Source organism: Halichoerus grypus, chromosome 5 (assembly GCF_964656455.1).
Source record: "Halichoerus grypus chromosome 5, mHalGry1.hap1.1, whole genome shotgun sequence".
In the NCBI taxonomy this organism is placed as follows: domain Eukaryota; kingdom Metazoa; phylum Chordata; class Mammalia; order Carnivora; family Phocidae; genus Halichoerus; species Halichoerus grypus.
This window is the reverse complement of record NC_135716.1, coordinates 93,020,033-93,308,390: the sequence shown is the minus strand read 5'-3', so window position 1 is coordinate 93,308,390 and position 288,358 is coordinate 93,020,033. Positions and strand designations below refer to the sequence as shown.

General features: G+C 41.4%; 1 protein-coding gene, 2 long non-coding RNA genes and 1 other non-coding gene across 5 annotated transcripts; all 4 read right to left on the bottom strand.

Moving 5' to 3' along the window:
• Nucleotides 1-24,845: 24,845 nt before the first annotated feature.
• Nucleotides 24,846-78,806, bottom strand: LOC118533297 (uncharacterized). The gene is made up of 3 exons (XR_013447533.1): nucleotides 78,720-78,806; nucleotides 58,836-58,982; nucleotides 24,846-25,029 (listed from the first exon to the last, which is right to left on the bottom strand). It is a non-coding gene; the product is annotated as an uncharacterized LOC118533297 (long non-coding RNA).
• Nucleotides 78,807-97,481: 18,675 nt separating this feature from the next.
• Nucleotides 97,482-97,588, bottom strand: LOC118533313 (U6 spliceosomal RNA). The gene has a single exon (XR_004916179.2). It is a non-coding gene; the product is annotated as a U6 spliceosomal RNA (small nuclear RNA).
• Nucleotides 97,589-126,753: 29,165 nt separating this feature from the next.
• Nucleotides 126,754-148,153, bottom strand: LOC144381877 (uncharacterized). Its single transcript, XR_013447972.1, has 2 exons — nucleotides 147,688-148,153; nucleotides 126,754-131,347 (listed from the first exon to the last, which is right to left on the bottom strand). It is a non-coding gene; the product is annotated as an uncharacterized LOC144381877 (long non-coding RNA).
• Nucleotides 148,154-153,429: 5,276 nt separating this feature from the next.
• On the bottom strand, nucleotides 153,430-267,696 carry TRIM33 (tripartite motif containing 33). Of its 2 annotated transcripts, XM_036088499.2 has the most exons (20): nucleotides 267,170-267,696; nucleotides 216,055-216,173; nucleotides 215,510-215,654; nucleotides 215,213-215,345; nucleotides 190,344-190,460; nucleotides 187,423-187,537; nucleotides 185,202-185,348; nucleotides 184,580-184,697; nucleotides 182,922-183,196; nucleotides 181,940-182,104; nucleotides 177,590-177,790; nucleotides 171,021-171,153; nucleotides 169,197-169,260; nucleotides 167,139-167,298; nucleotides 165,623-165,972; nucleotides 163,731-163,854; nucleotides 161,752-161,826; nucleotides 159,929-160,081; nucleotides 158,484-158,534; nucleotides 153,430-158,404 (listed from the first exon to the last, which is right to left on the bottom strand). In XM_036088499.2, the coding sequence occupies exons 1-20, from the start codon at nucleotides 267,693-267,695 to the stop codon at nucleotides 158,192-158,194; spliced, it is 3,384 nt and encodes a 1,127-aa protein (XP_035944392.1). In that variant the 5' UTR covers nucleotide 267,696; the 3' UTR covers nucleotides 153,430-158,191. The 2 variants fall into 2 exon arrangements, with proteins under 2 accessions (XP_035944392.1, XP_035944393.1); XM_036088500.2 differs by lacking the exon at nucleotides 158,484-158,534.
• Nucleotides 267,697-288,358: the final 20,662 nt, after the last annotated feature.

The following is a 288,358-nucleotide window of genomic DNA, read 5'->3' as shown; positions in this document are numbered from 1 at the left end:
CTTAACTGAGAGGAGATGTATTTTGTGGAATGAATATCAGGAGCCATTTGTTGACACAGCCTTTCCTGTCTTTGGGAGAAATTCTGCTAGATCCTCTCAGAGGAGGAGGGAAAAGTGAGTGTTTTTGCCTGGCGGAAGGTGCGGGGAGGCCAAAACAGGGCGCAGCTAGAAATTCTCCAAAATGAAAGGAGAGCAGAGGTGGAGACTTCTGGAAGAAGCTGGCACCAGGGCATGATAGGAACTGTCAGGACCTGAGGGGGGCTCTAGGCACTGGTCCCCCCTCACAGCCCCAGCTAAGCTCTCACGCCCAAGCCTGTCACTGGCACAGAAAACCATGCCCCATCATGTGGCCACAGGTGCCCACACGAAGAGTCCTGCTCTCTCTCATACCTCAGGACATTGTCATAACCCTGGAGGGGGGGAGGGCAGGATCCAGAGGAATTCTCAGTGATGACAAGGTGAATTTCCCATTAGCCTGTTGGGGTGGAGGCTCAGGTTCAGAGTCAAATTGCCTGTAAGAAAAGAAGGTAATATGGCAGTTCTTGAACATCCAAGTTTGGATTTAAATTCTTACCCATGAAACTTGATTAACTCTTGATTTGTCCACAGAAATCTTTTTAAAAAAACACATAAAGTCTGGGTGCCTGGGTGGCTTAGTTGGTTAAGCGGCTGCCTTCGGCTCAGGTCATGATCCTGGAGTCCCAGGATCAAGTGTCGCATCAGGGTCCCTGCTTCTCCCTCTGACCCTCCCCCCGTCTCGTTCTCACTCTTTCTCTCTCTCTCTCTCAAATAAATAAAATCTTTTAAAATAAATAAATAAACACATAAAGTCTGTATTAACAACTGTTGGAGTTGTTGGTCATTGGGTCATATTTTGGGAAATTCTGGCTTCAGAACATTAGCCTCCACATCTAGGACTCAACCCCCCAGGAGCGGTGGGCCAACAAGACCAGCAGGACAAGAGGGGCAGAGAGAAGGAGAGGGGAGAATGGCAGAGGGAGGGAAAAAAAGGGGCAAGGGAGAAGGCGGGGGGGTCAAGGGCAGGTAGAAAGGGATGGAGCTGCAGAACAATGGGGAGAAAGGAACAGAAAAAGAACAGATTGAGAGGAGAGGGAAGGGGGGAGAGGGGAGGGAGGCAGAGTCTACAGCTGGAGCAGCTGGACTCTGCCATGCCGCTCAGAACACCTGGGGGGGGGCAGCAGCCCACCTTACCTGTGGCAGACCCTAGGGGCTGCACACCAGATGGGTGCTCTGTGAGCAGAAGGAGGGGTCTGGATGTGTAGCTGAGAAGAAGCCCAGCTCAATTTTGAGGGCAGAACCCTCTCAGAGAACTGGGAAGCAGGAGACGAGGCATTGACCTGCTTCAGCCAGTTGTCTGGGGGGCGTGGGGCTGGTCACCGAACCAACGCTCCCTCTGTCCCCAGGGGGCAGGATGGAGGGTCCAACCAGACACTTCCTCCTGAGGGTGCCTCCCGGCTCTAATCCTCTATGGTTCCATAAATGGAATGTGATGAAAAAAATCAAGTAAAACTTCCAACCAAATCAACCTGTAGAGACATGGGATGCCCGTAACGGTTACTGAGCTGGATAAAGAAATGGTCAGCAGTTATTCAAAGAGCTATACCTGGTGGTACTTTCCCCTCCAGAACAAGAGTTTCTGGAGTCGCGTACCCATCGATGGAGCAAGGAGAGAGGAGAAAGGAGAGTCTGTAGGCTCTTATTTACCCCCGACACACACGCACACACACACACACACACACACACACGAAAGGAGGGGCCCTCTGGCTTCTACTGGCCTTTGCACTGATGACAGAGGCCCAGAGGAAGATGTGACACGATGACCTAGCCTCATATCCCTTTGCAGGTATTAGTCCCACAACAACCTCGAGGTAGCCTACTAGTCAAGACTTCTGATTACAAATGTCAGCAACCCAATTCAGACTAGTTCAAACAAAAAGGGAATTTAAGGGCTCAGGTAACTGGGGTACCAGGGCGCATCTCCTGTCAGACATGGTTGGAATCAGGAATCAAACAATTTCATTAGGACGCTCTCTTTAACCTTTGCTTATTTCTACTCAGCTCCATTTTTTGCAGCTTATTCCCACAAGATAGAATAGATGGCTACTGCCAGCCTGCCCCATACTCCTATCTACCCAGTTAGTGGCTGCTGCAGGAAAGAATCTTTCTCAGAAACCCCATCAGAAAGAGCTGATTGGCCAGTTTGAGTCACAGGCTCCTCCCTGAAGCAAACTCTTTGGGTGGATGCCCCAGTGGTGGGGCGGATGAAGTAGAGGTCAGCCCCACTTGAAATCCACAAAATGGGTTGCCCACAGGAAAGAAGGGACTGAAGAAGGAATTCTAGACAGATGAAAACATCAGATTTCCTCAAGTAGATTGTTTTTAAGCCCATTTTACAGATGAGAAAATTGAGGATCAGACTGGTTAAATAACTCACCTAAGTTCACAAAACTAGGAAGTAGCAGAGCTTGGACTTGAAGCCACATTTGTCTGCCTCCACAGTGCATGTTTTAACCCCTAAACTCTGTCTAAACTGTTCCAGAATCTCCAGGAGCTCCATTATTCCTGTTCCAAATACTTGGGGCTCATCATTCAGGGCTCCCAAAAGAACTGAACTTGCAGGCAGCCTGGCAGTAAGTTCAAGATCAAGACCCCTGAACTCTCAAGGAACTTGCTATTCTTCTCCATTGCTTTTCCTCTGCCTTCCCCTAATTGGAAAGAGGGAACTGGGGAACCAAAAACACACCTCTCATCACCCTTTCCAGGGCTGAACACACAATACGTAGAACAGCGGTATCACCATTTAAGGCAAAAGTTCTCAACCACGGTGTGTTCATACTGGTGCAGTGAATCATTTGTAAGGTGGCCTGTGAGTGATTTGTTTTATTAATAGTTTAAATACTGGAGTTTGCCAAAGATTTACCTTTCTGAAAAAATAAACCAGAGAAAATTCAAGGTTATCCCTATAACAACACCCATTGTATGCACTTGTATTTTATCCTTTCTTGAGTGGGAGAGAGATGAAGTCAAAGGAAGCAGACATTTGTCATTACCTGGAATTGGCATGGGCGATTTTCTTCCTTGTCTGCCCTACTGGAAAAAGGGGCTGGGAATTATTGACTTAAGGAAGAACTTCTGCCTACAAATTCCCTTTCAATACCTACTTTCAATGCCACCAAGTAAAGATGTATTGGTTTTAGAAGTTGAAGCTGGGTAGGGACAGTGCTCAACAGTCATTTGCATATTAGTGTGAATATAGGATACCCTTGCTCAAGAATAAAGAATTCTAGAGATCCCAGATGAATGGAGACGTTTCTGAGTACTTTCAGATAATGAAAACTTCTGAAGGACTAAAAAAAAAAGTCAAACTTTAAAGTGGAGCTTTAAATAGAGCTGAAAGCTTTGAGTTAATAGATAATTTTATGCAAAATAACTTTCACACTAGCAAGCAGCTTCCAGAGTGAGTGACAAAGTAGGCAGCAGATTTTTTGCCATTGTGGCAAAGTGGAGCTTTATCCTTTCAGTTCTTTTTGCTTTCTCGATAATTTTAATGTACCTCTAGTATAAGAGAGAGCCAGTTGCCCACCCATGTTCATTGCAGCATTACTCACAATAGCCAAGAGGTGGAAGCAGCCCAAATGTCCTTCAAAGGATGAATGGATAAAGAAAATGTGGTGTGTGTCTACAGTGGAATACCATTCAGCCTTAAAAAGGAAGGAGAGTCTGACACAGGCTACAACATGGATGAAACCTGCAGGCATTGTACTAAGTGAAATAGGCCAGGCACAGAGAAAGACAAATACTGTATGGTTCTACTTCTATGAGGTATTTAAAACAGTCTAACTCATAGAAACAGAAAGTAGGATGTGGTCACCAGAGGCTGGAGGGGAGGGAGGGGGAGAATGGGGAGTTGCTGTTTAATGGGTATGGATTTTCAGTGTTGTAAGAAAAAGTTCTAGGGATCTGTTGCACAAATTCATGAATATAGTTGATACTACTGAACTGTGCATTTAAAGATAATTACAATGATAAGTTTTATGGTATGTGTTTTCTACACAATTTTTTTTAAATGTTAAAATGAAAAAAAGATACAGCTAGAAAACGAGGGCTGAGCTATTCAATCATTTGAAACAAAACAGAACAAACAACAACAAAAAAGTAGGGGGAGGCAGGACTTGGTCCCAAAACCTACTTCTAGGAACCTCTGGAAGTCAAAAGTGATAGCGACCGCCTCTCTGATAGAATAAATGTCAAAAGAGAAATCTATATGGAGTAATTTATTTCAAAAGAGAAACACTCAGAAGCAGAGAGAAGAGAGGAAAGGGGAACAGTGAGAAGCGAGACTCCTAGAAGCTATAGTCTAAAAAGGGAATTATTTTCAATAATACATAAAATAACAAGAATAATGCAGTGATACCACACCCAACATTGTACAGCGTATAGAAGGGCTTCATGCTGGCGTTGCCTGGGTGGCTCAGTCGGTTAAGCGTCTGACTCGATCTCAGCTCAGGTCTAGATCTCAGGTTTGTGAGCTCAAGCCCTGTGTTGGGCTTCATGCTGGGCATGGAGCCTACTTGGGGGGGCAAAAAACTGTTTCATGCTGCTGGCCAGAAGTGCTTATGACTAATTGAAATAAATCTCACCAATCACCATGGTGAGGGTTTTGGAATTTAATCAGATTGCTTTCCCCACATGGCATAATAAAATGGAATGGAGATAAAGAATAATTTGAAGGCATAGAGCCCTCTGAAGATAAACAAGCCAAAGCCTGGGGTTTGAGCCCTCAAAGGAGGTTTGTGGGATGGGAGTGAAGGGGGGCATTATCAACAGACTGGGGGAGGTAACGGCAAGGCTTTGAAAGGAAGGTGGAAAGACAGCCAAAGACCAGTTTCATCAGGAGGAAAATAAGTTGCTGCAAGTTGGTTCTGCCTTCTCCCTTTTAGAAACAAATGGTTTTTACTTCAATTTTATTCGTCCCTGCCTTCTTCCCCCCACCTAACCCCCCAAGGACGCTAGAGGGTTGAGACAAGGCAAAGACAGACCTGCCGTGGGAAGCTGGGTCTGCAGCAGAGAGGGAGCATCGCACGGTTGCCCAAGGCTAGCCACAAGGCACACGCAGGAATGTGCTGGGTTATTGATGCCATGAGGTGGTGTACACAAAGGCAGCTTGATGGAAACTCTGTCACACAGATGGCTGCAAGAAAGGCAGCCTGGCCAGCAGCCACACGCAGTGTCATTTTAATGTGCAGCCCTTCTGGACGGGGAGAAGGCTAGGGAAGGCAGCATTCCCTGAGGGAGGCTGCATTACCTGCCCCCCTACTCTGGACACCGGGATCCCGTCAGCAGTAGTTAGGTAGGGCTCTTCTCCCCGTCAGATTCCATTTATGAAGGTACTTAGAAGTGCTCCTTAATTTAGACTTCAATAAAGATAAGACCAAGGTTAATTGAGAATGGCTGAGTCTCACATTATGTAATGAGAACTATCTAAAATTTACTGCGCTGTTAACCAGGGAAACTGCACCTGAGTTCCGATGTTGACTTCCAAACCATCCAAAGTGAGGAACTGATGAATCCCTTGATTTTACGTTATCCAGCTCCAAGAAGCTGATCTGTTTCTTCTGTCCCACCTGATTCTTGGCTCATATTGGTCCAGGTTCAGGTGATTGCTTCTTCTGTCAAGGCTCTTGTTATTAACTGCAGAGAATTCTCAACCTCTAGATCTGTAATCTCTTGACGTTCAGATTTTTTTTTCTCATTTATAGTTTTAATCAAAGCATTGTTATTCATTTTTTTAAGTTCATATTTTAAATAACAAAGGTTATATCAATTGATATCTAGGGAGGCTTCCTTTTCCACCGTGTTCTGCAAAATGCCTACTGTTGGTTATTTATAACCCACAAATGGCTCCTTTCTCTACTTGCAACATGCTCTTGTTCCTTCGTCAGCGTCTGCTTGCCTCTGCTTGGCTACTTCTATGGTGGGCTGGGCTGGGAACTGGGATTCTTGGTATCAAGAATTACTTCTGGACTGGGGTACCTGGGTGGCTCAGTTGGTTAAGCATCTGCCTTCAGCTCAGGTCATGATCCCAGGGTCCTGGGGTTGAGCCCTGCATCGGGCTCCCTGCTCAGGGGAGTGCCTGCTTCTCCTCCCTCTGCCATCTGCCACTCCCCGCTTGTGCTCTCTGGCTTTATCTCTCTGTCAAATAAATAAATACAATCTTAATGTATATATATATGTGTGTGTATATATATATATATATATATATATATATATATATATATATATATAAAGAATTACTTCCAGACTGAATGTGATCTCCCTCTTTGGAAAGAAATGTAGATTCTAGGACACGTCTTGAACAACCCCATTCAACATCCCCTTTGGCTGTGGTTGGTTTAGGGTTTTACTCTTTACACATACTTCACATTTGTAGATGAGGACAAGAAAGGACTTGGAGACAGCCGCTGTGTATGGACGCGAGTTTATACACTGTGCAAAGGTGCCCAGCTAAGGAGGAAGTAGGGCTGAGTTCCAGTCCTGCAGGAAGGGATGCCTTTTCTTTGCACAAAAGCAACAGCTTTCCACTAAGCCATCTGCTAGCGGAGTGTGTCCACACAGAAGGGATATCCTTTTAGAATTTACACACTATATAGGCTGGCAACAACCTTCCCTGAAACAGATGCTGTGGGATGGGGGAAATTGGGTTTTTCAGGAGCATACAGAAAAGTTTCCCAGGCTTGTGAATGGAGGAAAAGTCAGCATGTTCATTCCCCCAAATGGAAGCCAGCAAAGTGCAATCAAAAGGCCACAATTAAGAGTGTGAAGCTCTGCTCGCTAGTGGGCTCCCCACTGGGACATGCCTCACTCTCCCAGCCTAACTTCTTCCTTTTCCCCCTCCCTACATTATTTCAAAAAGAAGAGCTGTTTTGTTTTGGTTTTTTTATGTGAAATTGGGAGGAAGAGGGCTTAGGTAAAGCAATAAAAACCGCAGAACAGAGTAGCCAGTTCAAAGATGCTCTAGATGCCACACCACCACATAACACCTGCTTAGCCGGTGGAGGGACTCTAGGACTGATTCCGTTGAGCCACGGTGAAGGTGGCCAGGGCCCCGATGTGGCAGGCTGACACACAGCAGAAGAGCGCTTTGTTCAGTGTGGCGATGTCTGCCCTCCACTCCTGCTTCCCTTTCATGCCCTCATCTTCTGCATGTGCTCTCGTGCTGCTCATGTTCTGTGTTCTGGAATTCTCACTGCCTGCCAGACACTGTGGTTGGCTTTGATTGATGCTCTTTGTTCTGTGTGTAAGCGGAGTGCTGCTGAACAGAATAATACAGTCTCTAGCCAACTTAGTCATTCCTTGGTTCCTGCCTTCACTGCTCAAGCACTGAAGTACATGTGGGAACAGATATTTCTGAGCACCTACTACTTTCCCAGCGTGATACATGATTCCAGGCCCTGGGAATGCAGTGGTGATCAAAAGAGCCCAAAGTCCTTGCATCTGTGCAACCTACATTCTCAAGGTGCTGGGGGTGGGGGCGGAGAGAGGCATAAACAAAATATCTGTAAAGTCTACAGTGTGTCAGATGGAGATGGGAGGGTGTGTGGGTGGGTCGCTGTCATTTCTACAGAGTGGCCAAGAAGGTCCTCAGTTATAAGATGACATTGATTAAAGATCGGAAAGAGGTCAGTGAGCCGTGACATATCTGAGGGAAGAACTCACAGTGATTCTTTGTAATTATTACACCTCTGATTGGCTACCCTGGGTTTGTATTTTATTAACTCATACCAAACGTATTAGTTATAGCTTGCTGTGTAACAAATCACCCCAAAACTCAGTGACTTAAAACAACAGATTTTTATTATCTCATAGTTGCTGTGGGCCAGGAATCCACATGTGGCTTGGCTGGGTCCCTCTGGCTCAGGGTCCCCCTCAAGGTTGCAGTGAAGATGTTGGCCAGAGCTGCAGTCATGCCAAGGCTCAGCTGGAAGAGGACCCACTTCTAAGATCACTCAGGTGGTATTGGCAGGTTTCAGGTCCTCACTGGCTGTTAGCTGGAGATATCAGCTCCTTGCCACTTGGAGCTCGCAACACAGCAAGCCAACAAGAGCGTGAACAAGACAGAAGTCAGAGTCTTCTTATACCCTGATCTTAGAAGTAATATGCTGTCATTTTTGCCATATTATATTTGATGGAAGGGAGTCGTTAGGTCCAGCTACACTCAAGGGGAGGGGTTTATAAAAGAGTGTGAATACCAGGAGGCGAGGACCATTGGGGGCATCTCAGAGGTTGCCTACCATCCCAAGAATAGAACAAAGGCATGCACACACTTTGCTAGTCACCTGGACTACACCTCCCAGTCAATTTTCCCTGTAGCCTCCAGAATGGTCCTTATAAAATGTAGGCTAGAGTATCCTACTAGCCTCTGCTAGTAAACCCTCCAACACATCTTAGAATGACATCCACATTTCAAGTTCTCGCCTCTGTCTAGCTCTCCCACCCCCCATCCCACCACCCACCTGACTCATGCTGCTGTAGCCACAGGAGCCTTCTTGCTCTCCCTGGAAAATACCAAACCCATTCCTGCCCTTTTCACTAGCTGTTTCTCCTGCCTCAAGCACTTCTGACACGGTCCTCTTCTCGCCCATCCTTCGGGTCTCTGCTCAGCTGTCACATCCTCAGTGGGCCTTTTTCTGACCACCCACATCGAAAATATCCCCCTATAGCTTCCCCTTTCCCCTTTATTTTACTTTATTTTCCTCAGACCACTTATCACTGTCCAAAATGGTATGTTTTGTATTTGTCTATTGTCCATCTTCCTGACTAGACGTAAGATCCATGAGGGCAGGGATTTTTGTCTATTTCATTCACAGCTATGTTCCCAGTGCCTGGGATTTAGGAGATTCTCAGTAAATGTTGCCAGAATGAATGAATGAATAACATTTGAATGTAGGTAAAGATGAAATCATCTCTAACACAGTAAGAATAATATTTTCCATTTGGGGGTTTATGAGACCGTAGGCAATTTAGAAACATCATTTCATTTAATTCTCACGAAGATCCCATGAGGTAGGTACTCTCATCCTCATTTTACAGAGAAGGACACCGGGGCTTGGCAAAGTCAGGAAACTTCCTGGAGATCACACGGTAAAAGGGAGAGCTGAGGTCCAAACCCAGGGCTGTCTGACTCCACGCTGTCACCACCAAGGTATGTTGTCTCCCCAGCAAGAAAGCAATGGGCCACCGCAGGAGCACCTGCAGGGCTGGGGCCCTGCCACCAAGACCATTGCTGACACGGCTCCTTGGGAAATCCTGACGTACAGGCTGGGATCAAAACCTTTTCTCCGAAGAATCCTCTTTCACACCTCAAGATCCAATGAAAAATATTAACGCAGTGAGTACCTCAGTCTATAACTTAACAGACATTTATTTAATCTCAAGCCAGCTTTAGGCAAAACTGTGACATTTAGCTTGGGGCTCTCCAGAGACGGAGCTAAAACTTGGACAGCGCTGGTCCTCTGCTCTCCTCACCCACACTTACCCACTCTGTGGCCTCCTCCCTCAGGGTTCTGGGCTGTCTCTCGGGGACAGTGAGAGAACGAGCCAGGGCTGCCCCCCCGCCCCCCCCTCCAATGCAGAGAGTGCTCAGCCTCTAGTGCTGCAGCTGGCTGCAGACTTATGAACGAACGAAGCTCCCAGCTCTCCATTTAGCCTCAGCTCCTTTCTCCGGTACCATGGACAGCAACAGCACTGCCTCCCAGGATTCCTTGCTCCCTCCTGCCACACTGAGCTCCTTTTGGTCCCTGAACTTGTGATGCTCTCTCGCCTACTGGCTTAGGTCATGCTTGCGCCTCTACCCACAACAGTCTTTCTCTCTTATCACCTAATTAAAGCCTATTCACACTTCCGGTCTCAGTGTTGATGCCACCTCCTCCAGGAAGACTTCCCTAACCACCTCATTTCCTCTCTGGGTTAGGTGTTTCTCTGCTCTCCGGGCACCCAGGATTTCCTCTATGATAGGAGAATACCACCTTGGATCACGATTACCTGGTTCTTCTATAGATGCCCTCTGAGATCAGGGACCATGCCTGTGGGGCACCTGTTGTTTGCAGCCCAACATTTAATGCCCCTCCTCTGAGCAACAGTTTGTTAGATTTCCTTTGGGAAACCTCCCTCCCTATTTTAGCCATGTGATTTGTGCGGGATTGACACCACTGCCCAGCTTCAGCTGTGGAGCTTAAACGAACGACATCCCCTCCCTCCATTCTCCCAGCCGCAGTGATAGGCTCAGGGCTGACACGTGACTTAGGAAGGCCCAATCAGGCTGAACCTCAGGGCTCCGGCTGGAAATGATGCACCCCGGCCTTTCTCCCCTACTGGACGGATAGCCTCGTAGGATACTGGAAGTCACGGGGACTGATGAGGTTTACAGTGGGGAAGTCTGGCCAGCAATGGAGTCAAGCGGAGCTACGAAATAGGGAGAAAGAAACGGACTCCTGGTTTGAGCTCCTAGATCAAGCATTGCCTGAAACTAGAGCTACCTCTAGACTTGTCAGTTCCGTGGACCATAAAAAATCACTTTATATTAAATCAGTTTGAAGATTTGGTTTGGTTTGTTGTTGTTGTTACTTGCAACTGAGAAACATCCTAATTTCAAATTCTGCCTTGTCACCCCTTATCTTCAGCCAGAAGCACAGTGCCTTTCACTGAGTTCTGGGTGAATGCAGACACTCCTTTGTTCTGGGTAAAAAATCTGGGAACTGGGAACTATGAAGGCTGGCACAGAGAAGGCACTAGAAACACTCGGCTCTCTCTAATCTGGTACATGAAGGGGCTGGTTCTACTTTCTTCCTTATTCTTGTTCAAGGGCTGGACAGACGTCCTCTCCTCTGCTTTCCTGGGCCCTGCAGATGCCAGAGCTCTTCTGTCTGGCTAAGGCACAATCCCCAACTCCTGGTCCCACTAACAGGATCATTCCTGACTAGCTTCATTCAAGCCCCTAGCCTGCCTTAGCAGGTTTAGTAACCCAGAGCTGGTTGGGGACCATGGGCCACTCAAAGTATAGATTAAGGCACTGTCTACTTGCCTTTTTTTAAAAAAAATCCAGGCTGTGATTGGTTGTCTACTCACAGCCTGAATAAATTCTGTGCCCTGTGTCAGCAATCTGTTTCTATCCCTGTTTTTGGAACCACGGAATTTGAGAAGGAAGCATAGAGGTCATCTAATTCGACCCCAGTCCCAGGGCACATGCTACCACTGTCTCTGACTAGGCTTGAACATGACCAGGAACAAGCTTGAAGGTCTCTAGCATGACTTGGCTTGAACATGACCAGGGACCGGCTGCTCCATCCTCTGCGAAGCAGGCATATTGTCAGACAGCTCAGATTGTTAGAAAGTTCTTCCTGAAATTGAGCTGGAATCTGTTTCCTTGTCATTCCACCTAGTCCTGGATCTGCCATCTGGAGTCCCTGGCATCAGCTTGATCCCTCCCCCACATGGCAGCCACTGGGACATATGAGGACAGCATACATGTCCCTAAAATCTGCTTGACTCCAGGCAAAGCATCCCTTTGAATGGTCCTCACCCAGTCCTCATATAATTCAGTCTTCTGATACTGCACTAGCACATCATCCTCTGGATGTGCTCCAGTTTGTGGTCATCCCTCTGCAAATATGGTTCCTTGAAGACATCTCAACAATCTAAATATGGCCTGTCCAGCACCAAGTACTATAGAACCATCCATACCTTGTTCTGGACTCACCACACCTACTAATGATGACATGTAAGTTTCCAATGCCATTTTTATAACCTCATCATACTATTGTCTCAATGTAACATAATTTTAAAAATCCATGGAATTTTCCATATTTGAACTTCTGATGTATGGAGCTGTACATTGATTTCCTCTAAACCTTACCTTGTCAGTTTTAGACTAGGCAGAACCACTAAGGTGACCATATAATTTATCATCTAAATCAGGACACCTTTGAAAGTGAAAGGAGCGCTATCATTGTTATTAATAATCACATAGAGACAACAGGCACAGCCAGGGCTATCCCGGACAAACCTGGACACAAGGCCACCTCAGCATAGTGCTCAAGACCACAGAGTCCAGGTTCAAATCCCAGTGGTATCATTTACCAGCTCTGTACTTAATCTCTCAAAGTTTGTTTCCCCATCTTGGAAAGGGAGATAATGTTCTTACATTGTAGGATTATCGTGGGCATTAAATAAGATCATGTGTGGAGAGCATTAAACCCAGAGCTTGGCTTACATTAAGTGCTTAGAAAATATCACCTGTTATTTTTAGCTTCTTGAGACTTTTTTAATTTGACCAGCTATTGTCTTCTTTAAATCTGGTAAGTATGGCTTCCACAGCTTTGTCTGAATTATTGCTTAAAATAACCTGTGTCAGCAGCCAGGACAGAGCCCTGTGGCACGTCACTGGTGTTCTCCTTCCGAGCCGGTGTTGATGCATTGGTCACTGTTCTTTGGATATGGCTGTTAAACCAGCTATCTCAGTGCATCAAAGGAAAGTGAAATCAGTATTAAGAGACCGCACAGCACCTCAGAGGCTGAGCAGATTTACAAATTTATTCTCTCACGTAACAATATGGAGAGGCTCCACTTTGGCAGGAGACCCTCCTCCCACCATTAGTCAGGGACCGAGGCTAAGGGAAGCTCTTCTGTCTTCAGCATGTGACGTCCATTGCTGTGCTGGTCACCATTCTAGCCAGCAGGAAGAGGAAGAGCTTAGATGAGCAAGTGGGAGAGGTTAATGGGCTGGGCCTGGAAGTGGTAGTCATCACTTCTGCTCACATGTCAGTGGAGAAAATTTAGACACATGGTGCACCATATTGCATGGAAGGTAGGAAATGCAGTGCAGCTGGGCAGCCAGGGCCAGCTCTGCTCCTGTTCCTATGAAGAAGATGGGAATTTGGTGGACAGCTAGCAATCTCCACCTCAACCATACACTTAATGCATTGTCATTCAGCTCACATTTCCTGTCTTGTCCCCAAGGAAATAAAATGAGACTCTACCAAATGCCTTATGAAATTGAAGGCCTCTAGCATTCTGCTCCCCTACTGGCCTAGGAACCCTATCACACACAAAAAATTATTTCCAGGGCCTTATAAGATGACACACAGGCGGTCTACATTATCTCTGGAAAATGGTTCCAAGTTTGGGGCAGGGAAATTCATTCAATTCTTTAGTTAATCTGTGTGGGGAAGAAATAAGAAGGAGAATGCAGGAACATGATGGAGTTGAAAGAATGAAATTAAATCAAAGTCCAAGACCAGGAGCCTTATGGGAAAGTCAAATGAAAGGGAAATTCTACATGAAAATCAAAGTAATATTGTGGGTTGTTCAGCATTCCTTTTCGAGAAGTTCTGAGTTCCTTGAAATAGGTTGCAGGACTCAGGTATCTGAGGTAAGTAACATAAGCATTACACTCAGCTCTGAAACTTCAGCCTGTAGCTATTAAAGTCATGCACTGGGGATAAGCAACCTCCTCCCAGAGAACTCAGGTGATCATTCAACAAACATGTACACAGAAGCTACTTGGTGCTGGGTACTGTGGAGGGAATGATAAAATAAACAAGCAGTGGTCCTTTCTCTTAAAGGGTTTTCAGACTAAGAGGTCAAAATTCCTACTTGCAAAACTCAGAAGCCAACGATGGCTACTTTAAGCAGAAAATAGATTTATTAGAGAATATTAGTTAAATCACAAAATTTCTGGGAAACTACACAGCTAGGAATCACACCCCAAAACACTTCACAGAACTGTTTCGCCTATCTGCACAGCCCTGCAGCTTGAACTGATGACCTCAGAGGCTCTCATCAGGATCTTTTGCCACCATTACCTCTGAGACTGCAGTAGATACAAGCCACCTTTGCCAGAATGAATTCCCCCAGTTCTCGCTGCTTTGCAGCACTAGTTTCTGAATGCCCATGTGTGGTCACATCCAGGGCTCTAGCTGCAAGGGAGGCTGGGGCAGAGAGTATATGCCTTCCACAGTAGGATGTGGGGATTCATAAAACAGAGAATTTCCCAAACATAAGAAGGATGTGAAAGGTCCTGGGTGGCCAAAAAAATTCATAATGTTCATGATGAGGTGAAAAAAAAAGCATGTGAATTCATACATTAAAATGGAGTAAGTGCTTTATGAACGATATGAACAAAGACTTGTGGAAATACAGTGGACAGAGAAATAAAAACTAATAGGGCAGGTCAGCAAAGGCCAATCTTCACCAAGATTCTCCAAGATTCACCAAGACAATCCCCCCCCCCCCGTCCCATCCATCTAACACAATCATTCTGCCCACACTTTCTATCTTGTCCTCTGAGTCATAAAAGACGAATAAGAACTTTCTGGGGAAAGATTCTGAGGAAGGACACTGCACAGAGAGGAAAGCATGTGAAAAGTCCTGGGAATGGAAAGGTCTGGCATGTCTGCTGAGAGGTTCCACGTGGTGAAGGTGAAGGTTGTGTGTCAGCAGTGAGGGGCAGAGGGGCTAAGAGGGACAGGTAAAAAGCAGATCACCAAAAGCCTTATATGGAAGGTAGGAAGTGGAGACTTCACTTTGAATAAAAAGGAGTCATTGCATGTCATGTAAGGATGCGGGTGATAAGATCTGCTTGTTTTTGATAAGTAAGTTGGTGCAATGTATAGGGTAGATTGGATAGGAAAGAACATAATAGAGAAAGAGACCAGAGGTGGTGCAAATAATACATGAGCATGATGCTAACCTGAATCCAGGCAGAGACAGCAGGAATAAAGGGATAGCTGGAGCTGGAAAGGGCTTCTACAGTGGGTATGTCCAATGGGAAACCCAAAGTATGGGTCTAGAGACACAGAGTTGGGACTCACTAGCATTTAGATGGTAGTGAATACAATAAGAGAGGGCGCAGGGGGTGAGCAGGGGATGACTGGGAACTCGCACATTTAAGCATTAATGCCCAAGTCTAGTTCCCAATCCTAGCACCAAGCCAAAGGTAGGATGTGCCCAGGGCATAAAGTGCTACGCACGGAATCCGTGGAAAAAGGGGATTACTGATCTAAGCTTCCTAGAGCTCATTGTCTGGTTGAAGTGTATGGAAGGCATGTGGTTTTTTGGCTACTGGGCATCAGTTTCCTCTTCGCATTGTAAAGGTGCCTGATTTCTTTTGGGAGAATTATCTCTTACCCATTGTATGCAGCCATGGGTGTGTCAATCACAGTGCCCTGTCTAGCCTGAGCTAAGAGGTGGGCATGGAGCCCAAGGGCAATCTCACTCTCTTCAAGGAGTTTATATCTTGAACAAAGTAAAGCAAGGCTGGAAAGAAGAGTTTGGAGTTGGTTCAACCCATCAAAGTCTCTCTCAGGAGACGGTCCATCAGTCCCTGCTTCACGCAGTCCTTAGCCGCCCTTGCTCAGTCCTTCTGCAAGCTTACTTTCCACTTCTGTGAACTCAGTGAGACTCTTCAATTGAATTTCTCTTCTGCTTAGGGCAGCTAGAATCTGTGGCTTGCAATCGAAGAACCCAACCAACTCACAGAGTGATAAACACTCACGGCAACTCTATGTAAGAATCCTTACAAACCAACCTCCCAACAAAGGGAAGGTAATTACGAAAAAGGAATTGGGCTCTCGTGCACATCAGAACAGGAACCAGGAGGCTCAGATTCTAGCTATGATTCCACCTCATTTGTTGCAAAGACCTTGGATAGATCCCTTTACCTCTCTGGTCCTTAGTACTCTTATGTGCAAATCACAGTGCTGGGTTGATAATAGGTGTCCAGTGGTGTGCTGGTGAATGAATTCGCCAAACGAACAAGGTCTAGATATGTAGTGTTTGATGATTTCTGTGATGTAACTACTCGCCCGGTGGTCAATTTCAAACTACTTATGGTTTAACAACCAGCTTGCAAATTTGTGAAAATGTCTTTGCCATTAGGTATGGGCCAGCTCTGGCACATGACTGTTGATGTCCCTTCCTGAGCTGGCTTCTGGTCTGTGCCCCTCTAATTTGGGAAGCTGACAGACTAAGTATTTGGCTCCGACTAAGAGGAGAGAGGAGAGAGTATAGGGCAGAATTGTCAAACTCTATGGCACAGGAGAATCACGTATGGATCTTGTTAAAATGCAAATGCCCATGGGACACCATCAGACACTCTGAATTAATGGGGCGGGAGGCCAGAGGGGCTCCCAGAAATCTGTACTGTGAACACGCTCCCCAGATTATTCTTACGCAGGAGGCGTAAGGTCCACACTCTGACATCGGCTTGGAAAGTGGAAGGGAATATGAAGGAGGAACAGGTTGAGGGATGGGAAATGGGGAGGGAGGCTTGTGGAGGAAATGATAGCCCAGACTACAGACACAGTGGGATGTGGAGGCGGAGGGAGGGGATGGGGGGAGGGAGGTAGGAAATATTCTCAACTAAACATCCAGACTCAGAGGACTCTGCAGAGTGTCGTGTACCACAGAGCTTTTAATAAGATTTGATGATGGTGATGATGATGATGATGATGATGATGGTGATGGTGATGCTGGTGATGATGATGATGATGGTGATGATGATGATGATGGAGGGCAGTAGGCTTTGTTAGCCAGCCTTACAGGGCTGGTAGGAAGCAGAGCCATCTGGTGCATATTCGGTACATTACAGAATCTATTTTGCTTTCTCTAGTGCTACTCAGCCAAATTTATATCTGTTTCTGGCTGCAAAACTTGCCTGGTATTAGACTAAGCCCTGAGCTCTGAGCAGGAAGAATCCCATGCCAAGGACGTGATCAGTTTGTCCCGAGCCCAGGGCAAGCCTATATTTCTGCACCTTCTTAGGATTTGAGCCCTTGTTTCAGAGGGTAGGAGCCCAGGAACATCTCCAAATGAGTCACTGGAAGCCCTGAAGGAATCTGTGTTCATGTTGCCAAACCCTCTGTCTGCTCCCGAAGGAGAGGCAGCTTTGGTCCCAACCTCACTGTTTTTTCACATCTTGTGCCTGGCAGTCTATGGTTTGGGGGGGGGACAGGAACGGGGTCTCGTTCATCTCTTCCAACCAGCGCCCATTCCTGGGAGCTACTGGATGAGTGTCTGCTAGGTGGACAGAAGGATGACGCAGGCAGATGATGGTAACCCAAGGAGACTGGGCCAGCCTGACAGATGCAGACAGAAGAGTAATTGACAGATGGCTGGAGAGTAGGGGTCCCCATACCCAGAACTCTACCCTTTTGAGGAAGAAAATGAATCTGCTTAAAGCTACACAGTGAATTAAAAACAATACATTTTTTAAAGGCCGACTAATCCTCCTCCCTGCCATGATCACTCCCCAAAACAGAAGATAACAAGACAACTTGCAGGAAAGTCGGGTGGAGGTGGTACGGGCTGAGATAAGAGGGCATTTGTCTCTTCCTAGTCTTTCAATTATTCCTCCCCCAGCTGTTCCAAGACACGCGAGCAGAATGTCTCTTCACGAGGTTGGAAAGCCGGACGTCCCTAAACCTCTCCTGGAACCTGGAGTGATGCTTCGAGTCTCACACACCTGACTTCCCCCATTTAAAATTCCTCATCAGAAATCCTTCCTTCCACCCTGACATCCCAGACACCGCTCTCAGCTCTTCAGCCCTGTTTGCCTTGCATCCCCACAGCTCAGCTCAGACAGATGAGATGCTGGATAAAACCTCTCAGTGCACAGGGCACGACCTTGTCTTTGTGTCTCATAAAATGCCGTGTACACCTGCAGTGCTTTGTAAATAATAAATGGCCATAATAAAGATGCTGCTTCTTTGAGGTCAGGGGCACATGTTTGCAGAAAAACAGCCCCCCACCAGCTCTGGCTCCGCCGGATCCAGCTATCACCAGAGCCTGAAGACGCACTGCACGGAGATTTCCAAAAACTTGTGGCCTGACAGAATAAAAGGCCCAACGGCAGGATTTCTTGGCCAAGGGACGTCAGAGAGCAGCCTGCTGACATACTACATACATACTTGAAAAATACACTCACCATGGAAATGCAAGATGTCATTGTTATTGCTTCGAGGTTTATTGTTCTGCTTAATCTGGCCTTTACGAATTACAAGAGCACAGACCTTTTTAGCCAAGTACATAATAATAATTCAGTATCAAAAGAGAGATCGACTGGTAATAACAGGTATTATTACTCTAATAATGACTTACCAATTTTGTATAGAGGAAAAGGGAGACCTCTTTCCAAATGGGCGAACAAGCTGGAAGAGGGTCTCATTGGGGGAACTATGGGAAGGACAGGGACACGATAACCAGCTGATCACTCGCTGCGGCAACCCCGGGCCACCAATGCCGGGCACAGGTAGGGTAAAACACGGCTACATCCCTCTGGTCTCTCACTACAGCTAAGAAATGACAGCTCGTCTTTTGGAAAATGTGCAGCCCCACTCTCCCTTCCTTGTTTCCTGTTGCAGGGCATTATCAGGGCAAGTAAAGCTCTGTGATGTGCCCACCTATTAGATGTTTTGGCTGCAGAAACTCAGAGCACACTCATAACAATAGCATGTCCTGGGAAAAGAACTGCGCGGAGCTACGTGCCAGGCTCTGTGCCACACCTCATTTAATTCTCTCTACCCACCCTACCAAGTAAAATCCCCTAATGATCGGTGAGACCCATGGTCTATGAGAGACCTGAGGCTTGGGGTCTAGGCCCAGAGCAGTTCAGATTCAAATCGTCTTGTACTTGAACCCAGGGCCCAGTCTCTCAACCATTATGATCTCCCACCTCTCCTGCCATTTGGGAAATGTTCAGGGGTTGAAATCATTTCCTTAGCATGAGTTAATCTTGACACCTCTAGTCAAGAGGGAGTACCTTTCAATCATCCACACTGATGGAAAGGATAGTGGTAGTATGGGGACATGCAAGAAGTTGTTTAGGTTTGGCTCTGGACCACCTAACTGGAATAGTTGATAGCAGATTTGTTTCTGAATGATGTTTTTCCACGGCAGGTATTAAAAATAGCCCCTGGCCTCCAAGAACGCTCTGAGTGGAAGATGGAATGACTCTGAAGGAGGGGTATGAATGAGGAACTGCTGCGCCATGAAAATTTTACCACAGATAATCTGTAAAGCTGATCAGCAAAGTTGATTAGATTTGCTCTTTCTAATTAGAAGAGCTATATGGTTGTAGCTCCTTCATACCGCTGAGACTTTGTTTAAAAAAAAAAAAAATTCTTTATCTTTAAATGAGGAAAGTGGAGGGAAATTAGAAGGGTAGATGCTTCAAGGTTCTTTTGTTTCGGCTTGACCATCTGCCCTAGACTCAATTCATTCCAGATTGCGAGTTCCATGAGCCATGTTAATGAGCAAGCAGGGAAGTCTCAGTCCAAGGCTTGCTCTGGACTAAAGCTACTACCTCACAAACGACTTACTAATTTCTAAGAAATCCTTGGATCCATCCCAGAGCCCTGGCTTGGGCATATTGTGCCCCCTCCCCCCTCCTCACAGGCCAGGTAGCAAGATGACTAGGATGTCTTCAATGCTCTGTGACAGGAAATGTGGACAGGGCAGCACACACCCCCTTCATCCTCGTGAAAATCACAGAATCTTGTATGTTTTTAAACATTTTTTTAAAAAGATTTTATTTATTTATTTGACAAAGAGAGATAGCGAGAGCAGGAACACAAGCAGGGGGAGTGGGAGAGGGAGAAGCAGGCTTCCCGCGGAGCGGGGGGCTCGATGCGGGGCTCGATCCCAGGACTCTGGGATCATGACCTGAGCCGAAGGCAGATGCTTAATGACTGAGCCACCCAGGCGCCCCAGAATCTTGTATGTTTTTAGAAGCTCAGGGGTGGAGAGCTGGGATGGGAGGGGCGGTAAGGGAGAAGGGATGTGTGTATGTGTGTTGGGGGGCTACAGATGTGGTTGGTAGTTATGGTGGTGTGAGTGTATGGTGTGTGGGTTTGTTCATGGGGGGTGCAGTGTGTACTACGGCGTCACATATGTTGTGTAGGTCAAGTGTGTGTATGGGGTATGTGTGCACAAATGTGGGGTGCAGCGGTGTATGAGATATGGTACGAGGGTCGGGGGACAGTAACGATGGTGATGTATACCTGTGTGTGTGTGTTTGTGTATACGTGGATGTGTATGGATGTGTATATGTGTGTATGTACGTGTGCATGTTTGAGAGATTGAGTTTGACGCTTTCACTAATAAAATAAACTGTTTGGAAAGGGAGTTTTTCTATTCCCTAGAAATTGCAAAAATAACCTCCTTTTTGGCTAAAGCTTATTTTGGGAGGGTCCCTGATGCTCTGGTTAAAAAGGACAAGCTGGGTCTCCACCAAATAAACTGAGTTAAAGATATTCTGGGGAGAAGAACTTTTTAAACACCAGTGCTAACAATGCGGCGGTTTCAGTTTCCTTCCACCGGGTGAGAAGGATTATTGAATTTCCAAACAAGTCGAGTCTCAGGCACCGCACCAAGAGGAAAATGAAACAAGGCTCGCCACCCTCTGTCGATGCATCTTCACTTCTGTAATGGCTCCTGTTTTCCAGATCACGGATCGGAAGAAATTCTCTTTGTGGAATATGAAAAAGGACTTTGGGTCTCCTAGGACTTGGGATGATTCCTGCAGACGCCGTTGGCATCTCTCTGTTATGGAGGTGCCATCTAGGGGCAGGAAAGGGCTGGAGGAGCCTTCCCTGAAAACCAGGACAGAGGAATGATAGCTGGTCACCCAGTGCACACTAGCTTTCTTCGACGTGACCCTCAGCTCAGGGAAGCTCAGGGTCCTCGTCCAGGGAAGCGTCATGGAAAGGGACTAACCCAGACAACTCTGGCCAGCTTCAAAAGTATTTCCACTGTGAGGCTTTTCCTCAAGCCAAACTCCCTTGTACAGAGCCATTCCAGAGAAATGCAAATGAAGTAAATATATGAAAAGAAATTGGACTTCGCAGGGTCATCAAGGAAGTACAGATTAAAACAATAAATCAACACTGACCTGCAAAGATTTTTAAAATGATCATGTCAGGGCATTCTCCTATGCCGCTGGAAGAAATGTTAATTAGCATAACCTCTCTGGAAGGCCCTTTGGCAATATATATTAAGCGTCTTTAAAATGTTCCTACCTTCTGACCTAATAATTCCATTTCTCAGAGTTTACTCTAAAGAACTCATCAGAGCACAAAGATTTCTCTGCAAGGATGTCCATTACAGTGGTAGTTACAAATGTGAAAAACAGATTTCAATTTCAATGTCCAAAATGGGGAAATTTCAAGATAAATGGTAGAACAGCCACATGATGGAATGCTTATAGCCATTTATGGAATGTATAGATTTAAAAATCATATTTTTGGACACTACCAAATGACATGAGAAAACAGTGAAATACAAATGTGAAGTGAAAAAAAGCTACATACAAAGCAGGATATATATATATTGTATATTCATAGAAAAAGGGGTGAAAGGATACAAATCCAACTGGTAATAGCTATTTTCTTTGGGAAACGATTATAGTGATTTTTTTCTTTATACTTTTCTGCCTCTGATCCATTAGCAAATCTTGCCTTTTCCACCTTCATAAAACATCCAGAATCCAATCACTTCTCACCATTCCACTGCTACCACCCTGGTCAGGTCTCCTAGATTTTTTCCAGAACTTTCCAATTGGTCTCCTTAATCCCACCCTTGACTCCCTACTTTTATTCTCAACACAGTAGCCAGGGCATCTTGCTAAAATGCAGGTCAGATCACATCGATTCTTCCCATGTTACTCAGGGTAAGAGCTCCAGACCCTTCGATAGCCTGTATGGTCCTATATAACTAGGACTCCAGCCTTGTCCTGTTTCTCTCTAACTTTACATCCCTGCAATGGTTTCCTGGTTGCTCCTGGAACACTAGGCATGTTCCTCCCTCAGATATCTGCTTGATTTGCTCCCTCATATCATCAGGCTTTTGCTCAAACATCGCTTTCTCAATGAGGCTTTCCCTGATCATCCTATTTAAAATTGCCAATTCCCCCTCCCCCTGCCACCATCTCTATAGTGCTTGTCACCACCTGATAGACTATGTAGTTTACCTTTTCATTTCTTCGTTGTCTAGAATGTGAGCTCCATGAGGGCAGAGTCTTTTGTCTGTTTTCTTTACTGTTATATCCCCAACACCAGATCAGTGCCTGGCATATAATGAGCACTCAGTGAACATTTGTTGAATGAATGAGTGAATGAATGAGCAAACTTGCAGTGATTGAAAAGGACTTAACATCCTACTCAGTACTTTAAAAATGTACTACTAATTACAGGAACGGAAAGAAAGTTGGCTAAGAGTATTTCTTTTCTGTTCCCGTTAGAACCTCTAATGACACTGCACGGTTGTGTTATTATTCCAAAGGCGACAGCTTTCCAGTGTTTAACAATGTGCTAAATGCTTTTGCTGTTTGTTTCCATTCCTTGTCCCTGGTGGGTGAGGGGATTCGCTTCTGATCTCCCCACCCTACTCACCATCAGGAGGCTGCTTTTTCCTTTGGCATTTGACTTCTCCTCTTCTCCAGCTCAGCCAGTCACTTGGTCAGTTGATACAATTTCTGAGCACCTCCCAAGCACTACGTGTAGGGTTCTTTATCTGAGTCTCTTGCACACCACACAACATGAACCAAAGATTCGTGTCTCCATCGTAGCTCTGTCCACTCGTAGGAATTTTTGTGCCGAGTATCACTGGTATAAAGAATGTCCCAGCTCCGCCAGGAGGCCTTTGACACAGCAGGGGGTGATGTGCGGGTCCCGAGACTCTTCCACAGAGCTCTGTATCAGTGTCAATAGATTCTAGGCCTTCTTCACATGACAGTGGTTATATTTCTATCCCCTGAGGCTAAGGTGGCACCTCTTGTACATCTGGGCTCACAAACCCCTTCTAACGATGGAAGCTTCCAGGGTCCACAGACTGAAACCCTGATGTCACCGGAAAGAGCGTTGTTTTTAGAGCCAAAAGACCAAGTCTCCCTCTTGGTTCTGCCACCTCCCAGCTGTGCCTTCATGAATGAGTGAGTTGCTCTATCCTTCAAGGTCAACATCCTGTAAAATGAAAATAAACCTGCCTGGCTATCTGTGCTGAGGTTGCAGTGAGGACCAAGTGATCGCTGTTTGGGAAGGGACTTGTGAATGCGTGCAGGGGTGAGTCTTAGTAACGCCCTGTGTCCCCTCTCTCTTCTCAACACTCACCTGCACAGGTGGCTGTCATCCATGCCCCCTTGGACCCGTCCTTGTAGAAATAGTAGCTGAGTTATGTGGAGGTGGCTTGTTCTGTCTCCTTCTTTTTGTTTTCCAATTTCACTAAACGTGAGCTGAGAATACATTCATTATAGGGCTGTGAATTTCTTTGAGTAGTGACAGGGTCTCCTCAGGCCCACTGCTCCAGAAAGGACAGGCAATAAGCACCAGGCCCAGACACACTCTTCAAAGGAGCCCCCGGGGGCCCTGGGGTTGGAGGGAGCCCTAAGTTGACTGAGTGCAGGCTTCCCAAAGAGGTCCTGAGGGCCAGGTTCTTTCTAGGGTCGCAGTCTAAGAGAATTTTCCTTTGGCTTCTCCAAGCAGGCTCACTTCCTCACTGAACATTTTTGCGAGCTGCTTCCAGTCCTAATATTTTGGCAGCTAAACAGCATGCTATTCTGCAAAAGAGTTGGGAAACTGTTGATGGTCTGATATTAGCAGATTCTCAGCTCCTCCATGTTCCTGCTCAGAACCCGGGGCTGACAATGGGACACGGCACCTCCTCTCCCCTGCCCTGGGCTTCATGCTTTGGAGGCCCCGCCCACCATGTCACAAACACACAGAAACTGCATTTATGAGGGAAAACATGGGCACCTCTGTCACTAGGGATCTGCTGCCTGACTCTGATACAGCATGACCCATAACCTTAAACACCTGCTCTTAAAACAACACCATTCAGGCCCCAGGACAGCGCTTCCCCACATCTCTTGTCTTATGTCCTTGACACAAAAGGTGACTGCGTCTGAACGTCAAGATCTGTGGGTTGTCTTGTTTCTGATGTTGGAGATGGACATTATTTCAGAATGTGCAGTAACTAGGCAAGGGTGGGGGGTGGTGACAGGCAGAAGCGCTCAGATAAAAGAAAAATTAAAATGTCAAATTCTTCCCCTCACATAGCAAGAATGCAATAGATTCTTGCATAATGCAATGTGTCACCTGTCCGTTTTCTTGCTTCTCCTCATGTTCTAGAGTTACCCATAATTAGTGTAGTATTCACAACAATTGCACATAACAGTGAAGGAACATTTCGCAATTTTTCAAACAGTTCATATGACTCTTGTGTGTGTGAGTGTGTGCGCACTCGCACACGCGTGTGTAACCAGGGTTTCTTAACCTCAGCACTGTTGACATCTTAGACTGGTTAATTCTTTCTCACACTGTATGCATTGTAGAATATTTAGCAGCATCCTGGGCCTCTACTGGCTAGATACCAGTAGCAAATTGTATCAACCACAGACGTCTCCAGACATCACCAAATGCTTCTGGGGGATAAAATTACCCCCAGGTGAGAACCACTGGTCTATGCACAACGTGCATAAAGAATGATACTATTTTTTTATATTGGCAACTGCATCGCTATTACATACTAGAATTGTAGGAATAGTTCTAGTTAGCTTGATTTAAATAACTTTAATTAACCATTTTTATATGCATTAAATTTGTATTTTACCCTTAATTTTAATATAATAAAAGAAATATTACTTTTCTGAAATATGTATGAAAGTTTTACGTTCAAATAGTTAACATTTAGTTTGATCTACACTTTACGATAAAATATGCTGAGACTTTGAACACTTTGAGTATGGTCACATTTTGTTTTTTTAATCCAGATCATTACCATCAATAGAACACATGATGTGAATATCTTGATTGTATAAAAACATAAACCGTGGGTGCCTGGGTGGCTCAGATGGTTAAGCGTCTGCCTTCGGCTCAGGTCATGATCCCAGGGTCCTGGGATCGAGTCCCGCATCAGGCTCCCTGCTCAGCGGGGAGCCTGCCTCTCTCTCTCTCTCTGTCTCTTATGAATAAATAAATAAAATCTTTAAAAAAACAAAAACATAATCCGTGATTTTGCTGAAACAAAAACATGAAAACTAAAATTATGGAATAAATGTATAGTCATTTATGAGTTATGGGTGCCTTTATTATTCACCCCAATATCACTGGCTCTTCAACAGAATGCCTAGATTTTAACAATAATTTCAGTCAGTCATCTTTGATATTTGGCTAAATTTCAGCTATATAAGAACTGTAGCTTTATACACTTTCTATTTTGTCTTTCTGAAGATGCATTTGTCAACATAGGAGGCTAGAATATATTCTATTGAACAGTTTATTCACTTGGTTTATAACTTTAAAATATTTAGACATATGGCCCCTGGACCTCTACCTACCCTTCTGCTGGGGGGTCTGGCACACATGAGGGACAGGTTTGGTCTCATTCCCTTGACCTGAGGCCCCAGTTTAGAGTCTTAAATGTGACCTTGCAGGTGCTGGAGCTGAAGGTAGAGAGTGGGGAGCAGAGGAGGTTGAAGAGAGAGAGGCTAGTTGATCAACCACAGGTCAGAGGCACAGATAGGCCCTTGGCAACCTAGGCCAAGTTGATTATTTCCTCATGAGGGCTTCCTTATCCCACCTTAGATTCCAGGGTCCTCATACCTTACCCCAGCCAGTGCTCAGAATCCAACCCCAAAGCACAACCCAACCCACATTCCATTTTTTCACTCAACAAGTGTTTATGGATCATTTCCCATATTCTAGGCACTGGGCTAGACCGTGGGATATAACATCATTCTTGCTCTTAAGAAGCTCAGCTAGAAGCAATGTCTGCAATAGCCAAACTGTGGAAAGAGCTGAGATGCCCTTCAACAGATGAATGGATAAAGAAGATGTGGTCCAAATATACAATGGAATATTACTCAGCCATCAGAAAGGATGAATACCCAACTTTTACATCACCATGGATGGGACTGGAGGAGATTGTGCTAGGTGAAATAAGTCAAGCAGAGAAAGTCAATTATCATATGGTTTCACTTATTTGTGGAACATAAGGAATAGCATGGAGAACATTAGGAGAAGGAAGGGAAAAATGAAGGGGAGGAATAGGAGGGGGAGACAAACCATGGACTCTGAGAAACAAACTGAGGGTTTTAGAGTGGAGGGGGATGGGGGGATGGGTTAGCCCGGTGATGGGTATTAAGGAGGGCACTTACTACATGCAGCACTGGGTGTTATACGAAAACAATGGATCGTGGATCACCACATCAAAAACTAATGATGTACTGTATGGTGACTAACATGACATAATAAAATTAAATTAAATTTTAAAAAAAAGAAGCTCAGCTAGAGAGGGAAAGACCTTATCAATCCTCGCCTCTCCTATTTCCTTTCCTTTCTCCCCTTCTTTGTCTATCCATGAGCCATAATAAAGGAGAGAAATACATATTTATTTATGAGTCACTGTATTTAAGTCCTGTGTTCACTCTTTCTGAATCTTGCCTTCTGCTGCCCTCAGCAACAATTAATTTAATTTAATTCAACAGGAATGTATTTATTATTACCTGACAGGCATGGATCTGTCTGTCCTCAGAGGACCCAAAGATCCAGAAAAAGAAAACTGGGTCCTGGCCTTAAGGAGCCCACCCAGCTGCAGAGGCAAACAGGTGAGCAATGCACTCTTATGCTGAGCTGGGCCAACAAAGTGTGATGACAACAGAAGAAAAGAGAAGACACTTTTTCTGGGGACTTCACCACGGGGTGCTATTTGAGCTTAACAGGGTAGATGGAACCTTCCAGACAGACACAGAGAAAGACTGGCAGAGGAAGCAGCGCTGACAAATGGCTGAAAGGGACAAGCACCTAAGGTGGGGAACAGACACGAGGCACACGGTACGTACTCCCTGGGCTCCAGTTTCCTGCAATTAGTCCCTAGCACTCACGGGCAGCTTGTTCACCATAGAGCTGAAATTATCCCCAGAGACATAACACTCTAGCCGAAAGAATCGATTGTTCCTAGGATTTTCTGGCCCTCGCTGCTGGAGCTGTGCTTTTCTGCAACCTTCCTTATGTGCAGAGGCAGCTGCCATCCCTGCAAACAAAGGGGCAAGGGCAAGAGGCAAGGCTGAGGACACCCTGGCTAGTTAGTTAGCAGCATTGACTGGGGGCCTCCCTTCCCAGTGTGGCTGTGGAAGTCAGAAGAGATGAGTTTGCGTGTGTGCGCGCGCCCGCACATGTATGATGAGTGAAGCTCATTATTCCTGGAGTTGCCAAAGAATTAGAAGACATTATTCTCATCAAGGAACAAACACTCTTGTTCGGGAGAAAAACATGCCCGTGAAATGCATGTGAAGTGACTTTGGAACTTAGAAGATTTTCAAGCAAAGCATCAGCAGGCAAATCCATGGAGAGAATCCCCAAGGCTAGAGGGTCTCGGGAGGGGAGTAGCAAGGGTGGGTGGGCTGAATCCGGGCGGGCCTCCTAGAAGAGATGCACGCACTGGCCAGGAAGAAGGCACAGGGTTGTGGGTCGGCAGTACGCCCAGGCCAGTGAGTTAGCAAGGCGTGGGGGAAGCACAGCAGATAAAAGTGGCCAGGTGGGGCCAGAAGGCCAGGCCAACAGCGAGGGCCACTGTGCCAAAGGGCAAGGGGCCAGGCAGAGGACATTGGCAATGGGGAAAGGGCTGGTGAAGAGACAATTGGCTGTGTGAGGAGGCCAAGATGCTAGCCGGAGGAGCCTTCCTTAGAAAAGTTAGGCTAGATACCTTTTTACCGCTTCAATCCCAAAACCTTCCCTGCAGACAGTCCATTCTTTTGGGTTTCCACCTCTCCCCAGCATAATCCAATCAATCCCCAGCTCCAGGAGCATATCCTGATGGGTTTTAATCTCAGTAACACTGTTCCCCTTGACTCAGGGTAAGTCTGTGATCAGGCCAGGCCAGCAAGCCATGCAGGGGATGTGCCCGGGACTCGGGAAGGCAGACACAGGAAGACACTGTCCATCTTCTCTTGTGCAGGACATTGATGTGTCTAGATGTGAGACCTCGAACCACCCCAGCCATCTTGCCACCAGCCTGAGGATGAAGCCAATGCAAAGAGGGGGCAGAGCTGAGAGAGGGACAGAGAAGAAGAGTTGGAGCCCTGACACTGCACCGGCAGCCTCCCCTCCCTCGGGATCTCTTACTACGTGAGATGATAAATCCTCTTGTTGCTTATACTGTTCAGGGATGGGGTGTGCACTGCCTGCAATCTAGAGCATCTTAATATCTATCTCTATGTATTTATACTCACCCAGCCCAGTAGAGATGGGGAAGTATTATTCTAGAAAGAGAAACCCATCGAAAGAACATGATAGATGCATGCAACTATGGGTATTTCAATCTGATTAATGCCTGAAGGGCAGGACACCATGTGGCTCAAGATGGAACCAGAGGTGGAGGCAGGGGCCACCTCTCAGGAGGACTTGTACATTTGGCTAGGGAACCTGATCTTTGGGCCATTTGGGATCCATTGATGGGAGGGTTAAGTTACCCTGAATAAAAAGTCAGCAACCCATAGGATTGCTGAAGGGGGACTACTAGGATACAGTAGATGGGGCTCAGCATTGCATAGACATTCAGGGCAAGGGCTTTGGTAACACAAACAGACCAAGGTTTGAATCACAGTTTCACCACTTATAAGCCATATGCTTTGCATGAACTTCTCTGAACCTCCGTTTTCCAGGAGCTAGTAAGTCCCACTCCTCAGGGAGGTTGTGGGGTGGAAGCAAGCTCTCCCTCTGAAGACCTGCACACCCCCAGTTGTTCTACAGATGTTCACTGAGCACCTGCAAGATGTCAGATGCTGTGCTGGAGATGGGTACAATGTTAGAAAGGGCTAGTGCTGCCATCACGGCCAACAAGGAAGCCAAGGCATGAGAAGGTAAATGTCAATGTCATATGCAAAGTGCTAAGTGAAGATAGACCCAGGCTATGAAGAGTGATTTAAAAAAAAAAATGCAGTGAATAAGAAGTCCAACTATTGCAAAAGCTCAGCAAGTTTGGTGACTAGGTTGAGAGACAAGGATGCCTCTCTGCCTGTTCCCCATCACTCACCGCACATAAATTTTTCTTTACTCTGAGACCTACAGCTGTCCCCTTCCCTCTGCTCCTCCATGGGACCATCAGGAGGGACTCAGCACCCCTAGGCTTCCTCCAGGGACCCTTTAGGGGCCCACCTGTTAGAGTCACTTCCCAAGGATTGTTTTGCAGCCTGCCTCTGAGGAGCTCCTGGCATCTCTCCCAGGTCCTATGGTTTCTGTCCCCTTGGAGCCCTAATCACAAATTTCAGGAGAGCTTTCCTATGGAACAACCTCACACTCCTGTTAAGAGCTACGCCAAGCCAGTGCCTAATCACCCTGCATCCAAACCAAATCCTTTCTTAGATGGGAACTGGGCCAGGATTAATTCTCCCTGCTCGGCCCCAAACCATAACTTGTCATAAAGGATTCTAGAGGCTTCTTTGAATCATCGTTATCCCATAGCACTGTGGTTCCATAGCACCATTCATCAGACAGTCTACAAGTCTGTCACACCAGTGCTCATTGAAATTAGCTCATTATTGTTATTATTACTCCAGCTTCAAAGCTGCCATAAGTTTCAATGACCCCCTTCAGCAATCCCTATAGCCCCCTTCCCCAGGGTTTAAAGTCATTCACCCCCACCTTGGAAAGCACAGGAGGGTGATATTAAGCACTGATATAATTTTTAAAAAAATCTATGGTAGCATAACTCGTGTACGGAAAAGTGCACACATCATCATGGCACAGCTCAGTAAATTATCACAATGTGACTATCATGTAACTACCACATGGGGTAAGAAAGCAAACATTGCCAGCCCTCCAGAAGCCTGCCTTCTCCTCAAAGTTAATGTGTATCCTGACTTCTAACATTAAAGAAGTTTTTGAACCAGAGAAGCACTAAAGGTTTAAAGCCAGGAGGAAATCGGATCGCATTTGTCCCTGGCTTGGACAAGGGCAAAGCTGCAAGCAGGGAGGGGAGCTGGGAGTCTCCTGCCAAAATGGTGATGGCTGGGATTAGGGAGGGGGCACCCTCCCTCCTACCTTCCTCTTTTGAGTTTGTCATCTCTGTCCAGGAGGGAGGGAGGATGGTAGGAAGGTGGGAGGGTGGAGAAAGGGAGGGAGAGAGGGTAGGAGGAAGGATGGGAGGAGGGAGGAGGGAGGGAAGAAGAGGGAGGGAAGCAGGAGGGAGGAAAGAGGGAGGGTGGGAGGGAAGGGAGGAATAGGATGGGAGCAGAGGTGATGAGGCCAACTTCCTGTCAACCTGTCCACTCTGTTGTATTTTCCATGTTCTGCAAATTGATTAAATGACCGTAAAAGTCTTCTACCCCCAACCCTAGAAGTCTTTTACTCAAACCAGTCACCCGGAAAGCAAGCCTCCCACTGGTGCTTAATTCACTCAAGGGAAGATTAGAGGAACCTGGTTAGCAAGCTTTGAAAGTTGCTCATAAAATTCAGCGGGAGCCTGCAATCCTCAGAGACTTCTATTTTTACCAAAAACACACACAGAGAAGTGGAGAGTTTTCAAATGAATTAGACATGAGATTGATCTTTTTATACAAAAGAAGAGAGAAAAGCAACAGTGATGCTGAGTTTGAAGTACTCCCCGCGTCCCCCCACCTCCAGTTTCCCTAAGCTGTCTCCTCTCATGGCCTCAGTCAGGTCTGAGCTCTGGCCCCGGCCCAGTCACAGATTGTGGCAGGAGCCCATGGCCACAGACACCCTGTGGTTTCACCAAGACAATGAACATAGAACACAAACAGGCCCTGTTTCCACCCAGAGAGGAATTGGCCAAAATGGCTCCCCCAGCCTCACCTGAATAATCCCAACAACTTACACTGGGAGTGATAATTGGTGTTGAGGAGGCTTCAAATAGGACATGCTCAGCCAGGGTTGGGGTGACCTACCCTGGGCACCCAGTTGGTAGGTCAATGATTCTTTCCAACCCATGTTCTACGCTCATCAAGATGTGGTCTTCCTCAGCATTGTGAGCTACCTACCACCCTTATCTTTGGCTGGACTCAGTCAAGGACTCCTTGTGTTTTCTCTTATGAGCCTTGCATGAGCTGGATCTGTGGCTGTCCAATAGTGCTCCATAGAACAGCATGGACTGTGTGAAGGGGGTCCAACAGCCCTCGAGTAGACAGTACTCTGAGTCCTCTACAAACTTCAGTTGGAGAAGTTCCACCTTGTTGTTGTTGGAGTTTCAAATATTTCATTCCTATTGGTTTGCGATATTGCAGTAACGACACTATGCGTGACTTGGAGAGTTCACTCCCTGGTTATCAATATATTCTTAAGAAGGAACCAGGAGGGGCACCTGGGTGGCTCAGTCAGTTAAGCGTCCAACCCCTGATTTCGAATCAGGTCATGATCTCAGGGTTGTGAGATCGATCAAGCCCCTGTCAGGGGCTGTGCTCACGGCAGAGTCTGTTTGAGATTCTCTCCCTCTCCCTCTGCCCTTCCCCCGGTTCATGCTCGCTTTCCCGCTCTCTCTCTCTCAAATAAAATAAATAAATAACTCAAGTTTAAAAAAAGAAGGAATCAAGAAATGAAAAATTCCACCTGCATGCCCTGCATGCTCCCCTCCCCCTTCCCCCTCACCTGATAGGCACACCACCCTGAATCACCTAAATACGCACTGTTTTAAAAGTCAGCACCAGAGTTTCCACGGGTCCCTCTTACTCAATGTCTTTTCTTTCCCAGGGTAGCAGCAAGAGGCTGGTAAGGATGGCATGAAGGTGAAAGAAACTGCTAGTTGAAGCCGGTTTAGGCTTTGTTGGTCTTCAGTTTCCTCGTCCGAGTGCCTCTCGCCTACAGCCCCTGTGACGTGAGTTAGTGCCCCTCTTGTTTTGCCTAGGTCATTCAGGGGAGGTGAAAATGATGGTCGTGGAGGTCCGGGTGCCTTCTTGTTGTGCATGGAGTCAATGAGTGAGACCCGGTTCCAACAGCATCTGCACAGACATAGGCCCGCACGGGAACACCAGCAGCAGGGCTGGGGAGCAGCTCCACTCTTAAACTGGGCTTAATGCAGCAGAGTAATCCCTTCATAAAATTTTGTCGGGCAGGCTTATCTCTGTCTTCTTGGCCATAATAGGGTGATTGAAAAACTAATTTGTGTATGGTCTGCCAGGTAGGAAGAGATAAACCTTGAAAAAGGCTTTGTTCCTCAAAGGGCTGGACAGAGATGACAAACTCAAATCTTAATGAAGTCAGGCAAGTAAGTGAATGAGCAGAGAAGGCTGCTGTGGGGTTAACAGGAAATGGTAGCTCTTCGACAACATGGCGGATCCATTTTCCTCGCCTTCAGCCAACTGCCACCATGTGACAATGCAGGCCTAGGATTGCCAGACCCTCTGATGCTTCAAGAGAAGACAGATATCCAGTTGTCTGTGAATATCTTGATTTTTAAATACGGGTGACTAATCCAGATTAAAAAAAAAAAATTGTAGTCAAACTCACGTAGAGTCTAGGGGCCGTAGCCTTTCGGTTTTCGTCCATTGAGTGAATTATACCAGAACACGGGAGAAGAGGAGGATTTTGAAGGCTTCAGACTTTAAGGATTGAAAAGGGGGAGGCCTGATCCAGGGAGTGGTTGGAGACAGGATCTTCTAAAGAGAAGGAGAGTTGCAAGGTGTAGAGTGATCAGGACAAGGAGCCAATGCACCTTGAGGAGGCAGAACCTTGGCACGAGGGTCTGCGAGGACAGAGGCCCAGTGCCAGGGCCAGGAGAGTCTGGGCAAGATCCCACTGCTGAGCAGGGCACTGGGTGGTGGGCTTGCCAACGGAGCCACCCACCTCCGCACGGACTGGGAAGGCCTGGGAGAGGAGCAGGTCAGCAGCAAACAGGAGAGACAAAGGCCCTTGTCTGTTTTCTGTGCCCGACCCAGGAGAGGAGGAAAGAGTCCCAGAAGAAAGCACAGTGGACTTCCTCAAGCCAGAGTTAATTGCACTCAGAAAATAAAGAAATTTGTCCTTTCTTTCAACCCAAAAGTCTTAGAACAGTGGCTCTTAAAGTGATGAACACCTGAGGGTCCCTGCGATTTCGGGAGGTCCTTGAAGTCAAAACTATTTCCACAACAATGCTGAGATAGAGGCGCGCCTGGGTGGCTCAGTCAGTTAAGCGTCTGCGTTCGGCTCAGGTCATGATCTCAGGGGTCCTGGGATCGAGTCCCGCATCCGGCTCCCTGCTTAGCAGTGAGTCTGCTTCTCCCTCTCCCTCTGCCCCTCCCTCCGCTCATGCTCTGTCTCTCTCTCCCTCTCTCAAATAAATAAATAAAATCTTTTTAAAAAAAATACTGAGATAGATGTCGTTTACCTGTGTCACTGTGTTGATGAGATCAGCACACACTCGCAGGAAAACAGTGGTCCTTCTCACTTAAGAATGTTCTCGATGTTCTAGAGGGGAGGGGGGTGGGGGGATGGGTTAGCCTGGTGATGGGTATTAAAGACAGCACGTTCTGCATGGAGCACTGGGTATTATATGCAAACAATGAATCATGGAACACTACATCAAAAACTAATGATGTGATGTATGGTGATTAACATAACATAATAAAATTTAAAAAAAAAAGAATGTTCTCGATGAAGCGGTAAAAATGATTAATTTTATTACTCTGGACCCTTGCGTACATGTATTTTAATACTCTGTGTGACAAATGGAAAAGGACGCATAAAGCAGTTCTGCTGGAAGCTGAAGCACGATGGTTGACAAAAAGCACTGTGGGATGGGTCTGAGCTGTGAGCTGACCTAGCCTTTTTTATAGACTGGAATACGATCTTTGCTTAAAAGAATCACTGACAGACAAAATGTGGTTATTTCAACTTGGAGATCTGGCAGAAATTTTCTAAAGTAAACAAAGTGAGCCTGTCACATCAGAGAAATCGACTGACAGTATTTGTTGCCAACGGTAGAATTTAAGCTTTTAAACAAAAATTTAAGATTTTTGGAGAACTTCACATCCACCACTGTAAGCTTGACAGCTTCCCAATATCCTAAGACTTGTCTGATGACACTGGTGGTAAAATTAGTGAATGGAATTTTTTGATACCCTATAAGGAAATGTGTCAACATTTAGAAGATCTGCATGACTCATTGAACCGATATTTTCCAAATGACCGATGCATGATGTTACAAAATCACGCACTGGTAAAAGATCCTTCCAGAGTGCGGGAGAGACCACTGGATTGTAATGGAACAAAGAATGAAAAATTCATTGATATGATTTCAGATTCCACACTGCAACTTCGCCTTAAGTAACTACTGCTTGTTGAGTATGATATCAAAAAGCATCCGTAATCACCTGAAAAGGCTATTCAAAGATTTCTCTCATTTCCAATTATACATGTATGGAGGCCAGATTTTCTTCATATACTTCAAAACCACATATTCCAACAGATTGAATGTGATAAGCCAGACATGAAAGAGAGTTGCAAAAATGTAAAAACAATGCTAGTCTTCTCACTTGATATTTTTTTGTTTTAGAAAATATCACGATTTTAAAATAATAATATGGGGGGCGCCTGGGTGGCTCAGTCCTTGAGCGTCTGCCTTCGGCTCAGGTCATGATCCCAGGGTCCTGGGATTGAGCCTCCCGGCTCGGTGGGAAGCCTGCTTCTCCCTCTCCCACTCCCCCTGCTTGTGTTCCCTCTCTTGCTGTGTCTCTCTCTGTCAAATAAATAAATAAAATCTTTAAAATGATAAAAAAAATAATAATAATATGGATCTATGTTAACATTCAGTGGCTTGTCATTTTCTTACAATGAATTACTGAGTGCTTTTTTTTAATCCTTAGTTTTAACTTTGAACATAGTCAATAACCATGACCCTCCACACAAATAACTCTTTGGGGTCTTCAGTAATTTTTAAGAGAGTAAAAGGGTCATGTGGCTGTGAATTTTGAAAACTCCTTTGATCTCAAACAAGTCATACCTGTCTTACTCTGCTTCTCTGGAGAGCCCAGAAAGATCACAGCCACTAAGAGCCACTGACTTCTACTCTAAAAAGGTTATGATTTGCAATTTAAAATTCACTTTCATGTACACGGTATAATTTTATTCTGTGCTAGGGCAGCAGGATCTGCCTTTCCCAGATGAGGAGCTGGGACTGCAAAATGTGAAATCCCTGGTCCAGACCCCCGCTCCCAGGCAGACCAGTCAGGATTTGAACCCAAGTGCTCTGACCCCAAGCCCAAAGCTCTTTCAGCTCCTGTGCACCTTCCCTCTGAGCCCAGATGAGCCCTGCCCCCTGTCTCTTCCTTTCTGATCATACCCCTGGTTTGGTCTCATGGGCACTGTGAGGCTGTCTTAAAAGAGGAAAACTGAACTTCTTTTTACACTTCAAATACTCTATGCACAGCCTGCAGCCCTCTATGCTTCATGATCCATCTGTCCCCTTAATGACCGTCTGTGACTCAGGGACCAGCGGTGGTCACTTGACCTAGAGGCTGAGACCCAGAGGTGGGGCCAGGACATCCCTCTTTAGGAATTCGATTTGAGAGATGCGGAGAGAGTTGTCAGTTTGATGGAGAGTCCTGGAACTGAAAGCTCACACTGAGTTAGGGGAAAAGATGGTGGTTTTGTGGCCCCATGGTGGATGATTAAACAGAGATGGGTGGAAAGAAATGAAGAGGGAGAGCAAACAAAATGAAGTGGCCAGTGGGAGACAGAGAAGAGGCCCGGGCTCCTGACTCTGCAGGCCCGTTGAGATCCAACTACTTCTTTTCTGCCCTCTGACATCCCTGAGGTGGCCCACGTTGTGCCTACAGTCACCCTCCCACCTTCTAGTGGGGCCACCTCTCAGCTCCTTGCAACTCTAAGGGTCTCAGGACTTCTCTAAGACTTGCTCCCCCCGCTAGTGCTCCTGGCAGCTCTGGAGGGACACTTATTCTCTCTCTGGTTTGAGTTTCCACCAGTGAACTCACGCTGCAAGAGGGAGCCACCCAACCAGCATTTTATTGGCCCACGGTCCATTTGCTTTGGGGTGTACGGAATCAGACCCCACCCGCAGCACGCTTGGGGAAAGTGTCTTCTCCACATCGGAGTACGAGTTTTTTTCCTTCCCTTGGAAACAACACTTTTTCCTTCATTCAAAGTAAGATTCCTTACTACAAAGTAAGAGGCTGTGATCGAACACACCCTCAAGCCTGTTAAAATCACTTTAAATGGGATTTAGGATCAGATGGATGGATTTCATATCACAGGATTTTTTGGTTAAAAGAGCTTTTCTCCATCTCTGAACACAAATTTCTGTTTCCTATGTTTATCCAAAGCTTTAAAACTCCCCTCATGAAGCGCCAAGAGCTAAGGAACACTGGCTTTGGGAAGAATGTTGAGCAGAAAGTCTAACTTGTCACTGAATGCCTGAAAGGAAAGGCGACGTGTCTTGCCACGTGTCACGTGTGACCTGTTAAAGTCCTGACCAGGTTGGGGCGCTCTGATGATCACCTTTCCATCCCCGCTTCCCGGTCTGCAAGCTGCTTGGCTGCCCTGCCCCCAGACAGCAGACCCACAGGTACACGTGTCCCCCTGCGCTTGTGTCCCTCGTCCTCTTCTTCTGGAGCATCTCGGCCACGACAGTACAGGTGCCTGCACGAGCTGAGTTACGTCGGAGAGGCTGCAGCACGGGGGGACACTTCGGGGAGGAGGACACTGTCACGCCCAGCAACAGGACAGCAACCTGGCACAGCCTTTCTGAAGGGTGGTTTGGCAACATGTATCAAGTGCTTTAAAAGGGGTCATACTTTTGACCCAGTAATTTTATTTATTTGTCAGAGAGAGACGGAACACAAGCAGGGGGAGCGGGAGAGGGAGAAGCAGGCTTCCCGCCGAGCAGGGAGCCCGATGCGGCCCTCGACCCCAGGACCCCGGGATCATGACCTGAGCCGAAGGCAAATGCTTAACCTACTGAGCCACCCAGACGCCCTGACACAGTAATTTTTAAGAAACTTATCCAAAGGTAATAGTAATGTTCCTTAAAGAATATTTATTGAGCAAAAAAAAAAACAGAAGCAATCTAAAAATCTCCAAGAGCGAGAAATTAAAGAAACTATCAATACATGTGGCCATTGAAAATCTTCTAAAACTAATTAAAAACATGTAAAATTTTGCTTATGATAAACTGTAAAGTGAAAAAAGCAGGATACAAAATCCTAGTACATGAAAAGAGTATATGTAACATATATAGGATGTGTAATATCTACACATATTATAGATAGATATAAAATTTATATTTGTGGTATTAATAGTATTATGTGTGCATTTGTGACAGAAATTTAATGCAATAAAATGGTAATAGTGAATGTGGATCTATGGGTGAATTTTATTTTCTTTATAGTTTTATATAGTTTCCCAGTTCTTCTCGTGACCATATACTGCTTTTATAATTAGGAAATATTAATGATACAATAATTTTTAATTTTTTTTCAAATGCTTGATGGGGGTCATGTGACCCATGGGCAAATGATGCCACCTCTTTGTAAAATGATCCACTTCTGTAAAATGGTAAATAATGCCTAACTTGCTTCTCTAGGGAGTGTTGTAAGGATCAAATGCAATTAGAGAAAATGCAACCTACAAATATATTATTACTTCTGATATATTTTTCAAAACAATCTATTTAAAGTGACAATCGGAGCCGCTGAAAGCCCACCCACAACTCCCCATTCGAAGCAGGACGAAGCCCCAGCTGTGCGGCTCCAGCCCCAGCTTCTGCCTGACTCTTGCTCATCTCCAATTCTTTGCCTTGGACCCTCGGCTCCTGCAACCCCAGCTTGGACATGTGGCCCCCAAACACCATGCTGCTTCTCTCCTTACCTTCAGTCCCATTGTCCCTCTGCCACACTGCCTTTCCCTGCCCAGTTCACTTGGCACCTGGTCTTCTTTCTGTATCATCTCAGGCATCCAGGAAGACATCCCTGCCTTTTCCAGAATGGTTGACTTCCCTGTAAAAAAGCCATCCCTCCACCACTGCCCTTCCCACGCTGCATTGGATGTTCTCTTTAGTGCCCCTCCCCAGCTCAACTGTGAACAACTTGAGGACAGCAACCTCTTGGGTCCCCAGTGCCCAGCATGGGGCCCAGCCTTAACAGGTGCTTTATAAAATAGGACACTAAGGTCTTGTATTTTGGGGGCACAGAAATCTACAACCCCAACTAAAGCTGCTCCCCACTCAGGGCCGCTGCATAAGGTTGTATAGGTTGTGCACTATGCAAAGGTGTCTGGCAGAGGAGGCAAGTGGGGGCTGAATGCACTGGCCCAGGTTTGCATCAGCTCAAAGCAATGGGAGACTTCTGCTTTGCACAAAGACTCCATTGCCCCACTGAGGGGTGGTTATGACACATATGTACCTAGAGGTGTATTAGGCCAGTATATTTGGCTATGTTCACCTAATTCCTATAGAGGCTCTGTATGGCCCAGCCAAAAGGCAGGAAAGAGGTGACCCCCAGGGACAGCCATATCCTCATAGATCAACGCCGACCAATGCAAAGCTCACTCTTTGGGAGCAAACAGCATTTTTGTAGAATAAACTATTAAATTTCATGTATTAGGATAACAATATTTGTAATCTTCTAAATCATATTTACAACGTTCCTTACAGCCAAGTCCACCCAATAGAACTCTCTGTGATGATGGAAATGTTCTGCACTGTCCAATACAGTAGCCTCTAGCCACATGGGACTACTGGGCACTTGCAAGATGGCTAGCATGATTGAGAAAGTGAATTTTTACATTTTATTAAATTTTAATTAATTTAAATAGTCACAAGTGGTTCAAGGCTGCTGTATTAAACAGCGCAGGTATGGACAAAGTATTCTGCGGGGGGGGGGAGGGGTGAGCTCTACACCCAACGTGGGGCTCCAACTCACGACCCTGAGACCAAGATCCACATGCTTTACTGCCTGAGCCAGCCAGGGGCCCCTGGACAAAGTATTCTTACATTTTAGTGTGCATAGCAATTTTCTGGGTTCTTGTCATAAAAATAGATTACCAGCTTCTCCCCAAGGAAACACGATTCAGTGGGCTCGGGTGGGGCCAAGGAATTTCATTTGTAAGCAGCACGCCAAGAGCTGCTCATACAAGCTGGCATCTGGACCTCGTGCAGGGAGTTACTATTAAAGGGGCCTCAGAGTACCGTGGAGTTGTTGATCTTTAGGCCTTGTTTCTTTTGTTTGGTTGGTTGGTTTTTTCCTTCTTAGAATGTTTGGATCCCTAAGCTAGAACTTGTATTAACTCTCCCAAGATTGAAATTCTGGAATAAAAGAAGCACTTCCTAGAGGTAGAATTTCTGGCTTTGCTGATTTCTCCTTGGAAGCTCACACATTTGTCCATGTCAATTAGCTCTGCTGTAAAGAAAATAGGATTCTGTCAAGGCCAACAGTTGTTGCTCAAAGTAACCACCTGAGACCATGTCTTCTTCCCTCCTCTTTTCCATCTGCTCCAGACTGACCCCACTCCCAGTTTCAAGCCTCTCCACTCTTACCCTCGCCCCACATCCCTAGACCTCCCCTAGAGACAGCAGGGCTCTGGGTCCTCTCCTTGGCTAAGAATCCCTACATCTCCCAGAGAAGGTCCTCGTCAGTTATTGCTAAGTTCATCTGGAGCCAGAGAAGTGGCAAGTAACACTAACACTCTACCTACACAAATTCTCCCAAGTGACCCACAGCCTCCCAGTCTATGAGTATAAAACAGGGTCATATTTCTGTCTATACCCCAAGTGCAATGATCCTGAGCAAGCCCTTCACTTGCCCATGCAGAATCTAGCCTCTTTCCAGAGGCCCTTGGTAAATTCTAGGAACCCCCGTGAGAGGACCTCATGTGGGTGATAGGCCAGGCCTCCAACTGCAGCAACCGCTCAGGGCTGCCTGGTGTGATCTCTTCTAGCTTTCACTCACCCTGTAAGCCACTGGAAGAAGCCTCCCAAGGCCACCAGTCCTCAGCACAGGCACTGAGATCTATGCAGAGGGAAGAGAATGGCCTCTTCCCACTCCCAGACCACACTTTGTCACCTGGGTCCTAACACATGCCCGCTTACGCCCAGAATCTTGCAGAGTCTTCCATGAAGATAATTCCATCCGTTCCAGATCTTTATCCCTCTAGTGATCAAACCCAGGCCAAGGGGGCAGATGAAACACAGATTCGTGAAACCCCTGCTTTCTTTCTCCTCCAACTACAAAAATACAACCCCAGGCATATGAATGGATACAAATAGATGGATATGGATAATAAGACTTGCCATAGCTGGGTCCTGACTCAGCCAAAATTGCCCCTTGCTGTACATAATGAAAGATGGTCTGGCTAGATACACGGAGGGATGTCTGCCTTCTCCATGTTGTTCTAAATCCAAGGCACGGGCTCTGCCAAGAAGGGAATCTGCAGCCTTGTGGCCTGGATGATGGGGAGATCAGAGTGGCAAGGAAGAAGTCAGAAAGGACTTTTTCTTCTAAATACAAACATTTTGCCTCTCCTGGAGAGCACCACCTGTCTGTTCTTTCCTTTCCCGCACTTGAAAGCACAGTTCATTGATTCAGGCATTCCTTTGAGTTTGTTCCCTTTCAATAGACTCCAAGGAAGAGTAGTTAACTCCTGCTTTGAGGATCGCTGGCTTGGGGCAGCTGGGCATGGGGGAGCCTCTCAGTTCACCTTTCCTTTCAAACCAGGGCTGAGTTGACAAGGTAGCACCAGTGGAGTCTGCCCTTAGCCGGAGTCAGGGCTTGGCCAACCACATTCCATCGGATGGAAAGTTCATTCCGATCATGAACTAGCTGGGAAGACTCCGGGAGCTAGGTCTCCTGTCCTCAGATAATCTGTTCCCGCTAACCCTGGGAGTAGCCCGCCAGCCGGCTGCCATCACCAAAGCCACAGTACACACCCTGGCACCTTGGCTCAGGTTCCTTTCCAACTGAGCTGCCGAGCTGCATAACACGACTTGGTGAGCGATCGCTGGCTGCCAGTCAGGGGAAGACAGATGGCCGAGGAATGATTTTCTGGAGTTTCCTGACCAGATTTCTCTCCTATGTATCATGAAGCAAACCATGGCTTTAAGATCCCCAGCAGCACCCGGCCTTGGTCTCTGACTCAAATCCTGCGTGGCTGGGACAAGGCTGAATGCTGTGGGATTGAGGTCGGGGCTTGCGTCTTAAGCGGCCCATTTTCATTTTCTGGAACATAGGGAGCGAGGGAGGGCAGGCTTGGGTTTTCAGAGCCGGTATTAAATCAAAGAGAGAGGTGGTTAAGAAGAATGAGAATGGGCAAGAGTGTGAAAAAATGGCACTGATGTGGGACACATCACCGCACCCCAGGGAGATGAAGGGAGGACCCTGCCATCGGCGGTCACCCTACCTTGTGCCAGGCACCCTCCTAAGCACATGACATGTGAGCGCTTGCTTATTCCTTGCATCTTGGACCTTAGCCATCTCACCGATGAGGACATTTTTTTCTCTTCCCTGACAAAGTACTCTTCCTGGAGATCACCTCTGCTCGTGTGGTTTCAACAATCCTCCATGTGTTGACAACTCCGAATCAGCTCTGTCATCCTTCCAAGTCCCCTGTGCATTTACATGAGTGCCCACGGAACTCTTCATCTCAAACTCAGCACAAATTCCCCTTCTTGCCCCATACTACCCCCGGTGACAGTCCCTATCTCTGTGAATGGCACTATCACCCACCCGAGGCCAAGGCAGAAGCCAGGGAATCTTACACACAAATGTGGATCCCCTATTTACCCCACCCTCCCATCATGGGCCAACTCCCACTGGTTCTCTGATTCCAGCTGAGATGCCACTTTGTCCAGGCAGGCAGGCCCCTGACCCCTTTCCTCTGTGCTCCCTGTCACTCTGTTTTTACCCTTAGCACAGCATAGCATGGCCCCCCACTGGGCCATAAACTCCTGAAAGACAAAAACAACGCCTTGTTCACCACGAGGTAGTGCCAGGCACAACATCTGGGACCCAGCAGGGGCTCGGAACATTTTTGCTGAGCGAGTGAATGAACAAATGAATGAGTGACTTGCCAAAAGTTGCTCAGCAGTAGACGGCAGAGTTTGATTCAGACCCAGTCCTGTTTGCCTCAAAGCCTGTGGCCTTTCCTTTGCACTCCGATGACCCAGAGTCGTCATGTGGATTACTTAAGCAAGGCTAGGTGACCTCTGGAACTCACACACTATCTTAAGAATACCTGCAGTGAACTCGGAGGGTGCTCGGAATCTGACATTTTGAAATCAACTTTGAGTATTCCTCTTCCTTCCACTTACTATTCTGGACCAGAAGAAAGGTCTCATCCTGCTCTTTTATCTGCCAATTGGCTGATTCTTCAAGTTCCCTCTCTCCTTGCCCTCAGAGCAACACCTCAGCAATAGTGCCACCTGCTTCCTGATGCCCTCCTGCATAATGTGTGCCCAGAGCTGGGAAGAAACTGGGCTGTTCCTGTACTTTCTTATTAAAGGAAATCGCTGGTATTTCTGTCCCAAGATTGTGCTGACTTGTTGTTGATACAATGTGACCAACTAGTATTACAAAATTCAATCAGCCTGGAAATTTTCAGCAGAGGCCAAAGAAGGGCCTCTTACTCAGCTGCAATCACTATAAATACAAATCACAATATTTGCTCTTACACGAGCCACGGATGGATTACATTATCTACCTCGATTAATTCAAATGAAGAGTGACATGGCTGGGACCTCGAGTCTCTGGAAACCCTGGGAATGCTCAGGAGTGGGCTGGATTGGTCTTTTCCTGCGGGACCATTGGCTCCACCAGGACAGGGAAAAAGCACAAGACATCCGAACTTCCCATAGATCCCTCCTCAGACCAGGGGCTCTGGGCTGTGATCACACAAGATTCCCACCAGCATCCCCTCTGAAAAGGGAACTTTCCGTTTGTCTTCTGAATCCTCAACTGCTTAAATGAAGGTACACAGAAAATGCCCCCTTGGGATCTGATTCAAAATAATCGAGCCAAACTGGGGAGCTGGAAACGAAACAGATGGGCCATAAATTGATCATTATTGAATCTGAGTGAAAGCTATATGGGGGAGCCGCTCTCATAGTCTCCATTCTTCTGTATATTTTGGAAATTTTCTGTAATGAAGTTTTTTGTAAACGCTACATTTGAGTAATCTGGTATAATTTTTCTGAGGAATAATTTGGTATTATATATTCAAAACCCTTTAAAATGTGTAAATCCTGTGACTCAGAAATCTACTTCTAGGAATTTATCCTTAGGAAATAATCATGAATGTGTGAAAAGATTTATCTACCGGAATGTTCACCACAGTCTTGTTTATAACAGGGGGAAGAAGGAAACAACCTAAATGTTCAACAACTGAGTCTGGTTAAATAGATTATGACACATAGTATGATACACTGTTACGCGGTCATTAAAATGATACCTGGGTACGGTGAGGAGAAACAGTGATTCCATACACTGTCAGTGGAAACAAATTGAGTAACTTCTTTGGAAGGCAGGGTCTTACTATCCCTCATCATTTAAAATGTGCATATATAGTTGACCCTTGAACAGCATAGCTTTGAACTGCATAAGTCCACTTCTATGAGGATTTTTTTTCAATAAATACAGCACAGCACTATAAATGTCTTTTCTCTTCCTTATGATTTTCTTAATAACATCTTCTTTTCTCTGGCTTACTTTATTGTAAGAATACAGTATAGAATCCATATAACATCCAAAGTATATGTTAATCTACCATTGATGTTATCGGTAAGGCTTCTTGTCAACCGTAGGCTATTAGTAGTTAAGTTCGTGTGGAGTCAAAAGTTACACATGGATTTTTGACTATACCAGGGGTCAGTGCCCCAATCCTCATGTTGCTGAAGGGTCAACTGTACTTTGATACAGCAATTAAAATTTTAAGAATTTTTTCCATTAATATAGGCAAAATATATCTACTAGATTGATTGCAGCATTCCTGAGAGCAGAAAAAAACGGGAACTGTATAAATGTTTGGCAAATGAAGACTAGCTGAATAAATAATGCTGCTTCATTCCATGCAATGGAATACTTTGCAGGCATTAGTGTATATAGTGATAATTATAGCTAACCTTTTTAAAAGCTTACTCTGAACCAGTTCTAAGTGTTTTGTACATGTTAATTTATTTAATGTACTGATATGAAAGCATCTCTGCATGTTACCTATTGGTATGTAAAAAACTGTTCCAGAACTCAGTGGCTTCAAGCAATGAGCATTTTTTATTGTTAGGCTAACTTTTGGTTGACCCTGTGGTCAGATGTGGGTTGGGTAGGTAGTTCTGCTGATCTTGGGAGGGCTGTTTGGTGGTCAGCCAGTGTAGACTGGTTAGGACTGACACGGTGGGGACAATTAACCTCCGCGTGGACTTCCAACAGGCTAGCCGGGGCTTGCTCACATGGCATTGGTAGAATTTCACAAGAGAAGTAGAGGCAAGCAAGGCTTGGAGTGAGAACTGACATACCAAAACTTCCATCACAACCTAGTGGCCAAAGCAAACCCAAATTCAAGGGGTAGGGAAATATTCTCCTTCTCTTGAGGGGAATATCTTCAAAGTTCTGTTGCAAGAGGAAGTATGAGAAGGGGTAGAATAATTGGGACTGTCTTTGTAAGCGTTCTACCACATGCCTACCATACACAAGTGTGTGTTGTGTGCTATTTGTCCAGTAAAAGATAAAACATGAGACGCATTGTGTTACCCACATACACAAGCAAACAGAAATGTGCATAAGTGGAAGACTGCTGTCAAGCACACAAAATTACTGTTCCTTATAGTTACCTTGGTGAAAAGAACTGGGATGTGGGGTGAAAGATTTTCTTTTTATTGAACATTCTTATACTGTGTGAGTTGTCTTACCATATGAATAAATTAATGTTATAATGAAAAAAGACTAGTTAACAAAATTAAAAGGTCTCAAAAAAAGAAGTAAAAATATGTAGAACTGAATGAAAATTAAAATACAATACAAAATTACAATACCAGAATTTGTGGGATGCAGCAAAAGCAGCACTAAGAGGGAATTTATAGCTCTAAATGCTTACATTAGGAAAAAAAGGTCTCAAATCAAAATTAAAAAGAGAACATATGGCAAAAATCATCTTATATAAGAACATTTAAAATATGAAAATGTTCATAAAATATTTATAGTGAAAATATGCAGATTACAAGCAGTAGAAATTATGATATATAGATTTGAATATTAAAAAGCCTGGGATAGGGGCGCCCGGGTGGCTCAGTCGTTAAGCGTCTGCCTTCGGCTCAGGTCATGATCCCAGGGTCCTGGGATCGAGCCCTGCATCGGGCTCCCTGCTCAGTGGGAGGCCTACTTCTCCCTCTCCCACTCCCCCTGCTTGTGTTCCCTCTCTCGCTGTATCTCTAACAAATAAATAAATAAAATCTTTTTAAAAAATAAAAAAAATAAAATAAAATAAAATAAAAAGCTTGGGATAGGGGCACCCAGGTGGCTCAGTGGGTTAAGCGTCCGCCTCTTGATTTTGGCTCAGGTCATGATCTCAGGGTCCTGAGATCGAGCCCCATGTCAGGCTCCATGCTGATCGTGGAGCCTGCTGAAGATTCTCTCTCTTCCTCTCCCTCTCCCCCTCCCCCCCAAAAAATGCCTGGGATAAGTGTATACCAAAATATTAATAACAATATTTTAATCGTGATGGTGATTTTTTATTTCCTTCTTTGCAATTATCTTTATTTCTTACTTTTTCTATAATTTACATTTATTATTTTTTCAATCAGAATATAGAAATGAAGGCACTATAAAAACAAAGGAGCTCAGTTTCAAGGCTCTCAGAAACAGCTTCAGACCTCACATTCTGACTATTCTTTCCATAGATTTCAAAATACCAAGGCAAGAATTACAATTTTTCTACCATAGTTTGGCCATGGGAAATTCCTGTCCAAGTTTAGGTCCAAATTTTAGTCGTTCTCTCCTGTTTCCCTCACACAGTACAGGAGAATGTAATTATTAGGCCCATTTAACAGATGAGCAGATAGAGGCCCACGTGGGGCTGAACTCAGGTGGTCTCACCTTGTAGTCCTCATTCATGCCAATACACTGCTCCAGGGAAGCCTGGACGCAGGGCTTAGACTTAGCCTTCCCAACATCCACCCTCTTTTGGTGCTTGGATTATCTTTTGGAAGCTGCCATATTCTGGGGATTTAGCAATAGACAAGACCAACAAAGTCCTTTCTCCATGGAACTTAAATTCTAACAAAAGAGATAGACATTAAGCAATACAACAATTAAAATCTCCATTATAATTGTACAGAATGCTACAAGAGAGAAGTATAGGCTTCAAGAATGCGTATGACAGGGAGCAGGCTAGGGTTGGGGGATCCAGGCCGACTTCTCCGGAGCAGTGATATTTAAGCTGAAATCAGGTCATTATCACCACCTGTGCTAGACCCAGAAAGTCTTGCATGCTAAGCAATTTTGAATAACACCACTTCAGATATCATGGCGTAGCAGAGGAAGGAGAAGTGCTTGTTTGGGTCTCAGTTTTAGCACTGGCTAGTATCCGTGACCATGGACAAGGTATTTGCATCTCCGAATCCCTGTTTTCTCATCAGTAAAAAGAAGTTAGATTAGCCAATGACTTGGGATCTTTTGTTTTGTCTTTTTAAGTAGGCTCCATGCCCAGCATGGGACCAATGTAGGGCTTGAACTCACCACCCTGAGATCAAGACCTGAGCTGAGATCAAGAGTCGGATGCTTAACCAACTGAGCCACCCAGGCGTGCCCCCACCCCCTTTTTTTAAATGCAGAATCTGAAACACATAGCTGGGCTGTTATAAAGCCTCACCTGCTTACTCTGCCCCTCCCCCACCTCCCTCCTTGATCACTGTAGCAGTCCCTAATGTCCCACCAGGAACCCCAAGGATCTGCAAACCAGAGTTTGAAAACTTCTGCTCTAGGTGAGTCCTGAGATCCCTTGTAGATGTAGGTTTGGATGATATCAACTTGGAGTATAAGGACCTCACACCCATTTTCCACCACACATGTGTATGGAGGGCAGTAGAGTTGAGAAAATGCCGTTAGCAGTAACAATACCATTCAGCAACCACTCCAACCTCCTTGTAAGGTGCCTTCCTGAACCAAAGAAGCTGAAAAGCTAAAAACTACATTTTGCAGATTCTTCGCAGCTAGTGTTCCACATGTGACCTAGGTCCACCAAGCCAGGACATCCACAGAAACCTGGAAGGCAAAGGGGGCAATATGGGTCAGTCACCATGTTCCGGGAGTTTGGATCTTCCAGTGAGGGTGGGGGCAGAGGGATTTGGCTTTTCTGGAGCAGCGGGGATGATGGTTCCTGTCCCTAGCATCAAAGGTTCTGGGTGGCCAGCAAGGGCAGCAGTAGGTTTCCAAGAGCAATCCAGAGTTCTGTTTGGTTATTTCCCCTGGCAGCAGCATTCATAAATTTGTAGCATCTGAGTATGATATGAGCCCCTTCTGGGAATTCTACAAGCTAAGTAATACCCTGTAGCCCACCCCTTTCTGCTTAAACTAGCGAAGGTAGAGTGTGTTGCCCAAATAGAGAAGGCTCTGGCGTTTCTTGGCCAAGAAACACCAGAGCAGACTCTAAGATGGCCCTTATCAACGTACCTGGCCCTTATCCTTCTTGGCTGCCTCCCCTCCCCACTGCCTCTGTACACCTCTCCTCCAAAGCCTCCAGATGGGACTCACAGAGTCTCACTACACCCGCCACACTAGTTACACCTTTGCAGGCACAGACTACAGACTCAGATGCTCTGGATTGCCCTGAGTTTGAACTTCAGCTCTGCCACTTAGGACAGTACAAAGTTAGGCAAATTCCTTCATCTTTCCATTTCAGGTTCCATATTTGCCAAGTGAGGATAATGATACTACCAACCACAGACAGTTGTAGTGATAATCAGATGAGACAATGCAAGCAAGAGAAGCTCATGGCTAAGTGCTGGCACATGAGAGGGGCTCAATCACTGTAGCTGATGTTATTATTATCTTTAGCCTCAGCACCCCTCCCAGGGCTCACTCATTCAATTATGGTCAGAGGCATCTGTCTGTAATTTTACACATGACACAGAACAGGAATAAGAGCTGTCTTGGTTCCGATGACCAGGCTGGAAGACAGGCCTCACCTCTGTACCAGTCAAATTCTTGGTTACAAGTCACAGAGATCCTTCGATCTCGGTTGAGGACATTTACTGGAAAGATACAGGAGGCTTTAGGAAGCCAATGGTGATTGGAGAACTAGGCTTTAAAAATGAGAAGAAACTAAGTTCATCCATACAGCCAAGACAAGCATCCTTTATCAGCCACTCTCTGCTGCTACCGGAAGTGAGCTTTAGCTGCCCCTTCCTCTTTTTTTTTTTTTTTTTAAAGATTTTATTTATTTATTTGAGAGAAAGAGAATGAGAGAGAGCACATGAGAGTGGGGAGGGTCAGAGGGAGAAGCAGACTCCCTGCCGAGCAGGGAGCCCGATGCGGGACTCGATCCCGGGACTCCAGGATCATGACCTGAGCCGAAGGCAGTCGCTTAACCAACTGAGCCACCCAGGCGCCCCAAGCCCCTTCCTCTTAAGATTCAAGGTGCCAGGCAGGAGCATCTGACGGGGCCAATGCAGGTCCTATGCCTGCACTTGCAGCCAAGGTGTGGGGAGAGACACCACCAGACCCTTGGTTTTCTGTAGCAGGAAATGGGGCATTGCTTCCCACCAAGACGATACTTACTGGGTGTGATGGTTAATTTTATGCATCAACCTGGTTGGATCACAAGATGCCCAGATATTTGGCTAAACATTATTTCTGGGTGTGTCTCTGAGGATGTTTTCAGATGAAATTAATATTAAAATCAGTGGACACAGTAAAGCAATTTGCCCTCCCCAGTGTGGGTGGGCGTCACTGAGGGCCTGAATAGGATAAAAAAGGGGAGGAAGGAAGATTTCAGCCTCTCCTGCCTGATTGCTTGAGGTAGGACATCAATCTTCTGCTCTCGGTCCTCCTGGCTCTTACTCAGGCCTTCACACCTGGACTGGAATCTACACCATCAGCAGCCCTGGTTTAGCCTTCAGAGTCAGACTGAATTACACCATCAGCTCTCCCAGGTCTCCAGCTTGCAGACAGCAGATCTTGGGACTTCTCAACCCCCGTAACTATGGAAGCCAATTCCTCATAATAAATCTCTTCCTGTGTATATATATATATATATGCTATTGGTTCTGTTTCTCTGAAAGACTCTGACTACTACACTGGAAGCTCCCAAAACCAGAGAGGAGACCTGCTTCTCTTCAGAGAAGCAGAACCAACAGCATGTGTATGTACATATATGTAGAGAAAGAGATTCACTATAAGGAACTGGCTCATGCAATTATGGAGGCTGGGAAGTTCCAAGACCTACGGAGCGAGTCGGCGAGTCGGCAATCTAGGAAAGCCAATAGTGTTAAGTTCCAATCTGAAGGCCACAGGCTCAAGACCCGGGAAGAGTTGATGTTTCCATTCGAGTCCAAAGGCAAGAAAAAGTCGATATCCCAGTTCGAAGACAGTCAGGCAGGAAGAGTTCTTTCTTGCTCAACAGAGGGTCAGTCTTTAGGTCTATGCAGTCCTTCAGCTGGCTGGGCGAGGTCCACCAACTTTAGGGAGGACAATCTGCTTTATTCATTCTACCAATTCAAACGTTAACCTTATCCAAAACCACCCTGACAGACACACCTAGAATAATGTCTGACCAAACATCTGTGGCTCAGTCAAGTTGACACTCAAAATTCACCATCACAGACAGTAATCCCAATGTCTGTTAAGATTCTTCAAGAGAACAGAAGTGTCTCAGCGGAGCTACTGACAGGTCTGGGACTCCTTGTGTGGGACACCAACCAGGCCTTCTAGGCAACACAGAGCCCAGAGTCCTTGATGTCTGCAGTAACCTCATGGCTGAGGGGAGGCTGAGTCACGGGAGAAGCTTTGGTCTACACAGCAGACCCCAGACTGACAAAGTTTTGAGAATTTTGGCTTATGAGAAAAATGCACAAATTCTTTTCCACAGCAAACTCCTCCTTGGGCCAGCTTCCCTTCCTCGGTATGATGTGGAAGGATTAGAAACATTTTCTGTCCTCACCAGTCTGACATCCTGATCAGGCTTTGTAATAACCCTATTTATTGTGGAGTGCCTGTCCCAGACTATTTATGTTATTAACACCCATTTGTCCCCATTAGGATGCATTTCTGCTTGGGAGTCTTGCCATCAGAAGACCAATCTCTTTATATGATATGCTGAGCCTTGTCATTCTCCAGACAATTGGTGTCGATGTCGCCTGAAAATACCAATGTGTTAACACACCTCCTCCCTCTCACAATAAACCTTGGATACAGTGCACCGAAAAGGTCTTCAAAATTCTGTATTTCCCATCTCATCAAGCCTTTCCAGGATGGACCAGCCTCAATTTGGAGCAATTTCTGGAAGAACATACCATCTGAACCTCCTCAAATTAACCAATTACTGCAAACAATGCATTCTCTCTGGCGGATATTGTCGTACATACTTCCCTGTTTTCAGTTAACAAAAATTAAAAATGACAACTTCCAGAGGAAAATTTGCCAAATTCCATAAAACCTGTTCAATCATTTGGTCAAATTAAGTAGAAAAATCTTATCCTCTACCTGGGACTGTAACAGCCAGTTTCATGGATTAAACTGTTCTCGGCAAAAGAAGTTTTCTCCCTGGAGAAAGAATAAACTCAATTGGGTGTGAGGTTTTTAAAGCCTCCTTGAAATTTCAAAGAGAGTTATTTTTGCTACATATACGCAATTTTATTTTTTTTAAAGATTTTATTTATTTGTTTGACAGAGAGACACAGCTAGAGAGGGAACACAAGCAGGGGGAGTGGGAGAGGGAGAAGCAGGCTTCCCGCGGAGCAGGGAGCCCGATGCGGGCCTCGATCCCAGGACCCTGGGATCATGACCTGAGCTGAAGGCAGACACTTAACGACTGAGCCACCCGGGTACCCCCATATGTGCAATTTTAATTCTCTAAAATGAAACATACAATTTTTCAAAATTCCAACTACCAAACCATGCCTTCTTTCTTAAATACCATGGCGGGACCCTCGTTGAAGTGCACCATGGTTTTCAAAACAGAGATTTTGAATAACTGTTCTAAAGGGCTACTCCTGATCTAGTGAGTAGACTGACTAGGTTTAACACTTATTCAAACTCTTTCTACCAGTGAAGCTCAGCTCTTTTGGATCACAGCCATATCTATAGTCTTCTATTATGATGTCATTTGTGGGCATGTATCCCCCCTCACAGGCACCTGAACACAAGGAAATGGGTAACAATAAATGAAAGTAATTGGTGGTGAAATAATCTTCCGACTCCCCGAAGCCCAGGAGCTCTCCCTCCCCCTCTCCACACAGGGTCCCATGCCACATTTTGCCTGTCTCAGGGTTGGCCCCCTACATTGGTGGCAATTCTTGTCATTCCTAGTGGGGGCAGCCTGGTCACCCCTGGGCATCATCAAAGTCCACATCCAGGGCCACCTGGATGGCTCAGTCGGTTAAGCGTCCAACTCTTGGTTTCTGCTCAGGTCATGGTCTAAGTGTCGTGGGATCAAGCCCCACATCAGGCTCTGAGCTGAGTGTGGAGCCTGCTTGAGATTCTCTCTCCCTCTGTCTCTGCCCCTCCCACCGCCCCACTCACGCATGTGCATGTGCTCTCTCTCTCTCTCTCTCTCAAAAAAAAAAGAAAAAAAAAATTCCACATCCATCCTCTGTACCCTGGCCACATCTCCAGGCTCATTGTCACTACACCGAGATGGGGGGAGGTTTCTCCCTCTAAACCAGGGCCATGATTCTAATTTTTTTAGACCCCATCTTAGGAGATCTCACACTCTAATATTCTTACAACACCCCACTGTTTTCAACCTTTTTGTGGGATTTGCACTTCCAAAGTAATGTTAAAAATATTGATAATCATCATCACCATGTAATAAACCCTTTTAAGAAGCCCAGACGCAGTGTTAAACACTTTACATGGATTATCTCATTTGGGCCTTAGGATGGCTTGCTACGTTCTTGCTTGCTAAAGTTGTGGCTGGGAACAGGCACTTTAGAATCAAGCTGTGTGGTTTCCAATTCCAGCCCTAAGAGCTTAGAGGAGTTACAAAGCCTCTCTAAGCCTTTCTTTCCCGGACCATAAACCCGGGATAATAGCCTCTACCTTGAAGTGCTGCCATTAAATGAAATGCTGTGTGTGAAGCACCTAGCAGAATGCCCTAGCACACAGTAGGTGTTCAATAAATGGTAACTGACCCAGATCTCCCCCAGGGGTATCCCCACCTGTGTGACCTACAGATCCTCCAGACTCAGCAGTCTCCTGGTCTAGGGACCACTGTGGCCCTCAGTCTTCTCCCCCGCCCTCCCACCAACCCTCCTCTAATTCCCAGGCCTGAACTGTAACCCTTTGAGTTCCTCCAACTTCAGAATGAATGTCCTTCTTACCTGTAAAGATAGAAAAGCAGTCTTTGTTCCTCTGCTCTGCTTCCCTCTCGATTCACTTCCTGATGAATCCCCTGGTGATAATCCTGCCAAGATCAAAGCCCTGGGCCAGACTCCCAGAATATGACCCTCTTCTTCTGTGGTCTGAAATTACCCAAAGTCCTTATGAGATTCTTTTCAAAATAAGGTACTTGATTTCACTTGCTACCTTCTTTATTCTTAGTGGAATGGAATTATTTCTTTCCATTCTTGGTTTGGAAAGAGCCAACTCATCCTGTGCGGGGCCCTGTTCACAACCTGGAAGCTGCCAGCCCTGGGAGACCTCGGGGTTATGGACCATTTGAGCACCAAGCTGCCTAGAGACTGAAACTATGGATATACTACGCATTTTGGATGCTATTGTGATTAATACAATGCAATGTACTTTATAAGTTTATTGAATTCCTGGTAGACCTTTATCATTACTGCATATACATTTTGTAATCAGTAGATACTAAAAGCACAGCTTTGATCATGTGAGAATGTTCAACATATTTGAGGTAAAAAATGGAGTCTTTTTACTTTAGAAACCTGGAAACTCCTAGTGTCATGGAAAGAATGCTGTGACAATGTGACCTTGCACAAATCACGTTCCTCCCTGCCACCCCCCCACCAGACCCCAGGATCCTCATCTGTAACCTGACGGAGTTTGGAAGAGATGGCTTCTAAGCCCCAGCACTAAAATTTTATGAGTTTAAAATCACTCTTCTCTAGCTACGTGAAGATGAATATTTATAGGAATGGCTGATTCTTTTAAAGGAAGGAAACTATATAGATGTGCTCTAAACTCACATGAAACAAATGGCAGGTTGGGGTCTATCATCCTTTATTTTTGCTACTTGTACCCCGCCTCTGAGATCCTCACTTTTCCCATCATCACTGGCTGTTCTGAGAGAGTCCCCTCCTTCATCTTCAGCATCTCCTAGCTGTCTTTCACCATTTATTAATGTGGGTATTTTCTCAGTGATTATAAGGTGGCTTTATTGCCTCTCTCCATTATTTATCCATTGCATTGGTTTTACTTTTGTGTTCCATGCCCTCCAAGACCTCGCCTGGAGCAGATCGCTTTCTATCACCAGAGTCTCCACACTCTGTTCTGAATCAATGTCCTCTGTCACCCTCTTACCATCTTCAATTCATCAGTGGAAGTTGGAATTGCAAACACTCCAACTGTTGCTTGAATATTTGCCCCTTTCCTACAACAATTTATTTCAAAAGAATGAGATTCTCACAGCTGAGTAATGTGTGTGTGTTTTTTTTTAAGATTTTATTTATTTGACAGAGAGAGACACAGCAAGAGAGAGAACACGAGTGGGGGAGTGGGAGAGGGAGAAGCAGACTCTCCGCCGAGCAGGGAGCCCAATGCAGGGCTTGATCCCAGGAACCCGGGATCATGACCTGAGCCAAAGGCAGACGCTTAATGACTGAACCACCCAGGTGCCCCGAGTAATGTGTTTATGTGTTGGCCACGGGGCTGTGCCTTTGTGCAGTGATCTGGGAAGAGGGAGCTTTCCTCACCTCTGCATCCCCCACCCCACTCCTTCCCTGCACCATCCACCTCTGCACTGACCAGCCCGAATGCCTCTTTCTGTCTGGACAACCAATCAGAATTTGTCCTCATTTCAAGCATTTACTAAGCTCTTGGTGGAGGTGGCGGTGGGCAGGAAGCCCCCCTCATAAAAAAAAACACAGAAGCTTCAAGATTTCAGCTCAGGAAAAGGAATTTGTGGGTGGGGAGCCCTGTGTACCGTAAATTTTATCTTCTCTTTGGTGAAAGCAGAGAGCAAAATCTTAAACCCTCCAAGGTGATAGAGCATTTACAATTCTTCTGTTTGGAAAAGATTATTGCTGTCATCACTGGGAGGAACATGGCTACCCATTTAATACTCCAGCTCAATCATGGACCCAAGCTGTTTCTCATGGAATCCTTTAGAATGGCTAAGGCAGGTTGGAATTTTCCATTAGACTGTGTTAGATACTAAGGGATAATAGAAAGGAAATGCACAAAGAAAATATCAGAAAATTTTTTTCAAATCCAGAGTGCAAAAAAAAAAAAAAAAAAAAATGCTTATCCTTTTCTTGCTGTTCCAAAGAGCCTGGCCCATTCCCTATTCTCTCTGAAGTGGTTATTCTCCAACCCCCAGAGAAGACCAACGCTAAATGCCCCTTGTGTGAACGTCTTGCTTCCCACCTTCCACACTGCCTCACCTCTTCTAGACAAGGCAGCCTCAGGAAGGTAGCAGCGTCTTAACCTGCTAGCTCACAACCATCACTCATTCAGCACACACTTCCGCCCCCTCATCTCTGTGCTTGCACAGGGATGTAAGTGCAGCGTGACACCACTCCTACCCTCCAGGTTTGTATTCACCGGCGGGGGAGGCATACCAGCACACCACCATCTCCACTGCAGGATCGTAGTCACGTAGCACAGAGAAGTGCCATCTACGTCAGACTCAGAGGTCCGGGAAGAATTTCTGGAGTCCCTTGGGCTTGAAAGGAGATGTGAAAGATGAGTATGAGTCGCTGGATTTTACAGAGAGAGAGGAAGAAGGTCGTGACATATACAGAAGCAAGGAGGTGTACAAGAGCCAAGTGCCTCTGCTTGGTTGGAGGGTATGAGGAAGAATCTCAGAAAAAGAGGCTGGAAAGGGGAGTTGGACAGCGGGATCAGGAAAGGATTTGTGTACTAAGTGAAAGAGTACAAACATTATCCCTTCAGGTCTAGGGAGCCACTGAAGAATTTTAAGCAGGAGGTTGACATGGTCAGCTTTGTGATTTCAAAATCCCAGCAGCAATGTTCAGAAAAAGAAAAAAACAAGGGGGAAAAGGACAGGATTCAGTGTGGAGCCTGTAACAATAATCCAAGTGAGGAATGAGGAGGGGTTAAGCTAAGATGGATCCTATAGAGTTCTGTGACTATTGAAATATGGGAGTGGGAGGAAAAAAAGGAAGGGTCTAGAACACCTCCTAGTTTTGCGGCTGAAAGGATCAGCTAAATAATAACAGCTAACTTAACTGAGTACCTACTACACCATGTTAAATGTTTTGCGTACTTGTATTCTTTCCTTCTACACTTGATTTTTCAAGAGCCGACAATGGGCTAGGCACAATTTTTGACCACTGGGGATACAGCGGTGGAAGGGGAGGAAAGGACAAAAATCTCTGCCCATCGACACTATGTAGGAGAATGAGAAGTAACAGGTAAGAAATATGAAGCAGGGAAAGGTGAAGGGAACATCAGGAGTGGAGAGAGTTTGGAGTTTTAGATAAGGTGGCCAGGGGATGCCTCACTGGGAAAGTGACTGAGAAGTACTAAGAAGCAAGGCACATGGCCATCTGGAGGACAAGCATGCTGAGCAGAGGCCCTGAGGTGGCGCAAACCCATCATGGTCATCACCCCTGAAACAATGCGGCTGAGTGCAGTGTGGCTGAGTGCAGTGATGAGGGGGTGTGTAGAAAAAGATGATGTCAGAGAGGTGGAAGTGGGTAGAGATCATCTGGGGTCATTCAGGCCCTCGTACTGACTCTAGCTTTTACCCTAAAGGAAATGGGAAGTCATTGCAAGGTTTTAAGCAAAGTAATAATGTGATCTGACTTGCATTTTGACAGGATCACTGTGGCGCCGTGTTGGAGACAGACTGAAGGGGAGCAAACCTAGAAGCACAAAACCAGCTAGGAGGCGACTCCAACAACACAGGGGACAGGTGATGAAGCCTTAGACCAGGATGATGGCAGTGGACACTGCAAGATGTCGTCCATTCTGGATATGTTTTTGAAGGGTTGGCTAGTGTTTTAGATGTGGGTGTAAGAGGAAGAGAAGAAATAAGGATGACACCAGGAATTTTAGCCATGGAGGAGCAGGTTGGGGGAGAGAAACTAGAAGGGCTCATTTGCGACAAGTTAATTTTGAGATGCTTGTTAGGCACCCAAGCAGAAGTTTGAAAGAAGCAATGAATATATGAGTCTGGAGTTCAGGAGGGAGGCCTGAACTGGAGCTATAAATCTGCATCATCGGTATGGAGATGACACTTAAAGCCATGAGCTTGGATGAGGTCATCAGTAACCGTAGATAGGACAGAGAAAGGATCTATGGTAGGAGTGGGTCCTAAGAGAAATCAACAGCCCCTTGCAAGTCCTCACGTTGGGAGAGACAAGGGGAGACTAAACTCCTCTGAGGGGGGAGAAAGGAGTGCTTCCGCTGACGGAAGAGGCTTGGCAGACTTTAGAGTTGGAAGTCCTCATCAGAAATTGCCCATATGTCCCCATTCCAATGTTCAGGATCCCTCTTCTTCCCAGTCATGCCCTAAATTTAGCATGAAACTCTGTAAAAGTTGCAATTTATTTTTGGGGGGGAACCTACATACTGTAAAATTCATCCATTTAAAATACACGATTCGATGGTTTTTAGTACATTTACAGATATAAATTCTGTTTGCATTGTAATTTAGCCATCTGCAAGATTAGACTTTGGGTTTGGACTCCAGAAATCTTGGCTCCACACCTACAGAAGATAGGGGTTTCTTTCAGGGAGGTCATAGAAGCTTTCTGGTTGTTCACTTGGACCTTGATCTGGCCATGTAGAACATCGAGTTCACCATTTTTGTTTTTTTACTGACTCTCTCCAGAGTACTCAGAAGCGGTCAAGTCCTTTGTGATTTTTATTTGTACTAAAATCTTACATGGCAGTAACCACTTGGTACTCTATGCCTTGCTTTCTCTAAGAGCATGATTGCAGATGACTGACTACAGGTGGTCATTTAAGTAAGTTTGTACTTTACTTAAATGCCATAGATGGCCGGTGTCCAATTGACCATTAGCAACAGTCTTTAATACCTTTAAATCTAGTCAGATAAATGAACCAATTCCATATTCCCATCCTTAAGGTTCTGTTCCCCTGGAACTACTTTTGTTAGCAGTAACCGTATCAGCCAGAGTTTCACCAGGGGAGCGGTTACCATAGGTGTTATGGGATGAGGGACTTATAGGAATAAGACCTTTCACAATTGTGGGAGGAGCTGGGGAAGTAAAGGTCTAGAAGTGGTATTGGATGATCAGAGGAGGAGTCCCTCAATCAGTCTGTGAAGCCAGACACATCCACCCAACTGTGAAGGGAGAAACTAGTGGATAGGTCTTTGGGAAGCTTTGGCCTTGGTGTAGCCAGTACTCCTATGGTCCAGTCAAATGTCTGATGGTGGGCCTGAAGCCACTATTGGTCAATAGGGTTAGCAGCTGGGGAGAAGAGCTGGACCTGGAGGGGAGGAGGGCAAAGGCACGCAGGAAACTGCTGGGTACCTATGCACCTGTACTTAGTACTCCGGACTACAGTGATCTCCACAGTAATAGCTGCTCATGCATTTCCACCTTGATAAACATCTGAATTGGTTCAAGTTTTTAGCTATTATGAATAGTGCTGTTATGAATAATCATGTATGTATCTTAGGGTAGATATATGTTTTTGTTTTTCTTGGGCAGAATCCCAAAAGCATAATTTCTGGGTTCTATGGTAAGTTTGTGTTTAACTTTTACAAAACTGCCAAACTATATCCAAGGTGGCTACACCATTTTTATATTCCCACCAGCACCAAACTTGGTATCATCAATTGTTTTGATTATAGCTATTCTAGAGGGTAGTTAGTGGTATCTCATTGTAGCTTAATTTGCATTTTCCTGATGACTAATGGCGTTGAGCATGTTTTTGTGCACTTATTAGCCATTCATATATCTCCTTTAATGAAATTCATGTTCAAATCTTTTGCCTATTTTAAAATTGGATTGTTTATCCTTTTCTTATTGAGTTTTGAGTTTTATATGTTCTGCATATATGTCCTTTATCAGATATATTATTTGCAAACATTTTCTCCTAACCTGTGGCTCCTCTTTTCATTTTAATCATGTTTTTGAAGTGTGAAAGTTTTTAATATTGATGAATTCCAGTTTATCTATTTTTTTCTTTTATGGATCATGATGTTTGTTTGTTTGTCTGTCTGTCTTATACAAGAACCCTTTGCCCATCCCAAGGTTTTAAGATTTTTTCCTATATGTTCTTCTTAGAAGTGTTATAAACTTAGGTTTTCACAGTTATATCTATAATCCATTTTAGTTAATTTTTATGTGCTTCTCAAACCTTAATGTACAAATCACCTAGAGATCTTGTTAAATCCATATTCTTAAAAAAATGCATATTCTGGTTCAGTAAGTCTACTGTCATACCTGACAGTATAAATTTTTGAAACCTCCATTTCCCCCCCAACAACTACCCTCGAGGTACTTACAGAAATACCACTCAGGCAAGGTCTCTTCCTTCTCATCTTTGGTAACTCTTTATCATGTAGATCCACTCAGCTATTCTGACTTCTCTCTATCTTCTTGCTTCATTGCCCATATTCTGCACAGCATGGAAGAGAAGAAAAATCCTTCCCCTATAAAAAGGGAGAAGAAAGGCTAAGATGGCTGTGATGGAATTTCTCATTAGAGGGTGAATTAAGGGAAGAGTCTGTGGATATTCACTTGTTAGTATTTCTGCTCCTGTCCCATAGTACAGTAATTGGGGATAGGAATAGGTAATGTGGTGACAGGAATTTTGAGTGGGGGAATTTGAGCACATTTATATACTGAAGGAGCAGGGTCAATGGAGTAGAACAATGTGAGATGTAATAAAGAAATCTGGGATGATTGATGGAATGAGGTCATTGAAGTGATGGGTGGTAAGGGAGGGTGACGTCTATGGCAGAGGTGTGGGGTGCGTCCGTCTCATAGGGAGGGGAAATTTAAGAAGGACGAAAAGCTCCACCTTCCCCTGAGAGGGTAAGGAAGAGGAAAAAGTATGGTACAGGCTGAAATCTCTGGGCAGAGAAGGGGCCCAAGGAAGCCACTGAATGAAGTCCTCAGTTCCCCCTATAGAACCAGGGAGGCAAGGAGGAAACAGAGAAAGGTGGAAGGGTAGATTTAAGGAGAGAGGTGGAAATATGAACTAGTTGCTAAGGGGATAGAAAAAAAACTAAGACACGTGGAAGGATTTCTGGCAGCACCTACCCTGCGTGGTTGGAAAGCACGAATTTGCATGGTTATGAGATTTTCTTTAGTGGCACTCATCGGCCTGAGTGCAAGTGGCTGAATTGATCCATGGGTGGAATGTTTTGGAGTGGATGGACCGAGAGACAATGGCTAAGAAGGCAAAGGTAAATGGCCAGAGAACAACAGAAATGATAGACCATGGTAGGCAAAGAAGTCAAGCCAAAGAGAGCAAAAAGTCGGGGGCTGAATGAGCAGTTTTGAATGGGATGTTGCTATCAGAAAGAAATTTGGATATTGAGTTTCAGAATTGGAGCAGTTGTAGATGTTAGATCCAGGCCATGGAAATGAAATAGAGCAAAGGTGAGAGTCATAAAATAATGGGGGAACATTGGAGGGGATTGTTCTGTTACAGCATCTGTCTGCCTTTTGTGCTTTACACTACACACTGGGTTAGAAAGCTGTGGTCACTGTCCTAAAGGAACAATCAGAAACCCAAGGGGAGGACAAAGGAAACATAGATCTCTGGGTAAGTAAACTCTTAGGCAGGTACATCTAAGGGGTGTTGGGTGTAGTGGGCTGGAGAGTTAAGTAAAGGACAGTCATGGATCTTTCACCTTTGCATGGGGTTGGTCCAAGAGGAATGAATTTTCTGCCCATTGGCACTTACTCATCATGAAAAAGGTGGGATTGCAAAAGGTGAAGGAAGGAACCCACATTTCCTGAGGGTCTGATGTGTGCCCAGCATTGTGCAAAGTGCTCTATATACGAATGCATTTTCTCATTTCTCTTCAAATGATTCAACTTACAGATGAGGAACTTGACTAATTGACAGGATAAGAACTTACCTAAGGACATACAACCCTGAAACCAGGGAACCAAAATCCTGGTGTCCAAGTCTCGCATTTTTCCATTTTGACAAAGAGCAGAAGCAGTGGGTCTGAATTGCTTGGAGAGATCCAGATCCAGATCCAGACATGGCCTTTGCAAAGTGTTCTGTCCTACATTAAGTCATGGGGCCATGCCTCAGAGGGAGCTTGGAATCAAAGAAACGGTCTGGCAGCTAAGAAGAAATTCCTGAAACTACTCAAGCCCTTGACTTGCATTTCTCAAGGATCACAAAGGGAATTTACGGCTCTGGACACACTTCCTAAAAATCCTTCTTTCCGCTCTTATCTGTTTCCCTCACCCATCACGGTCCACCCTGTCCTTTCTGTCCTCCCAACTTCTTGAGAAAAATGTCCTCCTCAACTCCTCCCCCAGGTCAGACCTTTGCTCTCCTTCCTGCAGAAGAAGAAATTTGGGCGACACCACCTCCTTACTGGGCAGAGGAAGAGGAGAGTTTGAACATATGCATACATTAATAGTTGATGCCTTGTCACAAGAACTATTCTCCCTGCTTTCTGGAAGAAACTGAGGCATACCACAGGTAACCTGCCCACAATCACGCAGCTGGTTTGAGGGGAATCATCACTGAATCCCACCTTGAACTTCTAGAGCACTGCCCTGAACTTCTGAAACTGACACCATGTAATTCACTCTTTCACTTCGGTCTGCCCTGTGTTATTCTTGTTTTGTTCTTGACTTTTGTGTTCAGTTAGAGTAGCTGTCCTTAGCCTTGGGTTTCTAGTGTAGTTATTCCACTACCATCTCCTTAATTATGTGGCTGTTTTCCTTCAACTTTTGTTTTCATGAATCTGTATCATTTATTCTGAGCTTCTTCCAATCATTTTGGGGAAAGAAATGAAGTCTAAAATATAACTAAATAAAATATCAGTTTCGCTTGTATTAATGTGACATCCGCAACCGGATTGTGAGCACCTTGAAGACAGGAATTGTGTTTTAGACTTCCCTCCATCACAGCCCCCAACACCTAGAAAGGTACCTGGGAGATGTTCCACAAACGTTTATTTCACAAATACTTCTAATTGATCAAGGAGGGTGAGAATATGTACTCCCTGTCAAATACTCTACAAATAGTATCACATTTCATCCACACCAGAAATGAGGTGTTACTGTTCCGTTTTAGTAGGGTGACCAACTCATCCTGGTTTGCTTGGGACCTTCTTGGTTTTAACACTAAAAGGCCTGTATCCCAGGCACACCCGGGGCAGTCACCCTATACTTTGGAGATGAAGCTGCTGAGTCTCGGAGAGATTAGTTACTTCCACCAGCTTGTTTTACAGATTCAAATTCAGGTCTGTCTAGGGCATGGAACTAGTGTATTAAAAGGGCAGACTGCAGCATTGGAGAAAAGGGAAGTGGGGTTGTCCAGGGCACCCTGGTAAAAACTCTGACATACCCCAGTAAGTGGCGGCTGGTACAATTGCCAGGGCGATGAGAAATAGCTGTAAAGTCCTACGCAGGCTGGGAGCTGGGTTGAGGGGTAGCTACAGGGGAGGACGGTGCTTAAGGGCAAGAGGGCAGCCTCAGCTGGATTCTTCTCACGCCGAACAGGCCACCTTGAACCTTTTGTGGCTTGTCAGAGAGGGTCTGTCCCCTGCTGATCGTATCAGACCCGATTCTAGCTGACTGCATCGGCCAACACTACATTTGCCACTTACAGAGTAACAAATGAGTAATTCGGACCCGATCATTATTCCCTGCTTGCTACTCACGTGCCAAATATTTATAGAAGCGAATAGAGCACTTAGTTTACAGCTGATAATAGGGATCCCATTAGCTCCCCCTAGTCGTCCTTCTTCCCTCCGGCAGGTGGAGGATCGCTCAACCTTGAAGGAGACAGGCTCAAGACTTTTCCCCGCTGTGTGTGATAAGGCTCGGGATCGCTTTTCTTTCCTGCAGCGAAGTAGCTCTCTAGGAATCTTTCCTGGGTTCTACAGTTTTGTCAATTTAGGTTCTCTGCTTCCAGATCTTTACTTCACTTCAAGTCCTCCCAAAAGGAGGCCCTGCTGGTAGTAAAGATCCCAAACCTGCAAATTCCACAACTGTCCCTAGCACGGTTTCTGCTATTTCCTCGCTAATGGGATGGCCCAATCAATTGCTTCCCTCGGGCTCAGAGAGGAGCAACGGCGGCTGAACGTGGTGGGTGCCCTAATTTGTGTGAACTCGCCTTTTCAGAGCCCCTCCTCTGCTCCCCGCACAGAGCCCGGGGGTAGGTGCGCAAGGTGGAAAGGCATGGTCCTGTCCCCAAGGAGCCCACGGGTTATTAAGGTATTCACAGCCTTGGGACATTTGTAAAGAAAAAGAAAATATGTCATTATGGTTTATGTTACTGATGTGATTAAAAAGCAATGTTATGTCCTTTGAAAGGTTCAGAGTGATAATAAAATGCAGCAACACAAGGACATGATAACCAGCCATCAATTCGGAAAAACAGACTCAGAACAGCAGAATGATAGAGAAAAATTTATTACAGCCTTGTGTGGATGACACCAGTGAATTCAACCCCTTACCCTGGCTTGAATTTTTCCAGATTCCTTTTTTTATTTATATACAACTTTATCCAAACAAAACAAATTTAAAGTTATATGATTTATACACTCGAAGACTTATTAGCTGGATAATCCTATGATTTTTCCATCTCAAGTTATATCTGCCACTAATTCTTAGAGTCTATGATTTCTCTGACAGATTTTCATAAATCAGAGTTATATATAGTCATATAATTCAGATTACATTTATACTCCCACTGTAAGTAAAATTAATATCGAGTGAAAGCTTTCAATTTTTAAAGCACTGGGCTCACCTGATTCAGGAAAAATGAACTCTCCTTCCAGATTGGTTTTATCTGCAACTCTTTCAGCAATCAGAACTGTAAAAGTCAATTTACAGGTCTGCATTTGAGAGTTTGTTACTTTTAATTAGGCATATAAATCCCTCTACTTCATTTTCTGTTACAGCTACCTGTGTGTCCAACCTTTTGCTCTATTGAAGAACAGTTTATCATGTATTTGACTAGTAGTAAATCTGCCCTTGGAGACTTAGCAGATGGCCATGATCTATCAAGGCTGGTCAAGAGCAGCATTTCAAAAGCTCTTTAATGTGGATAAAAGAAACTTGGCTAATAATTTCTTCATTTTAAGTTAGATTTACTTTGGGAAACATGGCATGATAATGGGCTTCTAAAAAGGCTTTTTTATTATTATTTTAAATGCCCTGGAGAGAGAGAAAAGTACATCTAAGAAAAGATACTAAGGATAGTAGAGGAGGTAAGAAGAGGAAGATAGCATTATTCCTTAGCCTACAAACCAGCTCTGAGTTCTCCCCAGGCTCTCTAAATATATGTGTTTGGTTTGCTTCATTAAGGCCAGAAAATGATTTTTAAAGTTTTAGTCTCTGAGGACAACATCCTCAAGAAGTTATGGGTCACCAGGACCATGTAGAACTTTTGCAAAATAAGCAGTTGACTTGCTACATGAACTTGTACAAGGACATCGGACTACACAACAATATTTGCAGCAGTCCCACGCTGAAATACAATGTACACAAAAGACAAGCTTCCTTCTGAGAAAATTGATGGCTTTTGTGCTTACGGAAAAGAAAAAAGTCACAAGAACTTTACCCTCCTAACTAATCTTGTGTTTGCTCCCTGGAATTCAGTGGGGAGTGGGGAGAGCAGAAGACAGTTTGATCCTTCCGCGTCCCCATCCTCTCAGCCACCCTTCCATCTTTCCCCAGGTGGCCAAATCTCTTTCAAGGTTATGAGAAGTTCCCAAAGCAAGAAGCAATTTTTAAGAACTGAGCCTCAGCACTCTGAGGTTTAGAGGGACAGTTAATAGTCATGTAAAATGCACAGGTAATGCATTTTACACGACTATGTGCAACCCCTGGCACAGTGACTGGAATATAGTAGTTTGGTTTTTTTTAAGATTTTATTTATTTATTTGACACAGAGAGAGATAACGAGACCAACTTTAGACCAATAGTACGTGATTCTCACCCTGTCTGTCTTGCTCATGACTGGATCCCCAGAGCCTAGCACAGGGCCTCACGTATAGTAGGTGCTCAATAATTTTTGAATGAATGCACATTTTAAACCCATTCCCCCTTCACAATAACAATGGAAATTTTGAATAAGGTTTTTCAATTACACATATCCTACTCGTTGCCATCCTCCCTAAGGGGACATGTCTCACTGGCAGAAAATTACTGCCTTGAAGTAGCCAAGTCTGTTTTAAAAATGAGAGGAAGATCATAAAATAATCATAGATGTATACAATATATGTACAGATCTATCCATTGTGAGGTATTTATGCAGCCAAAAATTAGAAACAATGACTGGAGATGACTATAATAAATTATGTGATATTTGTACAATAGAATATTCTATAACCACTAAAATCAAGATCTTAAGGATATTTAATGACATGGGAAAATTCTACATAATTTTAAGAAAAAAGCAAGATGCAAAACTGTGTTTTTTCACTGTTATAATGCATATACATTAGCACAGAAAAACTCTAGATAGAAATACACCAAAATGTTAGTTGTGATTATTTCTGGGTGGTAAAGTTATTAGTGATGTTAAATTTTTCTTCATACTTGTCAGTATTTTCCATTATTTTTGTAATACATGCGCATTACTTGCATAATTTTTAAAGTTTTTTTTTAAAGGAAGGGATTTGATAATAGAACTGTAGAGATAAAAAATATGGAGTTGATTTTTCCATGGTGCCACAATCTGTTCTAGGGAAATGGCAGAAGAAGTTTTTTGTTTTGTTTTGTTTTGTTTTGTTTTTAAAGATTTTATTTATTTATTTGACAGAGAGAGAGACAGCGAGAGAGGGAACACAAGCAGTGGGAGTGGGAGAGGGAGAAGCAGGCTTCCCGCGGAGCAGGGAGCCTGATGCAGGGCTCGATCCCAGGGCCCTGGGACCATGACCTGAGCCAAAGGCAGACACTCAATGACTGAGCCACCCAGGCACCCCTAGAAGTTTTTATACCAAAGAGAATAATTCCTTTTGCTAAAAAATATTTTAGGGATGCTCCCCTCAATTAGGTCTACTGTCAGCATAGTCAGCCACTTTGCTGATTTGACTCCCTAATTTTTTTCTTTATGGTTTCCCATATTAGCCCTGGCAGTAGCTGCTCTGAATCTTATCTCTGCATTCTGTAGGAAAGGCTTCAACAGTTAGTAAAACACTTCTGTAAATAGAGGTCTTTTTTTTTTAAAGATTTTATCTATTTATTTATTTATTTGAAAGGGTGGGGGTGGAAGCAGAGGGGGAGGGACAGGAACAAGCAGACTCTGCATGGAGCCTGGAGCCCAACATGGGGCTCGATCTCAAGACCCATGAGATCACGATCTGAGCAGAAACCAAGAGTCAGGCGCTTACCGGCTGAGCTGTCCAGGTGTCCCAGTAAATAGAGGTCTTTACATCACTTAGTAACTGGGGGCCTGAAAGGATAGCTATTTACTTCTTCACAGGTGCCCCCACAATTTGGGGTGTGCCAGTAGAACCGCAATCAAAAAGGAAGGCTCCACAGCAAAAAAAAAAGAGATCCTGCCCCTTGGGACAACATGGATGGACCTCAAGGGCGTTATGCTAAATGAAGTAAGCCGGACAGAGAAAGACAAATACTGTATGGTCTTATTTATATGTAAGAGTCAAAAAAGCCAAGCTCCCAGGAAAAGAGAGGAGACTGGTGGTTGCCAGGGGCAGGAGGGTCGGGGAACTGGGAAAGGTTGGTAAAAGGGTATAAACTTCTAGTCACAAGATGAATAAGTTCTTGGGCTCTAATGCATAGTGATTATAGTCAACAATACCATATCACATACTTGAAAGTTGCTAAGAGAGTAGATGCTAAATGTTCTCACCACACACACACACACACACACACACACACACACACACGGGGCGGGGGATGGAGACACTAACTAACCTCAATGTGGTAATCATTTCTCAGTATGTGTGTGTATCAAATCATCACACTGTATGCCTTAAACTTACACAGTGTGGTGTGTCGATTATATCTCAATAAAGCTGGGAAAGAATGTGTTTAGAAAGGAGGACTCAGCTCAGGTAAGAATTAATTGGATGAACAGCGCTGTCTGGCCCATTGGGCAGCTGGGGTCTGCCTGGTGGGCTCTCTCCCTGTGCCAGGACCCACTCAGCTCAAAGGGCCCTGGGCCAGAAAATACCAGACAGAGTCCACAAGTCCTCACCAAAACCTTCCAAGCCCGATGGGCAGATTCTTTGTAGAGAGGAGCCATAAAAAGGAGGGGGGAAAGAACTGAGTTTTGAATCTGAAGGAAAATATTTTAAAATTGTACAACTTCTGCCAGAATGACATCAACCATGACAATAATAGGATGGCACGAACAAGTAAGCAGACAAAGGCAGCTACAGGGAGCCGTGGGCAGACCTGCCTCCATCACTTCCTCCGTGACCTCTTTTAGCCTCAGAAACCTTGTCTCAAAGTGGGGATAATACTACTCTTCCTGCAAGGTTGCTTCGAAAATCAGAAACAGTATGTGTAGTATGCAGGACCCAATCCCTGACAAATATTAGGCAGTCGATAGTGCTAGATGTAAAGGTCGTCTTATCCTGCACCGCTTCCTACTCTTAGAGTTACCTGTGTTTGTAGAGCAAAGACTTTCTGTAAAAGGACAACAAAACAGCCGGCTGGTAGCCAGGAAGGTGGGAAGGAGGGCAAAACCAGAGTCTGTTCGGAGGGGCTGAGGAGCGCACAGAACTACGGCCTTGAACCTCAAATGAGTGCTCGCACTCCCCCTTCAGGCCGAGTTTGGTGCGTGCCAGTAGAGCGGCGGACCTGAGCCACCCAGACCCAGTAAAAACCCTGTGTGCTTCTCCACCTGGTTTGTGTTTTTCTATTAAAAAAAAAAAAAACAGTATTACTTATTCAACCAGCTTTGCACAACATTTGCTGCAATGACTATATTTAATATTAATATATATTACTATATTTAATTAGAGGATACATGACTTAGAGCAAGTGTGTTTTTTTTTTTTAAATGCCAACACCCTTATCTAAATAGGTAGCTTTCTCATTAAGCTGGGCTATTAATCAATGCTTAAATAGAACCAACTGCCCCCAAATCTTTCTTGGCTTATCAGAACTCAATTTGCCAGCCCTCACAACCCCCAGCATCCTTTCTTTCTTTCTTTCTTTCTTTTTTTATTATTTTTTAAAAAGATTTTATTTATTCATTTGCAAGAGAGAACAAGCAGGGGGAGAGGCAGAGGGAGAGGGAGAAGCAGAATCCCTGCGGAGCAAGGAGCCCGATGCGGGACTCGATCCCAGGACCCTGGGATCATGACCTGAGCCGAAGACAGACACTTAACCATCTGAGCCACCCAGGCGCCCCCTGAGCATCCTTTCTATGTCACAAATTCACCCCAGCATTTACTGACCATCAGCTCTGGATTAAAACATGATGCTAAAAAAGCTCAGGAGACTGTGAGGAAAGTATAAATAAAGCATGGGTCCCTGCCCTCTCGGATTTTCTGCTCTAGCTGTGAAGACAAATCCATACATGAAATGGTTAAGTCAAAGCAAGAAAATAAGTGTAAGCTTATCTACACCGGGGCTTATATTGCATTCGACTCACAGCCCCATTCCCAACCCCTAGTGAGTTAAGTTTATTGCATGATGTAGGAGCCCAACAGATGTGTAGTGAATTAAACTGAATAGCACGATGTTGGAGAGAATAAATGCTGAGTGACTATAAATGAAACCCCCCTTTCCTGCCTTATTTTTCTCTTTGTAACACTTGCCACCTTCTACCATGTTATCATTCATTTTATCTATCACTTATCCGCCCCCTCTAAATGAGAGCTTTCTGAGAGCAGAGATTTTGTCTGTTTCATTCTCTGCATACCCACAGAGCATAGGCTGTGTCTGGAACACCGTGATCACCCAACAGATACAGGTTGGATGAATGAATGGATGCTTAGCCATAATTTATCAAGGGGGTACATATAGGTGAGACTGAGGTTCCCAGAGTCTTGAGGAATTTCAAACTCAGGGTTAAGGACCGCAGGATAAAATACTTACCAGAAATGTACCAGGGAGTTTGTTGCAGTTTTGTTTATAATCACGGCAAATTGGAAGCCATTTAAAAGAAAGGAATGACTAAACAAATTATGATAAGTCTTTATAATGCAACATCATAAATCCATTAAAAGAGCATCATAGCTCTATATCTTTTGGAATGATATGGCATATTGGAAGTGACAAAGTAAAATCATAAAATATAGTCCCATTCTTAAAACAGTTGAAGGGGGTGGCTAGAGGTTCATGAACAGAAAAATGTCTGGAAGGATTCACGGAATGTTATTACCAGGTGGCAGGATTAAGGGTAGAATTTTAATTTTCTTCTTTCAACCTTTTTATAGTGTCTCATTTTAAAACAATAATAATAACGTGTATGCATTATTTTTCAATCAAAAGGAGAAAAAGTATTTTCCTTCTTTGGAAGAAGCCTTCTGGGGATTCCATCCTGCAATGGCCCTGGGAGTGTGGAGATAATCTGCCCAGGTCCTGACATGTTCCTGTGCTCACCACCTTCCCAATCCTTCCTTCTCTGTACTTTCCAGTGGCTCTTGTGTTACAATAAATTATAGTTGACTATAACCGATCCAGCCAGTCTAGGATTAACTTGAGGGGGTATTGATTTCAGATGGTGGTCAAATTTAATAGCCAGTGGTCATTACAGAGGTTTCTCTTTCCATCTTTCTTCTTGACGAAGTCTGCCCTAAATTGCCATTTTGAACATTCATCAATGAAATCCCTAAGAACCGGCTGTCTCAGGTCCTGACAGCAAGATTCTGTGCCCTATAGAGAACTGGCCCCGAACTCCACCCCTAAAGGGTCAAACACGCAGGGCTGTCACTGGTGTGGTAATAAGAGAGCTAGATAGAAGCTTTAACTGAGCGCATAGGCCATGGAAGTCACAGGAACTGAGGTTTGGGGAAACTGAGGCATATTCTCCTGACCCAAGGTCTCCAGAGCTGTGCTGGTGACACAGAGGGGGCTCCAGGCTTGGTGTAAGGTTTCAGACAACCACCTCATCCTACTGGTTCTGGTTTAATTACCAATGTCTGTAACTAGAGGGGAAATCAGCTGTTTTCCTTTAGAAATACACTAAGAGATCTGGGATGGTGCAGGGTAGCCAGAAGCAGAAAGAGTGTGGACTTCACAATCAAGTTGACTCGGGACAACGTCTTCAACTCTGAACTTCAGTGTTCTCATTCATAAAGTTGCGCTATCATACAGAGTTCACACAGTTTTAAAGAATGCATGAGATTACAAAATGCCTAACCAGTGCATGGCACGTAGTAGGGATGTGAAAGCTGTTGATTCTTCTTTTGATGCCTATGGATGTCTCCATTGGACTGGGCCTTCCCACATAGGTAAATGAGAACTCTTTCTCTTCTCACCACACTACTGAGGGTTTTCCACACCAAGCAATCCTACAGTTCTCTACACACACTAACTGGATGTCCTGCAATTTAATATCATTCTGACACTAACCACCCAGAGTTAGTGCAAACCCACAGGTTAAGGATGCAGTACCACAAGACTGACCCCACGCCAGACACCAGTCATAAGTAGTGGGTCACCTAGGGCACCCACACTTCTGTCCAACTTGACTACAAATCAAGGGTCCCCATGGCTCCCTCCTCAGGTCCAATAATTTGTTACAGTGGCTTGCAGAACTCAGGGAAACACTTTACCAGAGACAAAAATCAAATATATATTTCTTATTATATCACGATGTGCCTCAAGACCCTGAAAAGTAAAGTTATCCTAGTTTCTCATAGCCTAAATATTTATTACTTGATTTATTCAGTGGTTATTTAGAAAGGGGGGGGGACAATATATTGAGATCTCACTAAGTGCCACTCATCTGAAAGCTAAGCTTACATCATATTCTCACAACTCAATATTACTGTGTGAAAAGCCCATTTTACAGATGAGGCCCACAGAGGCTAAGTGACACGCCCAAGACCGTGTAAGGGGCAGAGCTGATATTTGCGTCCAAGGCTGCCTTCTGCCCAAGCCTGTTTCTGCAAACTACGTTTAGGTTGTTTTAGGTGGGAGAAATAATATGAGATCCTGTTATTTTGGGGGGTAGAGGACACTCATCCCTCTAACAGGTATGATCAAAGTCCAGTTTTACTTCAGACACGAAGTTGCCCAATTATTCAGCTGGGAACTGAGCCCAGCTGTACAATACACGATAATAATAACAGTGACTTATGGTTTTTGAGAACTTACTACATATTGGGTTGAGGGCATTATATAGTTTCTCATTTCATCTTCACACATCCATGAAGTAGGCATCCTTACCCCCATTTAACAGGTAAGAAAACTGACACCCAATGAGGTCAAGTAACACACCCAGACAGCAGAGCCTGATCTGAGTGACTCGCCACCGAACAACCCGCTTCCCATGGAAAGAAGCATCTTGAGCAGACTGGTAGCAAAGAGCTGAGCCCTGGTCAGGAGCCCATAGGCCGGAATTCCACAGCCGAAAGCACGGACACGGACCAGCCCACAGAGCAGTGTTCCCCCCCCAGCTCTGAGAACTGAGCGCACCAGCTTCACAAGATCCAGGGATGGCTCAAAGGGTGACCTTTGGCCACGTCCCCAGGTTTCTGTTCTGGGTTCTCACCCCGTAGAGCCTGGAGACCTCTGGGAAAGCCCCAATCCTGTGAGGAGGCGCCTGACCTCTTGGCTTGGCCTTAGAGCGAGAACAGGGCCAGGCCAGTGGGAACCCCGGAGCTTAGGGTGTCAAAAAAGGTCACAGAAAAAAAAATTGGCTGAGGCAGAGATTTATTCACATGCTCTAAAGGAACTTTCTGTGACCATGAGTCACCAAGCAACACTGTTTTACATGTGAAGCAGTTATGCAAATTACCTTCCCCAAAAAGAAAAATCATTGTCAGACTAAGAAAAGACACAAACAAAAATAATACATAGAGGAGACAGGAGACTTTAAAAATATAAACTAAATTTCATGAGATGAAGAAAAAATTATATAAGACTACACGTCAGTATTTCTTATTACTGTGCAGTATAAAATGGTTATCTGTTGTAAACTATGGAATTTTTTTTCTCCAAAGGCCCACAGCACACAGGAAGGTTCTTCAGGGAACACCAGCTTGCAGATGGCATTATTTAAGAAATGCAGCTTTTAAATGAATAAACAACAAGTCTTTGATCTCAGGTCTGCACAGAGTAGCCATCTGGTTCTGCCCAAACGGTGGAGAATGTTATCTCAAAGGGCCAGGACTTATTAAATCAGGTCTAGTTCTCTGATCCAGTGGCCTTCGATTTTTTTCAATCACACAACCCTGGCAGGAATAATTTTTGGACATGTACCCAAGATAAGTATATTTATTTATCTATGAATTATAGATACACGTACCTCTATCATCAGCTAATATCTCAAGGCTTAATATACACATAGGGTGAGGTTTATCATAATGCCCATGGAGATAAAGACACCGTCCCCTTGATAATTTCTAAATTTGCTTTTGCCAACATCTTTCTGATCTGATGAGATGGTCACGGTCTCTATCCTCACAGTATGTTTGACAATGAGCATGCATTGGATTAAGGATGGTGCCATTTTCTTGTTTACTTGCATTTGCGTTATTCAACACAATTTTTCTTTCTTTGCAGGGTTCTTCTTAAGCCACTCCTCCATTTTGTGAGAATTCATTTAGTGAAAATGAACTAATACAGAGGCGCCTGGGTGGCTCAGTCGTTAAGCGACTGCCTTCAGCTCAGGTCATGGTCCCAGGGTCCTGGGATCGAGCCCCACATCGGGCTCCCTGCTCCATGGGAGGTCTGCTTCTCCCTCTCCCACTCCCCCTGCTTGTGTTCCCTCTCTGGCTGTGTCTCTCTCTGTCAAATAAATAAATAAAATCTTTAAAGAAAAAAAAAAGAAAATGAACTAATACACCTGTACATCCTCTCAAGTAGTACAAATGAGCTGTAATACTCTGAGAGCAGGTGAGGGAAGGAAGGTACAATGGCCAACCTGTGGGGGGTGTGTGTGTGTGTGTGTGTGTGTGACACTCTGTGCCTCAGGACACCCCTTAAGGTCTGATTGTGCCATGGGACCCACAGACATACAGACCAAACAAGCACGAATGGATCCATCCGTATGGTAAATTTAAGTGAAGCTTGACTTCCTTCCTATTTTTAGAGAAGATATTAGCAGACATTTCAACATTTTCTTCCTGTATCCCCAATATATCATTTTGCAGTCCCTGAACTTCCCTCTCTCCACTTCAGGGGCCAGGACCTCATAGACTCAGGTGCTCTTGGGGGCCACGTCTGTGGATAGATAAGCAGGGTTTTGATCCCACTCTGAGTCAGGTCACCTACAAATAGACCTCAGACGTCACATCACAGCAACAAAGCCTCCTTTGGAAAACCTCTAGAAGGGAAAGAGGTGATGCGCAAAACTTTCCATCACCCCTCCCTTTAACCTGCCCCACGACACCCTCTAACCTAATTCCTGGTCATTGTGAATAGGAAGAGTGGTTGTAGATGAAATGACTTCCCCGGAAAAGTCCATTGTTTGGGTGAAAGAGGAAATTAACAAAGAGCCACATTTCACTGAGGAAGGGGTAATGGGATTTTTTAAGCTACCGTTTCTTTTTCCCTCAGGTCTTGTGATGTAGTTGGGCCTTGTCCTGCACAACACATATCACCAGGGGCAGCAACTGTTGATGTCTGTATTTGTCTCCTTCACTACAATGTCAGCGCCCTGAGGCAGGGGCCAATACAGTCTAATAACCCGATGCCCAACATGGTAACTGGCATAGTAGGTGCTCAATAAGTGTTGTTAAATGAATACACTCTTGGGGATAATAATAATAATAGCCTGTGAGGACCAAAGAAGATACTGTTAGGGAAGCACTTAGCACAGGCTAATTGTTCAATAAATATACGTACTATTGCATAAGATAGTTGCTTGACCAGTGAGCAATTTTATTATGATAATTTTCAACAGTACTTTGTAAACTGCAAGACAAACTATTCATTTATGGCTTTAAACTCACAGTTTCTATCATAGAAACTAATCTCCTGAGAAATATCAAGAATCCCGAGCATACATGGGTCCCATTGCCACCCTGTGGGGTGAGGAAGGCCCTGGGCCCGGGGCTTTGGCTCTGTCCTTAAAAAGCCATTTTCAATTAGAATGCATATTACCCAGGTAGGGTGTAAGATGTATAATTTTATTCCTTTTACCCTTGCACCCCCAATCTGGCATCAACTTTACAGCATCCTTCTTAGCTCATTTGGTGCTGCTACATCTGCTATTATTCTGTAGAAATAGTCTAACCAGTGGCCCTTACTCACTGATATTCCTTCTGGAGGGCTCCACACCCCTTTAACAGTCCCTCTTGGAGCATCCACTAAGCACTCTTCTCTCAGAACTTCTATCCCTCATGCAGTAGAGATACAAATCTCTTTCCATCCAACCATCCATCCGTCCATCCATCCATCCGATAAATAATGTGTTTTTTTCTTATTCTGGCTGTTCCCCTGGCATTATTATAGGTGCCAGGTATTCATCAGTGAACAAAACAGACAAACTCCTGACCTCATGGAGCTGACGTTCTAAATAAAATAAATAAGTAAAATATATAGTGTCAGACAGTGATAAGTACCGAGAAAAAAAAAAGTAAAGCAACAAGGGGAACAGGGAGTTTGCGGGTGGGGGGATGGGTTACACATATTAAAAGAGTGGTCGGCTGTACTCTGAAAACTATAGAACATTGATGAAAGAAATCGAAAACTACACAAGAAAATGGAAAGATATTCCATGCTCAGGATTTAAAAGAACAAATACTAGGTTTTGTTGTTGTTGCTATTGTTGTTGTCGTTGTTTTAAAGTTTATTTTTTTTATGTAATCTATACACCCAACATGGGCCTCGAATCCACAACCCTGAGATCAAGAGTCCCCTGCTCTACCAACTAAGCCTGCCAGGCACCTCAAAAGAACAAATATTGTTAAAATGTAATCCACAGATTTAATGCAGTCACTATCAAAATACCAGCAGCATTTTTCACAGAACTAGAACAAATAACCTTAAAATTTGCACCACAAATTGGAACCACCAAAGACCATGAATAGCCAAAGCGATCTTGAAAAAGAAGAACAAAACTGAAGGTATCACGATCCCAGATTCGAAGCTATACTACAAAGCTGCACTGGCACAAAAACAGACACCTAGATCAATAGAATAGAGAGCCAGAAATAAACCCATGATTATATGGTCAATTAACCTTTGACAAAGGCAAGAATATGCAATAGGAAAAAGACAATCTCTCTAACAAATAGTGTTGGAAAAACTGGACAGCAATATGCAAAAGAATGAAGCAACCATTTTCTCACACCATACACAAAAATAAACTCAAAATGGATGAAAGATCTAAATGTGAGGCCTGAAACCATACAAATTCTAGAAGAGAACACTGGCAGTAATTTCTCTGACATTAGCTATAGCGACTTTTTTCTAGATATGTCTCCTGAGGCAAGGGAAACAAAAGCAAAAATAAACTATTGGGACTACATCAAAATAAAAAGCTTCCGGACAGCAAAGGACATAATCAACAAAGCTAAAAAACAACCTACTGAATGGGAGAAGATATTTGCAAATGGCATGTCCAATGAAAGGTTAGTATCCAAAATATATAAAGAACTTACACAACCAAAAAAATAAATAATCCAACTTAAAAATGGGCACTCGACATGAATAGACATTTCCCCAAAGAAGACTTCCAAATGGCCAACAGACACATGAAAAGGTGTTCAACATCACTCATCATCAGGGAAACACAAATCAAAACCACAGTGAGATACCACCTCACACCTGTCAGGTTGGCTAAAATTAAAAAACACAAGAAACCAGAGGTGTTGATGGGGATGTGGAGAAAAAAGAACCCTCGTACACTGGGAATGCAAACTGGTGTAGCCACTCTGGAAAACAGTATGGATGTTCCTCAAAAAATTAAAAATAGAACTACTTTGGGGTCTCTGGGTGGTGCAGTCAGTTAAGCTTCCAACTCCTGGTTTCAGCTCAGGTCATGATATCGGGGTCATGAGATTGAGCCCTGAGTTGGGCTCCAAGCTCAGCAAGGAGCCTGCTAAAGTTTCTCTGTCCATCTACCTTTGCCCCTCCCCACACTCTTCCTCTCTCTCTCTCTCTAAAATAAATAAATAAATCTTTTAAAAATAGAACTACGTTATGATTCAGCAACCACACTACTGAGAATTTACCCCCCAAAAGACAAGAACACTAATTCAAAGGAATACATGCACCCCTATGTTTATTGCAGCATTATTTACATTAACCAAGATAGGGAGGCCACCCAAGTGTCTTATCAGTAGATGAATGTATAAAGAAGATGTGATGGAATATTACTCAGCCATCAAAAAGAATGAAATCTTGCCATTTGGAATGACATGGATGGACCTAGAGTATATAATGCTAAGTGAAAGCAGTCAGACAAAGAAAGACAAATACCATCTGATTTCACTCATATGTGGAATTTAAGAAACAAAACAAACAAAGAAAAAAGAGACCAAAAAAAGAAAAAAACAGACTCTTAACTATAGAGAACAAACTTATGGTCACCAGTGGGGAGTGGGTAAGGGGATGGGGTGAAATAGGTGATGGGGATTAAGAGCACACTTATCACGATGAGCACTGAGTAATGTATAGAACAGTTGAATCATTATATTGCACAGCTGAAATTCATATAACACTGAATGTTAACTCTACTGGAATTAAAATTTTTTAGATCAATAATATTTTAAAAATAAAATAAAAGAGTGGTCAGGTGAGGTGTCGTTGAGGTGACGTGCATAAAGACTTGCAGGAGAGGATTCAGCCAGGAGCATCCTGGAGGAAGAGCTTGCTGGTGGCAAGAGACCTGAGGCAGGAGGCTACCTGAGCTGGGAGAAGGGACTGGAGTGTGTGGGGGGGGAGTAGGGCGGAGCCACCATCAGAGCTGGGCGGGGTGGGGGCTGTAGCCTGTGAATTTATCTGGCTTCCAGTCAGAGTGAGATGAGAAGCCAGTGAAGGCATGAACTCACTTATGTCCTCACCCGTATGGTGCTGGCTGCCATGTCAGTAACAGACTGGGGGGGCGGGGGGCGGGGAGCAGGCAGACGAGGTGGGGCGTGTCACAGTCACCCAGGTGAGAAATGATGGGGCGTGGACCGTGTGCTAATGGAGGAGCACGTGAGAAGTAGCCACATTCTGGATATATTTTTAAGGTAGAATATGCAGGATTTGCTGACGGATTAAATGTGGGGGAGAGAGAAAGTAGCACCCAAAAATGGAGGCCATACATGAGACTACCCCTTAGCCTCTCCTGGAGTTACGAAATGTGTTCCTGCAGCTTGTGCCCCAAGCCAAAGCCAATTTTCTAAATTTAGCCTTTCTTTTTTAACCATTGCTCAAGGCATGCATTTCTTGAAAAGTAAGTGTATTTGAAGTTTCCAAATAGTCTAACAGTACATAAAATATATGATGTGTGCTGACTCTCCACAGTGACTATCAATCTCTGAAATTTCTTGCTTCCCACAGAAATTCTATCAGCAAAATTAGAATTGCAATTCCATTCTTCCTCAGTAGTCTGATTAAGGTTTCATTTAAGCCTGGGGCTTATTTTCGAAAGCCCTATAAACATTTTACACACCTACTCATATATTACCAAAGTCATTCCAAATTCAGCCTACAGTAAAATTAATTACCATGTCATGAGTCTGTCACATTTCAGGAGAAATCATAAATATTTACTCAGACCTGATTCAATGTCACTTTGAAATGAACAAAATATTGGCAGCAAATTTCTTTGTGTTACAGTACATTCTCCAGTTGGAAGAGTTCTGTGTACGTATATCCATAAAATTTTTAGAAGACCACTTTCAACGTGCAGAGAAGATAATAAATCAACACTCATATCTCTTCAAAAATCCATAGGCCCATAAAATCCGCATGCTTTTCCAGGTCCTCCTGGGACTGTACCAGGAGGCTGGCCTCGGTAGAAACAGAAGCCAAGCCCGGGAGTGAGAAAAACAGCTCAGCTTTCATGGACATGGTGCGGAGGCGCCAGGGTAGCCCGAAGGGAATTCCACACAGGTGCAGCAGTGCAGACCTGACAGGCTGGAGCCCCGGACACCAGGACACCACGGACGCCAGCCGCCTGTGCCCTGAAAGCAAATCCAGAGTCATTAGCATGGCCGGCCGGCAGGCAGGCAGCATGGTGTCATGAAAAGCTCTCTAGAGGGAGTAGGTTCAAATCCCAGCTCTGCCCCTTGCGCACTGTGTGACCAAGACAAGGGAGTCGCTCTGTGCCTCAGTTTCCTCATCTGTTAAAAAGTGCTGGCTTCAGGGAGTTGTGGTGAGGACTCAACGTAAAGAGCTTAAAACAAGACCTAATGCACTACTGGTACTTGGTAGTATATATGTAGCTATAGAGATATGTATCTAAACATAGAGCTATGTAGATCCATGCGTACATATACACACCCACGTACACATACATGTGTATACCTATATAGTATACATACTACATATATACACACTTATATAGAATTTAGTATACATATATAGTAGAGCACATATAATTTAAGTCAAAAAGACTGACCTTGAGTCCCCAGCTCTGTCAGTGATTATCTTAGCTCTCTCCCTCAGTTTCCCCAGGGATATTAGTGGCAATCTTGCCTGGAGCTTGTGAGGGTGAAGTAAGATAATGTGAAAGAATTCTGCAGAGGGTCAAAAAGTATGGACACAGGGGGCGCCTGGGTGGCTCAGTCGTTAAGCATCTGCCTTCGGCTCAGGTCATGGTCCCAGGGTCCTGGGATCGAGCCTCACATCGGGCTCCCTGCTCGGTGGGGGGGCCTGCTTCTCCCTCTCCCACTCCCCCATGCTTGTGTTCTCTCTCTCGCTGTGTCTCTCTCTGTCAAATAAATAAATAAAATCTTTAAAAAAAAAAAAAGTATGGACACATGAGGGCTATTAGCATGAGGATATTTGCTATTCTACTCTTTCTTTATCACCATTCCCCTCTCCCTCCTGGTGGGTCTGACTCTTTCTTGGTGGTCTGGGTTGCATGGACTTGGGTCCTTGACCCTGCCGCCCAGCCGCCCACAGCAGTGACCATTCAGCAGAGCGCTCACCTCAGGCCGGCCGGCCTCCACTTCGTGTCCTCCTTCACAGCTGCCCCTTCAAGACCGTCTCACAAGGAAGCACAAGGTCTTTAAGACACTGGAGCTGAAGTGTGTAGGTTGACTTGCTCACACTGATAATTTAGGTCTTCGTGCTCTGTGCTTGGATGACTAAAGTAACAGCTAAAAGAGGAGATGAAGAGGTTATGTGTGGGGGAGTCAGCTCAGGGCCAAACCTTGTTCCTGTCACATCACTGTTCTGCTTCCCCTGTCTTTAGCACAAGGAGGATTCTGTACCGCTTCCTCCTCTCCAAGGGCAAGAAGACAGAGCAGTTAAATGAAGAGGAGAAAGATCTTAAGCCTGATGCCTACCTAAAATCTAGATCAACAGAGAGCTGTGGAACCCCCTTATTCTTTTCCATCCATTTCCTAAGTTGGAAAAAGAGTTTTTCTGTAATTATTCTTTGATCTGGCTTCTTTTTTTTTTTTTTTTTTTTACACTTAGCAGCTTCATTGAGGTATCTTTTAGATACCGTACAATTCCCCGTTATGAGTGTGTGTAGCTTCATGATTTCCAGTTACTTTAGATAGTTGTCCAGCCATCACTGCAAACCAGTTTTAGAGCAGTTCCGTTACTCCAGATGGAAACGCTATGCCCATGTGCAGGCAGCGCCCACTCTCACTCAGCCCCAGGCAACCACTCCTCTGCTCGCTGTCTCCGTCGGTTGGCCCTTTGTAGAAATTTCAGAGATTCATCCATGTTGTTGCGTGTGACAGTGGTTATTCCTTCTTATTGCTAAGTAGTGTCCCATTATATGGATATATTACATTTTGTTTATCCATCCACCAGCTGAGGGACATTTAGATTGGTTTTTTAAATGTTCCAAGTAAAGGACGTTGATCCTATTTCTTTGAAGACAGTCTTTGTTCATCTTTACCAGAAATTCTCCTTTGCAATAAGAGCAGGACCCCTTGAAACACATGTTGCAAGGTCCCTGTGAAAATACAGCCTTTCCAACATAACCTCAAAGAATCCATTATGACCCTATACAAGGGCACACCTCACTAGAGGTAAACCCAAATGCTAGAGTAGGGAAATCACTTCTTTTCTCATACCTGATGCCTTGAAATAAAGGAATGATCTGACTAGTGTAGATACATAGGGCTGGAGTAGATACATTTGGGCATAGGATGTTTACAGGTCACAGTCCATCACTTCTGATCATAGAAAGGACCATAACAAGGACCGAGGGACCTGGACCATCTCATCACACCAGCAGCAAGGAGCAGGCCACATTCCCAAGGAGGAAGATCCAAAAAGAGACCCAAGAGTGTGGACCCCAGTCTGCTTTCCTTCCTCCAGAAGTGCACCCCCAGTGCAGAGGCTAATTGTGTCTTGACATTCTATTTTGTTCTTGACTCACACCCAAGCCCCTTCTCCTGGCAGGGGATTGAGAGAGGAGGTGTTTCCAAGTTGACTATAAAGGTTACAATATGGAACAAGAAGGTAGATCGATAGAAACCCATCACCATCACTGGCAAAAGGACACACAAGCTGTGCTGATAAAGGACCTTTCACTGAGTCAGTCAACAAATATGCATTGAGTGCCACCATATGCGAGTCAGGCACTGGGGTAGAGGGAAGGCAAGAGTGTCTGGCCTCGATAAGCTTACTGTCCAACAGGAGAGAGTAACTGATAAGCAAGTGAATACAATCCTGTAGACAAGGGTATCCCAGAGCTCCATAAAAAGTACCCTGAGAACACGGAGATGAGGACTAGAGAAAGTGCTACAGAATAGTTGGCATTTCATCTGAGCCTTAAAAAATGGGAAGCTTGGGGCACCTGGGTGGCTCAGTCAGTTGAGCATCTAACTCTTGATTTTAGCTCAGGTCATGATCTCAGGGTCTTGGGATCAAGCCCCACATGGGAGTCTGCTTGTCCCTCTCCCTCTGCTCCTCCCGCCCCCCTCCCCATAAAATAAATTAAAAAAATATTTTTTAAAATGGGAAGCTTGCCAAACAAGGGGAAAGGAGAGAGTAGTATTTAGACAGCCATTCAAGATGCCTTTACACTATCATAGATAGAACTGTGCTTGACCAAGCTAAAACCTGGATTTCCCCTGTGACTAAAGCAACCCACTAGTTCTGAGACCTACCAAGAAGTCCTAGATCCCTGACTGCTGACCATTCATAGCAGACCAGTCACTTCAGCTGTTTACCCACATATTTGGTAAGCAAAGCCAGCTGGCAAAGGAATAATGGGGAAAGGGATTTACTTTACATCCAACTTGGCCAAGTGAATCCTATTCCACGAAGGAGGCTCTCTCTACCTGGTGCTTAAAATCTGGCTTCTTGAAACTCTCCAGGGAGAGAGCCACAAAGAACATTGCTAAAAGATAAGCAATACAACAAATTTCATGTGTACTGTGAAACAAAGCCGTGTTGGCTAGCCTGGGGATAAGATGGGCTCAAGTTCTACAACAAGAGGCATTTTCCCCATCAGCCTCTTCCAAACCCAGACGTTAAGAGTGGCTGCTTTGGAGAACTTGGTTAAAACATGGCAACTAGTACATGAGCTTTCTTCTCTGTTTCCCACCAAAAAGCCACTAAGATTGATAATATTTTAAAAGTATTTTTGTAACCTACGAAAACTAAAACAATAAGGGAGGAAATTCCGAGATAATAAATGTGTATAAAATTTCAGAAGCTGAGAAGCAGATGAACCAGAGGTAACTGGGAACAAAGCCAGCAGGAGGGAGGAAGTCAGGAAGAAGCAAGCTTATCTGTGCTACAAGTCCTAGAAAGGCTCAGGAATTGGAGACACCAGGTGTCCGGGCTGGGAAAAGGACAAGTGATGAAAAGACTGAAAGAAGCACTTAGACCCACCCATTCTATCTCCTACCTTGCCAGCCAGACAATTAATTTACTCCTTACCCACCCCAGCAGGAAGATGGGAATTTATTCTCTGAAAAGATGAACCAGTCAGGCTCCAAACTTGGGGGTACCGGATGATGACTATTAACCTCTCTACTGAAAATGGGGATTGTGTGGAAGCCAGCATATTATAGACCCCTGTCTCCTTCTCCTACTCTGCTCCAGAATGCCAGAAGCAGGCTTATAGTTCTCAGGTAAGGCTTCCTCTCCAGGAAAACTGATGTGCTCAAGAGAAAATGACTACAGATACTGACTTTGGGAGACCTCCAACAAAGCAGCCTGGTCCCCATCTATCACCACTGCACAGTAATCCCCACTGGACAAAAAGACCCTAGTATGTACACAGAGCTTTGTATCAGCATTTTAGAGCCTTAAAACACTGACAATGCCTTAGTATCTTAAAAGTGAACACTCAAGGATTACCTAACATATGGAGAATTCCTATAATATGAAAGAGATCAAAAGAAGCCAGTAGATAAAAGAAACTTGGAGGAGGAAGAGATAATAAAGAGAACAGAAGAAAACATTCTAAAATCTGTAAATATTATCCTCAAAGTACAGTAAGATAGTTGCATCCATGAATTGGGAGAATAAGAGACTCTAAAAAAATCAATATTTGAAAATTAATAAAGAGCTCTTGGAAGTTAAAAATATGATTTTAAAATATTTAAACTCATTGAGAAGATTAGAAGATAAAATTGAGCAAATCTTCCAGAAAGCAGAATCAAAAAATAAATAAATAAATGGAAAAGGAAAGATGAGAAATGAGAGAACCCATCAGAGGATCAACCTGTGAATAATAGCCACCTAGGTGGCTCAGTCAGTTAAGCATCTGCCTTCAGCTCAAGTCGTGATCTCAGTGTCCTAGGATCGAGCCCTGCGTCGGGCTCTCTGGTCAGCGGGGAGTCTGCTTCTCCCTCTTCCTCTGCCTGTCCCCCCAACTTGTGCTCACTCTCTCTCTCTCTGAAATAAATAAATAAAATATTTTTTAAAAGAACATTTGATATTAAGGAGGGCACATGTGGTGATGAGCACTGGGTGTTATATGCAACTAATGAATCATTGAACACTACATCAAAAACTAATGATGTACTATATGTTGGCTAATTGAACATAATAAAAAAAATTTTGAATAATAGCCATTCCAGAGAGATAAAGCAAAGGCAATAAAAGGGAAGAAATTACTAAAGAAATAATACAAGAAAATTTCACAAAAACAGAAGAATATAGGCTTCCAGACTGAAAGGGCCCCTCAAGTGTCTAATGAATGAAAACAAAGTCCATACCAATGTCCAGGATCATAAAATCTCAGTACACCAAGGATAAAGAAAAGATTCTAAAGCTTCCAGAGAAGTGAAATTAGAGAAGAGATGACATACAAATTTCTGAAGCTGATCAGGAATCTGAATGGCAATAATCCCCTCAATAGCAACACTGGGAGCTGGAAGACAATGGGACATGAATTTCAAAATTCTGAAAGAAAATTATTTTCAATGTAGATTCTATGCCTATCCAAGTTATCAATGAAGTGTGAGGGTGGAAGAAAGACATTTTCACACATGCAAGGTCTCAAAAAATGTACTTCCATGTACCCTTTCTCAGGAAGCTACTGGAAAATGTCCTCCACCAAAATAAAGATTTCAAGAAATAAGAAAACATGGGATCCAGGAACTGGGGGATGAACACACAGAAAGAAGGCAAAGCGAAATCCCAGGATGTGATGCTGGGAATTTTCAGGGCCACAGCTATGCAGACCTAGTTTAAAAAACAAAAACAAAAACAGGGGTACCTGGGTGGCTCAGTCGGTTAAGCAACTACCTTCAGCTCAGGTCATGATCCCAGGGTCCTGGGATTGAGCCCCGCATCGGGCTCCCTGCTCAGCGGGAAGCCTGCTTCTCCCTCTCCCACTCCCCCTGCTTGTGTTCCCTCTCTCGCTGTGTCTCTCTCTGTCAAATAAATAGATAAAATCTTTAAAAAATAATAAAAAATTAAAAATTAAAAAAAAATGTCAACTTGACTAAGCCATGGTGTCCAGATATCTAGTCAAAGATGATTTCCGTGAGGGTGTTTTGGATAAGATTAACATTTAAATCGGTGGACTTTGAGGGGCACCTGGGTGGCTCAGTGGGTTAAGCGTCCAAATCTTGATTACAGCTCAGGTCATGATCTCCATAGTCCTGAGATCAAGCCCAGCATCGGGCTCCATGCTCAGTGTGGAGTCTGCTTGAGATTCTTTCTCCCTCTCCCTCTGCCCCTCCTCTCTCTCTCTCTAAAAAAAAAAAAAACTTTAAATCAATGGACTTTGAGTAATGCAGATTGCCCTCCATAATGTGGGTGGGCCCCATCCCATCAGTTGAAGGTCCTAATAGAACAAAGACTGACCTCCCCCAAGCAAGGAATTCTGCCAGTAGGCATCTTCAAACTTGAAATGCATCATCTGCTCTTCCCTGAGTCTCTAGCCTGCCAGCCCCCCCTCCAGATTTTACACATAGCAGCCTTCCTAATCACATGAGCTGATTCCTTGAAATAAATCTCTTTTTCTATAGACACATCCTATTTGTCCTGTCTTTCTGGAGAACCCTGAGTAATCCAGTGGGAGTCACCTGGAGTGGGAATGGAGATGAAGCACTGGGCAGAAGATTGCTGGTTTTCTGTTATGTACCTGGTTGACATTTTGATCTTTAGACTAGATTTATTCTTACCTTGGAGGAAAAGGATTAAACTTTTAAAGAGTTAAAAAGAAAAAGATGATATGCTTTATAATCAGGGGGCCCTGGTTTAATTCCACTGGTGCCACTTACTGGCTGTATGACCTTGGACAAATCTCTCTGTGCCTCAGTCTCTCCATGTGTAAGACAGGTCATGGTAGGGTCATCAGGGGGTTAAATAAACCAATGAATCTAGAATACAACTGGTGATAGTCGCTGCTGTATAAGGGTATTTGTTGTTAGGACAAAGATGCCTCTGCTTTCATCAACTTCCCTGGCAGGACCTCGGGCTGTTACTTTGATTTCATCAGGATCATTGTTCCAATTAAATACACTGGCAGAAAAACTCATTCTCTTGGAAAAGAGTATTTGCCCTTTTAATATTTTATCCCTGATGTGCTTTCTAAGACGAATACACTTCAGTGTTGTAATTAAAACTCCTGCCAGTGCAACGCTTCAGTCCATGAAGGGAGGTCAGTTCTGCCCAGCTCTCCTGGATCGATGGGTACAGGGCTGCTGCGGCCGGCTCAGCAAATCCCTGCCCATCGCTTGCCATGCACAAATGAAAGCACTTCAAATGACCTAACGTGCGCTCCTGCCACTCAGGAAATCGAATCGGGAGGCAAAGGAACGGCAGTAAGGGGGGGCCAGGAGAATGAGTCCAGGAAAATATGATATTGGAAGGGCATCTGCCACCTAGGGAAGGTGGTGCTCTGTTGGAGAAACACACCTGCCTTCCCTGGAGGATGGTTCTTGGCTCGCATGTGAAGTTATCAGAGAGGTGGTCTTAATCGGGGAAGGGGGGGTGGTGCCAGGGATGGGCTTCAGAGGGGTCTGCAAACTCCCTGAAATTATCTGCAGGCTTTGGTGTGAGTGTGTGTCTCAGGGAGCAGTATGTGTCTTCCCTCGCCGTTCAGAATGTCCCTCAAAATGTGGCGTTGCTTGAATATGACCCGAATAAACAGGTACTTGGACACTGAGATGTCAGGGCTTGGAAGGCCACGGGTCTTGGTGGAAGCCCAAGGTAGAAGGTGTCAGCCAGCCTCCTTTCTATTTCCCTGGACCCCCCACTGCAGACCCAGTCCTGGACCCAGCCTGACCATGGGGAGATGCCTGCCATGAGCCTGGCCCTTAGCAGGGGCAGCCAGGACCCCACACCACCAGGGCAGGCCCCCTGCCTACCAGGGAAGGGAAGCGAGGGGGAGGGAAGGCACACTTTGGGGTTAAGCACACTGCAGCACCCATTTACTTCCTACAACGCCTGCGATTGTGCACATTATTGTCCCCATTTTCTAAAGGATGAAACGAAGCTTCAGAGAAATTCACTTGCCCAAGGGACTCAGCTGTTGGGTCAGGTGGGACCTCTGGGCTGTCCACAGAACCCTGGCTTTTCATGCTCCCATGATACACAAGATCCTTCGGGATCCACAACCTACCTGCTGGCTGTTCGGAACCGTCTGCAGACTTCCCCCAGCAGTACGTTTTCTCGTGCCTCTTCGCATGTCCTGTTCCCACTGCCTGGAGTTCTCCCTCATGCACTGTTGACTTGAGAAAAATCTACTCACCTTCCCCACTCAGTTCAAGCCTCCTCTGTGCCCTGGAACCCTTCCCACCCTCCTCCCCATCTCTCGTTTCCCCCCAGTACCCCTCCCCCAGTACCCCCCACCCCGATTTAACTCAGTCCTTCCTTCTTCTCAGCTCCTAAACCACCACGCACACGTTTTCATTAAAGAACACATAGCACATTGGTTGTTTTCTTCTCTGTCCTTTTCATTAGAATGGGAACTCCATGAGGAAAAAATGTTTTTGTCTCTCTCATCTTTGGAAACAATGTAAAATCATATGCAGCCTTCGCTGCCGCTATTTAGAACTACTTATAATTCCGCAAACGCAGTAAGCTCCGCTCACCTCCTTGCTCTCTCCCGCACTGTGGTCCCACACCCAATACCATACCTGGTACGTAGAATGCGCTCAATTAAAGTGTCTGGGATGTTGGTGGTTGAAAGGATGGGTTTGTTTTTTGTTTTTGTTTTTTCCCAAACTACACAAAACCCCCTCCTAATCATGTCTCCTTGTCACGCTTCTCAAAAATGTTCTGAATGAGGCACAACGTTTCAAAAGATGGCATATTAGCTTCTGAAGTAATCCATCATTCACTAAAGGAGGGGAAGGTGGAAAGATGACAGAGCCAGACCTCTCCAGCCCTCTTGCGGCAGTGGAAAGAAGCAAGAATGCAAACAGGAGAGTAAGCCTCTCCAGGGAAATGTCCTCTAAAAGAAATGGCAACCAAATCAGACAAAGATAGATCCCTGGACATTTTTATTTCTTGACACAATTGGACAAAGCAGCGGGTTTCCATCCTCACTGCGCTCACTGAGCTGGGCCTTGATTTATCGCCTGTTCCATGGTCATGTTCCTCCCTCCTCAAGAAGAGAATTGCTGGAGGCTGGCTCCTCTCCCAGTAAGGTCACCAGAGGGCTGCTGAATGTGGGGGAATAGTGACTTCAGCAAAATCTCAAGGAAGATTTAGGGAAAATGAACTCTGTGTTGTGCCCGTTGGTAAGAAGCAGAGCTAACAAGACCACACGTGGGGAGCCTGGGGCTGCATCGCAAAGACAAAGGCAGGCTGGACCAGGCCTGGGAGACAAAGTCCTGTCCGGCACAGAACAGCTTCCCCAGGAGCTCCAGCAAGTGCAAGGGGCCTTCGAGAAGGAGAGTCCATCACAGTCATCCCTACAACCAGCAACCCATCTACAGCCGGAGCCCAGACATTCCTGGTTGCCACTAATTTGCAGAAATTACCAGCAAAACCCAGTGATTCGTTCAATGACAGATGACAGAAGAGGAACAGAGGCAGTTTTTGTTTTTGTTTTTTTGAGAGAGAGAGAGAGCGAGCATGAGCGGGGTGAGGGGCAGGGGGAGAAGGAGGCTCTTCACTGAGCAGGGAGCCCGATGCGGGGCTCGATCCTGGGACTCCGGGCTCATGACCTGAGCTGAAGGTAGACGCTTAACCCACTGAGCCACCCAGGCGCCCCAGAACAGTGGCAGTTTGTAACATGGAGCCTGACCTAAAATACACTCTGCCCTGCTTAGGCAATGCCCCTGATATATACTTCGCCTAGGTCTGGATTGACAGCAGGGCCTGGCCAGACTTCCCACCCCAGTGCCTTCCGTTTTCAACGGGACTTTTTTTTTTTTTGGCAGTAATTTTTTTTTAATTTTATTTTATTACATTATGTTATTCACCATACATCACATCATTAGTTTTTGATGTAGTGTTCCATGATTCATTGTTTGCATATAACACCCAGTGCTCCATTCAATAGGTGCCCTCGTTGATACCCATCACCAGGCTAATCCATCCCCCCACGCCGCTCCCCTTTAAAACCCTCAGTTTGTTTCTCAGAGTCCATAGTCTCTCATGGTTCATCCCCCACTCCAATTTCCCCCCCTTCGTTTTTCCCCTCCTACTATCTTCCTTTTTTTTTTTAAACATATAATGTATTATTTGTTTCAGAGGTACAGGTCTGTGATTCATCAGTCTTACATAATTCACAGCGCTCACCATAGCACATACCCTCCCCAGTGTTTATCACCCAGCTACCGCATCCCTCCACCCCCCACCACACCAGCAAACTTCAGTTTGCTTCCTGAGATTAAGAATTCCTCATATCAGTGAGATCATATGATACTTGTCTTTCTCTGATTTCGCTTAGCATAACACCCTCTAGTTCCATCCACGTCATTGCAAATGGCAAGATATCATTCCTTTTGATGGCCGCATAATATTCCATTGTATATATATATACCACATCTACTTTATCCATTCATCTGTTGATGGACATCTTGGCTCTTTCCATAGTTTGGCTATTGTGGACATTGCTACTATAAACATTGGGGTGCACATACCCCTTCGGACCACTACATTTGTATCTTTGGGGTAACTACCCAGTAGTGCAATTGCTGGGTCATAGGGTAGCTCTATTTTCAACTTTTTGAGGAACCTCCATACTGTTTTCCAGAGTGGCTGCACCAGCTTGCATTCCCACCAACAGTGTAGGAGGGTTCCCCTTTCTCCGCATCCTCGCCAACATCTATCGTTTCCTGACTTGTTAATTTTAGCCATTCTGACTGGTGTGAGGTGGTATCTCATTGAGGTTTTGATTTGGATTTCCCTGATGCCGAGTGATGTTCAGCACTTTTTCATGTGTCTGTTGGCCATTTGGATGTCTTTGCAGAAATGTCTGTTCATGTCTTCTGCCCATTTCTTGATTGGATTATTTGTTCTTTGGGTGTTGAGTTTGATAAGTTCTTTACAGATTTTGGATACTAGCCCTTTATCTGATATGTCATTTGCAAATCTTCTCCCATTCTGTCGGTTGTCTTTTGGTTTTGTTGACTGTTTCCTTTCCTGTGCAAAAGTTTTTTATCTTGATGAAGTCCCAATAGTTCATTTTTGCCCCTGCTTCCCTTGCCTTTGGCGATGTTTCTAGGAAGAAGTTGCTGCGGCTGAGGTCGAAGAGGTTGCTGCCTGTGTTCTCCTCTAGGATTTTGATGGATTCCTGTCTCACATTTAGGTTCAAAGGGACTTTTAAAAAAGTTTTTCTGTGTGTCACAGAGGTCTTCAGGCCACAGGTAGACCACTGCTCTGGACGGTTCATCCAGAAGAGGAACTTAAAATTGAAAGCATCTGGAGAAACCTTCCCCAGTTTTTGCTAAGGTGCCCAGAAATCAAGCTGGCAACAGAATCCTTCCTATGTCCTGTCTCAAACACGTTTATGGCTCTGCGTGTTTCATCCAAATGCCTGGATTCATAGTAGATAAAATCCAAGCCAATTCACTCCTTCACATTTTGGAAAAGGATGTGACACATAACTCTATAAAGTTAGCCTACCCCACACTCCCTGAAAGTTAGATGTGTGAGCCCGAACAAGTCACTTTCTGGACTTCATTTTCTCCTCCCATACAATAAAGAAGTGGCACTTGATGGTCCACAGGGACACCTTGAACTCACTGACATTGTGAGTGTTGCCTATCTGACTAGGAGCAAATTTATTTTCCAACAACTTGCTTCCTTCTGGGTTGTATTAAGATAATGACTTTACTGGTTTTATAAAAATCTTGACCTTCTCCTCAACGTTGCTGGGAATCCACCTAAAACTGTTCTAAAAAATAAAATCTTGGGCGCCTGGGTGGCTCAGTTGGTTAAGCGACTGCCTTCGGTTCAGGTCATGATCCTGGAGTCCCGGGATCGAGTCTCGCATCGGGCTCCTTGCTCAGCGAGGAGTCTGCTTCTCCCTCTGACCCCCCCCCCATGCTTTCTCTCTCTCTCATTCTCTCTCTCTCAAATAAATAAATAAATCTTTAAAAATAAATAAATAAATAGATAGATAAATAAATAAAATCTTAAGGGGTGCCTGGGTGGCTCAGTTGTCGAGCGTCTGCCTTCGGCTCGGGTCATGATCCCAGGGTCCTGGGATCGAGCCCCGCCTTGGGCTCCCTGCTCAGCGGGAAGCCTGCTTCTCCCTCTCCCACTCCCCCTGCTTGTGTTCCCTCTCTCACTGTGTCTCTCTTTGTCAAATAAATAAATAAAATCTTTAAAAAAATAAAATAAAAAATAAAATAAAATAAAATCTTAAAAAAACAAAAAAGATACATATAAGAAATTCAAGCAAAATAAAACAGTACATAGAAGAAGGTTTTTTAAAAATTATCCTAAATACAATTATCTAGATATAAGCATCACTGACATTGTCAAACATTCTAGACATCTCTTTGTGCATGTATTCAGAGAGAAGCATGCATAGATGGATGGAAATAACTTTTCAAAAATGGGATTATAGCCTCTATGTTCGTGTTGGTAAAATTATTAAATTTAATATTATTTTGTAATTTAACATGAAAAAGAAATTGAAGTGAAATTGAAAATGCTCTATCATGAGAAATATGTAGTGACAAATGGTCACAACATTCTTGTCACTCCTCCCACTGAGAGGTGGAGTCTCTTCCTCCATGGCTTTGAATCTGAGTTGGGTCTGTAACTGCTTTGACCAATAGAATACCGTGGAAGTGATGCTGTTCCAATTCTGAGCCTAGCCTTTAAGAGAAGTAACCGTTTCTACTCCCTCCCTCTTGGAATCTAGACACTATGCTGTAAAGAAGCCCAAGCAGCTCCACAGACAGGCCAACAAGAAGAGAAATTGAGGCTAACAGCCGCAGCTGAGCTCCCAGCCAACAGACAGCGTGAACTTTGCCAGCCCTGTGAGTGAGCCATCTTGGAAGGGACTCCTCCAGCCCCAGGTGCCACCAGGCACAGGAGAGATGAACTGCTCCTACTCTGAGCTCTGCCCAAATTGCCAAATTGTGATCAATACAGGATTACTGTTGTTTCAAGCCACTAAGTTTTGAGATAGTTTGTGATACCACACTCGATAACTGAAACAAAATCCCCCTGCAGTCAAGAAAAAGATAAAAAGTTTAAGAGTTGGAGTTTCTCAATTATGTATTTCACTTTAGAAAGTCTCAATCGACTCTAGCTATAAAAAAAAAACAACCCAGGGTTAGTTAGTCTTGGTTCTATATTTAAATGGTAAAATGTTTACCATGTGATTTTTCATCACAGTCCCTCAATTCCTAATTTCTATTATTTGGTTCGATCACTTGGTTGATGGATTTTAACCTCAAGTGCCTACCTCTGAAAAAGTGCTTATGGGTACTATCAAATACCGTTTCCCTAATTGCTCTGCTCTCCCTGTCCTTTTGCTTTGTATTTACTATTATCTGAAGGCTTTCCTTTCTGCCAACTTTTCCCAATTGGTACACAGAGTTAGAATGAAATAATATTGAATTACATGGTGGGAAAGTTATTTTCTTTTCACTCTCCTTCAGTTCTGTTTAAATCAAAGAGTCTTGGGGGGTGCCTTGCTGGCTCGGTTAGTAGAGCATACGACTCTTGATATCGGGGTTGTAAGTTCAAGCCCTATGTTGGGTGTAGAGATTATTTAAAAATAAAAATCTTAAAAAAAATAAAAAATAAAAATAAAAATCTTAGGAGCGTCTGGGTGGCTCAGTCGGTTAAGCGTCCAACTCTTGATTTTAGCTCAGGTCATGATCTCAGGGTCGTGGAATTGAGCCCCACATCAGTATCCGTACTCAGCGAGGAGTCTGCTTGAGATTCTCTCCCCTTTCCTCTGCCCCTCTCCCCAGTCGCAGTCCCTCTCTCTAAAATAAATAAATAAATCTTTAAAAAATATAAAAATCTTGGGCGCCTGGGTGGCTCAGTTGGTTAAAAAATATAAAAATCTTAAAAAAAACTCAATCTAGCATTAGTGTATCTTCAACATCTTTCCAATGTATGTAACCTTCCTTTTTAACAGTGAGGTCAAGTTTCAGCACCTTTAACAAGCAACAATGTAGAGCTAGAATTTAGTCATATTAATATACTTTCATTATATCTATTTTATTCTTTTTCTGAAGGGTTATATTGGGTTTCCACCTACTGTGGTGATATGAGGTTTCCTTTTAAAATAAATTTCTTAGGTTAAAAAAGTGATTTAAAGAAAATATTAAGTATACTATATAGAACAGATGGTACTTGAATATGGCACAATTAAGTCTGTGATACATGAAACTTGGCCTTTAGAGAAAACTTTTCTTTATCCTGTTAAAGAATCAGGACTCAACTCTTTTTAAAAAAAAAAAAATGTTAAAAATCTGTTCCATGGCTGTACTCCACCCAACGGGAGTATCCTCTCCCCTGTGATGGGAGTCCTGGAGGCTGTGCTTCAATGTCAGCCCCAAATTGTTCATTCCCCACTTTAGCCACTTATCTACCCAACATCTCTTGCCACCCCCACCAAGTGAGAAGCCAGATGACGAAAAGGGAAGGTATCCGTGAGGTCAGCCTGGTGTCAATACTAGGAAAGGAACTTTACCTCGAGTGTTCCTTTGCTCTTCGGCCTGGCTTCCTGATTCCCACCCCAGCCCCAGCATTTTGTCTTATTTCTTTTCTTTTTTGTCTTCAAGAAAGCTAGGTTCAGGGGCGCCTGGGTAGCTCAGCCATTAAGCGTCTGCCTTCAGCTCAGGTCATGATCCCAGGGTCCTGGGATCGAGCCCCGCATCGGGCTCCCTGCTCCGCGGGAAGCCTGCTTCTCCCTCTCCCACTCCCCCTGCTTGTGTTCCTTCTCTCGCTAACTCTCTCTCTGTCAAATAAATAAATTAAATCTTTAAAAAAAAAAAAAGAAAGCTAGGTTCCTATCTGTTGTAGGGATGACTAGTTTTGTGTGGTTGTGATTGTCCCAACTCCTCTCTTCATTGTTCCCTTAGCCTGGGGACTGTCCTCCACCCACTCTTTCTAGATGCTTCCCTGCTTCTCCTCTCCACTCCCTCAGACCACATCTTTCCAGACTGAGAGGCGATTAGACAACTTTCAGAGTCGTTTTGACTCCTACTCTTTCCGTAGTGACAATTCTGGCTGATTGGGACAGAGCCTCATTGAGCTGCACCAGAATCTTCCATTTCTTTCTTTGACCATCTAATTTGCAAGTTTGTGGCATGAATTTGTAACCCTATCATTGTTTAGGTGGTGTCGGTGAGTTTTTTTTGTTACTACGGTTTCCACTGGTTTTTACATTTAATTTTTGCAAAGGAAGAGTCTGTGATCCTGCTTTTCTTCTCTCTCCTTCTTTTTTTGGCAAGATTTTTATGACCATTTGAGCTACATTTAGTCTAACCAAAGTGTTGGCCAAGATTTGGGGGCACAGTCAAAATAGAAAGCCCCTGAGTCTCCCACAAGGTTTTGCAAGGCAGTGTGGTTAGTGAGAGGCTATAGACTGGATTTTGAAGCCCAGCCCTGTCGCTTCTGGCTGTGTGACTTAGGGCAGGGCACTGAACTCATTCAGCCTCCACTTCTTTCCCTACAAAGTAGCTAACATGGTGCCTGTCCAATAACAAGGACTCGGAAGATGTTAATCCCATTCCTCCTTCCTTCTTTTCTTCTAAACTTTCTCAGTGTCAGGACTGGCCAGACACAGGGGTAGTGAAAGTCAGCCCTGCTTTTTGTTTGTTCTGGGGACAAGGGACGCAGGGGTGAGTGTAAGGACTGATGTGAATCCAGATTAATCCCTGGGCAAAGAACCAGCCCCCGGTTTCCTGCCTCATAAAGAGTCTTGAGAGTCACACATCCTAGAGTGAGCACATTCCATTCTCCTGCCATGAAAACGAGGCAGTTGTGTCAAAGGCATGTGAAAGATAAGGAAAAGCCTTGACTGGGGTGATTCCAAAAGGAGTGCTGAGGAAGCCAGCTGTGGCCAGTCAGTCTCTGGTTTATTCAAATTCTCCAGGCACCTTCTCTCTTTCTGTCACTCAGTCATACATGCATCCACACGCACACATGTTTACACATTGACACACGGTCACACCCAAATGTACACACATATACAAGCTCTCACACACAGACACATACATGTTCACACTCACTCTCATATACATGCAGACACACTCATGCACACACATGCACGCACACCCTCACTCACTGAAACACACGTTCCTATTAAACTCTTTGCCCTATTAAAGGAAAAAAGAGGGGCGCCTGGGTGGCTCAGTCATTAAGCATCTGCCTTCGGCTCAGGTCATGATCCCAGGGTCCTGGGATTGAGCCCCACACTGGGCTTCCTGCTCCGCGGGAGGCCTGCTTCTCCCTCTCCCACTCCCCCTGCTTGTGTTCCTGCTCTTGCTAACTCTCTCTCTGTCAAATAAATAAATTAAATTTAAAAAAAAAAAAAGAAAAGAAAAAAGAAATCACTCTTGCTCTTTAGACATCAGGAAACAATACATCCTCAGTCACAGAACTACTCTGAAATGTTATCTTATCTGTTAGCACAGTGGCCTGGGAAATAGCCAACTCAATTAAAATGCAGGGACAGGGGTACCACGGCTCGGTTGGTTAAGCGGCTGACTCAATCTCAGCTCAGGTCATGATCTCAGGGTCATGGGATGGAGCCAAGCCCTGCCTTGGAGTCTGCTTGCCCCTCTCCCTCTGCTCCTCCCTCCACTCTCTTTCTCTCTCAAACAAAGACAGAGACACAGTGAGAGAGGGAACACAAGCAGGGGGAGTGGGAGAGGGAGAAACAGGCTTCCAGCTGAGCAGAGCCTGATGCGGGGCTCGATCCCAGCACCTTGGGATCATGACTTGAGCTGAATGAAGCCAGATGCTTAACGACTGAGCCACCCAGGCGCCCCCATAAATAAAATCTCTTAAATAAAATGCAGGGACAGCCAACTCCAGGAGTAAAAAAAAAAAAAAAAAAAAACCAACCTGGGTCAGAACAAGAGAGTAACTGGTTGCACTTATCCTTTCTTATCAATGACTGAATTCACAGTCCACTAAAAATACTTGAATCCTACAAAACCAAACCCCGAATTTTCTAGTTGAGTTTTGTAAAGCTCAAATATGATCATATTTATCTCAGGTAGTAGAAGACGAGTTCATTAAAATTACTTGTTAACCTAATTAGGTGACTGAGCTTAGCACCCATTTTAGGTTGGAGGATGGATGAGTGAGCAGGCCAGTGGCTTCATTTCCCTGAGACCTGTTGCGGAGATGATTTATTTGAGAAAGCTGCATCTTCAATTAGTGTGACTATCATAGCATCTGATTTATCGCATGTGCCTAAGATGCTGTAACCAAAGTATCATTACGCCCAGAGAGCCTTAAAGTTCCCATGAACCACATCAGCAATAAGTCTGTGTCACTGGGCAGACACAAAAGACATTGCCTTCTTACCCTGTAATGTCTTCCACTTCATTTAGATGCTTTTTTTTGACAGTGTCATCCTTTGGAGTGTGCTCTGGGAATCTCAGCAAGAATGCTGCTAACTCGAATCTATATGTAAATGTAATATATATGTGGTAGTCCTGGCTGAGCCAACCCAGGTTGCTATCACAGAGCTGGTGGGCTCAGACCCCCGTGGTGTCTCTTTGCCCAAGCTGGTGGTGGGAGGCATTTGGGGGCCAGGAGTGCTAGTAGTCATGGCAGAGGTGCCAAGAAAAGGAAGGGAAAGGGCAGTCTCTGTCCCCGCCACAATCTCCTCACATTGGCTGGCTCCTGCCAACAGTGTTGGCTAACAGACTCGATTGGATCTCCTGTGGAGAGAGGGGTTAGGACAGAAAGCCAGAGGAGCAGCTTTCATGAAAGTTCTGGCAAAATTCTGGGCACAGCTGAGGCGGAGGCATGCAAGCACAGCCAAGCAGGGGTAGAGGGGTCACCACCCCCGTTTCCACCACAACATGGCAGCGGGGTCTGGCAGGCGCTGTAAAGCTGCACAAACAGTGTGGTGACCACTCCTGTCACGGGGGCAGAAGACTCAGTCTCTTGAGGGCCACCAGCAACAGTAGAGACTGGTAGCCTCTCTTGAGGGCTTGTGTACCAGGGGCTTCCATGAGAAGATCAAGCAAAAGAACTTGAGGAGACTCTTCCCGAGTACTTATGGGTTATCCATGGAGACTCGCAGAAACACTGGGGACATTGAAAGTCTGGTGGATTGAAATCCTCCCTTCTCCCAGAGAAGTGCCAACTTCACATCTTTTGTTCCCTCCATCAAATGAAACCTTGGACATTCAGGTACCCTACACACTCCACAATCAGTACCTAAATGCCCAAACTTGTATGAGGAGACTGGCTGGCTCCTGGGAACACAGCTAGACTGCACGTCCCAGCCTCCCCTGCGGTCAAGTGTCTCCAAGTGACCACACCCTGGCAAATGGAATGTAAGCGGGAAAAACATGGCCACTTCCAGGCCTGGCCCATAATAACCTCCCACCTGTTGTGACTTGTCTCTTTTCCCATCTCTTAGCTGAACTGGAGAGAACTCCCAGGACCTAGATAGAGGCGGGCACACAGTATGGCTCACAGGATGGAAGGAGCCCAATCCCTGAGCTTTTCCACAGAGAAAGGCACCTGACCACAAATACATTGGTGGGACATAAGCAAAACAATAAACTTCTACTGTGCTAAGCCACGGAGATGTGGGGATTGTTTCTTATAAAAGCCAATGTTGCTTCCCTTACCTATTATACCACAAAAGTATTATTAGCCCCAACTACAAAGGAGGACACTGAAATTCACAGGAGTTAAGTCAGCGGTTCTTAACACTGATTTTGACCCCCAAGGGACAGGTAGCAATGCCTGAAGACATTTTGGCTGTCACAACTGGGGGAGGGGGTCGGGTGTGCTCCTGGCACCGAGGCTGAGGAGGCACATCCTACATCCTACAGCACCCTGGACAGCTCCACAACAGAGAATTATCTGACCCCAAAGGTTGATTGTGCTGAGGTTGAAAAATCCCAGGATAAGTGACTTGTCTAAGATCACTGAACTAGGAGTAGGTGGCTCCTAACCTTAATGAGTTTGAAGGAAGACTAACACCGGTATTTCCTTCCGAATCAACAGTGACCAGAAAACAAGTGCCTGAAAATAAGTGAACATGTTTGCAGTCATAACCAGATGCCAAGCCTCAGGAACTGCAGATAGAAGGTCTTTCCATTTCACTGCTGGGTCCTTACAGCCTTCTACATTATTGAACAAACAACCAATTTTTTCTGCTTCCAAAAGTAATATATATTTTTGAAGACATTACTAAACAATAAAAAGTTTCCTCTATTCCATCAGCTTGAGGAAGTCATGATAGGTAATTCCATTCATTTCTATTCCATCTTTCTATGTGAGGACACTTCCAGATGAGACTAGCATTTGAATCCACGGACTCAGTAAATTGTCCTTCTAATGTGGGTGGGCACCATCCAATCCACTGAGGGCCTGAATAGAAGAAAAGGTAGAAGAAGCAGGAATTTGCCTTCTTTTTTTTTTTTCTCTGCCCCACTGTTGAGCTGGGACATCCCATTTCATCTTCTCCTGCCCCCAGACTACCATTTACACCATCTTGAGCTCCCTTGGTTCTCCGGCTTTCAGCCTCAGACAGAATTACATCACAGGACTTCCTTGGTCTCCAGCTTACAGATGGCAGATCGTGGGGCTTCTCACCTTCATAGCTGCGTGAGCCAATTCCTCATAAGAAATTATATATATATATATTTTTGTTTGTTTGTTTGTTTGGTTGGTTGGTTTTTGTTTTTGTTTTTATGGAACGCTTCATGAATTTGCAAGTCATCCTTATGCAGGGGCTATGCTAATCTTCTCTGTATTGTTCCAGTTTTAGTATACACGCTGCCGAAGCGAGCACAAGCCCCTATTTGTTCCGTTTCTCTGGAGAACCTTGACTAACACAGCCAACATTTCCATATATTTAAGGAAGATAAGACCCATGCACACATACACACATACATGCATATACACCTGTATTAGAGACAGCTAGAATAAAATTTGTGTTCTCTCTTCCTCCTGAGAGCGCATGGAGAATACACTTCCCAGCATGCTTTACAGGTGGATGCAGTCATCTGACTGAGGCTAGCCAATGTGAACAAGAAATATACTTCCACTGTGTGCATGTGGGGCCTGTGGGTTATACGTGCTAACATACTGCCCTGCAACTTGCTTCTTTGACTTAAAAATATATCTCGAACATGTTTCCATGTCGGTACATACACCATATTTTTTATAAGACATACTTTATTCCCCACAATTTAACTTTTCTGAAATTGGGAGAATATCTCATATTTGAGAAGTACAGTTCCCCAAAAAGTTTCCATTAATTGATTAAGGGCGTGTTAGAATCAAGCAAAAATCTTACTTTTTAGGGCTTTAAAAAAATATTACAAATGTCTTGTTGCTGTTAAAAGTCAAAATAGTAGCACAAGATTTTAAAGGGAAGGAAAAGTCTCCAGTATAGCAGAAATGTTCAGACAGAATAGCTCTTCACTTGAAGTTCAGTTGAAATAGTTTTGCTAATGAGGAGGCAGAATACCCACAATCAGATCCCCAATGCGAATAAGTAGGGAAAGTCTTGATTTTAAGTAGTTCAGTCCTATCCAGCTTTAATCTTGGAACTACTCGGGATATAACCAATAATTGCAATGAAGATTTTTTAATGGCCCATCAAGGGGGACTATCCAAACCAACCAAACTTGAAAAATATCAAGAGAGCATTTCAATGAAGGATTTAAGTGGTACGGCATGAGACAGAGATACCAAATCAACCAATTGGGTGAACCATCTCCAAAAAACATTGCGAATCCCTAGTTTTAAGGCTATATCTCATTTATGTTTAAGAAGAGCTACACAAATTCTAAACTTCTTTAAATTACAAAGCACATTTGATATCATATGAGAAATGGAATGTTGGCCCTAGATTTGTGGGTCAGAAGACTACTCTCTCCTTAAAGGCTTTTGAAATCTGCACATAAGAAAGACTTTTTTTGCAGGACTCGCTCCATAAAACATTAAACATGGAAAAAAAAATAAGCAAGACGCACAGAGGTAAAACTTGACATATTAAAATTAATTTTCATTACCAAATGCATTTGCTATTTTCTCTCCAAGGCAATGAGGGGCTTTGTGGTCACTATACAATTCTGTTTTGCTTCTTTTGGTGGTTTTGAGGTCCCTGGAATCCCTAAATTATTCTCTCTGAAATATGTTTCCTTTGGTAAAGCAGATTTTTTTTTCTCACAGAAAGAATTGGTCGTTCAAAAATGCCTTTTTTGGGTACAGAATAAAATATTCATCAAACCTTGCCTCCCCATCTCCCAACATCTGTTTATTAAAACTTGTCATCAAAAGTCTCAGGGTGTCAAACAAAGTTCCCAGGTGAAAGTGAAAATAATGGAAATAACTGATTTACATGATGATTTTTATATTCCCAGTCCACTTTTTCAACATTCCACAAATCTTTATGTTTGTACAGAACATGACCCCTGGAATTTTCCTCCCTCTCAATCTCTAGTTATGCCATAAACATGCAACAGTCAAGAACTGAGGAGTCTTGGGCTAGAATTTACTGAGGAAGATATGTAGGACGCAGCTTACAGGATTTTATAAGGTAAATTCCAGAAGCTCCCCACCCAATGTCAATTCAGACAAATGGAAAAAAAAAATGTAACTTCTTTGGAAGATGTGGTTTGTAAAGCTGGCTGAGCCAACGTCTTCAAAATAAGAAAGCCGGCAACTCACTATTAATAGGCAATATTAATACCCTTGAATCATGTGGTTTCTCTGATGGTGAGTAATGAAAACCATTTGATTTTTCTGTCCAAGTAATAGCCAGTCTTGTTCAAGGAAACTCGTTTTATTTGAAGTTTTGGGATTGTTGGGAGTTTTTTCCTTGGTTGAAAAAAAAAATAAACTGAGAATTGAATGATTCGTACTTCTTTCTTTACTCTAAGAAGGAGAAAACTGCCTATTCTCTCAGCATCCTCTGTGGAATTTGTATTCACTGGAGACTAGATAACTTGACTTGCTTTATTTCATCCATGTAACAAACATTTTTATATAGCGTTCATTTTGTGCTAAGTACTGTTCCAAGCACTTCACATGTATTAATCCCACTAATTCTGACACTCATATAGGATTTTCCTGATAATTTTTTTCCCCCAAAACTTAAGAAAACAGTGAGTTATTGCTGTGGATAGGACTAATATTTCAATGTAAGTCTTCTTGTCTTTGGGATTATCCCAAGCAGATAGAAATGAAAAAAAACAGAAAGTTAACCTCCAAAATATGACGTGGGATCATTATCAGTAGAGAAATGACAAACAGAAGAGTGTCCATAAAGGTAAATATTTAACTCTGATAGAGCTTATAGTTTAGGACATTTGTGTAAAGACAGGTTAAATTCCGACCATATAAGCTAACTAGTCTGTATTTATTGTGTCAAAAAATCAGAAATTTTGTCACAAATATACCATAAAATGCACTTAGAGAAAATAGGATAGAATGCCATCATGTGATTGAATGCTATCATTCCTGCGTGATGAAAGACCAAGGTCCTAGTTTGGTCTTTCCAGTTTTGTATGTATCTTGAGTTGCGTCAATGTGTGTGTTATAACACCTCCCTTAAGGAAAGTTGAGGATTGGCCAGATGACTTCTTGAAGTCCCCACAGTTTGAGTTCATTTCATGCATCAGTGTATTCTCTTCTAGCACACTGGTCTTCAAACTGGGATTCATGGAACACTAGATTGACACAAAAATAAATCCTTCCCAAAAAGTATGTTTCAGAAATGCTTCATATTATGTGGCCCTCCTGGAGATGTCCACTATACCAAAGACTCTGAGGAATCCTACAGGAAAGGAATTTAACCCAAACTTAGTGTTGCAGGAACATAGCTAGAACCACTGGCTTACCTGGTGAGCTCTGGACAATCTGCTTCAAAGCATCAGGACAAGCACATTGCAGAGAATGGAGTTAGGACCTGCATTTGGGGGTTTCTTTGGTGGTGGTGTTCTCTTTGGGTTCTTGGGTGCAGAAGTTTGACTTAATCATACTTCTCAGTTCATGACCTGTGATACTGTGGTTTATAAGAAGAAATATGTATTTGGTCTTTGTCCCCCTCCCCTGGCACTGAGCTCCTAAAACCCTTGGAATTTCCCAAGTGATGAGGTGTCTCTTGTTATTCATAATAAGCCCCTTTCAACCATACCAGAGTTTATGTTAATAGGGTGACTTTCAGAAAGTCCCAAAGGAAGGGGGCTGGTTGCTAGGGAGACCAACCACGTGATTAGGGGGTTGGTACTTTCAGCTCCAACCCCCAACCTCCAGGAAAGGTACAGGGATTGGAGGTGGAGTTAACCCCTAATGTCAATGATTTGACCAATCATGCCTCTGTAATGAAGTGTCCATAAAAACCCAAAAGGACCGAGCTCAGAGAGCTTCCCAGTTGGTGAACATGTGGAGGTGTTGGGAAAGTGGGGCCCAGGGAGGGCCTGGAAGTCTGCACCCCCTCCCTCGTACCTTGTCACAGGCATCTCTTCCATCTGGCCATTCCTGACTTATAACCTTTTATAATAAACTGGTAATCTAGTAAGTAACATGTTTTCCTGAGTTCTAGGAGCTGCTCTAGCAAATTAATGGAAACTGAGGAGGGGATTGTGGGAACTTCCCACTCACAGCAAATCAGTCAGAAGCATAAGCTACAACCTGGACTTACAATTGGTGTCCAAGGTGAGGGAGGGGGCAGGGGACAGTCTTGTGGGACTGAGCCATAACCTGTGGGATCCGACACTATCTCCAGGTCAACAGTGTCAGAGCTGAACTGAATTATAGGATACCCATCTGGTGTCTGGAGAACCTGAGAATTGCTTGATGTGGGAAAAACACAAATTTAGAGTCTTGAGGTAATGTGAGGGGACAGGAGATGCAAGAAGCTTTCCTTTACATGACCCATTTTCACAACGGTCCAAGCAAGACCCCTCTCTGCTCTTCGTTTTATTTATCCCTGTTTTTTTAAAATTTACCTGAGGTTTATTTAATCAGATATGGTAAGATACACAGACATGGAAATGACTATCATGAAGGAAAAAGTTTTATACTCACAGATCCTTAAAAACAGGAGGCACGCCATGCCATGCAGGGCCAAACAGGAAGGCACCAGAGTTGGTCAGGAGGCAGAGGGAGTAGGGGGACAACGTGGGCAAGAGCCTTCGTTGTGGTTTTCATGGGAAAGCAAGGCAAGCTGGGTCAGCAAGCGTAGGCTGACTAGTTTGAAGAACTGAAGCAGGCTCTGGGGCGTAGGGAAAGTCCCTAGTTGTCTGGGAGCTAATCCCTGTGTGATCAGGGCAGGTGGATGGCCCTGAATGTCAGAATGCCCTAAGAGCCAGAAGAAGATGATTTAGAGTGCGAGTTCTGGATTAGTTGATTTGCATATGAAAGATACACTCCCTGGTGAGTTGTTTGCTCTCACTAGCAATTAAATAGCTAGCCCTGGGGTCAGCAAGGCCCTAATGTCAAAACATCAGAATAAAAAGACAAGTTTACTACAATCTCTGATTTCTGCTCTCACTCCCTCCTCCCCAAAACAAACCCATTCTACAGTATTTGGTATATGTCCTTGGAAATATAAATATGCTTGTAAAATATGAAGTGAGCTTCATGTATATGATTTTTTATTTTATTTATTTATTTGACAGAGAGAGGCACAGCGAGAGAGGGAACACAAGCAGGGGGAGTGGGAGAGGGAGAAGCAAGCTTCCCACCGAGCAGGGAGCCCGATCCAGGGCTCCATCCCAGGACACCGGGATCATGACCTGAGCCAAAGGCAGACGCTTGACCGACTGAGCCACCCAGGCACCCCTCATGTATACGATTTTAAGTTGCATAGATAGTATTGTGCTAGAAGCTCATTCTCTTTCTTTTTTCATTCAACCTTGTGTTTTGAAGATGCATCCATGTTGCATTATAATCATCTCATTTTAGCATGTAGCATCTAGCAGCAGGATCATATTTCTTAGGCTGCACGTGACTTACCCATCCTTTAATGGAGGATGCTTGGTTGCTTGCAACTCCTCACCAGGAAAAATGCTTCAGTATTTCCTTACATGAGAATTTCTCTGGAAAGCAGCTACCATGTTGAAGGGCAGATGAACACTTAATTTCACCAAGTACAACTTTGCTCTCCAGGATGGTTGTGCCAGTTTATACCAAAGCCACAGGGCCTGGGGTCCTCATTTCCCCACACGTGCTGACATAGCTAAGACACGTATCATTGTAGAGTATCCGTGTGGTGTCAGCTTTAAATTGTTGCACCAGGCATACACAAGCAAGTACAAGATCAGCTGCCCTGCATTTGGGTCTCTAAGACTGTTTCAAATTGCCCTCGGTGCCAAAAGACTAGATTGTGAAAGTACCAAACTTAACTTCTGTGGCATCGCCACAGGCTCAAGAGGCTCCATGTGGTCCCAAGTTGGCTCTGATTTGTTGACATAAACCCCAAGTATGGCTTGGAGATTCAGAGACCCAAACTGTGGCTTCACCCGTTGTAGAGTGACAGAGTTTATTACTGAAAGAACCAAGAGGAATGAGGAATCTTACTTTAAAGACAATATAGCATTTTCTTGTGTTAGATAGAAAAATAGTTCAATGAAATTATTTCAAAATCAAAGAGTAAGAAGGTAATATAAAAATAGTGTGTATGAAATCTTCTGACTGTAGGGATCAGATTTTCTCAAGAAATCAAAGAAGAAGTAAAGTAATTCGAAAAGCATGCCTCATTCTTATACTCAGGACATGAATAGAGGAGGAATGAAAACAAAAATAAAGGCCAAGTAAACTATAGAAAGAGACAGATTTCCTTTGAAGGAAAGTTGAGATCTCAGAAGATCGGATGGGCTAACATATAAAAAAAATGATGGAAATGGAGAAATGTGTTTTACATGTTACTAGATCAGAAAGAGTGAATTGCCCCCAGTGAAACCTAACATAAAAAGTGAGGTAAGATCAGAGAAAGAGTTTGGAAGCCTTCCCCAGAAGTAGTGGGGATCTGGGAAACTCTTGAGTGGTGTCCTCTCAAACCTGCATCTAAAAGGTCTAGTGAGAACAGTTGGGGGAACCCCCCTTGTAGACTGGAACTGCTGGACCAAGGAGCTAGGAAAGTCTGGATCAATGTCAGGGAGGACCATGTAGAATTAGTGTAAATTACTGAGTTGTAAGATGATGCAGTCATTATGGGAGGAGAAGGGACGGGTCCTGTGTCCTGCATATCAATCTGTGGACTTATTATTCATGGGACACAAAGGGAAGGTGCAGACAGACAAGACCAGCTACAGGAGAGTGAGACAGGCCAGTCCCAGCCAGAGACCAGGTCTGCAGTGGGTGCCGGCCTGGCAAGGGACCATCTCCTGGGTGGGATGATCTGAGGCAGGAAGGTAAGGATGGTCATGATGTGTGCCGTCAGTGAACGTTTTGGGGCACACTCAGACCTCATTAATTTCCTGTCTTTCTCTCTGGGAGATCTGAAAGACAAAATGAAGACTAATATATATTTTTAATGTCTGACAGAAAGCAAATAAGAGAAACAAGGAGGACAGCATTTAACTCCAGCAAGCAGTGCAAATGTTCATTAACTCCGCCACCAGCAGGAAGACCCAAGAGCTAGCTCCCCTCAACATTCACAGGCTCCCCAGCACAGTGCCAGCAGTATGGATCCCACCAAGCCACCATCCTTCCTGGCCTCAACCACACAGAGCCAAGACCCCAGATCACCCCCTAAGAACCCAGATTCCCATCCTCCTGTAGGTCATACATTCCCTTCTCTCACACTCCCATCCTCAATTCTTCCCCTGTGTCCACTGGGACTCAGCTGCCCTCAGCCGTCAACCCTAGATCCTCACCTCTTCTCTGAACAGCTGGTTCACCTTCCTGCAGTGGTGGATACCTGGCTCTACCTGAGAACAGGACCTCCCCTGAAGCTTTCCCTCTGGGCCTGGGAGAGGGGAAGAGTCTTCCTCACATCTCATTATCATTTCCAGGCATTGTTCCCCACGCCTTCCCTAAGATCCCCACTCCTTGCCCAGCTTCTGTGACTCTCATGCCAGAATATACTTCCCAGGGTTTCCTCTCACACTGGGCTCACTGTCTTTTTCCCCACTACTCCTCCCATTATTATTCTCAGATTTCCTTCCAACACTCTGGCCTCTCAGCAACTTGACCTCCTCTTCTGAAATGACTTTGTCTTCGACCACACCTCAGCCACCCACTCATGTGGCTGTATTCCTTGTTGTTACCCATAACTGCACCCCTCCATGCTTACAATTGCAAGCATTCTCATCCTGTGTCTGCCACTTCCTACTTCCTATCTTCCCACACCATTCACTCTAATAATCCAACTCCAGAGGGAGAGAGAATTACCAATATCATGAAAGATGAAAGAGGTGATATCACTATAGATCCTAAAGACATTTAAAAAATAACAAAGGGATATTACAAACACCTATGTGCCAATTAATTTGACTACTTAGTTGAAAGGGAAAAAAATTTTGAGAGATATACGTTATAAAAATGACACAAGAAAAATAGAAAATATGAAAATATCTACATCAAAGAAATTTATAACTAAAATGTTCCCATAATGAAAACTCCAGGTCAAATGGTGAATTCTTTCAAACATTTAGGAAAGAAATAATGTCAGGATGGCTGGGTGGCTCAGTTGGTTAAGCATCTGCCTTGGGTTCAGGTCATGATCCCAGGGTCCTGGGATCAAGTTTCGCATCAGGCTGCTTGCTCAACTGGGAGCCTGCTTCTCCCTCTACCTGCTTCTCCCCCTGCTTGTGCTCTCTCTCTCTGACAAATAAATAAATAAAATCTGAAAGAAAGAAAGAGAAAGAAAGAAAGATAGAAAAGATAGGAAGGTTGGAAGGAAGGAAGGAAGGAGAGAGTGAGAGAAAGAAAGAAAGAAAGAAAGAAAAAAAGAAAGAAAGAAAAAAGAAAAAAAAAGAAAGAAAGAAAGAAAGAAAGAAAGAAAGAAAAAGAAAGAAAGAAAGAAAGAAAGAAAGAAAGAAAGAAAGAAAGAAAGAAAGAAAGAAAGAAAGAAAGAAAGAAAGAAAAAGAAAGAAAGAAAGAAAAGCCAATCCTATACAAACTCTTTCAGGAAAAAAAAATGGAGGAAAAAAATGAATTCCCATCTCATTTTATGAGGCCAACATCACCTTGATATCAAAAACAGAAAAAGATAGAAAGTTAAACTATAGACCAATATCCCTCATGAACATAAATGTAAAAATTCTTTTTTTTTTTAAAGTAATCTCTATGACCAAACTCATGACCACAATATCAAGAACCACATGCTCTACCAATTGAGCCAGCCAGGTACCCCAAGGTAAAAATTCTTAATAAAATATTAGCAAATTTCATTCAATAACAATTTAAAATTAATACACTATGACCAGTGGGGCTCATCCTAGGAATGCGAAATTCGTTTAACATTCAAAAATCAAACAGTGTAATTTAGCATGTTAACATAATTAAAGAGAAAACTATATGATCATCTCAATAGATACAGAAAAAACATCTGACAAAATTTAATACCCATACATGATTTTAAAAAATAACAAAGCAGGAATAGAGGAAAACTTCCTCAACCTGATAAAGTGCATCTATGAAAAACCTACAGCTAATAACATACTCAACGGTAAAAGACTGAATGCTTTCTCTCAAATATCAGAAACAAAACAAAGATGTCCATTCTCACTTCTTCTATTCACCATTATGCTAGAATTCCAAACTAGTGCAATCAAGAAAGAAAAATAACGGAGAAGCATACAAATTAGAAAGGAAGAAATAAATCACCTTTATTCACAGATGACATGTTCACGCATATGGAAAATCCTAAGAAATCTACCTTAAAAGTTTCCAGAGCTAATAAGTGACGTTAGCAATGTTGCAGGATATGTGATACATATTCAAAAATCAAATCTATTTCCATAAATAGCAATGAAGAACTGAGAATTGGAATTTTAAAATACCACTTAACCATAGTATCAAGAGTTTAAGATACCAAGGGATAAAGTTAACAAAATATGTGTAAGTCTGGTACACTGAAAACTATGAAACATTGCAGAAAGAAATGAAAGATCTAGGGTGCCTGGGTGGCTCAGTCGGTTAAGCATCTACCTTAGGCTAAGGTCATGATCTCAGGGTCCTGAGATCGAGTCCCGCATCAGGCTCCCTGCTCAGCAGGGAGTCTGCCTCTCCCTCTACCCCTCCCCTCTGCTTTTGCTCTTTCTCTCTCTCTCTCTCTCATGCTCACTCCCTCTCTCAAATAAATAAATAAATAAAATCTTTAAAAAAAAGAAAAAGAAATGAAAGATCTAAATAAATCATGGATCAAAAGACTCAACATTGTTAAGATGTCATGTCTTCCCAAATTGATCCTAGATTCAATGCAATCTGAATTTTTTAAAAAGCAAACTTTTTTGATAGAAATAGACAAGTTCATACCAAAGTTTATATAGAAATGCAAAAGACCTGTAAGAGCCAAAGACATTTTGAAGAAGAGGAACAAAGTTTAAAACTTCTATTCCTCAAAAGTCTTCATTAAGAAAATAAAAAGACAAGTGCTGTCGTGAGTGGGAAGATTCCAAAGCTGTTCACTAAGGCCATAGAGTCAGGAAGCTTTCCCATCCAAAGGAAGAAGATTCTAGATGGCAGCTTCCTGGTTTGTTTGTCCCCAACTTTGTTCAATTTGGATTTTACAGATTAGCCACCATCTCTCTACAAAGATATAGTGGCATTCAGCAGCAGCTATCTGATTTCTGCCCACTCCCCAGATTGGAATTTACACACCTGGGTAATGAAGCCAAGTGAGGGAGGATGATCCCTGAGCTCACTGTGCTTATCACAGAAATCAGGGAAATGGAGCCCTTGACCTAAGTATGGGTCTGTGGATATGTGTACGTTCACTTTTGTTGGGGGGGGGTTCTTATTTTATAAAAAGAGTGTATGTTCATGACTTAATAATCAAAGATGCAAAATAATCATCTAGAGCTGATTGGTTGCAGGTGACAGAAACTCAGTTCAAATAGCTTAATCTAAAGATTGTTGGGCCACCTAACCAGCTCCTCCTAAAGCACCAGGACTATAAGAGCAGCTGGTTCCAAAGTTCAGGTGCCATCTCTCTCCACTACCAGCTCTCCATTCCTCGTTTTGTGGGTTAGCTACATTCTTACCTACTACCCACACTGCTTTCTCCAGGTAACCAGCAGGCACAGCCGCCCAGAAGTCACATCTTTTCATTTGGCAACTCAAGAGTGAAGAGGTGAGCACCTTTCCCAAAGTTTGCATCTCAAGCCAAGAAAAACTTATGATTGATCCTGTCTGAGTCAAGTGCCTTGACCCCTGCCTGCTGCCAGGAATGTGAAAAAAGACCAGTGTGATCTCCTTCATGTTAATTGAAGAGAATTTGTCCGCTTATTGCCTCTCCCCCGCTTAGAGAGTGCGGCATGGCGCTGTCACAGTCTAAACCAGTCTCCATCTAGTCATTTGTTCTTGCATTCCTTTGTTCCCCAAGCTGCCTGCACTGTGCCCGCCCTGTGTTAGGTGCTGAGGATGCAAGATTAGACACAGACCCTGCCATCCGCTGCTGAACTAAAGCATCCTTATATAGTTAAAGAACTTCTACCATTCGGGGCTCTTCCATCAGGAGCACCAGTGTGGAGATGAGTCTCAGAGAAAAAATATTCACTTCTACAAATTCCTCCAAGAACCTGAAAATACACTCACTTTTCTGCTGGCTCACAATTATAGGGGTACACCCAGATTCTCTAAAGCCCCAGTTAACTGGTGTCTACCTCCACACCGTCATATGAACTTGGATATTTACTTACTCTAAGGTAATCTCTACACCCAATGTGAGGCTCAAACTCATGACCCTGAGATCAAGAGTCACATGCTCTTCTGACTGAGTCAGCCAGGCACTCCAATAAATATTTTTAACCTCCATGGGTACAAAGATATCAAAAAGCTGTATTTAAAATGCACTTCATCCCCACATGCTGTATAATTTTGCATTTCTGTCTTTTGTTGTGTGGATAATGTTGTACGGATAACAATAAAGATGAAATCTTAGTGCCAGCTGCTTTGTGTGTAGAACTCAACCTTTTCCCCTGTCTTTTCAAAAAGGCATGGAAACCTTAAAGCTAGTTGGAGCCAATGTTTTCTGCATTTTCAAAAAGAGATGTGATCCTCAACAGAAGACACAAACATACAAATATAAGTTTACGTGCTTTTATATACAATTTGTATAAAAGACAAATCGAGGGTCTTATTTTTACTTTGGCAAAAGGAATAGTCGTTGCAGAATTCCTTAAAGTAACATTAAAGATTGCATTAATTTTGAACTAAATATTAGATTGAAAATAACGAAAATTCAATTTACTTGCCATGTCTGGGGAATACATCTGTGTGTAAAGACAGACATACTAGCAAAGATTTGACAATTACATGTGTATATGTGTATGTGTGTCTATGTCTCTTCCAGGAACAGTCCATTCAGAGGGCCATCTGAGCCCCAGTGTCCTTTCCAATTCTGGGATGAGCCCATACGTTTGCCGATTACCCTTCAGGTCTTGAATCCAAATTAACATTTGGTTGGTGGTTAGTTGTAGGGGAAAACGTAGCACAGCAGATTGGAAATTTATGAACCTCCTGGAAAAGCTATCCGCTAAGCGGTGTCAGATCTGCCTGAGTGGGCTGTGGCAGCTGCAAAATCGAAGCGCCCAGAGTACAGATGGTGCTCCTGTCACGTGTCCAAGGGTTGGCCGCATCCCTCCCATCACACAGCGCTGTAGCTGGCGGAGCTAGGCCCGCCTTGTAGGGCACCTTCACTCCACTCCAGCCCCCACCACTGCCGCACGGAGCTGCGGTTCTGCTCCTACATTCACCACAACACACGCCGGCCCAGGCTTGGAAGAAGCGTGCTGTCCCAGCAGCACCTGGAATACTCAGGAAACCAGTTACTACCCAGAATAGATACCTCCCTCCGGCAATACAAATCCTTCCACGTCCCACTGAAAAGGTATCAACTGTCTAATCTGGCATCCCTGGCCCCTGCCAGTCTGGGGCCTTCTGCCTTCATAGGCTTGCACAGAACTTCACCTTCCAATGGGCTTTGCTGACCCCTCCACACAGCCCAGGTTATCCCTCTAAGCTGTGGCTTGTCAGTACCTACAGGCTCCTATTTATTCACTCACTCATTGATTCACTTATTCATTCCACAAATATTTATAGAGCATCTAATACATTCTGGGTGCTGGGGATGCAACTGTGGGAGAGACCTACATGAGTAAGGAAGATAAACAAGGTCCCATGTTTAAGACTCCATTTGTCAGGAAGATCAGTAAACAAGCACAGAAGTAATAAGAGAAGTTGAGATGTCGCAGGAGCACATAGGAAGATTCCTAGGCAGAATTTTGAGTAGGAGCGTTTTCATGGAAGACCTGGTGTGCAAGCTGAAACCTGGTGAGCACGCGCTAGGCAGGTCCAGGGTAGGGGAGCGAGAGTGGTACAGTAGGGAGCGTTCCAGGCAGAGAGGCCCAAGGGGCTCCAGACTCCATAGACTAGAGAATTGAACAAGCGCCAGGGAGGAGGTGGGACTATAATAATTTGTGCCTCTTTTTATTTTGCTTTGTACGTGCTTTTAAGTTTATGTCTGTGTTCTATCCTATTATTCTTGTTTTATCCTCCATGAAATACCCAATTCTTAGCAGAGCTTGGTAAGCACAAGCATTGCAATGCTCCATAAAGTGTTGTTGACCCTTAAATACACATTTTTAGAAAATTCTGTGTGTCAAGATTGGAAGTACCCAGAAAACACTTCTGCTGCATCCTAGGGCATGATGATTATCTGTCGGCAAAGCTCATGTGTGGTTATTTGAGTTGCAAGCTGAACTAGCCACTCTTGTTTCATGCAACACCATTTTCACTTGAAAGAAGGACTGATTGGCAAGCCAGAGTTATTCAGAATTGGATATTTGGAAGTCAAACTTTTGAAAATGAACAAGCGAGCCTGTCCTTTCAGTGACTACCATATTTGTAGCCAAGGACAAAATTTGAGCTTTAAGAAAAAAAATGAGAATTTTGGAAAACTTTTTCCGTCACCTTGAGTTTGATAGCTTCCCAGTACTTTTCTAATGAAATTGGTGGTAATATTAACAAGTATGGTTTTTTGATATTGTTAAAATGAAATGTGCCAACACTTGGAACATCTACATAACTCAGTAAGCCCGTATATTCCAAATGACCAATGCCTGATGTTATAAAATCACGCATGAGTAAGAGATCTATTTGAAGAGCAAGATAGATCAATAGATTTTAATGTAACTGAGTATGAAAAGTTCATTGATATAGATTCAGTTTCATATTGCAACTAAACATTAACAAACCACTCCTTAGCAAATTCTAATATTGTTGAGCCACCCAGGTGTCCCCAGGAAATATGTTTTTCTAATAAAAATGTTATTTATGTTAACCTATAATGGATTTATTATTGTTAATTTTAATTAATAAATAAATATATTTTTTTAAATTTCTCAGTTTCAATTTCTAATTCAGTAAATATTTATAGATCTGGGTTGCCAGATTTAGCAAATAAAAATACAAATATTGCAGGGGCGCCTGAGTGACTCAGTTAGTTATGCGTCTGCCTTTGACTCAGGTCATGATCTCAGGGTCCTGGGGTCGGGCCCCATGTTGGGCTCCCTGCTCAGCGGGGAGTCTGCTTTTCCCTCTCCCTCTGCCCCTCACTCCCGCTCGTGCTCTTTCTCTCTTGCTCTGCTCTCTCTCTCAAATAAATAAAAAAAATCTATTTTAAAATACAAATATTCATGGGACATGTATAGTTATGCTAAAACTGTTTATCAGAAATTCAAATTTAACTAGGCGACCTGTATTTTATCTGGCAACCCTACTATAGATATCATTAATAAACAAAAGCTCTTAGGGATTCTCAATACTTTTTAAGAGTGTAAAGGGGTCTGAAGACCAAGAAGTTTGAAGGCCACTGCCTTACGTTCTGTCCACGTCCCCCACTTTCTGTTCACAGGTTTAACAAGTATCTACTACGATGGATCATGGGTGGTCCCCTGGATTAGTGGAGGGCCTACACTCTAGATAGCTTTGTGTTTTCACTCCCTGGTCCTTGTAAGATAAGACAAGAGCTTTCTTCTTCTAACTTGGTCCCTCCACCCCCACTTCTCCCGTTCAAGCTGACTTTTCACCCCTGCTCACCCTTCCTCCAGTCCAGGTCGTAACTAGTCTCCAAGGCCAAAAACATCTCTCTGCAAGCACTCATCAGACTTTTCCATCTGGCCCTTAGCCTTGTTGCATCTCTGAATCTTTGCTTATACTTGGGGTGGGCTAGAAGAAGAGAAACCACCCCCCAGGGGACCCAAGGCAGAAGGATAAGGAAATGCACAGAACATAGATTACTATTTCACATAATTCTTAGCTACACTTGCAGTTCAGAACCCTGATCATTCTGATGGTTTATGGTCTCTCCTCTGAGCCCCTGACCCATATATCCAGCTACCTATTCCACACACAGCCCCTTCTACTTAGAACATCCCCTCTTGTTCAAAACTGGAACTGCTTTTAATTCAAGTCCCACTGAGCTCAAATGTTGCTTTCTCACAGAGACTTTCTTTTATGTTCCGATCTGAATTAGATTACCTCCTCCATAGTACCCTGTTCTTTTTCTTTCATAGCATTTATCATAATTTTAATTTTATATTTATCTGTGCTTGCTTATTTATCATCTTTCTCTCTCACTAGACTGTGGCCACCAGGAGGGCAAGAAACATGTCTGTTTTGCTCAGTACTGTTCACCCAAGAATTAAGTGCTCAATATAAATAAATTAAATAAATTAATGAGGATAGAACTACACCTATTGCTTTTTTTTAGACCTTTCTTTTTTAATGTAATCATGGAAAGCTATAAATTTCCCTTTAAGCCCTGCTTTAGCTGCATCCCACAAATTTGGTTATGTGGCGTTTTCATTATTTCAGTTTAAATATTTTCTAACTTCATTCTTGATTTCTTCGGTGATGCATAGATTATTTAGAAAGACGTGGTTTAATTTCAAATATCATGAGTTTTCCTAAATACCATATTGTTATTGATTTCTAATATGATTTGATTACATGGTGGTCAGAGAACATATTATTTCAATCCTTTGACATTTATGGAGCCTTGTTTTATGGCCCACATACAGTCTATCTTGGTGAATGTAGAATGCACATTTGAAAATAATTGTAAGGTGTGGTGTTCTGTAATACCAGTCAGTCCAAGGTGGTTGACCGTGCAGTTCATTTGTATCATTTATATCTTTACTGAATTTTGGGGGTGGGGTGGGGGGTCTAGTGGTTCTGTCAATTGTTGGAAGAGGGGCTTATACTTCATGTATTTTGAAGCTCTGTTATTTAGGCACATGGATACTTACAATTGTTATGTTTTCCTGGCAAGTTGATCTTCTTATCATTATGAAATGTCCCTCCTTTATCTCTGGTAATACTTTTTGTCTTGAAGTCTGTTTCATCTGATAAGTTCCTCTCTCTTAAACTGAAGGAAAATAACACCATTTAAATTCCAGCTTTTTTTTATTTCTCCCTCACATGTTTACCTCTCTCTTATTCTCCAATCTCTGTGCCGAGCTGAACCCAATTAGAGAAGTGGCATGAACCAAAAAGATGATTTCCTCCAATGCAGAAAGGAGAAGGGTAACCGAGGCCAGCCCATCCCCCACCTTCATCCCTGGGGCAGCAATGCAGCGTCTCCCTGCTCCCACGCTTGGCTCTGAAAGTTTCCCCATGAATCATGAAAAGCAGCTCTACCCATTTCTAACATTTTTATGCCATTGACTTTATTAAACCTGGGGCTTTCAATAATGCATGAAAAGAAAATCATTTCATGGTTAATAAAGCAGAGTTGGCAGACAAACTTTTTGACTAGAGCATCTAACTGTGAACACAATCGATGCAACTTTAACAAGCGTTTCAGTCTAGGATAGATTCAGGGGAGAATTGCCTGGCACTCTGAGGAAATCAAGTGCAAGGTTAACTGTGATTTTTCTTTGTTTGAACTTTTCAGAACATCTTCTATTCCTGTTATGGGAAATAGCTGGCAATCCAGATCTTTAGACCCTGGCACTGAGGGTTCACAGGGTTTCCCCTAAACATTCATGCTATTAAAAAGTTTTAGGGTTTTATTTTTTCAGTAAATTGCTATAGTCCGGTCGGAGGAACCTATTACTCATCTTAGATTGTTTTCAGTCTTCTTAGAAGCCTCCAGTGCCCATACCGGATCTCTAAGCTCATTAAAAATAAATCAAAGCTAGCTCATTTCCACATCCATGGGCTTCAAACATCATATTCTACTATTGTAGGAACCTCCGTGAATGTTTATGGCTGGCAGCAACTTAGGTGATGGGATCTGAGAGGGCCACAAAAACCCTATCACAGGAACAGATTGTCCACCATCAGTTACTCCTTTGAGTGAGATATTTTCTTCAGAAGGTTTATGTTACAGCTCAGCTGCCACCTCTGCACAGGTAACATTAAAATTTATACTCTTGGGTTGCTCAATCAGTAAAGCATCTGACTCTTGGTTTCAGCTCAGTTCATGATCTCAAGGTCCCGGGTCAGAGTCCCTACTCAGTGGGGAGTCTGCTGGAGGACTCTCTCTCTCCCAAACCCTCTGCCCTTCCCCCACTCAAATAAATAAATAAATCTTTAAAAAAAAAAAAAGACTTACTAACACTTTGGAACCTATTTGTTCATCTGATCAGTTGGTGGTTCACTTCGCTCCCCCATCAAACTGCAGAGAATTCTTGTCGGCAAAGCCCTCTCTTCAGAGCTTTGTTCTCTCTCTAGGTAACCCTAGAGGCTTCTTCCATTATTACCGCCAAAGAGACAAGGCCAAATATACATCTCCAGCCTTGACCTATTTCCCACCTCTGGTTCCTAGATGGTCATTTCTACTAGGCTCTGACTAGCTGAAACCCACCTTCCCAAATCAAAATTCATTATCATACTTCCATTCAACACGCCCTAATTTATCCAATGAGCTATTCTCCAGCCATTCTAGGGCTCCTCTCATCCTTCCTCACTGAAGAAGTCACAAATCTTCATTACTTCCTATCTACATCTAGTGGCCTCAGAAAAATAATAATAATAGCACAGGCAGTCTGGGGGATAAGAAGTGAGTAAATGTGAAGCAGTTCAGCTCAGATCAACATTTACTGAACACCTTCTATGAGCCAGATACCATCCCGAGCAGGAAGACCAAAACCAAAGGGCTAATGGCATGATGGGGGAAAAAATGGCAAGTAAACCAACAAATATGTCTTGGGGTGACATTGTGGGACTGTCTTAGCTCAGGCTGCTATAACAAATTACCCTAGGCTGGGTGGCTTAAACAATAAACATTTATTTCTCACAGTTCTGGAGGCTGGAAGTCCGAGATCAGGGTACCAGCATGTTTGGGTCCTGGTGAGGGCCCTCTTCCAACCTATAGGTTGCCAACTTCTTGCTGTGTCTTCACAGACCAGAGCTCTGGTCCCCTTACTGCCTTTTAAGAGCACTAGTTCCATCTGTGAGGGTTCCACCATCGTAACCTAATTACCTGATTACCAATGCCACACCTCCAAATACCACCACATTGAGGGTTGGATTTCAACACATGAATTTTAGGGTAAGATAAATATTCAGTCCATAACAGGGGCTCAGAAGCAAAGGCTAGGGGTGATGCCTCCCCTAAAGGCTGATGGCAAGATGGCCATTAACCTGTTGAAAAGAGGCAGAGAGGCAAGAAGAAATGGTATGACCTAAGGCATGAAAGGAAAACCATGGCAGCTTCATATTTCCAAATCTTAAAGATGGAGTCAGGGAGTGGACAGTGATGTGGAGGTGGCAAGAAGTAAAACTGATGAGGCAGCCAGTGGCCAAATTATGAAGGACCTATTAATATATCCTTGTACTTTTCTTATAAAAACCAGTTTTAAACAGGGAAATTACAAAGTCAGATTGCCATCTGAATAGATTCCTCTGGAAGCAGTTTGAAAGATTAATCTGTGGGGGACAAGACTGGAGGCAGAGAATCCATTTGTAATAGATTGAATTCTTGGTCCCAATTCTTCATTCCACTGGGGTAGCATTATGCATCCATGCCTTTCATTGTGGACGCAGTACACTTTTTGACCTTGGACTTGATTTGGCCAATGGATGTTAGTAGACATGGCACGAGTAAAGATCTGATATATGTTGGCGTGGTTGAGCTACCACACTTGTGTTCCCACCTTCCACCATGAGAAGAACATGCCCCTGCATTTTTCTGGTAGCCAACAGTTGCCAGAAGGATGACAGACAAATGAAATAGACCTAAACCCAACCTGCAGCTAAGGCAAGTCCAGCCAAGTCCATTCTAGATCACTGAACTGCAGCCAACTTACAGGCACGTGAATGAGAAATAAATACTTACTGCGGCAAGCCACTGGGTTTTGGGGTAGTTTGCTACAAGAATTATTGCTTCAATAGCTAATTGATATACCAGTTAAGAAGCTATTAAAGGGACACCTGGGTGGCTCAGTCAGTTAAGCGTATGCCTTCAGCTTGGGTCATGATCCCAGGGTCCTGGGATCAAGACCGAGTCGGGCTCCCTGCTCAGCGGGGAGCCTGCTTCTTCTGCCAGCCGCTCCCCCTGCTCGTGCTAGCTCACTCTCTCACACTCTCTCTCTCTCTGACAAATAAATTAAAAAAAAATTTTTTTAAAGAAGCTATTGAAATAATTCAATGAGGAGAAAATTAAGTCTTGAAATAGGGTAGTGGCAGTAAAGACAAGGAAGAGATGAATTCATGAAATCCCTAAGAGGCAGGATCTAAATGATGGGGTAATTGATTGGATGTGGGGATAAGAGAGAACCAAGGGAGCCTCATGGGTTTTTGCTTAGATAACTGAACAGATGGAGAGAATGTTACCAACTGAGCTGGGGGATGCAGGATGAGTATGTGTAGCTGTGAGGATGGTGACTTTCATTTAGATATGGGGACCCTGAGCAGCCTGTGGGGTGTCCAAACAGAGAAGAGGGAGGGCTCATGTAATGAACTGGGTTTTGTGGTTTAGTTTTGTTTTTGCTGCCCAACATCTGAACCCACTTTCTATGTTGGAGAATAGAATCTGCCATTGCATGAGTTTAGTGGGAAGCAATGCCCCACTGATCCTTCAAAAGTCCAAGGGGCCAGATACTTACTCTTCGTGACACTGGGGTCATGGGAGACATGACCCAAATGCAACCAATCAACTACTTTTACTCAACATTATTTCATTAATGAAACAAATAGCAGGAGATAGTTGAAAATTCATTCAGATGGTTCCAGTAGTAACATGCAGCATCCCGTGTTGGTGGCCATGGTCCCCTCCACTCTACCTTACCCTGACTCCTGCTCATTCTCTAAACTTGGTTCTTTAGCTCTCCTGCAGACTCCGTGAGCTCCCCAATATCCTCCCTAAATTAATTCTATTTCTAATTAAGTCAACCAGTGTTAGTTTCTGTTGTTTACAGTCAAGAACCCCAACTAGTAAGAAATCAACAACAGGATAGGGGTACAGGGAGAGTTGTTTCTCTGGCTTGTCAGGGGAGGGAAGAGTAAACTCCAGTTAATGTTTAGGAAGGGAGGCTGGCAGCCCCTGGCCCTCAGTGGTAAACTGCTAAAATTATCACTGACAGTCACCTGGAACGATGAACTCATTAAAGCAAAACTCTGAAGACCATATTGCTACTTGCATAGAACAAAATGAAAAGCGTGAGTCATAAGGACCATTGTTAGGTATGGCTTTTCCTAAGAGCACTGGGCCTTTTTGAAAAAGAAAATGACAAGCCTAAATCTCTAAACTTTCAACCCAAAGACTTTCTAATAATGTGTTAAAGCAGTATCTTATCATTTGCAGGCTAAAATAGCTGAAAAGCAAGCACAGAGTTGCATTGCCGTATTTCAACATCTATTGAATTGACAAATTTCCTGGGTATGTTATGTGAAGGTTAAGGCATTTTCAGGAAAGACTTGTAACCCCCCAAATTGTAATAAAGACACTTGGGAAGATCTGAAGGACTCACGATAACACTGAACATTGAACCCACACTAGGTCTTCCTTGCCAGCTGAAACACATTCCCCTCCCTTGTCTGATACCTAGTCTGAAGATGCCGCAACTCTCTTCACACATTTCCTTGCAGAAGGAAACCAGTTCTACTCATGCCTCCTTCCCCCACTTCATTGCTCATTGCTTCTAAGTGCATGTTCTATAACTACAGTACAGTCAGATCCCAGCTCAACCTGGAAGCAGGGGGCATAATTACTTACAAAGTTAAATCTTCATCAGAAGAATTTCAGAGAAGCAGACGCAGAGATGGAGACAAGCATGCTGAATCTTTATTAGGAAGTGCTCTTGGGACCATGCCTATGGAATAGAAGGGACAGAAGCAAAATTGGGCAGAGGGAAATTGGGCATAGTGAGCCATGTGCACCAACAGCCAAGGCTTCGGCCGATCCCACTGTGAGCTCAGATGGCCATTCAGAGTTGTCCAAGTTGGGGCCAAGGGTCCAGGCCTTTATAACCCAACTTTGACCAGCCACTGAATGTGGCTGCTCCAGGAAAGAGGCATGACCTTGGGCAATGCAGTTTTCTTCACCTGAGCCCCCAGTGTCAGCAACATCCCCAGCAGCTGAGGAAATGAGTCCTTCATTCCTTGGGGGTGGGGGGTTTGGGGGCGGCTTACCCATCATAATGTTTGCCAAGCCTACATAATTTTACATCACTATTAAATCAGGAGCACCTTCCCCAGAAATTAGGAGTCAGTGTGCTATCTCCAGCCACTGCAAGTGGCCCTAATTGTCGTGTAGGTTGTTAATTTGAAACTGGGACTCAACAGTGACTCATGAGAAACGAAATTCTAGGGAATCATGGAGGAAAGAATCCAACACGTAGAGATAGAAAATGCTGTAGAGGATTTATCACGTGTGACCTGCCTATACATCTGTTAGTTCTATCCTCAAGAGGGCCCAGAAGACCAAAATGCGCTGGTGGGGGAGCACCAGCATCTCTGAAAAGCAATTTCATGACTGATTTCTATAAACCAATGATGCAATTGGATGCAACTGAAGTGGGATCCTTGATTTTCATGGAAAAGGAAAGACATCAGAATGAAAGAGCTGATTTCAGGCATTTGACTGCAAGGTGATCCTGGTGGTTATAATAGACTGCAGGGCCAGAGTCGCCATCAAAATGGTCTGACCTGATTTGGTGGGGACTAATTGATTATGGAGTCTGGGGTAGAGATAAGAGTTGGCCACCAACATGGAATCTCTTTATTCTCTCTAGTAAAGATGGCATCTCCAGCCTCTTCTCAGCCATATGTGGTTATATGACTAGCTTTTGCCCGGTGACATATGGAGACGTAGGGAGGTAGGCCATTTCCCGGGCATGTCTTTAAAGGGGGCAGGGACGATGTCATGTTTACTGCCTCCGTCCCACTGCACGGAATATGGGCAGGGGGACATTCATCTTCAAAGGGAGCGACAAGATAGAAAGGGTTTGGGTCCCTGGACAACCTCTTAAAGCAGAGCTGCCATGACATGAGAGATGGGTCACTTCTATCAAAGTCATTGTCATTTGGGGTCTCCCTTATACCCCTTAAAATCTAAATCGCTGCACGTTATGCCATGCCAAAATATTTGGTTACACTATCGCCCACAACATGCTGGGAGGTATGAACCCAGCCTGTGGCTCTGGAGGAAATCACTGAGGAAGAAGTCAGAATATTGGCCTATTTGGGGTCCTCTTGGCCCCTTCTAGAATAACCTCAGGGAAACCTCATCAGTCTGTCGTGGGTGGGGGAGGGAGGGAGGAAAGCTCTGTAGAAGATTCTGCTTTCCCTGCCTGCCACCCACGCTGCATCAGGGCCCAAGAGTGTGGAGCTTTTGTGGGTGAAAAATGTAAGTGACCGATTCTGGTCACTGAACTGAAGCACTTATAAATTAGGAGATAGCCTTGCTGCAGGAAGTAAGTCTGTGGTGCAGCCCTAATCTTTTTCAAGCATTTCGCCTTAAGATCTCTCTCCAAGACAAGAGAACCACTCCAGTGGCCCAGAGTGGGTGAGGGCTTTGACTCCCCCATAAGCCAGTAGTTTCGATGGCCTCAAGATAAGTACCCTCAAATTGGTGTGGGATGGGGAGTGAATTCAGCACAAAGGTCAGTAAGCAAACGGCCAGAGACTTCAGGTTTAAAATCTATATCTAGACCACATAGTTGGCCGTTGGTACTTGCACCTGGAACCCCAGAAGCAAATAGAACACCAAAGATAACACAAGCCTGGCCTGAAACATCTTGGGACCGGTCGACCTTCAAGTCTGTGACCATTCAACCTCTCAGTCAGGGGCTGGCACTCCTTTTACATAAAAGGCCATCTGGTAAATATTTTAGGCTCTGTGGGCTCCGTGGCCCTGAACCCACTTCCTGTGTTTACAGAATCGGCCACTGGGTAAACTGTGGTGAGAGGGGCCCTCCCCCCACCAAGACCAGACACTTGCTCTCCCCTCACCCTGGCAACCAGGGCACGGGCAGGTGGCCTAAGGGGAGCCCAAGTCTTGGGCAAGTGACACCAAGAAGCCGGGCAGTTAGATTCCCTCAGGCAACTCCGTGGTGTCGCCTGGGTCCAGGGCAGGCGGTGGCAGCAGCTGTGAGCAGCTCACACCCTGTGGTGTGACCCTGGCAGGGGTTCTGCCTCCTCTGCTCTCCTTCTTGCTCACGGCCTAAGCCCAGTCTCTTCAGCCTTCTTTTTGGTCAGTTCTTGAGAAACGTAGTATCTTTCCAGTAAATTCCTCTTCCTGCTTAAGGTGATCAGTCTTCTTGCCGTTGTTGTTAGCGGACGCTAAGAGGCATGACTGTTACGGCTAAGGATATCAATCTTGTAGCCATCAGCATGAAATACCCGAGACGGTTGGAAGGTGCCCAGGGAGAGCATGTGGAAAGAGAAGGAAGCTGGAGATGGAAGCCATGGGGACACAAACATGGAAGGGAGAGAAAGAAAGTGATCTATAAAAGGGAAGTGATAGAGAACAGAATAAGTGGAAAATTAAGAGATTGTGTACAGAGAGCTGGCGTTCCCAGGTCAATATTTGGAACCAGAGTTGTTGTACGTGTAAATAAGGCACAAAGTGGGTCGGCGACATCCGCAGAAGCCACTGGGGGCTGTAAGCCAGTAAGGGTCATTGACATGGACGTGGGGGGTCACAGAAGATGGAAACTTGGATGGATTTTCACTGAGCAAGCATTTTTCAGAGCAAACTCCTTTGATCCAATTTAATTTCTTAATGCGTGTTCCCTATTGCGCAGTTAAACAGTTACCAATGTTTCCCATTTTTCATTTTTATACTCCTGAAATTATTTTCATTGGCAACGATTCCTTTCCACTTAAATTTTACATCATAAAGTTGATTCATCATCAGCTTCTGATGCATATATTCTGATTATAGCATCTGCAACCGTGAATTTTCTTTTGTGACAGTTTTTTTCTTTTTTTTTTAAATGTTTTATTTATTTATTCATGAGAGTCACAGAGAGAGAGAGAGGCAGAGGCAGAGGGAGAAGCAGGCTTCCCGCCCAGCAGGGAGCCCGATGCGGGACTCGATCCCAGGACCCTGGGATCATGACCTGAGCCGAAGGCAGACGCTCAACCATCTGAGCCACCCAGGCGCCCCGCGACCGTTTTTTTTCTAATCAAATTGTGTAAATTGGTCAAGCAGACTTACTCTTCTGTTAACTTTCAGTCAGTGACAAATGCCATCAAGTGTGCTTTCAATCATGGTCGGTTTCACTTGTAATATTTAGAGTGAATCGAATACACGAGAACATGCACTTATTTCTTGGCTAATCCATGAGGATACTGGGAGCAGTTTTATGACTCTGAAGCAGAGAGACACTGAGGAAGGAAGGAGGGAAGACAAAGGGGAAAGCAAATGAGACCCAGAAACTGGGGGGGGGGGTACCAACACACCAAACCCCTGTCTTTAGTGCGGATTCCCCTCATCTCCTGCATCTGACTCCTGAGCAGGTGCACAGGGGCACCTCTGGACCCCTTGCAGTTGGCCGGCTGACTCACTTGTTGGGGCAGGGAACCCCAAGCCGCTCTTACCCCACCCAGAGCTGTAGAGCTCTCTGACCTCTGACCCAGCACCCAGCAGTGCCTCAAGGCTGGCAGCCTATCAGTCTAGGACTCAGATTCAAGATGATGTAGGGGAGACTGATGAACTTGGCATGTTTGTAGGGATTAAACACTTACTGGCTTCACAAACGCCTCTGGAATGTGGGGGTTGCTTATTGCCACAACATAATCTGCTTATCTCAATTGCTCCCTAGAGCTGTGTGGTTTTCGGCAAGTCACTTAACCTCTCTGATCCCCGGTTTTCTCATGAAAATAAGACTTAACTTGCTGGGCTGTTGTAAGGATTAGAAATATTGAATTTAAAATGCCTGGTGAGGGGCGCCTGGGTGGCTCAGTCGGTTAAGTGTCTGCCTTCAGCTTAGGTCGGGATCCCAGGACCCTGGGATCAAGCTGCTTCTCCCTCTGCCCCTCCCCCCTACTCGTGCTCTCTCTCTCAAATAAATAAACTTAAAAAAAAAAATGCCTGGTGTACAGTAGACACTCAGTAAATGAGAGCCATTTTGTGATTAATAGTGTAGCTTAATATGAATTTCAAATTGGTTTAGTTTGGAAATCAACTGCCTTCTTTTCATTTCTTTTCCTGCATGCTTTAGGATTTAGCCCATCTAGCAGCTGGAAGGAATGACCCAGCACCCCCTTTGCCCAATTTAAAGGGGACCAATTTTGAATGCCATAGATTGGAGCTCCTGTTTTCTGGGCCAAGGCCTGTTGTGCCAGAAAAACTGAGCTCTCTGTGGGAGGTCCGGGTGCAAGGATGAGGGAGGGACCTGGGGAAGGGGCTGGAGGCATATGGCAGCTGATTGGGTGAGGCCCTTGCACAGGATCAGACTCCTGGATTGGGACCCCCCCCCCCGCACCCCCAGCAAAGTTGTGTAAGAAGGGCGCCCCTGTTCTTTCGGGGGCCAAGTGAACAGATCAAGAGAAAGTCTCTCTGAGTGCCAGGAGTTTCGGTGGGTCAGACAGAGATGGGCCAGGCTTGCCCCCAAAGAGACCCACCCCCCATCCCTGAGCTGCACACAGTGGGTCCAGCCTGCAGAGGGACCGCCACTCGGCCTGCCCCTCAGAAATCACCTGTCCTGCAGGAGGGACTCGCAGCCAGATCCACCTTGTGGCACCCACCTCCTGATGGTGCCCAGAGCTACCGCTGGACATTGGTTGGGAGGAAAGAGCCCCATGAGAAGGTGGGACTTCCTGACCCTTCATGACCTTCCTTCCCTCTCCACCTGCTGCTTCCAAATTCCTCTCAAGGCATTCAGGGACTTTAAGAACTGACCTGGCCGCCTGAGTGTGAAGGAACAATAGACTTAATTTGTTTAGCAAATTAAATAATTAAATAAATTAATATATAAATATAAATAAATTAAAATAATTAAATAAATTAAAATAGACTTAATTTGTTTAGCAAATAAACTTAATTTGTTTAGCAAATGCTTTTGCTACTCGTGGAACAGAGAAGCTTCTGCCTTGATAATTAGGAATTATTGCACGTTTTAAATTATTTATTACCCAATTTTACTGTGTATTGGCTTGATTCTATAAATAAAAATACCAAACTTATCTGAAGAAAAAATTATTAGGACTGAAGCAATAAGATTTTCCTGTATTTATAAAAGCTCTGGCGGAAGGAAACCTAACCGTCTCTCTGTCCAAATGTCTGGGAGCCCATCTCAGCTCCACCAGTCCGGCCCATCTGCAGCGCCCCTAGCGGCCTGTCCCAGCCATCGCGCCTCTGCCCCGCCGCGGTGTCCTGCTCGGCAGTGTCCACGAGAGGGCGCCAGCGCTCCTCAGAAGACGGACGCGGAGGCCGTCCTCAGGGATGCAGCCCTGGGTTGTCACGCAGATACAGAGGCCACGGGAGACACGTTGCTTCAAGATCATGCGTTTATCTGAATATGCGGCCCAAGGATTTTTTTAGACTGAAAGTATCTTACACCCCCCGTGGCAGCCCCTCCCAGAAAATAATAATAATAATAATAACAATAATAAAATAATAATGCTGTATTTGTAATGGCCCCTTATCTGGGCTGCTCCTGATAAGGGATTACCTTTGGGGGGCCTAAACTATTACCTCTCAGATATATGCAGAATTTTAACCAATATTAGCTTGTATTTGCATACTCTTCTAAGCTTTTGAAGTGATCTTCAAAAACCTTTCAGTTAGACTTCACAAAAACTTTTCGTTTCCCTCTTTGAAGATGAACCGGAGCACCTGGGTGACTCAGTCGGTTAAGCACCTGACCCTTGGTTTCCGCTCAGGTCGTGATCTCAGGGCCTTGAGACTGGGCCCTGCGTCAGGCTCTGCGCTCAGCGTGGAGTCTGCTGAGGTTTCTCTCTCCCTCTCCCTCTGCCTCTCTCCCCCACACATGCGCTCTCTCTCAAATAAATAAATACATCATTTAATAAATAAATAAATAAATAAATAAATAAATAAATAAATAAATAAAGATGAACCAACAGGTCTGCAGAGGTCATTGTTACTGCCGGAAGGTTACGCTCAGCTAGCAACCACACCTACACGTGGGCCTCCTCCCCTCCCCGAATTCTTTGCTTACCGCCCTGCTGATGCTTACCAGCCCGATGGCAGCACTTCCTTTTTTTCGGCATCGCCTGCCTCCTGCACAGTCACACACGGACGGGCGTGGCTGGGCTACCAGGCCCTCTGCCCACAGCGGCTGGGCCACAGCAGGTGTAGAAAGGAGGCCGTGGGCTGGCGAGCTCTTCAGACTTGTGTCTGCGGACGAAGGTTCTGGTCCCCATCCGGTCACCACCTGTGTGGCCACGGACACCACACCAACCCAGACCGTTCCTGAACCCGATCCTGAGGAGGTTCCCTGGCCGTGCGGTCTCTGAGGAGGGCCCACACAGCTCTACCTTTCCTGGACGGCGACTGTTGGGAGAGCCAGGGCCCACCACTGAGGAGAAAGTGCGGCGTGTGGTGTTGGGGTAAACTGAGGGTGAGTGTCTCCATCTATGGGTCAACTCCGAGCACCGAGCTTCTCCCCAAAGTCAGCCCTGAGCTCGGGCTCCTCCCTCACTCCGCACGGCCAGCAAAGCCCTTCTCAGGAGCCAGAGTCTGCGAGCCCGAAAGCAGGTGGTTTGGTCTGATGACTACTCGTGAGAGCTAAATATCGCGTGGTCAGGGCCACGCCACGGCGTCCCTGTGCAGCAGGAGCCCAGGCAACCGTGTTCAAGAACCTTCCCCACATCTCTGCTGCTTCACTTCGTGACCTCAACCTCACACCTCCCAGGGCTGGGGGGATTCGATCCTCGCTTACGGTGGAGCAGCTCCCAGCTTCCTTTGTCTTTTTTCTCCCCAGATGCCACCCCTGAGAACTTTGAAATACAGTAAATGAGCCCATTGTGATGATAAGATGAATTACAAAAATTGTCTTTTCACTAAAGGAAAAACTCTGGCGTTTCCAGGAAGCCTCACTGAACAGTAGACTCCAGGTAGAGGGAAGCTCACGTATTCCAAGAACCAACGCTATTTGCATTTTGCTGGAACATGTGAGTGGGGTTCAAAGACTGAAATCAAGTGGCTTTCCAAAAGCTTGGCTCGTTTATTTTTTTCTGACAAGTACCGTGGCTCTCATGTGCTGTCCTTACACCGTTCATGGTGTCCCCTCAGGCGTCTTCCCTCCCAGCTTCCTAAGGGCTCTGTGTCCAAGTCGCTTTGGTTCTTTTGGTCCTCAGACTCGACCTTGCACCTGTACTTAGCATGGGTCACTCTTGAAAAGTCAGGAGGGAGGTGGACGTCGAGGAGGAGGAGGATTGGAGCCTGAGGGGCCAGTGGCTGGGCCAGTGTCAGACCTGCAGCCGGTCCTCAGGCTCTGAAGTCTTAGGCAAGGTTCCCAGGGGCTCCTGAGGGGAAAGTTCTGGTGCCCTCAGGCCATCAGGTGGGCTGGGCACCAAGTGTCCCCGCCAGGGTGAGTCAGGACCAGCTGATCCCAGACGGGGAGCCTGGCCAAATGGGGATTTGCCTGGCTGCCATTTTTCCTGAGCTGCCCAGAACAAAGGGGCAGTCAGTCCCTGCCTTCAGCCCTGGGGCCCTACTATCCTGAGGCAGCAGGAGCGACTTGCTCCAACAACCTCTAGCCTCACACTCTTGGCCTCCCCTGGCAAAGGGTGTCTTCCTCTGTGGGGCAGACTCCTTAGCCCCCAGGTGTGTTCCACATCCTCCAGGAAGCTTGTCAAAGGCAAGGCCAAAACCCTCCCAGCTCTCCAGAGTCAGTGGTCTGCAGGCTCATGCCGCCCTCGGGTTCTGCACACATCAGAGTCCTGACTCACAGCCTGACCCAGGCAGCCCAGGAAGCCAGCAGGGTTGAAAGGCCACCACTGAGCTTACACGATGCTAAACTTTTAATTTCTAGTTTCTCAAAGAATTTCCACGTAGTTTCTCCCTCTGTGTCCTCAGGCACTTCCTATGAACTAGGGAAGATGCTGAGACTGAGCCCACTGTGTTTCTCACATGTGAGAAGTCTCCAACTCATGAGGTTACCCAGGTCTGAGGCTACATAGCCAGGAACCTTCAGACTTGCTTCTCACTCCAAGTCCAGGAAGCCCACAGAAGCTGCCCGTCTCCTCCTCTCCCAGGCCCACCCCAAAAGGGACCCTGAGTGCCACCCTCATCCAAGAGGGCCTGGGTGAACTAGCTGCGGGAGGCTGACTGAGCCAGGTTGAGTCTAAAGGGCACACGCTGCAGAACTCCCATCCACACACAAAACCAGACGATGCTTCCCCTTAACCCCTAGATATTATAATATGTGCTTTATTTGAAAAGAAATCATTTTAGGATGCTCAACAGCACTCACCATCAGGGAAATGCAAATTAAAACCACAATGAGCTATCACCTCACACCTGTCAGAATGGCTAAAATCAAAAACGCAAGAAACAGCAAGTGTTAGCAAGGATGTGGAGAAAAAGGAACCCTCGTGCACTGTTGGTGGGATTGGTGCAGTCACTATGGAAGATGTTATGGAGGTTCTTCAGAAAACTAAACATACAATTACCATATGATCCAACAATCCCACTCCTGGGTATGTATCTAAAGAAAACAAAAACACTAACTCAGAAAGATATATGCACTCCCGTGTTCACTGCAGCATTAGTTACAATAGCCAAGACATGGAAAACAACCTAAGAGTCCATCAGTGGATGAATACATAAGGAAAATGTGGTGTATATGTAAAGTGGAATATTATTTGGCCATAAAAAAGAATGAAATCTTGCTATTTGTGACAACCTGGATGGACCTTGAGGGCATTTATGCTAAGTGAAGTAAGACAGACGGAGAAAGGCAAATACTGTAAGATATCACTTATATGTGGAATCTGAAAGAAAGAAAAAGAGAAAGAGAGGAAGGAAGGAAGGAAGGAAGGAAGGAAGGAAGGAAGGAAGGAAGGGAGGAAGGGAGGAAGGAAGGAAGGAAGGAAGACCACGCTCATAGATGCAGAGAACACATCGGTGGTTGCCAGAGGTGAGGGTTGGGAAGTGGGCAAAATGGGAGAATGGGGTCAAAAGATATAAAAAGTTATAAAATAAATAAGTCATGGGGATATAATGTACAGCATGGTGACTACATTTAATAATACTGTATTGTATGTTTGAAAGTTGCTAAGAGAGCAGATCTTAAAAGTTCTCATCACAGGAAAAGAAATTCTGTAACTATGTGTGGTGACAGATGTCAACAAGACTTATTGTGGTGATCACTTCGCAACACATACAAATAACGAATCATTATGTTGTACACCTAGAGCTAACATATATTGTATGTCAACTATACCTCAATAATAAAAAGAAATCACTTTTAGGGACATCTCTACAATGGAGATACAAACTGAGTACAGTTTCTGGAAGAATGGCACTAAGCATTTACTGAGTGATCCCTATGTGCCATCGGCTGTGAAAATCATGAAATCCTCACAAGGCGGGGGGCAGGTATTATTATATGTCCTTTAAACCCATATATTATTATAAATATTATTCCTATTTTACAGATAAGAAGACTGAGGCAGAGAAAGGATAAGTGACGTGTCCAAGGCCCCAGAGCTAGCATTCTACCCCAGCAGTCTGGCTATGAGCCCACACGAACTACCAGGCTATACTTCTGAAGACATGTCACTAAGAAAGGAAAACATCTGGGAGTCAAAATAAGAGTTATGAGCTAAAGAGTGCCCAGAGAACCTTGCTAAATAGGACTGTTTGCAGGGAGGAGGGGAGGACACCAGCTGGGGCAGGTCCACACACAGGGGCGGCCCCAGTGAACATCCAGATGGAAATCCAAACCCCGAGAGGGGCTTCTTGCTGTCTGCTCGTGCTCCATCCCCAGAAGAGGCCAGACGTCTGCACAGCAGTGGAGGGCGCTGCTCCCTCCTCTGTCTGTCTCTCCCCGACTCCCGAGAAGCTGTGGTTCTTTCTCTTTGCAGGGTCACAGGCCTCGTGGCGTGTGTTCACCGTTGGTCCTCTCCTGACTAGATGCCAGGAAAGGCCTGGGTCACATCTAGGAACCCACAAGTTGCCTGCCACAGTTACAGGTGGGAGAATTCGTTCCCTTCCTGAGTCGAGTGTATCGACAGGGTCTTCGGGGCACCCCCCTACCCCGTGGTTGTCATCTGGTTCTACGTTCCTGGCCCACCTCACCTTACCAGGCCTTTCCTCCCTTTCTCTCACATTCCTTAACATCATTCTGGATCTGGTCTTCAGGAGAACCATTACTGACAGTGAAGGTGTTGGCTGATGAGACTATCCTCCCAAGGTGCCAGTATGTTGAAAAGACAGTGCTAAGAAGGTTTATACCTGGGAGACTGCTTAACATATATATTGGATGGATGGATGGAAGGAAGGATGGATGGATGGAAGGGTGGATGGATGGATGGATGGAAGGGTGGATGGATGGATGGATGGATGGATGAAAGGATGGAAGAATGGATGATGGATGGATGGGTGGAAGGATGGATGGATGGATGGATGGATGGATGGATGGAAGGATGGATGGATAGATGGATGGATGGGTGGAAGGATGGATGGATGGATGGATGGATGGATGGATAGGATGGATGGAAGGGTGAATGGATGGATGGATGGATGGATGGAAGGAAGGATGGATGGATGGAAGGGTGGATGGATGGATGGATGGATGGATGGAAGGGTGGATGGATGGATGGATGGATAGAAGGATGGTAGAATGGATGATAGATGGATGGATGGGTGGAAGGATGGATGGATGGATGGATGGATGGATGGAAGGGTGGATGGATGGATGGAAGGGTGGATGGATGGATGGAAGAATGGATGGAAGGATGGATGGATAGATGGATGGATGGGTGGAAGGATGGATGGATGGATGGATGGATGGATGGAAGGGTGAATGGATGGATGGATGGATGGATGGATGGATGGATGGATGGATGGATGGAAGGGTGGCTGGATGGATGGATGGATGAATGGGTGGACGGATGGATGGGGCCTTCCCGTAAAAGCCTTGGCTCTTTTCAGAGTATGCCCAGCCTCACTGCTGAGATTTTTGGCAGCACAGGAGAGGCAACAGGCTTCAGTTAACTGCTGGGGTTATAAAAACAAAGACTCTCCAGTGAACCTGGGGCCACAGTGTTCTGGAGCCCCCCGAGCTGGAATGGGAAGGAGCAGCCCTCAGACCAGCCAAGCAGCCAGGGTCTCATCTCTACATATGTGCTCTGTTCTCCTTTAAACCCAGACTCGAGGCTGCTGCTTTTCCTCTCCTTTATTTACCTTTTCTCTCCTGTAGCTTCTGCCTCTTCATAGTTTGCATTTCCCCATGAGCTAGGCACCCCGGCCCCTCAAAGCTCTGTTTCTTGCTTTTGCCCCACCTGACCATTCAGCCGCAGTCCCCGGGCTACTTGATTTTCTCTATATTCCCAAATTCAAATAAATGTCTCTCTTAGACCAACATGCCTAAGCCCCCCAGGGACAAACCTGGTGTTCCAACACGACAAAGCCAGGTTTACTGACCCACACAGAACTCACCAGATGCGGGGGGAGATTGAGTGATTAAGAGAATGTTTAGGGGGCATTTAAATGGACAGTGGTTTGCGAGACTCATGGCAAAGCCACGCTAAGTGTGAAGGGCTCAAATGAGGTCTGGGCTGCAGAGTGAACCCCGTTTTCCGTCCTTGGAGACACAGCCAGGACAGCTGTGGCCTGCTGTGTCCAGAAAGCCCTTATCCGCAGCTCTGCCCTTGGGCTATAAACAAGGGTTCCCTCCTTGCATCAAAGTGACTTAGATCCTCCAGGCAAGAGGGGGCCCTTTCATTCGTACTAATAGAATTTCAAACACTGAAATTTCTGATCATCTATGATTTTAGAAGACAAGGTTTCTCAGTGAATGAACACACAGTATAGGGGTGTCTGGCTGGCTCCGTCAGCGGAGCCTGCGACTCTTGATCTCAGGGTTTTGAGTTCGAGCCCCACCTTGGGTGTAGAGATTGCTTTAAAAAAATAAAATCTTAAAAAGAAAGAAAGAAAGAAACAAAACACAGTATACACTCAAAGAAGAGAGCTATGACCTTTTACAGATAGCACGTCCTCGGGAGAAATACGGTTTCCTGTTAGCTCTTCAGCGTGCTCTATTCACGTCCGTTATTCCAGCATATGTAGCCAGACAGACTGGTACAGTCTCGGTCCAAGAAGGAGGATCAGATTGACCTGGCCTGTCTTTGCAGGCTGGGGCCCAGCTCAGGCACTGGGCATCCTTGTGTTGGCTGCCCTCAGCCCCAGTGCCCTGAGCTGAAAGAGAGCCATGGGCTCCCCCCGTCACAGGGACCATGGGCACCCCGAAGTTCAGTGTGCCTGGCACAGGGCGAGCAAATCCCACACAGGCAAAGGGGGACTCCAGCTCCCAAGCTGAGGAAGGTCCCTCAGGGTCAGCCTGGCCTGGGTACAAGCCTCAGGCAGCCTCCACCAGCTGCTCCCGCTTCCTTCACCTCTTCAAGCGGAACGCCATGTCTTAGGGCAGAGCATAAACTGCTACAACAAAAAGCTCTAAAAACATGAGAGCTTAAACCAGAGAGAAGTTTCTCGTTTCTCAGGTAATAGTCCAGAAGCAGACAGGTGATCTGGGTGGGCAGCTCTGCCCTCCTCAGCACACGGTTGCCATTTGCAGATCCAAATGGTGTCTGTGCTTCTTGCCAAGGCCCCAGCGAACAGGAAGGGGAGAAGCCGAGAGCACGCACTCAGTCCTTTCAAGTGCATGGCTGGGGAACAAGATCCATCATTTCAGCTCACATCTTGGGGGCGGAACTTGGTTTCCTGCGAGGGAGGCTGGGAAATATTCTTGGCTTGGTGGCCACAGGCCCAGGTGAACCTCTCTTCCTGTGGGAAAGGGAAGAGCAGAAACAGAGTCACCAAGCCCAACACTGGGGGACATGGTCTTCATTAGCTGAGCCTCGTCCACTCCCAAACGCTTCCTTTCCCCTTTGTCCCGTCCTGGCCTTCTAAAGGAATCAGGGATTTGAACACTCGAGCCTCCCTGCACCCAGGCAAATGGGGATCCTGGCAGGGGTCTCGCTGGTGACGAGGATGAGGGATTGCTTCATCAGATCCCCCCTGCAGTGTCCTTCACCACCCAGCTTCCGTGCCCGCCTGTGTCGTTTGTCACTGAATTTCAGTTGCCTGCCCACGCCCGCGTCCCTCCAAAGGGTCTTGGTAGGCCAAGGAGGCTTCGCCCCGGGTCCCCCGGGAGCACTGGACCATCCTGAGGCCAGCTGCTGCCTCCGGGGCTTTCCCAGCCTCCTCCAAACAGCTCGTTCTCTTCTCCCTCCCACGGGGCCAAGGTGAGGGGCCAGCTGGGAGCAGAGGCGCTGATGTCATGCTGCCCTTTGCACCCCGCCCCCTCACTGCCTGCCTGTGTGGGCGGCTCTCTGGGCTCAGTGACCAGTGACCGGCCAGGCTGAGGGGGGCCGCTCTCGTCAGCATCCAGGGCAAGCAGCAGAAGGCTGGCAGGGCAAGCACAAGGTCACACATCCCCACCCAACTCAGATGCCGTTCTCCACAGCGAGTGCCGCCCCTGCCAGCCTTGTGGACACTCAGGTGCTGGTTCCCAAGCCCAGGCAGATGCCACAGCCCTGAGGGGATGGACAAGGTTCTGATTTGTGTCGGGCCCAGAGGAAGTGGAACCAGTGGAGCGATGGACCACCACCCCACACACACACACACACAATTATTGTAGACACACCCCTCCACACCAACACTTGCTCTCAAGTTGCCATGGAGGAACACCCCAGAGACACAAATTCAGACTGAGATACTAGTGACTTCATGGGCAGAGAGGCAGGTGGCAGAGGGGTAAAGGGCACAGACCTAAAGCCAAGTTAACGGAGTTTAAATCTAAAGTCTGCCCCTTACTAGCTCTGGGGCCTTGAGCAAATTACTTAAGCCCTCTGAGCCTCAGTTCCTGCATTTATAAAATAGGACTAATAATGATACCTACTTGACAGGGGTCATGGAGACGATTGAAAGAGATGCTACATTAAAAGTGCTTAGAACAGGGCGCCTGGGTGGCTCAGCCAGTTAAGTGTTCGACTCTTGATTTCAGCTCAGGTCTTGATCTCAGGGTTGTGGGATCAAGCCCTGGGTCAGGCTCCACGCTCAGCACAGAATCTGCTTAAGATTCTCTCTCCCCTTCTCCCTCTGCCCCTCCCCCTGTTTGCACTCTAAATAAGTAAATAAATAAAATCTTTTTTTAAAAAAGAGCTTAAAGCAATATATGTAATCTAAAAAGCAAAACAAAGAATAAACAAACAAAAAGCAGAAACAGACCCATAAAGACAGAGAATAATCTGATGGTTGCCAGAGGGGAGGAGTGTGGGGAGGATGGGCCAAATGGGTGAAGGGGAGAGGGAGATACAGGCTTCCAGTTACAGAGTAACTAAGTCATGGGAACAAAAGGTACAGAATAGGGAACACAGTCAATGATATTGTGATAGTGTTATATGGTGACACATGGTAGCTACCCTCGTGGTGAGCAGAGCATAACGAGTAGACTATACTGTACACATGAAACTAATGTAACACGTGCATCAGCTCTACTGCAATAAAAGGGGAGGGTGCTTAAAACAATGCCTAGCACAAAGCATTCAATAAATGTTGGCTATTGTTACCTTTCTGGGTTTTACTAGAGGATAAGGACAATAAATGACCCTGTGGAAAGACACCCCAATGGTGGATTCCTGCACATGGTGTTACATAAGTAATTGCCATAAAGTCTTGGCCCTTTCTTCTTCACTCTAATTCTTGCCTCCGTAATCCTGGAAGACTTCACTGTCCATGTGGATAAACCGTCCAATCCCTGGCTTCTTGCCACCTGACCTCTCCCTGCCCCCCTTCTAGCCCCTCCATGTTCATAGTGGGGATATTATCATTCCCTAATTTTCTTCCCCTTGAAAAATCACTAACTCAAGTATCTTATTATCTTCCCAGCTTGTCTATTCTACTACTCTGGGCTATAACAGGTCCTCAACATCATGAAAATATCCTGTCCATCCAGGTAATATTTACCTCTTCCCCTCATCACCTCTTCCTCTCGATCAATGGCTCATCTTGGTCTATGGTTCATCACATCATTATTTTCAGTCAGCATTCTAAACTCCTTTGCCTTCTGTCCTTTTATGCACGAGTCTAGTAAAATCCCAGCACTGGATAACTCTGCCTGCCCTCAGCCAGTGAGCAATGTTAGAGAAAATAAAGAGCTAACACTAATACCCGTTAATGCCTTACTATATATCAAGCACTTTTCTAAGTGCTCCTCATATAATCATTCATTCACTTTTTCCAACAATCCTATAAGATACGGATTATGCACAAAATCACACAGTCTGGGTTTCTCTGGCTCCAAAACCCAAACCCCAATCATTACATCAAATTGCCTCTTACATAAAGTCTCACAGAAAATCAGATTGCTACCAACGTATAAATTCATGGTCACTGACCTCCAGCAGTGCCTCAGCGACACCTGATAATCCTTTCTCAAGTCAACTTACCTACTCCTCTCTCCTCCACTATGGATGTTCTAAACTTTCGTTCTTCTCAAATCTCAACCCTCTCAACAACCACACACTCCCAGCTAAGACCTCCAACATAATGCAGAGAAAAAAAGAAAGCCAGCAAACATGGATGCACTCAACTTCCCAGCACCAAATCCATAAACACCATGCTCTGCCCATCCTCTCCTAGATCCATTCTGTAAGAAGAGGGGCTCATCATTAGCTGACCTCTCATACAGATTAGCACACGAATAGTCCTTCCTCTCTAGATTCTGTCTCCCACCTCCTTTTCCTTGGGACCCTATATTGATTATTCAGCTCTCTTTAGTCTTGAAGTTCTCCTCTGCTGAGTCTTTCATAGTAGCTCTGAACTTGGTTAAGTATCTCCCATTAAAAAACAAACCATCCCCATCTGTACTTCCCTCTTCTCTGTCTCTTCCTCATCATGGCCAAATATCTCTAAAACATGGTCTACGTTGTCTGCCTTATAGCCAGTTCTTCTGATGCTATAGTCATGCTGAAAAATGCGAGCAGAAGATACAGGCTCTGGATGACCACAAAGAAGAGGTTAACTACCATGGCACTACCATAGAGAGCCTTGTCTTTCTCTGCACTCACTCAATGCGGGTCACAGACCTCAGTAGGACCAGTCCCTTCAAGGTTCCACACCAGAAAAATTCCAAATTGTCAAGCCCCTCAAAAGATCACAAACTACATGATTAGCAGTGGCTTATTTAACCACAATGATGACCATTCTTGATCCAGAGGTGTGGTCACTTAAAGGCTTTCCTCAGTTGCCCAAGGATGGTATCTTTCATTTCTAGATTTGGAAGAGGATGAAGAGGAGGGTGCCACTTTTTAGGATCAGCAGCCTCTTCACATGGAACAGAAACCTTCAAAAGAAACTAGTAACAGGGTCTTCCTACTACCCATACTTCAGCATGTGGACTGGTTACTTACTGTTGCAGCCTCAAACCCAAGAAAGCATCTGTCATTCACAAACTGAATTTCACCCTCACTACCTATGGGATATTATGTCTCTCTGAAATCTCTCGGGAGCTCAGGTTCCCTTTATAATTCCAGGAGAAGAGATGACAGCTGTTCCCTAAGCACCAGTATAAATTCTCCTGCCAGGTAGGATAAATTCAGCATTGGTGAATCCATCACCAACTAACCAGATTCTACTGTAACCTTCAATAGCATCATAAGCGTGGCCAGATTCCTATAAGAGTGAAGCAGCTTTCATAAAGTATATCACAGCCTGGTCTTGGAGAACCCTCTCCTTTTGCCTCCCCCAAGGCCCTGGCTATTACTCTCACCCCACCAAATCTACCCTCTCACATACCTTGCCCTTATCCTTTGCTTTTTAAGCCTCAAGCACATCTCTCTGAAAGTTTTTGGGCCTCCTAATGGGATGAAACATTCCCCCAGGAAATGTCTGGCTTACGCCCTTTATGAAGTTCTCCTGATGGGGGCCAGTTGAAGAGGAGTGTGGTGGACAAGCTGAAGAGATTAAGGATCGCCAAAGTGATAGAGACCACTGATGCCCAAGAGAAGGGAAGATGCCAAGAGGCACAAATTCATCTTCAAAGACCAGACTCTGCTGTTTATTTAAATGTAGGTAGCAGTTTATTGGGTGAAACAAAAAGAAATCACTCTTTTAGGCATGACAGGTAACTTTGGAATTCCAGTCTGTCCATCCCAACCCAAAATGGGTATCATGTAGGACTGGGGCTCATCATTAGCTGACCTCTCATACAGATTAGCACATTAATAGTCGTGACTGAAAAGAAAATGTGTGTTGAAAGAAACGTGTTAATAGAAAATGTAGAAATAAACCCACAATAATATAGTCAATTAATCTTTGACAAAGCAGGAAAGAATATCCAATGGGAAAAAGACAGGCTCTTCAACAAATGGTGTTGGGAAAACTGGACAGCAACATGCAAAAGAATGAAACTGGACCACTTTTTATACTATACACAAAAATAAACTCAAAATGGATTAAAGATCTAAATGTGAGACCTGAAACCATAAAAATTCTAGAGGAGAACACAGGCAGTAATTTCTCTAACATCAGCTATAGTAACATTTTTCTAGATATGTCTCCTGAGGCAAGTGAAATAAAAGCAAAAATAAACTATTGTGATTACATCAAAATTAAAAGCTTCTGCACAGCAAAGGAAACAACCAACAAAACTGAACAACAACCTACTGAATGGGAGAAGATATTTGCAAATGACATATCCAATAAAGGGCTCAAAATGGATTAAAGATTTAAATGTGAGACCTGAAACCATAAGAATTCTAGAGGAGAACACAGGCAGTAATTTCTCTAACATCAGCTATAGTAACATTTTTCTAGATATGTCTCCTGAGGCAAGTGAAATAAAAGCAAAAATAAACTATTGTGATTACATCAAAATTAAAAGCTTCTGCACAGCAAAGGAAACAACCAACAAAACTGAACAACAACTTACTGACTGGGAGAAGATATTTGCAAATGACGTGTCCAATAAAGGGCTAGTATCTAAAATATATAAAGAACTTATAAACCTCAACACCCAAAAAACAAATAACCCAATTAAAGAATGGGCAGAAGGGGGCACCTGGGTGGCTCAGTCGTTAAGCGTCTGCCTTCAGCTCAGGTCATGATCCCAGGGTCCTGGGATCGAGCCCCGCATAGGGCTCCCTGCTCCGCAGGAGGCCTGCTTCTCCATCTCCCACTCCCCCTGCTTGTGTTCCCTCTCTCGTTGTGTCTCTCTCTGTCAAATAAATAAATAAAATCTTAAAAAAAAAAAAAAAAAAAAGAATGGGCAGAAGACATGAATACGCATTTTTCCAAAGAAGACATACAGATGGCCAACAGACACATAAAAAGATACTCATCATCACTTATCAACCGGGAAATGCAAATCAAAACTACAATGAGATATCACCTCACACCTGTCAGAATGGCTAAATTAAAAAATACAAGAAACAAGAGGTGTTGATGAGGTTGTAGAGGAAAAGAAACCCTCGTGCACTGTTGGTGGGAATGCAAATGGGTGCAGCCACCGTGGAAAACAGCTTCGACGTTCCTCAGAAAGTTAGAAATGGAACTACCTTACGACCCAGCAATTGCACTACAGGGTATTTACCCAAAGGATACAAAAACAGTGATTCAAAGGGGCACATGCACACCTATGCTTATAGCAGCATTATTAACAATAACCAAGATATGGAAGCAGCCCAAGTGTCCATTAATAGATGAATGGATAAAGAAGATGTGTATGTGTGTGTATGAATATATTCATCCAATATATATCCAATACATATTGGAATATTATTCAGCCATAAAAAACAATGAAATCTTTTGTCATTTGCAATGACATGGATGGAGCTAAAGAGTATAATGCTAAGCCAGACAAAGACAAATACCATATGATTCCACTCATATGTTGAATAAGAAACAAACAAAACAAAACAATCATGGGGGAAAACAGAGACAAACCAAGAAATAGACTCTTAATTATAGAGAACAATCTGATAGTTACCAGAGGGGAGGGGAAGGGAGAGGGAGATGGATTAAATAGGTGATGGGGATTAAGGAGAGCACTTGTGATGAGCACCAGGTGATGTATGGAAGTGAACCACTGTATTGTACACCTGAAACTAATATAACACTGTATGTTAACTATACTGGAATTAAAATAAAAGCTTTAAAAAGAAAGAAACATGTTATGTAATATACTCCTTCAGTTGTGTTTTCCTGTCTTGGAAAAAAAAAATAGTGGATACAAAACGAGTTGGTGAGTAATTCCTCTCTTATTATTTTTTGGAAGGAATTGAGTAAATAATTTCCTCATATGATTAGAACCATTTGTCCTTGGAGTTTTCTTTAATGAAAAAATTTTTATTATAGACCCAACTTCTTTAAAAGTTGTAAGAATTTTCATCAGTTTTGGTGTGCCTGAGTGGCTCAGTCAGTTGAGCATCCAACTCTTAATTTTGGCTCAGGTCATGATATCGAGGTCATGGGATCCAGCCCCATGTCAGGCTCCGTGCTCAGTGGGGAATCTGCTTCTCTCCTTCTCCTTCTCCCTCTCTCTCTCTCTGCCCCTCTCCCTTGTCCGGCTATCATGCTCTCTCTCTAAAATGGATAAATAAATCTCTAAGAAAAGAATTTGCATCAGTTTTTATTTTTCTAGAAATTTGTTAATTTCATTTAAATTTTCTAATTTATTGGCATAAAGTTGTCCATATCTATTTGTAAAATTCCTTTTAACATTTTAATTGTAAAATAAAATACAGATATAGAAAAATCACACAAATGTATAGTTTAGTGAATTTTGATGAGGTTAACACCTTTGTAACTAACCAATCAAACCATAAATAGAACCCTGGCAGCCACCCAAGAACGCTCAAGGCCTTGTTCCTATCACCGCCACTTCCTCCCTCCAAAAGCAACAACCATCCCGAGTTCTGAGAATCATTTCTTCATTTAAGTTTTTATAACCCAAGAATGTATCCTGAAACAATATAATTTAGCCTTGCCCATTTTTTTTCAAATGGCATGTCTTTTAAGCCCCTTTTATTGCACAGATTGCAACTTCCATCTGTCTTTCCCTCACAATATATCTGTTGATGAACACAGGGCATTTCACCTATAGAGTTTCAATCTGGATTTTGCTGATGGCATAATCATGGTGCAGCTCAACATGTTCTTCTCAGCCCTGTAATTTCCACAAATTGGCAGTTGGATCCAGAGGCTTCATGATTCAAGTTCTATTCCTTTGGTCTATAGGCTGGGTTGTATTCTTTCATCAGGAAGCATGCTTCCCTTCCTTCCCCCCATGGATGGCACATTGCACAGATCCATTAATTCACTGAGGGTTGCAAAATGATACTTTGATTCTATAATTTCATTTTCATTCATTAACTACAATAATTTTATAAAGGAATGCCTCCCTCATCTACTACTTGGTTATCCAGTGATACAGTTCATATAGGAAAAGACCGGATAATGTATTTGATTCTTTCCACTTATTTACTGTTTTGTAAGGTAATGAATTGGTTCCCATCATCTTCTAAGTTTAGATGCCCATCACCTCAATTTTTATATCATTATGAACTCACAAATATAAGTATATATTATGGGCTTCAATCAATTGCAATTATTCACTTTGAAATTAAAACTGTACCATTTTTGGAAAGGGAAAACCTCTTCATAGTGGCTAAGTCCTTATGACATGAAAATAGTAGTGGTTAGCTTCCTTTATTCATTTATATGACAAGATGCCCCAGGCTTGTCTTCTACATTTCCCACACCAAAACTGGAATCAATCATTTCACTGAAAATCTGATTAATTTTAGTGGGAATAGTATTTCAAGACCACATCATGTGCTAGGAATTGGTAGTAGCTTGGATATAATGACATCTTTAGTGGAACAGTTAAGAGGGAAAAAAAAACACCTAAGAAAATATTCTTTTAAAATAAACTTGAGATGTAATTTATATAAAATGCAACCATTTAAAATACATAGTTAGATGAATTTTGACAAATTTATACATTTTTGTAACCATCACCCCAATCAAGATATAAAACATTTTCATGGCCTGAAAATGCTCTTTCAGTAAATCTACACTTTCAGTAAGTCTACCTTCACCACCAGAAGCAACCACTACTCTAATTTCCATTACCATACATTAGCTAGCCCTGGATACTCTGTTCTATACTGAACTTGATAGTATTTTGTCTGTTTGACCTATCAGCTACCAACCCCTAAAATGGTGGAGTTTTCCATTTCTTCTTGTAGTTCTGCCAATCCTTCATGTTTTTCATTTACTATGTGCTCGCAAGTTTACTATTTGTATTTATTATTTGTCATTATGTGGTGAATGTTAGATTTCACCTGGTGTATTTTTTTGTAAATTTTTCTTTCAGCCTTTCTGACAGGCTTGTTTTAGGGATATCTCTAACACACAGCAGATGTATGGATTTTAACATGGAGTTTGACAGTTTCTTTTTACTAGGTGTTTTGGTTTGTTTACATGTACTGACTATTAATATTTGGATTTATTTCCAGCATATTATGCTTTGTGCTTTCTATTTCCCACCTTCCTTCCCTGCCTTCTTTTAGATTTTCCCTCTCTCCTTTTCCTTGTATGTATATTACACACATGTATTTATTCTTTCTAAAAGGTTGCCTTTGAAGTTTCAGCAAAAATGTTTAACTCAAGGTCCAACAGTGACCAATCTTCACTCCACTGTCAAACAACTCAAGGCCTTAAAATGTTCTGAGTACCGCTGTCCTACGTATATGCTATTTTTCATCAGTAGTTTAGCTTTATTGTTTATGGGGGTTTTTAAAATACATTTATTAAGAAATTTCAAATACCATACAATTCACCCTTTTATAGTATGTAATTCAGGGATTTTAGTATAGTCACAATATGTACAATCATCACTACCATCATTTATAGAACATTTTCACCACCTCCAAAAGAAACTCCACGTCCTGTAGTTATCATTTCCTACCTCCAAGCAAACACTAATCTATTTTCTATCTCTATAGATTTCCCTGTTCTGGACATTTTATATAAACGGAATCATATTGAAATGTGATTTTTTGTGACTGGCTTTTTCACTTACTGTAACATTCTCAAGGTTCATCCGTGTCAATACATTGTTCCTTTTTATGGCCAAATAATTTTCATTTGTTTAAATATACCACTTTTTGGGTCACCTGGGTGGCTCACTTGGTTGAGTGTCCAACTCTTGGTTTCGGCTCAGGTCATGATCTCAGGGTCATGTGATCAAACCCCACGTCAGGCTCCGAGTTGGGCAGGGAGTCTATTTGAAGGTTCTCTCCCTCTGCCCCTCCCCGAAATCACATGCGTGTTCTCTCTCAAATAAATAAATCTTTAAATAAATTAATAAACCACATTTTGTTTATATATTAGTCATTGGTAGACATTTGGATTATTCCAACTTTTGGCTATGCTGCTATGAACATTTGTGTACAAGTTTTTGTGTGGACATATGTCTTCATTTCTGTTGGTTATATACTAGAAGTGGAATTGTTAGATCATATGGTAACCCTACTCTTAATAGTTTGAACAGTGTTAGACTGTTTTCCAAAGCAGCTGAACCATCTTACATTCCCACTAACATTGTATGAGGATTCTCACTCACACTTGTTATTATCTGATTTTTCACTTACAGCCATCATAGTGGGTGTGAAGTGCTATCTTATTATGGTTTGCTTTACATTTCCCTGATGATGTTGAGCATCTTTTCATGTGCTTATTGGCCATTTGTATATCTTCTTTGGAGAAATATCTATTCAGATCCTTTGCCCATTTCTTAATTGGGTTGTATTTTTATTATTGAATTGTAAAAGATTTTTATACAGGGGTGCCTTGGGTGGCTCAGTTGGTTGAGCATCTGACTCTTGATTTCAGCTCAGGTCAGGATCTCAAGGTCATGAGATCAAGCCCCACATCAGGCTCTGCAGCAGACTTGCTCCCTCTCTTAAAAATACACACACACACACACACACACACACACACACAAACACACACACACACACATATACATACACATTCTTGATATAAGTCCCTTATCAGATATGGGATTTGTATGCATTTTCTCCCATTCTGGGGGTTGTCTTTTTACTTTCTTGATGGTGTCCTTTGATGAACAAAATTTTTAATTTTGATAAGTCAAATGTATCTTTTTGTTGTTCCTTGTACTTTTGGCATCACATCTAAGAATCCTTTGCCAAACACAAGGTAATGAAGATTTTCCCCTATGTTGTCTTCCAAAAGTTTTATAGTTTAGCTTATATTTACATGCATGTGGCTATCCAGGTAACCATTAACATTTGTTAAAAAGACTGTTCCTTTCCCATTGGTCTTTGCACCCTTGTTAACAAATCAGTTGACCATACATGTATGGGTTTATTTCTGGACTTTCAATTCTATTCCATTGATCTATTTCTGTTCTTGTGCCAGTATCAGTGTCTTATCATTGCTTTGCAAATAGGTTTGAAATGGGGAAGTATGAGGCTCTTATTTTATTTTTTTAAAGATTGTTTTAGCTATTCTGGGTCCCCTGAAATTCTGAATGAACTTTAGAATCAGCTTGTCAATTTCTACAAAATAAATCAATTGGGATTTTGATAGGGATTACAATGAATCCATTATCAGTTTGAATACTGCAATCTTAAGTTTTCTGATCCATGAACATGAGATTTTTCCAAGTAGTTAGATGTTGTTTAATTTCTTTAAATGTTTTGTAGTTTTCAGAGTACAAATTTTGCACATCTTTTATTAAACTTAATTCCTAAGTTTTTTGATGCTATTATAAATGGAATTACTTTCTCAACTTCATTTTCAGAATGTTCATTGCAAGTGTGTAGAAACACAATAGATGTTGTATATTGTCTTTTATCCTGTAACCTTGCTGAACATGATTATTAGTTCTAATAGATTTTTAGTGTATTCATTAGGATTTTCTCTTTATAAGTTCTTGTCATCTATAAATAGAGATCATTTTACTTCTTTGGAGGCCTTTCATTTCTTTTTCTTGCCTAATTGTCATGGCTAGAACCTCAAGTACAATGTTGAACAATAGTAAGAGCAGATATCCTTGCATTTTTCCTAATGACTGAGAGAAAGCATTCAATATTTTACTGTTAAGTCTGATGTTAGCTATGGATTTTTCATCAATGCCCTTAATCATGTTGAGGAAGTTCCCTTCTATTCCTAGTTTGTTGAGTGTTTTTATCATGAAAGGGCACTGCATTCTGTCAAATGTTTTTCTTGAACCTGAGATGATCATGTAATTTTCTTTATTGTATTCATATGATGTATTACATTGATTTTCAGATGTTGAACTAACTGTGGATCCCCAGGATAAATCCTACTCAGTCGTGGTGTATAATTCTTTTTTATGTTGCTTCATTCAGTTTGCTAGTGTTTTGTTGAGGATCTACACATCTATATTCATGAGAGATATTGGTCTGTAGTCTCTTCTTGTGATGTCTTGTCTGGTTTTGATATCAGGGTAATAAAGGCCATATAAAATGAGTTGGGAAGTGTTCTTTTCTCTTTTTAGGAAGAGTTAGTGAATAATTGATCTTAATTCTTCTTTACATGTTTAGAATTAAAATGTGAAGCCAACTGTGCCTGTGCTTTTGTGGGTAGTTTTTTTTTAATTACTACTTCAGACTCTTCACTTGTTACATATCTGTTGACATTTTCTACTTTTTTCCTTAGTTTTAGTTTGTCTTTCTAGAAATTTATCCATTTCATCTAGGTTATCTCATTTGTTGTCATATGATTGTTCATTGTATTCTCTTATAATTCTTTTAATTCTAAAGAATAATTTCTAAGGTTAGGTTATTGATTTGAAATCTCTTAATATAGGCATTTACAACTATAAAATTCCCTCTATGCACTGCTTTAGCTGAAGCTAATAACTTTTGGAATGTGTCCTTTTCATTCATCTCTAAGTGTTTTCTGATTTCCCTTGATTTCTTTATTGACCCATTGGTTATTTGGAGTGTTGTGTTCAGTAACTCCACATATATATGATTTTTTCAACCGACTGTTACTGATTCCTAATTTCATTCCACTGTTCCTGAAGAACATACGTTGTACTATTTCTATTCTCCTAAATTTATTGAGGTTTGTTTTGTGGCTTAGCACATGACCTATCCTGGAGAATGTTCCATGCACACTTGAGAAGAATGTGTATCTGTAGTCTGTTGAGAGGAGTGTTCTACAAATATCTATTAGATCAGTTTGTAGTGTTGTTCATCTTCTGTTTTGTTGTTCTGTCTCCTTTAATGCTTTCTTTCACTTCAAGTGAATATTTTTCAAAGTATTTTAATTTCTTTAATGAATTTTTCAGTTTTATTCTCTTAGGTTTTTTTTTTTAAGTTGCTCTAGTCTTTATCATATACATCTTATCAAAATGAGCTATTGATTTATACTAGGTTAATTCCATATAGGAACATTATTCTTTTTTTTAAATTTTTTTTTACATTTTATTTTATTATGTTATGTTAGTCACCATACATCACTAGTTTTTGATGTAGTGTTCCATGATTCATTGTTTGCGTATAACACCCAGTGCTCCATTCAATATGTGCCCTCCTTAATACCCATCACCAGGCTAACCCATCCCCCCACCCCCCTACCCTCTAAAACCCTCAGTTTCTCAGAGTCCATAGTCTCTCATGGTTCGTTTCCCCCTCCGATTCCCCCCCTTCATTTTTCCCTTCCTACTTTTTTTTTTTTTAAACATATAATGTATTATTTGTTTCAGAGGTACAGGTCTGTGATTCATCAGTCTTACACAATTCACAGCGCTCACCATAGCACATACCCTCCAATGTCCATCACCCAGCCACCCCATCCCTCCCACCCCCCACCACTCCAGCAACCCTCAGTTTGTTTCCTGAGATTAAGAATTCCTCATATCAGTGAGATCATATAATACTTGTCTTTCTCTGATTGACTTATTTTGCTTAGCATAATACCCTCTAGTTCCATCCACATCATTGCAAATGGCAAGATTTTGTGTTTTTTTTTATGGCCGCGTAAGATTCCATTGTATATATATATACACCACATCTTCTTTATCCATTCATCTGTTGATGGACATCTTGGCTCTTTCCATAGTTTGGCTATTGTGGACATTGCTACTATAAACATTGGGGTGCACGTACCCCTTCGGACCACTACATTTGTATCTTTGGGGTAAATACCCAGTAATGCAATTGCTGGGTCATAGGGTAGCTCTATTTTCAACTTTTTCAGTAAACTCCATACTGTTTTCCAGAGTGGCTGCACCAGCTTGCATTCCCACCAACAGTGTAGGAGGGTTCCCCTTTCTCCACATCCTTGCCAACATCTGCTGTTTCCTGACTTGTTAATTTTAGCCATTCTGACTGGTGTGAGGTGGTATCTCATTGAGGTTTTGATTTGGATTTCCCTGATGCCGAGTGATGTTGAGCACCTTTTCATGTGTCTGTCGGCCATGTGGATGTCTTCTTTGCAGAAATGTCTTGTCATGTTCATGTCTTCTGCCCATTTCTTGATTGGATTATTTGTTCTTTGGGTGTTGAGTTTGATGTAAGTTCTTTATAGATTTCGGATAGTAGCCCTTTATCTGATACGTCATTTGCAAATATCCTCTCCCATTCTCTCGGTTGTCTTTGGTTTTGTTGACTGTTTCCTTTGCTGTGCAAAAGCTTTTTATCTTGATGAAGTCCCAATAGTTCATTTTTGCCTTTGCTTTCCTTGCCTTTGGTGATGTTTCTAGGAAGAAGTTGCTGCGGCTGAGGTCGAAGAGGTTGCTGCCTGTGTTCTCCTCTAGGATTTTGATGGATTCCTGTCTCACATTTAGGTCTTTCATCCATTTTGAGTCTATTTTTGTGTGTGGTGTAAGGAAATGGTCCAGTTTCATTCTTCCACATGTGGCTGTCCGATTTTCCCAACACCATTTGTTGAAGAGACTTTTTTCCATTGGACAACCTTTCCTGCTTTGTTGAAGATTAGTTGACCATAGAGTTGAGGGTCCATTTCTGGGCTCTCTGTTCTGAGGAACATTACTCTTATGTAGCTCTATTTGTTTTCTTTTTGTGATGTTATTATAAACAAACTTCCTTTGATGTTACAAACCCAACAAATAGTTATAATTATTAACTTACCAATTATAGTAATTTCCTTAGGCTAATACAAATTCTCTCCTACACATCTCCTTTATGCTATTAGCAAATACATATACATTACATTTCTGTATGGCCCCAATGATATACCATATAAAGTTTTATACAGTCCCACTTTTTGTATCAGAGGAGGGAAATAAGCATTTATGTGGTCTTATGTTATTGTTTTTGCAATACCTTGGGGAATTTTTCATGTCTTTGAATATTTTTACTTCTTTTTCTCCTCTCCTTCTGCTACTCCCATTATGCATGTGTCAGAGTGTGCTTGATGACATCCCACATTTCTCTGAAGTTGTGTTCATTTTTCTCCATTTCTTTTTCTCTACTGATCTATTTTCAAGTTTGTTTATGCTTTCTTCTGCCAGCTCAAGTCTACTATTCAGTCTCTCTGGTGAATTTTTTATTTCAGTTATACATTTCAACTTGATTTTTCTTTTTTTTTAAAGATTTTGTCTGTCAGAGAGAGTACAAGCAGGGTGAGCGGCAGGCAAAGGGAGAAGCAGGCTCCCCGCTGAGGAAGGAGCCCAGTGTGGGACTTGATCCCAGGACCCTGGGATCATGACCCGACCTGAAGGCAGACACTTAACTGACTGAGCCACCCAGATATCCCTCAACTCCAGAATTTTCATTGGGCTCTTTTTAGTATCAATCTCTTTATTGATATTCTCCATTAGATGTGACATTGACATCATACCTTCATTTACTTTTTAACCATGGTTTTCTTTAGTTCTGGGAACATGTTTACAGTGACTACTTTCAAGTTTTTCTCATATTTCTTTTTTTTTTTTTTTAAAGATTTATTTATTTATTTGAGAGAGAGAGAATGAGAGAGCAAGCACATGAGAGGGGGGAGGGTCAGAGGGAGAAGCAGACTCCCTGCCGAGCAGGGAGCCCGATGCGGGACTCGATCCAGGGACTCCAGGATCATGACCTGAGCCGAAGGCAGTCGCTTAACCAACTGAGCCACCCAGGCGCCCTTTTCTCATATTTCTATTGCCTGCTTTATTTCCAGCATATTAGTTATACTTTTGTATTTCTTTAAATGAGTATTTGTTGGGGAATGGAGATTTTAGATAACATAGCAGCTGGTCCTTCCCCTCCTCCACCCCAAGTGACAGTCATTGTTAATTGTTTAGTGACTGTCTGAATTGTTTTAGTCAAGTGTACTCCCTCCTCTCTCCCAGCACTAAGCCTCTAATGTTTCTTTCCAAGAAGGCATAACTTTGGGTAAATTTCCCTGGGATGACGGTGGGTTTGATAGGGCTCCCATATTATTTTTTTGACCAGGCCAGCTGTTAAACTCGCATAATTGCCAGCTGCTATATTGTTTTCAACAATGCTGTGGGGCATAAATTGTTCTATAAACTAATCCAATCATATTCTGGCTCCTTTAAATGCATAGTTACTGAGATCTGTGTGTTAGTCTTATAATTCCAAGATGGCTCCCTTGGGCTTATTTCCCAGTTCTCTCCTGCAAACTAGCTAACCTACAGTTTAGATTGTTACCTTGAATCTCTCTTCAGTTGCCTTTTGTCACAACCTCCAGTGCTGTGCCCTCATGTTTGAATTTGGCCATGCTCTTACAACTGAAGTCTAGCCTTTTGGAAGAGATTAGGGGCTATCAGCTTCATAAAGTGCCTCTTTCTCAAGTTAAAATCTCAAAGCCAGGGCTTAGCTGGAACAATGTGAAACTTCTGAGTGACATCCCTAAGTGCTCAGTGGAGGAAGAGGGGAAGCAGCCTGAGGCCTTCTCGCTTGTCTCTCCTGGTATGGAACTACCACCTCATGTGCTAGGGCAAAGGTGGTCAGTGTCCCGAGTAATTCTAAGCATGCTACACCCAAGGTAGAGCCTCCATTCTCTGAGCGGGGGCTGAATAGAATAAGAGCCCCCAGACACACACACTTCTCAACCACACTCACTTCAAACTTCACCACAGCAACAGGTACCTGGGACAGGATGAGAAAGACTGATGTCTTGCTTTTCCCAGGAAGATAGCCCTTCAACTGGGAGTTGAGAAAGACGAAGCTTTGTGATTTTAGCTGTAGCAGTCTGGAGTCTCCACATTGCTGAGCTGGAGTAAGGAGCTAGAGAGAAGCCTTGATTCAAATGTCACCATCCCTACAGAATTTTCATAGGTTTTCTTAAAAAGATGTTACTTAATCACCTGCTGTTTGCACAGATGTTTCTTCATTTGCTGTTTGTTCATAGGTCCATTTCCAGAGGCTTCACGTTTTGTTTTGTAAATTTTCACCACTTTCCCTGGAAGCAGGGAAGCAGAATCACACTGTCATGCTGGGTGTCATCTGGTTCACTTTTTAACTCAAAAATTATTTAAAAAAGTTTAGTTTACCCTCATTCATTAACCATTTTCCTTGATCACCATTCCTTCTTGTGTCTTAGAACTTTGTTTTCTTTTTCCAGGAATAAACCAGGAGTTCATTTAATGAAGATATGTTACTAGTAAGTTCTCACTTTTTATCCAAAATGACCTTGTCCTTCTTTCTTGGTAGTTTTGTTGGGTACAAAATTCTAGATTGACAGCTTCCTCGATCTAAAAATATCCTATTGTCTTCTGGTTTTCATTGTTGTAACTGTAGCATTAACTACTGTGAATTTCATAAGTCAAGTCTTCTCTTGCTCTTTTAAAGACTTATTTTCAGTGGTTTGCTTCATAAGAGTGTCAACTCTGACTTCCCACTTTTGTAGGTCCTAGATTTTGTCTATCTTCCAGAACTTAGCTCAGTATGTCTAGATGTTGATTTATTTTCTAAACTCCACAAAGCTGATGTATGACTTTAAGCAAATGTGGAAAGTTCTCAGCCAAAATACCCTCAAATATCATCCCTAACCATTCTCTGTATCATCCTTCTGGGACTCTATAAGATGTCCGTTGGCCTTTACCATACGCTCTTGGTGACCTTTAACTTCTTCACACATTCTCTCTGTACTGTACTGCACTGTGTAATTTCCTAATCTTGGTCTTCTTTTAACTGTATGTTTTTGTCTAGATGTTTTGTTCTCAAATCTGATTTTTCTTCCCATGCACCTGTTATCCCCACCTCCACGATTTTTAATAGTCTCTCATTCTTGCTCAATTTTTGGACATTCTCCTATTCCTTATGCTTTTTGTATTTCAATGAATCTAAGCCATCAAGTATCAAAGGATACACGACTTTTTATACCAGTAACATAGCCAATATACTACAATGCCATCCCAATTTTAGAGATACTAAAATCTTTTCAATGTCTGAATACGCTCATCCAATAATTCCAATGTCTGCAATCATTACAGGCCAGATTCTGCTTTCTCCTAATTTTTTAATAATGACTTGCTTCTCATTTTTGTGACTTTGAATGAGTCCAAGATTATTGTAACACTATCTATGAAAATTCTTGAAGATTGGGTTTGAAGTGCTTTCCTTAAAAGAGTTATATTAACACTTGTTTAAGTGCCTGGAAAACACTTCTAACCTGATACCACTTTAAGTCTTAGTTTTTCTGATGATATAGGTAGTTTAAGTCCGATTCCAAAACCATTTTAAGTGTCAGCTTGTAGACACCAATTCTAAGGGTAGGTTTTTCTTTTTTTTTTTTTTTTTAAAGATTTTATTTATTTATTTGAGAGAGAGAGAGAATGAGAGACAGAGAGCATGAGAGGGGGGAGGATCAAAGGGAGAAGCAGACTCCCTGCCAAACAGGGAGCCCGATGCGGGACTCGATCCCGGGACTCCAGGATCATGACCTGAGCTGAAGGCAGTCGCTTAACCAACTGAGCCACCCAGGCGCCCCACTAAGGGTAGGTTTTTCTTTTCCCCCCTTCCCCCCGCCCAGTTTTCTTTCTCTCCTCTCCTCAGGTAGGCTATTCTGGCTCATTCTTTCACTGAGTGTATCATATTTTGAGGTACCAGGTTTTGGAAGAGTATCTCACTCTGACCCCACCCTTATGTTGGCCCTATGCTCTGTCTCCCTTTTAAAGCTTAGCCCATTCCAAAGTCTTTAGGACACAAGGATTGGCAGAGCCTTTGGAGCAACTTTTTCAATACTTCTTTGGATTCACGCTTTTTGTTCCACCCCACTAAACCTTATTTTGAAAACTTCTGTGAAGTCTTCAAAAATTTGAAATAACAATAAACACCCCATCTACTTTTCACTAAGATTTGCCAGTTGTTATTCTGCCACATTCATATGATCTCATATATCTATTTTACACACACACCCATTTGGCCTAACCATTTGAAAATAGTATGACACTTCATTCCTAGATATTTCAGCATGCATTTCCTAAGAAAAAGGACATTCTTCTGTATAAGGAAAAAATGATTGTCACCTAAGAAAATTAAACATTCCATATCATTAAGAATTCATATACAAATCTCCACAAATGTCTCTAAAATGGCTTTGATTGCTAGGTTTATTTAATTCAAGATCAAATCTAAGTTAATGCATTACACGATTTTTTTAAAAAAAATATTTATTTTAGAGAGACAGAGAGAGAGCATAGGGGGGGTGGGCACAGAGAGAAATGGATAAAGCCAAGCAGACTCCACACTGAGTGCAGAGCTGATGTCTCACAACCCTGAGATCATGACCTGAGCCGAAACCAAGAGTCTGACGCTTAACTGACTGTGCCACCCAGGTGCTCCCGTTACATGTTGTTTTTTGATCTGTTAACAGTCTCCCCACCTCTTTCACACAACAGTTACTTTAAAAATTCACACCAGGCATATTTGTAAATGTCCTACCTACATTGCACTTTTGTCTAATTGTTTCATATGATTAGACTGTCAAATATTTTTGGTTAAAATGCTACAGGTAATGAAGTGGAGCTTTGTTTTGTACTGGTCTCAATCTACCAATAACTAATGCTGTGGCTGGATGGGCCTCTGTGGTTCCTATTATGATTGCAAGACACTTCAGCAACAACCATCAGGAAACTGAAGAAATAAAGATTTATGACTTACAAGACCTGGAAATTACACAGTACACCTGGGCCCACATAGCAAGGTTGCAGAGGGAGATGGGGGTGGGGTGGGGGGGTGCAGGGGGAGACACACACACAGGACCAGGGGTTCCATGTTTACTGAGGTTGGGGGTAGGTCTAGGGTTTCATGGGCTCACTCCTTATTGGTGAATTTAAAACAGGAGAATGGGAATTATTTAAAGTGTGGAAAAGACAAGTGGTTCAAATGGTCACTTACTGAAATCAACCAAGATTTGTAAATCAAAGGAGCCTCCTTGGGGAAAGGAGGCCTGGCTCTTTATCTAGTTGTGTGGCTGGCAATGTGTTTAGTCAGAAAGTTGTCTTTGAAGTGGATGCCTTGGCAATCAAAGCTTAAGCCAGACACTCGCTTACAAAAAAAAGAAAAAAACAAAAATCAAAGGAAAAAACAAAAAACAAAAAACCCAGGGCTTAAGCTACAGCTTTGAGTATCTTCCTCGCTAGCTCAGCAATACATTTAAAGATTTTTTAAAACCAATCTTATCCAGCATTTCAGATGTTTTATACCATTAGGAGGGTTCCTCAGTGCATGCAGTCAGTCTACCATATTGTCAGAAACAGAGGTCACTATATATTGCCTTTCCAGATCAACAGTAACAACTTTATAAATGAAAGAATAGTGACATATTTACCACCACCTAAGGCCATGAAAAGGGGAAGCTTGAGACAAAACCTTGGATTAGGTGTTTTATCCTACCAATTCATTTTTGCAAGTATTATCTTAAAAATGTAGAGGCCAATTTGGGTGTTTGTTGGGAGTTTAGAACTCAAGTCTCAAATAAGTGAAGGACAAGCTAAATATTTAAGAGTTGAGGACAGATATTAAAGCCTTGGGGCCCTGCATCTACATTTTTTCTCATCTCATTAGTAAAAAGGGAGAAACTACATTTCTAACTTGCCCCTTTTCATGGCAATAGCAGGAAGAGGAAATAGGGAAAAAAAGGAAACTATAGTTTCCTTATCACAACTTACCATTTGTCAACCTTGTGCTATAAATGACCTCTTGTCCATATTAATTCCAGGAGCTAGGTATAACTATCCTAATTTGACAAATAAAGTGAAACTCAGAGTTCATACAGGTAACTGGTTAAACAAAGTTTACCAGTTCAAACCAAAGGGTTCATGTGGCCCAACGGCCAAAACTCGATTTTTCCACTACACAAAATGCATCCAGAAAGGTAACAATTTGAAGTTCCATTCTGATATTTCACTTGGTTATTCATGGCCATAGTTCTGCATGACCTAAAGAAAAACCAAAGTCAAATTTCTTGAAAAACAATCTATACTCAATCACTTATCTAACCCACTGTATTCTTACTGCTGCTTCAAATGGAATAGCTCTCCCTATGGCTTCTATATTGCTCAACTCAGTGGCCATTGTACCTTTACTTCATCTCTTGTTCTAACACTTGATTTCAAGGATACTCCTTTTGAAACCCCTTATGAAACCTCTCTCATCTTCCATTATGGCTCCTCTGCCTTTCCTCCAAAAATAATCCAGTCTTCTTATAGAATCTTTTTTTTTTTTAATATACTCCTTAAATGTTTCCTCTGCTACCATAAGTACCCTACTCTTACCATTCTATAACTTTCCTAGGCAATAACGTATCTTACATTGTTTTAGTTAACAACATTATGCTAATGGCTCAACTTTTGACAGGTGTTTGCTGAATGCCTATCATGTGCTAGCCATTTTTCAGTGACAAGACAGACGGGATCCTGATGGATCTTAGAGGCTCTGTCTGCAGCTCAGTTATTTTTCATGAGCACCAGAACCATGGACACCCACACCTTCATTCTCCACGGGTACCTAAAACTCAACATGCCTCCCAAACTGAATTCATTTCTCTCCACTCATTATCTATTCCTTTTTCCCACTCTTTATTATTTTAATAGGTGTCATATAAAATATGCCTAAGGTAAGGACCACCTGGCCTCAATTACTGGTCTGTTTTACTTTCTACATCTCTCTAAAATTTGACTGCTAGTTTCCATCTCCACTACCAGATAGCTAGTTTAGGCCTCATCTAGATTACTCACAGCCGACAACTCTCTCTCCACTTCCAATATTCTCCATAATCCATTCTTCACAGTTTAAAACAAACTTTCAAAAAGGCAAGTCAGATTATATCAGCTCTCTCAAGCCCTATTCTTGGATAATTCTTTAAGAAGAATTCTTAAAATTCTTCAAGGGCTCCTTGTTAGCATCAGTGAAAGCCCCAAACCCTTTAACATGACTCTCAAGGCACTGCTTAAAAAGGACCCTGGCTTAGTTCTCCAGCTTAGTATTTTACTGCTCCAACTAATATTCTAATCCAAGCTGAACTTCTCAGGTCCTGGAATATATAAATACATTCCCTTTCATTTTCAGACTTTTCTATATTTTATTCTCTCTTCACTCTTTGCCTGGTCCCCTGTCATCATATTTTTATGAGTGAAAGAGATCACTTCCCTGATCAACAAAGTTTGGTGTTAGAGCCTTTCCTGTATGTTCCTACTATATTCTTTGTTGATCCCATCATAACACGCATTGTTCTCATATAGAGTCTAAACACTTGTGAAGGCAGGAACTGTAATTTATCTTGTTCACTTCTATATCTCCAGTGCCTGGCATACAGTAAACATTTTTCAAGCAAACTAATGATTAAATCTCAACTCAAAGAGGAAGAAAAAAAGGAATTCATTTGCAAACTTTTTCAATTTTCTAATTTAATAGAAATAACCAAAACAATGTGGCTTTCAAACAAGGCTTTAAACTAATCTAATACAACTTCTACAACACATTCCAGAGCATTATAACAAGAAATATTTACAGGCAGCTAATGTATTAAATAACCATGAAAAAGAAAATCTTGCTTTTAATACACACCAGCAAAAAACACAGGAACGGAACAATTAGAAACTGCAACCTTGTTTTAAAAAATTAAATATGATTATTTAGAGAATACAATACCACAGAAACAGCACTTTTTCTTTAAGAATCATATTGAAGGGTAGTTAATTATGTGCAAAAATAATAGTAGTTGTAGTAGTAATAATAATAATAATAATAATAATAATAATAATGAGGGGAGGAGACCAGTTGAAATACTGGAAGCAAGGAACTAGTAAGGCTGTGAATTTAACCCTTTCGTGTGTATGTCTACATAGAAAATTAACAGGCTTTCAGATTGCACATACCGTTTTTATAGGCTTATATACATGTTTCACTGTGATTTAAAACATAGTAAATGCCTACATTTTTCAGACCAGGAGCAGACAAGCACTTTCTTCTTAAGACTGAAATTTAGGCCACACCTGAAAGGGAATATTGCAGTGGCACCTACAAAATCATTTGAGTGCCTTCCCACATACAAATTCGGTGCATTTTTGACTTTAAAGATTACTTGCTAGAAAAGGGCTAAACTTAATTTTGTACATTTTGTAGTATGATTATGACAAATATATCCAAATTGAGTTATTTTTGAAGATAATTTTCTCAGATACAATAAAAAATATATAAAAGACCACGAAGGCAAACACAAGGAACTAAGATGGAAGATATGCTTTACATGCATTTTGGCCAAGTAAAAGAAACCATTATATCCAAGAGTACATGTTGAAATCTGAAATGTCTATGTAAACTGTGGCATATAAATTTTTTTCTTAAAAAAGTACCTTCAATTTTTTTTACTCAAATACCTACTTTTAAAAAAATATGCAACTTTCCCCAATTTTTAAAATAAAATGCCACAATATATTGTCATAAGCTCCAGCATACATTTAAATTTCTTATTTTTTAAAAGATAGACTGGGTGATATGCATACAAACTTTCCTATAAAATCATCCGGGAGAGGACTATGACGTGCCTATTAGGCAACAGACCTAAAGCAGTGTTATTGCTTTATCAAGGAGGAGAGAACTGTGAGAAAACTAAAAGAAAGCATCCAGGTTCAGTTCAAGATCAAACTGATACACCTTGAAAACCTTGGATCATCTTTAGCAGATTAATAATACAGATGGTATGAATTAAGAATCTGATTGTTTTAATTAGGGGAGTTGGGGTGGGTGGATTTTACAAAACTACTCACCGATCCAATGCTGAGTATGCAAATAAGCAGTGTTGACTTCAACAAGAAATGAGATCTTTATACTTCCTGTGTTGTGAGTGGGAATGGGTAAGGGACTTAAAAAGGCCAAAGGAGAGGGGGCCACAGCATCTACTCCCATTTTGGATACTAAGAGATTGCTGAATAACATATGGTAGGCCAAAATCCAAGGGCACAGTCAGAAGACCTAAATCTACTGGCTTATTAACACTAATTACTAATAATTACATGGCAGGATACCTGCTGAGGTAATTGGTAAACCTACAATTTGCACACTATTAACCTTTTGCTTCTACTTAAAAGCATTATTTCTTTGGATTAACTAAAAATCTCAAGAACTGTTACAACAAAAAGTGAGAATTAACTGACTTTATATTATTTAAAATTCCTTTATATAAGACTAGAAGTCAGAAAGTACCTTGTTGATTCCAAAAAGAATAATTTCAACAGGGGATCCAATGCCTTATCATCTCTCTGTGGTAATGATTTGATGTTTCTATATAGAGCATGACCTACAATCTAACCATACTTTGGAACACGCACATGCTTCACCTTGCAAAACAGTTCCTTTACTCAATCAGCTGAGCCAAGTGCTAAAAAAAATACAAATTTAGGCCAGCAGAACAGACTGAGGAACAGTGTTCTGATGGGAGATGGGAACTGAAGTATTGCAAAACTTTGCACGTTTTTAAGGAAACACTTAACACCTCCAAATCTAAAATACTGCCTTTTAACAAAGAAAGAGTAAATTGCCTTCAGGAATTGATATTCAATGTTTGCTTTTTTGAAACATAAATTAATAGAAAAACATGACATCTGAGTATCAATTTAAGCTTTTATACTTTCTAACGGTTATATTAGACAGTGGCTGAACTGATTATCAGCTTAGGAACACAGTGATCAGTGTACAAGAAAAAAGCTTCAATGAAATCTAAATCTTCATTTAAGGGTGGTTTGTTGATAGCTATTTACTTAATAGTAAATCCTCAGTAATATGAATTGTCTTCTGTTAACAGAAATGGAGCCTATTAAATGTTGACAATAAAGTGGCTTTTCAAAAACCAATCTTAAAAGAAAAAAAAAATTACACCTAACATGGAAATATCTTTAAGGGAACACATTATCTTTTAAGGCCCCAAATATCAAGAAATATTTACTTAAAATTTAGTTTCTCCCCCATTGGTAGAACCTATATAAAAGATTTATCTAAGAATCATGAAAAGGATTCATCTGAAGAGCAAGTATAAAATATTAGAAATCAATGGCTTGACAAAAGAAGTTATACTGCTACTCATCGCTTTCCAAAAATGTGCCCTTAGATACATCTGATAAACTGAAATCATAACAGTTGTGGGAAAGAGAGAAATGCACATAAATAAAGCATTTTAAAACGATTCTCTCCCTCTTATAAGAAAACTCTTCTTAGGTACCTGAAAATTTGAGTAAAATGATAAAACAGTTCGCTGTAAATTTTAAAGCTGAACTTAAAACAAAACTGAAAGAGAAGCTAGAAGGAAGCCACAGAATGAAGTCCGTCAACAGCAGTAATAAAATCAACACCACTTACATACACCATCAGAAGGCCTGAATAATATTCATGTTTACCCCCAACACTTGTTAAGAAAAGAAAAACAACCCAAAGGAATTTGTATAATAATTTCTTTAGAGCACTTTATTTGATTCAATATGCACTAAAAAATATTTACCTCTTAGACAATTATGTCAAATAATTTTTACTGAGTAGTCTACTGTCTGAACTGCAGAAGCTGAAGTTTTAAAAAGGCAAATGATTTGCCACAAATCTGCTGACGTCTGAAAAATATCTAATGGCAAGTCTTCTATTTTGGTCACTTTATATTCTAAGGTGTCCATACAAAGGTAGGACTAAATTTTTTAATCCAACAAAAGAGAAGCCTGTACACGGTCTAGAACACACATCTTGGATCTGAGCATCACAAATGAAGAGAAAAAAAATGAAACCAAGCCAAGGTGGTTTATCTGCCTCAGGGGCTGAACTCAGGGTAGTAAAGGTGGGTTTACTCCAGTAACCATTCAAGTGGGGATTGGCTCATTTTCAGGATTTACTTACAGGCCTCTTCTAAGTCCGTTAAGCCCCAGTCCATGCAAATGTCCCACTTGGTGGACAGATGAGTAATCTAACCCCACCGGGTTTATTTCAATAGTTTGATATTTAATAATAAGCTGCTTCTGAAGATTTTCTGAGAAGTCTGTTCTCTATTAAAATAAGATAGAACCTCAAAATATGAATGTGAACATTAGAAATAGACAGCATATATTACAAATCCATTCTTGATAGGAACATTAGTAAGAATACACATTAGCTTAAAAAACAGGCTCAGCAAATGTTGCTGATCTGCCAGAAGTTTTAGTTCACTATTTACAAATAAGACAAAGTGAAATACAGAAAATTTTACACATTTGGTAGTTGACAGATTACTGTTTGCCAATAGTGGTCTATCAGAAAACTGACATGAAGGAAGACTGGATAAGAGCCAGTTGTCACCTTCTCAATCAAATTTAAATGTACAGAAAACTATAGATTAATTTTGAAACAAACATTCTGCCTTTGATGGGAGTAACTGTATGATCAGATGATCTGATTGGGAAGTGCAATTCTGTGGAAATGTTTTTCTGGAAATGATTACTATATGATCTGCCACTCAAAAGTTACCATATTTATTTCAGCAGACCATTAAAATTGATTAAATGATGATCAATGATGTTTCCTAGACTCTAGGTATAAATAGAAAATAAAACTACCGTTGAGTTCTTTAAGCCAATATAAAAACTAAGAGGCCCAACAGCATCAAAGTAAGAAAAAATATAATGGCATGATTCAGTGCACATCTGTACTGACATCGAAGTGGAATCCGAGCAACTTTGATTTTACCTAGAAAACAAACCAGTATGTATGTGTGTGGAAGGGGAGGCATGAAAGTTGTTTTTAACAGCTGTGCACTCTTGTCCAAAGAGACAATTTATCAAGCGACATGACCCTCAAGTATTTACTTGTACACCCAGCATCCTGAACCAATCAATACCACATGATCACCAACATCTGCCATTCTAAAGAACCATCCTCTTTAGTAACAGAAATCTTCAAATCATTTCACTTTTGCTTTTTGTTTTTACTTTTAAAGTTGCAAATAGAGTTCTCTCCCCCTTTCTTGACAAGAAGTGACTTCTGTCCATTACTTCAATCTAATACTGTGTAAAAGCTATCAGCTTCTTCAAGGAGGTGCCCACTGTAGGCAGGATATTCCAGCAACACTTAAATAAAAGGGTTTTTTTTTCTCTCTTTCTTTTTTTTTTTTTAAACAATTATTTAAGTTCATGTCATTTTACTTTATATGTACTGGTCTCTCATCTGACTTTAGGCGTTTCCTGCGGGGCTGTATAAAGTCTTCATCAGAGTCCTCAGTTACCTCACCATCATCCTCTTCCTGCTCAAACTCTGGCAAAGGTGCGAAGGTCCTGTCTGAGTAGATCTCTGTGAGTTTATCTTCAAAGTACAATGCAACTGCTTTCCCTGCCTGAGCTACTTCTGAATCAGCCTGCAAGCAAAAGATAGGAATATTCACCTATTGGTAATGCATATTCTTTCACCAAGTTTGCATGGTCTGAAAAGCTTACCTTCAAATTAATCTCTTGTGTTTCTGCATAAACTTGAACAACTTTCATCATCTAAAAAGGATACCAGAGTCAAAAAAAAAAAAGGGAAATTATAATCCTTTCTAAAGTTATGAAACTGCATAGGATTGGCGACGAAAGTCAGCCATACTAGGGGGAACAAATTGCTATAACCAGATTAAGTGCTTTCTAAAATTCTACAGAACACATGGAACCACTTTCTTTACAAAGTTCTGTTACTACAGCTGATGTGAAACCTCAAGAATGCTCTCAAATTCTGAATTAGTAAAGTCAATCTGAAATGGAGGTTGACTGAATACATCAATCTAATTAAGACAAAAAAACTAATCATATAAGAAATGTTGCTTTTTAAAAACTGCCAAACCATCAACAAACCACTTAGGATTCTATCTGTATGGCAATCTGTTAACCATAAATTATTTAACTATTACTAAAGCAGATAAAATGTGTCTTCTTCCTCACAAATGTTAGCTACAATTCACAAAAGCACATTTATTTGAAAATAATCTAACTGGATTATAAAGTAAGACAAAAAAATGGGACTATATCAATTTAACTTCAAGTGAGTAAGGTTTTACTATACTCTGTGGTATAGTGCTACACTATACTTTTAACCTATAAGGATTTTTTTTTTCAAATTTTAAAAAAGTCACCTAGATGCTTCCAGAGGTAGCTATGAGTATACTTTAAATGATTTGATGTCCTTTTAATAATAAGTCATATGGCACCAAATTTCAACCACAATAAAGAAGATATTTTATTGTTAATCTTCCTAAAGATTTTGTAGATTCTTATCCAATTCCATTTTCTTCTCCTAGAATAATGAAAATCTTCCCTAACAATAAGAGACTTGCCTTTTCTCAAAGAAAACAAAACAATTTCCTTGAAGGAGTGAGTCATGTATCATATTTTTCCTCAAGGATAGCCCATCCTTATCCTCAAAAAAATACATAATCAAAGTTAATGAAAGTCATACTGCTGAGATCAAAAAATTCAACATTATATGGGCTACTATTCAAGATGAGCCACCAGAGATTAGTTTATGATATTATTATTTTGATATTATTAACCTACATTAATAATAAAATCAAAGGAACCAATACAAATGCCTTTCCTAAATGTACCCAAATATAAGCTATTTATAATCATTTCCCATATACTTAACTACAGACTACTTTCTATACTTGTATATCTCAACCCTCAACTTGTTCAAAAAGGCATATCCAATATACTTCAAATTATACACAGTAAACTTTCTTCATTAGAGCTGTGGATGCAATCAAATTTTACTTGTGACAGAACTGCAGCAGAAAAATTTTTTTGAATCAAATTAGAAAAATCTCTTAGCAGGAAAAACATAATTTAAAAAAAAAAAAAAGCAAAAAAAACTAATAATCCAAGACTTTATAGTTTGGAAGCTAACATACTTCATTAAACCTTTCACAGTTCTTGAAGATCAAACGGACATCAGCCACAAAGTCATCTGGGATTTGGTAGTGTTGGGAATGTTTTTTCTGAAGCTTCTTTTTCACGGTGGATAAATCCATTGGTTTCTTTATAATTTTATAGTAGTTTGGTATCTAAAGAAACAAATAAATAAGGACAGATAAGGATTCTCCAAAAATGCCAAACTGTTTTATTTGAAAATGCATAGCACATTGATTGTAGAAAACAACATATGTTAATTATTGAGCCAGCTGCTTACAAATTTTAGGTATAGTGAAGGCACTTTAAATCTTATGCCCCAATCACGTATCATAAAAACCAAATCATATTCAGAATCTGTGCCAGTCTTAATGGTTAATGAAGGCCCCAAAAGCTCTATCTGCGGTAAGGAGATATGGAAAGAACGCAATCAGCAAGGGTAGCCAACCATTAGTGTTAAGGACACATCTGGCTCATCAGAATATTATGACTCCTGAAGAGTTTTGTTTTTTTTTTTAAAAAGGAAAGAAAAAATAAAAAGAACAAAATTTATTATTATTATTGTCATTAGAATGTTATCTTTTAGAGGCTAACTATATCACAAAGAACTCTGGACATAGAACAACAGAGGGAAAAAGAGCATAAATAACAAGAAAAATTTTATTAACCCTTTAGTGATCATGCCAGGGAGAGTTCTAACCCCAACTTCTGGCCAAAAATTTGTACCCTTGACAAACAACTGAACTTGTAGAAGCTATTTAGACAGTTGATGAAATGTTTGAAAGTTATTTTCTACTGTAAAGTCCCTGAACTTGAAGACAAACTTCCTAGTATCAGAGGATTACTATTTATACAAAACATCTTCCTTGTGTCTAGGCCTTTTGTGCTTTAAAATTCATTTCTGAGCCTACCCAGTAAACAAGTCTACTACTTAATATTCTATTATAGGCCTGGTATTCAACAATATCTTAATTCAACAAATGATGGTGAGCAAATGTGTGTAGCATATTCTCATTCCATTTATGAAGCCTGAGGACCCCTGATATTCCTTTTCCTATGGGACTTTACAGCTTTTATTCCTTATTAGTCTCCTTTAAGATAAACAAAGAGCATTGACTTGCAAAATTTCCAGTCCTTTCTTAATCTTGACTGTTCATAAAGAGGGCTTATCTTCATAACATTAAGAGCCAGTGTGAAAGATTCAATTTTACATTTTTATTCAAATTAATACTTACATAGAGACTGTTTTCTCCCCAAGGTACAGAGCCTAGAATCATAGAACTGGAATTTTAGAAATAATTCAGTCCAGTACTCCCACTGTATGTTTAAAAAAGTAGAGGCAGAAAATTAAGTAGTTTCCCCAAAGTTTTAAGGCTGGTTAATGGAAGAACTGGGAGAAGTTAAGTCTTCTGACTCTTGGTCCAAGATTCTTTCCATTACACCCATATCCTTTATGTCCATTTTAAAAGTGAAAGAGGACACAGAAATTAAATTCATTAAGTTTTCATGACAACAACAAAACCTTTAAAAAACAAACTGCAATTTTTGACAAGTGAATTCCACATCCATAAGAGTCCTAATAAAATTTTAGATTAATAAATACTTACAACATTATCAGGTACTATGCTAAAACATTCTTTATACTATGTGTTCTTGGAATATCCAAAATGGGGAAAGAAATAGTATTAGAAAAGAAAATTTGAAGCTTGGAGAGGTTAAGATTATTCAAGAAGCCTGAGACAAGAAGTCTTAAGGCCACAGCCAACACTCTTAAGTCTTAATACTAAGTTTCTTCACCAGAGATGTCATAAAGTAAACAACTCACCGAAGCAGGAACTGGCTCCTGGAATTCAATACTTAATTCATGGCAATAGAGGTAAAGCAGAAGACGTTCACATTTCTGGCCCCCAAAAAAGAAAGGAAAACTCATGAAATGTTTTTCCCCTAATAAGATATTCTTTTTTTTTTTCCTTAAGAGAACTTTATCAGTACAAACCATTATTACAACAAACTGAACATATGCTTCCTATATATTGACTTATCTAAGTACACATACCCAAAGAAAACCATCTTGTTTCCCATTTAGTTTTGAGACTCTCTTCTGTTCTACTTTAAATGAATTTCTGGGGGCGCCTGGGTGGCTCAGTTGGTTAAGCGATTGCCTTTGGCTCAGGTCATGATCCTGGAGTCCCGGGATCGAGTCCCACATCGGGCTCCCTGCTCAGCAGGGAGTCTGCTTCTCCCTCTGACCCTCCTCCCTCTCATGCTCTCTGTCTCTCATTCTCTCTCTCGCAAATAAATAAAATCTTAAAAAAAAAAAAATTAAATGAATTTCTGTTCTACTTTAAATGAATTTATCGAAGATAAGAGTGTTTTTGTTCTTAGACAATGACTAAGGTAATTTATCTACTACTGACTATTTACAGAAATGGAAAGGAGTCAGTCATAAAAGCAACATACAGCATTTTGTGCAAAAATTTATAAATTACTAGGTAATCCTATAAATCCTATAAATCTTAGTAATTAGGATTACCTAGTAATCTTTTTTTTTTTTTTAAAGATTTTATTTATTTGACAGAGAGACAGTGGGAGAGGGAAAACAAGCAGGGGGAGTGGGAGAGGGAGAAGCAGGCCTCCCACTGAGCAGGCAGCCCGATGCAGGGCTCGATCCCAGGACCCTGAGATCACAACCTGAGCCGAAGGCAGACGCTTAACGACTGAGCCACCCAGGTGCCCCAGGATTACCTAGTAATCTATAAATTACTGCTGTTGCTATTCACTGTAATTCTCTGATGCAAGCAGGACACATATTATTCTTTCTTTTCCTGAAGTGATTCCATGCAGGCCCAAAATTAAATACAAACTACGTCTTCTCAATACAATTCTAGAATTTTTTTATACAGTCAGAAAATGAAATGCATTTTACATTTAGTTTTCATTTGCTTAAACTTCTTTTAATAGAAGTTTATACACGCTAAACAGATAGTAGAGGGGGATTTTGCAAGTATATACATCAGGATCAGAGCCAAACATAACTGTAATGACCACAGAGATTTTGATTTTGGAGATGAGACCAGATCAGCAGAAATCTGAGTGAAATTAGGAGAGGATTCTGGGTTTCATTTTTAATGACAGAAAGCTATTAGAGGATTTTAAGCAAGGAAGTGGCAGACTTGTTTATATTTTTAAAAAGAATACTATGTAGAGGCGCCTGAGTGGCTCAGTCGGTTGGGCGTCTGACTCTTGATTTTGGCTTGGATCATGGTCTCAGGGTTGCAGGATCGAGCCCTGACTTGGGCTCTGCGCGGAGCTGGCTTCAGATTCTCACTCCCTCTCCTTCTGCCCGTCCCCCCTCTCGTGCTCTCTAAAATCTTTTTAAAAAAAGAACACTATGTACAGTACAGAAAACTATAGTAGGAAGAGGCAAGACTTAACTCAGGGAGTCTGAGTGAAGAGTTTATTATGGTAGTGCAGATGAACAACCATGATGGCTATCTCAGAAGGTGATGGTGAGGACAAGTAAGAAAATCGTATTATGGTCATTTCTGATTCTTTTACTTCTAATAGATTTCTGGCTTGAGCAACAGAAAGAAATGGTGGTACCTTTTAATGATGGGAAATACCAGATGAAGAGTGCAGTTTTTTATGTTGTTATTTAATTGTTTATTATTTATGTTCTTTTTGAAATCAAGCTTTTGGTTGGGACATGTTAAATTTGAAGAAGCTGGGTGTAAAAGTCTAGAGGTGCATAGCCAGACAACTACAGAATCCCTGATAATAAATCCAACTTTATCTGACACTTACCCTTTGGTCCACGGGGCTTAACCCTTGTGCAGTTTTCCCCTTCTTACTATGTTGCAAATTATCACAATCATATTCAACTTCTGGTTTCCCAATATCTCTGCAAAATGTGCATATCCAGTCCCCACTAAAGAGGGAAACAGGCAATTAGTCCTTGTAATTATAAAAAAACCCACTCTAGAGAAGCTAGTTCTCTGAAGGTAAGTCTCCAGTTTGTTTTCTTTCCTTTCCATAGTCTTTCAGGGGAAGAGAGGCTCTATTCTTGTCAGATCTCATAAAGTGAAGCTGTATGATAAAAGCTTCCCAAAACTTTTCCCAGTCATTCTTCAATTAATTACTTTCTAGAAAGCTTTATGAAACTGGTAGCCCTGCATTTCAAAAGGGATCTCTTCGTAACACCAAGTAGATGATCAGTACTTACAGCATAAGGCTGACTGTCAACCCCAGTACTACCTCTCACAATGACGCCACACTCATGAATAAGGAAAGAGTATGGGATATGGAATTCCTCGGGTATCCCATACTGGTTTGGCATGTGTTAAATATGCCAAAAATAAAACAATTCTTCACGCCAGTCAAAAGCCAAGAATACACACACACACCTCTATAAATACAAACACATGTACATAGACCCCTTACCTTTCAACTTTGCTTAGTCTATAGTTTGTTTACATCAGGATTTCCATCAAACTGTAAATTCTAAAATGATTCATTCCCAGTAATTCTCCCCTACTCTCCCCTGCCATAAAGAAATTCTAAATCTAGAGATTGTACTAGTCTTTGCCAACAGTTCCAATTCCTTCCAAAGTATCAGCCTTTGAGAGAAAGCATTCAGTGGCAAAATTCTAACATTCCAGCAGATGTTACTACCCAAAGGGAAGAAAAATATGAAAAGCCTTAATTACAACATCAAAATGTCAATACTTTTCTTCTATAAAGAGTAAAGTAAAAGAAGGTCCTTATTACATTTCTGGCAAATGACTATTCCTCTCTTAAGACCCAGGTAAGAATTAGGATTCTTCAGAAAAATATTCTGGCACTGTTTATATATCCACCATTTTTCTAATCCAAAAAGTTGAATTATACAAAATGAGTAGCATTTACTCAACTAAAATCACTGCTTCTTAGGACTGAGAGGAAATGTGAATGTTTTATTTAAAGGCAGAAAAAAAGCTGGGCTTTCCCAAGAACACTATTTACTGTCACCTAAAAGGGTAATTTGGGGTAAGAGCTTGGGAAGGGGGAAGGTCTCTGAAATCAACTGGAGACAAAATGGCACGAACACAACTTGTTAAATGAGAAATGTGCACACAGGGCTATAGGCTGGCACTACAACGAGCTGCCCACACTGGTCAAGAGGAAGTGATAACTAAAAACTTCAAGATGTTGAAGGTGTTTTTACGAAGGACTTTTTCCTTTAAAATGCCTTTTAAGAGCTTTCAAACTTTAGAAAAGTGGGTTCTAGGTAAGACCCAACAGAGTTGCCTCCAACTGCATAGTATTCTTAAATGAAATTATTGTAGATCCTATTAAGATTGATGGCAATAGATAAAAAAATTCAGCTTCAATAGGAAATCGACTAACTTCTCCAACACCCCAGGCCCCTGCCTCTCATAATTTAGAGTGTTATCTACTTTGTTTACACTAAGTATAAACTGAAGGCCAGGAAATAGTCTGCTTTTTATCATTCATACACTACTTAGATCTTGGACATTTCACCATTCAGCTGTTAGTTTCTCTAGAAGGTAATAACAAAGGAATAATAGGCTCCCTGTTTTACAGAACAGTATGCATTGGTTAGGAAGGCCATCTGCATGAACAACTTTCTGTTTTGTTTTGTTTTTTTAGCTTATAAAAATAAACAAGAACAAAAAAATCAATTATCTCACTGGTACCTTGGAAAGCTAAGAAGTGTTGGAACATGACAAGTTAGATGAAAGACCTTTGGACATTTTTCACAGCATAACAGATCCCCTCCATTTTGGCAGACAGCACACCAGTCTTCATTTGGGTCATCATCTTTGCTATTGCCATCTCCTCCAATCCTTGACGACCTGTGTACGAGGCTTCGAATTGGGGACTTTCCATTAACAAGACTGCTGAGCCCTGACTGTTTGCAGCTTTCATTTGTATCTGCAGGTTCAGTTTTCACGTGGTTTTCCAGGCTTGCTAATGCGTCCAACTCACTCTCCAGATGCAGGCTGGCTGAGAGAGGTGGTGTCAAGCTACTCTCAGGACTGCTCAGCTAAAACAAACAAGGACAGATTCTTAAAGAACTGTTTAATCCTTAGTGTGTGCAATGTGCACGTAACTTAAGAGTTATGTCAATACACATACATATATGCTAACATAACTTAAAAATTAATTTGGAAATGACATTAGTGACATAAAGTAACGAAAATTATTAGGCATGTTAATTTATTATTTTATAGAACACTCTAATAATGGTTCATTTGGATACTAAGAAAATTTAACTGTTAAGCACACTGATTGTAAAGTGAGCATAGGGTTATACTTTTCCTACAAAGAGCTAAGATACCCTATTTTTCACACAAGAATCTGTTGCATAGCTTTTAAGAAATGTTACTCTGCCTACTTATCATTTTACTAAAGTAAGAAGATTGTGACAATAGTAAAAGAAATCTTTTACCACCCTTTTGCACCCAGTTTTCTGGGGGCACTTTCCAAACCGGATACTGGATGAAGATGTGACACCACAAATATAAGGCTAAATCCCTTTGCTCTTAAATGTACATATACTGTGTTAAATATGCTAATACTCCAAGTTGAAATGTCTATATGCCAACCATGTAGAAAATGACACCTAAGCCTGGGCAGGAAGAAAAAACCAAGATCAAAATTTATTGCGTGGGGGCGAGGGGGATGGCACAGGAGGAGGAAGAGAAGGTGGCTTTCCTTCATTCTATATTGTAAATTGTATAAAATGTTCTATCTGAAAAACTCCTAAATGGTTAATTATTCATAAGCCAAAGGCAATCTTCCCATCACACAACTCTTTGAGCATTAAACTTCTTTCATGTCACCAGTCCTAATCCTGAGCTCACAGGTCCAGGAAAATAGTCAAGGATCTTTGGTGGCCTAAGACTCAATGTGACTGTTGAGATGATTAATAAAGTCAAAACAAAATAGAACCCGATTGAGAATCATGGCAAAAATACTAACCAATAACAAACTAAAAGATACTTCAAATTTGTCAAATCTTTTGTGATAAATTGCAGCTGACACTTAGATGAAAAACCTGAATTACAGAAAGATATTTGAATTATACCAGGCATAAATATCCAAAAATAAATAAATGTCCATAGAACCACTATTCAGTCTAATAGGGAGAGCTAGAGATTCCATGAAGTGGCCTCCTTCAATCCCTGATAGACCCCAGTGGGAGCTTACCATGCAGGCACTCCTCCTGCCATCCTCTGTCTTTTCTTGTTTAACAGCTCCTGAAAAGCTACATATTTCATCTTCAGTCCCAGGTTCTTGCTTGACCTTCACTTGATCAGACTTAAAACTAAGACTTGTCTTCTCAGCAGTTCTTCCTGATGACCCACAGCTAATAAAAAACAATAAAAAATGTCACATGTCTGTATAATATACATAAAACCAAATACACAAAAAGTAATATTCATTAAAGTAAAAACAGACCATGTATTAACTTTCTATAAGATAAAGACACCTCATAATGCAGGTAAGAAAAATATGATACAAGCTTAGCTTCAGATTCTTTAAAAACGTAGATCAAACTTTCAAAACACCCTAAAAACATATTTTTGGTGTGAGGCACTTATACTAAGTCATTTAAACCATTTTCCCAGACTAGTTAATACAGAATGTTAGCGACTGCTTTTCTCTATAAAAGTAGTTTTGATTCTTCTCTGCCCCCAAACAAATGAAGAAAACCTTAATAGTTGTTCATGAAGCCTCCTCAAAGGAAACTCTATTTTAGCTTGTGAGAGCAGGAAATTGGGAGAAGAGGATAACAAGTAGTCAACAGCCCCGAATATCCTTATTTGAATAAACAAAATGATAGGCTAAGAGGACAGCTATATGACTAATCAGTTCTATCTAGACCACAAAGTAAAACCACTGGCAAGAGAAGTGAATAACTAGTAAGACTGTACTGCTATTGAGAATAAATACCTTTTTACTCAATTTGTACTTTTCTTTTAAAAGTACTGATTATTTAAAGTATAATTAAAAAGTCAAGCAAGTATTTAATAGCACTAGTCTTCAAAATGCACACACACACCCAAATAAAAAAAAATTCATGTAGCTTAAATCTTTCCTGCATTGTACTAAATTATTCAAAGTATAAAAATCAGGCAACATTTATTCTATTTTTTTTTAACATTTATTCCATTTTATGTTAACATACTCCACACACCACCCCATTTCTTAGCTTTGTCCACCAAAAAGGCATAACAAGCAATTCAGCAGCAACGAGTGCCCCTAGTACCCAGGAGACTGTCTCCAAGCACTCTTTCCTCACTAACACAACCAGGATTTCTTAGAAAAATGGTGGGCTCTAGGCCTGAGGCAGGAAATATGTTAAGACAAACCTGGAACATCATTTCAGAACAGGAAATAAGGAAGCTTTCAAAGACTACTGGGGTTATACCAAAGACCTAAGGAGCCAACTTGTAAAAGCTCTGACAGGCCAAATATGGAACAATATAACCCATTAATAAAAATAACATCTATAATAGTTTGTAATATATAAAATGTTTAAATATATGAGTTCATGAAGGTAACAAAAAAAACTCAAACAAAACAAAACAAAAAAACACTCGCTGGTCACTGTTGGAAGGTGCTGGGAACCAACTCACTATTATGAAAACAGAAATAAAAAAGAATCTCTTCTGCCTGTCCTATAACCAAACAGGTGATGACAGAAAAGTTTCTCTTTATAGAAATATTCTGAACTAGTAGATAAAAAAAAATAACACAATAATTAAAATATCGTTATTTTTCAACAAATTAAAAAAAAAAAGAACTAGGCAATGATCAATTAATGGTTGCTGTCACAAACAAAAACCACCAAATGTTATGTGCCCCTGATGGAAGTACATGCCACCATCAATGAAGTATTCTTCCCACCCCACCCTCCCCCTGATCAAACCTCCTGATCAAAATTATCAATACAGAGGAAAAAAACAGCACATACTGTATTTAAATGACAAGGTGGGGGAAAACTCTGTATGAGAAACAATATATTTCTTCATCATATAAATTGATTTTGACCTCAATATATCTGTTGATGGCAATGTTTCAAAATAATCCAAACCAGGGAGGAATACATGGGAAGAAAGAAGAGATAAGACTGGCTATAACTTGGTAACTGTTGAAGCCAGGTGATAAGTATAGGAGTTCAATGTAATTTTCTACTTTTTAAAATACATATTTAAATTTTTTCTTAAGGAAAAAAAAACTACTAATAATGTTAATACTCACCTGCCTCGACTGCCAGTACTAGAGGTACTAGGGGGTCTCACAGGTGTGTGAGAATTGGATAAACCTGGAAAATAATATGTCAAAATGAATATCAATGCAGATAAGAATATTCAGAATTCTACCTAGCAGTTACAGAATTAAAGATTACTATAATGCAATTTAGCAATTCTTGGAAATCAGACCTAACCTTAATGTCAAAATCAGGGATGGCCATGTAAAACCCTTGGCAGGGAAGTCATCAACCAGTTTCTGTCAGCTGAGCCCAGACAGGATTCTCAGAATTCTCCTCAGAGCAACACTATCCAATCAATGAAAACTACCAGGTCAAGAGAAAGCTATTTGCCACCTTGCCCCAAGTCATCTGGTAAATCTCCTACTTAGATTCCCAGTAATTATTCTTTCTTTTAGAAGTCCTGGAATAATTATATTAAACCTTAAAAATTCTACAACTAAAAATCACATTAATGATGCATCTCATGAAAGACTCACATTTAAATGTGAACTATTTTTACTCTAGAAATAATAAGGTGGTCTGTTTCAGTAAGAAATAAGTAACATTTAATTTAATCAAAAAAAATACACTCCATAACCACTTCTGCACTGTCAATCTGTTTGGAGTTGCTTTAATCATTCATTCATGATAACAGGTCAATAAAATAACCGGGATTTTGGAAGAGATGTGTATCTCATAGACTTGATTAGTCACAACTTTGTTTCCAGTAAATTTAAATTTTTGTTTTAAAATTGCAATTTGAAAATTTACTTGTCTTTCCTCAACTCTTGTTTTTTTTTTTAAATTTTTCAATATCTTGCAAGTTTTAAACTTGGGATGAAACCAAAGAACTCTTCAACTGACCATCTGTATCATAAAATATAAGCAAATGCATCTACAAATCTCGCCAAGAATGTGAAAACAGCTAGGGGTTGAGGGAGGGGTAATTAACAGCTCTGAACAGTGTATACTACAGATACATTACTTCAGTTAGCTGAAAACTGCCAACAGTATTTGAAGAGATATAATTAGAAAGAGCAATTAGGAAAAAAAATATGATCTGATACTATGATGGTTAATTTTATGTATCAATTTGGCTAGAATATGGCTACTCAGTTGTTTGGCCAAACACCAATCTAGATGTTGCTGTGAAGGTATCTTTAGATGTGATTAACATTTTAATCAGGAGATTCTGCCTAAGCCGATCAAGCTCCACAATGTGGGTGGGTGTCATCCAATCAGTTAAAGACCTTGAGAGAAAGGACTGAGGTCCCCAGAAGAAGGAATTTTGCCTCCAGACTGAAGCCTGTAACATCAACTTTCCCCTGGGTCTCCAGCCTATTAACCTGCCCTATGGCTTGCCAGTCCTAACAATCATATGAGCCAATTCCTTAAAATCTCTCTCTCTACATATACACACACACACACACACATACTCCTATTCGTTCTGTTTTTCTGGAAAACCCTAATATATACATATACAGTTGACCCTTAAACAATGTGAGAGTTAGGGACATTGACCTGACCCCCAATTGGGCAAAAATCGCATATAACTTTTGACTCCCTAAAAACTACTAATAGCCTACTGTTGACCAGAAGCCTTACCGATAATTAACACGTATTTTGCATGGTACGTATATTATATACTGTATTCTTACAGTAAAGTAAGCCAAAGAAAATGTTAAGAAAATCATAAGGAAAAGAAAATACACTTACAGTACTGCATTCTTTGAAAAGAATCCACATATATGTGGACCTGTGCAGTTCAAACCCATGTTGTTCAAGGGTCAGCTGTAACAAAAGAAATGAGGCAGCACCTCTGATGGCTTTACCTGATGATCCTGGAGACAGGGCAGAGGGTCCTGGGGAGGGATTCATGGTGCTTGTAGGCTGTGGGGGTAGGTGACTGCCTGAGATGTATCTACTTAGTAGATTATCTAAACTACTTGAACCAGCATCTTCCAACTAAAGAGAAAGAATGAAATGATAAATTTGCTTTGATTAAAGCAGAAGAGAAGCTATTAATTTCATTAGTATAATTGCTTATGTTCACAGTTTACTAACAGATTATTTTATCAAACTTGGCTTAATTGTTGCTTCCTCAGCCTCTCCTGAGGACCCACACAGTTTAAAGTTTTTGTGAACAAAGCTATAATACTATTCAGCAAATACCTGGGGCAGCTCAAGACAAAACCCAACAAATCACTAAATCCCTCATGTTCTACTATGAAAATAAAATAGCTCTGACACACACTGACACTTTTGCCTTTTCTCAAAGTTGATGAAGACCCTATTTATCAGCATTCTTGTCCATCTAGTCTTCCTCTCTTTATTCCAACATTCAGTCCTGCCAGAATCACTCACCTCAAGAGAAATTTAATCATGTCAGCGCCTAACTTTAAAGCTTTAAAAGATTTCAAAATCAAAATAAAGCCCTTAGCCTGGGATATAAGGCCGCTTATTACACAGGGGCAGCCCACAGGAAAACTGAGCCATTTTCTCACTTACAGGCAAGGCAGTAGGTTAAAGCCAGAGGACCAGGCAACCTAAACATCAATTTCCTCTCTTTAAAACCTCCCAACTACACTGAAGAACTGTAATGATGAAATAGAAAATATTTATGTAAGAAACAGTAAATACTATTTAATTATGAAAATTACCTTAAGAAAAATGTTGTACTATTCCATAAGAGGTGGCCAAACCATTCTTAAACAACTGCCAATCTTGCTTATTGGTCTAACTTGTGCCTATACTTGCCCCCCCCTTTTTTTGAAAGATTTTATTTATTTATTTGACAGAGAGAGAGAGAGAGAGACCGCCTAAGAGGGAACACAAGCAGGGGGAGAGCGAGAGGGAGAAGCAGGCTTCCCGCCGAGCAGGGAGCCCGATGTGGGGCTCAATCCCAGGACCCTGGGATCATGACCTGAGCTGAAGGCAAACGCTTAATGACTGAGCCACCCAGGCGCCCCTATACTTGCCCCTTTTAAGCTTCTTTCCCACTAGAGGCAAATTACTTTTTATGCAAACCTACTTATTCAAGACAGAAAACTGAACACATACAGTTACTTCTTGTTCTCCTTTCCTCTCAAAATTGCACTGATTTTCATAGTTATAAAACAGGAAAGGATGTCATCAAAGTAGAAACTTTGAAGAAAATTATAGAAATTAAAGCAAGGTAGAATGGGATCAATAGAAAAATGATCAAAATAAAGCAGGTCACAACATACACAGGCAAGGGAGGACTCTCCTAAAAAGTAAATAGGACTTTCTCGTTGAAGCCCTTAAAAAACTTCACATCAGAAACATAAAGGGCTGAAGGTGATAGCAGGTAGTGGGCTCATTGGGAGGCAATTAAGGGGTACTGGGAGTTGTGCCTGCCCACCAGAAGAGTGGACAGATTAGGAAGAGGCAAACTGGAAGTACATAAAACGGCCCCCATGACATCACTACAGCCCCCAACAAGGAAATGCTAGCTGAAACATTCACCCCCAGGTCTCACTGGACACGGATGAAGAGTAAGCATTAATAAAGTTATAAGTCTAACTGGAAAAACATTAATTCATTTATTGATTAAATCAATGTTCTTTGAGCATGTATAATTTCTATGAATTAAAAGGAAAAAGACAATCCACAGAAAAAATACAAATCATCAATGAACCTATGAAAAGGCAACCAAGCACACAAATGAAAGAAATGTAATCAAAAGAAATGAAATCAATATCTTTTTACCTATCAGATTGGTAAAGATGGGGAGAAAAAGACTGATTCATTTATTTTATTTTTATTTTTTTAAAGATTTTATTTATTTATTTGACAGAGAGAGAGAACACAAGTAGGCAGAGCGGCAGGCAGAGACAGAGGGAGAAGCAGGCTCCCCGCTGAGCAGGGAGCCCGACGCAGGGCTCGATCCCAGGACCCTGGGATCATGACCTGAGCCGAAGGCAGATGGTTAACCGACTGAGCCACCCAGGTGCCCCAAGACTGATTCATTTAGTTAGTACTAAGAGCACATACAGAAATGGATATCCCATAACATTTAAGTTTACATATGAATATCAGAAATGCATAGTTTTCCCAAAACTTCATAATATCCAATACAGTATCCAGATAAATAGTTACTAAGTATGCCAAATATGAAAAATTCTTTAGAAAGAATAAATCTTAGAATATACATCTATTGGGGCGCGTGGGTGGCTCAGTCAGTTAAGCATCCAACTTTTGATTTCGGCTCAGGTCATGATATCGGGGTCCTGGAACTGAGCCCTGTGTCAGGCTCTGCGCTTAGGGTGGAGCCTGCTTAAGATTCTCTCTCTCCCTCTGCTCCCCCCCAACTCACACACGCTCTCAATAAAATCTTTAAAAGAAAATATATTACATCTATTAATTATAATCTAATCTGAACAGAATCTAATATTCATTTATGTATTCAAAAAGTATTCATGGGTGCCTGGGTGGCTCAGTTGGTTAAGCAACTGCCTTTGGCTCAGGTCATGATCCTGGAGTCCTAGGATCGAGTCCCACATCAGGCTCCCGGCTCAGCAGGGAACCTGCTTCTCCCTCTGACCCTCTCCCCTCTCATGCTCTCTCTCTCTCTCAAATAAATAAATAAAATCTTTAAAAAAAAAACAAAAGTATTCAGGTTCATCATGTATCACCTCAAAGTCAAAATTACAAACATGCATTATATCACTATGTTGGAGATGGACAGTAGAGCAAACACAATGAGAGAATTCTATTTAGATCTGTCACGACTACTATTAAGATGTATCAACAAATATCCAAAACTGCCTTTGAATTTACTTCTGATTTGCATTACATAGTTAATGCTACCTTGTCTACTTCCTGTGCAGCCTCCGCCAGGTTTCTTCTTACTATACATGGAAACTACAGGATAGGAGAGAAAGTAAGTGATTCTTTAAGAGGGGACAGGTTTCCTTCCCTTTCTGTTCTTGGTTCATTTGGTTAACTATTTCTTACTATAGTTGTGCTTTCATGGTAACCACCTCTACTTTTAAAAGTAGATGACAGTAACAAGTGTTGGTAAGAATGTGTAGAAATTGAAACCCTCACACTGTTGGTGGGAATGTAAAATGGTGTATCCACTGTGGAAAACAGTTTGGGAGTTCCTCAAAAACTTATACAATATATGACACGGCAATTCCACTCCTAGAAATTTACCAAAGAGAACCAATAACCTGTGTTCATACAAAAACTTGTATAAATATGTTCATAGCATTATTCCTCACCAGTCAAAAAGTGGAAACCCAAATATCCATCAACTGATGAGCCCATGAACAAACGTGGTATATCCACACAATGGAATACTAAGCCATAAAAAGGAATTAAGTACTAATGCAGGCTACAACATAGATGGACCTAGAAAACACTGCTGAGTGAAAGAAGCCAGGCACAGAAGGGCATAAATATTATGTAATTCTACTCATGCAAAATGTCTAGAAGAGGCAAAACCATAGAAACAGAAAGTAAATTAATGGTTTCCAGGGATTGGGAAAGGGAAATGTGACTGCTAATGGATAGGTTCTTTTGGGGTAATAAAAATGTTCTAGAAATAGTGGTAATGGTTCATAATCTTGTGCATATACTAAAAACCACTGAATTGTACATTTTTAAAAATTGGACTTCCTGGTATGTGAATTATATCTCAATTTTTAAAAGCAGGTGATAAAAACGAAAGTCTAATATGATGCCCAGCTTTTCAAAGATGTGTAGCATCTATATTTCCTCCATCTGGTCTCTGTCAGAAAGCACCAAACCAAGGTCAAAGTAGCCTAGCAAATTATGTTAAATAAGACATTAGCAAACTTCTTTTCCTTTTGAAAGTTTCTTAAGACCTGGATCCAAGTTTTATTTATCTTCTTATTCTCAATCCCCAAGGACTTTAGCATATACTAAGTGTTTAGCAAAACTTGAATGATTCTTCTAACACTACACATACCTCTCCCTCATTGCCCAAATCCTCTCAATACTATACCTTTCCAGGCCTACAATCCGGAACTATCTCCCTACTACCTCTACGGATAGTGGCAAGAAAACCAGACTTGTAATCAGGAGTCTTAGCTTTGAATTCCAACTTTTCCATGTACTGGGTGACTAGTCACTAACCTCTCTTACTCTCTCATCCATCAAATAGGGGTATCACATTATCACAAGATGGTTTTACGTATTAAGCTGATAAACTGCCTGTGAAAATGCTTTGTAAACTATAAGCTTATAACTTAGAAATTTTACTTTTTAGGGGCACCTGGGTGGCTCAGTCAGTTAAGCATCGGACTCTTGATTTCAGCTCAGGTCATGATCTCAGGGTTGTGGGATGGAGCCCTGCTTCAGGTTCCATGCTCAGCAGGGAGTCTGCTTGAGATTCTTTCCCTCTGCCCCTCCCCCTGTTCATGCGTGCACTCTCTCTAATAAATAAGTCTTAAAAAAAGAAATTTAATTTTTTATAGATATATTCCCAAATTTCCCATTCTATATTGTCCAGTCCTCTCAGCACCAAAACAAAAAAGATCTATTCACTCAGCCAAAAAAGATCTCTCCTAATATTAGGGAAGCAATAAGATTAAAAGAACTATTCACTCAGCCAAAAAAGATCTCTCCTAATATTAGGGAAGCAATAAGATTAAAAGAACTCACAATGAGTTAGTGATTTTGAAACAATTTTGAAGTTAAAGAAACATCCTTTAAAACTAACTCTTATAAAATCCAATAAATACATAAAAATACTAAAATGCAATCAAGGGCCCCAGTGTCTTAGTAATTTAACTGCTCCTTGCTCCCATGGTGACCCTTAACTCTGAGTAACTCATACAATGCATGAGAGGACGACTCAGCATAACTTCAAAGGTTATATTTAAACTTATAAATAAAATGTTTTTTGTCAAGTTATTGCCTTGGCTTGATGTGGACAAGCAGTCTGCTGTGCCCACTCTTGGTGCCTCAGTGCTTCCACCCACCCTGCCCACAAGCAGATCTACCAACTTGAACAAGTATTTCAACAAGCACAAAGAGTACTGGCATCTCATGTTACCCAGAGAACTTTCCAAACAAGTACCCAAAACCCATCTGATGTCTGAAGGGGAGTGGAGGAGATCTGGTGTCCCAAAGAGTCTAGGCCGGGTTCATTTCACAATTCATAAGCCAGAATCACAGACTGTTCTCTTAAACAAGCTCTTCCAAAATATCAACAAAAATGAAGTATATCTGGGGATCCTTAATTAAACCTTTTTCAAATTTAATATATATGCGTATGCAAGGTAGTATTCAGTGAATACCTGAAAAATGTACAAATCATTCATTCATAACTGTGCACGAGTTGTATTCTTCACAGCAACAGAGCTCAGTTAAATTTAACTGTAATTTACAATAAGGTAGTTTTTTTTAAAGATTTTTTTTTAAAGTAACCTCCATATCCAATGTGCGGCTTGAACTCACAACCCCAAGATCAAGAGTTGCAAGCTCCACTGATGGAGCCAGCCAGGTGTTTAAGATAAAATTTCTTCTAGTCAGTTTTTCTCTTAATAATAAGCGTCTGTTTGACTTTGTCTATTACTTTTATATTAAGTAGTTTGCATGCTGCATCAAAAAAATATTTATTTGTGAGAGAGCGAGTGAGCATGCAGGGAGGAGGCGCAGAGGAAGAGGGAGAGAGTTCCAAGCAGGCTTCACGCTCAGTGCAGAGCCTGATGCAGGGCTCAATCTCAGGACCGTGAGTTCATGACCTGAGCCAAAATCAAAAGTCATATGCTTAACAGATTGAACCACCCAGGCGCCCCCCCCAAAAATTTTTTTAATAAAATGCTTTTAATTCAGATGAATTCATGAAATTTCAGAAGGCACTGCAAGATCTTTTTCTTCAGGAAAATGCTACAGGTGAAAGGGACAGAAGTCTCAGAAGCTTCTACTCTTCACCATCACTTTCTCTCTCAGTATGCACCACCTCCACCAAGTGCCTTGATATCTAGACTTTCCAATTTCTTCCTTTCTTAGACCAACCTGTTTGCAAAAGGGGTACACCATCCCTTTCAGACCTAACAGAAGACTGGCAAATATGTGACCACATTTTGGTCCTGGGTCTCCTCTTGGGATCCAAACTTATAGCACGAGTGCTTTATCTAACACAAGGTTTGTCTGTTGGCAAGTGGCAGAAAGATTAGCAAAGCTGATATCTTATAGCTTTAATATATTGAGGCATGCTAGTTTTAGCACACATGACTTCTAAAAATCAAATATTATACTCTACTCTTTGTAAATTTCAAAACACATTGCTCCTGAAAAAGGAAAAAAGAAAAGAAGAGAAGAAGAGAAAAGAAAAGAATAGGTATACCCTTAACTCCCTAATTAATAACATGAGGTTTTAAATCACTCATTCAACTTAAATACAAACCTGTATGGGTGGAATATCTGGCAGTGATGGAAGGTTTTCAGGATTGGTGACTGAGGGGATTAGCTCTATTGCTGTAACAGATGGGCTCGTGGGACCTCGATTTGCATTTGCCATCGTAGCTGTAGTAGGGCTGGTTGGATTGATTGTGGTGTTGTGCACCGACACAACAGGAAAGGGTCCAGCATGTCCTGGGTTTGAGTGCTGTTAGGAAAAAAGATGTTATCATTACTTGATCTGCCAAGATATCCTAATATGAACTATACCTTCACAACAATTTTTAGTTTAGGAAAGATACATTAAGTGCTTGACATCTATGACTGAGAAACAAAGAAGTAAGCACTATCTTAACAATAGCCAAGACACAGAAGCAACCTGTGTCCATGCACAGACGAATGGACAAAGAAGGCATGGTATGTATGTGGGTGTCTGTCTATGTATAAAATATGTATGTGTGTGTTTGTATACAGAACAGAGTATTATTCAGCCATAAAAAATGAGGCAATCATTTGCCACAGCATGGATGGACCTTGAAGGCATCATGCTAAGTGAAGTAAGACAGAATACAAATACCACATGATCTCATTTATATGTAGAATCTTAAAACAAAAACAAATGCATAGAAAAACAGTTCAGACTTGGTTTCCAGAGGCGGAGGATGGAAGAACGGGGGACTGAAGGTGGTCAAAAAGGGAAAGGTACAAACTTCCAGTTGTAAGATAAAAAGTACTAGGGATGTAACATATGTACAATACAACCATAGTTTTAACACCATTGTATGACATATAGGAAAGCTGTTAAGAAAGTAAATTCTAAAGAAGATGTGGTGTACGTACGTGTACACACACACACACACACACACACACACACACACAAATGGAATATTACTCAGCCATCAAAAAGAATGAAATCTTGTCATCTACAATGACGTAGATAGAGCTAGAGTGTATTATCCTAAGCAAAATAAGTCAAAGAAAGACAAATACCGTATGATTTCATGCATATGTGGAATTTAAGAAACAAAACAGATAAACATATGGGAGGGGGAAAAAAAGAAAAGAAGAGAGGGAAACAAACCATAAGAGACTCTTAAAGACAGAGAACAAACTGAGGGTGGATGGAGGGAGGTGGGTGGGGAATGGGCTAGATGGGGGATGGGTATTAAAGAGGGCACTTGTGATGAGCACTGGGTGTTGTAAGTAAGTGATGAATCACTGAATTCTACTCCTGAAACCAATACTGCACTGTATGTTAACTCACTAGAATTTAAATTAAAAATTTGAAAAGAAAAAAAAGTAAATGCTAAGAGTTCTTATTACAAGGAGAAAAAAAATTTGCTTATTTTTATTGTTATCTATATAACATGATGGATGTTAGCAGAACCTACTGTAGCAATCATTTCACAGTATATGTAAATCAAACCATTATGCTGTTAAGTCTTAAATTTATAACGTGATGTACATCAATCATTAATCAATAAAACTGGAAAAAAAGAGTAAGCCTTCTCCAACTTATACAAAAAAGTAATCATAATTCAAACTTAGGCTTTTCATTTTCCTACTCATTTTTGTGTAGTATTAGGAAAAGGCAGACTTGACAATAATTTTCAACCTGTCAACCTGGTGATATGATGTTATTTCAGAACAAAGATGTATATAAATAGATGATCTGGAAGCCCCCAAAGTTTTCAAACATCAGACCAGGAAAGCCACTGCTCTATTTATAGTCCTCTTTAACTCTTTTGTCTTTTTAAAAATAAAAATAATTGTGAAAAAAATTGTGTAGTTGTACATTGTATAACTGATAAGGTAGGAAAAAAATGAATGTACAAATAGAAATATGACACCAATTCCTGATTATAATACTCTGTGACTTCAGGCAAATCACATCTCAGTAATTTAGAAATGTGGCTAATACCTCACTTGTCTCATTGTGAGGGACCATTAGGAGGATCATCTTTAAGGTAATATGGATAAAAAATCCTTGGGAAACAAATTATACATGTATCAACAAATCATTAGAAATTTAAACATTTAAAATTCTAACATCCAGTGATTTCTGTAGGAGCCCTGAAGCCTGATTCTGCAGCTTCTGTGCTCTTCCAAAGGGTGTGCCTGCCTCCTGGCAATACTTGAGGGCTTTCCACATTCTAACGGGCACATGGGTATGTTAACAGCTGTAAAGAAATTAATGTCCATTTCTTCAACCTTTATATATATTTTTTCTAAAGAAAACCCGATTTCCCTAGGAATGTGCCAGAGTCTACAGGCTCTCCTCTTCTTCCTTCACTACTGCACTTCTCCCCCAGCCTCAGAACAGCACAGCTCTGACTGGATCCTCATCTTATCTAGCACACCGCCCCAGGGGCAGAAAATACTTGTGGAAAGACAAGCAAAGGTGAGTGTCAAGCTGGTGAAAAAGTGCCCAGCTCAAAAACCTGGTAACAGATCTCTAAGTGGGTTCTGATACCTGATGATCAACAAAAACAAAAGACCCAGGGGCACCTGGGTGGCTCAGTCGGTTAAGCATCTGCCTTCGGCTCAGGTCATGATCCCAGGGTCCTGGGATCGAGCCCCGCATCAGGCTCCCTGCTCCGCGGGAAGCCTGCTTCTCCCTCTCCCACTCCCCCTGCTTGTGTTCCTTCTCTTGCTGTGTCTCTATCAAATAAATAAACTCTTAAAAAAAAAAAAAGACCTAAAGAAACTGTCAAATGATAAAAAGACTGATAAAACAGTATTGATAGCTCATTTTGAGTTTTAGTTTATAACCTACAAAAGTTTAAACAACTGAGGAACATGAGAAATTTCTTTTAATTCCCAGATACATGATTCTGTGAACAAATTTCCTGAGGATCATGAGAAAAAAAAAAAAAAATTAATGTTGAATTCTAACTTACTCTAATAAGTAACAGACATACAAATATATATAAATGAATAGGAAGAGGGAAAAGGCTTCTTCTATCTCATAAAGAAATGTATACCTAAAAGAATTTTACTTTTTATGTTTCCTAATACTCTTAAATCATGTAAATATATTTATGTTGTTTAAACAATTGTATAGGAGTTATTGTAATGAAAATTTGGTCCAGGAAAAATCTTTTTAAGCTTAATAACAGTCTTACTGTTGCTGGAAATTTAAGAATTTTTAAATTGAGAGACATTTTTCCCACAGAAAACTGCAACTAACTGATCTATAAGCCTATCAAACGTAAGTATATTAAAATAAAATTCTGTAGAGAGAGTAGAAGATTCAAGTCCAATTCAAGTCCAAGGAGAAAGACAGAATAAAATTTTGACTTTCAAAAAAGAGCTTGCTATGGTATTTGGGATTCTAATGGATTTGTCTACAAGAATGATATAAGGGTTTTACTTTATAATGTCAATATTTACAATATGCCAGAAAATACGTCCTCGGCAACCATTTAAATTTAAGTTTATAATGGAACTTTTAAGTGTCAACTGTAAACGTGAGGGAGTGCATTTTTTTCAAGTCTTTCCAGAGATACTTGGGCCTAAAAGTTGAAGGACCACTGCTCTGGGACTGTTGATCCAACTTTAGTATGCAGATTGATCTGAAAGTTAAGTAAAAATTCACATATTTCTGAGTATTCCACTCCTAGAAATTCTGATTCAGTAACTATGGCTCAGAATCTATTTCTGACAAGGACCCCCCCCCCCCAAGTCATTCTGATGGTCATTAAAGCACGCTAGGAGAAATATCACTGTAGCAGTTATAAAATGAACTTTATTCTTTTATAACTAAAAATCACATGTAAAAGTAGCCTGATTGTATAATCCTAACTCCTATTCAAATATAACCTGCTATTCAGGCAAAAATTAGAAAACATGTTTCTAAATACATTTATTTTTAAGAGTAGACACATCTATATCCTTAAAAGAAAAATAAGCAAAGAGAGGCAAAAAATAAATAAATAAATTACATATAGCGTAGCTCTATTGTTTTCAAAGTCCTTTTTATAGATTAGGTTCCAAACATCTCATTAAAAGAGTAGAGGAACAATTTCAGCAAACTAAGGTTCTAATCTTGACTTTACCATTACCTCTTGTGACTGTGGATAAATAACAAGGTCCTGTGTTTTCTACTTCTATAAAATGAATTGGCTGGACTAGGGTTCTTAACCCACAGGATATAATGGGTTGAATGTCATTAAAGAAGCTCTTAAAATTGAATTCATGTGTATGTGTATTTTTCTGGGACAAGAAAATACACAGCACTAATCAAATTCTCAAAGGTATCAATGGCCACACAGCACGCCCCCCCAACTGATTAAGAAGAATGATGTCTTTTAGTTTTAAAATTGTATGATTCTTACAAATGTAACTCTAGGCATACTTGTCTTTGGAGGTGTGGCTGCATCATGGAATACTGAGGGCCGCTGTGCCTGGGTATCCCTGGTATTCGGGCAGCATTCTGAGCCAATCTCATCTGATGGGCTTGGAAAGCTCCACAGTTCATGTTGCCTCTTTGCATTGTTTGCACACTGATCAATCTCGGAGGCTACAAAAAGCAGAAATTGCATTTATGTAATAGTATTTTTTATATATATACCTTGCAATTATAAAATATTATGGGAAAAATCATTCTGTCAGGACAGAAGGGCATAAAGTAAAAAGTGTAAGTCACATTCTCCCCATCTCTAGCCCCAATCCCTTCCTCTCAATACACGTGTGTATTTATAGCCTATTAACATTAACTTAACCAACCCTGGATTAATGGTTTTGATTTGGATGGGGGTGGGGAGATCAGGAGAGATACAGGGATGGAAATGATTTGAACAAATGCCTAAAGAACTTATCAGATGGGGCGCCTAGGTGGCTCAGTCGGTTAAGCGTCCGACTCTTGATTTTGGTTCAGGTTGTGATCTCAGGGTCGTGGGATCAAGCCCTGTGTGGGGCTCCGCACTCAGTGTGGAGTCTGCTCCAGATTTCCTCTCCCCCATCCCCTTCTTAAATAAATAAATAAATGAAATAAATAAACAAATAAGAACTTATCAGATCCTAGGCAAAAACTATCTGTCCCTCTGGCCCAAAACCACATGTGGAAAACAAGAAATATCTGGTATGGAGGGATAAAATCTTGTGTTCCTCCATAGTACTAGTGAATTAATTTTGTTTCCCATGGTAAGTATTTATTTAATACCCTTCCTCACATCTCCCCCAAATCCCTGCCAAACCCAGAGCAAATATTTAAAATCTAACCTTTGAGCTTTGTCCCTGCTAGTAACGTTGAAATGTGTAATTCATCCACACAGGACAGAGTGTAATCCTGAGGCCTTCATACTTTGTCAATAATGTCATGATGTAGTAATACTCACCTGTTGCTGTAACATCTGCGGGGCTGCTTGTCTAGGGTGCTGCTGTGTTGTCGTTGTTGTTGTTGACACAGGTGCAGGTGGTTGCTGCATTCTCATCTGTTGCAACTGCTGATGTTTCTGTGCATACACTTGTTGTTGCATGTGCTGGAGTCGAAGCTGTGCTAAGTTAATCTGTCCAGGGGTTTTACTAATGTGGTTTGTCCCTGGAGGAACTTGCCCAACTACAACATTAGGAGTATAACCAGGAGCTGGTTTACTCTCTATTACTAGATTACCTGAAGGATTTAAAAAATGAGAATAATTTGCATATAAATGATTATATCATCTACTTTGTGGATTAGTCACTATCTTTTCCTCTTTCCTTTGACAACTATCAGCACTCAAAGCTTCTGACAGTACAGCAGAGATGGGAGCTAGGTTTAAAGATAATGAAGATCAGAAACATAGTCCAAAGCCAAATAATTGACTTTGAGTCTTCAGAATAATATATTACCTGCCCTTTTTCTTTACTTACACAAATGCACAGAAAATTAAAGATCTGAAAGAGATACTATGAGAGGAGGCCCACATAGTCAAAATCAATTCTCCCGGACAGACTCAAGGATACCTAAGATTGCTAATGCTGATGCCATCTGCCTTTGAATTTCCAAAGTCTACAGGGCAGAGTAGGACACTGCTCCAAAACTGTCTGTGGAAACATGGAATGTTTTAACCATTTACGTCGTTAAAAATGACAATTTTCCTCGCCTCTTACTGAGCCCAGTGTTTTCTAGGAATAGAAAGCAAATTTTAGGAAGGTTTGATATAAGGCAGAGTTGGCAAACCTTTCCTTTAATGGGTCAGATATTTTAGGCCTTGCAGGCCACATAAGATCTATCATATATTCTTTTATTTTCATTTGTTTTTACAACTCTTTAAAATGTAAAAAAACAAACTCAGCTACCATGCCACACACAGTTTGCCAATGCCTGATCTAAGGCTATAACCAAATTTTAATATACACAAAGATTATTTATTTACAGAAAGCCATCCACCTCTGCTTTTACAACTTCCAATGGTGAGGATCTGACTATTTTGAAAGTGAGTTTACTCATCTGTAGACAATTCTAATTGTCGGGAAGTTTTTGGCCTTTGTTGTGAATTGAGCTGTTTGTCTGTCTCCCTGTAACTTTCACCTATGGTCCGCAGGTCCACACTGTGGAGTAACTAGAGTGAAGTCCATTTCTCTTCCGTGTGGAAAAGAGCTACTCTTATCTTTCAAACATTCCTCAGTACATGACTTTCAGACACATCAGCATCCTGGAGGTCCTCCTCTAGTGGACAATTTGGTACAAGTTATATACAAACTACTAAGCATCTAATAAATTCTTCCAGAGAATGAAACCCCATTTGCTAAGTTTTTGACATGAAACAGTCATTATCAATTTTAAAAGATGGGGAAAAGTTAGCAATGATACACATTTTTAAAATCTACACATAGGAGATGCTCAACATTCTTAAAGATGTCATGAACATAGCTCGAGTTCCCAATGAGGAACATATTTTCCAAGAAGTTTACATGTTAGAGTGAAGTTTCAAGTATCTAAAATTTGCTTTAGATGTTTTCTCCTCCTAATTCAGTGTACCCAGTTACATTCATAAAACTAATTATTTCTCACCTAAATTGACTACATTCTTTGCCCAGAAGGTGGGATCACAATGGAAACGAATTGCTCCATTAGCAGCAGGCACAGGATCACACCGTGCTTTCAAAATATGGCGCAATTGAAAAGTAATCTTAAAGGGAAAAAATTCACATTAGTCTTAAAAATTATAAGTATCACTTGAGAAAACATACATGATAAAGACATAAAAAGCTCATGTAGCCCCACAACATCAATCTCAGATGAGACAGTATGTGTTTAAACGGCTATCTATATTAGCAACCAAATGCACATGCTTGAACTTCTGACATTTCTGGTGATAAACTACATTACGATGGTGATAAACTACTAGGTACATTACGATATTAGGTATCTTCAGGACAGTAAATACTGTATGATTCCATTCGTATGCATTCCAGAAAGTGAAAGAAATCAGACTATGGATGCCTAGGGTCAGGAGCAGAGGGGAACAAGGACACTTTTGTGGGTGACGGAAATTTTCTGTATCTTAACGTGGCGGTGGTTACACTTGCAAAAAATACAAAATCTACACTTTACCCAAGTGCAATTCACTGAATATAAGTATCTCAATAGAGTCCACTTAGAGACCATAAATATACTATACTATGTGTCTCACCAGTCGCTTGCTGTACAGTAGTGCTGTGCTGCTGCCACTCGCAATTGCCCAGTTTGTAAAGTTCATAACATGCTTCACCTGCCGGGAGAGGCCCGTGATGTCGTTCTGCTGCTGCAGTAACTTCATCTGTCTTTCTTTTGTAACATTCTGAAACAGAATAAGAATTCAATGACAAATTCTATATGAAAAATTCAACTCACAATCTTTATTGCAAATGAATACCTACATTACTTTTTAAAATTAGGATAAGTTGACAAGCACCTCATTACTTAATGAGTCTCTGATCAAAAGAAAAGACACTAACAAAAGCGGAACTAAAACTTAAGTTCCCTAAGCTAATAAGGGACATTCCATATATAGAAATTAATGTTAGTTGATGTCTCTCTTTTCCTTCAGAAGATAAAAATGTCTTTATTAAAAATAGTATCTATTATTAGGCTGATCCAATACACAGAATCTATGGCATAATGAGCTGACCTTGAGAAACATGATATACTCAACTCTACTTTTCAGACCAAAGAAAATTCTGTGTTGCCAGGGCCACCTACTGGTGCAGCATGAGGCTAGAGTTAAAATCTCTTCCTTTAAATACTTTAGACAAAATGAGAAACGTAAATTCCAAAGTTCTAAGAGCAGAGTTAGGGAAACTTTTAAAACGACAAAAGTTCATAAAAGAACAAGAAAGTCAGTAAGAGTTGAAGGACCAATTTTGGGGGAAATGCTGCAAAGGAAAATTAAACTATCTGGGAACTAAAACTCCTAGAAGCAATAGGTGATGTCCTATACACTTTGACATCTGGCATGCCAAACAACCTATCTACTTGGTACTTAACCATTTTTCTTAATGCCTCAACTTGATTTATTGGACAAATTTTTTCCTAAGAAAACAAGTTGCTCATTTTGTAATGTAAAACAGGGGATAAAAGTATTCAACTGATAGAAGCTTGATTCACAACTTCCCTGGAAATCATCCCTTTATAACAAAGCTTAGGAAAACCTGTTTTACAAAGTTTAAGAACATTTTTACACTAGAAAACATCTATGGTTTAAATTTAGCATATTAGGAGTATGCGGCAGATTTATCATTTCGTATTTTTGTATATTTTAGTATTAAGAGGCATCTTTTCACTCAAAAATTCTTGAAACTGTTTAAGAACATTATTTTAGACCTATAGTTAAAATGTATTTGCAGTAACTTAAAAGGTTATCAAAAATAGTTGCTGCTCAGTGCTCTCCATTCACACAGTCCTTTTGAAAACAAAAATCTAGTAGAGTTAAATGCATCAGCTGGATGCACAACAAGAAAGAGACCTCCAACTTTAACAGTATGTGCGAGAGTACTTTTAATCTCACAACTGTGTCTCAATAAAAAGATGTATTTCAAAAGACTAAATTCAGAAATAGCACTGCCAACATCATTTCTTTCATTTGTATGTAACTATGTGTCTAATATTTCTACAATGTTCTATGAAGGACTGGAACAGAAAAAAAAACTGTGGAAAATGTGAGGTTAATAGTAATGGAAGTTAAAAAATCAAATACATAGTTTAAATTGCTACCATTTAATGGTGCAGAAAACACAACCCCGTATCATCTAAGCCTACTAAAGAGCACCAAATCTTGAAAACCAATGAAATGTGGTCAGTAGAAGCGACTCTTTGTTTAAAACTTAATTTGGATTTCACAAATTGACTGATTCTTATCTAGAAATGTATATCTACATATTAATCTCAAAATATGCAACAAAAAATACAACAAAATTATCTGTAAGTTTAAAGTTTATAAATTTCAAAATGAGCATTTTTAGCAAAACTATGGAATGTTTTTAAAATAAAGTGAAACACACAAAGGACTCAAGCAGACTCCCAATATACATTCACATGTAATAGTTAAATTGAGGGCCTATCTTGGGGGGTGGGGAGGATGTAGCAGGTTGGCTTTGTCTTAGTTTATATAACATTTTAGTAATAATTCTTTCATTCCTAAGAGGACAACACTATCTCCTAATTTATACAGCTAAAATCAGTATTATTAAATTGGGCTGCAAATTAACTAACTCAATAAAGCTCTATTTTCCAATAGAAAATGAAATAAAAAAATGTTTTTAACTTTCTTTACTTCCATGCCCCCCCAACCAATCTAAAAGAGCTTTCAATAAACATTAAAAACAGCTAAAGAGCAATAGAAGCAGTTTTTGTTTTATTTTGGCTTTGAACCGTACCTCTAGCTGTTGTAAGAGAGATTTTCCTTTCTTATTAATTTCATTGATAAGGGTGAAAATGGCCACTTTAATTTCCTGTTCTACTCGTTTGTTAGTCTCATTTACTTCTTTTATCCTGAATAAGAGAAATGCATCATTAGGTTATCAACTTATCCTATGTGTCTGAATCATCAACTGTTACAGAAATTCATCCAACTGGGCACTTAAAGCAAGTAATTAAAATTAAACCTTTGTCAAAATGTACAATTTATGTTTCGGTAGACCTGAGCACTCAATTTGGTCCAAATAAGTTATTTATACAAAGAACGGAATATTTAGTAATTTTAAATTAAGTTCATAAAGGCTAGTTTATTAGTCTAGATGGCAATCTCCTTTAGTTCCTATGACCTGAATGTGATATATAAACATCTGACATCAACATTTGTTGTCTAGTGTCAAATCTGGCACCTTAGATCTACTTAATACTTTTCAAGAACAATGTGCAAAAGAACAATGTTGCAAACAGTAATTATCTGTTGAAATAACAGGAATTAAACTTAGAAGCATTTATTTTCTCTTACAACTTAACCACTTCAAATGTGGGTTCTGATACACGCCCCCCCCCTCCCTAGGTTCTGCTCAAAACAGTTTTCCTACTGTACAGAATTAAGGGTATAAAACAACTTCAATCAACTTTGTAAAAGAGTTGTCAGATGTTTTAGAATAGGTATAAGCTCCCATTTTGGCAATGAAAAGTTTTGGTTGCAGATATGAAATAGCTGATACCTATTTCATTGGGAGGGGGGGTTCCACCAATATAAATATGTAAAATGTTAAACAATCAAAGAAAGCAGCCTTCAACTTTTACATTCTACTTCTTTACAAGTTTGGGGGGGGGGGTCCCACCAATATAAATACGTAAAATGTTAAACAATCAAAGAAAGCAGCCTTCAACTTTTACAGTCTACTTCTTTACAAATTATTATCCATATTTTCAACCTCTAAAATATCTTTTTTTTGCCCAATTCAAATTTGAGTAACTTTAATATAATCTGAGTAATTATAGTGTAATTTTCCCTCCTTCGTCTATACATCAGTGCATGTTTGGACACTTATTTGAAAATTTTATTCAATTCTGTTCTTATTAAAGTGTGTAGAAGATGTCTTTTTAAAAAATAAGAGTGCTAATTACTACTGATAATGTAAGATTCCAACTTAAAATGATTCAGCCAAAGACTAAAATCATTAAGCAAACTAAAAGCAGAGAACAGTTAGCCATAGTCAGATTCTCATTAGATTTAAGGATGTCTACTATATGTTCAATTGTGAAGAAAGAAATCAATGTACATTAAAAAATGGAGATAGGTCATTAAAGAATGTGTCTAAAGGGAAGTATTATCAGAGATTTCAATACTTTAAAAAAAAATCTTATTGGAGATGAAATCATTAGTCTCCCCAACCCTCTGCAATTTTATAACACATAAACTTCTTGTTCTCCTTCTCTACACAGATTCAGAAAAACATATATAAAATATGTACAAAACATTTGTACAAAAATACGGGATGCCATATGAATCAACTCACTATCCTTTCTCTGAAAAGGACATTCATCTGTTATTTATGAGAAGGTAGCTACCACCCTTCTCCAATATCACCCACAACATAACAGTATCACTAAAACATCCTGACATTTTCTAACAATTAACCATCCATGAATAGTTTATGTAATATATTAGTGTAGGTATATACAGCTGACCCTTGAGGAAAGTGGGGGTTAGGAGCACCTACCCCCATGCAGTAAAAAATCCATGTATACCTTTTGACTCCCCAAAAACTTAGCTAGTGGCCTACTGTTGACCAGAAGCCTTACTGCTAACATAAACAGCCGATTAACACATTTCATGTTATATGTATCACATACTATATTAACAATCAAGTTAGCTAGAGAAAAGAAAATGTTATATTTATTGAAAAAAATATATAAGTGGACCCCACAGTTCAAATCCACGTTGTTCAAGGGTCAACTGCATTGTTACATCTACAACCTCAGAATAGCCTTTGTTTTCTTTTGGTATCACTTCGTAAGATGAAAGTTCTACCACCTTATGGTCTAATATATAATGTACTATTCACTCATTCATCTATTTAATACTTTTGAGTATCTATTGTCATTTTTAATCATTTTAATCATAAATTAACTTCAACATTCTAGAAGTACCCAAAAGTCTCAATATTTGTGAAACTGAAAAATAAATACTTATTAACCCTATCCACACCTTCAGGAATATACAGATTTTAATTATGCCAGCTCCAAGTGTTCATCTTTCTACACTGAGTCCTGACCTTGTTAATGTACTCATTTATGGAACCTATTCCAACTTGCCTTATCAATAAATTTAGTTCATTCAGAAATGAACCTGAATAAAATTTTTAAATACTGATGGTATTATTGATAAATAGTAACAGTTAAAATCTGAGGGTCTGCTATGTGCCACAAGCTGTGCTATACATTCATCTTATAATAACACTATTAAGAGAAGTGGTATTTTTAACTCTTGTTTTACAGATGGGAAGGTAAATTTACCCACCATTCTTCATACTCTCTCCTCTATACTATGTCTCCCACATAGTTAAAATTTGTAATTCAACTCTCTACGTGTTAATTGCTTTTTACACAGTTACTTAAGGCTTTACAGAGTCTAGAGTTTTGTTGATTATAAAATAGTCAAAGATGTATCTTAAGAGTATTCAAAATTTTGGTGAATTAAATCTTACTCAACTAACAAATATTATAATCCAAACTCAAACTTATATGATTTACCCTTCCAAAAATGTTTTCTATATATGTTTAATATAATATAGAAGGAAAACACAAGTAAACTGGACCTACTGTGTTTATTAATTCTTAAAGTGAAATTATGGTTTTAAGACAACACACTTACCTATTCTGCACCTGAGTAGCTGCAAAATGAACATAATTCTTCTTCTCAAGAAGCTTAGCCAGTAGATTCTCAATTGCACCTTTCTGGTTTTGAAAAGCTTCTTCCAAAAACTGGTATCTTAGAACAAAAACAAAAACAAAAACTACATTTAGAATGGAAAATTTACTATTAAAATTCTTAAAATGAATTGCTACATGACTCAAACTTAAGACCTTACTTAAATGATGGACATTCTATGCTGCCCTCACATACCTTACCTCAACAGCAACTTTTAACTACCAATCCCTTTCCTTCTGACCCGAGCCTGAGAAGCCATTTTGTAAGACTAAAAAAATTAACTTAAAAACTGTTCAAGTGCTCTTACATCAGGATTTTGATTCAGAATTACATTTTTTAAAAATCCAAATATTGGAATAAGTTGTATACATTTTAAATCATAAAATATAACATTATAGAAAATACTTTCAAAAGTGGGGAAACTACCCCTAGTTTTAACATCATAAAACCACTACTACCACTGTAATATATATTCCTTAGCCTTTTTATTCCGTATTCCAAAATACAAGTATATAGAATGTATGTGCAATTTTACATCTGACTTTTCTTTATCTTGTCTTTACAATCACCATTTGAAACAATTTTTCAGCGCTCCATACTAGTCAAATTTTTCCAAGAGTTGAACCAATTAAAAATCACCAACACCAGTTTTATTGTAACTTTGTCAACGTGAGTGGTGTTTATTATTTCCTAATATTATTGTGTGAAAATTTACACTTGAGAGTAAAGACTACAGTTCTTTGGCTACTAGGAGGGTAGAATGGTTTTCTTTCCTAGTTTTAGTTCCTTTGTGTAAATTGTTCATTAAGTCAACAAATATTTTTGGGATTCTTCTGTATGTTAGGGATACATGAGTAAAAAAAATCCATTATTGTTCATATTCTTGTAATAAATAGGCACACATATGAAATGATACCATACTGTGATAAGAACTATAATGGAGATACATATAGTCTGCAACAAGAACACAGCCTTAATACCAACGAAAGCTTCACAGTAAAGTCAGAATAGTATTATCATATGCTAAATACAGAGGCATATTTAGGGAACTACAAAGACTTCAATTTAGCCAAATAAAGCCAGGCAAAGGTCAAAATATGAGATAATAATTAATAAAATCCAGAATCAGGCTGTGAAAGGCTGGGTATGCCATACTAATGTTTGGATTTTACCTTCTCAGTAATGGGAAACCCTTGAAAAATTCTAACCAAGATGTAATAATCAGATTTATGTTCCAGGAAAATCGTCAGACAGAAATATAAAAGATAAATCCGAAGAAGAGAGAACAGGATGACCAGCTAGAACTCTATGACAGTAGCTCAGATAAGGTATCAGAATATAACACTAGCTGGCATAGCTGCACAAACAAGCCTGAACAATGGACTCTGTCAGAGATCAGCACCTTTGGTAATTTGGGAGTTTACATGCTCCAGTTAATGTAAGGTCTATGGTATGACCTAAAAATTAAATGCCTAGCTAAGGCAGGTCAAGAGAAGGTCACTGGAAATGAGCTCAAGATACAAAGTTACAACTGTCTATGTGGATACTGAAATCACTAAAGGCAGAAATTGAGATTAAGAGGAAGACTATGAGCATCTAGATGTCTGTGTCTTCAGCAAAAGTCTCGCTTAAGGTAAATTTAGGATAAAAGGTTAAAAAGTTGTGAATGCGGAGGAAAGTTTGGTAAGATGAAGGAAAAGTTCACTTAGTGCTCGGGTTCAAGAGGTAAAGGAAAAATGGAGGGCAGTAGAAGGCAAAATGTACGGCAATATGAGGACTGGTATAAGAGAGAACATTCAGCAAGTGGGGTTTTTATTTTGTGCATTGCTTTTAAGAATTTTTTTAAGAGTTTTTTTATTGTAGTAAAACATACTTAATAAAATTGGCCACTTTACGATCTTTAAGAATTCATTTTTAAAGCAAAACAAAACAAAAAAAAACCCAAACCCTATCTGTAATGTAAAGTCTAATAACACTTTATAGTTTAAGATATTAAACAGCAAAAAAAGATGTGGGTATTTTAATTTTAAATTAAAACTATCAAAATTAATTAAAACTATCTACTGTTAGATAGGTAACCCAAAGACTGTTGTTTCATTTCATTATTTCATTGAAAAACATTTGATTTATTCCATATACCACAATTTCTCTATGTCAAAAATAAAATTTTACCTTGTTAAATCCGTACCAATGAAGTAGGAATATGAGATTACCATGCTAATCAGTTACCATTTGTGACTCAATGAGCTTTAAATTGAGATAAAGATCTTTTGACAGAGTTTGATTATGTCAGTAAATAGAAAGGCACTTGGTAGAAAGGCCAACTAGTATCATAATTCACAAAATTTTAATTCCTAAAATTTAACCCTGTACAAATTTATTTCTCTTCTCACCTCAAAATAAACGTTTCGGAATCCTGTTTCTACAAATATCTTCTTGATTCATGTGAACAAGTATTAAGCAAACACACTATGATATACCTACATTTAAGTATGTGTTCTTTCCTCCCCTTATACAGGAGTTGACATTTGAGCTGGATGTTTAAGGATGAGTAAGAGTACTCGGGATAAACTTGGGAGGAAGGTAAGCTCTCCCACTGGGGAAAAAAAAAAGTCTGAATGTATATTAGTTCATAGTTCTGAAGCGATCTGTCATTTTGAAGGCTAAGGAAAAGAGAGCAAAACCAGAAAAGTAGAGAAATACGAGATGCTAAAAAGACTTGCACATTTTGCTTAAGTTGCATTCAGATAATAAATAATAGCATTAAGGAATTGAATGAAAAGTGATAATCAGATTTGTCTCTGTTCACTTGATTAATTTCAATTATATTATTAGAAGAAAAATACTAACTGGATCTTGAACAAAAAAGCAACGTGGAAGTAGTTTTGGCTACAACTTCTGATTCTCCTAGCTAACAGAATAAATAACTCTGCATTTTCATTTTTAGCAAATCAAAATTATAGCTGAAATACGTCAGGGGCTCCTGGGTGGCTCAGTCGTTAAGCGTCTGCCTTCGGCTCAGGTCATGATCCCAGGGTCCTGGGATCGAGCCCCTCATGGGGCTCCCTGCTCAGAGGGAAGCCTGCTTCTCCCTGTCCCACTCCCCCTGCTTGTGTTCCTGCTCTCGCTGTGTCTCTGTCAAATAAACAAATAAAATCTTTAAAAAACAAACAAACAAAAAAAGAAATACTTCAGAAATGGGGAGAAAAAAGAAAAACCAATAAATGGATTAAGTATAATTTCCATTAGGAGCGCCTGGGTGGCTCAGTTGGTTAAGCGTCCCAACTCTAGATTTCGGGTCAGGTCATGATCTCAGGATCCTGGGATGGAGCCCCAAGTCAGGCTCTGAACTCAATGGGGAGTCTGCTTGAGAATTTCTCTCTCCCTCTCCTTCAGCCCCTCCCCCCTGCACTCTCTCTCTCTAGGTCTCTCCAAAATAAATAAATAAATCTTTTTTTAAAATATAATTTTGAGGGGCACCTGGGTGGCTCAATCGTTAAGCGTATACCTTCGGCTCAGGTCACGGTCCCAGGGTCCTGGGATTGAGCCCCGCCTCGGGCTCCCTGCTCTGCGGGAAGCCTGCTTCTCCCTCTCCCAGTCCCCCTGCTTGTGTTCCTTCTCTCGCTTTGTCTTTCTCTGTCAGATAAATAAAATCTTTTAAAAGAATAAAAATAATAAAATAATAAAATATAATTTTGGTTAATATGTAAACACATGAAAGCCTTCTCTTAGGTGTTAATCTTTTATATGAAGTAGAAGTGATTCTTAACCTGGGCTTCAACTCACAGTTATATTCAGTATTTCAAAATGTGTAGGTAAAAATTACAGATGCCCATGATTTAGTTAGGATAGGCAGGCTAGGTAAGACTTTCTGTGCTTTTTTAATTTTTTTTTAAGATTTTACTTATTTATTTGAGAGAGAGAGAGCACAAGGCGGGGGGGAGGTGAGAGGGAGAAGCAGACTCCCCACCAAGCAGGGAGCCCAATGTGGGACTCGATCCCAGGACTCCAGGATCATGACCTGAGCCGAAAGCAGTCACTTAACCAACTGAGCCACACAGGTGCCCAGACTTTCTGTGCTTTTGATTAGAATCATAGAAACTCAGGATAATATATAAACCACTGGTTATGTAGTTTAGAACAGAAATTATCATCATGATTATATGTTTTTTATTACTGAGAAATAAATTATTATTTAATGCAGTTTGCTAAGAAATTTTTGAAAACATGGTTCTCAGAAGACTGGGAAATGAATACGGGCTTTTTTTTTTTAAGATTTTATTTATTTATTTGACAGAGAGAGACACAGTGAGAGAGGGAACACAAGCAGGGAGAGTTGGAGAGGGAGAAGCAGGCTTCCCGCTGAGTAGGAAGCCCCATGCGGGGCTCGATCCCAGGACCCTGAGTTCATGACCTGAGCCGAAGGCAGACCCTTAATGACTGAGCCACCAGGCGCCCCATCATCTTAGTTTATAACCAAACTGAATATCCACTTTTTAGCTAGTATATAAAAATTCTGACTCAGTATCTTTTTTAAGTATCAGTATTTTTTTAAGATCTTGAGAGAGAGAGAGAGTGCACATGTGTGAGTGGGGGGAGAGGAAGAGGGAGAGAATCTCAAGCAGACTCCCTGTTTAATCATTCCTTACACTGTACTTTTAGGTACTTCTCTGTATATATGATATTGTCTAGTGATTTTAAAACTTTTAAAAGTATGCAGTCGTTAGTGATATGCAATGAATTCTATTTGCCAGGAAGTATTCAAAGGGTAGGGATACCACAGTAAACAAAACAAAATATGGTCATCATCTTCTTCCTTTCCTTACATTCTAACTGAGGAGAAAACAAAAATTTAACTAGAGTTATGTGATAGAGAAGACCCAAGTGGCAAAAAAATCTAGATCAGAAACCCAGAAAAGGTTCCTGAAGAGTTTGTACTGAGATCTCAAAGATCAGAACCAGCCATGCAGAAATCATAGATGAATCATAAAATGATCAGAGGCATGTCTGCATTGCTGCAAAGGAAAATGACCAAACAACAGAGTTTTTACTTTTGTAATAATTTACCAATTAACATTTTTGCCAACACACATCTCAACCAACCTGTCCCTTTGCCAAATGGATAACTGATTACTCTGAATGTTTCTTTCTCAAATCTTCTCTCCTGATATTCCTGTCATTCAAGCTCTTAGCCACGCCCAATTCTCTCCCTAGTCATAAGCATTCATTCTGCTGGGTAAGTGAATCTGAGACTTACGAGTTCCTCAGATAATCTGATAGGCACACAAACTATAGTACTAAAATTAACAAATTTTTTTTTAGCAAAACCAAAAGGAATTAACTCTATTTTGGAGTTAATCACTAAAGTGAACTACAACTGAACCTTATATTCAATCTCAAGACTCATACAGACTCCAAGATAGCAAGGACAGTCTCAGTTGTTTTTATTATTGTATAGTCATCACCTAGCATGGTACCTGGTACATGGTAAGCCCTCAAATATCTAATGAACAAAAAGAGCTGAATGAATACAAATACTGAAACAAGCTGCTTTTTCTGACAATAAATGTACCACATGAAAACAATATGCTTGGGGGCACCTGGGTAGCTCAGTTGGGTAAGAGCTCAGGCCTTGATCTCAGGGTCATGAGTTCAAGCCCCTCACTAGGCTCCACTGGGCTCCACACTAGGTGTGGAGCCTACTACAAAAGAAAGAAAGAAGGAAAGGCAGGCAGGCAGGCAGGCAGGCAAGCGAACAATATACTTGGACAGAAAATCTTGATTTGTCACCATAGCTCTGAACCTAGCTCCCTGAGAAAACTGATGGTACATATGAATTTACATGTCATTTTTCCGGCAATTTGGATTTTATCTGAAAGTCATTTGGAACTTTGCAAGAATTTACAGAAAAATATTGAGTTTGGCAAAGGTTCTTCCTAAGTAGAGGTTATCAAACTTCACTGAATAACAAAAACCACCTGGGATGATTTAACACTATTTGTAACATACATAAAAATTTTTGATACCCAGGATGTAATTTAAAATTCTTATTTAACCAGTCTGGAGTAGGACTAAGGCATCAGTATTTTTTTAAAGCTCTCTAGGTAGGTCTACATCTAGGGTTGAAAAGAAAAATATCTGCTCTAAAACTTATTTATCCATCTATCCACCCATCTATCCATTTTTCAATATAAAAGCTTAATACAAGAAAAGTTATTTCTCAGGAAAATATTTTAGAGAAATTTCACTTATACAGCTCCATTCAAGTGACTTCCATTATAAACTATCTTGCTCTTTAACAAAAATGTCTGGCATTATATTTTAAGTACACTCTCTTTTAAACCATAATGATCCTAAAAATCTACAAATACCCAACTATACACAAAACCTCAGACACAGAATCAATGAATTCCTCACAAGTCCTCAGCCAAAATCTGGGCTGTATATGCACAGCATGAGATTACACAAGGCTTAACAGAGAGCAGTTGCTATGAAGTTCACGGTAGAACAGAGAAACTAGAGGTCAAGCAGTTCCAGGAGACAGAATTCCAGCTGAGCTAGTGGGGGAAAAGACTTTGTCCATCTCCCCAGACATCTACCTGAGAAACCAGAAAGCCACACCTTAAAAGAAAAAACTATACTTGGAATAAATTTTATCCTAGGCCTATCCTGTCCTAAAAAAGCCTAAAACCAAGCCCTCTCAAGATCTTCCAGGAAACAGAATTTAGAAGTTGAGTCCAGCCGAGTTAGAGAGGCTTGTGAAATACATTTGGCTTTCCATAGATCCTCCCTTAAAAAGCAGAAAACCAAGCTTACCCAAGATCAAGGTGATCAGCCAGTAATTTAATTCCCTGAAAGAACAACAATCAACAGTCTACAAAGGAAAATAAAAGAATCCAGTTTCTAAAATGTCACATCCACAACATCCAAACATCAATTCAAAAATCACTAGGCATCAAAGAAACAGTAAAAAAAGAAATTTTTTAAAGTAAAAAGTAAAAACAAAACAAAACCCAACAACAGTAGAATATAACTTAAAGAAAATAAAGAAAAACAGTTCAATAGAAACTAACACCAAGATGGTCCAGATATTCTATTTATAGCAAAGACTTTAAATAGGTTATTGTCTTATTTATTCAAAATTTACATGAAAACATCTTTTAGTGAGTGAACAGAAAATCTGAGCAGAGAAATTAAACTATAGAAAGAGAAATGGAAATTCTAGGAAAGTGCAATAATTGAAATAATTCACTAGATGGGCTTGGCAGCAAATGGAAATGGCTGAAGGATTAGTGAAAATGAACACAAATGGAAAGTTATAAAGTCTGGAAAAGAGAGAATAGATTAAAGGAAAATGATCAAAGCCTCAGGGACCTGTGTGACAAAAACAACATATAATTGGGAGTTTCAGAAGACAGAAACAATGGGGGGGGTGGTTAAGGAAATAATGGCCAAGTTACCAAATTTGATGAAAACCATAAACTTACAAGCAAAGAATGTCCGTGAACCACACACAGGATAAACAGAATGAAATATATACTTTAAAACATAATAGTCAAATGGTGAAGACCACAGAAAAAGACACTCTTGAAAGCAGCCTGAGAAGCACCAAACATTCAGGTAAGAACAATATGAATGATATTATTAAAAACAAAGGAGGCCAGAATACAAGGTAATACAACTAAAAATGTTGAAAGAAAAAACTGTCAATCCAGAATTCTATAACTAGTGCAAACATCCTTCTAAACTGAGGATTTTCTGATGAACATAAGCTGAGAAGATTAACTGCAGCAGACCTGCAAAACAAGAAATGCTTGTTCTTCAGGACAAGGGAAAATAATAAAATGTGGTAACTCATATAAACAGGAAGATATAGAGACAGAAATGGTAATCAATGGAAAAATACTTTTAAAAAACTAGGATTTTATTTTTCCTTCTCATAATTTCCTTAAAAGACAGCTTTTTTAGGGGGGGGAGGGGAGACAGTGTGTACACACGGCGGGGGCCAGAAGGAGAAGGAAAGAGAGAATCTCAAGCAGGCTCCATGCATAGCACAGAGCCCAATGTGGGGCTGATCCCACAACCCTGAGATAATGACCTGAGCCAAGGGCACCCAGGTGCCCCAAAGACAGCTATGTTTTTAAAGAAGGCATTGTAAGGTAAGATTTATAAGGTATGTATGAATAAATGATATGGCATTAGTATAAAGGAATGAGGGTTTGATAAACTGAATTATCCTTTTGTATTCATAAAGTAGGAAATACTACAATACTTTAAGAAGGCTTTAAGTTAAAACTGCATATCATTAGCCCTAGAGCAATCATTAAAAATAAGAGAATTAGGGGCGCCTGGGTGGCGCAGCTGGTTAAGCGACTGCCTTCGGCTCAAGTCATGATCCTGGAGTCCCGGGATCAAGTCCCGCATCAGGCTCCCTGCTCAGCAAGGAGTCTGCTTCTTCCTCTGACCCTCCCCCTTCTCATGTGCTTTTTCTCTCTCATTCTCACTCTCTCAAATAAATAAAATCTTTAAATAATAATAATAATAATAATAATGATAGAATTAGGGGTGCGTGGGTGGCTCAAATGATTGGCTGTCTGCCTTCAGCTCAGGTCATGACTCCGGGGTCCTGGGACTGAGTGCCCTGTCAGGCTCCCTGCTAGGTGGGGAGTCTGCTTCTCCCTTTCCCCCTCACCCCCACTATGCTCACTCGCTCTCTCTCAAAATATTTTTTTAAAAATAATAGAATTAGAGCTTAAAAAAGCTAAAAGTGGATGTAAAATCAATCAAATACCAAAAACAGTTTTATTAACTTGAAACATGGCAGGGGAAAAAAAAAAAAAACAGAAAAATAAAAAACAAAACTAAATGGTAAACTTAAACTTAACCGTACCAATAATTACATTAAGTGTAATGGGATTAGGGCGCCTGCGTGGCTCAGTCAGTTAAGCATCTGCCTTCGGCTCAGGTCATGATCCCAGAGTCCAAGGATCGAGCACCACATTGGGCTCCTGGCTCAGTGAGGAATCTGCTTCTCCCTCTCCCTATGCCGCTCCCCTGCTTGTGTTCTCTCTGTGTGTCAAATAAATAAACTCTTTAGATAGATAGATAGATAGATAGATAGATAGATAGATAGACAGACAGATAGATAGATAGATAGATAGATAGGATGGCATTAAACATTCCAATTAAAAAAGCTAGGACCTCCATGGGGCACACCTGGCTGGCTCAGTTGGAGGAGCATGCAACTCTTGATCTCGGGGTCTTGAGTTCAAACCCCAGGTTGGGTGTAGAAATTACTTAAATATTAAAAAGAAAGAACAAGGGCCTCCAATTAAGAAAGAGAACAAGCAGCCCTCAACTATTTATACAATTAAAAACTGATTTCTATGAAAATACACAGATATAATTGACAACTCCTATATTCAGGCAGGTCTACCACCTCTTTTTTTTCCTATATCTAAATTAATAAGTATTTGCTGAATAGATGAAATGTCTAAATGTGTGTCAAATACCAGTCTAGGCTCTTGGGACACCATGAATAAAACAAATGCCTATCTTCATGAAGTTTATATTCTAATGAGAAAAACACAAAAAATAAGTTTGTAAATTAAGAACATACTTAGAAAGTGGCAAGTGCAATATAAAAAAACTAAAACAGGATAAGGAGAATTAGGGGTAAAGGGACAAATTGCAATTTTAAATACAGTGATCAGAGTAGATCCTGTTGACAGTTACATTTAAGCAGACTTGACGGATAAATGGAAGTTCGGTATGCAAATAAGTGGACCCACAGTGTCCCAGCTTAGAGAAAACAGGGAGGCGGCAGCATCTCTGCCATGTTTTAGAAACAACAAAAGCCAGACTGGGGGGGAGAGCAGTAGTAGATGAAATATGAGCATATAGGCCACTATAAGGAATCTGACTTTTACTCTGACAAAGTGGAGAGCCACTGCAGGTTTTGAGCAGGGACATGAGACTGTTCTAGTAATTAAGAATAAACTGAAGGAGGGTAATATTACAAGCACAGGGATGACTTTGGAGATGACTGCAGTCATCCAGGCCAGAAATTATGGTGTCTGAGACCAGCCTGGTAGCAATGGAGCTAAGAGCAATGAGATTGTAAGAAATTTTGAGATTCGGGGATAGATTTTGAAGTGGGAACCAAAAAGATGGTTTTTTTTTTTTAAGATTTTATTTATTCATTTGACACAGAGAGAGAGAGAGATCACAAGAAGGCAGACAGGCAGGCAGAGGGAGAGGGAGAAGCAGGCTCACCCCGCTGAGCACAGAGCCTGATGTGGGACTCGATCCCAGGACGCTAGGATCATGACCTGAGCCAAAGGCAGCCGCTTTAACTGACTGAGCCACCCAGGCGCCCCCAAAAAGATGTTCTGATAAGTTTGAGTTCGGGTATAAGAAAACAGTAGAATCAACGATAGTGCCAAGATTTCTGGCTTATGCAGTGGAAAAAATGCAACTGCCACAAACTGAGATAGGGCAAGGCTGCCAGTGAAAAAGATCTGAAGTGATCAGTTCTATTTTGGATATATTATATTTGAGAAAGCAGACACTCAAGAAGAGATGTTACAGTTTATAGAATAGACAAATCTGAAAGTTCAGGATAAGAGTACTGAGCTAGAAATAGAAATTTGGACATCATCAGCATATGGATGGTATTTAAAGCCATAAATCTGTAGCTGCAGATAATGAAGTAATGCCTGGCACATCCAACATTAAGAGATGAAGGAAAATGAGCAAATGAAACTGAGAAGTAATCAGTGTGGTAGGAGGCAAACTAAAAGAATGTGGTCTCTTGGTAGCCAAGTAAATAACATGTATTAAGGGAATGATCAACTATGTCAAATGTTGCTGATGTGTCAAGTATTAAGATGATGACCAAGTAATGACCTCTAGATTTAGTAATGCAACCGTTACTGGTGACCTTGAAAAGAACAATGTTGGTAAAATGTTGACAGAGAGCATGGGACAGGAGAAATTAGGAGATCATGATTATAAGTAATCCTTTCAAAATATTTTGCTGCAAAGAGGAACGGGGACAGCTGCCTGCTGGGAAAGTGGATTAAAGAGAAGTTTTACATTTTCTTTCATTTTTTAAAGATGGAAGAAAAAATAGAATATTAAAATACTGGTGGGAATAACTGCTAGAGTGAAAAACTGACATCAGCAGAGAAAGCCAAACTGCTGAAGCAATTTCCTTGGCTGTATGAGATGGAATCTAAGTGTATAAGGAGAGAAACTGGCTTCATAGAGGAAGAGAATTCAACTAAGATAACAGAGAAATGAAAAATGTGCGTGCAACTGCTTGGTAGACAAGTAGATGTGGTAAAGGAAGTCTGCAGAAGTTCTCTTTGTATTGCTTCAGTTTTCTCAATGAAGTAGGAAGCATTGCCAATATCTGGGAGTGAGGATGAACAATGAAATGTTGACAGGAAACAGCGTTAATGCACAGTATGACTGCCAGGTAACATTAAGGGTCTATTTGAGGTAAGTGGTCATGAACTGAGAATAAGACCAGTTGGTGTCATGATGTTCAGCTGCATAAGCAAAGCATGATGGAAGGAAAGCTGGGTTTAATCAAGACTGCGGTTTTACCTAGAGACCTCGACCAAGTGGGATTCAGGAGTCAAAGCTAAATGTGACAGAGTGAAAATGATTAGACTGAAATTAAACTGGAAAAGGGTTAAGTGAAAACATAAAGGACTGAGGTAAAGTGGAAAAAAAAATAGTACTATCAATGGATTATAATAAAAGTCACTGAGTGGTGAAAAACTGGAAGTCTGATACCTAAGCAGAATGAGCTAGAATGATGAGATGTGGTCACAGAGAGGAATGCGTGAAATTGAATATAATTATTGGAAATGCCAAGGTCTAGAATACAATTATGGATGTGACTGGCAATGTAAAGGACACAAACTTTAGAAAGAAGTTCAAAGAACACAAAGACTAGAATGTCTGAAGGATCAAAACTGCTGGGAATTAAGACAACAGTAGTACCTACAGATGACCTCTGAGTTAGAAACTGTTTAACGGATGAAGTTGAATGACCCATGGGTTTTTATATGATAGCACCAATGAGGAATAGGAATGATGATGTAAGATTAAAGTTTAGAGATTTTTAGGGAGGAAGGAGGAAGAATGGTCTAAAAATAACAACGAGAATAGCTACATATCTCCAGGTCCAGTGATACATGAAATATCAAAGAAAAAACAGCCACCAATTAAGAGGGCTGCAGGGGAAGCAGTGTCCTGGAGCTCTGTTTCTACTACAGCAGAGAAGGCACAGAAGAGGATTTAAAAAGAGACTGAAGATAAAGAGATCCTGCTGATGACAAACCATGAATCCCAGAAAAAAAGTGGCAGAGAGACATAACTGTCATATGCAGAGCATTACGGGAATTAAATTATGGCAGATGAGGGAAACCTAGGAATGTGGGACTTTTCTTAGGTGACAAACAGGGATAAAGAACATGGTAATGTTAGTCCTAGTAAATTTAAAGCAAATAATGATGGAGAGGTACAAATGGTGGTAAAGAAGGGTGGGGCCTGGGGCTTCCTCTTATAATCTGTTAATGGAGAAGAAATTCTATCAAGTCAACCACATCTTCACCCCACATAAAGGAAGAAGAGTCAGAATTGTGTGGTCTTAGAATCTGTGGGATCCCTCTCACTCTTAAGAGCTTTTTCTGTATCTTCACTTAATAAACTTCTATCGCTTTACTCACCAAAAAAAAAAAAAGAACCTGCAAATTTACTCATGACCCGTATTTCAGGAGAAACAAACTCACTCCTCCAAATGTATAAGTTCCATCTTGCTCCATGCTGAGAATTCATGGAACAGAGGAGATCTGAGAAGGCGCAGTAAATGTGAGGAACCTCTCTCCTGTGAGGATGGGGGCAGGTCTATGGGATGTCTTCTAAAATGATAGGCCTAAATAGTTTAATCAATTTTACTTTTTTTTTTTTTTTACCTTTTATCATCTCAAATGAGTTAGTTCTTTTTTTCTCTTTTTTTTATTATGTTATGTTAATCATCATACATTACATCATTAGTTTTTGATGTAGTGTTCCATGATTCATTGTTTGCTATGTATAACACCCAGTGCTCCATGCAGAACATGCCCTCTTTAATACCCATCACCAGGCTAACCCATCCTCCCACCCCCCCTCCCCTCTAGAACCCTCAGTTTGTTTGAGAGTCCATAGTCTCTCATGGTTCGTCTCCCCCTCCAATTTCCCCCCCTTCATTCTTCCCCTCCTGCTATCTTCTTCTTCTTTTTTTTTTTTTTTTAAACATACAATGTATTGTTTGTTTCAGAGGTACAGATGTATTATTTGTTTCAGAGGTACTTTTTTTTTTTTAAGATTTTATTTTTTAAGTAATCACTACACCTAATGTGGGACTCGAACTTATAACCTTGAGATCAAGAGTCACATACTCTACCAACTGAGCCAGCCAGGTGCCCCAGAGTTTTATCAATTTTAGATAGTGGAGAATTCAACATTTATACTACCATCTCCCTTACTTTTATCATGCCCAGTCTAATTTTATCACTAAAGTAGTTGGTGTTTACATTATTTTAAGATCTCAAATTTAATATGGCCAAAACTTGACTACCAATTCCCTAGGAACACCTAACAAACCATGTCTTCCCACAGTCTTCTCCACTTTAGTAAATTCAATCCTATCCTTCCACTTACTCTTAGTAACCTGAAAGCCAAAAATCTTGGTGTTAGTGATACCCCTCTAACTCATACAACTCATACATCAGCAAATCCATACATTCCAGTTTCAGGCATCAAATCCAAATTCAAACTATGTGTAGAATTTGATCACATCTTACTATCTCCAATGTTAGCACTCAGTCTACACCACCACTGTCTTGTGTAAATTACTGAAAATAGCCTCCTAACTAATCTCCTAATTCTTTGTGCTCCTTTAATGTCTCTTCAGTACAGACAGCAGTATCATTTTAAAACAATAGTCAAATCATTCCACTACTCAAAAGCTTTAGACTAAAAGCCAGCACTCTTACAATAGCCTACAAAGCACTCAGTAAGTTGGCCCTTTCTGCCCTTCTGACCTCATCTGATACCAATCTTCCCCTTGTTCATTCCATTCAGACTATGTAGCTCCTCAATGAAGTCAAGTATGCTACTATCTGTGGCCCTTGCCAGTTGCTTTCTCTATCTGAAACATGCTCCCCTGGCTTGCCAAGTTTAAGCAGGGTTGCTCCCATTCTTCCTTCAGTCTCTACTCAAAGTCTACCTCATCATGGAAACCTTTTGAAACTACCCTATTTAAAACAAGACGACACATCCACATACCCTGTCCCGACTTCCCAGCTTTATTTTTCTCTGTAACCATCAGCATCTGATACATTTACTATTTGTTTGACTCTTAATAAAAATCAGGTCCTTGTGGACAATGAGTTTAATTTGTTCAATGAAATATACCATGCCTAGCACTCAGTAGGCATGCAATTATTTGTTGAATAAATGACTATGTAAATACTGTCCAATGATAAGCCAAGGAGTGTAATTAGAATAATTTCATTTTTTGTAGAACTTTTTCCTTTGGAATTAATGAATGCCCTCTGTTCTCCTTTGTTTAACTTTTACCAATCCCTAATGAATCTCATTTTCCACCAGATATGTCAAAAATTTGTCAATATTATTTTTTGAATGACCTAACAATACCAAATATATTAGAAGTGGTTCCATTTTTTCATTTTTTTTTCCTGGAGATATCCTCACTCTAATGCTTCAGTTAAACTAGCTACTGTATAGATGTCATTCTGGGCATTCCAGAATTCATTCACAATTCACCATTTATTTTCTGGTTGACTAACATTTTTGTGGATCACATTCTCTAATAGCACTCCAGAAAGAGGTGCATCGGAGGCAGTTTCTGAGTCCTTGCATGCTGAAAAATGTCTACAGCTCACTCTCACGTTAATAATTTAGCTACAGAAGGGGCACCAGGCTGGCTCAGTCAGTGCAGTGATTCTTGATCCTGGGGTTGTGAATTCGAGTCCCACTTTGGGGGTAGATTACTTAAAAATAAAAAAAAAATGTTGAAAAAAATAATAATTTAGCTACAGAAATCTAGCTATTAGCTATAGAAATCTATTGAAAATCTTTCCCTCTCAGCTCCCAACTTTTGAAATCACTGTTCCAGCATCTTCTGTCTCCTGGTATTGCTATTTTAAAAGATCCTATTTAGAGTCCCATTTCATTACATGTCGCCTACTTCGGAAACTTTGATCTTCATTTTAATCCATAGCATACTGTCATTTTATGGTGAGATATACTTTTTTGTGGGTCTTTTTTTTTTTTTTTTTTTTACAATCAATGTACTGGGCACTAAATAGGTCATTTCAGACTGGCAACTCTAGGTTCTTAGGAGAGTTTCTTGTATTACTTATTTGATCATTTCTTCTTCTACGCTGGCTGTTGGTATCTTGTAATTTTCTTATCTGTCTTTTCTCTTTTTGCTCTATTTTCTAGGAGACTAACTAGAATTTATCTACAAAACCTATTAATTTTTTATTTCAGCTATCATGCTTCTAACAGTTCTTTCTTCTTTTAATGATTTCTTTTTCAAAGATTCTATCCTTATTTTGTGACCAGTAGCTTGTCATATCTTTAAGGATGTCATAATTTTGTTTGATTTTACATTTCCTTTTGTTCCTATATTATCTTATGCCCTTCACGGCCCTTTTATTCAGTGTCTTGGTCTTTTTCATGTGGGTGGCTGTATTAATCAGAAATGTGTACAGCTGTAGTGACCAATAAAGACTCATATAACAAGACCAGATGTAGCTAATGGTGTTAGTTGAACAACATCAAAGCCACAATCTCTGAGATGATCTTGGCTTTACCTTCATGAGCATATAATGAATGGTGTCACAGTACCAGGCATCACATCCTAATTCAAGGAAGGAAAAAGCTGGGAAAAAGCTGACACCAGCAACATTTGTCCCTTTTAAAAATCACAAACTAAGGGGCGCCTGGGTGGCTCAGTCATTAGGCGTCTGCCTTCGGCTCAGGTCATGATCCCAGGGTCCTGGGATCGAGCCCAGCATCGGGCTCCCTGCTCAGCGGGAAGCCTGCTTCTCCCTCTCCCACTCCCCCTGCTTGTGTTCCCTCTCTCGCTGTGTCTCCGTCAATTAAATAAATAAAAACTTTAAAAAAAAAAAAACACTAAGCAAAATGCCACTTATATTTTATGGGAATAAACTGGGGATCAGAGCTACCCAAATGCCAGGAATGCTGAGAAAGGAAATATTTAGCTTTTCCAGTCTCTATATCTGAAGCAGACAAGAGAGGGAAGAGTTAAGAATTCTCAACACATAGGGGCGCCTGGGTGGCTCAGACGGTTAAGCGGTTAAGCGGTTAAGCGTCTGCCTTCGGCTCAGGTCATGATCTCAGGGTCCTGGGATCAAGCCCCGCATCGGGCTCCCTGCTCCAGCGGGGAGTCTGCTTCTCCCTCTCTCTCTGCTATTCCCCCTGCTTGTGCTCTCTCTCTCTCTGTCAAAAATAAATAAAATCTTTAAAAAAAAAAAAAAAAGAATTCTCAACATAGCCCACAATGTATGGCATATGGCACTTGAGGGTGGCTCTATTCAAATGTCAGATGATCCTTTCATCCATTCACATTTAAATACACTTAAAAAAAAAACTGCTTAGAGTCATGTGTGAGAGCAGAACTTACGAACTGGTAGGCTTCACTTAAGATTTAGAGGTCTTTTCTGATCACTTTCTCCAAAGAATGAAAAGGCCTCTGTAATTCCAGAGAGGAAGATAGCAAGGGATAATTAAAAAAAAAAAAAAAAGTCACTACTGGCACTCTGGAAGCAAGTCAGGGAAAGTGAAGGTCCCACGGTTTAATGAAGACTTACATTTAACCTCCCTGATATCAGCCATGTACCTCATCCCCATTCTCCATCTAGACCTAATATCGCCAAAGAGAGTAAGCCCAACTTCTATACCTATCGACTCTAAATCCTGAACTTTAACAGGTTTCTAGGAATTAAATCACATAGCTTCCTTTATATATCTCCTTTCTGCCTGCCCTTGGGTTGGCAGAACTCTACTAGGTCAATTACCATCAGATCCACCATATATTCAATCCATTTCCCAGCTTTTGAAAAATACACTGACATATCCATTGGTGTCTCGTCTCTCATTTTGATTTTTTTTTAAGTCTATACTTATTTTATTCATTTACTGTGAATAGAATTATAGAGGGAGGTGGGATAACCCCATGGTAGAGCTAGAAACTATGTAATGTTCAAAACTGTACAAAATTTCATAAAGTTCTATAGCTGTTTTCCTTTTTGAGAACAATATCCAAGGCCATAAAGAATATAGACATAAACACCAACAACTTCAATAAAATGTTTTTAAAAAAAGAGAAAAAAGAAAATGTATAGGTCACAATGTTAGTAATAACAGCTAGTAATAGCTAAACTGATACGGAGTACTTACTGTGCTAAGCACTTTACAGGTAAAATTCTCATTCAATCCCTACAGCCAGCTTCTAAAGTTGGTACTACATTTTCTGCATTTAAAAGATGCAGAGAGGCACCTGGGTGGCTCAGTTAAGCATCCAACTCTTGATTTTGGCCCGGGTCATGACCTCAGGGTCATGAGATCAAGCTCCACATTGGGCTCCGCGGGAGCCTGCTTAAGACTCTCTTTCTCTCTTCTGCCCCTCCCCTCTACCTGTGTGCACGCTCTCCCCCTCCCTCAAAAAAAAAAAAAAAAAATATATATATATATAAGGGGTGCCTGGATGGCTCATCAGTTAAGTGTCCCACTCGTTTCAGCTCAGGTCATGATCTCAGGGTTATGAGACTGAGCCCCACATGAGACTCCATGTTCAGTAGGGAGTCTGCTTGGGATTCTCTCCCTCTGCCCATCCCCTCACTCGCGTGCCTGTTCTCTCTCTCTAAAATAAAAAGATCTTTAAAAAAAAAGATACACAGGCACACACACATCAGAGTTCATCACCTTTATCAGTATAATATGAAGCAATTATCTTTAAAGATTTTTTTATAAATTTACATCATAAATTTTATAATTTTTATAATTCTAGATACCCAGGGTCAGACGAGCCCCCGGGGCTGCCAATAGTCCATGCATACTGTCACACATCATTGCTGGGAGAAGTTAATTATGTCCAAGATTCCACTGAGAGAAGACAACTGGAACCTCCACATTTGGAACACTCCTAGACTTTGCACCATACATCTTTCATTTGAATGATTTTAATCTGTATCCTTTCACTATCCTTTCAGTATAACAGCTTTCAGTGAGTTCTAGCAAATTACCTAACAATTTCAGCAAATTACTGAATCTGACAGTAGCCTCAGGAAATCCTCAGCTTACAGTGGGTGTCAGAAGGGTGGTCTGGGGGGCACCTGGGTGGCTCAGCTGGTCAAATGTCCGACTCTTGATTTCAGCTAAGATCATGATCTCAGGGTTGTAAGATAGAGCCCTGCTGCATTGGGATTGTCTCTCTCCCTCTCCTCTGTCCCTCCCTCCGTGCGCGTGCGCTCGCTCTCTCTCTCTCTCAAAAAAAAAAGGGGTGGTTTGGGTGCTCCTAAAATTCTGCACTTGGTGTCAATGGTGAGGGGGCACTTGTGCATTGTTCTCTAACTTCATAGTTGGTATCAGAAATGGGAGTCACTAGAATGATCCTGACTCACTGAAACATGTGGTTTGGGAAGAGGAAGAATGAGAAAATAGGGGTTTATGAACCTTTGATTCCTGGATGACTACCTAGTCACTCATGGTATGAAACTGCAGCTGAATTTACTAGAGGTAAGTTATCAATGGAATTGAGAAAGGCAGACCCAACTTCCTAGGTGACTCCCTGGATAAATAAGGAAATGCAAACCAGTAAGAAACAAGTTAATTATACAATCCTTTGGTTACTGATTCTGCAATAGCTAAAATGAACAGTGTGTTGGGACAGATACTGACACTGGGCAAAGCTTAGGTTTCAGCTAGTCTGAACTATGGCCACTGCTAGTCTCAGGGTCACTCCAAAGGGAAAAAGTACTCTGGGAAAACATAGAGTACCTCAATGACCTCTGGTCACAGAATGTAGTCCAGGTTGAGGAAAAGACAAAACCAAGAAACTAATGAAATCATAGAGTATATGCAAAGGAATGTCTCATTTTGTAGGTCAATGCTTCTGGAAGAAAAACCTATACTAAAATATTGTTGAGTGATTATCTAGAAGCAGTATCACTGGTTCTGAATGGTGCAAAATAGAAGAGCAACGTCTGAGCTGATGCAGGACCCACAACTCACTAGTGAATAACCAAAGATGGCTATACATAATTCAGACACACAGGAGGTCATTCCCAAGGGGACAGCTAACCCAGTAGACTAGATAAATGATCCCATAAAATTTGTTGACCCTGAAACAAAGGAAGAGGATTGTCCTCCTATAAATGTGGAGATTCCCCACACACTTCTTATGCAAGCCATGCTGGATTGGCACTATGAAAACCAGGATATTCACCTACTGAGTAGGCCTCTTACTGAGGTTATAGTAAATACTGTGATTAAGGGGGACTCTTTTACATGGGCTCCCCATGTAACCTTACTGTTGCAATATTTAGCAACAACCTGAAAAGTCTTATCAGATCTATTTTCTCAGATTCCCAATATGCGCCTTATAGGTGCTAAGAAAATTAGAGAGATTCTTGAGAAAATAGGGAGAAACAAAGGGAAGAGTCAAGATTTAACACAACAGGATGGAAATCTTCAGATGGCTATTAAAAAATGGGATGAGGGGCGCCTGGGTGGCTCAGTCGTTAGGCGTGGGCCTTCGGCTCAGGTCATGATCCCAGGGTCCTGGGATCAAGCCCTGCATCGGGCTCCCTGCTCAGCGGAGAGCCTGCTTCTCCCTCTCCCACTCCCCCTGCTTGTGTTCCCTCTCTCGCTGTCTCTCTGTCAAATAAATAAATAAAATCTTTAAAAAAAAAAAAAAAGGATGAATAAAAACAGATATTGATGGGGTTGAAACAAAAATCTTAATGTAGCATGACTAGAGGTTGGGTGGACATGAGAGTTACTGCTGCTCCCCAACATTAAAGGGCCCTAAACAACTCTGCTGTATTTACCCCAGTTTAGAGAAATTTTAAAAGCCAGAGGACAAAGAAGACAGTGAAAAACCTGACCTGAAATTACCAGGGGTGACTGACCTATAAATTAATCAAATTGAAGACTGAAGGAGAGGCAAGGGTCTTCTGGTTCAACCCCCAACTGGAGAACCAAGGCAATATGCACTTGTGTGGGTAAAATAGCCAGGGAGTAGATAAGAGACATTTCTGGGACTCCTTAACATGACAGCCCAGTGCACTATAATTCTAAAATCTGTTGGAAGTCCTAATGGGGAGCTACAATTAGATTGGGAGGAGAAGCAATAGTTAACAGGATTAAGGTAAAAATTTGGATGAAAGTTGGAATGTCAGAACAGACTTTCTGTGAAGTGGTAACATCTCCTTTATGTGACTGTATTATTGGGATGGATATTATGTCTGACTGGTACTGTAAAACAGAAGGCATATAAATAAATTCCACCTTAAGGCCAGTCTTGATTAGACATGCTAAAATGAGAACCACTGAAACTGTCTGAGCCCACAAAAATTAATTTGAGACAGAATTCTCTGAATAATAACAATGTATATGTAGTCTGTGAAAAAATGTATATGTAGCCTGTGAAAAAAGTGGATGGCTCATCAAGCCCTAACAGTAGACTATTATAAAGCTTGAATAAAGTAGTGCCCCCATAACATCAGCAGTCCCTGATATGATTTCAATAGTAGAAAAAAATACATAGTAGGCTAAAAGAGAATGATACTCAGTAATGACCCTGCAACTTTTATTTTTCTGCCTTGATCCCCCCAAAAAAGCCAACAACAATTTTCCTTCACATGGAAGGATCCCAATTTATATTTACTATATTGCCAAAGGGTTACTTAAATTCACCAGCTTAGTGGTATAACGCACTTAGAAGGGATACACTATCTTGATGATACCATGATAAGATCACAAACTAAAGATAAAGGTACGATTGACTTAAATGCAAGAAGGACATATATGATCAAAAGAAGCTGTTAATAAATCCACCAGGTCCAAGGACCTGCCCAAACTGGTAAAATTTTTAGGAATAACCTAGTCCGGCACAAACCTTGACATTTCACAGGTAAAGAAAAATAAATTGTTTTTGCCACCTATCCCTAAAACTAAACAAGAAGCCCAACATTTGGTGGTATATTTGAATTCTGAAGGACACATGTTCCACATCTGGGAGTATTAGTAGCACCAATCAATACAACTATCCAAAAGAAGGCTGTATTTGAATGGGATCCTGAACAAAGGTAGGCCATGTCTCAACTGCAAAAAGTAGCCTGTCTCCCGATGCTCTTGGGCCCCTATGACACATAGTTGGACATGATTTGGGGACTGTCAGCAACACATATTTATGTGGACTAGAGCTTATGGCAAAAGCCAATGAGTGCCACTAAGCAACAACCATTGGGATTTTGGACCAGAAAATTCTGGATACCACGCTAAAATATATGCCACTTGAGAGAAAATTACTAACTTGCTATTGGGCATTAAGTGAGACTGACTCTATGACTGAAGGACATAATATAACTCTGCAACATGAAACACACACAATGTCTTGGGCAACAGAGAACATTCTAGTAAGGAAGGCAGTGCCCATGGAGCCTGGATGGCTCAGTCAGTTAAGTGTCTGCCTTCAGCTCAGGTCATGATCCCAGAGTCCTGGGATCAAGCCCCGCATCTGGCCCCCTGCTTGGTAGGGAGTCTGCTTCTCCCTCTCCCTCTGCCGCTCGCCCTGCTTGTGCTCTCTCTTTCTCTCTCAAATAAATAAAAGGAAGGCAGTGCCTAGAAGAATTCTGTATAAAATAGAAATGGTTTGTTCAGGAACATATGACCAGCAGGATGCTAAGAGTTATTTATTGTATTTATGAGAAAATAGCCCCTTTTTCCCCTAATGATGACTTTAAAACCACTCAAGGAGGGCGCCTGGGTGGCTCAGTTGGTTAAGCGACTGCCTTCGGCTCAGGTCATGATCCTGGAGTCCCGGGATCGAGTCCCACATCGGGCTCCCTGCTCGGCGGGGAGTCTGCTTCTCCCTCTGACCCTCCTCCCTCTCATGCTCTCTGTCTCTCATTCTCTCTCTCTCAAATAAATAAATAAAATCTTTAAAAAAAAAAAAAAAAAAAAAAAAAAACCACTCAAGGAGCTGCTGAATCCTAGAATCATATGGGCAGTGCCCTATGAACAGCTAGCTCTCTGAGAACCAAAAAACAGCTGCTTGGTTGTCAACTACACTTCAAAACTGAATAAACTAATAAATTTAAATTTAAGAGACAGAGAAGGGATGCAAACTATTTGGTTCATGGATAACAGTTCCAAGGTGAACAGACAGCATCCTGTTTAGAAGGCTCTAAATTGGAGATGGTAATAACAAATCATATCGATGAGCTGAACTGCATGCTATTTTCCCACCAGGGTTTTTACTGAACTCTGCAGTTGATGTCAGAAACGAAGGTAGTCTTGTGGGCTGTTTCCTAACTTTGTATAGATGATGAAGAGAAAAGACTAGTCTGACTCAATAATGTATGCTATATTGAACACTTGAAACTTTAGCTATGGGGCAACCACTGAAAAGTGTTTTAAAAGGGGAGTGAGGGGTGAGGAGGGACTCTATTTTAGCAAAATAATCCTGGCAACAATGTGGACAGAATGAATTTGACAAGGTAAAACTCAGAGCAGGGAGATCAACTCTTAAGTGTGTTGTAGTAATAGGAACCTAGGGTTTTAAAGTGCAGTGACAGGGGCTCCTGGGTGGCTCAATCAGTTAAGCGTCCAACTCTTGATTTCAGCTCAGGTCATGATTTCAGGGTCATGAGATCAAGTCCCATGTCAGGCTCTGTACTGGGCTGGGCGTGGAGCCTGATTGAGATTCTCTCTCCCCTTCTCCCTCCCATTCATTCATTCATTCAGAAATAGATAGATGAAACATACAAACAAACAAACAAACAACAGTGCAATGACATGAGTTCTGTAAGAGCCTATCCTGGAAAAAATACAGTGTGGGCTAAAGAAAAGAGAGAAAACATTCAAGAGATAATTAGGACTTGAAACTAAGTGGCAAAGGAAAAAGAAGGATCAGGCAGGGTTAAACTTTGAGGGAAGGACAGTTGAAGCTATTCTTTCATGGCAAAAAGGATGCCATCTTCCTTCTCTTTTTGCTCCTCACCAACAATTTAAAAAGCGTAAGTAACCCAAATGCTCAAAGATCTGACTGACTGCAGCTGTGAGAATGATGATCTAATGTCTTATTGAGATTATTACAAAACAATCAATGGTACAATTTGGCCCTAAGGTAAAGGCATCTACAAGATTAGTCACTTCAAGTGAAACATTAGCCAACTTGCAGGTAGGATGAAACATTTGGGAACAAATTATGGTTACAAAAGTTTACAGTAGCAGTTCTAAACAAATGTTCTATAGAACAGTAAAAAAGAACAAAGATCATTACTTTTATGTGGTCAAGTCTGAGAGAGTCCATATACTCTGTCTGTATCTATATACCATATGGAAGAAAATGAGCATACAGGCTTAAAATAGATCCAACTGCCTGTATTCAAACCCAGGCTCTACTACTTACGGTGAGACCCTGTACAGATTACTAACTTACAGATTTCTCTAAGTAGGCTCCCTCACCTTTAAAACAGTCATGATACCAATACTAACATTTCATGGATAGCAGTGTGAATTAAACAAACATGCAGCATTCAGAAAAGTGCCTCACACAAACTACGAATGCAGTAATTGTTAGCTATTAGGATTAATGTATTCCCTCTTTAAGAGGATTCTAACAAATTTCAATGAACTTAAGGAATTAAAAGCACTAAGTGCTTTTAATTTGTTAGAATATTCCTACAGTTAAGAAACACATTTAAATGTGGTTAATCCAACTTAACCTACTCTTCTTTGGCAGGAGATTCATAAAACCTATTTCCATCAAATCAGCAGAAGTATTGTAAGAACACTTTAGAAAAGGCTGGACTATGGGTAAACAAGACCATCTTTTAAACTATAATACAATTTAACAGAAACTGGGGGAGGGGGGGAGAAACTGGGAAATTTGCTACAGGACTGTTATACTCCTGATTAGAAATTTTAGTACATTTCCAGAAGAGTTCAAATGTAATAGACTGGTTATAAGCGAATACTATTGAACTCTGAGGGTACAGTGGGGTTGAAATAGAAAGTTATGTATTAAAAAATTAGTAACTTCGCTTGCTTAGATAACTTACACAGTTTGTAGAAAAACAAGGGATTTATACCGAACATGAAATAAGTACAGTTATGCTTTGATGTTGAAATGTGTATCAGCCATACCTGCAGGAATATTACCTTTTTAGATTACAGCATAGAGCCTAAACAACCACAGTATACTTGAAAAAAGCTTATCTGAATCAGAAGCACAGCAAATAAATAATGCAACTCCTTTCTTGCAAGCCCAAATGTAATGATACATTTTTAACAAATATTCATAAGATAATTATATACGAATGTGGAAACCATTAAATAATTCATCAAAAACATATCTTGAAGAAATAAAATATATGAAATTGAGAAAATGCTAACAAAACTATGGATTAAATAATAATTAATTTTACAAAACATTTTAAAGATTTCTTGTTATGCAATTATGACTTCTGTACCTATGTTCTTTGTGTTCCAATAGCTGACAGTCTCTACATGTCAATCTATCACATGTTTCACAGAAAAGCTTCAATTGTTCTTGTTTGTGTACAGGGCAGAAAACAGGGCGCTGACCAGATGCTCCAACAGATTCTGCAGTAAAATAAAACATATATTTTTTAAACTAAAAATTGTTATTTAACTTTCTAAATTCCCATTAATATTGATGTCCAAAGCATATGAAGAATAAATAAAAATGTTATGAGGTAAAAGAGAGATTAATAGTATATTAATCATTAAAACTGTTTCTATCTTACCTGAGACATCTTCTTTCTTCCTGATCAAGTGATCTTTAGTGAATTTTACTCTTTGATGTGCTTCAATACATGTCTTACATAGCCACTCTCCACATTCTACACAAAAGCCAACTGCACTTGCATTGTCTTCACAACTAGTACATACCTAAAAGAGGAAATAAATAATCTATATCAAGTTTACAAAATACAAATCCACAAAATAAAAACTTTGACTTGCTCTCAAATATACTAAATGACTAGAATAAAATTATTTTGTTCCATTTATCTTCAATAAAATCGTGTTCCTTCCCAATCAAACATTCAAGTGAGTAAAAATCTAAGTCTGAGAACACAAAAACTACAGACAAGATTTGAATTTTTAAGTAATGACTTTTCATCTCATTTAATTAAATATGAGGATATAGAATAGAGAGCCTTTACTTTCAATTGGAAAAATAGAACTATACCTGAACTACCCTAAATTATGTAACTATCCAAACATATTTTTCTTATTATTTACATTTCAATATCAAGATAAGAATATAAAGAAAAATTGAGAAGCATACCTGTTCTGATTTCTCATCAGAACTGCTAGGAGCTTCAGATGTATCTTTCACAAAATAATTATCCACAAGGTCTATCTGTCTGCATTCTTGGCGGCATACTGGGCACCGTATTACACCAACTACAACACAAAACAACAACATTAAAAAATATTCCTCAGGAAAAAAATAAGGAAATTGTGCATGATGCCCATATGGAAAGCATTCATTCATATGTCACAGACAAGATCAAAGAAATGAAGAACATTAAGAGCTCAGTAAAATAATCCACTGAGTTATTCCTTTGGGGGAAAATGATACCCTATTTAGGAAGAGAAAACAAGCACTTATACAAAAAAAAAACCTAAAAGTGCTTTATTACAACGTATTAGTCAAATAATGGCTCCCAAAGATATTCAGATCTTAATCCTTGGAACCTGTCAGTGTCACTTTATAGAGCGAAGGTGACTTTGCAGATATGATTAAATTAAGGCTCTTGAGATGCTGTCCTGGATTATTTGATGGGCCCTAAATGTCATCTTGTAAGAGGGAGACAGAGGAAGGTTAGGCTACAAAAAAGGAGAAGGTGGCGAACAATGGAAGCAGAGATTGGAGTCATGTACTTTGGGGATGAAGCAATAAACTAAGAAATACAAGTGGCCACTATAAGCTGAAAAAGACAAGGAAATGGATTTTCTCCTCAGAGCCTCTAGAAGGAAACAGACCTGACTACACTTTGACTCTAGCAGACATCCTGACTGTAGCCCAGTAAAACTGACAGTAGTAAAAGATTAAAATGTGCGTTATTTTAAGCCACCAAATTAATGGCAATTTTGTTACAGCAGCAATAGAAATACACAATCTATCATCTAATAAATTCTGATTTGGTTCAGAACTACCTGAATTCACTTTCACGTGGGAAGAAAGATCACATGTGCCTGAACGTCCTAGTGATCTAGCATCTATTAGAAGAAATAAACCTATGGAAGTTAAAAACTAAAAAACAGCAACACAGTCAACACAGCAAATGAACTACTATGTGTCAGCCATAAAACTGAGAATATAGCATAAACGATACAATCCTTACTTTCAAGAAAGGGTTCAAGACTAGTATATAATTTTTATAGTTTATACCATGTACAACTATAGACTAGGATATAAACAGAATCCCCAAGAGTTTTAAGTATACAAATTGTAGAACCTTATACAGTAGTTCCAATGGAAAATAGAAACTTAAATACAGTGTCATTCTAAAAGTAGGAATATCAGGGGGCATCTGGGTGGTTCAGTCCACTGGGCATTCCAACTCTTGATTTCCACTCAGGTCATGATCTCAGGGTCATGAGGTCATACCTGCACTGGCTCTGTGCTGAGCATGGAGCCTGCTTGAGATTCTCTCCCCCTCTTCCTCTGCCCCACTCCCTTACCCCACCCCCGCTCATGTGCACACACACTCTAAATAAGTTAATTAACTGATATTCCTACTTTAATTAAGTCTCCTAGTAGACATATACACTGTTAAAGTTATATGTTTGAAAACAAAACATAGTTTTTATTATACAAAGTACAAAGATGCTGCTCAAAGGAAATACATAAAAATAATTTTTCAAATCAAAGGAAGAAACACTATGGGAAAGAGAAAGGAGGAAAAGGTATATAAATATTTCCATATTTGAGATGGCATTGAGTTACAAACCTTTCAAGAAACACAGAGTATAATAAAACTACAAAGTAGGAGCAAAACTATGGGAGCAACTAAGTTCTTACAATAAATTAAGCTTTCACTGAAGAGATCACACTTAAACATGGTCTTGAAAAATTAACATTCATCTACTAGTGTGCAGGAAAGTTTACTTTGCTGACCTTGGTTCTTCAAATCCTGTACATTCCTAAGGAAGGCCTATCTCCAGTACTAGCCCTCAAATGGCTCCTGTGACATGACCTCTAACTCTTGGAATATTCTACCTGATAAGACTGTTTTTGTATGCCTGAGGCCTTGGGCCATGCTCTATTCAGTTTGACCTCTGAGGGTGGCTGGAGTCTCAGTAGGTGGTGTGAGTTCTACGGAGAATGCACCCCTTTATGACCATTCCCCAATAAAAACCTAGACATGGAGGCTCAGGTAAGCTTTCCTGATTGGCAATACTCCTGCATATTGTCAGACATAGTTACTCTAAAACTAAGCATCCCCCTGCGCAACTCCACTGAAAGGAGACATCTGGAAGCTTGCGCCTATTTTCTCCTGGACTTCACACCAAGCACCTTTGCTAATTTTAATCTATTTCTTCTCTCCTTCTAATAAAATGCAACCATGAGAGTAAACGTTTTTCTGTATCAATCCTGCCAGTCAATCACTGAGCCTGAGGGTGACTCCAAACTCAACTAGGAAAGGAACAGTATACAAACCAAGAACAGCAAGTGCAAAGTTCACACATGAAAAAAAAAAAAAAGGCTATAAAAAATAGAAAAATGTCCACATATACATATGTGAAATATTGAGAAAGTTAAGAAATCTGCAGCATCTAAACGAAGGAATATTTTTGTTGAAGGATACAAAAGATGGAGAGATGTTCTGTTCTGAGCAAGAAACAATATTATAAAAGTGTTCATTATACCTGCGTAAATGATAATTTGATGCAAGTCTTTGTTTTTTTGAACCCAATAAACTGATTCTCAGATTCTTAAAATTACTTCAATCTGGCAAGCGGACATCACAGTTAATGACAATAAAAATTTATCTATAAGTATTATCCCATTAAAATAATATTAAGGAATTTGAAAGATAAAAACAATATCCAAAAATCTTAAGGCAAAGGAAGGAACAGAGCACACGAATCAGTATACATGCAATTTTAAGAAATGTAGAAGCAAAATAATACGAACACTGCAAAAGAAACCCAACCCAGAGTACACAAGGAATGGAAACATACACCTCAGAAAGACTTATTTTCCATAAATATTTTCCTGTGTCAATGGAGAAGCACTCTTGAAGCTCGGAATTCAGAAATTTAAGGCATGAAAGAAGTTCCAATGAGAGGGAATAAGTTCAAGTCTATAGATCAGCAAACCCCATTCCTAGGCAGACTACTTACACCTGACAGATTACCCAGCAGCCAAGGTATCTTACCACTAAAACAAAAAGAGTTGAAGCTTCTTCAGGGATCTTTTTGCTATCTGCTTCTGTATTTATTCAATAAATTTAAAAATTACGTAAATGTTTGCTTTGAAAATAAGAGCCTACTGAGACTCCAGCCACCCTCAGAGGTCTCCCCGCTGAGCATGGAGCCCAACATGGGGCGATCTCACCACCCTGAAATCATGACCTGAGCCGAAGTCAGGAGTCAGATGCTTAAACAACTGAGCCACCCAGGTGTCCCCCCAACTAAGTTCAAGTTCTTATTTAAAACCCCTTCTTTGGGACACCTGGGTGGCTCAGTTGGTTGTGTCTGCCTTCACCTCAGGTCATGATCCCGGGGTCCTAGGATCAAGTCCCTGCTTCTCCCTCTGCCTGCTGCTCTCCCTGCTTGTGCATTCTCTGACAAATAAATAAAATCTTTTTAAAAAATATTAAAAAATAGGGGCGCCTGGGTGGCTCAGTTGGTTAAGCGACTGCCTTTAGCTTGGGTCATGATCCCAGGGTCCTGGGATCGAGCCCCGCACTGGACTCCCTGCTCCGTGGGAAGCCTGCTTCTCCCTCTCCCACTCCCCCTGCTTGTGTTACCTCTCTCGCTGTATCTCTCTGTCAATTAAATAAAATTAAAAAATAAAACCCCTTCTTTAATCAACCCAGAACTCCAAACAAAATGTCCGTAAAACAAAAGGTGTATCTTTGCCTCATCTCTACTTCTCTTCCTGGGATTCCTTTTTTTTTTTTTAAGATTTTATTTATTTGACACAGAGAGACACAGCGAGAGCAGGAACACAAGCAGGGGGAGTGGGAGAGGGAGAAGCAGGCTTCCCGTGGAGCAGGGAGCCGGATGCAGGGCTCAATCCCAGGACCCTGGGATCATGACCTGAGCCGAAGGCAGACGCCTAACGACTGAGCCACCCAGGCACCCCTGGGGTTCCTATTTAGGTGAATTCACATATTCATTCAACAACAACAAAAAGAGAAGCTTCTCTGGAAACTTACCAACACAAAACTATCTCATTAGAACACCTCCCAACCCAGGGCACAAGTAGGACACCAACTTAAGATAGGCTCATAAAATAAACTCACAGTACCCAATACTATTAGAGTAAGTCAACAAACACAATAAGGCAAGAAATAAAAACCTAACCCACAGAAAATAAAACAATCTGTTAAAAGACTTCAAAAATTTATGTGTAAAATATTGAGGGGGTTAATGGGACAAACAGAATCTATGAAAATAGAGCTAAAAAAGAATCAAAGAGAAATAAAATATAGTACTGAATAAACTCAAAACACAAGTTAAACAGTAAGCAAGAGATAACTGAAAAGGAAATTAATGAAGTAGAAGACAGATACTCATCACAGAGATAAAGAGAGAAGGAACTACAAAAGAAAAGAAAACTGAAGAACTGAATGAGAAACTCCAGTATTTGTTACAGAATTCAGCACAGAGATAGAGAAAAGGGGAACTACAAAAAGAAAAGAAAGCTAAAGAACTGAATGAGAAACTCTGGTATGCATCAAATAGAAGTTCTAGAAGTTCATGAAGGAAATGAGGTACAGATGCTATTTAAAGAAGATAATGGCTAAGAGTTTCAGAACTGAAGAAATGAGCTCTCAGACTGCAAATCAAGTCCTGAGCAGGATAAATAAAAATAAACCCACAACTAAACATAGTAAAGATGGAGGAAAAACTCTTAATAACTGCTAGTTATTGTAAGACAATCAGACTGACAGCAGACCTCATTAGTAAAAAACAATGCAAAAAGATAACGGATAATATCTTAAAAGCTTGGAGCGCCTGGGTGGCTCAGTCGTTAAGCGTCTGCCTTTGGCTCAGGTCATGATCCCAGGGTCCTGGGATCGAGCCCCGCATTGGGCTCCCTGCTCAGTGGGAAACCTGCTTCTCCCTCTCCCACTCCCCCTGCTTGTGTTCCTTCTCTCGCTTTGTCTCTCTCTGTCAAATAAATAAATAAAATCTTAAAAAAAAAAAATCTTAAAAGCTTTTAGAGAAAATAAGTCAACTTAGCAATCTATATCCTGATGATACCACTACTCAAAAGTAAAAGCAAATTAAATTTTCAGACATAACAATGCTGCTCATTGCTACAAGAATAAAGCACTCAATTTAACCATATAAAACTGCCAATTTTAGACTACTTATGACTTACAAATTGGTAATTTTATACAGGTTAACCTACTACTGACTATAAGAACATGGGAAAGGGATGCCTGGGTGGCTCAGTCGGTTAAGCATCTGCGTTCAGCTCGGGTCGTGATCCCAGGGTCCTGGGATCTAGTCCCACATCAGGCTCCTTGCTCAGCAGGCAGCCTGCTTCTCCCTCTGCCTGCTCTGCTGCTGCTTCCCCTGCTTGTACTCTCTCTCTGATAAATAAATAAAATCTTTAAAAAAATAAAATAAAAAAGAACATGGAAAAATATTTAGGGGTCCCTGTCTGGCTCAGTCAGTACAGCATGCAACTCCTGATCTTAGGGTTGTGAGTTCAAGCCCCATCCTGGCCACAGAGCTTATTTTTAAAAAAAGAAGAAAAAAAAAAAAGGAACATGGAAAAATGTTCTTGAGATGCAAAAAAATAATAATTAGCAAAGTCATTAATAGAATATGTTGATATCTAAATATGCATGTAAAAGTAAATATATAGAGATAAGTATTAATTTAGGAAGATAAAAAACATGAAATTAAAATATCAAACTACAATTACATGTTCTCTTACAATTAAACTACAGCTTTAAAAAAAAATCATTCTAAATACAATATGAAGGGAAAATCAAGAGATAAAATGTTAATTAAAAATAAGGTAAGCAGTGCCTGACTAGCTCAGTCAGTTAAACATCTGATTCCTGGGACGCCTGGGTGGCTTAGTTGGTTAAGCATCTGCCTTCAGCTCCGGTCGTGATCCCAGGGTCCTGGGATCGAGCCCCACATCGGGCTCCCTGCTCCGCGGGAAGCCTGCTTCTCCCTCTCCTGCTCCCCCTGCTTGTGTTCCTGCTCTCGCTATCTCTCTGTCAAATAAATAAATAAAATCTTAAAAAAAAAAAAAAATCTGATTCCTGATCTCAGCCAGCCAGCCCAGTTCTTGATCTCAGGGTGCTGAGTTCAAGCCTCACATTGGGCTTTACGCTGGGTGTGGAGCCTACTTTAATAAAATGAATGAATGAATACAAAAATAAAGTAAAATCTTGCCTTTACAAAAATAAGAGGACAGGGCGCCTGGGTGGCTCAGTCGTTAAGTGTCTGCCTTCGGCTCAGGTCATGATCCCAGGGTCCTGGGATCGAGTCCCACATCGGGCTCCCTGCTCAGCAAGAAGCCTGCTTCTCCCTCTCCCACTCCCCCTGCTTGTGTTCCTGCTCTCGTTATCTCTCTCTCTCTGTCAAATAAATAAATAAAATCTTAAAAAAAAAAAAAAAAAAAAAAAATAAGAGGACATCAAAATTCAACTGCATAAAATACAGTCAAGTTGTTGGAAAGAGAAATAACTATGCAAACTTTCTTAGCTAGCCAATAACAAGTGTCCAAAGACTGCAGTTTAGTACCATGCTTAAGTGTGTTCTAAAGACCAATTTTGAAAACAACTGTTCTAAAATATCAGAAGGAATTCTAGGAATGTCTACTCTATTGACTGCCACCATTTTTTCAATTTGATTCACAATAACTGGTTGACAAGACTACTGGGGACACAGGGACTCTCTGCCACCACATATCCCTTGTCTTATTTCCCAGCCCAACTTTGCTCTACCATGTACTTCTGCCTTCACCCCAGTAAGAATTTTAACCTGCCTGTTTGAGAATGAAAGTTTTGCTGAGGACAAGAGACAATCATGACCAAATTTTATCTAAATTTGCATTAATACAAGGTTTTACTGTAAGACCAGTTAGTATTTATCATGAAATTTTTATGTATTAGCTCAGTTAGTGCTCATAACACCTCTGTAAAGTAGGTTCAATTACTATCCCCATTTGAAAGGTGAGGAAATTGAGCTTCAGAGAAATCAGGTAATGTTCTCAAGGTCTCAGGACAATGTAAATGCGTGAGGGGGGTAAGATCTGAAACCACAGTGTCTGAACTGACAGCCCATGCCCTTAAAACCTATGCTAAAGAGGTTCTCTAATTAAAAGGCTGATCCATTAGTAACAAAATGAGAGACTAAACGAAGGCAGTCATAAAAGAAATATTGAGGATAAATCAGAGGCAGAATCAATTGCTTAATGAATAACTGCATGATGATGGAGAGGCAACAGTTACAGCAAAGGAAAAAATTAGAAATCCTAGATTATTTGCAAGTTTCTGACATGGATAATTACACAGTAACTCAAAATGAGGGAAAAGTAATTTTAGCCAGAATGTAATGAATAAGTTTTGGATAGATTGTGTTTAACTAGCATAGTTCTGCAGCTGAAATGTGTAGAAAGAACCATCAACATATAACTAGTTAAAATCTGAAGCACAGTAAGGATTAGTAAGGGAGAACAGGATCAAAGACACTACAGTACCCTTCGACATACCAATATTTATGGTAAAGCAGAAAAGGAGTCCACAGATTCAGGACACAGATTTGAACATTTACAACTACAAAACCCAAGAAGTGCAATTTACATGAAAAGCCAGTACGGGGCACCTGGCTAGCAAAGCATGCAACTCTTGATCTCAGGGTGGTGAGTTCAAGCCCCATGATGCATACGTTACTTAAAAATAAAATCCTTTTTTTTTTTCCTTAACTAGGCTCCATGCCCAACATAGGCCTTGAACTCACAACCCTGAGATCAAGTGTCACATGCTCTACTGACTGAACCCCCAAGCACCCAAAAATAAAATCTTCAAAAAAAAAAAAAAAAGCCTGGGGCTCCCGGGTGGCTCAGTCAGTTAAGTGTCTGCCTTCAGCTCAGGTCATGATCCCAGGGTCCTGGGGTCAAGCCCCACATCCGGCTCCTGCTCGGAAGGTGGCCTCCTTCTCCCTCTCCTCCCTGCTCATGCTCTCTCTCGCTATCTCTGTCGCTATCTCTGTCTCTCTCTCTCAAATAATTTAAAAAAAAAGCCAGTAAAATATACACAAGTATAACTGAAATAAATGAGAATCAAACAAAAGTCAACTACTTTTTCTTTTTTTTCCTTTGGGGGGGGCGGTCAACTACTTTTTCTATTAACTACTCATGATTAACTTGTCATCACTGTACCAATTTACTTTTAAAATTATATTCTATCCTTAGGGGCGCCTGGGTGGCTCAGTCGGTTGAGCATCTGACTGTTGGTTTCGGCTCAGATCATGATCTCATGGGTCATGGGATCAAGCCTGGTGTCAGGCTTCTCACTCAGCGGGGAGTCTGCTTGAGATTCTCTCCCTCTGCCCCACCCCCCACTTATGCGCCCGTGTGCTCTCTCTAAAAATAAATAAATCTTTTTTTTTTTTTTAAGATTTTATTTATTTATTTGACAGAGAGAGAGACAGCGAGAGAGGGAACACAAACGGGGAGTGGGAGAGGGAGAAGCAGGCCTCCCACCGAGCAGGGAGCCCGATGCGGGGCTCGATCCCAGAATCCTGGGATCATGATCTGAGCCAAAGGCAGACGCTTAACGACTGAGCCACCCAGGTGCCCCCAAAATAAATAAATCTTTAAAAAAATAAAATTGGGGCACCTGGGTGGCTCAGTCGGTTAAGCGACTGCCTTCGGCTCAGGTCATGATCCTGGAGTCCCAGGATCGAGTCCCATTTCAGGCTCCCTGCTCTGCAGGGAGTCTGCTTCTCCCTCTGACCCTCCCCCCTCGCATGCTCTCTCTCTCTATCCCATTCTCTCTCTCAAATAAATAATATAAAATCTTTAAAAATAAAAAAATTGTATTCTATCCCTGAATCTCAGTTAACTACTAACATGCACACTTTTTTTTAACAAAAAAATGCTCACTTAAGCTCTAAATCCAACATGCGGCTTGAACTCACAACCCCAAAATCAAGAGTCCCATGCTCTACCAACTGAGCCAGCCAGGCACCCCAACCTAACACTCTTTTTATTCAACCCTAGATTCTCTTTCCCATAACCTGGAATGGTTGGTCCAAACCTTTAATTATCAACTCCCTTCTCCTTTCCCTTAGAAAATAATTATGAATAAGAAATATAGATACATTTTCAAATGAAGAAGGGAGTATAAGAGAATTTGCACCCATGCCTCTAATAACCTAAGTGGGAGGCCAGATCAAGTGATGAGAGTGAGAATCTTGTGAGCTAAGTGCCAAAAGACTGAATAATCCAGGGAACAGAAAAAACAGGCTGGAAAGTATATTAAGATTATCAGGTAGCATCAAAGAGTCCCAAGTTTGAAAGGTATAACCATTCCTAAGGCTAATTCCTCCTTCCCTTTTTTTTTTTTTTTAAAGATTTTTTAATTTATTTATTGAGAGAGAGAGAATGACAGAGAGCATGAGAGGGAGGAGGGTCAGAGGGAGAAGCAGACTCCCTGCTGAGCAGGGTGCGCGATGCGGGATTCGATCCTGGCACTCCAGGATCATGACCTGAGCCGAAGGCAGTTGCTTAACTAACTGAGCCACCCAGGAGCCCCCTTCCTTTTTTTCTTTTTAAGATTTTATTTATTTGAGAGAGAGAGAAAGAGAGACCGTGAGTGCACAAGCAGGGGGGAGGGGCGGAGGTAATGGGAGAAGCAGACTCCTCGCTGAACTGGGAGCCTGATGTGGCCTGGGATCATGACCAGAGCTGAAGGCAAATGCTTAACCGACTGATCCACCCAAGCGCCCCTCCTCCTTCCATCTTGAACCTATCTCCTGTTCAGCCTTGTGTACCCTCAATAATATGAACTTAGAAAGTATTACATTATTTGCTGAAAGGAAGGCAAAAAATAGTAACTAGAGGGGCACCTGGGTGCCTTGGTCAGTTAAGCATCTGACTCTTGAACTCAGCTTAGGTCTTGATCTCAGGGTCGTGAGTTCAAGCCCCACGTTGGGCTCCATGCTGGGCATGGAGCCTACTTAAAATCATAAGGATAATAATAATAATAACAACAACAGGATTCTGAAGCAACAGATCACTGATCTTTTCTACAAAATTGTAGACCAAAAGAGGTAACAGTAGAAAGATTTTATTATGAGTATAGGGGAGCTGAAGATGTAGACTGTTGAATTTCTTGCCCATTCTTACAAAAAATTGGCAATGAAGAGAAGGAAAGAGAATGATTTGTTGCTAAGAGAGGCAAAATAAAGAATACTGCTTTAGGGGTGTCTGGCTGGCTCATTTGGAAGAGAGTGCGACTCTTGATCTTGGGGGCACAAGTTTAAGCCCCAAGTTGGGTGTAGAAATTACTTAAATAAATAAAAAACTTTATATAGTTTTTAAAGATTTTATTTATTTATATATGACAGAGCGAGAGAGAGCAAGCAGTGGGAGAAGGAGGCAGAGGGAGACAGAGAAGCAGACTCCCCGCTGAGCAGGGAGCCTAATATGGGGCTCGATCCCAGGATTCCGGGATCATGACCTGAGCCGAAGGCAGACGCTTAAACGACAGAGCCACCCAGGAGCCTCAATAAAATACTTTTAAAAAGAAAATTGCTTTACATTGGGAGAAATTGGGGATATTATATAAAAAATAACTGAATTAATTCATTTATAAACAAATTGGTTTAATATTTACAAGACAATACCATAGAGCAACATGTATTTAAATTATGCTGATATGTATCCAGCCAATTTCCACAAGTCAGTTTTACAATTAAATGTATACAACTGGCTTAAGCTGAAAACATGGCCACTATGTGCACATGTGATCATTCATATAAGACCCAATGCTGATTATCAAACATCATTAAATATATTTAGGAAATGCATTAAGCACATCTATTATAAAGCTTCTTGGTGTTCTTTCTTATTTCTTCAGTATATACTCTTTAAAATTAAAAAACCTCGTAGGGGGCACCTGGCCGGCTCACTCCATACGTAGAGCATGCAATTCTTGATCTTGGAGTAGTGAGTTTGAGCCCCAGGATGAGTGTGGAGCCTACTTTAAAAAATAAATAAATAGGGCGCCTGGGTGGCTCAGTTGGTTAAGCGACTGCCTTCGGCTCAGGTCATGATCCCGGAGTCCCGGGATCAAGTCCCACATCGGGCTCCCTGCTCGGCGGGGAGTCTGCTTCTCCCTCTAACCCTACCCCCTCTTGCGCTCTCTCTCACTCTCTCTCTCTCTCTCTCTCTCAAATAAATAAATAAATAAATCTTTAAAATAAATAAATAAATAAATAAAAAGTAAAATTGGGGCACACAGGTGGCTCAGTCAATCTGACTCTTGATTTTGGCTCAGGTCATGATCCCAAGGTTATAAGATAGAGCCCTGCGTGGGGCTCCATGCTGGGCATGGAGCCTGCTTAACATTCTTTCTCTCCCTCTCCCTTTGCCCCTCCCCACCCTCATGCTCTTTAAAAAGAAAAAAAAAAAGGTAAAGCCATCAGGGAAATTCAAATCAAAACCACACTGAGATGGCAAAAATTGACAAGGCAAGGAAAAACAAATGTTGGAGAGGTTGTGGAGAAAGGGGAACCCTCTTACACTGTTGGTGGGAATGCAAGTTGGTACAGCCACTTTGGAAAACAGTGTGGACGTGCCTCAAAAAATTAAAAATAGAGCTACCCTATGACCCAGCAATTGCACTCCTGGGTATTTACCCCAAAGACACAGATGTAGTGAAAAGAAGGGCCATATGCACCCAATGTTCATAGCAGCAATGTCCGCAATAGCCGAACTGTGGAAAGAGCCGTGGTGCCCTGCAACACATGAATGGATAAAGAAGATGTGGTCCATATGTACAATGGAATATTACTCAGCCATCAGAAAGGATGAATACCCAACTTTTACATCAACATGGATGGGACTGGAGGAGATTATGCTAAGTGAAAGAAGTCAAGCAGAGAAAGTCAATTATCATATGGTTTCACTTATTTATGGAACATAAGGAATAGCATGGAGGACATTAGGAGAAGGAAGGGAAAAATGAAGAGGGGGGAAATCAGAGGGAGAGATGAACCATGACTATGGTCTCTGAGAAACAAACTGAGGGTTTTGGGGGGCGGGGGATGGGTTAGCCCGCCGATGGGTATTAAGGAGGGCACATACTGCATGGAGCACTGGGTGTTATATGAAAACAATGAATCATGGATCACTACATCAAAAACTAATGATATATTGTATGGTGACTAACATAATAAGATTAAATTAAAAAGAAATTCAAAAACTGGGCACCCAGGTGGCTCAGTTGGTTAAACATCTACCTTCAGCTCAGGTCATGATCCCACGGTCCTGGGATCGAGTCCCGCACTGGGCTCCTTGCTCAGCGGGGAGCCTGCTTCTCCCTCTCCTGCTCCCCCTGCTTGTGCTCTCTCTGTCAAATAAAATCTTTAAAAATATATATAGAAATAAATAAATAAAAATTCAAAAACCTTGTATAATCAGAAAATTATAAGTTCATTAACAATTATATCAATCTAATTATAATACTCAGCATTATCTGAAATAAAATGCCAAAGTTTTTTCTTTCTTTTTTTCAAAGTTTTTTCAATATTAACAGAAACTTCTGTAAAAATAACATTTTTTTTTTTTTTAAGTAGGCATAATTATAGCCTGGAGCCTTAACATCTATCATGGAGCCCAACACGGGGCTTAAACTCACGACCCTGAAATCAAGATCTGGGCTGAGATCAAGAGTCAGACACTTAACCAACTGAGCCATCCAGGCGCCGCAAAATAATGTATCTTTAAATTGGTGATATGGGCCAGTAATAGCCTGCTAGCTAGTAAAAAAAAAGTCAATATCAAACAACAAGACAGTTCAGCCAACAATTTGTTAAGATTGATTTTTATACTTTTAAACACGAAGAACGGAAGAAGGTAAAAGCTACAGAGATAGTATTTGGACAGGAAGAAGGTAAAAGCTACAGAGATAGTATTTGGACACAAAGTCTAGTGTTTACTATCTGGTTCATTACAGAGAGAGTACAGAACATTCAGCTTAAATGACTGAATATTCACTAACTCAGGTGGAAACAATGTCATATTACAGAAAATTCAACATAGTTCCTGAATTCAAGTACTCAAATCCAAATCTACAGAAATTCTGAGTCTTCTCTGTAGGTATACTCCACAGGAGAGAGGGCTTCAGTTTGTGTATGCATACATATGCTTGTGTGAGTAAACTTGCATGCAACTCTGTTTTCCTTTCTCTCTTTTTATGGGGAAAGGAGGTAGGAAACCAAAAAGATCCTGAAGTGAGGCCTGAAGACATGACTATGAAGACCCACAATTGGATGGGCTACCTGGGTCCACTGTATCTGTTTATTCACTACCTCCTTTAGGAAGCCATGTGAATTCTGCAAAGACAGGCTCAGACAGTCCCTGGATCATGATAGGGCAGCTCCTACACTAGCTGTACAAGCTGAGCAGGGAAAGAGTAAGGATCGGATACTCTCAGGATAAGGTATTTAATTTGAAAATGCATTCAGTACAGGGCAGTTGAAACAAAGTTTATCATGTATTCCATGGTCTACATAGGTTCACTACTGACCAATACCACACCACTACCCCCAACCTGACCCCGTAAATGAAGCCATACTCATGAATACGCAAAGAACAAGTATATCCCATTCGATGAGGTTCAGTAACTTGAGAGAGACTGAAGTGAACAATCAGAACCAGCTGGCTGGCTCCTACTGAGGCAGAACTAATGCAAGAAACAAAAGAGAACTTGAGTTCAAAAAAAAGTACTGAGAACTTCCACAGAAATGCAATTAGAATAAACATAACAAGGGGCACCTGGGTGGCTCAGTCGTTGGGCGTCTGCCTTTGGCTCAGGTCATGATCCCAGGGTCCTGGGATCGAGCCCCGCATCGGGCTCCCTGCTCAGCGGGAAGCCTGCTTCTCCCTCTCCCACTCCCCCTGCTTGTGTTCCCTCTCTCGCTGTGTCTCTCTTTGTCAAATAAATAAAATCTTAAAAAAAAAAAAAAGAATACACATAACAAAAGAAAAGGGCTCCACTAAAATTAAGTATGATTTCAAAATTTAAATAAACAGAAGACCCGAAAAAAAAATGGAAACTCCTAAGAAGCAAACTGATAGTTTGGGAGATCAAATTAAGAAACATACCTAAAACAAAAGAAGGCTGAAGGAGAAAAGGATAAACAAATATATACCAGCAAATGGGTAACCATTACAGTTAAACTACTGAAAATCAAAGACAAAAAAAGTGACCCATGATGTACAAGGAAACAGTAAGAGGAACAGTAGACTCAGCAGAAACAGTGGAGACCAGGAAGCAGTGGGAGGACATAATTCAAAGGGGTGAAAGAAAAAATTACCAACCAAGAATTCCACATTCATTAAAGTTAACCTGTAAAAGTGGAAATGAAATAAGAACACCACATACAAATATGGATTGAGGAAATTCATTCCAAGTCCACCTGCCTTACAAGAAATTCTAAAGAAAGTTCCTCAGTCTGAAAGGAAGTGACATCAGACAGTAACTCAAATGTATATAAAGAAATGAAGACCAAAGGTAAGGCTAATTACATAAGCAAACGTATAACACAGTATAAACCTACTTTTTCTCTCTAACTGATTTAAAAGAAAAAACTGCAGGGGCGCCTGGGTGGCTCAGTCGTTAAGCATCTGCCTTCGGCTCAGGTCACGATCCCAGGGTTCTGGGATCGAGCCCCGCATCGGGCTCCCTGCTCAGCGGGAAGCCTGCTTCTCCCTCTCCCACTCCCCCTGCCTGTGTTCCTGCTCTCGCTATCTCTCTGTCAAATAAATAAATAAAATCTTAAAAAAAAATTAAATAAATAAATAATAAAAGAAAACTGCATGGAACACCACCACAAAGGAAGAGAGAGGAAATGGAAGTCATCCTGAAGCAAGGACATGACACCAAACCATAATGAAAAGTCACAGAAATTAATGTGTACCAGAAATAAATATATGCAAATTCATATAAAACACTGTAATTTTTTTTCCTTTATTCTCTTAACTTCTTTGAAACTGTAAAAAACCAACAATAACAAACGTATTGCTGGGTTTGTAACACACAGATGTAACATATACAACAATAACACAAAGGACGGAGAAGGTAAAGGAACCATATTGGCGACTCCATATTTTCCTGAAATCAAATTAGTAGTAATCTCAGGTCTTGATCTCATGGTTTTGAGTTCAAGCCCCTCAGTGGGCTCCACACTAGGCATAGAGCCTACTTTAAAAAAGAAGCCTGAACAAAACTGACACACTCATACACAAAAACCCACCTATTTCAGAGCACTGAGAATCATTAAAAGACAAAACAAGAAGGGCTTATTCTACAAAAACTGCTAGAATTTCAGGTAAAACAGTGGGAGATGCTGCCCTTCTTGCATGAGAATGATCCTATGATCCTCACTACCACCCCAACAGTCTGGCCCGCAAGATTTAGCAGATTTACTTCAGTGGGACTGACCATATAAACAGCAGCTTTGGTGCAATATGAGGCATAATCAATTAGGGGAGGAGGGCAAATGTGAAAACAAAAGCTTTTTGCCCACTAAAAATATGAATCTCAGGAAATAACAGCTTGCTATATATACCAAGATTAGGATCACAGAGCAAGCCCCACCCCAAACATAAAATCAACACAGCTGACCCCTGAACAACACAGGTTTGAACAGTGAAGGTCCACTTATAGGTGGGTTTTTTACAGTAATGTAAATGTATTTTCCCTTCCTTATGATCTTCTTAACATTTTCTTGTGGTGCCTGGGTGGCTTAGTCAGTTAAGTGGCTGACTTCTGCTCAAGTCATGACCTCAGGGTCCCGGGATCGAATCCGAGTTGGGCTCCATCCTCAGCAGGGAGGTCTGCTTCTCCCTCTCTCTCTGCCCCTCTCCCTGCTCATGTGCATGTGCATGCCCACATGCTCTCAATCTCTCCCTAATAAATAAAATCTTTAAAAAAAAAATTAAAAAATAACATTTTCTTTTTACTAGCTTACTTTATTGTAATAATACAGTATATGACACATATAATGTATAGTACATGTGCTAATTGAATATTTATGTTATCAGTAAGGTTTCCTGTCATCAGCAGGCTATTAGTAGTAAAGTTCTGGGAGAGTCAAAAGTTATATGAGGATTGACAAGTGCTTCAGAGTTGGTGCCCCATCCCCCACCATTGTTCTAGGGTCAACTCTATACTTAAAATGAGAGAGTCACAGAAGGACTAAAACTCTCCACACATAATTGGCTAACCAAAAGGGAGACCCAAGGAATCCCAGTCTTATAAGACTAAAAATTGGCCAGAAATTTGAAAATGTTTCCCAAACCACAGAGATCAATCATTAGTGGGTATACACCTCATAGGCCCAAGGTATTCGATCACAACTAATACCCAAAATTAATGCCCAAAGCACAGACTGACCACCAAGCTATATGCAAATACAGGAGCAAGCCCTATAAAGCCAGACTAAACAAAGAAACAAAAATACTTAAGAGACATCAGCGGCTGTACAATATACAAAAGATCGATTCCACATTTTAAGTCTAGGTAAATTACTAAAAAATACCAACACAAATCACAGAAAGATAAAGCATAACCTAGAGTGGCTACAATATAGATATACAGATATATATTATCTAAGATATCAAACTGAGAAAACATTCAAAGAAATAGCAAAGTGTGACCTGACTTCAGGGAAGAAGAAAAAATCAGTCAACTGATCAACTGAGCCCAGACACTGGGAGTTAGTAGACAAAGATTTTGAAGCAGCTACTATAAATATTCCCAAGAATAAAAGGAACCTTTCAAAGAATAAAGTAAAATAGGAGGACAGTGCCTCAACATGCAGGAAGTCTCAAGAAGAGTACTAGAAACTATAACAACCCGCAAAGATGAAAAGTCCAAAATCAAAAATAAAAATTTCATTACATAGGGGCGCCTGGGTGGCTCAGTCATTAAACATCTGCCTTCCGCTCAGGTCATGGTCCCAGGGTCCTGGGATCGAGCCCCACATCGGGCCCCGTGCTCCGCGGGGAGCCTGCTTCTCCCTCTCCCACTCCCCCTGCTTGTGTTCCCTCTCTCACTGTGTCTCTCTCTGTCAAATAAATAAATAAAATCTTAAAAAAAAAAAAAAATTTCATTACATATCTGGGCTCAATAGCAGACTTGAATGAACCTGTAGATAAACATATTCAATCCAAAAAAGGAAAAAAGACCAAAGAAAATGGAACAGATCCTCAGAGACCAGCAAGACAATGCCAAGAATCCCAACATAAATGTAATGGGAATCCAAGAATAAAAAAGTAGGAAAAACATTTGTAGAAATAATAGCTGAAAATGTTCCAAACCTGATGAAATAATATTAACCTGCAGATTTAAAAAACTAGAAGAACTCCAATTATGATAAAAAGAAAGTGAATCAAACCTAGATTATCTCCAACTCAAACTGCTGGCAGACAAAGATTTTCAAACAAAAGCTTTAAAGTAGCAAGAGAAAAACAATTCATCACACATAAGGGAACAATACCATTAACATCTGACTTTTCACCAGAAACAATGGTAGGCCAAAAAGCAATGAAATGACATACAGAAAGTACTAAAAGACTGTAAACCAAGAATTTGATAGCAAGGAAAAATATTCTTCAAAATGAAAGCAAAATAAAAACATCCTGAGATAAATAAAATTTAAGAGAATGTCATTTGCATGGTTGTACCACAAAAAATAATAAAGGAAGTACATCAGGCTGAAAAGAATTGAAATGAGACTGTAACTCAGATCCACAGGAAGGAAATAAAAAGCACTAGAAAGAGTAAACACGGAAGAAGATACAAAATATTGGTTTTTCCCACTTAATTTCTTTAATAGAAACAAGACTGTTTGAAACAATCATAACAATGCACTGATGGTTTTTTAAACATTTACATGGAATAGTACACAGTAACAGTACAAAGGAGAGGAATGGATCTATAGTGAAGCAAAGTTTCCATATTTTAATAAAATATAGTATTATTCTGAAGAGGTTAATAATAAAGACATAATTGCTAGAGCAACAACTAAAACAGAAACAAAGTGAAAACAAAACGAGAGAAAATTTTAAAGTGCATTAAAAATACCAAGAGACACAAAATGTATAATAAAGTAACAAAAAATTGTTATGATACAGATAGAAAACAAACAGCAAAATGGCCAAATTAAATCCAATCACATCATTACTTACATTAAATATAAGTGGACTAAGCACTCCAAGCAGATTGTCAGACTGAATAAAATACAAAATCCAGCTATATGCTATCTAAACCAAACATTTTTAGATTCAAACACATAACAGATTTAAAGTAAAAGGAGGGGATTGAGCAGCTGGGTGGCTCAGTCAGTTAAGCATCCGACTCTTGATTTCAGCTCAGGTCATGATCTCAGCCTCCTGAGACCTAGCCCTGCAATGGGCTCCGTGCTGAGCTTGGAGCCTGCTTGGGACTCACTCTCCGTCTTCCTCTGCACCCCCACCCCCACTCATGTCCATGCGCAGGCTCTATCCCTCTCTCAAATAAATAAATAAATAAAATCTTTTATAAATAAAGTAAAAGGAGGGGGAAAGACCAGGAAAACAGTAACCATGAGAGGTAGAATGGCTAAGTTAAGGGGCGCCTGGGTGGCTCAGTCGGTTAAGCGTCTGCCTTCGGCTCAGGTCATGATCTCAGGGTCCTGGGATCGAGTCCCGCATCAGGCTCCCTGCTGGGCAGGAAGCCTGCTTCTCCCTCTCCCACTCCCCCTGCTTGTGTTCCCTCTCTCGCTGTCTGTCAAATAAACAAATAAAATCTTAAAAAAAAAAAAAAAGAATGGCTAAGTTAACATCAGGAAAAAAAAAACTCAGATGAGTAAAATTACTAGACACAAAGATAAAATTTTTATATGCTAAGTATCAATACATAAGGAATATGTAACATTTATGAATGCATATGCACCTAACAAATACACAAAACAATACATAATAGAATAAATGGAGAACACACAATTCAACAATTTCAGTGGGAGATTTCAATACTCATCTCTCAGAAACTGATAAAACCATATTAGCAACAATACAGACCCTTGAACATACTAACCAACTTTATGTAACTGACCTATATAGAGCACTCCATAACAGACAGTACAATACACATTCTATTCAACCACAAACAGGACATTCTCAAGGACAGACCATTTATTAGTCCAGAGATGGGCATACTAAGACCCACGGGATAGATCAAGCCCAGTCTATTTCTATATGGCCCTCAAATTAAGAACTGGTTTGCATTTTTATAAAGTTGTGGGAGGTTTTTTCCTCCTGACACCAAATACCTGGTATTATTTCCAATACTAATTCTCCAACTCTGACACCAACTGGATGTCCTACAATTCAATTCTGACACTAACTACCCAGAGTTAGCATTAGACTCCAAAAGTTAAAGGCGCAGTGTCACAAGACTGCCCCCAGACACCAATCACAAGTCCTAGGTTATCACTGGTACTTACGACCAACTGGAAATAAATTTAGAAGGTTTCCACAAGCCCTTGTTTCAGGTTCAATTATTCATGAGAACGACTCCCAGAACTCAGGAAAGTTCTTTACTTACTATTACCAATTTATTATAAAGGATAGAACTCGGGGGGGCACCTGGGTGGCTCAGTTGGTTGAGCATCTGCCCTCGGCCTGAGTCATGATTCCAGAGTCCTGAGATCCAGCCCCACGTCGGGCTCCCTGCTCAGGGGGGAAGCTTCTCCCTCTCTCCCCGCCCCCTGCTCGTGCTCACTATCTCTCAAATAAATAAATATTAAAAAAAAAAAAAAAGGAAGGATAGAACTCAGGAACACTCAAATGGAAGAGATGCAGAGAGCAAAGTACGGAGAAGCATAGAGCTTCCATATCTTTTCCAGGAACCCCACTTTTTCAAGACCTGCATGCCTTCACCAACCCAAAGCACTCCACAATCACAGTTTAGTTTGTTTTTTTTTTAAGATTTATTTGAGGAAGAAAGAACACGCATGCACAAAAGGGGGGAGGGGCAGAGGGGTAGGAGAAACAGACGCTCCGCTGAGCAGGGAGCCCGACATGGGGCTTGATTCCAGAACCCTGGGATCATACCCTGAGCTGAAGGCAGACACTTAACCGACTGAACCACCCAGGCACCCCTATTTAGGGTTTTCTACAGAGATTCCATTGCATAGGCACACACTGGCCATTAGTGATTTAATTCAATCTCCAACCCTTCTCCACTCCCCAGAGGTCCAGGAACATTCAGCTCATCCTCTAATCATGTGGCTGGTTTCTCTTACCAGCCTCTACCCTGAAGCCATCTAGAGGCCCACTAAGAGTCATCCTCTTAGGGATTCCTGGGTGGCTCAGTCAATTAAGTGTCTGCCTTTGGCTCAGGTCATGATCCCAGGGTCCTGGAATCGAGCCCCATGCTGGGCTCCCTGCTCAGCGGGGAGCCTGCTCCTCCATCTCCCCCTCCCCCTGCTTGTGTTCCCTCTCTCGTTGTCTCTCTCTCTGTCAAATAAATAAATCTTAACACACACACACAAAAAAAAGAATGAAATCTTGCTATGAAGAATGAAATCTTGCTATGTGCAATGTCATGGATGGAACTACAGGGTATTAGGCTAAGCGAAATAAGCCACTCAGAGAAACAAAAATACCGTATGATTTCACTCATAGGTGGAATGTGAGCAACAAAACACATGAACATAGGGGAAGTGAAGGAAAAATAAAATAACATAAAAACAGAGAGGGAGGCAAGCCATAAGAAACTCTTAACTAGGGGCGCGTGGGTGGCTCAGTCGTTAAGCATCTGCCTTCGTCTCAGCTCATGATCCCAGGGTCCTGGGATGTAGCCCCACATCAGGCTCCCTGCTCAGCGGGAAGCCTGCTTCTCCCTCTCCCACTCCCCCTGCTTGTGTTCCCTCTTTCGCTGTGTCTCTCTCTGTCAAATAAATAAATAAAATCTTTAAAAAAAAAAAAACTCAACTATAGGAAACTGAGGATTGCTGGAGGGGAGGTGGGTGGGGGGATGGGGTAATTAGGTGATGGCATTAAGGAGAGCACTTGATGTAATGGGCACTGGGTGTTACATACAACGGATGAATCAATTACTAAATTCTACCTCTGAAACTAATAATACACTATATGCTAACTAAATTGAATTTAAATAAAAAATTTTTTAAAAACTAATTTCAACAAATGGCTCAAAATGTCCCAAATTTTCCAAAAGACCTACAGATTCAAAAACCTTAAAAATCCCAAACAAGATAAACCCAAAGAAATCCACACTAGGACATGTGGTTAAGTTCTAAAAACTAAAAACAAAGAAAAAAATCTTGAAAGCAGCTAATGACTGCATGACAGGGGAATATCCATTCAAATAACAGAGGATATCCCAAGAAAACCATGTAGACCAGAAGAAAGTGGCACAGTACTTTTCAAAAGTTGGAAGAAAAGAACTCTTAACCACAAACTCTAGATGCATCAAAAAATATCCTTCAGGAATAAAGGAGAACTAAAAACATTCTCAATGGAGGAAAACTACAAACATTTATAGCCAGCAAACCCCTAACATACAGCTAAAGAAAGTTTGCTAAACAGAAAAAGAAATGTTAACGGACAAAACTTTGATCTTCAGAAAAGAAAGAACATTATAAAGGTTAAGAACGATGGTAAACATAATACTTCTTCTCATGGGTGTCTTAAATCTTATGTAATGGCTGATGTAAAAAGTATAACACTGCCTGATATAATGCTATGTAGAGGATATATTTAAAGACAACTACACTGGGGCGCCTGGGTGGCTCAGTCAGCTAAGCATCTGCCTTCAGCTCAGGTCATGATCCCAGGGTCCTGGGATGGAAGCCCCGCATCCGGCTCCCTGCTCAGCGGGGAGCCTGCTTGTCCCTCTCCCTCTGCCTGCTGCTCCCCCTGCTTGTGCACACTCTCTCTGCCAAATAAATAAAATCTAAAAAAAATAAAATAAAATAACAACCACATTATAAAACTAAAAAGGGTGGGGGTGCCTGGGTGGCTCAGTCAGTAGAGCATCCAACTCTTGATTTTAGCTCAGGTCTTGATCTCAGGGTCGTGAGTTCAAGTCCCTGATGGGCTCCACGCTGGGCGTGAAGCCTACTTAGAAACAAAACAAAAAAAAAACACTAAAATAAAAAGGGTAAAAGGATCTAAATAGAAGTTCCTATATTTTACTCCAAATGGCAAACTGTCAATATAAATAGCATGTAAATTACAAATGGGTATACTATCTAAAACAACCACTAAGAAACTATTCAAGCACTACACAGAACTATAAAAAACTATACAAAAAGCATCATAATTAAATAAAGATGAAATCTTAAAAAAATATTTAGGTAATCCCATGAAGGGAACATCCATTCAAAGAAAAGAAAAACAGAAGACTCAAACCAAAAAAAAAAAAAAAAAGAGTAATAATAAGAGCAGATTTAGGCCCTAATGTATCCGTAACTACCTTAAATGTAAACAGTCTACTACATGAATTAAAGACAAAGACTGGCAGAATGGATAAAATAAAACATGGCCCAACAATACACTGTCTAAAAGAAATGCACTTCTAACAAAAACAAATGTGTATGTTGAAAGCAAAAGGATGGAAACAGACACACCAAGAAAATAATTATTTAAAAAGGACAGGGAAAATTTTTGAAAAAATAGTGAGAGGAATTCTGCAGATCCCTCCCTAGAGAAGCAACCATAACTGGTAAAAAAAAAAAAAAAAAAAAAAAAAAAAAATTAAGTAAGCTCCACACCCAACATGGGTGTGCACACCCGAGATCCAAGAGTTGCATGCTCTACCAACTGAGTCAGCTAGGCACCCCACTGAAAAGTATTTTTTTTTTTTAAGATTTTATTTATTTATTTGAGAGAGAGAGAATGAGAGAGAGAGAACACATGAGAGGGGATAGGGTCAGAGGACGAAGCAGACTCCCTGCCAAGCAGGGAGCCTGATGCGGGACTCGATCCAGGGACTCCAGGATCATGAGCTGAGCCGAAGGCAGTCGCTTAACCAACTGAGCCACCCAGGCACCCTGAAAAGTATTTTTTTAAAAAAACCCATTATTTAAGGATCTGGAAATTGTCCTATGAGCATACAGTAAAAATGATTTAAAAATTAAAAATCCAAGAAAAGTGACTTAGTCTTGGGTAAAAAAACAACGAGTCTGTGGCACTTAAGTCCCAACCCCCCTCCCTCCCTCCACTACAAACTCATCATGATGGAAGCAACACTCCAGGTAGGTATAGCCAAAAAAGCCTCTCCCACCAGCTCCAAGTCAAGGGCTACAATACCTTCCCCCAAGAGGGGCAGGCCACCAACATTTCTCTCCCCACAGAGCTCTGGATTGCAAATGCTGAATTCAAGGCAGTGTGGCCAGGAGGTCAGAAGCTTCCTTCCTCCATACTAACTCAATTCACTGGACACAGTTCTATTCCAGGCGCAACTGGACAAAAATACTGGGGCAACTGGATCACTTGTTGGTAAAAGAGAGGTCCCATGCCTAAGAGACAAGCCAATAAGACCAGAGGCTACCCTACCCCACCCAGCACCCTCTTCATACAGCAGGGATTTCACCCCCAGAAGTGAGCCACTGGCCCCACCTACAGTTCCAGAGCAGTGGGCCCAAGAGAATTTGCCCAGGAGGAGAGGCAGGCTATAACAAAAGGACCCTCAAGCTCTTCCCAACAGGAATGACTTTATTTGGAGTGTACAGAAGTTCAAACCTAACGGCATTCTTAAAAACAGAGGAAACTTTGATGGCAATTAAGAGGAAGCTGGTGGCTCCATGAGCACAACAAGCTAAACCACAGAACAGCTAGTTTATGAGAGACCAAGGAACCTAAAAGAGAGTGCTCCTGGGGTCATAATAAAATCTCAAAGAGCAACCTCAAAAACTACCTCAGAAAAGAGTCCGAACTTAATTACAATGAACTGTGAAAAAAGCTATGTCCCAGGCCACTGTCAAAAACAATAGATAACCAGACCCCAATTAGTGAAGCCTAACAGCTTTGTGTGATACTAACAGTTTAACAGAGATCAAGGAAATCGTTAAAAAGCCCCCTCCTAAGACCATGATATCCCAGGGTGACTATATATGCCCAAGGTTATGCCCTCTGACAAGAAACATCAGAGGCTTCACACTGCAGTGGGAAGTAGACTTCATTTCACAAATGATCTATGACAATAACACAACTGCCATCCTTGGGAGTGGGGAAGATCAGTTTCACAAAAAAACACAGAAATGGAAAAATGGAAAAACAGGATATGAGACATAGAGAAAAGAAAAGGCAAAATGGCAGGCATAAATCCAACTATATCAACAGTAACATTAAATGTAAATGGTTTAAACAATCCAACTAAGGGACAAAGATTGCCACGCTCTATTTAAAAAGAAAAAACAAAAACAAAAGGATAACATAGACAATCCACAATGCACATTTACAAAAGAGGCAATTTAATTTTAAATATATAGCGGTGCCTCAGAAGAGCATGTGACTCAATCTCCTGGTTGTGAGTTTGACCCCCATGTTGGGTGTAGAGATTACTATTTAAAAGAAAATCAAATATATAAGTTCAAAGTAAAAGGGTAGGAAAGATATATTATGCAAACAGCAACCATAAGAAAGCTAGAGTGTCTACACTAATTATACCTGGCAGAATAATTGCCCTCTGGGGCGCCTGGGTGGCTCAGTCAGTTAGGAGTCTGCCTTCTGTTCAGGTTACGATCTCAGGGTCCTGGGATCAAGCCCCACATTGGCCTCCCTACTCAGTGGGGAGTCTGCTTCTCCTTCTCCCTCTCCCTCTGTCCCTCCCCCTGCTCGTTCTCACTCTCTCTCAAATAAATTTTTTTTTAAGATTTTATTTATTTGTCAGAGAGAGAGAGAGATCACAAGCAGGGGGGAGTGGCAGGCAGAGCAGGTAGAGGGAGAAGCAGGTTCCCAGGCGAGCAAGGAACCCAATGTGGGACTGGATCCCAGGACCCTGGGATCATGACCTGAGCCGAAGGCAGACACTTAACGACTGAGCCACTCAGGCATCCCATCAAATAAAATTTTTTTTAAAGGTTAAAAAAAATTAAAAAAGGATGGCCCTCCAAAGATATCTATCTCCTAATCCTCAGAATCTGTTGAAGAATGAAAGATCAATGTACAAAATTCAACTGTATTTTTACGCAATGAATTAATAATGAATATTAAATAACAGATAATCCCAAAAAGTGAAAGAAAACAATTTCATTGACAATAGCATTAGAAAAAAAAATTAAAAAAAAAACAAAAACAAAAATACTTAGAAATAAATTTTTTAAGTATCAAAATCTACATTCTAGAAACAGACTTTTTAAATTTTTATTTCAGGTAGGCTCCACACCCAACACGGGGCTCAAACTCACAACCCTGAGAGATCAAGAGTCTCAAGGGTGCTCTACTGACTGAGCCAGCCGGGCACCCGAACAGACTCATAATTATAGAGAACAAAGTGATGGTTACCAGAGAAGAGGGGGGATGGGGGAATGGGTTAAATGGGTGATAGGGATTAAGGAATGCACTTGTCATGATGAGCACCGGGTGATGTGTGAAACTGCTGAATCACTACAATGTAGCACTTATTAACTAACTGAAATTAAAAACTTAATAAAAAATAAGAAGGAAAAAAACCCACAAAACATTTTTATTTAACCACAAAACATTTTTGAAAGAAAGTAAAGATGACCTAAGTAAAGGTAAAGACATCCTATCTTCATGGATTGGAAAACTTTAATATTGTTAATATGGTTTTACTCCCCAAAACTGACCTACAAATTCAACACACCATCAAAATCCTGGCTGGCTTTTTTATAGAGATTGTCAAACTGATGTTAAAATTTATCTGAAAACTCAAGGCACCTAGAATAGCTAAAACAATCTTTAAAAAGAACAAAGATGGGGAACTTATTACCAATTTCAAAACTTACTACAAAAAAAAAAAAAAAACCTTCGGAGGACTGGGTGGCTCAGTCACTTAAGCACCTGCCTTCAGCTTAGGTGGTGGTCCCGGGGTCCTAGGATTGGCCCTACATCAGGCTCCCTGCTCAGTGGGGAGCCTGCTTCCCCCTGTCCCCAACCCCCACTCATGTTCTCTCTTACTGTCTCTAATAAATAAATAAAACCTTAAAAAAAAAAACCTTACTACAAAACTACAATAAACAATGCTATAAGCATAAGGATATATACAAAGAAATCAATGGAATGGAATTGAGAGTCCAGAAATAAAAACTCATTTTTATGGTCAACTCATTTTAGCACTTAGGATGCTAAGACAACTGAATGGGTAAGAAATAATCTTCAATAAATGGGACACTGGATATCTATGTGCAAAAAAAAAAAAAAAAACCTGGATCCTTACTTCACACAAAAATTTTACATGCACAAATTAACTGCATCATGGCTCCAGACCTAAAAGCTCAAACTGTAAAGCTCTTATAAGAAAACAAAAGAGTATGTCTTCAAGACCCTGGGTTAGGCAATGGGGTTTTTTTTAGATATAGCATCAAACACAAGAGTACTAAAGAAAAAGTATATTAGACTTCATCAAAATTTGGCTTCAGCACAAAACTTTTGTGCTGCCAATACTATGAATGTAATTAATGCCAATGAGTTGTACACTTAATAATGGGTGAAACAGCAAAATATGTTAAATATTTTTCAACAATAAAAGTAAGTTTAAAAAAACACCAACATCCAATAGATAAATAAAATCTTTTAAAAAAATTAAAAAATAGCAACACATTCAAAAAGTTTGTGTGGCAAACAATACCACCAAAAAACTGAGACAACCTACAAATAGAAGATAAATGCAGGGGCGCCTGGGTGGCTCAGTCGTTAAGCATCTGCCTTCGGCTCAGGTCATGATCCCGGGGTCCTGGAATCAAGCCCTACATCAGGCTCCCTGTTCCGCGGGAAGCCTGCTTCTCCCTTTCCCACTCCCCCTGCTTGTGTTCCCTCTCTCGCTGTGTCTCTCTCTGTCAAATAAATAAATAAAATCTTTAAAAAAAAAAGAAAGAAAGAAAGAAAGAAAGAAAGAAAGAAAGAAAGAAAGGTCTACTATCCAGAACATACAAAAACTGATAATAATTTCAAATAATCCAAGTAAATAATGAGCAAAAGTTATTTCTTCAAACATTTCTTCAAAGATGGCATACAAATACAGTAAGCACGAGAAGATGTTCAACATCATTAGCCATCAGGAAAACGCAAGTCAAAACCACAATGAATATGACCTTCAACCCACCAGAATGGCTCTAATTCAAAAAGACGTAATAATGGTACAGCCACGGACCCCTGGGTGGCTCAGTCCAGTTAAGCATCTGCCTTCAGCTCAGGTCATGATCTCAAGGTCCTGGGATCCAGTCCCTCATTGGGCTCCCTGCTCTCCCTCTCCCTCTGCCCCTCCCCCTGCTCATGCTCTCTCTCAAATAAATAAATAAAACCTTTAAAAAATAATATATACTACATGATCCAATAATTCCACCACTAGGTATTTACTCAAAGAAAACAAAAACACTAATTTGGAAACAATATATATGTACCCCTACATTTATTGCAGTATTATTTACAATAACTAAAACATAAAAGCAACCCAAATGTCCGCTGATAGACGAATGATAGACGCGCGCGCGCACACACACACACACAGGAATATTATCCATAAAAAAGGATAAGATCTTGCCATTTACGACAACATGAATAGACCTAGAGGGCATTATGCTAAGTGAAATAAGTCAAACAGAGAAAGACCAATACCATATGATTACACTTATTGTGTAATCTAAAAAACAAACAGAAAAGCAGAAATCAAACCTATAAATACAGAGAACAAAGTGATGGTTGCCAGAGGGGAGGAGGATGGGGGGGGTGGGCAAAATGGGTGAAGGGAAGCAAAAAATACAGGCCTCCCCATTATGGAATGAGTAAGTCACGGGAATAAGTGACGTTATGGAATGAATAAATCATGGGAATAAAAGATACAACACAGGCAACAGTCGAGAGTATTGTAATAGCACTGTACGGTGACAAATGGTAGGTAGCTACACTTGTGGTGAGCACAGCATAACCTATAAACTTGTTGAATCACTAGGTTATACAACTGCAAACTAATGTAACATTGTATGTCAACTATACTCAAATTAAAAAATAAGACACAATAACTGTTGGCAAGATTATGGAAAAATTGAAACCCTCATACACATTGCTGATGGGAATATAAAATAGTACAGCCATGTTGGAAAGTTTGGCAGTTCCTCAAAAAATGAAATGTAGTTACTTTATAACCCAGAAATTCCACTCCTAGATATATGTATATATATACACATACACAAATATATATATATATATAAAAAGATAAAAACATGTTCACGCAAAAACTTATATAAAAAATGTTCATAGCAGCATTATTCATAAGAGTCAAAAAAGAGAAACAATTCAATTATCCATCAACTGAAGAAGAGGTAAATAAAATGTGGTATAGACATAAAATGAAATATTATTCAAGCCTAAAAAGAATGGACTGACACACTACAGCCATGTATGAACTTTGAAACCTTTGTCTAAATGAAAGAAGCCAGCCACAAAAGACAACACATTCATTCTATGATCCCATTTATATAAAATGTCCAGAATAGGCAAATCTGTAGAGACAGAAAGTAGATCAGTGGTTGTCTGGGGAATGGTACTGAGGGTAAATAGGGAATGACTACTAATGGGTACAGGGTTTCATAAGAGGGTAATAAAAATGCTCTAAAATTGACTGTGGTTGCACAGCTCTGTGAATATACTAAAAACAGCTGAACTGTATACTTCCAATGTGTGAATTATATGCTTTGTGAATTATATCTCAATAAAGCCCTTATATATTTTTCAAGAGTGGCTATATTAGTATCAGATCAAATCAATTTCAGAACAAAAAAACACAAAAAGAGAACAAAAAACAAAATATTATCTCCAAGATAATTTTTAAATGAAAAAATTAAATGTTGCCATTTACATAAAATAATTATTTTTATTCATACATAGGGTCAGGTCTCATTATTCACGTAGTGATGTTCCATGAAGTTGCTACAAAAAATGAATTACTGAATACTGAATCATCACTAGGGGACATACAGGGTTAGAGTCCTGCAAGCCTCTGATCACAAGATTTTTATCAACCAATTAATATATAAGCTTGTTTTACAGGTATTTCTGTTTAAACACACTTTATATATTCTTGGTTCATTAACACTGAATTCAGTTAACAGCAGTATTACTCCAATCACAATATATAAAGCTTATATCTAAGATGTATTTTCTCAATAAAGCACACATAGACTTCTTGAACTTAGGAATACTAAAGCACGTCAGCTTTATGCTTGGGAGTCATTTTAAACAGTGAAATCACCAACAAAAAGCACTAAAATCAGAAAAACAGCACAAAATAGACCACAAGAAGGATATTAGTTTCCAATATGAGAGCTGAAAGGCCAGAGCAATCACCTTGTTTTACCTCAGCTGTGGTAAAATATATAATTTCCCATTTTAACCATTTTCATTTATCCAGTTCTGTAGATTTAATTACATTCACAATGTTGTGCAACCATCCCCACCAAAATGTTTTCCAAAGTGACAGCACCATTTTACATTCACACCAGCAATGTACAAGGGTTCAAATTTCTCCAAATCCTTACCAACACTTTCTGATTTATTACAGTCACTGTTGTAGATGTAAGTGGTCATTTTGTGGTTCTGATTTATATCTCTAATGATTAATGATGTTGAGCATCTTTTTCTGCTTATTGGCCACGTGTATAGCTTCTTTGGAGAACTGTCTATTCGGATCTTTGGGTCACTATTCAATTGGAGTCTTTGTCTTTATTGTTAGGTTGTAAGCATTCTTTATAGATTCTAGGTACTAGACTCTTTTCTGATATATAGCCAACAAATACTTTCTCCTATTTATAGGTTGTTTCTTCATCTCTTGAAAATGTCCTTTGATGTACAAAAAAAATTTTTTTTAAGATTTTATTTATTTGACAGAGAGAGAGAACGAGCACAAGCAGGGGGAGCATCAGAGGGAAAGGGAGAAGCAGGCTCTCCGCTGAACAGGGAGCCCAATGCGGGGCTCGAACCCAGGACCCTGGGATCATGACCTGAGCTAAAGGCAGCCGCTTAACAACTGAGGCACCCAGGCACCCCTGATGTACAAAATTTTAATTCTGATGCAGTACAATTTATCAATTATTTTTTTGTTGCTCATGCTTTTAGTAGCACATCTAAAAATATGCCAAATCCAAAGTCATGAAGATTTACTCCTATGTTTTCTTTTAAGAGTGTTATGGGTTGGGGTGCCTGGGTGGCTCAGTCGTTAGGCGTCTGCCTTCGGCTCAGGTCATGATCCCAGGGTCCTGGGATTGAGCCCCGCTCCGGCTTCCCTGCTCTTCGGATGGCCTGCTTCTCCCTCTCCCACTCCCCTTGCTTGTGTTCCCTCTCTCGCTGTGTCTCTCTGTCAAATAAATAAATAAAATCTTTTAAAAAAAGTTTCATGGGTTTAACTTTTATATTTAGGTTTTTGATCCATTTGGAGTTAATTTTTTTTCTATAGTGTGAGGGAGGGGTCGAACTTCATTCTTTTGCATGTGGAAAACCCACCGTCCCAACATCATTTGTTGAAAAAATTCCTTTCCTCCACTGAATGGATTTGGCAACCTTGTCAAAAATCATTTGGATGGGGCGCCTGGGTGGCTCAGTCGGTTAAGCATCTGCCTTCTGCTCAGGTCATGATCCCAGGGTCCTGGGATAGAGCCCTGTGTCAGGTTCCTTGCTCAGTGGGGAGCCTGCTTCTCCTCGCCCCTGCTTGTGCTCTCCCTCTCTCTCTCTCTCTGAAATAAGTAAATAAAATCTTAAAAAAAAATCATTTGGAAAGGGGTGCCTCAGTGGCTCAGTCAGTTAAGCATCTGCCTTCGGCTCAGGTCATGATCCCAGGGTCCAGGTATCGAGCCCCACATCGGGCTCGTCACTCTGTGGGGAGCCGGCTTCTCCCCCTCCCTCTTCCTCTGCCTCTGCCTGCCGCTCCCCCTACTCCCCCTACTTGTGCGCTTGTTTGCTCGCTCACTCACTCTCTCTCTGTCAAATAAATAAAAATCTTTAAGAAAAAAAAATCATTTGGATAGGGCGCCTGGGTGGCTCAGTCAGTTAAGCATCTACCTTAGGCTCAGGTCATGATCCCAGGGTCCTGGGATAGAGCCCCGCATCAGGCTCCCTGCTCAGTGGGGAACCTGCTTCTCCCTCCCTCTCTGCTGCTGCCCTCTGCTTGTACTCTCTTGCTTTCTCTGTCAAAAAACTAAATAAAATCTTTTTTAAAAAATCATTTGGATATACTGGAAGAAAAAATAAACTATTAACACATGTTACATGTTGGAGGAGATAGGAACTGAATGAGGACAGAGTGGGAGGGAGACCTTTCACTATTTAATTTTGTATACTTTAACTTGTGAGCCATGTGAAAGTACTACTTATTGAAAAACCAAATTAAATTCCGGTTTTAAAAATACAATTATTTGAAAAAAATACAATTACTTGGCAAGCCACAGAATAGGACATATATCTGACAAAGGACTCATGCTTAGAATATATAAGGAATTCTACAAAAGCATTGGGGAAAGCGTAGATAACCCACAGGACAAAAACACAGGTACAACTTGAACAGGCACATCATAATAAAAGATATCCAAAAGCCAATAAACATACAAAAATATGTTCAATTTTACTGATCATCAGGGAAATGCAAATTAAACTACAATGTTACACCACTACACACCCGTAAGAATGGCTAAAAGGTCAAAGACAGGTAATACCAGGTATTATTAGTAAGGGTATATAGCAATGAAAATCTCAAACACTGCAGGTAGAAGTGTAAATTGATACAATCACTTCAGAGAACTGTTTGGCAATATCTAGTAATATCTAGTAACGCTGAACTTATGTGCAACCTATGACTCAGCATGTCCACTCTAATATACATAACCAAGAGAAAAGTGTGCATATATTCAAGAGATATGTTAAAGGGGTCCCTGGGTGACTCAGTCGGTTAAGCGTCAGACTCTTGGTTTCGGCTCAGGTCATGATCTCAGGGTTGTGGGACTGAGCACCACCCCGGGCTCAGCAGAGTCAGCTGAGATTCTTTCCCTCACCCTCTCCCTCAGCTCCTCCCCACCCTTGTGCACACACACTCTCTCTCAAATAAATAAAATCTTTAAAAAAAGAGAGTTAAAGGAGAGCTTCATCAACACATTCCTAATAGTTAAAAACTAGGTGCGCCTGAGTGGCTCAGTCAGTTAAGCATCTGCCTTCAGCTCAGGTCATGATCCCGAGGTCCTGGAATCGAGCCCCACATCAGGCTCCTTGCTCAGCAGGGAGTCTGGTTCTCCCTCTGCCCCCCCCCCCCCACTGCTCATGCTTTCTCTCTCTCAAATAATTAAAATCTTTTAAAAAACAGTAAAAAACTGTAACATATCGTTCAACTATACTTCAATTTAAAAGAAACTATAAACAACTCAAATGTCCATCAACATCTGAATAGGCAAGTAAATTTTAGTATATTCATACAACCAATGCTGTGAAGACAATGAATAAAGTACATTCACAAGCAACACAATCTCATAATGTTGAGCAAACATTCAGTCACAAACTGGTACATACTGCTTAGTTCCACTTAAATAAAGTTTATAAATAGGCAAAATTAATCTGGGGTTAGAAGGTAGGATCGGGGGCGCTCAGCTGGCTCAGTCAGTAGAGCATGTGACTCTTGATCTCAGTGTTGTGAGTTCAAGCCCCACGTTGAATGTGGTGATTACCAAAATCTTATTAAAAAAAAAAAAAAAAAAAAGAAATGCAAGATCATTAAGTAGCGACTGGAAGGGGACAGAGGGTTTATAAAGTGCTAGCAATGTACTGTTTCTCATTCTGGCTGCTGGATTTATACAAGTGTGCTTACTCTATGTGTATTCATTCACTGAACTATGTACTTCAGAGTTTTGTACTTTATGTGTATTTCTTTTTTTTAATAGAATACTTACTTTAAAAATTACATATACTGTTAAAAATATATTGATCTCCCATCACAGAACTACTCTGCATAAGTAAATCTGTTTACTATCTTGACTATGCTCTCTACTAAAAAGACAAAATCTTCAGAGAATTTTCTTTGGCATCAAACTGACTTTATCCCAAGCTCCTGCAAGGATAAGCAATCTAAGCATCTTGCACCAAGTTTCACGCCACATTAAATGACACACTGGAATCAATAGTACATCTAACATGCATCAATTGTGCAAATGTAACAAAAATAAACTTCACACACTGTTCAAAATCTGGCAATAGGCCGGTGACGAGCTCATGTGTAACATGCTACTATGACACATCAGTTGAGATCCAGTCACCTAACTCCATCTTGAACATGTAAAACCTTGAGGGTTTTGGGGGGTGGGAAGAATAGGTAGGTAAATTTCATAAGTATATTATAATCTAGTTTGGTACAGAATTAGTAAAATTCTGAAGGTACCTATGTCATAGGTTAAATAGGCTTTGGTGAACTTGCTAATCACCATTTATTCAGCACTTCAATCAACTTACCAAATCTGACTACACAATTCAGAATTTGAAAATTCTCTTGCATTTGTCTCTTGTCTAACTAGATAGTAAAAACAGTGTTGATCATTCTAATGATGTTTAAATCATATTAAAATATTACAACATAGCTTACTGATAATACTCCAAAGGCAAACTTTATGTAAGTACTTAAACTTAAGCTTTCAAAATTATGAAGTCAAACTAATTATAAATTAATTATATCCAACTCAAAAGTGACTAATCAGATTCTACGTTAGGACAAAAGTAGAAGACTGACAGCTTATCTGGTATTATTTGGCCAGGATAAATTTATTTTAAATTCAAATTTTACTGTTTATAGGCTGGCATGCTTTGATACTCCATGTCTTACACTAGTTATCTGCCTGGCCCCCAAAGTCATCTATCTGAGGCTGTGCTATTATCTACATATGGGAGAGCCACATTTATGTATAACCTTACATCTCTGCCTCGGTAGCCTCATTTGTTTAAAAAAAATTTTTGAGAATATTACCTGAAAATTTTTATAAGCGAATAAGGTAACATGAAGAAGTTTGTTTTTTTTTTAAGATTTTATTTATCTGAGAGAGGGGGAGAGCGCACGCATGCAAGCAAGGGGAGGAGCACAGGGAGAGGCACAAGCAGACTACGCACGGACCTGGAAGCCCAATGTGGGGCTCGATCTCACAACCCTGAGATCACGACCTGAGCGGAGATCATGACCTGAGACAGAATCAAGAGTCAGACGCTCAACCAACTGAGCCACTGAAGCATCCCTAACAAAAAGGTTTAACTTGAAGATGACATTATTTTATAGATAAGGCACAGGAAGTCTAGTCAGGTTCAAATAAACTTATTCATATGTAATTCTCTCCTGCCATCAAGGTTCATTTCATATATCTGTTTTATATACCTCACAACACAAAGTGATGCTTAACTGAAAATAGAATTTCATATTTGAAGAGGACAGCTAAAATGCTCTCTCCTAATCATTATAGTCAACTCTTCAGACTTACTTCAGGCTCATAAGCATACTAATACAGTGAAATGATTCTAAGTTCCCTACCCTCATGTCTGCTCTATTCCCGATGGAAACCTGGTGGAGATCTTCTGAGTGACATTAGTTTTTTGCGTAAGTATTTATGTGAAGATTAGTTTTTAAGTCATTCCTCCATGACTAGAAAAATAATCTGCATATATTTGGATATTAGCATTCTATCAATAAACTCAAATGGGATAACAGGTCAGACTGGTCCAAAATTCTTAATTCTAGCAGTTATTTGTGATGTTAGAAGAAGAAAGCTGGAAATTCTCATTCTTCCAAACCCATTGTGGACAACAGGTCAAGCTGTACATACCACACTCCTTCAAACCCAACCCCATAACCAATGCCTAAAACTTCCCAAATTCAAATGTGGGACGTGAAATCAGAAGGCATAGTAAATATGTTCCGTTTTGCAGGCAAAGAGACAATATCAGGGATACTATGTAGATACTTATGTAACAAAAGAAAATAAATTTCCACAATTTTTATTCACAAAATTCAAAATATAATAAAAATAAGGGAATTTAATAAACTTAGCACTATTTAGTAAACAGTAAAGAAACCTGAGTAAAGTTTTTGTAATACAGGTGTAAAGAATTAACAAAATTCTTTTTGGAAGTTACCATTTTGCTTAACGGGGAGGATTTAATTAACCTGCCATAAGTAAAGGGATTTCCTTGCCTGGCTAACCAATAAACACTCACAAACCTACCTTGGTTTCATTGTTTTATTTATTTATTTTTTAAGATTTTATTTATTTGTCAGAGAGAGCGCACGCGTGTGCAAGCACAAGGAGGGAGAGCGGCAGAGGGAGAGAGAGAAGCAGGCTCCCCGCCGAGCAGGGAGCCCGACATGGGGCTCGATCCCAGAACCCTGAGATTATGACCTGAGCAGAAGGCAGACACTTAACTGACTGAGCCACCCAGGTGCCCCTCATTTTTTTTTAAGAAATTCTGCCATGATAAGATATTCCATTTTAAATTTTCTGATTTCCCCATCCATTGCTTTCCTGTGAGTTGGGAAAATGTCATGACAAGTACTTAGTCTGCTTCTGTCCACATATGTACTCTTTTAGTTGAGCTACAGTAGAAATGTATAATAAACACTTTGCCATCTAATTGGGAACGAAATAACCCACACTCTACTGTGTCTTCAAAGTATGACATTTGAAATCCACTTTTCTCGTTTGAAATGATAGGTAAGCACTCGTAATTAAAATGGGTTTTTTTTGGAAATGTCGTGCGACAGCCACACATATGCCTAACAAGTTGTAACTGCATCACTGCAATTTGTAGTGCACCACACAGAAGCACAAAGCAATGAGTCCATGTAGTCTTTGTCACAACTAGTCATTTGCCACTGTAGCATGAAAGCAGTCAGAAAATACATGAACGGACATAGCTGTGTTCCAAATACTTTATTTATAAACACAAACTCGAACTTCATATACCTTTCACATGTCACAAAATATTCTTTTGATTTTTTGCAACCATTTAAAAATGTAAGGGCGCCTGGGTGGCTCAGTTGGTTAAGCGACTGCCTTCAGCTCAGGTCATGATCCTGGAGTCCCAGGATCAAGTCCCACATCGGGCTTCCTGCTCAGCAGGGAGTCTGCTTCTCCCTCTGACCCTCTTCCCCTCTCGTGCTCTCTATGTCTCATTCTCTCTCTCTCAAATAAATAAAATCTTAAAAACAATAAAAATAAAAATGTAAAAATCATTCTTACCTCATCAGTCATATAAAAACAGGCAGCAGGCTACATTTGGCCCATCGGCCATAGTTTGCCAAACCTTGGTCTAAAGTGCCCTTGGTCTAAAGTGAAGTCCAACAATTAACAAGCACAAAACCCTCAATCAGAATTGTAGTGCCTCACTCAAGCAGGAAGAGAACCAAGGATCATCCACTGTTTGAAGAAGCCTCCAAGACGAACCATGAGAGACGATGGACTCTGAAAAACAAACTGAGGGTTCTAGAGGGGAGAGGGGTGGGGGGATGGGTTAGCCTGGTGATGGGTATTAAGGAGGGCACATTCTGCATGGAGCACTGGGTGTTATACGCAAACAATGAATCATGGAACACTACATCAAAAACTAATGCTGTAATGTATGGTGATTAACATAACATAATAATAATAATTAAAAAAAATAGATCTGAAGAAGCCTCCAAGACAAAAAGGTCAAGATATCAAGGAACAGTTAGAAAATAAAGTCAAGGAGGTCTTTCAGAACATCAGTTGAAGAAGGAAACAAAGAGAAGGAAAACCTAAGAAAAAAGACAGGAGAGAGTGTGACCCCTCAAAGGCTAACACCCAAACAGTACAGTTCCAGAAAGAGTAGAGGGAGAGGAAAAGGAGGGATCTTATAAAAAAAACATTTAAAGCTTAAAATTTTGTTACTATAAATAAAGATTACAAGACTAATAGAAAAAGCACAGTAAACTTTTAAAAAAGAATGAAAGGGGGGGAAAAAATCAACAGAGGCACAACACTGTATTTAAGAACAAGGATAGGGGCGCCTGGGTGGCTCAGTCGGTTAAGCGTCTGCCTTTGGCTCAGGTCACGGTCCCAGGGTCCTAGGATCAAGCCCCGCATCGGGCTCCCTGCTCTACAGGGAGTCTGCTTCTCCCTCTGCCTTCCCCCGCTGCTTGTGCTCTCTGTCTCTCTCTCAAATGATTAAAATCTTAAAAAAAATAATAAAATTTTTTAAAAAAGAACAAGGATAAAGATATTAAAAGGTTCCAGAAGAGCACCATTGGTGGAGCATATAACTCTTGATCTAGGGGTCATGAGTTCAAGCCCCATATTGGGTATAGAGATTACTTAAAATTTTTTAATTTTTTTTTTTTTTTTTTGGTTTAAATCTTAAAAAGTTCCAGGAAGAGGTAAATAAAACAAACAAAGCCCAACTGGGGTCATACAAAGAAGCAAAATCAGACCAGTATCAGCAACAGTGATTTCTTTAAGACACTGGAAAAGGGGTATCTTCAATGTTCTGAGAAGAAAACATGTTTTAACCTAAAATTCCGTATCTAGTCAAGCTACCATGTAAGTAGAAAAATAAAATAAAAAGAACATCGGGGCGCCTGGGTAGCTCAGCTGGTTAAGCATCTGCCTTCGGCTCAGGTCACGATCCCAGAGTCCTGGGACTGAGTCCTGCATCGGGCTCCCTGCTCAGCGGGAAGCCTGCTTCTCCCTCTCCCTCTGCCTGCTGCTCCCCCTGCTTGTGCCCGCCCTTTCTCCCTGTCAAATAAATACATAAAATCTTTAAAAAAAATAAAATAAAAGAGAACATCAAAAATGCAAAGGTCAGGGGGGCACATGGGTGGCTTAGTTAGTTGGGCGTCCAACTCTTGGTTTTGGCTCAGGTCATGATCTCAGGGTCTTGAGATCCAGCCCTGCACTGGGCTACATGCTCAGCAGGGAGTCTGTTTGAGATTCTCTTTCTCCCTCTCCTTCTGCCCCTCCCCTTATTCTCTCTCTCTCTCTCTCTCTCTCTCTGTCTCAAATAGGTAATTCTTAAAAAAAAAAAAAAAATGCAAAGGCTCAGAGCACCTGGATGGCTCAGCTGGTGGAGGGTGCAACTCTTGATCTTGGGGTTGTGGGTTCAAGCCTTACGTTGGGTGTAGAGATCACTTAAAAATAAAATCTCTTTAAAAAAAAAAAAAGCAAAGGCTCAAAAATTTTATTCTCAACTACTCTTTTTTTTTTTTTTTAAAGATTTTATTTATTCATTCGAGACACAGAAATAGAGAGAGAGAGAGAGAGCATGAGCAGGGGGAGAGGCAGAGGGAGAAGCAGGCTCCCCGCTGAGCCAGGAGCTGGACATGGGGCTCAATCCCAGGACCTTGGGATCATGACCCAAGCCGAAGGCAGATGCTTAACCATCTGAGCCACCCAGGCACCCCTATTCTCAACTACTCTTTTTTAAGATGAAAAAACGGAATAAACAAAGAATGGGGAAAACACGAGAGGCTAGGGCATGTGTAAAGTAATTAGAACCAAGACACATCTTCATAAAGTAGGCTTGAAGGATTATACCCTTAGTTGGAAAGGTGCATAAGCAAATAACAGTAAAATATTTTAAAAAAATAAATCTTGGAGCACCTTGATGGCTCAGTCGGTTGGGCATCTGCCTTCAGCTCACGTCATGATCCCAGGGTCCTGGGATCGAGACCCGTGTCGGGCTCCCTGCTCAGCGGGGAGTCTGCTTCTCCCTCTGCCCCTGCTCATGTGGGCTCTCCCTCTCGATCACTCTCACTCAAATAAATAAAATCTTTAAAAAATAAAATAAAATAAATCTGACCAATAACGAGGAAAAAAATGGTCACTGCCTGGGTTCAAAGGAAGGAAAATTTTCTCCTGAGAACTTCCAAACACAGGTAAGCCTATAAAGTAAAGTACACCCTAAATCACATCTGGCAGTTCTAAGAAATGCCAAACTAAAAATTAACTTGTGATTTTGCACTGGTGGCACCTCACAGAAGCAAAGGCAAAATACTCTTTGGAGGCTGGTTCCCACAAACCAGGTCTGGCAAGTTTCATAAATAAAGCCCTAGTAAACATGCTCACAATCCCAAACTATAAAACACTGGTAGACACCACCTACTATGATCAAGAGTAAGAAGAACCAAGTAGTAGTAAAATAAGACCTCAAGAACTTCACATAACGGAATTATCAAATATAAATATGAAATCAGAATACTTTTGGTACTCTAAAAATAAAAAGTAAAATGAAAAAACTACAAAGCAAACGCAGTTAAATGTATTTTAAGGGAACCTGTTTACAGTAAAAGATATATAAAGTATACAGGAATAACTCAAAGATGTGAAAAACCTCTCCGGAAAAAAAAAAAAACCTATATAATATTCAAAAACACAGAAGATTATAGCTAATGGAAAGGCATTCAATGTTTATGAATAGACAGACACCATATTATGAAGATAGCATTTTCTCCCTAATTAATCTATACAGATGATCCCTGACTTACAATGGTTCGACTTACTATTTTCCAACTTTCCAATGGTGTGAAAGTGATATGTATTCAGGAAAAACCATACTTTGAATTCGGGAATTTTGATATTTCCCCAGGCAGATGATATGCAGTACCTATTCTCATGATGCTGGGAGCAGCAGCGAGCCAGAGCTCCCCATTAGCTACATGATTATGAGGGTAAACCAATACATTTAAAATCATTGTATACCCGGGGCATCTGGGTGGCTCATCTGGTTAAGCATCTGCCTTTGGCTCAGGTCATGATCCCAGGGTCCTGAGATTGAGCCCCGCATCAGGCTCCCTATTCCGTGGGGAACCTGCTTCTCCCTCTCCCTCTGCCTGCCGCTCCCCCTGCTTGTGCTAATAAATAAATAAAATCTTTAAAAAATTATCATTCTAGGGGTGCCTGGGTGGCTCAGTCGTTAAGCATCCGCCTTCGGCTCAGGTCATGATCCCAGAGTCCTGGGATCGAGCCCCGCATCAGGCTACCTGATCGGCAGGAAGCCTGCTTCTCCCTCTCCCACTCCCCCTGCTGTGTTTCCTCTCTCGCTGTGTCTCTCTCTGTCAAATAAATAAATAAAATCTTTTTTTTTTTTAATAAATAAAATCTTTAAAAAAAAATCATCTATACCCATATAACCATTCTGATTTTTCACTTTCAGCACAGCATTCAATAAATTACATGATCTATTCAACACTTTATTATAAATTAGGTTTTGTGTTAGATGATTTTGCCCACCTAAAGACTAACGTTAAGTGTTCTGAGCACATTTAAGGTAGGCTAGGCTAGGCTGTAATACACAGTAAGTTAGGTGTATTAATGTATTTTCAACTTAGGATGTTTTCAATTTACAATGGGTTTATCAGGATGTAATCCCATCACAGATCAAGAAAGATGTGTATATTCAAAGGAATTCCAACTAAAATGTTGACAAATTTTTTAAAAAGATTTTGTTTATTTGTCAGAGAGAGAGAGAGAGAGAGCACAAGCAGGGGGAAGGGCAGGCAGAGGGAGAAGCAGGCTCCCCACTGAGCAAGGAGCCTGACGCAGGGCTCTAACCCAGAACCCTGAGATCATGACCTGAGCCGAAATCAGATGCTTAACCAACGGAGCCACCCAGGTGTCCCAAAAATGCTAACAAAATTTTAAATGAACTTTTACATGATTCTAAAATGTGTAAGAGCAGGGTGCCTGGGTGGCTCAGTCAGTTAAGCATCCCACTCTTGGATTCGGTTCAGGTCATGATCTTGGGGTCACTACATCCAGCCCCATGTCAGGCTCTTAGCTCAGCAGTCTGCTTCAGATTCTTACTCCCTCTCCCTCCTCCTCTACCCCTCCCTGCTTGCTGTGTGTGTGTGTCTGTCTCTCTAAAACTAAGTAATTTTTTTTTAAATGTGTAAGAGCAAAAAGTCAACATCAGTGAAGATCATCTTGAAGATGAACAAGGTGTATGTGGAAGAGAGTGAAATTACCTAAATGAATAACAAAGTTTATTGCTTATCATAAAGCTATAGTAAAAGGGAAAAAATAGAGGGAAAAAAGTCAAGTGTATTAGTTATTTATTGCTGCATAACAAATTACCCTCGAACTTAGTGGCTTAAAACAATACATTATCTCGAGTTTTCTTTGAGTCAGGAATTTGGGAGTGACTTGGCAAGTAGTTCTGGCTCAGTGCCTCTAAAAAGGCTGCTGCAGTAATATGTGAGCCAAAACTGCAGTCATCTGAAAACCTGACCATGCTAGAGAATCCACCTCCAAAGTGGCTCATTCACATGACTAGCAAGTCGGTGCTGGATGTTGGCAGAAGGCCTCAGTTCCTCTCTACTTGGGCCTCTTTACAGGATTGCTACAGTGGCAACTGTTTTCATCTAGAACAAGGAAAAGGCTGTGTACCTTTAATAATCTAGCTTCAGAAGTCACTATTTAATTCTCCTGTATTCTCTTGGTTACCCAGACCAGTTCCAAGTCACTGTAGTAGAGACTCTAGAAGAGTGGGAAAACCAGGAGAGAGGAACACTGGGGCCCTCTTGGAGGCTGGCTACTACACCAAGCCATAGTAGGCTTAGAATAAATCTTCAACTTACATAACCAACCAAGGATCAGTATGCAGAACTTATCAAAATCCTTGTAAATCAAAAAATTTTTTAAATGTGAGCAAGTTAAAGAACACCAAAATAGAAGGCATACAAATAATTCACAAAAGCAGCAACATAAATTGCATATAATAAGCATTCAAAAAGTATTACTCCTTAGTACCACATAATTCCTGCTATTTACCTATCACTAAGGCACAGGCTTTAAATATTTTTCTAAAAATGATACATTTAATATTCATTCAATCCATGGCTTTTTTTTTTTCCCCTCACTTCCCTTTGGGACCAATGTCCATTCTAGAAGCTGGCTAGGGACAGAGTTTCAGTTTGTGGCCACAAAAGAGACATAGGTTAATGTATCAAACACCATGAGCCCAAACTCTGAACCTGTCCTCAGGAAAGTAAAGTGATAGATCTCAGTCAACCAGTCATAAATATGAAAAAATAAAATAAAATCAGCAGACTTACAGTGAGCTATTTAAAAAATGTCAACTTCAGTTATTCCGTATAAACATATGAATTTGCCACCTTCCACTATCCTATGATCTGACATTCTTCCCAGCAACTGCATTATCATTTTATGTCTTTTTTTGGTCTCAGGATCCGTCTTACACTATTAAATTACTGAGGACCTCACAGAGCTTTTGTTTAGATGGGTTTTATCCATCAATATGTACAATATTAGAAATAAAAATTCATAATTTTAAAATGTTAATATTGTAATAGTTGATAATAATTCACTTTCTTTTATTAAAAATAAATGGTCTAGGGGCGCCTGGGTGGCTCAGTCGGTTAAGCGACTGACTCTGATTTCAGTTCAGGTCATGATCTCAGGGTCGTGGGATCGAGCCCCAAGGTGGGCTCCACGCTCACCAAGGATACTCTCCCTCAGCCCCTCCCCCTGCTCACGTGCTTTCTCTCTCCCTCTTTCAAAAATAAAAATCTTAAAAAAAAAAAAATAAATAAATGGTCTATTAGTTCATTTAAAAATAAAACCACTGCATGTTTAAACAACATTTTTATGAGAAATAACTATATTTTCCAAAACAAAAAGGTTTTAATTAAGGGTGGCATTGCTTTTACATTTTTTAAATCTCTTTAATGTCCAGTTTAATTAATATATTCAGATCCCTGAATGTATGCTTTTGCATTTAATCTGTTGTGACAGACTGTTTTGTTGAAGAATACGAAGAGAACAGCTATGTATTTTAAAAAAGGGAAGACTATTTTAATGGCCCTTCAAACAACAGTGTGGATATTCTTTTTTTTTTTTTTTTAAGATTTTATTTATTTGACAGAGAGAGAGAGAGAGAGAGAGAACAGGAACACAAGCAGGGGGATAGCGAGAGGGAGAAGCAGGCTTCCGGCGGAGCAGGGAGCCTGATGCGGGACTCAATCCCAGGACCCTGGGATCATGACCTGAGCCAAAGGCAGACGCTTAACGACTGAGCCACCCAGGCACCCCAACAGTGTGGATATTCTTTGATTATAATACAAAAATATAAAGAGTCGGGGCACCTGGCTGGCTCAGTTGGCAAAGCATGTGATTCTTTTTTTTACAATTTTATTTATTTATTTGACAGAGCACATGCAGGGGGAGCAGCAGGCAGAAGGACAGGGAGCAGCAGGCCCCCCATGGAGCAGGGAGCCCAATATGGGGCTTGATCCCAGGACCCTGACATCATGACCTGAGCCGAAGACAGACGCTTAACCAACTGAGCCACCAAGGTGCCCAGAGCATGTGATTCTTAATCTCAGTGTCACGAGTGTGAGCTCATGCTGGGCATGGAGACTACTTAAAATTTTTAAAATGTGTATATATACGTATATAAATATATATATATGTGTATGTAAACTGTATCTATACGTATATATAAAGTGGAGAGAGAGAGATATATATATAATTTATTTCTTTTCTTTTTTGAGAGTGAGAGAGTGTGTGCACGAGCAGAAGGGTGGGGAGGGGCAGAGGGAAAGAGAATCTTAAGCAGGCTCCACACACAGCTTGGAGCCAGACATGGGGCTCAATCTCATAACTCTGAGATAATGACCTGAACCAAAATCAAGAGTTGGAAGCCTAAGATGCTTAACTGACTGAGCCACCCAGGCGCCCCTAAAGTGTATTTATTTCTTAAATGTCAGTAGAAATGTGGAATTTCAAACCATATTAACTTTACTCCCTTACATTAAAATCTACTGGTCTGTTTTACACTTTGAATCCCTTTGCTATGCATGATTTTGTAACATAATGCATTGCATTGGTCAACTGGTCATTTGGAAAATACCGGTTCACTGTGTTGACATTTCCTTGCACACTATCAAAAAAAATTTGATGGTGCCTGGGTGGCTCAGTCGGTTAAGCATCTGCCTTCGGCTCAGGTCATGATCCCAGGTCATGATCCCAGGGTCCGATCCCAGGTGCTCGGCAGGGAGCCTGCTTCTCCCTCTCCCTGCCGCTCCCCCTGCTTGTGCTCTCTTTCTCTCTCTCTCTGTGTCAAATAAATAAATAAAAATCTTTAAAAAAATTTTTTGATACTTTGATACACCTACCAATCTCATCAGAAAAGCCTTTAAATACTGAGAAGCTATCAAACTCACAGTTGCACATACAAGCTTTTTCCAAAATTCTACTTTTCATTGAAAAGCTCAATTTTTATCATTGGCGACATATGTCAGTTGTTTTCCTTGAATTGACAGGTTCAATTCATTCATTTCTGAGAAAATGGCTATCAAACACACATGTCTGAAAACCATAGTTGGTCAATCATTGTCTCAAGTAAAAGTTATTTTCTACGAAAATAAAGAAGCTAATTCAGCTTGGAATTCAAACAACTGCACAAGTACTTCTTATACTTCAATCTGCACCAGAAGCATTTTATGCACATTTCCCATTTCATCACACAGAATTATTAAAAATCAAGATTTAATAAAATAGTGTCCTAATGCTTCATCAAAGACAAAATGAAACTAGCATGTTTTTCGCTGTTGTGTCTGTTTTTACTCTGTATGGTGGTAAAGATACAATGACATTTACTATGGTTTGGAGGCACTATCTTAATCCCTGCTAAGGTGCCAGCAGTTTTACACATCACTGCTTTTGCATCACTAATATAGACATCAAAACAGTGAATACGGCAAATAATGAGTAAGTATTATTGTGAAAACAGTTCTGGGGCACCCAGGTGGCTCAGTTGTTGGGTGTCTGCCTTTGGTTCAGGTCATGATCCCAGGGTCCTGGGATCAAGCCGCGCATCGGGCTCCCTGCTCAGTGGGAAGCCTGCTTCTCCCTCTCCCACTCCCCCTGCTTGTGTTCCCTCTCTCACTGTGTCTCTCTCTGTCAAATAAATAAATAAAATCTTAAAAAAAAAAGAAAGAAAGAAAGAAAGAAAACAGTTTTAACTTTGCCAATGTCTGAAGGCATATCAGAGTAATCCCCCCAAGGTTCTAAGGACCAACTTTGAGAATCACTACTTTAAGGTATTCCCACTTAGGTCTGCTAAGAATATAGGTAAAGAAATAAAAAGCAGGTGCGCCTGGGTGGCTCCATCGTTAAGCATCTGCCTTCGGCTCAGGTCGTGATCCCAGGGTCCTGGGATCGAGCCCCGCATCGGGCTCTCTGCTCAGCGGGAAGCCTGCTTCTCCCTCTCCCACTCCCCCTGCTTGTGCTCCCTCTCTCACTGTGTCTCTCTCTGTCAAAATAAAATCTTTAAAAAAAAAAAAGAAAAAGCAGTTAGATTCTTCTAAAATTTTTGATGTACAGATAGTAGACCTTGTAAAGACTTAGGTCTTACAACATTAGTTTACAAGTTTTCACGCTATAAATTTTTAAGTAGCTGGAGAGACTGGAATGCAAATGACTTTGTCAGGTGTGCTATACATCACTAGATGTCAGAAAAGCCTAGAAAAATACCAACGATTTATCCTACTTCCTCTTCTTTCTGCTTACTGAATAGAGGCAGTCATAAAGACAATGGGGGACAATTGGAAGACAACAGAAATAATAGTTTTGGGGGTCTTACCACGTATTAGGCACTATATGAAGCACTTTACAATGTATTAACTCATTGAATCCTCACAAGAACATTATGAAGTAGGTGTCATTATTATTCTCAATTTACAGATGTTAAGTAACTTATTCATAGACATTCAAGTAGTAAATGGTGGAGCTCAAAAATGAATTCAGGTACTCTGAGTCTTGAATTGTGTGCACTTAACCAACCACAGAGCACTTAACCAACCACAAAAGTGTTTCAGTTTTCTTTGACACATCTTTAATGACTGCTTGCTGATGACTATATTATCATTCAAAAACTCAAGCTTGTTTATGTAAATAGGTCATTAGAGAAAGAAGGGCCTAAAAAAATCCCAAATAGATAAGCCACAGAACTAGCAAACTGCCATATAGTATATATATACTCTTAGAGCAAGAATTTCCAAGGGCTCAAACAGAAGGCTCCCCAGAGTGGCTCACCATGCTCAGTGATAAAACACAAAACTATCGTGATAAGGTGCTCTTCACACTACAGACAGAGGTATCCCCTCCCGCTTACCCCATTTAAGGTTGCCATTCAGACTTTTCACAATAAGCTGAAGATTCAGAAATAGAATAATTTTTCCATGTTGATTCTTCCATCACTTCCCACAAATAAGAATATTAAAATTATGTAGATATAAAAAGTTGGCATAAAAGACAATACAATCATAGAATTTTACAGGATAGGAACTCAAACTGTTCATATTGCAGAAGACCTGAAGAGGCTGCTGAGTGCTTTACCCAGGGTTACACAGACAATTAAGAGCAGAACACAATGCAAGTTACTCTCAATCCAGTTCATGCATATCACCATGCTGTCTTGATGTGCCCTACTATATAAAAGTCTCATCCCCTTCAAGAGTCATTTGAGGGGTGCCTGGGTGGCTCAGTCGGTTGAGCGGCTGCCTTCGGCTCAGGTCATGATCCTGGAGTCCTGGGATCAAGCCCCACATCCGGCTCCCTGTTCAGCAGAAAGCCTGCTTCTCCCTCTGCCTACCACTCTGCCTACTTGTGCTCTCTCTCTCTCTCTCTGTCAAATAAACAAATAAAATCTTTAAAAAAAAAAAAGTCATTTGAGAATTTGTTCAGATGCATCAATACAAATCTGTATTTTTATTGATACATTACAGATCTATACACACCCTCTACTGACAGCTATTTGAACTCAACCTGAAACAGAATTTTTAAAAAATCACAAAGCACTTTTAAAAGCTTACTGTTGAGATTCAACAAATACTAATTTATCTATTTTGATTTTCCAAATACTTCAAAAGTAAATAGATCAGCCTTTCTTGTCAAAATATCTAAATCCATGTTTCTCAAAGTACAGTAGGTCCCAGAATCAGAGTCACATGAGGTACTTGTTAAAAATGAGATTCCTCGGGGTGCCTGGGTGGCTCAGTCTGTTAAGCATCTGACTCTTGATTTCAGCGCAGGTCATGATCTCAGGGTCATGAGATGGAGCCCTACACTGGGCATCCAACTCCGCATGGAGTCTACTTGAGATTCCCTCTCTCCCTCTGCCCCTCCCCCTGCTCTCATGGGCACGCTCTAAAATAAATGAATAAATAAAATTTTTAAAAAAACGAGAGTCCTAGTTTCATCCCCAAATCAACTGAGGTTCTGAAACTCCCCAAATGGCATTTTAAAAAGTTCTCCAGATGATTCTTATTCATTCAAAAGATATTTATTGAACATTCACTCTACAATATTCTAGTAGGAAACAGATAAACGAGTAAAGAAAAACAAAACATTTTAGATTTTAGCTGTGCAATGAAGAAAAAAAGATAATGAGAGTGACCTGGAGGACTACTTTAAAAAGAACAGTAAGGCACAGGGTTTTTAGGGTGATGAAAATACTCTATATGGTATTATAATGATGGATACATGTCATTATACATTTGTCCAAACCCACAGAATGTACAAACACTAAGAATGAGCACTAATGTCAACTATGGACTTTGGCTGATTATGATAGGTCAATGTAGGTCCATCAACTGTGACAAATGGACTACTCTGGTGGGAGATATTCATAATGGGGGAGGCTGTGCATGTGTGGGGGCTGGGGATAAACGGGAAATCCCTATTTCTTCCTCTTAATTTTGCTATAAGCCTAAAACTACTCTAAAAATAAAGCCTTAAATTTTTTTTTTTTTAAAGGGGAGACAGAGAAGGCCTTTCTGAGGAGGCAACATCTGAAGTGAGGAACCCTTCCCTAAAGAAAAGTACTTAAACTTAGCGTGCATCAAAATCACCTGGAGGACTTGTTAAAACAGATGGCTGGTCAGAAGGTCTGGAGTGGGGCCCAAGAATTTGCATTCCTAACAAGATCACAGATGATGTTGGTGCTGCTGGTCCAGAAACTACACTTGGAGAACCACTGACCTAGAAGGAACAGCTAAAAAGTGTGAATAACTTTGGTGTGTTAGAGGAACAGAAAAAAGGCCAGTTAGAAGGAAGGGTAATGCATTTGTCATTGTTTCAAAACCACCTAACATGTTGACTTAAGTTACCAGTTATGGCTCCCTAGACCAGAGAAGGAACCAGTGTTCCATAATACTTACATTTGCAAAGCATTTCACAGTTTATAAAAGTATTTTCACATTTATTACTTCATTTGACTTAGTGAGATGTAAGTAAAGGACTATTAGATACATTTTAGAAATAAACTGAGGCGCAGAAACATTATAAACCTCCTTTACAGAAAACAGTTAAGTGGCAGAACTGTCCCTTGACCCCAAACCCAGTGTTCTTCTAGAATAGCATGCTTGCTTTTTTAAAGAGCAAAGCAAAGGACACATACAGGAGCTAATACTAACAAATTATTTTCTAGACTCCCTGTCTAAAAATATGGTGACTTCCAGACTTAATTTGTTTCAGTGACTGGTTGGAAAGCAACATTATCTTAAAATGACAATATTTAGTCCCATCTACTTACTGCTCCTAGTGCAAAAACAAAGGATGGAAAATGAAGAGGGAATTCACAGACTATTACTCTCTCTCTCCTGCATAAATATCAGAGAGCCAATTTCATAACCTCAAGTCCCTCAGCCACATCAGTCAAACACAATTTTCATCTTGTGTTCTCTCTCTCACCTAATCCAGGTTCCCACAAGAACACTGAATCCCACACGTCTTGCTATACTCATGAGGCCATGAGCAGTTACACCCATGATCCACCTTCTATACACCCATTATCACTTCGTATCTTCAACATCAATCAAATCCTTATTCCTAACATAACACTCTTACCTCTATGTCTCCATATTTCAAACCCAAAACATCCATAACTGAAATTATATTCTCCTTCCACCACACACACCTGCTTCTGTTCCTGAATTCTTTTATTTGCATTAATAGCACTGCCACCCACCAAACAAGAAACCTGGAACTCAGCCTAGACACATCTGTCTCCCCCACACCAATCCTGACACCCCCCATCCACATTCCCATGGCTACTTAGAATTAGTTACTACTACGAATTAAGTAGCTGCCATTTCATTAATAACTACCATGTACTGGTCACTTTACACACTTCATTCTATCAATAACCCCATGAGGTAGGTAATTCTGTCCTTATTTCACAACTGAAAAAACTAAGGCTAAGAAAAATTAATCTGTCCAAATCACAAGTGGGACATAACAAAGTAGACATCCAAACTCAAATGTGTCTCACAAAGTCCGTAACTTTCCCCAATGCCAAAATGCTTCCTTCTTTAATACCTCTTATCATTTATTAATTCCAAATGCTCATTTCCCTATATTACTGTCAAGATTCCCTTCCTCCAGCCCTGCCTCCCCTTACCCTTCAATATGCCCCCAAGTGATCTTTTTGGATCACAAATGTGATCCTTTTATCCTCTTGATAAAAAAGCCCTTCAGGGACTCCTTTTAGTCTACACTGTACAAGATACACTTTACAGGCTTAATCCCAAACCCTTTAGTACAGGTCAGCCATCTCTTACCCGCAGTTCCAAATTTCAAGAGCTTTGAAATTTTAAAGTTTTTCATAAATTTACAACAAAACCCACCCTGAATTGTGGTAAATTATTTATGTTTAGCCCATTAGTGGGATATTTGTACGTTTCATGGCAGAAACATTAATGTATTTGATAATGACTAGTTAACCTTTAGCTCCAGGTATGTGTAAAGTAGCCTGCGCCCTGAAAACTCCCCAATCCACTGAGCAACTCACCCTTCAAGAAACCTTCTCAAGGGTTTCCTTTTCAGTGAAGTTCCCCTGACCTTCTCTTGATTTGTCACAACCACTGTACCAAGTACCCACCGCCACTGCCGCACGTTGGGTATGTTTCACCTATATGACTATGAATGAGCTCTTCACTCAGTGTTTTATTCAATCCTAGCACACTGTCTGGAACACTAGGGGCTCGTTAATGTGCAATGAAACCCAGCTGTCTCTGAATCCCAATTCCCTCCAAAGTTCATTTCTCCTTCACCCCTGAACCTTAGGATATTTCCCTAAACATGCAGGCCCTTCAAAGCTATTTTCGCGTCCAGAGTTCCTCCTTCCCAATCTCATCCTAAAATTACTTTCCACCAGACAGCTTCTCTCAGCCCCAAAGCCCCAAACTCTCCAATACCCTTTATCTTCTTCTATTTAGTCCCTAGTCCTTCTTTCCCCTAGCCTCGAACCGGTCAAGTCCTTCCCTCCAAAGCAATTCGTCCTCACAGCCCTTCCCGCTTACCTACTCCCTCCTCAACACCTCTCCCGCTACAGGCCTTTTCCCCCACAACACTCCTCCAAAGCGGTTTCCCAGACCCTCTCTCTTCTCTCTGTCCGAGTCCACCAGCTCCCGAACCTGCGCTCGGCCGGAGTCCACGCCTTCCCGGCCCGTATCCGCACACCCCAAACCTCCCTTGCAGCCGGTGTCCCCTCCCCCAGCCTCTCGCCGCCGGCACCCCTCCCTTCACCCTCCCCTATCTCCGGGGGTCCACCTTCTCTGGAAACTGTCCCGAGGCCGTGTCTTTCACCTCTCAGACCCCTCAGAATCGCGCCGGTCCGAGCAGCCCCGGGCCCGAGCAGCCCCGGGCCCGAGCACCTCCGTCCCCAGATCCTCCTCGGCCCCGCAAATCTCCTTCAGCCCAGACCTCGGGCAGGGCCTCCCGCTCACCTTGCTGGATGTCGCCGTTGCTGCCCCCCGGGATGGGCACGCTGAGCTGGCGCTCCGGCTCGGGCAGGCAGCGCAGGCAGAAGGAGTGAAGGCAGGGCAGCAGCTTGGGCTCCGCCTCACGCCGGCTCTGCAAGCTCTGCTGACACACGGCGCAGGTGTCCAGGAGCGAGGCTGGCGGTCCAGGAGGCGGCCCCGCCGACGGACCCGGAGCGGGAGCCGAGGCTGGAGCTGGGGCCGGAGTCGATACCGCCCCCCCGGGAACTCCGGGGCCCACTGAGGCCGCAGGGACTGAGGCAGCCGGGGCCGAGCCGGAGGAGGCCGCGGACACCCCCCCGTCGTCGGGCCCGGCCGCGCCGCTCTCCGCGCCCGCCCTGCCGCCTTCCTCCTCCTCCTCCTCTACCAGCACCGCGGCGAGAGGCGGCTCCGCCTCCTGCGCCGCGGGCCCGGCGGCCCCGGCAGTTACCGGCGCGCTACCGCTGCCCCCGCCGCCGCTCTCAGCCTCGCCGCCGCCTTTGTTTTCCGCCATGTTTTCCTCTTTGAACCCGCCGGACCGCCCCGCGCCGCCCGCCGCCCGCGCCGCCGCCGCCGCCGCCGCCGCCCCCAGCCCCAGCCGCAGCCGCAGCGAGAGCGGCAGCCGAGAGCGAGCAGGCAAGCGAACGAACGAGAGCGCGCGCGCACGCGGCGCCCCCGCCCTCGCGTCGCGCGGCTGAAGGAGGGCGGGCGCGGGGCGCGCACGTACGCACGGACGTCCTCCTGAGGGAGGCGGGAACTTGGGGAGCGGGCGGGGACTCGTCCCCACCCCCGCGCCCCGAACTCCGGCACCGCCGTGCTGCGTCCACGCCGCAGCCGCTCGGCTCGCTGGGAGCGTTTGAAGCCAGGGGCCGTTGACGTTGAGCCGCCTTTGGCCGGCAGTGCTTATGAGCTCGGACACGGCGGTGGTGCGGGAAGAAAAGCAGGAAAGCATAGGAGGCCGGGACCGGTCCCTTCCGAGCCAGCGTCTCCCGGGCGGCGCCGTCCCCAGAGGCTGGCGCGTCTCGGCGCGAACCTCACTTGCCGCAGGGCTGGACGCTGTAGCCTGATGGCTCCGAGGTGCGGACCTCCTGGGGCTCGGTGCCTTAACCGGCTGCGTTCCTTTGGGTGGTTGTGCCTCAGGGGAGCCATGAAACGGGGCCTTTTTTTCTCTCTGTCTCTTATTGGAGGCCTGCCAGAAATAGGCTGAAAAGATCCCGTGAGGAAGAAACTCTTTAACAGCTATTTTTAGCTTCTTAAGGTGATTGATTCTCAGACGTTTGTTACGTATCAGAAAACCAGCTGAGGAGCTTTTTCAAAACAGAGATGTCAGAGCCACACCCCAGACCTGCATCAGGAAGTGGGGGGGGGGGGGGCGGATGAATGTTGAAAAGTCGCTTCAGCGGATTCCGATGTGCGTCAGTTTGAGGAGCTACGGACCTACCCAATATTATGTCCTGAGAGTCCCACCTAGTGTCCTGGCGTGAGTTGGGTTCCAAATGCCCTAATAATACCGGTAATAGAAGCTTTCAGGAAGGTTTGTCTGTATTTGAAAACAAGTACTCGGGATGTTTATGTAGTGCAGCGGCTGTTTTCATATTAGGATCATGAAGTGCTTTCGTCTTCTGACAGTGTTCCCAAGGAACTGTTACTCTTTGAGCTTGTACCAGTCCTTAAAATAAGCCACTTCGAAACATTTTTCATTAATTCGCTCAAAAATACCGATCTCTTACTATAAGAAATTAGGGAGCCTTTTAGAAATTACAGCAGAAAGGAAAGGAGATCTGTGCCTTCAAGGAGTTTGCAATCTAACGGAGATTGACAGTAAATTGATTGATAATAAATATATGCCAGGGAGTGATAAATACTATGAAGACAAAATAAGAATAAAAGAGATCAGAGATGACTGAGGAAGGCCTCTGTTGATAGATGAACAATAATTGTGGTTCTTGCAGAAGAGTGTTCCAGGCAGAGGAACAAACAGTAAGTACAAATGATCTGAGGCAGACAGGGATTCTTGGCTTGTTAGAGGAACAGCAAGGAGTCAGTGGGGCTTGAGTGGTTTGAACATGGGAGAGAGTAGTAGAACATGAGGATAAGAAAATTAAGGGGGCCAGGTCATATACAGAAATAGTCCTCAATTTTTGGAACTTCTGTGCCCCTGGGGGACGCCTGGGTGGCTCAGATGGTTAAGCATCTGCCTTCGGCTCGGGTCGTGATCCCAGGGTCCTGGGATCCAGCCCCACATCGGGCTGTGTGCTCAGCAGGGAGCCTGCTTCTCCCTCTCCCTCTGCATGCTGCTCTGCCTACTTGTGATCTCTCTCTCTCTCTGTCAAATAAATAAATAAAATCTTAAAAAAAAAAAAAATAAACTGTGCCCTTGGAAAGAACTTTGAAAAACTATTTTCTCAAACATTGTAAGTAGTTGACTCTCAAAGTTTTCATCATGCGTGTATGTAGTTGCAGAGTGCAATTACTGACATTTTGCAATACTGACATTTTGCAATACTGACATTTTAAAATTGTTAAATTACTTTAAATCTATCCAATGGAAGAGTAAACAAAGTGGTTTAACAAACATCACCATGTAGTTTAAACACCAACATCCATCAAAAAATGTTATATTTGGGGGGCACCTGTGTGGCTCAGTTTGGTTAAGCCTCCAACATTTGATTTCAGCTCAGGTCATGATCTTCTCAGGGTTGTGAAATCGAGCCCTGGGTTGGGCTCCGCGCTCAGCAGGGAGTCGGCTTGGGATTCTCTCTCTCCCTGGCCCTCTGTCCCCCCTACTGCCCCCTTGTGCTCTCTCTCTAAAATAAATAAATCTTTTTTTAAAATGTTGTATTTTGTTAAATAAATACTAAACATGGAAAATAAGTTATTGGGATTGTCATAATGAGATGGCTGGCAGTTGTTTTTTTTTTTTTTTTTCAATTAGTTCATGTAGACCTGGATGTGTATAACATTACTAGGAGGAGACAGGGTCCGGTATCAATTCCATTTTTCATTTTTATAGGTGTAATAAGCACTGTATTTAAAAAAACTATATAGATGTGTGCACATATGATTTATTTTTATATATGTGACTAATTCCCTTAAAACTATCCTTAACTTGTACCCCTTGGAAAAATTTCCTCTGCTGGAACATCCAAGTTCTCCTAACCTAGTTTTAAGATGCTGAGATGGGAAGGCTTGGATGAGTTTTGAGCAAAGACTCAAAGTAGTGAAGAGTCACTGTGGCTGCTTCATAGAGAAATGACGTGTAGGGGTTCACAGTGGAAGAAAGACGAGTTAGGCTGCTAATAGAACAGTCAAGGAATACTGGTTTGGACCTGCATGGTATCTGTGCAGATGGTGAGAAATATGGAGTATATATAATAAAAAGCAAATAAAGACTTTTCTCCAAATTCGCTTCAAAAAAATAAGTTAATGGGGCTGAATCTCTCAACCAAGTTTTCCTTCCTTGAATTTTTCTTAACTTTTTGATGCCTGCTACCACTTGCCTTTATTAAAATCTAGTATAAAAGTGTTTTTGAAAACTATAATTTTATAGAGAGGAAATTGCCCTTCATGAAATTTACAGTGTGCTCTGAAAAGGCAGTACCTGGAATTAAGTTGTCATGGAATATTTGGGGACATTCAAACACATACCCAGGTACATCTTGGGACACCTGGCTGGCTCAGTTGGTAAAGCATGTGACTCTTGATCTTGGGGTCGTGAGTTCAAGCCACACATTGGATGTAGAATTTCCTTTATAAATAAATAAATAATAAATAAAAACCAACCAACCAACCAGCAGACAGACACCCAGGTACGTCCTTGATTTGCAATGGTAGCTCAGAAATCTTAGGGGAGAAACCGAGACCATTCAGGAGGCTGAGACACCATATGCACAAACCCATCTGATGGAGAATGCATAGCATAGAACTGAACGTATGCCCTGGAGGCAAAATGCCTGATTCGAAGCCTGATTCCACCACCTACTAGCTGTGTGATTTGGGGTAACTTACCTAACTTGCCTCAGTTTCCTCATTTGTGAAAAGGTGTTTGATCCTAGTAGGACCTACCTTAAGGTTGTTTGACAAATAGATATTTGTAAAGTGCTTACAGTACCTGGCACATGATAAACTTGAAAGGAATATAAAAGCAGACCCAAAGGGGGACTGAACTGGAGGGAGAAACAAAGGTACCTCAGAAAAATCTCAAAAAGAGAAATTATGCTATGGGCTAAACTGAGCAGTGGGTATAAATAGAGGCTGTGCCCAGCCATTCCCCTGGCTAAGACTGCCTTTTACCTCTGACCCTCTTGCACGAGCATGATGAGAAAATAGTTCTGAAATAAAGGAGAGCTATCTGTAGGTGCCTAGCAGCTCTGCTATGGAGAAAAAAAAACCCTGAAATTGTTGGTAACTGGAAGTGGAAGAAACTTCCCAGTTGTCCAGAAAAGAGAAAGAGCACTAGAAGTGAATGACATTACATGAATTGGCGATGGTGAGAGCATAATCCATTGGCTGGGCACAGGAGGTTTGCGACAATAAGGCAGCAGCCCAAGAGCAGCGTGGAGACTCACTTGTAAGGACCGGTTCTGCAGCTCTTGGGCAGAGCAAGTGTGGTCAATAGCAGGAGCTTCAGAAGAGTGCCTGAGGGCCAGCAGAGGAATGCTGAACTGCCGTTGAGATTTGGGGCATTTCTTGAATGTCATAAAACTATACTCATGAGTGGGTGAGGCCATCAGGTCTTAAAGGTGAAATTTTGTGATTTAAAGTTCACTTCTCAACTTCATAGGCACATGCACCTTGGACTTAGCTCGTCCTTGGACTTAGTGGGATGTCCAGCTTCAGAGCAGGGACCTTCCTAACACAATTGTTGAAAGAGGAAATAAAAAGGGGTGATGCTGAGAAGAGCAAATTTTTGTCCAGAAGTGAGTCCAGCGCCACACCGAGGAAAAGGAAGATAAGCACAAGAAATCTCCATTGTTTATTTGGGTAGAAGACCTGTCAGGCCCCTGGATTCCCGGACACCAACAAGAACAAAGTCATCACCTGGGGAGAGGTGTATTTAGAGTATCCCAAGAAGTACATCCCTGGAATAAAATTGATCTGCTAGCATTAAGAAGGCAAAAAGGCAGACTTGACAGCTTATCTCAAAAAAGCTATTGAGTAATAGTTGGCCACTGCCTTATTTCTTACAAAACAGAAATGTCTCGACTTCTTTTAAGTGTAACTTACTTTAAGTGATCTCATGCAGGGACACCTGACTGGCTCAGTCAAGAGAGCATGCAACTTTTGATTTTGGGGTCCTGAGTTCAAGTCCCATGTTGGGAGTAGACCTTACTTTAAAAAAAAATTGATCTCATACACTAGAATTCTGATCTTGAATAGCTAACAGAATATTTTTGTTGGAAAGTTCTGATTTATTTTTTTTTATTTTAAAGATTTTATTTATTTATTTGACAGAGAGAGACACAGTGAGAGAGGGAACACAAGCAGGGGGAGTGGGAGAGGGAGAAGCAGGCTTCCCTCGGAGCAGGGAGCCCAATGCGGGGCTCGATCCCAGGACCCCGGGATCATGACTTGAGCCGAAGGCAGACGCTTAACGACTGAGCCACCCAGGCGCCCCTGGACAGTTCTGATTTAAATAAAACTGGCTTATGGTTAAATTAATACAATCGGCTTTTTAAATTTTGGTAGTAATTCCAGTTCAGCAAGTGCTAGCACTATTTTCCCTTCTAAAGATATAAATGGACTTGATTAGTAATGTTCAGCTTTTCACAAAGATGGTGAATGCCATCTCAAAACCTATAGGAGATTGCTTTTTATATTTAGACTTATATAATTGGCCATATTAAGATATTTAAATACTGAGGAAATGCCTTCACTGTCTCATAGAATGGAGCAAGACTCACCTGTCTTTCAATGTGTGTTCATTAGGCTGTTAAAGAGCTAAAGATAAGGTAGCAATGTCCAATTTATCTTTTGGTCTTAATTATGCCAATTAAAATTCCCTGTATCCAAAATGTTGCCTTTTACTGAATGAAAGACATTTTAGTATGGTTTATGTATAATGTCAAAGAATATTTAACACTTCTCACATTTTATAAATGATCTATAAGATCAGATGCTTTTAAAAATCAGCATGACATATAATAGCAAGTTAAACTTTGCTTTTGAATCCTTTACTACCTAAGTAAAACTAAGTTATAATTCAGGATTGTCTTGGGGCACCTGGCTGGCTCAGTTGGTAGAGCATGTGACTTGATCTCAGGGTTGTGAGTTTGAGTCCCACATTGGATGTAGAGATTACTTAAAAATTAAAAGAAAAAAATTATTTATTTTTTATTTTTTTATTTTTTTTTAAGATTTTTATTTATTTATTTGACAGAGAGAGAGACACAGCGAGAGAGGGAACACAAGCAGGGGGAGTGGGAGAGGGAGAAGCAGGCTTCCTGCTGAGCAGGGAGCCCGATGCGGGGCTCGATCCCAGGACCCTGGGATCATGACCTGAGCCGAAGGCAGACGCTTAACGACTGAGCCACCCAGGCGCCCCAGAAAAAAATTTTTTAAAAGGATTGTCTTTAAACAACTATAACAGCTATTCACAAACACATAAAACTGTAGAACTCATATATATATTATTTGTAATGGTGTTTTTGTCAACTCATTAGAAGGATTAAAATAGAGGATATATACCATCAGCACAGATTTGTAAACTATGTACTCATAAGGCTTAAGATGATGAAAATCAAAGAGGGGTGCCTGGGTGGCTCAGTCGTTAAGCGTCTGCCTTCAGCTCAGGTCATGATCTCAGGGTCCTGGGGTCGAGCTCCGCATCGGGCTCCATGCTTGGCAGGAAGCCTGCTTCTCCCTCTCCCACTCCGCCTGCTTGTGTTCCCTCTCTCGCTGTGTCTCTCTCCGTCAAATAAATAAATAAATAAAATCTTAAAAAAAAAAAAGAATTCACAGGACTCAGAAAAGCTATTGTACTCATGGTTATGGTTTATTACAGTGAAAGGATACAAATTAAAATCACCAGAGGGAAAAGGTACATGGAGTAAAATCCAGGAGGAAAGAGGCATAAGGTCCCAGGTGTCCCCTCCCAGTGGAATTGCACAGATGTTAATTCTCCCGGCAGTGATGTGTGACAACACGCAGGTTGCCAAACAGGGAAACTCACCCAAGCCTTAGTGGACAGGGTTTTTATTGGGGATCTGTCATGTAAGCATAGAGCACCCACCTAACTGACCCCAGCTACTTGGTCTCCAGCCTACAGAGGTGAAACTGATACAACATGGCCCAGGCCTCAGGCATACAAAACACTCTCATTAGAGTATTTCAAGGGCTCAGATACTATCTCCTAGGAGTCAGTCAAGCACCAGTTTGACTAAAGACAGGCCTTTCTATGGAATGTGAGGGGTTTAAGCCATCCAGGCCTAAGTTAGCCCTTTCCTGCACTCCTCACTCTTACTTAATGTTAGACTTTCTCAAATGCTTATCTTCTCAATCCATTTTCTTTGCCCCTAGGCAAACTCATCCATGCTAGTTTTATTTGCTATGCATGCAATGATCGTTCGTAAGTGTATAATTTCGACCCAGGTCTAACCTTTGAAGTCTAGATCCATCTGACAACTGCCAATTTAATATCTCCACATGAATGTCTCAGAGGAACCTCAAATTCTGCATGTCAAAGACTCAATAACCCTCTCCCTAAACCTCTTCATCTTCTTCCACAGTCCCTACCTCAGTGAATGCTGTTACTGGGGTGCCTGGGTGGCTCAGTCAGTTGAGTGTCCAACTCTTGGTTTCAGCTCAGGTCATGATCTCATAGTGGTGAGATAAACCCCCGGTCAAGCTCTGTGCTCAGCCCAGAGTCTACTTCAGATTCTCTCTCCCTCTCCCTCCTGCTCACACTCTCTCTCAAATAAATAAATAAAATTTTTAAAAAAAGAAAAAATGCTGTTACCATTCACTTAGTTGCACTGGAAAGAAAGACATTTAGAAGATAAATTAACTGATTTTACTAACAGATTGGATATAGGAGGGGGTCATCCTTGAAACCTACAACTTCTTTTTTTTAAGATTTTATTTATTTATTTGACAGAGAGAGACCCAGTGAAAGAGGGAACACAAGCAGGGGGAGTGGGAGAGGGAGAAGCAGGCCTCCCACGGAGCAGGGAGCCCGATGCGGGGCTCAATTCCAGGACCCTGGGATCATGACCTGAGCCGAAGACAGACGCTTAATGACTGAGCCACCCAGGCGCCCCGAAACCTACAACTTCTTGCCCTTCATCTCCGACCTATTACCCAGTCCCGTCAATTTGACTTTCTAAATATTTCTCCAAAGCCCACCATTTGTCTCTATTTCCATTGCCACCACCCTAAATCAACTTACCGCCCTGGAGATACCACCACCCTCACCACCACATGCACTTGTGAACTCATTGCAACACATTGTCTAAACTGCAGTCAAACTAATCTTTTCAAAGGGAAACTAATCCCTACTTTCTGAACCCTCATCTCCATGACTTCCCCTTGCTTTAAGGTTGAAAAACAAAACCCTTAAGGGCCTATAAAACCCTGTTTCACTTGGCCTGACTACATCTTTAGCCACATAATACCCCACTTTCCCCCTTGCTTTTTAAAATGTAGCTACACTGGCCTTTCAGTTTCTTCACTGTGCGATGCTCCATCTTGCCTCAGGGACTTTACACATTATGTCGTCAAGCTTGAATGATCATTACTCCTACCACCACCATCCAATTTGCAGAGTTAATTCCTACTCAAACTTGGGGTCTCCGTTCAAGTAGTACTCCCTCAGAAAGCTTCTGTCTAAATCAGTTTTCTTTCGGGCGCCTGGGTGGCTCAGTTGGTTAAGCGACTGCCTTTGGCTCAGGTCATGATCCTGGAGTCCTGGAATCGAGTCCCACATCGGGCTGCCTGCTCAGCGGGGAGTCTGCTTCTCCCTCTGACCCTCTTCCTTCTCGTGCTATCTCTCATTCTCTCTCACTCAAATAAATAAATGAAATCTTTAAAAAAAAAAATCAGTTTTCTTTCTGGGATGCCTGGCTGGCTCAGCTGGAAGAGTGTGCAACTCTTGATCTTGGGTCCTGGGTTTGAGGCCCATGTTGGGTGTAGAGATTACTTAAAAGTAAATAAATAAATAAACTTTAAATCATTTTTTCTTCTTAGATGTTCTCACAGATGCCTGTTTCCTTCCTTCAGAGCTACTGTGAGAAGCAGCGTAGTTAGAAGCAGGGACCAGACTATCTGCGTTTGAATTCCAGCTATACCACTTAATAGCTGTGTGACCTTGGACAAGTTACTTCACCTCTCTCTGCCTAAGTTTCATTATCTGCAAATGGGTAAAATAGTGATGGGCATAATAAAACTATATACATATTATATTGTATATAATAAATAATTTTATGTGATTAAATTAATACATGGAAAGAGTTTGGAATACAGAGCAGCAAATATAAAGTACATAATATTTCCTTTTATCATTAAGTTCTCAATTTGCAATAATGCATTCATTAGCACGATTATCTGATTGATGTGTCCTCTCTCTCTTTTTTTTTAAAGATTTTATTTCTTTATTTGACAGAGAGAGACACAGTGAAAGAGGGAACACAAGCAGGGGGAGTGGGAGAGGGAGAAGCAGGCTTTCCCGCTGAGCATGGAGCCCGATGTGGGGCTCGATCCCAGGACCCTGGGATCATGACCTGAGCCAAAGGCAGACGCTTAATGACTGAGCCACCCAGGTGCCCCAATTTGTCTCTTTTTTTTAAAGATCTTTTTTTTTGGGGGCGCCTGGGTGGCTCAGTCGTTAAGCGTCTGCCTTCGGCTCAGGTCATGATCCCAGTGTCCTGGGATCGAGTCCCGCATCGGGCTCCCTGCTCAGCGGGAAGCCTGCTTCTCCCTCTCCCACTCCCCCTGCTTGTGTTCCCTCTCTCACTGTGTCTCTCTCTGTCAAATAAATAAATAAAATCTTTAAAAAAAAAAAAAAAAAAAAAAATCTTTTTTTTTTTCAAGTAGGCTCCACGCCCAACATGGGGCTTGAACTCACAACCCTGAGATCAAGAGTTGCATGCTCTAGTAACTGAGCCCAAGTAACCTGATATTTGTCTCTCTGAACAACCTCCATGGAAACAGGGATTATATCTATTTCTGCTTACCATTTTATTAACATTGCCTGGCACATAGGTGCTCATAAACATTTGATAAATTAAAAAGTGATTCTTAGAATTACTGGATCAAAAATTTGCACGTGTTAAATATTTTCTGATACCCACCATCCAAATGCTCAGAGGAGAGTTTATTTTGTTTATAAGAAGGAAGAGACTTGGGGGTGCCTAGGTGACTCTGTCGGTTAAGTGTCTGCCTTCAGCTCAGGTCAAGTCCCACCTGGGGCTCCTTCCTCAGCGAGGAGCCTGCTTCTCCCTCTCCTGCTCCCCCTGCTTGTGCATTCTCTCTGTCAAATAAATAAATAAAATCTTTAAAAAAAAAAAAAGAAGGGAGAGACTTGACCATGTTTCTGCTTAAAGGAAAGAACTAATGATAATCCAGAGTTTGAAAATAAAAGAAAGACAGGAAACTTCTTAGCAGACTCCCTAAGAATCTGGGAGAAAATAGGATGTAGAACATAGATGCGTAGATCAGCCTAGGATAAGAGAAAGGATATCACCACCTCAAAATTATGGGAAAGGAAATTGAGTACTGTGAAGATGTAGATAATTTTTTCGCTTTGGGGATGGGGAAAAAGAAGAGTAGGAAAAGCCTGCAGAGCCTCTGAAAAGAAGCAAGACCTTATGCTATAAGAAGGGGCATCAGTAAAGGTAGTTGGTCAGTTAGAATTCTGCAAGGAACACAAGATGAGGGAAGAATGGGTACTGAGAAAGCAATCAACATAGTCTGTCACAAACAATAAATATTAAAAATAGTCACTCAGCTCCTCTTCTTTCCCTTTCCTTTTTCCTTCCCCAACAATTCAGCCCAAAAGCCATTAAGTGGGATCAACAGTAAGTATCCATACCCGAGCAGCTATGGTCCAAAGCAGAGGGTTGAACACTGAGCAGGGGGGTCCCAGGGGGTGAGGGATCAGCCTTGTGCAGGGTGCCGAAGTCTGTTCAGGGTGAGGAGAAAGGCTTCTGCACAGGAGAGTGGGCCATCGAGACGTTTGAAAGGAAGGTCTGGGTGTCCACACAGGGATTGTCACCCAGCACAGCCAGTAAAAGCCAGAGCAGGGTCAGGAGGGTGTCAGGAGGGTGTCCACATGGTGGGGGAGGGGGCACCCAACATGGGACATCAGAGCCAGCACAGGGTGAGAAGGGTGGCCAGGCACAAAGGGATGGCCCAGCTGTGGTATAAGAGCCCAAGGTGGTAAAGAAGGCATCTGTGTAGGAGGAAGGCCCAGTGTTGGATCCTGAGTAGGTTAAGGAAGACATCCAATGGGAGGACAGCCTTGCATGCACAGGGGTTAGTCCAGCACAGCATAGCCCAAGAGGGTGAAGGAGGGCATCAGTACAGGAATGGGACTGTCATAAAATATCAGAGCCCCAGTGGGGTGAGGACAGCCTCTTCAGTTACTAATATGGAAGGAAAAAACTAAAACTCTGCAGTCCTGGGTTGGAATTGAGATATCTATTGGTCCTTGTGGGTGTCAATATACAGAGATAGTATAGGGGCGCCTGGGTGGCTCAATCGTTAAGCGTCTGCCTTCGGCTCAGGTCATGATCCCAGGGTCCTGGGATTGAGCCCTTCATCAGGCTCCCAGGGAGCCTGCTTCTCCCTCTCCCACTCCCCCTGCTTGTGTTCCCTCTCTCGCTGTCTCTCTCTCTGTCAAATAAATAAGTAAAATCTTTAAAAAAAAATAGAGAGAGATAGTATAGAAATAAATATAGACAGGAGCACCTGGCTAGCTCAGTTGGTAGAGCGTGTGACTCTTGATCTCAGGGTCGTGAGTTCCAGCCCCATGTTGGGTATAGTGATTACTAAAAAAAAGAAAGATAGAAAGAAAGAAGGAAAGAAAGAAAGAAAGAAAGAGGGAAAGATGTAGACATACATGTATGTTTATATGCACATGTATATGAAAGGAAGGCAAAAATTTTACTGTCTTCACATCTCTGGCTGGGCCTGAGAATTAAATGGATTTAAGACAGATTAACAGGAGAAAAACATAAAGATTTATTTGATATAAGCTTTACATAACATGGGAGCCTTCACCAGGAAATGAAGACCCAAAGAAGTGACAAAAATGTAAGGGCTTACGTATGAACTTGAACAAAGAGAGGAAATTGTGTGAAAGTAACTAAAATATATGGGGAACCTAATGGAAGATAGGAGTTTGTTTGTTTATTTATTTATAAAGCTTATTTATTTATTTATTTATGTTTTGGAATCTCTGCATCCAAGGTGGGGCTCAAATTCACCACCCTGAAATCAAGAGTCACTCACTCCTCCCAATGAGCCAGCCAGGTGCCCTGATAAGAGTTATTTTATTTTGGCAAGGTCTGTTTTTTGTTTTTGTTTTTTTACAATGAACTATGGCAACTTCTATTAACGGTAAATTACTACATATGCCCTTTCCCGCCTCCCACCTTCCCTCTGCCCAGCCCTCTGAAATTAACAAGAAAAAGAGCAAATATTTGGCAATATACCGACAGCAGTATCACTCGCTTCAGAAATCTCATGTGCCAGTAATTTTAAGGAGCCACAATAAACTCCAGATTTTGCTGACAAGTATTTTGGGATTGCATGATAAGTCTTTCCACTGTTCGTGGGGCCTGAATGGAATATTATCCTCCACTGTAGGGCTCTGGCTTCTGAGTCCTGGTTAGGTGGTATTCTTAAGTCACTGATTTTATGTAGACCATCCTTACATTCCAACAGAAATATCTGTTTCGCATGTCTCAAGAGAAATGGAGATAAACCATCCACATGAGCTGCACTGAAGCAAATATCATTCAAAATAATGTGAATGTCCACATCCAGGGGATGAGACTGCATGATACAATTTCCAAAGCATATGAAAGCTTGGTGGAAGAGAGAGAGGAGCATCGAGTCCATAATCAGGACTCAGTTTCTTTATTTCTTTCCTCTTGAAAAACTTGTCTAAGATCTTTTTTTTTTTAAGATTTTATTTATTTGAGGGGCACCTGGGTGGCTCAGTTGTTAAGCATCTGCCTTCTGCTCAGGTCATGATCCCAGGGTCCTGGGATCGAGCCCCACATCGGGCTCCCTGCTTGGCGGGAAGCCTGCTTCTCCCTCTCCCACTCCCCCTGCTTGTGTTCCTTCTCTCGCTGTGTCTTTCTCTGTCAAATAAATAAATAAATAAAATCTTTTTAAAAATTTCATTTATTTGAGAGAGAGAGAGAGAGAAAGAACGAGTGGGAGGGGCAGATGGAGAAGCAGGTTCCCCATTGAGCAGGGAGCCCGATGTGGGGCTGGAGCCCGATGTGGGGCTCGATCCCAGGACCCTGGGATCATGACCTGAGCCGAAGGCAGATACTTAAGCGACTGAGCCACCCAGGCACCCTTAAGATCTTCTTTACTTCATTCTTGTCCATAGGGTGGGTTAGCTCGCCCCCGACATCATCATCCACAATGGGGCCCTGAGGTTTCAGTCAGCTGCGGGAACAAGGATGTGTTCAGGGCTCTGGAGCCTCTTGAGGGAGAGGAGAAGGTGGAGGCAACATCAGACACTCACCCCAGAGCCCCAGGATGGGGTTCAATGTGGGCACAAAGGGCAGACTGCTGCCCAGTGGCCAGCTGGGTGCCCCGCCAGGATCCAAGTCCACAACACGCCAGGATCGAGTCCCACATCGGGCTCCCTGCTCAGGGGGGAGTCTGCTTCTCCCTCTGACCCTCCCCCTCTCATGCTCTCTGTGTCTCCCATTCTCTCTCTCAGATAAATAAATAAAATCTTTAAAAATAAATAAATAAATAAATAAATAAATAAATAAATAAATAAAATACAAATTATAAATGTGTGTTATATAAATACATATATTCCTTAGGCCTACTCACAGACAGGCTTGGGAACAACAATACTCCAACAGCAACAAACACTCCAGCACCCACCCAGATCTTGGCTTTTAAATGCTCTTCTCTTTTATTTTTATTTTTTTAAAAGATTTTATTTACCAAAAAAAATCTTTAAAAAAAATAATAAAATAGGGGCACCTGGGTAGCTCAGTCGTTAATCGTCTGCCTTCAGCTCAGGTCATGATCCCAGGGTCCTGGGATCGAGCCCCGCATCAGGTTCCCTGCTCCGTGGGAAGCCTGCTTCTTCCTCTCCCACTCCCCCTGCTTGTGTTCCCTCTCTCTCTGTGTCTCTCTGTCAAATAAATAAATAAAAATCTTTAAAAATAAAATAAAATAAAAATAAAAAGATTTTATTTACTTATTTGTGAGACGGGGAGAGAGAGAAAGAGATAAGGCACAAGCAAGTGGGGGGCAGAGAGACAAGCAGACTCCCTGCTGAGTGGGGAGCCCAACACGGGGCTTGGGGGCCAATCCCAGGACCCCAAGATCATGACCTGAGCTGAAGTCAAACACTTAACCAACTGAGCCACCCAGGTGCCCCTAAATGCTCTTCTCTTTTAAAAAGAACTAGTGCCCCTTGGTGAAATGGCTGATTTTAAGGCTCAGGAAGGGAAAATACAAGATGAGCCTGAAATATCTTGTTGGTGTAGGAAGTAAGGAAGTCCTCACAGAATGATGGCAATAATTAAAAGATCAAAGAAGGCAGCTTAAATGAGCTCCCAATAGCCAAATCTGGAACAATCTATCAAAATAAATAATGACTGTAACCGATTAGAACTTATAACTCACTGAATAAAAGAGAAAACCATGAATCTAAACTATGAAAATAAGTGAATAAATTGAAAGTTTTTGAGGAAATTTTATGAACATAGCCTCATAGTTTACTATTTGCATAATTTCATATCACATTTATATACTTAATAGTGTCAAAATATTACTAACAAAATATTTATTAATATTTATTAATAAATACACCTGAAACTAATATAAAAGTGTATGGTTTTTTTGTAAAACTCTATGTTAAATATATTAGAATTAAAATACAAATTATAGGGGCACCTGGGTGGCTCAGTTGGTTAAGCAACTGCCTTCGGCTCAGGTCATGATCCTGGAGTCCTGGAATCGAGTCCCACATCGGGCTCCCTGCTCAGCGGGGCATCTGCTTCTCCCTCTGACCCTCCCCCTCTCTGCTCTCTCTGTCTCCCATTCTCTCTCACAGATAAATAAAATCTTTTTAAAAAAATAAAATAAAATAAAATACAAATTATAAAGGGAAAAAGAGTAACTTTATAGTGGAGAATCCTGGCAGACACTGCCTTAATCAAGGAATTGAATTTAAGTTAACCAGTAATGAAACAAATGAAAATCATGTTAGGAAGGCATGAGAATACAGAATCATTTCTTTTACACTCCTGCTAAAATTCTGTAATCTGCAACTAATCATGAGGAAACATCACACAAACCCAAACTGAGTGATATTCTATAAAATAGCATATCTCTAATCTTCAAAAGTTTCAAGGTCATTTGGAAACCATGTAAGGGGGCGCCTGGGTGGCTCAGTTGCTTAAGTGTCTGCCTTCGGCTCAGGTAGTGATCCCAGGGTCCTAGGATCCAGTCCCCTATTGGGCTCCTTGCAGGGAGTCTGCTTCTCCTTCTGCCTGCCGCTCCCCTTGCTTGTTCTGTCTCTCTGTGTGTGTCAAATAAATAAATAAAAATCTTTAAAAATAAATTAATTAATTTAAAAAAAAAGGAAACCATGTAAGAAGATGACAAGGACACAAGATGGAAGAAGGCTTGGCTCTTGAATCATTACCTAGTGCGAACATTGGTTTTGGAATTTATGGGAGTGTAATTAAACTTCTGTTTGAGCCACTGGTCATTTGGGAGAACAACAACAACAACAAAAATCATCAAGGTCATGAATGTCAAGGAGAGACTGAGGATTTATTCTAGATTGAAAGAGATTAAAAAGACATGACAAAATGCAAATCAAAACCACAATGAAAAAAACAAAACAAAAACAAAAAACCACAATGAGATACCACTTCATACCTATTAGGATGGCTATTATTAAAAAACTAAATACAACAAGGGCGCCTGGATGACTGAGTCAATGAAGCGTCAGACTCTTGATTTCAGTTCAGGTCATGATCTCAGGGTCATGAGATTGAGCCACGTGAAGGGTTCAGAGTGAAGGGCTCCATGGTCAGTACGGAGTCCGTTTGGGATTCTCTCTCTCCCCCTCCCTCTGCTCATGCACTCGCACTCTTTCTATCTCAAATAAATAAATAAAATCTTTTTTAAAGTACTAAACAAGGGGCGCCTGGGTGGCTCAGTTGTTAAGCGTCTGCCTTCGGCTCAGGTCGTGATCCCAGGGCCTGGGATCGAGCCCCACCTCGGGCTGTCTCTCTCTCTCTCTGTCAAATAAATAAATAAAATACTTAAAAAAATAAAAATACTAAACAAAACAGAAAATAACAAGTGGTGGTTATGATATAGAGAAATTGGAACTTTTGTGTGTTGCTGGCAGGAATGTAAAATGGTATAGGCACTCTTAAAAACATTCTGGCAGTTCCTCAAAAAATTAAGCAGAATTATAATGTGATCCAACAATACTACTTCTGACTATGCACCCAAAAGAATTGAAAGCGAGAGCTTGAAGGAGAGATATTTCTGTTCATAGCAGCGTTATTAACAATATGGAAAAGGTGGAAACTACTCAAGTATCCATTAATGGATGAATGGATAAACAAAATGTAGTATATACACACAATAGAATAGTATTGAGCTAAAAAAAACAAAACAAAAAAAACCAAAAAAAAAAAGAATAGTATTGAGCTTTAAGAAGAAAGGAAATTCTGACACAAGCCACAAATGAATGAACCTTGAAAACATTATGCTAAGTGAAATAAGCCAGACACAAAAGGACAAATATTGTATGCTTCTACTTATAGGAGGTACCTAGTGTGGTCAGATTCCTGGAGACAGAAAGTGGAATGGTGCTTGCCAGGGGCCAAGGGAAGGAGAACCTGGAGAGTTATTGTTTAATGGGTATCAAGTTTCATTTTGGAAAGATGAAAAAGTCAAGATGGTTGATGGTGATGGTTGCACAACAATGTGAATGTGTTAATGCCATTGAACTGTACATTTAAAAATGGTTAAAATGGTAAATTTCTTTTGACACAAAGGACATTTCTGGAACAACTGGTAAAACCTGAGTTTTAAATTTTTTTAAAGGTAAAATAAAGAATGGAAATTAGCCGTCGTTAAACACTAGAGAGAAAAGAGTCCTGGGTCAATGTTAGCATCGGAATTGGAGCGCAGGTCTCCTGGAGCACTTTCCCATATAGTCAATGCGATATTATTATAATAAACACTCCATTGGTAGTATGTATTTTGGATACATGAAGTTTTCTCTGTGAAAGGTTGGCTTTTTCTAACCACCGAGCACATTATTGTGTTATGAGTCACCATCCTCATGAGATACCAAAAATTAATAATAAGGAAAAGAGAATGGAAATAGAAAAGCAAGTCTGACGAATAAAATTATGTCTGTATTCTGAAACTAACTATAAATGATTTTTAAATTTTAGAAGTACTTTGTATCGTATTGTCACAGAACTTTACTAGAGGATGTGCTTTATAACTTCCTTTAGTTGTAAATATACTGTGGTCAAACAGGATTTGCAGCCTACCTATTTAAATTACTTTTATATTTTCTTTGGCCTTATAAAGGCTGCTTTTATTATGTAAATATACAAATTGATGACTGAAAGGAGGAGTTTAGAAAGCTTTTGGGATCGGAATAGAATTGCTAATTAGATTTCTGGCTAATGTCACTGAAGAGCCCAGAAGAATTGAGATCCGGAATTGACCTTGGCGGGGGAGGGGCTCTCAGGTCAGCTCTCCATTTAAGGACAGAGAGATGTCAAAAGGCAGGAACAAATCCATCTTTGCATGACCCCAGGAGGGAAAAATGGTTTTAATGGAGGAATATTTGTAAATATTTGCCAATTAAGTAAAATGTTCTTACTAAAAAAAAAATTTTTTTAATTAAAAAAAAATTTCCTTCTCATGGGAAGAAATACATATATATATATATATATATACCTACATAATATATGTAGGTATTTTTAAGTATATAAATACCTACATAATATCCTTGATTTCACCTCTTGGCCTTCAAAATTTAAAATTTTTGCTATCTGATAAACTTAAAAATTTTTTTTAAAAACTGGGCGCCTGGCTGGCTCAGTCGGAGGAGTATGTGACTCTCGATCTTGGGGTTGTGAGTTTGAGCCCCACGTTGGGTGTAGAGATTACTTAAATCAATGAATAAACTTTAAAAAAAAAAAAACAAAAAAATAAAATATTTACTATCTGTCCCTTTACAGAAAATATTTGCCAAGGCTTGCTCAGAAATAAGCAATGATCTATATGCACATGAAGAGTAGAGTTGTGGTAAAGTTGAAGGAGTTTTTGACAGACTTAATTATTTGCAAAGAGTTGTCTGCTGAGAGTGAGAGAAAAGTGGCTGATTGGGGCTAAAACAGTCATAAAGTTTTGAAATAATTGCTGTGGGAACTTCCTGTACATGGTAAAAGGACAATTCAAATCATGAGGAAGTATTAGATTCTCCATAAGTGATGTCTGTGCAACTGACTAGTCAGACACAGCAAAAAGATCATTACCTCACTCCTTCGCCAAATAAACTTTGGAGAAGATGCAAATTTTATTTCATTTATTTATTTATTTAAAAATTTTAAATGTGGGAGACTAAGAACATTAAAGTACCAAAAGAAAGTTTGGGTAATACCTTTTATAAATTTAGGATGAGAAAGACCTTTTGAAACTTGAAGAATTAAGAAACAAATGTTGAGCCTGTATGGGTTTTTTTGGTTTTTTGTTATTTCTTTTTTTAAGTAGGCTCCATGCTCACTATGAGGTTTGAACTCATGCCCCTGAGATCAAGAGCTGAGCTAAGATCAAGAGTTGGACGCTTAATGGACTGAGCCACCCAGGCTTTTATGTTTGACTAGATAAAAAATTTAAAACATCTCAGATCTGTACCTCTGAAACAAATAATGCAATATATGTTAAGAAAGAAAAAAAGAAGAAGAAAAATGTAGCAGGAGGGGAAGAATGAAGGGGGTGAAATCGGAGGGGTAGACGAACCATGAGAGACGATGGACTCTGAAAAACAAACTGAGGGTTCTAGAGGGGATGGGGTGGGAGGATGGGTCAGCCTGGTGATGGGTATTGAGGAGGGCACGTTCTGCATGGAGCACTGGGTGTTATGCACAAACAATGAATCATGGAACACTATATCTAAAACTAATGATGTAATGTATGGGGATTAACATAACAATAAAAAAAATTTTTTTTAAAATTTAAAACAGACATTACCCTCCTCCCTTAAAAACAAAAACAAACAAGGCTAAAAAGCAATCCACAAATGGAAATACACACACACACACGCACCACACACACCAAAGGGTTAGATTTGTATCTCTTAACAGCATTTTTTGTTGTTGTTTATTTTTAAAATTTTCATCAGATGAAGTTGATATTCTTTGTTCTGTGAAAAGTCAATTGAATGGCTGTCTCAGTTATGCAAATATAATTGATTAAAGCACCCAGTGACCTGCAAGAAATTTCTAACACAACCTTTTGGGGGGAGGGGGGTGTGTGCATGCGCGCGCCCGCGCTTCTCTCCCAATTGGCAAAAACTGCCTCACCCTTTGTTTGCCTAGTCATTGGAAAAGGTAGATCAGTTTGTCTTAGGAGCCTGGTACTTTTTGGAAAGAGGGGACCAAGACCCCAGTTTCTGCTCACCAAGTTCTGAATTTAAGGAGGCGTATGTCCATGTGCAAAGGCCCAATGAGTGGCCAGGAAGACTGAGTAGACACCAGTTTTAGGTCTCTTTGTTTTTGGCATTTAGAAGAAAATTCTTTTGGGGCGCCTAGGTGGCTCAGTTGGTTAAGCGTCTGCCTTCGGCTCATGTCATGATCTCGGGGTCCTGGGATCGAGCCCCGCATCAGGCTCCCTGCTCAGTGGGGAGCCTGCTTCTCCCTCTCCCTCTGCCCCTCCCCCCTGCTCATGCTCTCTCTCTCTCAAATAAATAAAATCTAAATATAGATAGATATAGATACATAGATGAGAATTCTTTCACTCTTTGGGCTAAGTAAAGCCCCTCCTCAAAATTCTTAGTCAGTCAGTGGAGAGCAAGGGAAACCACAATGGGAAAAATTGGGACTTTCTTCTAATAGGGCATGGGGAAGGTCTCAACTATGACAGAGAAAATTAACGTATTTAACAGACCACATTTTTACCTTGAGTTTGCGGAACAGATCATTAGCTACACTAGTATAGAGAGAACTCTTTTATAAATCAAGAAGAAAAAGGCATTCAATATAAAATAGCCAAAAGGCATGACTAACCAATTATAGAAGAATAAAAATAACAATTGTCCATTAAATGTATGAAAAATGTTTAAAGTATACTGGCAATCAAAAAACTATAGAAATGTATTTTTCACAGATCAGGTGGTCAAAGAAAATATTATTCAGTGTTGTAGGAGATGTGAGGAAAAAAATGTACTTGCATATAGTATAAGAGGTACAGCAAGTTGTCATCATGTATGAAAAATTTAATATGCATATTTGTTTAATTTTTAAAGATAAATAGAAGTGGGATTTCTAAGGAAATAATCAGCCAAGTGCCCAAAGATGTAAAAACATTTGTTGTAGAATTGTTTTGTTTTGTTTTTTAAGATTTATTTATTTATTTATTTATTTATTTATTTGAGAGAGAGAGAGTGTGTGTGTGTGCAGTCCTGGGAAGAGAGGCAGAGGGGGAGGGAGAGAAGCAGACTCCCTGCTGAGCACAGAGCATGACTCTGGGGCTCGATCCCAGGACCCTGAGATCATGACCTGAGCTAAAACCAAGAGTTGGACACTCAACTGACTGAGCCACCCAGTTATAGCACTGTTAAATAATGTATATGATTCATGAGTACAGTGGATTAATCCTGCTTTGGAATGAATCCAATAAAAGAGATTGGTGCAATGCCTTCCAAATTTATGTGTGTCCTAAAATTTCCCTTCTGTTTTAATGTCTATGCTATTGGAAGCTCATTCA

What these genes read in the sequence shown, in the direction of transcription:
- TRIM33 (XM_036088499.2), bottom strand. Translation starts at nt 267,695, where the DNA reads ATGGCGGAAAACAAAGGCGGCGGCGAGGCTGAGAGCGGCGGCGGGGGC. An exon ending in CGCAGATGTTACAGCAACAG is followed by an intron (nt 182,105 to 182,921) that starts GTGAGTATTACT and finishes TGCTTTTTGTAG; the next exon opens with CCTCCGAGATTGATCAGTGT. An exon ending in ACTGTGAAAGGTTTAATGAA is followed by an intron (nt 158,535 to 159,928) that starts GTATGTTAGCTT and finishes TATCCTTTTTAG; the next exon opens with ATGATGAAAGTTGTTCAAGT.